The following is a 288,358-nucleotide window of genomic DNA, read 5'->3' on the forward strand; positions in this document are numbered from 1 at the left end:
AATGACGGACACGTGGCGTTAGGCGCGAGTCAGGGTTTCCTAAATTTTCCAAAATAAAACATTTAGGTGGCGACTCTGTATCTTGCAAAGCAGTCCATGTTTGGCACTTCTTTCTAAAAATCAGTTTTTCAAAATGATTTACCGAATTTGGACTCTTTGGTGATTTATCAATCTTGCATTGCACTTTGCAAGATCAAATTAAGAACCGTGACATTTGAGTCTGAACTATAGTAAGCCCATTGAACAAAACAGGATTCTCCCGGGACGTTCGGGCGCGTCTACAAAAGGCACAATGCTTGGCTGGATCATGTGAGGGAGGGGGGTTGTTTGGGAGAGGCCGAGGGTCAAGGGGTTTGAGATGGTCCTTTTTGATCAACACACTCATGGCTTTGGATAAGGACATATAAAGCGGGGCGAAGAACCACTAGCCTCGGGTGGGTACTTCGAGGTTTGTGAGGTTGTGTTGGATATACCGGCAAAAGGGTCGACAGGTGTTGACTGGGTTTGATGATCTCTTCTGAGTGTAGGATCGGAGCTGAAGGGGGTGTTTCTGGTACTACATCCCTTTTCCCGACTTGCTCTTTCATTCAGAATGCTCTCATCTTGAGTGGCAAAAGTGCCGTCCACAGTCTTTGTAACAACTGTCAACACTTGCTGTTTGTTCATCCCTTCAGCCTTCAAAGCCTCAACAGCCCACTGAAGATGTTCATAGAGACCAAGGCCTGCCCCTACCTTGTTCTTACCACTTGCCTTGTTCTTACCACTTGCCTCCACTTTGCCAACGGATTGGCCTTCTTCTAATGCAGCCTGTCCCAAGATTGGGGAGCTTTTTGGTGTGAAATTTTTGACATGTGATGTGGTCGATGACAGAGCCAATATCCCAAAGGCTAAATCTGCCACAGTTCTCTGAAGTTCTTCAATCATCCTCATCAGTTCAGAAGTAGTGGGTTCACGAGTTTGAGATGATTGGGGTTTGAGTGCATCCATCATGCGTAAGTCTATGCTTTCCAGGATAAACACCTCAGGCTTGGGTAGATGGGCCGGGGTGATGTATATGCTGGGGTCGAAGGTAGGTGCTAGTGTACGGATAAGGTTAACGTGTGGACGAGGTACTTGGTCATTGGGGTCTTGAGGTGGAGCTATCGTCTGGTTGTCAATGAGATTCTGGACCTCATGACGAAGGTGGTAGCAATGATCGGTGCCATGACCACGCTGTTGATGGTACACATAGTACTTAGTGGGGTTATGCCTGGCAGGGAGTGGGTCAGACAGAGGTTGAGGATCGAGGGGTTTGAGATACCCTCTTTCCATCACGGCTTTTAGTGCGCTGGTTACGCTCATATGGAGGGGGGTGAAAGTTCTGCCCTGAGCATGGGTTAGGCCAACTGTTTGTGGGTTTGGATTGGCAAAAGGGTTGGTTGTGGCGACTGTATTGATTTCAATGGGTTCAGGAATAGTGCTACTACTAGCATGGGTACTTCCGGAAATCACCCTTCTTGTTGGTTCACTAGTTCTGGGAATAATCCCTATGTTGAACGCACTCTTAATCTGAATCCCCAATTGATGCAAACTTTTGAAAGTGAATAGTGGCGCGACTATTAACTTTTACAACATATCATGCTCAAGATTCTACACCACTATCCGCACTTGGTCCCTCTCATAAGGGCGATTTGTCATCTGTGCTGCCTTCACTCTCCACCTTGCAACAAATTCTACAAAAGACTCTGTAGGATTCTAATGGGCTACTTCAAGGTCTTCAGTGGTTATTTCAAGTTGGGTATTGTAAGAGTACTAATTGACAAAGGCCTCAGCCAACTCTTCTCAGTTCTGCTTCACTGTATCCTCCAACTTAGCGTACCAAGTGGCTGCTGTACCCGACAGGGTCTTCCGTACAAACAGAGTTTCTAAGGCCTAGTTAGACCATCGGTCTCAGAATGTCCAAGAAAAGTTGGATATGTACCATAGGATCTCCTGACCCATCGAAACAGTCAATATGTGGCATTTTGAATCTGTTTGGGAGCTGTACGGCAGCCTCGATGTACCCATCCTCAATGTCGGGAATGGAGTTAAGGCCCTGTGCCTTTTTAAATTGTTTTTCAGGGTTCATAATTTTCACTGAGGTCGGTTCGAGCTCATTAACATCAAGGGAATAAAGCCTCTCATTTGGCTGCACCAGGGGTTTGAAAACTCGGGTTTGAGCCAACCCTTCTCGGGGATCCAGACCATGCGAATCTTCAGTTGGCGGAAGTGGGTCAAAGCTCGGCTGGGGTCCGGACGCTGGATGCGTGGTAGGTGCCCCAGATGGGTGTTGAACTTCGGCATTGGTCTCATCCTGCCTGGCGATTCCCTGGTTTAATGCCGCTATTATGGCCACAACTTTCTCTGAACACTGTGCCATTACAGTCAACTAAGTTTGAACAAAAGTGATATGACTGGTGACTGTCGGATCAGTTGAACTGGTGAGCCCTGACTGGCCTTTCTTTGCCTTGCCTCTGCGAAGGAAACACTGGTTGCCCTTGAACTAAATCTTTAACCTGTCAAAGTCTATCAACATAAGTCCAATGCACCCGGGGGATATCGGAGCCTTTTGAAGCTATGGTTCCAAGACTACCTTGCAAAAGAGAAAAACAGACAATATCTCAGCCTGATTTCACCAGAACAGATATGAGCATAGCTGAATGACTGTGCTCTCTACTGAATTCTGCCCCAAAATTTTCTGCCTCAAAACTGATATTCTCAAACACTAATGTCCTCAGACTGATACCCAGACTTGGAACTGATACATACATTCTTGTAGAGACACACCCTAACAGCACATATCAAGCAAGTGAGAGCCAAAACACCCCTATAGTGGGGTAGGATTCCCCTGTCCTATTTTGTCAAGAACTAGGGTTTCACTACGCACGCATGCGGTTTCAAACAATCCTGCATTCAGGTAAGCAACCTGTCCTAGTTTGGAACAGTCTCTATGGTTTTCGATATGCAACTAGGTCGATTGGTCAAAAAGGGTGCCTCGGCGGTGATCCCGATCTGAGGTTTGTGTTCCCATCGTGGGAGAGCCCGTAACCAGTCAGCCTTATGACACGCTTTTCTAAGTAAGCCTCCGACAAACCGCTCAGGAATAACAGATGGCAAAGTCGTAAAGAGTCATCGTCATCTCTCCTGCAGTGGAGAAGTGGAAGGAGTTGGTGGTATCCCACCACCTTTCCACCAACACTCGTAGAAGGGGATGACTCGCGACAACCCGAGTCAAGCCAGAGCAGAAGAGGCGGAAGCCTGCCCTGTTTATGATGTCTCGAATACCAGCTGGGAGCTCGTCATACCAATCTCTAGCAGTCGTAGCACCATAGCCTCTGAAGGCGCGAGACTCGCACTATAGACAGTGCATGAAATGCAATCAGATAAAGACAATGCATGAGATGCAATCAGATGAAGACAATGCATGAAATATAATCAGATAAAGGCAGTGCATGGATGGATCCGAATACAAGGCAGTGCAAGAATTGCAAGTAGCTGAAGGCATAAATACATGAAGCAAAAATACATGGAAACAGGGCTCTTACCTCGATGGCCATGGCCGATAAGTGAGACTCTAGCTCCCTCAATAAAAGGTGCTCTGGTGCACCGCGGGCGAACTCGGTGAAGCGTCGGATGCCTCCGGAGGTGGGTAGTATGTGTGTCTGTGGGTGATATCTCGTTAGGTAGAAAGGCAAACGTAGAAAATGAAGGAAAAAGTAGAAAAACTGTAGAAAAACGTAGAAAAAGGGTAAACTTGGAAAAAGTCAAACCCTAGGAGAGAGAAAATGAAGGAAAAAGTCAAAGTCAGGAAAAATGCACAAAACTCGAGAGAAACTCGAGGGAAATAAGCCTAGAATGGTGGAAATGAGGAAGGGAGCATCGAAATCAAGTTTTAATTGGTTCAAAGTGAAGAGAACAAAGGGGATTTAGCGAATCAACTTTGCATAGGGTGTCGGAAAATGGGTAGAAAGTGCAAATCTAGAGAGAGTGAAGGCCTAGAGAGAGAAGGAGATGATTTTCGGGAAAGGGGAAGTGAGGAAATGAGCCCTAGTGGCTCATACTTAAAGTCCCGAGCTGAAAATCCTATTTTGCCCTCAATCTGCCATCGATTGCTGGCAACGCTCATCGATGGCCAGCAAGGTCCATTGTTGGCTAGCACCTGGGCAGCGGCCTTCCCTCATGACTGACAGGTGGTTGGCAGCTCTTCTAAAGTTCTTGATGCTGTTTTGTGTCCTTGGTTTCAAAGAATTGAAAGGATTGTTTGCTGTTGAGTTCAGAATACCCCTGCGGAAGCTTAAAACTGTGTTTTCGGTGCGCTATGTTCATCACTTGTCAACATGAACGAGATGCATCTTTTAAATACATTGTAATTCTTCCGAGAGGTGAATCGGAAGTTGCCCTCTAGTTTGTTTTTGTCAAATCATGCTTTGATATCTAGCATAAAACATGCATTTCTTATTCGGTGTTGCATGGAACATGCACTTCACTTTGTGGTATAGAATATGCATTTCGCATATGTTATTGTAAGATGCGCATCTCACGGGAATTGCATGTTCATCTCGCATTCACTCTTGAATCATGCATGGAACATGGATCCACTTTTACGTATAGAATATGCTCTTGTTACCGATCATGTATACAATATGCTTATGCTTTTGTTTCTCGCATAGAACATGCCATTAACATTCCATCTCAGTCGTATGTATTGCATAGAACATGCATTCCTACTATGTCGCATTCGTTAAGTCACTTTCTACACACGCACGATATTGTATGTACGTTTCATTTAGAGGAGTGCCCTTCAGATCGTATATTTCCACCCCTTCCTCCTCTCGCATTCAACGCATTAGGATCCCTTCGGTTAAAAACATTCGGGTACGCCCAGTGTTCACACCACCCTTCAGTTAAAAACACTCAGGTACACCCAGTGTTAACACCACCCTTCTGTTAAAAATATTCGGGTACGCCCGATGCTGACACCACCCTTCAGTTAAAAACACTGGGGTACGCCCGGTGTTCACACGACCCTTTGGTTAAAAACATTCGGGTATGCCCGGTGTTCACACCAACCATTGATTAAAAACACTCGGGTATGCCCAGTGTTCACACCACCCTTCGATTAAAAACATTCGAGTACGCCTGGTGTTCACACCACCCTTCAGTTAAAAACACTCGGGGTGCGCCCAGTGTTCACACCACTCTTCCTCCTCTCGTGTACAATGCGTTAGGATTTCCAAATCATTGAAAAACATTGGGGTACGCCCGGTTTTCACACCACTCTTCCCCCACTCGCGTAAAAGTCGTAGACTACCTTTCCCTCTCGTACGCCACTTTTTGTACCCGTAGACTAGTTTTCGGGGCTTCCGGCTGAGTGCCTCGCCTTGCGGACTCTTGTCTTGCTTCCTCTTTGGTTTGTTATTTAACCAAACCTTGATCCCTTTTCCTGGTGGGTGGAACAGGGGATGTAGACCAGTTTTCCCCCCTGTAGACCACTTTTCTTCCCTGTCAGCCACTTTTGGTGGTCGGCCAGCTTGGGTGGGTGGTCTGTGGACCACCTAAGGTGGTCGGTAGCCTGCCACCACCTTCTACTCTCCCTACAAACCCTCTTCCACCCTTGCTGACCAATTTTATTCCCTGTAGACCACTTTTTGTGGTCTGTCGACTAGTGGGAGTGGTCGGTCGACCACTTTAACTGGTCGGCAGCCTTCCTGTATTTTCTGCAGATATTTTCCTTGCCAACTGTGCCAGCTGTTGGGCACAGAAGGCATCCTCCATACACGTGTATGGAGGGATTGCTTCAAGCCTCTAGCTTGTCAAATAAGCTTGAGACATGAAATTCTATATAAGGGAGCCTTCTCCCTCTTGCTTTAAGTTTAGAAAATTGTATTAGGGCTAAATATATCTCTATCTCTCTTGATTTCTCCCTCTCTCTCTATATTTTTTCTCTTGTGTGCCTTAAAGTGAGTTTTGTTCACACTTTTGCACTAAACACCTAGCGAAACACCTTTACTCTTGAGCTGAGGTACTTGGAGGTTTGTTTGAAGCTCAGAAGTGGCTGTTCTTGCTGTGGTTCTTCAAGGGTAAGCATATACCCCCTTTTAGACTTGTTTTTGTATTAGTTTAGGCCACCTTTGCATGCTTCTTTTGGCTTAACTTTCAATTGAAAAAATTTATGTATTTAAGTTCTTGAAATGGTTGTTTAAGGATTTGTTTGAGTTAGGGGTGGTTTACCCCCTTTGGTGGCTTGTTTGGCCTTGCCTTGTGCCATCTCCTAAGGCCTTTGAGGTCATCTTTGTTTGCCCTTTTAGCCACTAAAATCCAGTGGATTTTCAGTGGTAGAAATGTGGTTTTGAGGTCCAAAATGAGAGGGGGTGGTTCTCTCTCCTCTTGTCTTGTTTGCTTGCCTTGTTGGCCTCATTATTGAGCATGTGTTTCTAGCATGTGTTGGCCTGTTCTCAACCTTTTTTTGCATTATTTTAGCATGGCATAACTCCGTTTTGGCTTGGTTGAGTCATCTCATGCATGCTTTCTACACTTGTAGTGTAATCTTGCCATTTAGCCTTGTGTACTCAATGCTTTGATCCGTCATGCTAGCCTATTTTGGTCCTATCTCAGCATGTTTTTGGTATTATTTTTGCATGCCTTAGCTCTGTTTTGGGTCGGTTTGATTGCCTCCTGCATGCTTCATACCCTTGTAGTTCAATCCTCTCTATACCCTTAACATGCATCATGCTTTGGACCACCATTTTAGCATGTTTTTGGCTCCACTCCAGCAAGCTTTTACTCATGTTTTGCCATGCTTAAGCTCTATTTTAAGTGGTTTTGGTCATGCATGCCTTGTTTTGTAAAGCCATAGTGCAATTCCACTCACTAGCCTAGCATGCTTACTACTTTGGCCTATCGTTCTAGCTTGTTTTGGCTCTATTTTAGCATGCTTTTTGCCATGATTTCACATGCACTGGGTCTGATTTGGGTGGTCTTGATCATGTATGCTTTGCTTTGTATACCCATAGTGTAAAGCCCCTCCACTAGCTTTGTGTTTTGAGTCCACTAGCATGCTTTGCTTGGGCTATTTGCATGATTTAGCATCATTTGATATATGATTTCAGAGCATGTTTCACTACCATACCCTCCTGTGTATCACTCTTTCAATGCTTTGGAGGGTTATGCTTTATGTCTCAATCATGAACTAATTGGCTTGCATGCTTGCCTAAGCTTTTTAGGCTACCATCTCAGTGTGTTTTTGGTCTTATTTTACCATGATACAACTCTGTTTTTGGTTGGTTAGAGCATCCCTCATTTGCTTCTTACACTTGTAGTGTAATCATGCTCATTGGCCTAGCTTACTTGGTGTTTTGGCCTTTTACTCTAGCATATGTTAGCTATGTTCAAGCATGTTTTTGGCCTTGTTTTGGCATGTTTTAGGACTGTTTTGAATCATCTTGGTCCTTTGGGGTTTGCTTGATATGGCTATGGTACAAGTGCCTTTGCTAGCCTTAAGCTTTGAGCCTCTTAGTATGCCTCATTTGTGATATGTGCACGATATGGCATCATTTAACGCATAATTTCAGAGCATATAGCCTTGTTATACTCTCATGTTTATCACTCTTTCAATGTGTTTGAGGGTTGGGCTTTGTGCCTTGCTTGCGAGCCATGAGTTGAGCATGCTTTTCTTGTTTGGGCATTGTTTGGGCATGCATGAGAGCTGTCTAGGGCTGGTTTCGTCCATTGAGCATTGCATTGCATAATCCTAGTATTGTGTACTTTTCTAGCTTTAATGCTTAAGGACTCTAACTTGCCATGCGCATGTTGTTTGCATGTTGTTGGATTGCATTGTGTTTGGATCGGATATTAATCCAAACAAGAGAAACGAGGGGCATTTCATACTTGAAGTGATGAAATGCGACTCATTTCTTGGTCGCCGACCCTCTTGATCAAGCATGATATAGGTGGAGGCCCTTTTGTGTTATTTGTGCATTCATTGACATTGACTTGTGCAAACTTGGCTTCTCGGCCATTATGCATTGCGATGCATGGTTGGTGGCCCGAGAGTCGAGCACTGCACTCCCTTGAGCTTGAGAAATGATATGGAGGGTGGTTGTGCACACATATCTTGCAAATACACTACTATACCCCTTGTTGTTTTCTGTTGCAGCAAAGCTGGAGTTTGGCAAATTTTCTGGTCGGTAGACTAGTAAAGGTGGTCGACCGACCACTTTTTCTGGTCTACAACAAGTTTTTTTGGTCTACAAGTGGTCTACAGCCCCCTTTTCTGGTCGGCAGCCCACTAGGAGGTCCCTGTGTTGGAGCAAAAGCTATTTGGAAGTCAGTGCACTTTTCAGAGATCCAATCAAATGCAAACAAAGGCAATTTTTGGCATAGTAACGGATTTCCGAGCAACGCAATCGAGAGCATGCATCCTTCATTGTTCAAGGTAGACCTGTGGCAACCTAGTTCACATACCTCACATGCTTAGTTAGTTACCATGATTAGTTAATTTGTTAATTAATCAAAGTATTGTAATAATTAGTTCTAGCTAGTAATTCAAGGCCCTGTTTGGTAAAGCTTATTTCCAGCTTATTTCAGCTTTTAACTTAATTTAAGCTATTTTGATGTGTTTAGTTCAGCTTAACAATACAGCTTATAGCTTTTTGTAAGTCAAAAATCAACTTATTCTTTAAGTGGGGGAGGAGAAGCTTAATTCATAAGTCAAAAATCAGCTTATGTTCACAGTTATAAGCTATAAGCTGTTAGGCTATAAGTTATAATCACTTTCCCATAGCTCTATCAAACGGGGCCCAATTTGTGTTGTGTAATAATTAGTCTAATTAGATCATTAGATTAGTTAAGTAGGTTAGCTTAGCGTGGCTTGTTAGCTCATTATTCGAACCCTCCGTCAAGAGGGCAAATGTTGTAATAAGTGTGCGTGTGTGTGATGCATGTCTTCCAACCCCATTTCTTTCTCTCTTTTACTTATCAGCTTTCGATGGTTAGTTTAGGGCATGTTTCAATTAGCATACTTATGCTTTGCATGCGTGCATCATTCATTCGTCTTGCATGCACCGGGCTCGGCACATCATTCAAACTGCATTATATTTCAATATACTTTCTTGAATACGTGTTTCAAAGCATGTTATCAAGTGTTGCATTCATATGTCATCTTAGATAGCCGAGCCTATTTTAGTTGCATTCTTGCATGTGTTGCATTAAGCATTGTTAACATAGCTAGGATCATGCATTGATTACTAACTAGCTTCTTTTTTGGCTCGGAGTACACTGTAAGTGTTTATGCTTTAGCGTCTTGCATATGTGTAAGTGACTGCCATGATAGCATGCTTGCCATGAGGCTATTTGCTTAAATGTTTAACTGCTTGAATGTCTGTGGATGAAGGCTTTATTGCTTGAATTGGGACAATTCATCAAATGTGCGTTTTAAGCCCACTTTGCGAAGTGGCAAAATCATGTTTTCAAGCCCACTTGAGGGTGGCAAATCTGTGTTTTAGCCTACTTGCGAGTAGTATCTTCAAACCATTTTCGAAAAACAAGCATGAGATGTTTTGTTCCAAATTGAGTGATTGAGTCTATACTTGTATGTTGTGCGCATCACATAGTAAAGTTAGCTAATAACTGAAATAAGAACACAAGTGTTTACAAAAACAACATATCATGTTAGTAGAGGCCGATCTTTGATCAGGCGAGTGGGGGTGCTCATTTCAAGACCTTCCCCTCTCGTAGCCAAGTTCCCGAGCCGAGGCAACTTTGGTGATGGAGGACACGTGGCCTTTGGCACGAGTCAGGGTTTCCTAAATTTTTCAAAACAAAATATTTAGGTGGCGACTCTGAAATCGGGCAAACCAGTCCATGTTTGGCGTTTTTTTTATTCAAAATCGATTTTCCAAAATGATTTGCCGGATTTGGACTCTTTGGCGATTTATCAGTCTTACATTGCACTTTGTGAGATTAGATTCAGAACCGTGACAGGAGTCTAAATTGTAGCAGCTATGAACCCAATTCGCGCCCTCTCTGAAAAGGGGGGGCGCGCGGAGCGAGTTCGGGCGGTCTACAGTGTGCAACGCATTAGAACTACAATTGAGACCTCGGGTGTACTCGGCAGTTACGTCGCCCTTTGCCTTTCCTGCGCGATGCATAGTTAAGCTTGTATAATTTTCTTACATCCTTCCTACATGAAATGTAGTTTGGGTTTGTGTTTCTCGCGCGTGGTGCGTGGTTTTCTTTTCGTGTTTGGGATTACTGTGCTTTGTTTTCGTTTTTTCTTAACCGTGGCATTTCTCTGCATAGCATTTGCATTTAAATGTTTCATTGTGCAGCCTTGTTGCATGATCATAAGTTATGTTTCCGCATCAGGCATATCATTTGCATTTTGCCCCAGAACTACGTTGGTTTGATTCCTTGCAAAGGGATACGTAGGCAGCCTGCAAGCGCAACCATTTTGTTTTCTGCCTTGATTGTTTGTCCAAGTCTTACAGCCTTGTCAAAATGAGTCGTCTCTTGGCTTTGACATTCACTCATGTCATTTCATGACTATGAGTTTTGTCAAAGAGGGACAACTGTAGACACCCCATTTTTAACAGCCTTTCAAGACTTCGATGTTCTTGTAGGTACATCCGGTGATGTGCCTTTGTAGACTCGACTTTCTTCGCGCGCGCCCCTTTTGGAGAGGGCTCGAATTGGTCTTACTACAGTTCGGACTCCTGTCATAGTTCTGAATCTAATCTCACAAAGTGCAATGTAAGACTCATAAATACCAAAGAGTTCAAATCTAGCAATTAGTTTTGGAAAATCAATTTTGAATGAAAAAGTGCCAAACATGGACTGCTTTGCCAGATTACAGAGGCGCCACCTAAATATTTTATTTTTGAAAAATTTAGGAAACCTTGACTCGTGCCAAAGGCCATGTGTCCGTCATCACCAAAATTGTCTCGGCTCGAGAACTTGGGTACAAGAGGGGAAGGTCCTGAAATGAGCACCCCCGCTCGCCCGATCAAAGGATCGGCCTCTACTAAGCATGATATGTTGTTTTATAAACACACGTGTTCTTATCCGGATTATTATCTAATTTACTATGTGATGCACACAGCATACAAGTATAGACTAAATCACAAGAATTAGAACAAAACAATTCATGTTTGTTTTTGAAAATGGTTTGAAAATGCCACCCTCACGGTGGGTTAAAGCGCGGATTTTCCACCCTCAAGTGGGCTTTTAAAAAAACATGATTTTGGCACTTCGCGAAGCGGGCTTAAAACTCATAATCATCAAGTTGTCCCAATTCAGGCAATCAAGACTTCATCCATAGGCATTCATGCAGTTAAGCAAATAAGCAAATAGCCTCATGGCAAGCATGCTATCATGGCAACACTTATGCAAGGATGCTAAAGCGTAAACACTTACAGTGTACTCCGAGCCAAAACAAAAAACTAGTTAGAAGCAATACATGATCCTAACTATACCGAATTCCTAATGCAACACATGCAATAATGTAACTAAATAGGCTCGGCTATCTAAGACGGCATATGAATGCAGCAATTGATACATGTATTCAAATAGGCATTGAAATACAATGCAGTTTGAATGATGCGCCGATCCTGGTGCATGCAAGACAAATGAATGATGCAAACATGCAAAGCATAAGGTATGCTAATTAAAATATGCCCCTAAACTAACCATCGAAAGCGGTTAAGTAAAAGGGAGAAAGAAATGAGGTTGGAAGACATGCACTCACACATGCACCCTTATTACAACATTGCCCTCGCGAAGGAGGGTCCGAATAATTAAGCTAAGCTACACTAAGCTAAGCTAATCAAACTAACTAATTAACTAACTGAGCTAATTAATTATTACAGACCTAATTGAATTCAAACAAATAGCTATTCTAAGCTATGAAGTACAATACTCCAATCAAATAATTAGCTAACAACTAGCTAGTTAAAGCAAGTAAAATGGCCTCGAGGGGGAGGGAGACATGCATGCTCGGTTTGCATCGCCCGAAAATGCATTGCCTTGCCATGAGTTGCCTCTGTTTGCACTCGCAGTGATCTCAGAACATCATGTGAGCTTCCAGATTGCATTTGCCCCAACACAGGACTACTTTGGACAATTTTCCCCGCAAGTGGCTGGCCGGCCAGTGCAAGTGGTCGGTAGGCTAGTGCAAGTGGCCAGCTGGCCACCTCTCTTTCCAGAATTCTGTCTTTGCTGCAATAGAGTGCAACAGAGCCAAGACAATGTATTTGGCAGGAAATGGGTGTACTACCACCCTTCTCATCATGTCTCAAGCTCAAAGGAGTGTGGTACTTGGCTCTCAAGCCACCAATCTAGCATCTCAATGCATGATGGCCGAAGTACCAAGCTTGTACAAGCTTTATGAATGCACACATAAGACTCAAAGTGCCTCCACCCCATCATGCATGATCAAGGGTGTTGGCGACTAAGAAATGCAACACGTTTCATCACTTTGAGTATGAAACGTCTCATATTTCTTGTGTTTGGATTAACGTCCGATCCAAACACATGCAATGCAACACGAATGATTATCTTATTCATGTTTTACTTGGTCCATTTCTTGTTTATACATTTTAGCATACCAATTAATCCCTTAACCGATTAAATTCAATGTGAAAAAGTCCTTTAATTGGAAAGGTGGTCTAAGCCATAAGTGCCTTGCGCATGAAAGAGGTCTCATGCTGTTGGTTAGTAGATATCCTCAAGAGAGGATTAAAACCATTAGGCTTGCAAACCTCAATTCCATATTCAAGCCATCAAGGGGCTCAAGACTACTTTCAAAATGAATGAAAGATTGAAACAATGGAATGCAATGACATACATTTCGGCATTGAAATAACACACTAAGTGACACAAAATCATGCAAACAACTCATGTAATACATGTTAGAGGCATAAAGCATCAAAGCTAGTGAAGTGTATTACACTAGAAGCATGCATTATCAAGCTCAAATAACCAAACCAGCCTTGGACAGACGTAAAACATGCCAAATCAGTGGCATGAACATGTTGGAATTAAGGCACAAAAGAGTAGGAAATCATGCGTACATGTTGGCTCGAAAGCAAGGCATAAGGCACAACTTTCAAAAATGATTAAAGAGCGATATATATGAGAGTGTGATAGAAGTATATGTTTATGTTATGAAATTACATGTTAAATGATGCCATATTATGCAAACATCACAAATAAAGCATGCCAAGAGCCTTAAAACACAAGGCATGTAAGGGTCGGCTACACTATAGCTATACAAGGCGAAGTACATGTGGCCAAGACCACTCAAAACAGAGTTAAAGCATGCTAAAACAATAGCGAAAATGTGCTAGAGTTAAGCCAAAACAAGCTAGATCAATAGGCTAAATCATTATGCATATTAAGCTAGTGAACAAGATTGCACTACAAGTGCAAAATGCAAACAAGAGGTGGCCAAACCAGCCAAAAACAGAGTTTAAGCATGTCAAAATAAAGCCAAAAATATGCTTGAACTAATTTACAAAAGAGTAGAAAAGCATGCTCAAATGCTAGGCCACCAACACATGCAAATAAGACACAAGGAGGGGAGGCCACCCCCTCCTATTTGGGACCTCAAAACCAAGTTTTTGCCACTAAAAATCCCCTGGATTTCAGTGGTTAAAAGGCCAAAAAGAGGTTGTTTGAGAAGCTTTGAAAGATAGCACAATTCTTAACAAATAAGACCTCCAAGAACCTCAACAACAAGGTAGAGGTGTTTGGTCTAGGGTGTATTTGCAAGAGTGTAGGAAATTCTCACTTCTAAGCACAATATAGGAAGAGAGAGAGATTTCCAGAGAGAGAGGCCGAAAATCTGCTCACAAAATTATAGAGAGAGAGAGAGAGATTTTAGAGAGAGAAGCTCCCAAACTTGCTAACCTTCCAATATATGAGATATGGCCTCCATATATAGCAAAAAGAGAGCCTTGGTCGAAATATCAGAATTGGGACAGCTGGAGCTTGTGTGAAATAGCTGGAGGGAAAAGATCTGTAAAATATCTGAGTTTGGGACACTAGTGGCTGGTCGCCTACTTCAAGTGGCCGGTCGTCGAATTGTGGTGGCCGGCCGGCCACTAAAAAATTGCTTCCAGGCCTGACTTCAAATGACCATAACTCCATCATCCGAACTCCTTTTCCAGTCATTCTTGTGTCTAAATTGAAACCCTGGAAGTAAGATTTCCAATGGTGTAAGCATCACATCAAAATTCCAAGTATGGAAAAAGTGATGCTCCTTTTAATGAAGACTGCTCATTTCCAGCTCAATTGGATTGATGCCCTACTTCAACCAACCATATCTCTCCCATCCGGACTCGGCTTTAGGAGATTCTTGAGTGGAAAATGAAGCCCCGGAAGTATTATTTGCAATGGCTGTGGCCTCATAGCTGAAATCCAAGTGTACAAATGGATAGGCCCGATTTAGCGAGGGCGACTCGACTCTCTCTTAACGGTTCATGCCCAGCTTCTTCTCCAACTTGGTTTCTTCTCTCCTCTCCTCTCTTCTTCAACTCCAAACCCCTAAACAAGATGTTTTAAAGATTTTTTTTCAAAGAATTCACCTCTCCTTTATTTATTCCACTTTGTCCTTGCTCGGTTTATCGAAAAGCGCAATATTTAACAAAATACGAGCCTCAGAACATCGTAGAAACTTTTTTTCAAAAACGTTTTGAAAGAGAGGGTTTTAAGGTCTAACATCTTTGGTCAAAATAGTTTGAGTCCAAAAATGGGGTGTAAGGTTGGGATTTGACTCTTTTCTTTCCGAATAAATCGAACCTTTGCATAGCATAGCCTGTGTCATCAAATGATCAATCAGTGGCGCCCAAGTCTTAAGGACGGTCAAAAATGGGGTGTCTACAGCCATGTCGGCTATCAATGACGAAACGCCATAGGTTTGAACCTTACAAACCATGCATCCATGAGCCACTAGCCTTTGGCCAAAAAAAAAAAAGCTTTGGCTGAATAGGCATGGCAAGGGTCCACCACGTTCAGCTTATCTATAAGCCATACCTGGGAAGGGATGAAACATAAGAGAGATTAAAGAATAGAGAGATGTACGTTGAGAGAAAAGCAAGAAAAGGGTTTAGAGATGAAAATAGAGAGTGAGTGTTGAGTGATGCGAGGAAACAAAAATAAGACATGGTGGGAAACAATACCTGAAGAAGTAGTGAGCTACCTACAAATCGAGTAGTCTCCCGCCGATGAAAAGCATCTAAACCCATTAGGGTCTCAGCCAGTGCCAAACCCATGCAACTCTTACCCTCTTTCAGGCATTGGGCTACTTTGATTAGCCTAATGTTGGATCCACTGCAACTGGGGGCAAGTAAGAAGTGCGCAAGTAAGCACAATCAGAGGGCATGTTGGCGATAGACTCACCAGAGAATGTCACCCCTATCCCCAATATCCAAAAAAACAATGAATCAAACTAAGAATATCTACCTCCCCGCCGTGGGCTAAAGATCGAGCCTTATGCAAAGTAAGCCCACACATCTAACCAAGTACCTGTGCATGACCGAAACAGGGTTGGGGCATGATTTTCTCATCATACCGGGATTCTATCAATGCCTAATATTCCTCCAAACTTGGACACATTTCTTGTGATCTAAAGCAAAATACATGCGTAATTGGGTTCCAAAATCGAACAGCGGTATGGAGGAATGGAAACCAAAGCGAATTGCGGCTCAAAGGAAAAAAAGAGTTTAGGCTGCAACTGCAAAAGTTCACCTTTTCCAAGCCGTCCAAAGTGGCTATCCAGTCTCAGAGCCTATTGTTGAGAAAAATCTCATTCTTGAGAGCAAAATATGAAAGACTCGCTATTCTGCCAGAAATACAGCATGGGAGCACCATTTATAGACTTTGAGGAGCGGCAGTGCATAACAGCTAGACTGCACCCACCAACATCATTTTTGGGCCCGGTCGTGCCTCATTGGAGCCCAACCATGCCTGTTTGGACGTAGCCAGGTCTAAATGTTGGCCTAGATATAGTAGGTTGCAGAAAAAGCTGTCTTTTGCCTTTGTGTACTGTGGCTGTATTTTGAGCTTTGATTTGTTTGTATCAAGTGTTTTTTTAGCATTTTTAGGTTGTTTCCTTTCTGTTTTTCTATTATCGAGCTGTATTTTACATTTTGTTTCAGTTGTAGCTTATTATCCGATTCAAGAATGAATTCAAGAGCAAGTATGCACAGTTTAAAGTCTTGTACAAGGCTATGATGCAAGGATTATGCCATTCATCACATATTATGCAAGCGAAATCATCCAAAATATTCTTTTCATAAACTGGTGGGTCTAACCCCGATCACTGTTTTACAAAGAAAAAAAAAACAAAAGTCTTCAAAAACCAAATACAGAGGGCTATCTGAAACTACATAGTTCCTAACTACAAAGCAAAAAGAAAGGAAAAGTAAAATCAACCCATCCTCGCTCTCTTCCTCCTTGGTTGCATAAGAGGCGCATCGCTATCATCAGTAGGGCTGCTGGACTGGGCGTCGACCTGGTCCACCTCATCCTCGAGTGTCGTGTACTCGTCAAAGGAATCCTCATAGGGTGACCGTTGTCTCACTCTGCCTCTTCCGTAATCAACCCATCCTTTACCTCTCTCCGTGCCCCGTCTCCCTCTCCGTCTCCTAACTGGAGGAGGTCCTACAAGTGCAACTTGTACCAGCTCAAGCTGAAAAAGTACAGATATCAGGATAAACTCAACAGATTTACAGGCAAGTTTGCAACAACAGTAGACTATGGACACAGTGTACCTCAATCCAGTGAGAAACCAGAGCAGTCTGCCTCCTCCGTACCATCAGAAATAGGTTATCAACTGTCCAGAGGAGATCATCAACATACCCCGTGGGCACTTGCAAAAGTGAAAGGACATGAGAACATGGGTAGAAATAATAAAGCACAATAGGCAAAAATATTGAGAAGTGTCTACCTGCTCGACACCGGGAGCAACCACCAACCTATGGTCCCTCTCCTCAATATGTTCAAGGGGGATTTACTCGATCACCCAATGTGGTCGCATGTATACGACCTCTGTCAGTATCGCAGGAAGCCCAGGGAACGGGAGTGGCACTGGGAACACCTCCGACAGCGACAGCGACAACAGCAGCCTTGGGAAGTGTACGGACCACACCCCTGGTAAGAGGGGCCATTACCCGAGTCTGTAAGAAGGCGATAAAGTCTCCAGCCCCGTGGTACTGGTCACCATCCTCTCCCTGCATCAGGTGATCAATCAAAGGCCCATCATGGAGATCATCGGCTATCCTCATACCTGATGGAGGTAGATGTGGGACATCAGGATCATCTTGGCCCTAGGTCTGGCGAAATCATATGCCCTGCCAAAGGGACACTCAAACAGAATTTACATGGTAGAGACCTCTCATGCAACAACATACGTTATCCTCACTACCTAAGGGATGCCCGGCCAAGGGTGCTAGTCAACCTCTGAACAAAATGTGTAGGGCAGGGATTAGATGTCAAAGGTGGAACCGTATGGAAACGACAGTATGGAAACAGTAAAACCAGTAAAATATAAACACTAGTATCAGATTTTGTTACCCTATCTGTGGTGACGGTTTCGAAGAAGTAGCGGAAGTAAGAGAAGTCTCGGTCTACGTGCCAACACTGCTCAAATCGGGAGTTATAATACTGTAGACAAGCCCGCGGGGGACCTCGCTACAGCTCGGACTCGACTTTCGCAGTCACGGTTCTAAGTCTGAACCAAAGAGTCCAAATCCGGCAAATCGTTTTAAGAAAACAGATTTTTGAAAGAAGTGTCAAACATGGACTGCTTTGCCAGATACAGAGTCGCCACCTAAATATTTTATTTTGGGAAATTTAAGAAACCCTGACTCGGTGCCAAAAGGGCTACGTGTCCGTCATCACCAAAGTTGCCTCGGCTCGGGAACTTGGGTACGATTGGGGAAGGTCACTTCGTGAGCACCCCCGCTCGCCCGGTCATAGACCGGCCTCTACTAACCATGATATCAATTTTTGAAAACATTGTGAGTTCTTATTCCGGTTATTAGCCTAGGTTACTATGTGATGCGCACAGCATACAAGTATAGACTGGATCGCCTGAATTGGAACAAAACATTTCATATTCGCTTTTGAAAATGGTTTGCTACCCGCAGGTAGGCTTGAAACATTTGATGATTTATTCCAATTCAGATAACCCAACCTTCACCCACAGGCATTCAAGCAGTTATATCATATAAGCACATAGCCTCATGGTAAGCATGCTATTCATGGCAGTCACTCACACGCATGCAAGGATGCTAAAGCATAAAACTTACCGAGTACTCCAAGCCAAAAAAAGAAACTAATTAGAAATCTATGCATGATCCTAATTATACAGAAGTGCCTAGTGCAACACATGCAAAAATGCAACTATAGCAGGCTCGGCTATTCTAAACATGACATATGAAATGCTACAGCTAACATGTATTCAATTTGGAATTGAAAATACAATGCAGTTAGTATGATGCGTCGAGCCCGGTGCATGCAAAACAGATGAATGATGCAAACATGTTGTCATACTGTATGCTAATTGAAACATGCCCTAAACTAACCATCATAAGCAGGTAAATAAAAGGGAAGAAAGACGTGGGGTTGGAAGACATACATTACACTCACGCACACTTATTACAGTTGTGCCCTCGCGCAGAGGGTCCAAATAAATAATACAGTCCAAATATTACAGTCCCGAATGAAAGAATATTACAGTCCGAAAAATATACAAATTCCTAATTAATTAATGAATTAACTAAGAAAGCAGTAAAACTGGCATGCAAGCCGGGGACTGCCTTGCTTCTGATGGATGACGCATGTCCGGGTTGCCTTGTGCGGAAATCCACCGGAATGCCCCAATTAGCCTCTGTTTACACCTGTTCTTGAAATGCGTGCCAAGCCCCAAAAAGTTGCTGATTCTTCATTTTGCTGCAACAGAGAGCAGGAAACGGGCATAGCAATGTATTTGCACAGATATATGCATGTCTCGATCCTCGTACCACCAATCACGCATACCGAGGCATGATGGCCGAGGAGTCGAAATGCACAACTCAATATAGGATGAATGCACATGAAACTACGACTAAAACCTAACTCCATCATGGATAATCCGGAGTGTCGGTGACTGGGGAATTGAGACACATTCCGTCACTCGGAGTACGAAATGCACCTCGTTTCCCGTGCCCGGGCTAACTCCTATCCCGAACATGATGCAATATGCATGATATGCATGAAATGCAACTAAGATACAGCCTAGCATGCACAATGCTATGAAAATGAGATGCCTCGAAATACGTGCACACGGGCACGCAAACCGAGGCGATGGCAAACGCAATGCAAATGATAGAGAAATATGATATGGGCTTACACTAACATGAGAGAGCCTCAGCCACACTCACATAAGAGGCCGATGGATGAAAATAGAGTGCCTCGAAATGCGTGCACACAGGCACACAAACCGAGGCGGTGACAGAATGCGATGAAATGACAAGGAAATGACAAATGGGCTTATACCAACATGAGTGAGCCTCAGCCACACTCGCATAGGATGCCGGCGGATAAAAATGAAGTGCCTCGAAATGTGTGCATACGGGCACGCAAACCGAGGCGATGATAGAATGCGATGAAATGACATGGAAATGACAAATGGGCTTATACCAACATGAGTGAGCCTCAGCCACACTCGCATAGGATGCCGGCGGATAAAAATAGAGTGCCTCGAAATGCGTGCACACGGGCACGCAAACCGAGGCAATGGCAGAATGTGATGAAACGACATGGAAATGACAAATGGGCTTATACCAACATGAGTGAGCCTCAGCCACACTCACATAGGGTGCCGGCGGATAAAAATAGGGTGCCTCGAAATGCGTGCACACGGGCACGCAAACCGAGGCGGTGACAGAATGCGATGAAATGACATGGAAATGACAAATGGACTTATACCAACATGAGTGAGCCTCAGCCACACTCACATAGGGTGCCGGCGGATGAAAATGAGGTGCCTCGAAATGCGTGCACACGGGCACGCAAATCGAGGCAATGGCAGAATGCGATGAAATGACATGGAAATGACAAATGGGCTTATACCAACATGAGTGAGCCTCAGCCACACTCACATAGGGTGCCGGCGGATGAAAATGAAGTGCCTCAAAATGCGTGCACACGGGCATGCAAACTGAGGCGATGTCAAAATGCAATGCAATGACATGGGAAATGATATGCAAACATTCTAATTGAATTTCATCACTAAAAAGTGGGGGAAATCAGCCCCGAAATGAGGCGAAATGACACTAAATGCATGGAATTGTCCCGAAATGCGAATTTAGGCACCCGAAATGGCCTATAGCTATGCCAAACATGCACAATATGGACGTGCAATGCAAAGACAGAAGCTAGGAAGTCCCAAAAAAGGCACTTTCACAGTTATAAACATGGCCAAACAGCAAGCATAGGTATGGCAAAAATGGCATGCAAGAATAGGGGCCAAGAGAGGGGTAATGAAGCAAGTGATATAAGAAAAATCCAAACTGAAAAATTTCCTTCTACAACATTGAAGAGAGACGAAAAATATGAATATTTACAGTATATGACAAGCCTCAAATCAATATAAAAATATGCTAAAAAAAAGGCACAAGATTGAGACTCAAAAGGTGCTATAACATGAAGTATACAAAATAATCACCAAAAATAAAAAAAATGTTAATGAAACATGAATTATAGGCCAAAATAAGGCCACTTTCAGTTCGGACCAAGGTCCAAAAACAGAAGCAAAGAGGGCTTCCGGTGCATGCAAAAATGGGACCAAAAGGGGAGTATAAAGGTAAGTACAACATGGAAGTCCCAAATGGTGTTGATCCCTTCTTCAATATTGAAGAGGGGCTCAAAATAATCCTAATATCAGTTTACAACATGCTCAAAAACAGATTACTCATGGGCCAAAAATAGCATGCAAGACTATGACATATAAGAGGATCAATGAAGCAAGTGTATCATGGAGGGCTCAAACAGGGTTGAGCCCTTAATGAAAAGTGAAAATGAGCTCAAAAGAGGCCCCCTTTTAGTTAGGGCCGGAGCTTGAAACAAAAAGCATGTGGGGTTCACAAATGGATCAAGAAAAAGGGTCAAAGAGGAGAAATGTTACTCACCCTTGAAGACTAAGACTTTTGTTGCTTCTTGGATCAATTTGCAGCTCCTTTAGCCTTTGAGAAGCCTTCCTTGTTGCTGGAAATGAAGTGGTGATGGTAGAGCTTGGTGGTGTAGAAGGAATGGTGCTTAGGGACTTAGGAATTTTCAAGGAAATGAGAGGGATAAAGATGGCTTTGTGTATGGATGCTTGAAGAACAATTTTTCCAACCCTTGAATGTGATATAGCTTGCTTGTTATAAAGGCCAAGAAGGGGGTGTAAAGGTGGGGGAAAAGGAGAGCAACTTTCCCCCACAAAATATCCCCCGGATCTTGATATTTTCTGGGGGATAAAGCTCCACAGCTGTAAAGTGCACAGTGCAAGGAGCTCGGCCGACCTGTTACTTTTGCTGCAGGTGGCCGGCCGGCTAGGGGTCAAAAGGGTCAATTAGATTTTCTGGCCGGCCACCAATTGATGGTGTCCTCCTATGTGTGTACAACACAACCCTGTGGTTAAAAGTCCAAGAAAGTGGGTCCAAGGGGTTCAACATTAGCTCGGAAAGAGGGGTTCAAAAGGGTCAGGTGGAATTACTGGCCGGCCACCAACTTTTAGGGTCCTCTCATGTGTGTACATCACAAATATGTGGTTCAAAGTTCAAGAATGTGGGTCCAAGGGGTTCAACATTAGCCCGGAAGGAGGGGGTCAAAAGGGTCAAGTAACATTAATGGCCGGCCACCATTTTTTAGGGTCCTCCCAAGTGTGTACATCACAAATATGTGGTTCAAAGTTCAAGAATGTGGGTCCAAGGGGTTCAACATTAGCCCGGAAGTGCGAAAAACGGGCGTCGGAGGGCGTCGGAGGATGTATAACTGGTTGCTGCAACAATTGCTGGCCTCCCACCCTTCAGTGACCTCCCCGGTGATAAAACAGAGGTACCTGCCAAAAATGAACAAAAACCGTTGCAAAACGAATGCTCGGGGACCAAAACACGCAGTTCGGGGTCCCAAAAATGGGCTGTTAAGCACCGAAAGTGGCGTTCGACCACGAAGTGGGTTTCTCAGACCCCAGTGTCCCTCAAAAGGGAGAAAATAGGAAGTATACCAAAAACCGGAGCAATAGGAGACGGTTAAGCGGTCCCGAACCGAGGCACACGGCCTGACGGCTCCGAAAACCGGAAACCGGACTCCGAAATGGGAAAAATGGCCTACAGCCACCGAATGTAGCCTACGGACATTGAGAGATGGTCTACGGGACCTCTCCCTTCCCTCAGGAAAAGAAACAAAGAAAACCGAGCCTGGTTCTCAAACCGAGGCAAAGTACAGAAGAGGGTTCGGAAGTCCGGGGGCAGGGCTCACGGCCGTGACTCTGAAACTTCTGAACAAGCACATTATGCAACATCACCAAGCGCTCAATCGGTGACATCTGAGTCTTAAGGTCGGTCAAAAATGGGGTGTCTACAGTTGCCCCTCTTTGACAGAACTCGAAAGTCATAAGAATGACGGGAGTGAATGTCAAAGCCCAGAGACGACCCATTTTTGACAAGGCCGAAGACTTAGACAGACATACAAGATAAACAGAGATGTGCCCGCAGGCAGGGGAAAAATGCAAATGATATGCAAGAAGATTTTGAAGATTGGACTTATACGCTACGCGAGGCCGGTTTTGAAAGTTGGACTTATACGCTACGCGAAGCCTATTTTGAAAGTTGGACTTATACGCTACGCGAGGCCGGTTTTGAAAGTTGGACTTATACGCTACGCGAAGCCTATTTTGAAAGTTGAGGATTCATGCAATGCACTGTAATGTAGTGGCTAAAATGCAATGTATGGCTAAGAGGTAAAGGTACCTTACAGGGGCAATTGGCAATGACTTACCTCATGCTGCTGGGGATCTTTCGCTTCTTCTTGGTTGAACTGCAGGTACTACTTTTCTCCCTGACTATGGTCGCAGCTTTCCCTATTCTCCAACAGGGTGACAGACTAGGTTGGATCAGTATCCAGAATTGAGGTGCATACAGATGCTATCTCAATCTATGGGGCTGCCATACAGATTTCAAGCCGAGGATATACCCCTGGGTATTTAAACCAGACTTTAGTCTCGGAAATTCCGAACCTTTGCGTTCTAGGCATAAGCCATTCGAACTCTAGTTTCCACCGTCTCAGTTGGTCTCCTAGGAACTCACTGCAAACACAGGCAGGTGGCTATACCAGACCACCAGAAGTCGTTCGGGCACGACAAACACCAAAGGAATTGCACCTTTAGAGGATTTAAGGTCTCCTAGACCAGGGAGTGCACAAGACAGTGCGAATAAAGATGCAGGATTTAAGGTCTCCGTAGACCGGAGGATTTAAGGTCTCCTAGACCAGGGAGTGCACAAGACAGTGCGATGAAAAGTGAATGCACAAAACAGTGCTAAACAGATGCACAAAATAGTGCGATGCTAAAGGTGTACAAAACAGTACGAGCAAGGTGAATGTACAAAACAGTGCGATACAAATAAAGTGTGCAAGATAGCGCGATACAATGCACTAACAAGTACAGGTGAGATGCGCAAGATAGCGCGATGGAATGCATGCAAAATGCAAGTAAGGTGCACAAAACAGTGCAATGCGCAAGAAAGCGCGAGTGATTTGACATGCACAGGACAGTGCGATACGCTAAACAGCGCGATTGAAATGCACCAAACAGTGCGATACGCTAAACAGCGTGATTGAAATGCACTAAACAGTGCGATTGATTCGAAATGCACTAGACAGTGCGATACGCTAAACAGCGCGATTGATTTGAAATGCACAAAACAGTGCGATGCGCTAAACAACGCGATTGATTTGAAATGCACTAGACAGTGAGATGCGCTAAACAGCGCGATTGATTTGAAATGCACTAGACAGTGCGATGCGCTAAACAGCGCGATTGATTTGAAATACACTAGACAGTGCGATGCGCTAAACAGCGCGATTGATTTGAAATGCACAAAACAGTGCGATATGCTAAACAGCGCGATTGATTTGAAATGCACTAGACAGTGCGATACGCTAAACAGCACGATTGATTTGAAATGCACTAGACAGTGCGACGCGCTAAACAGCGCGATTGATTTGAAATGCACAAAACAGTGCGATGCGCTAAACAGCGCGATTGAAATGAAATGCACTAGACAGTGCGATACGCTAAACAGCGCGATTGAAATGAAATGCACTAGACAGTGCGATACGCTAAACAACGTGATTGAAATGAAATGCACTAGACAGCGCGATACGCTAAACAGCGCGATTGAAATGCACTAAACAGTGCGATACGCTAAACTGCGCGATTGAAATGCACTAAACAGTGCGATTGAATGCATGTTCTATGCAAATGAGGTGCATTTTCTATGCAAGTATGGAAGAGTGCATTTTCTATGCAATATTGAAAGTAAGCATATTCTAGGCAGAATCGAAAGCAAGCATATTCTATGCATGAATCATAACGATGTGCGGCACACATGTCACAGAAGTGTATATGAAAGTGCACATTCTATGTAGTAGAGGAGCATCAAATATATACTCTGGTGCCTCTGATTTACCTCTTAGAAGACTTTGCAACATACTTAGCTCAAAGGGGCACACCCTGTTCATATTGGCGGGAGATAACATCTGCTGCTGCTGCTTTAGTAGCCATTCTGACTTGAAGCATGCTTAAGCTTGGAGTAGAGGCGCGCTCATTCTTCAGAGCACTGACAAGGCCTGAAGAGGTACATATGGAATGCAATCTCAGAATTTTCTGAAAGAGAAACACACTCAGATGCTCAAAATTTTCCCTATTTTCTTTTGCTTCGTAGTCCGGAACTTATATAGCTTCAGATAGGTCCTAGTTTTGCTGTTCTGACATGACCTGGGTTGAAACCCCGCGACTTTATGAAAGAACCAATTCTGTTTTGCACAAATGTGGAGAACAGCACGGCACTCAGTGCACAAAACGATTTTATTTTTTTGAAATTGAGAAATGAGTTCTTAACCGGGTATTGAGCCTACGACTGAACACAGCAAAGCGACTCAACAAGGAAATAAAAGGTACACAACCTAGACACATCGAGTAACACTCGAAACGACTCAAAACAAGAATCGAGATAAAATAAAAAGACACGACACTCAGACGTGCACAGGGAGCCTGTTTCGCCGGGTAGTGTTTCCCACCCTTTCTCATTTGTAGTTCTCACATCACTCGGCCCTCAAGCTCTGTTTTTCTGAAAAAGTCCTCTTCTCACTTTTCCTCTCATCGCACGTCTCTCTATTCTTCAATCTCTCATTTTTCATCCCTCCCCTGGGTGGTTGATGGATAAACAGCAAATTGTGGGCTCGTGCCCTTAGCATTCCGCTAGATTCTTCTTCTTGTTCACAACAGTGAGTTTCTCCCACAGAGGGGTTATGATCAGATCTGTCCAGATAAGGGAGTGGAATGTCTTGTCCCATTCCAGTTCGTGCTTCGCACTTAGCTTGATACCTCGTTGCTTGGAGGATGTGAGAGCTTTCTGCCCTTTGTTGTTAACTTCAGTTGTGCCCTCTTCTGGCAGGTAGAATGCCCTTCTTGGCAAGAATGTTGACAATGGGAAAGACAGGAAGCCTGACTCAACTGTGCCCCTAGTTCATCATTTTAACCATTTTTTTGTTTTAGTTTTCTCCTAAAAAAAATTTGACCAAAATGAGAGTTAGATTAACATGCTCGTTCAAATTTCTGATTTAAAATCATGTAAGTCAGGCCATGAGCACTGAAAATTTTCCTCTTTTGGGTCCAAGAAATGGTCCAATTTTGAAAATGGAATACTTTTCGAGAAGATTAGTCAACTTCATTAAAAATTCTCAAAAACTATTTTTGCAAACGGCCACTGCTCAACGAGCACGGAACCTACTCTTGAGATGCGCAACCTCGAATTTGAAGGAAGATTGCCCCTTGCTTGAGGGGAACTGCATGGCAATGGAAAGTTGCCCCTTGTTTGAAATGACACTGCGGCGTTCTGAATGGCAACGGAAAGTTGCCCCCTGTCTGGATAGCACTGCAGTGCATTGAATGGCAACGGAAAATTGCCCCTTGTTTGAATGACACCGCGGTGCATTGAATGGCAACGGAAAGTTGCCCCTTGTTTGAATGGCACCGCAGCGCATTGAATGGCAACGGAAAGTTGCCCCTTGTTTGAATGGCACCGCAGCACATTGTAGGCAGTCCTCAAAGCGACGAACACAACCAAACTCTCGGATACAGAGAAAGCGAAGATGATCAGAACCATCGCATGGACACAATCGAATTGTTTTACGGCTGGACTTCAGAATGAAGTTGCCTACGTATCCCAAAGATGGGAATTAAGCCTCACGTAGTTCGGGGTTAAGGTACGCTCGGGTATTAACCTCTCCTTTTTAGGCTCTAACTTTTGCCAAGGCGCCCGTTGCGGGTTTTCGACCTTGCGAGCTTTGTTCTTCTTTTTAATTTTTGTATCTTTTCATTCTTTTTCATTTCTCTTTTCTGATTTTCTTTTCTTTTGCTCTTTTCTTTGCATCTTTCTTTTGTTCTTTTGTTCTTTTTTTTTTCTTCTTCTTTTCATGCTCTAACTTTTGCCTGGACCGCCCTTCCGGGTTTTCGGCCCAGCGAGCCTCTCAAGGGTAAAAGTGTAGCTTTGTCCATGTCAAATGGTTTTGAGATCCTGAAGTCATCTGAATCCAGGAGAATGGCTGCTGTTTTGCTTTGTAAGCTTCTTCTGATGAGATCTGATCTTCTTGACCTGACTTTCTTGCCTCTTGTTCGAGGGCTGCTTTGAATCTGGCCACGCAGGCCTTACATGGAGGTTGACCGTTGAACCTTCTGAACTCAAGTTCATGGTTTGAAAGCAAAGGGGTTGAGTCTCGAGGCTGAGAGCGATCCTAGGCTGCACAATCTCAAGAGCGATTCCACACAAGTCTTCGCAAGACCGCGCAAAACATTTTGTTTTTGAAAATTTTTAAGAAAGCGACAAATCGCTCGCGCTGAAGATAGTGTGAAACCAGTCTGGATCAAGCCAGGGTCCTTCTCAGTACTCACGCTAACAAGCATGATTTCATTCATTAAGGGCCTAGCACGCCTCTCTTTCTCTCAAATGATCAAAGTTTTGCAAATCTCGAGGAATTCCTTCCTCTTCGTTTTCACCGCAGTGTTCAAAAAGTTTTAAAAAACTTAGGTCAATGTAATGATTTTGGGGCACAAGAGAGTAGGTGGAATGCACTGCCATTTCATTCAGATTCCGTCACAACTAGCACACGGCAGAAGCGAACACAGAAGTGCAAAAATTACTGCTGTTTCATTCAAATCTTGTTGGTGTTACTGGCTCCCTGGCAGAAACAGACTCAAAACAAAACGAAAAGACAAACACAAAACAAAATGGTGATGCCCGAGGTAACACCCCCCGGGATCACCCGACTCCTATACAACAGGACTGACTCGATACAACAAGACAGACCCAAAATAAAAAGAGACTGACTCAAAACAAAAAGACAGACTCAAAACAAAACAACAAGACTGACCCAGTACCCGAGTCGGAAACCGGCATTCGCAAATGCTCAAAACAGTGCATGCCATCCACCATATCTGGGGTAAACTGAGCGCTGCTCGCAGGTGGTTCATCCCTCCAATCGCATCACATTATCCCCTACAAGTTCACTGATCAAGTGCCGATAGACTTTGCAGGACCTGGTGCGGGGATGACCCCATTGTCAAATAGATCCTGTACTTCATGGCGAAGACGGAAGCAGGCGTTGGTAGTATGGCCAGTTTGTTGATGGTACGCGCAGTACTGGGTAGTATCATGTGTAGCCGGAAGAGGGTTCGGGAGAGGCCGAGGCTCAAGGGGTTTGAGATGGCCTTGTCCAACAAGGATTTGGAGAGCTTTGGACAAAGGCATATAGAGGGCATGGAAGACCCTCCGACCTCGGGGTTGGTATTTCAAGGTTTGTGGATTTTTGCTGGACGCACCAGCAGGGGGATTAGCAGGTGCTGGCCCAGTTTGCTGATCATTTCCGAGCACGGGATTAGGGCTGAAAGGAACATTCCTCGTACAAAGGCCCTCCTCCTGGCTTGCCCCTTGATTCAGACTGCTCTCATTCTGAGTGGCGAAAGTGTCATCCACAGTTTTTGTAACAACTGCGAGGACTTGCTCTTTGTTCAGTCCCTCAGCTTTCAAAGCCTCAATATCCCACCGAAGGTGTTCATGGGGACCAATGCCTGCCCCTACCTTGCTCTTACCAGTTGCTTCCACTTTGTCAAGAGATTGGCTTTCCTCAAATGCAGCCCGTCCCAACATCGGGGAGCCTTTTGACATGAAGTTCCCGGTATGTGGTGTGGTCGATGATGGAGCCAATGTCCCGGAGGCCAGATCCGTCACGGTTTTTTGAAGATCTTCAATCATTCCCATCAACTCAGAAGTAGTGGGTTCACGGGTTTGAGATGGTTGAGGTTCAGGCGCACCCATCATGGATAAGTCCATACTTTCTGGGATAAACACCTCAGGCTTGGGTAGATGGGCCGGGGTGATGTATATGCTGGGGTCAAAGGTGGATGGCAATATGTGGATGTGATTGAGGTAGGCAGGAGATGTTTGGTCATTGGGGTCTGAAGGTGGAGCTATCGTCCGGTTGTCAATGAGATTTTGGACCTCATGACGAAGGCGGTAGCAACGGTCGGTGCCATGACCGCGCTGCTGATGGTACATACAGTACTTGGCGGGGTTATGTCTGGCTGGGAGTGGGTTGGGAAAAGGTTGAGGATCGAGGGGTTTGAGATGCCCTTTTTCCATCAAGGTTTTTAGTGTGCTAGTCAGGCTCATATAGAGGGGGGTGAAAGTTCTACCCTGAGCTTGGGCTGGGCCAGCTGTTTGTGGGCTTGGCTTGGCAAAAGGGTTGGCTGTGGTGACTGTATTGATTTCGGTGGGTTTGGGAATAGCGCTACTACCAGCGTTGGTATTCCCTGAAATCACCTTTCTTGTCAGTTCCCTTGTCCTGGGAATGATCCCGCTGTTGAACGCATTCTCGACTTGAACCCCCAGTTCATGCAAACTTTTGAAAGTGAATAGTGGAGCGACTATCAACTTTTGCAACAAATCTTGCTCAAGGTTTCGGACCATCATCTGCACTTGATCCCTCTCAGAAGGGCGACGATCTGTCATTTGTGCTGCCTTTGCTCTCCACCTTGCAATGAATTCCACAAAAGGCTCTGTTGGGTTCTGGCGAGTTGCTTCAAGCTCTTAGATGGTCATTTCAACTTGGGTATTGTAGGAATACTGATCGACAAAGGCCTCAGCCAGTTCTTCCCAGTTTTGCTTCACTGTATCCTCCAATTTGGTATACCAAGTAGCTGCTACACCCGACAGGGTTCTTCCATACAGAGAGAGTTTCTGTGGCTTAGTCAGACCCATCGGCTTCAGGACATCTAAGAAGAGTCAGATATGTACCATTGGATCTCCAGACCCGTCGAAACGGTCGATATATGGCATTTTGAATCTGTCTCGGAGCCGGATGGCAGCCTCGGTGTGCCCATCCTCAATGCCAGGAATGGAGTTAAGGCCCTGTGCCTTTTTGAATTGCTTCTCAAGGTTTGCAATTTTCACTGTAGTCAGATTGAACTCATCAACATGAAAGGGTTGAGTTCTCTCATTAGGCTGCACCAGGGGTCTGAGCACCTGAGCTTGAGCCAACCCTTCTCGAGGATTCAGACACTGCAAGTCTTCAACTGGCGGAATTGGGTCAAAGTTCGGCTGGGGTCCCAAAGCTGGATGTGAGGCAGATGCCCCAGATGAGCGCTGCGTTTCAATACTGGTCTCAGCCTGCATGGTAGTTCCCTGATTTAGCGCTGCTGTCATGGCCGCAAACTCTTCCGAACCTTGTGCCATCACGGCCTGCTGAGTCTGAACAAAGGTGATGTGACTGGCGACTGACGGATTAGATGAACATATGAGCCCTGACCGGCTTTTCTTTACCTTGCCTCAGCGAAAGAACACTGATTACCCTTGAACTGAATCTCTGACCTGACAAAGTCTATCAGCACAAGTTTGATGAACCTCGGGGGATATCAGAGCCTTCTGAAGCGACAGTTCCAAGACTACCTAGCAAAAGAGAAAACAGACAGCACCTCAGCCTGATTTCACCCTGAACAGATACGAGCATAGTTGAATGAGTGTGCCCTCTACTGAATTCTGCCCAAAATTCGGCCTCAAAATCTGAGTCTGATACCCACAGGTAAAGCTGACTCCCAAATACTGATAGTAATGCCCGCAGGCCCGATGCCCAAATTCACAAACTGGTGCCCGCAGGCCTGATGCCCAAACTCATACACTGATACATGCATTCCTGTAGAGACGCACTCTAAAGCACATAACAGATAAGTGAGAGCCAAAACACCCCTATGAAGGGGTAGGGTTTCCCTGTCCTATTTTGTCAGGAGCTAGGGTTTCACTACGCACGCAGCGGCTTCAAACAACCTACAATCGGGTAAGCAACCTGTCCTAGTTTGGAATGGTCACTATGGATCCGAATATGCACTAGGTCGAATGGTCAAAGAGGGTGCCCCGGTAAAACCGGGGTTTGTGTTCCCATACTGGCAGAGCCCACAACCGGTCAGCCTTATGGTCATGCCTTGACAAGACAAGCCTCCGGCAAACCGTTCAGGAATAGCAGATGGCAAACACGGTGTCCTAGGCGCACCAATGCAATGCAAAGAAACACACAAGTGTAGTCAAAAACAGATATCATGAGTTCGAGTCAAGTTCTCTAAATCCCCAGCAGAGTCGCCAGAAACTGTAGACAAGCCCGCGGGGGACCTCGCTACAGCTCGGACTCGACTTTCGCAGTCACGGTTCTAAGTCTGAACCAAAGAGTCCAAATCCGGCAAATCGTTTTAAGAAAACAGATTTTTGAAAGAAGTGCCAAACATGGACTGCTTTGCCAGATACAGAGTCGCCACCTAAATATTTTATTTTGGGAAATTTAGGAAACCCTGACTCGGTGCCAAAAGGGCCACGTGTCCGTCATCACCAAAGTTGCCTCGGCTCGGGAACTTGGGTACGATTGGGGAAGGTCACTTCGTGAGCACCCCCGCTCGCCCGGTCATAGACCGGCCTCTACTAACCATGATATCAATTTTTGAAAACATTGTGAGTTCTTATTCCGGTTATTAGCCTAGGTTACTATGTGATGCGCACAGCATACAAGTATAGACTGGATCGCCTGAATTGGAACAAAACATTTCATATTCGCTTTTGAAAATGGTTTGCTACCCGCAGGTAGGCTTGAAACATTTGATGATTTATTCCAATTCAGATAACCCAACCTTCACCCACAGGCATTCAGGCAGTTATATCATATAAGCACATAGCCTCATGGTAAGCATGCTATTCATGGCAGTCACTCACACGCATGCAAGGATGCTAAAGCATAAAACTTACCGAGTACTCCAAGCCAAAAAAAGAAACTAATTAGAAATCTATGCATGATCCTAATTATACAGAAGTGCCTAGTGCAACACATGCAAAAATGCAACTATAGCAGGCTCGGCTATTCTAAACATGACATATGAAATGCTACAGCTAACATGTATTCAATTTGGAATTGAAAATACAATGCAGTTAGTATGATGCGTCGAGCCCGGTGCATGCAAAACAGATGAATGATGCAAACATGCTGTCATACTGTATGCTAATTGAAACATGCCCTAATCTAACCATCATAAGCAGGTAAATAAAAGGGAAGAAAGACGTGGGGTTGGAAGACATACATCACACTCACGCACACTTATTACAGTTGTGCCCTCGCGCAGAGGGTCCAAATAAATAATACAGTCCAAATATTACAGTCCCGAATGAAAGAATATTACAGTCCGAAAAATATACAAATTCCTAATTAATTAATGAATTAACTAAGAAAGCAGTAAAACTGGCATGCAAGCCAGGGACTGCCTTGCTTCTGATGGATGACGCATGTCCGGGTTGCCTTGCGCGGAAATCCACCGGAATGCCCCAATTAGCCTCTGTTTACACCTGTTCTTGAAATGCGTGCCAAGCCTCAAAAAGTTGCTGATTCTTCATTTTGCTACAACAGAGAGCAGGAAAGGGGCATAGCAATGTATTTGCACAGATATATGCATGTCTCGATCCTCGTGCCACCAATCACGCATACCGAGGCATGATGGCCGAGGAGTCGAAATGCACAACTCAATATAGGATGAATGCAATGAAACTACAGCTAAAACCTAACTCCATCATGGATAATCTGGAGTGTCGGTGACTGGGGAATTGAGACACATTCCGTCACTCGGAGTACGAAATGCACCTCGTTTCCCGTGCCCCGGGCTAACTCTTATCCTGAACATGATGCAATATGCATGATATGCATGAAATGCAACTAAGATACAGCCTAGCATGCACAATGCTATGAAAATGAGATGCCTCGAAATACGTGCACACGGGCACGCAAACCGAGGCGATGGCATACGCAATGCAAATGATAGAGAAATATGATATGGGCTTACACTAACATGAGAGAGCCCAGCCACACTCACATAAGAGGCCGATGGATGAAAATGGAGTGCCTCGAAATGTGTGCACAAGGGCACGCAAACCGAGGCGGTGACAGAATGCGATGAAATGACATGGAAATGACAAATGGGCTTATACCAACATGAGTGAGCCTCAGCCACACTCACATAGGATGCCGGCGGATGAAAATGATGTGCCTTGAAATGCGTGCATACGGGCACGCAAACCGAGGCGATGATAGAATGCGATGAAATGACATGGAAATGACAAATGGGCTTATACCAACATGAGTGAGCCTTAGCCACACTCGCATAGGATGCCGGCGGATAAAAATGGGGCGCCTCGAAATGGGTGCACACGGGTACGCAAACCGAGGCAATGGCAGAATGCGATGAAATGACATGGAAATGACAAATGGGCTTATACCAACATGAGTGAGCCTCAGCCACACTCACATAGGGTGCCGGCGGATAAAAATGGGGTGCCTCGAAATGCGTGCACACGGGCACGCAAACCGAGGCAGTGACAGAATGCAATGAAATGACATGGAAATGACAAATGGACTTATACCAACATGAGTGAGCCTCAGCCACACTCACAAAGGGTGCCGGCGGATGAAAATGAGGTGCCTCGAAATGCGTGCACACGGGCACGCAAACCGAGGCAATGGCAGAATGCGATGAAATGACATGGAAATGACAAATGGGCTTATACCAACATGAGTAAGCCTCATCCACACTCACATAGGGTGCCGGCAGATGAAAACGAGGTGTCTCGAAATGCGTGCACACGGGCACGCAAACTGAGGCGATGGCAAAATGCAATGCAATGACATGGGAAATGATATGCAAACATTCTAATGGAATTTCAGCACTAAAAAGTGGGGGAAAGCAGCCCCGAAATGAGGCGAAATGACACTAAATGCATGGAATTGTCCCGAAATGCGAATTTAGGCACCCGAAATGGCCTATAGCTATGCCAAACATGCACAATATGGACATGCAATGCAAAGAAAGAAGCTAGGAAGTCCCAAAAAAGGCACTTTCACAGTGATAAACATGGCCAAACAGCAAGCATAGGTATGGCAAAAATGGCATGCAAGAATAGGGACCAAGAGAGGGGTAATGAAGCAAGTGATATAAGAAAAATCCAAACTGAAAAATTTCCTTCTACAGCATTGAAGAGGGACCAAAAATATGAATATTTACAGTATATGACAAGCCTCAAATCAATATAAAAATATGCTAAAAAAAAGGCACAAGATTGAGACTCAAAAGGTGCTATAACATGAAGTATACAAAATAATCACCAAAAAGAAAAAAAATGTTAATGAAACATGAATTATAGGCAAAAATAAGGCCACTTTCAGTTCGGACCAAGGTCCAAAAACAGAAGCAAAGAGGGCTGCCGGTGCATGCAAAAATGGGACCAAAAGGGGAGTATAAAGGTAAGTACAACATGGAAGTCCCAAATGGTGTTGAGCCCTTCTTCAATGTTGAAGAGGGTCTCAAAATAAGCCTAATATCAGTTTACAACATGCTCAAAAACAGATTAATCATGGGCCAAAAATAGCATGCAAGACTATGACATATAAGAGGATCAATGAAGCAAGTGTATCATGGAGGGCTCACACAGGGTTGAGCCCTTAATGAAAAGTGAAAATGAGCTCAAAAGAGGCCCCCTTTTAGTTAGGGCCGGAGCTTGAAAAAAAAAGCATGTGGGGTTCACAAATGGATCAAGAAAAAGGGTCAAAGAGGAGAAATGTTACTCACCCTTGAAGACTAAGACTTTTGTTGCTTCTTGGATCAATTTGCAGCTCCTTTAGCCTTTGAGAAACCTTCCTTGTTGCTGGAAATGAAGTGGTGATGGTAGAGCTTGGTGGTGTAGAAGGAATGGTGCTTAGGGACTTAGGAATTTTCAAGGAAATGAGAGGGATAAAGATGGCTTTGTGTATGGATGCTTGAAGAACAATTTTTCCAACCCTTGAATGTGACATAGCTTGCTTGTTATAAAGGCCAAGAAGGGGGTGTAAAGGTGGGGGAAAAGGAGAGCAACTTTCCCCCACAAAATATCCCCCGGATCTTGATATTTTCTGGGGGATAAAGCTCCACAGCTGTAAAGTGCACAGTGCAAGGAGCTCGGCCGGCCTGTTACTTTTGCTGCAGGTGGCCGGCCGGCCACACCCCCTAGCCGGCCAGCTAGGGGTCAAAAGGGTCAATCAGATTTTCTGGCCGGCCACCAATTGATGGTGTCCTCCTATGTGTGTACAACACAACCCTGTGGTTAAAAGTCCAAGAAAGTGGGTCCAAGGGGTTCAACATTAGCTCGGAAAGAGGGGTTCAAAAGGGTCAGGTGGAATTACTGGCCGGCCACCAACTTTTAGGGTCCTCTCATGTGTGTACATCACAAATATGTGGTTCAAAGTTCAAGAATGTGGGTCCAAGGGGTTCAACATTAGCCCGGAAGGAGGGGGTCAAAAGGGTCAAGTAACATTAATGGCCGGCCACCATTTTTTAGGGTCCTCCCAAGTGTGTACATCACAAATATGTGGTTCAAAGTTCAAGAATGTGGGTCCAAGGGGTTCAACATTAGCCCGGAAGTGCGAAAAACGGGCGTCGGAGGGCGTCGGAGGATGTATAACTAGTTGCTGCAACAATTGCTGGCCTCCCACCCTTCAGTGACCTCCCCGGTGATAAAACAGAGGTACCTGCCAAAAATGAACGAAAACCGTTGCAAAACGAATGCTCGGGGACCAAAACACGCAGTTCGGGGTCCCGAAAATGGGCTGTTAAGCACCGAAAGTGGCGTTCGACCACGAAGTGGGTTTCTCAGACCCCAGTGTCCCTCAAAAGGGAGAAAATAGGAAGTATGCCAAAAACCGGAGCAATAGGAGACGGTTAAGCGGTCCCGAACCGAGGCACACGGCCTGGCGGCTCCGAAAATCGGAAACCGGACTCCAAAATGGGAAAAATGGCCTACGGCCACCAAATGTAGCCTACGGACATCGAGAGATGGTCTACGGGACCTCTCTCCCTCAGGAAAAGAAACAAAGAAAACCGAGCCTGGTTCGCAAACCGAGGCAAAGTACAGAAGAGGGTTCGGAAGTCCGGGGGCAGGGCTCACGGCCGTGACTCTGAAACTTCTGAACAAGCACATTATGCAACATCACCAAGCGCTCAATCGGTGACGTCTGAGTCTTAAGGTCGGTCAAAAATGGGGTGTCTACAGTTGCCCCTCTTTGACAGAACTCGAAAGTCATAAGAATGACGGGAGTGAATGTCAAAGCCCAGAGACGACCCATTTTTGACAAGGCCGAAGACTTAGACAGACATACAAGATAAACAGAGATGTGCCCGCAGGCAGGGGCAAAATGCAAATGATATGCAAGAAGATTTTGAAGATTGGACTTATACGCTACGCGAGGCCGGTTTTGAAAGTTGGACTTATACGCTACGCGAAGCCTATTTTGAAAGTTGGACTTATACGCTACGCGAGGCCGGTTTTGAAAGTTGGACTTATACGCTACGCAAAGCCTATTTTGAAAGTTGAGGATTCATGCAATGCACTGTAATGTAGTGGCTAAAATGCAATGTAATGGCTAAGAGGTAAAGGTACCTTACAGGGGCAATTGGCAATGACTTACCTCATGCTGCTGGGGATCTTTCGCTTCTTCTTGGTTGAACTGCAGGTACTACTTTTCTCCCTGACTATGGTCGCAGCTTTCCCTATTCTCCAACAGGGTGACAGACTAGGTTGGATCAGTATCCAGAATTGAGGTGCATACAGATGCTATCTCAATCTATGGGGCTGCCATACAGATTTCAAGCCGAGGATATACCCCTGGGTATTTAAACCAGACTTTAGTCTCGAAAATTCCGAACCTTTGCGTTCTAGGCATAAGCCATTCGAACTCTAGTTTCCACCGTCTCAGTTGGTCTCCTAGGAACTCACTGCAAACACAGGCAGGTGGCTATACCAGACCACCAGAAGTCGTTCGGGCACGACAAACACCAAAGGAATTGCACCTTTAGAGGATTTAAGGTCTCCTAGACCAGGGAGTGCACAAGACAGTGCGAATAAAGATGCAAGATTTAAGGTCTCCGTAGACCGGAGGATTTAAGGTCTCCTAGACCAGGGAGTGCACAAGACAGTGCGATGAAAAGTGAATGCACAAAACAGTGCTAAACAGATGCACAAAATAGTGCGATGATAAAGGTGTACAAAACAGTACGAGCAAGGTGAATGCACAAAACAGTGCGATACAAATAAAGTGCGCAAGATAGCGCGATACAATGCACTAACAAGTACAGGTGAGATGCGCAAGATAGCGCGATGGAATGCATGCAAAATGCAAGTAAGGTGCACAAAACAGTGCAATGCGCAAGAAAGCGCGAGTGATTTGAAATGCACAGGACAGTGCGATACGCTAAACAGCGCGATTGAAATGCACCAAACAGTGCGATACGCTAAACAGCGTGATTGAAATGCACTAAACAGTGCGATTGATTCGAAATGCACTAGACAGTGCGATACGCTAAACAGCGCGATTGATTTGAAATGCACAAAACAGTGCGATGCGCTAAACAGCGCGATTGATTTGAAATGCACTAGACAGTGAGATGCGCTAAACAGCGCGATTGAAATGAAATGCACTAGACAGCGCAATACGCTAATGAGCGCGATTGAAATGCACTAAACAGTGCGATACGCTAAACAGCGCGATTGAAATGCACTAAACAGTGCGATTGAATGCATGTTCTATGCAAATGAGGTGCATTTTCTATGCAAGTATGGAAGAGTGCATTTTCTATGCAATATTGAAAGTAAGCATATTCTATGCAGAATCGAAAGCAAGCATATTCTATGCATGAATCATAACGATGTGCGGCACACATGTCACAGAAGTGTATATGAAAGTGCACATTCTATGTAGTAGAGGAGCATCAAATATGTACTCTGGTGCCTCTGATTTACCTCTTAGAAGACTTTGCAACATACTTAGCTCAAAGGGGCACACCCTGTTCATATTGGCGAGAGATAACATCTGCTGCTGCTGCTTTAATAGCCATTCTGACTTGAAGCATGCTTAAGCTTGGAGTAGAGGCGCGCTCATTCTTCAGAGCACTGACAAGGCCTGAAGAGGTACATATGGAATGCAATCTCAGAATTTTCTAAAGGAGAAACACACTCAGATGCTCAAAATTTTCCCTATTTTCTTTTGCTTCGTAGTCCGGAACTTATATAGCTTCAGATAGGTCCTAGTTTTGCTGTTCTGACATGACCTGGGTTGAAACCCCGCGACTTTATGAATGAACCAATTCTGTTTTGCACAAATGTGGAGAACAGCACGGCACTCAGTGCACAAAACGATTTTATTTTTTTGAAATTGAGAAATGAGTTCTTAACCGGGTATTGAGCCTACGACTGAACACAGCAAAGCGACTCAACAAGGAAATAAAAGGTATACAACCTAGACACATCGAGTAACACTCGAAACGACTCAAAACAAGAATCGAGATAAAATAAAAAGACACGACACTCAGACGTGCACAGGGAGCCTGTTTCGCCGGGTAGTGTTTCCCACCCTTTCTCATTTGTAGTTCTCACATCACTCGGCCCTCAAGCTCTGTTTTTCTGAAAAAGTCCTCTTCTCACTTTTCCTCTCATCGCACGTCTCTCTATTCTTCAATCTCTCATTTTTCATCCCTCCCCTGGGTGGTTGATAGATAAACAGCAAATTGTGGGCTCGTGCCCTTAGCATTCCGCTAGATTCTTCTTCTTGTTCACAACAGTGAGTTTCTCCCACAGAGGGGTTATGATCAGATCTATCCAGATAAGGGAGTGGAACGTCTTGTCCCATTCCAGTTCGTGCTTCGCACTTAGCTTGATACCTCGTTGCTTGGAGGATGTGAGAGCTTTCTGCCCTTTGTTGTTAACTTCAGTTGTGCCCTCTTCTGGCAGGTAGAATGCCCTTCTTGGCAAGAATGTTGACAATGGGAAAGACAGGAAGCCTGACTCAACTGTGCCCCTAGTTCATCATTTTAACCATTTTTTTGTTTTAGTTTTCTCCTAAAAAAAATTTGACCAAAATGAGAGTTAGATTAACATGCTCGTTCAAATTTCTGATTTAAAATCATGTAAGTCAGGCCATGAGCACTGAAAATTTTCCTCTTTTGGGTCCAAGAAATGGTCCAGTTTTGAAAATGGAATACTTTTCGAGAAGATTAGTCAACTTCTTTAAAAATTCTCAAAAACTATTTTTGCAAACGGCCACTGCTCAATGAGCACGGAACCTACTCTTGAGATGCGCAACCTCGAATTTGAAGGAAGATTGCCCCTTGCTTGAGGGGAACTGCATGGCAATGGAAAGTTGCCCCTTGTTTGAAATGACACTGCGGCGTTCTGAATAGCAACGGAAAGTTGCCCCTTGTCTGGATAGCACCGCAGCGCATTGAATGGCAACGGAAAGTTGCCCCTGGTTTGAATGACACCGCGGTGCATTGAATGGCAACGGAAAGTTGCCCCTTGTTTGAATGGCACCGCAGCGCATTGAATGGCAACGGAAAGTTTCCCCTTGTTTGAATGGCACCGCAGCGCATTGTAGGTAGTCCTTAGAGCGACAAACACAACCAAACTCTCGGATACAGAGAAAGCAAAGATGATCAGAACCATCGCATGGACACAAATCGAATTGTTTTACGGCTGGACTTCAGAATGAAGTTGCCTACGTATCCCAAAGATGGGAATCAAGCCTCACGTAGTTCGGGTTTAAGGTACGCTCGGGTATTAACCTCTCCTTTTTAGGCTCTAACTTTTGCCAAGGCGCCCGTTGCGGGTTTTCGACCTTGCGAGCTTTGTTCTTCTTTTTAATTTTTGTATCTTTTCATTCTTTTTCATTTCTCTTTTTTGATTTTCTTTTCTTTTGCTCTTTTCTTTGCATCTTTCTTTTGTTCTTTTGTTCTTTTTTTTTTTTCTTCTTCTTTTCATGCTCTAACTTTTGCCCGGACCGCCCTTCCGAGTTTTCGGCCCAGCGAGCTTCTCAAGGGTAAAAGTGTAGCTTTGTCCATGTCAAATGGTTTTGAGATCCTGAAGTCATCTGAATCCAGGAGAATGGCTGCTGTTTTGCTTTGTAAGCTTCTTCTGATGAGATCTGATCTTCGTGACCTGACTTTCTTGCCTCTTGTTCGAGGGCTGCTTTGAATCTGGCCACGCAGGCCTTACATGGCGGTTGACCGTTGAACCTTCTGAACTCAAGTTCAAGGTTTGGAAGCAAAGGGGTTGAGTCTCGAGGTTGAGAGCGATCCTAGGCTGCACAATCTCAAGAGCGATTCCACACAAGTCTTCGCAAGACCGCGCAAAACATTTTGTTTTTGAAAATTTTTAAGAAAGCGACAAATCGCTCGCGCTGAAGATAGTGTGAAACCAGTCTGGATCAAGCCAGGGTCCTTCTCAGTACTCACGCTAACAAGCATGATTTCATTCATTAAGGGCCTAGCACGCCTCTCTTTCTCTCAAATGATCAAAGTTTTGCAAATCTCGAGGAATTCCTTCCTCTTCGTTTTCACCGCAGTGTTCAAAAAGTTTTAAAAAACTTAGGTCAATGTAATGATTTTGGGGCACAAGAGAGTAGGTGGAATGCACTGCCATTTCATTCAGATTTCGTCACAACTAGCACACGGCAGAAGCGAACACAAAAGTGCAAAAATTACTGCTATTTCATTCAAATCTTGTTGGTGTTACTGGCTCCCTGGCAGAAACAGACTCAAAACAAAACGAAAAGACAAACACAAAACAAAATGGTGATGCCCGAGGTAACACCCCCCGGGATCACCCGACTCCTATACAACAGGACTGACTCGATACAACAAGACAGACCCAAAATAAAAAGAGACAGACTCAAAACAAAAAGACAGACTCAAAACAAAACAACAAGACTGACCCAATACCCGAGTCGGAAACCGGCATTCGCAAATGCTCAAAACAGTGCATGCCATCCACCATATCTGGGGTAAACTGAGCGCTGCTCGCAGGTGGTTCATCCCTCCAATCACATCACATTATCCCCTACAAGTTCACTGATCAAGTGCCGATAGACTTTGCAGGACCTGGTGCGGGGATGACCCCATTGTCAAATAGATCCTGTACTTCATGGCGAAGACGGAAGCAGGCGTTGGTAGTATGGCCAGTTTGTTGATGGTACGCGCAGTACTGGGTAGTATCATGTGTAGCCGGAAGAGGGTTCGGGAGAGGCCGAGGCTCAAGGGGTTTGAGATGGCCTTGTCCAACAAGGATTTGGAGAGCTTTGGACAAAGGCATATAGAGGGCATGGAAGACCCTCCGACCTCGGGGTTGGTATTTCAAGGTTTGTGGATTTTTGCTGGACGCACCAGCAGGGGGATTAGCAGGTGCTGGCCCAGTTTGTTGATCATTTCCGAGCACGGGATTAGGGCTGAAAGGAACATTCCTCGTACAAAGGCCCTCTTCCTGGCTTGCCCCTTGATTCAGACTGCTCTCATTCTGAGTGGCGAAAGTGTCATCCACAGTTTTTGTAACAACTGCGAGGACTTGCTCTTTGTTCAGTCCCTCAGCTTTCAAAGCCTCAATATCCCACCGAAGGTGTTCATGGGGACCAATGCCTGCCCCTACCTTGCTCTTACCAGTTGCTTCCACTTTGTCAAGAGATTGGCTTTCCTCAAATGCAGCCCGTCCCAACATCGGGGAGCCTTTTGACATGAAGTTCCCGGTATGTGGTGTGGTCGATGATGGAGCCAATGTCCCAGAGGCCAGATCCGTCACGGTTTTTTGAAGATCTTCAATCATTCCCATCAACTCAGAAGTAGTGGGTTCACGAGTTTGAGATGGTTGAGGTTCAGGCGCACCCATCATGCATAAGTCCATACTTTCTGGGATAAACACCTCAGGCTTGGGTAGATGGGCCGGGGTGATGTATATGCTGGGGTCAAAGGTGGATGGCAATATGTGGATGTGATTGAGGTAGGCAGGAGATGTTTGGTCATTGGGGTCTGAAGGTGGAGCTATCGTCCGGTTGTCAATGAGATTTTGGACCTCATGACGAAGGCGGTAGCAACGGTCGGTGCCATGACCGCGCTGCTGATGGTACATACAGTACTTGGCGGGGTTATGTCTGGCTGGGAGTGGGTTGGGAAAAGGTTGAGGATCGAGGGGTTTGAGATGCCCTTTTTCCATCAAGGTTTTTAGTGTGCTAGTCAGGCTCATATAGAGGGGGGTGAAATTCTACCCTCAGCTTGGGCTGGGCCAGCTGTTTGTGGGCTTGGCTTGGCAAAAGGTTTGGCTGTGGTGACTGTATTGATTTCGGTGGGTTTGGGAATAACGCTACTACCAGCGTTGGTATTCCCTGAAATCACCTTTCTTGTCAGTTCCCTTGTCCTGGGAATGATCCCGCTGTTGAACGCATTCTCGACTTGAACCCCCAGTTCATACAAACTTTTGAAAGTGAATAGTGGAGCGACTATCAACTTTTGCAACAAATCTTGCTCAAGGTTTCGGACCATCATCTGCACTTGATCCCTCTCAGAAGGGCGACGATCTGTCATTTGTGCTGCCTTTGCTCTCCACCTTGCAATGAATTCCACAAAAGGCTCTGTTGGGTTCTGGCGAGTTGCTTCAAGCTCTTAGATGGTCATTTCAACTTGGGTATTGTAGGAATACTGATCGACAAAGGCCTCAGCCAGTTCTTCCCAGTTTTGCTTCACTGTATCCTCCAATTTGGTATACCAAGTAGCTGCTACACCCGACAGGGTTCTTCCATACAGAGAGAGTTTCTGTGGCTTAGTCAGACCCATCGGCTTCAGGACATCTAAGAAGAGTCGGATATGTACCATTGGATCTCCAGACCCGTCGAAACGGTCGATATATGGCATTTTGAATCTGTCTCGGAGCCGGATGGCAGCCTCAGTGTGCCCATCCTCAATGCCAGGAATGGAGTTAAGGCCCTGTGCCTTTTTGAATTGCTTCTCAAGGTTTGCAATTTTCACTGTAGTCAGATTGAACTCATCAACATGAAAGGGTTGAGTTCTCTCATTAGGTTGCACCAGGGGTCTGAGCACCTGAGCTTGAGCCAACCCTTCTCGAGGATTCAGACACTGCAAGTCTTCAACTGGCGGAATTGGGTCAAAGTTCGGCTGGGGTCCCAAAGCTGGATGTGAGGCAGATGCCCCAGATGGGCGCTGCGTTTCAATACTGGTCTCAGCCTGCATGGTAGTTCCCTGATTTAGCGCTGCTGTCATGGCCGCAAACTCTTCCGAACCTTGTGCCATCACGGCCTGCTGAGTCTGAACAAAGGTGATGTGACTGGCGACTGACGGATTAGATGAACATATGAGCCCTGACCGGCTTTTCTTTACCTTGCCTCAGCGAAAGAACACTGATTACCCTTAAACTGAATCTCTGACCTGACAAAGTCTATCAGCACAAGTTCGATGAACCTCGGGGGATATCAGAGCCTTCTGAAGCGACAGTTCCAAGACTACCTAGCAAAAGAGAAAACAGACAGCACCTCAGCCTGATTTCACCCTGAACAGATACGAGCATAGTTGAATGAGTGTGCCCTCTACTGAATTCTGCCCAAAATTCGGCCTCAAAATCTGAGTCTGATACCCACAGGTAAAGCTGACTCCCAAATACTGATAGTAATGCCCGCAGGCCCGATGCCCAAATTCACAAACTGGTGCCCGCAGGCCTGATGCCCAAACTCATACACTGATACATGCATTCCTGTAGAGACGCACTCTAAAGCACATAACAGATAAGTGAGAGCCAAAACACCCCTATGAAGGGGTAGGGTTTCCCTGTCCTATTTTGTCAGGAGCTAGGGTTTCACTACGCACGCAGCGGCTTCAAACAACCTACAATCGGGTAAGCAACCTGTCCTAGTTTGGAATGGTCACTATGGATCCGAATATGCACTAGGTCGAATGGTCAAAGAGGGTGCCCCGGTAAAACCGGGGTTTGTGTTCCCATACTGGCAGAGCCCACAACCGGTCAGCCTTATGGTCATGCCTTGACAAGACAAGCCTCCGGCAAACCGTTCAGGAATAGCAGATGGCAAACACGGTGTCCTAGGCGCACCAATGCAATGCAAAGAAACACACAAGTGTAGTCAAAAACAGATATCATGAGTTCGAGTCAAGTTCTCTAAATCCCCAGCAGAGTCGCCAGAAACTGTAGACAAGCCCGCGGGGGACCTCGCTACAGCTCGGACTCGACTTTCGCAGTCACGGTTCTAAGTCTGAACCAAAGAGTCCAAATCCGGCAAATCGTTTTAAGAAAACAGATTTTTGAAAGAAGTGCCAAACATGGACTGCTTTGCCAGATACAGAGTCGCCACCTAAATATTTTATTTTGGGAAATTTAGGAAACCCTGACTCGGTGCCAAAAGGGCCACGTGTCCGTCATCACCAAAGTTGCCTCGGCTCGGGAACTTGGGTACGATTGGGGAAGGTCACTTCGTGAGCACCCCCGCTCGCCCGGTCATAGACCGGCCTCTACTAACCATGATATCAATTTTTGAAAACATTGTGAGTTCTTATTCCGGTTATTAGCCTAGGTTACTATGTGATGCGCACAGCATACAAGTATAGACTGGATCGCCTGAATTGGAACAAAACATTTCATATTCGCTTTTGAAAATGGTTTGCTACCCGCAGGTAGGCTTGAAACATTTGATGATTTATTCCAATTCAGATAACCCAACCTTCACCCACAGGCATTCAGGCAGTTATATCATATAAGCACATAGCCTCATGGTAAGCATGCTATTCATGGCAGTCACTCACACGCATGCAAGGATGCTAAAGCATAAAACTTACCGAGTACTCCAAGCCAAAAAAAGAAACTAATTAGAAATCTATGCATGATCCTAATTATACAGAAGTGCCTAGTGCAACACATGCAAAAATGCAACTATAGCAGGCTCGGCTATTCTAAACATGACATATGAAATGCTACAGCTAACATGTATTCAATTTGGAATTGAAAATACAATGCAGTTAGTATGATGCGTCGAGCCCGGTGCATGCAAAACAGATGAATGATGCAAACATGCTGTCATACTGTATGCTAATTGAAACATGCCCTAATCTAACCATCATAAGCAGGTAAATAAAAGGGAAGAAAGACGTGGGGTTGGAAGACATACATCACACTCACGCACACTTATTACAGTTGTGCCCTCGCGCAGAGGGTCCAAATAAATAATACAGTCCAAATATTACAGTCCCGAATGAAAGAATATTACAGTCCGAAAAATATATAAATTCCTAATTAATTAATGAATTAACTAAGAAAACAGTAAAACTGGCATGCAAGCCAGGGACTGCCTTGCTTCTGATGGATGACGCATGTCCGGGTTGCCTTGCGCGGAAATCCACCGGAATGCCCCAATTAGCCTCTGTTTACACCTGTTCTTGAAATGCGTGCCAAGCCCCAAAAAGTTGCTGATTCTTCATTTTGCTGCAACAGAGAGCAGGAAAGGGGCATAGCAATGTATTTGCACAGATATACGTATGTCTCGATCCTCGTGCCACCAATCACGCATACCGAGGCATGATGGCCGAGGAGTCGAAATGCACAACTCAATATAGGATGAATGCACATGAAACTACGGCTAAAACCTAACTCCATCATGGATAATCCGGAGTGTCGGTGACTGGGGAATTGAGACACATTCCGTCACTCGGAGTACGAAATGCACCTCGTTTCCCGTGCCCGGGCTAACTCCTATCCCGAACATGATGCAATATGCATGATATGCATGAAATGCAACTAAGATACAGCCTAGCATGCACAATGCTATGAAAATGAGATGCCTCGAAATACGTGCACACGGGCACGCAAACCGAGGTGATGGCATACGCAATGCAAATGATAGAGAAATATGATATGGGCTTATACTAACATGAGAGAGCCTCAGCCACACTCACATAAGAGGCCGATGGATGAAAATGGAGTGCCTCGAAATGCGTGCACACGGGCACGCAAACCGAGGCGGTGACAGAATGCGATGAAATGACATGGAAATGACAAATGGGCTTATACCAACATGAGTGAGCCTCAGCCACACTCGCATAGGATGCCGGCGGATAAAAATGAAGTGCCTCGAAATGCGTGCATACGGGCACGCAAACCGAGGCGATGATAGAATGCGATGAAATGACATGGAAATGACAAATGGGCTTATACCAACATGAGTGAGCCTCAGCCACACTCGCATAGGATGCCGACGGATAAAAATGGGGTGCCTCGAAATGTGTGCACACGGGCACGCAAACCGAGGCAATGGTAGAATGCGATGAAATGACATGGAAATGACAAATGGGCTTATACCAACATGAGTGAGCCTCAGCCACACTCACATAGGGTGCCGGCGGATAAAAATAGGGTGCCTCGAAATGCGTGCACACGGGCACGCAAACCGAGGCGGTGACAGAATGCAATGAAATGACATGGAAATGACAAATGGACTTATACCAACATGAGTGAGCCTCAGCCACACTCACATAGGGTGCCGACGGATGAAAATGAGGTGCCTCAAAATGCGTGCACACGGGCACGCAAACCGAGGCAATGGCAGAATGCGATGAAATGACATGAAAATGACAAATGGGCTTATACCAACATGAGTGCGCCTCAGCCACACTCACATAGGGTGCCGGCCGATGAAAATGAGGTGCCTCAAAATGCGTGCACACGGGCACGCAAACCGAGGCAATGGCAGAATGCGATGAAATGACATGAAAATGACAAATGGGCTTATACCAACATGAGTGCGCCTCAGCCACACTCACATAGGGTGCCGGCCGATGAAAATGAGGTGCCTCGAAATGCGTGCACACGGGCACGCAAACTGAGGCGATGGCAAAATGCAATGCAATGACATGGGAAATGATATGCAAACATTCTAATGGAATTTCAGCACTAAAAAGTGGGGGAAAGCAGCCCCGAAATGAGGCGAAATGACACTAAATGCATGGAATTGTCCCGAAATGCGAATTTAGGCACCCGAAATGGCCTATAGCTATGCCAAACATGCACAATATGGACATGCAATGCAAAGACAGAAGCTAGGCAGTCCCAAAAAAGGCACTTTCACAGTTATAAACATGGCCAAACAGCAAGCATAGGTATGGCAAAAATGGCATGCAAGAATAGGGGCCAAGAGAGGGGTAATGAAGCAAGTGATATAAGAAAAATCCAAACTGAAACATTTCCTTCTACAGCATTGAAGAGGGACGAAAAATATGAATATTTACAGTATATGACAAGCCTCAAATCAATATACAAATATGCTAAAAAAAAGGCACAAGATTGAGACTCAAAAGGTGCTATAACATGAAGTATACAAAATAATCACCAAAAAGAAAAAAAATGTTAATGAAACATGAAGTATAGTCCAAAATAAGGCCACTTTCAGTTCGGACCAAGGTCCAAAAACAGAAGCAAAGAGGGCTGCCGGTGCATGCAAAAATGGGACCAAAAGGGGAGTATAAAGGTAAGTACAACATGGAAGTCCCAAATGGTGTTGAGCCCTTCTTCAATGTTGAAGAGGGGCTCAAAATAAGCCTAATATCAGTTTACAACATGCTCAAAAACAGATTACTCATGGGCCAAAAATAGCATGCAAGACTATGACATATAAGAGGATCAATGAAGCAAGTGTATCATGGAGGGTTCAAACAGGGTTGAGCCCTTAATGAAAAGTGAAAATGAGCTCAAAAGAGGCCCCCTTTTAGTTAGGGCCGGAGCTTGAAACAAAAAGAATGTGGGGTTCACAAATGGATCAAGAAAAAGGGTCAAAGAGGAGAAATGTTACTCACCCTTGAAGACTAAGACTTTTGTTGCTTCTTGGATCAATTTGCAGCTCCTTTAGCCTTTGAGAAACCTTCCTTGTTGCTGGAAATGAAGTGGTGATGGTAGAGCTTGGTGGTGTAGAAGGAATGGTGCTTAGGGACTTAGGAATTTTCAAGGAAATGAGAGGGATAAAGATGGCTTTGTGTATGGATGCTTGAAGAACAATTTTTCCAACCCTTGAATGTGATATAGCTTGCTTGTTATAAAGGCCAAGAAGGGGGTGTAAAGGTGGGGGAAAAGGAGAGCAACTTTCCCCCACAAAATATCCCCCGGATCTTGATATTTTCTGGGGGATAAAGCTCCACAGCTGTAAAGTGCACAGTGCAAGGAGCTCGGCCGGCCTGTTACTTTTGCTGCAGGTGGCCGGCCGGCCACACCCCCTAGCCGGCCGGCTAGGGGTCAAAAGGGTCAATTAGATTTTCTGGCCGGCCACCAATTGATGGTGTCCTCCTATGTGTGTACAACACAACCCTGTGGTTAAAAGTCCAAGAAAGTGGGTCCAAGGGGTTCAACATTAGCTCGGAAAGAGGGGTTCAAAAGGGTCAGGTGGAATTACTGGCCGGCCACCAACTTTTAGCCCGGAATGAGGGGGTCAAAAGGGTCAAGTAACATTAATGGCCGGCCACCATTTTTTAGGGTCCTCCCAAGTGTGTACATCTCAAATATGTGGTTCAAAGTTCAAGAATGTGGGTCCAAGGGGTTCAACATTAGCCCGGAAGTGCGAAAAACGGGCGCCGGAGGGCGTCGGAGGATGTATAACTGGTTGCTGCAACAATTGCTGGCCTCCCACCCTTCAGTGACCTCCCCGGTGATAAAACAGAGGTACCTGCCAAAAATGAACGAAAACCGTTGCAAAACGAATGCTCGGGGACCAAAACACGCAGTTCGGGGTCCCGAAAATGGGCTGTTAAGCACCGAAAGTGGCGTTCGACCACGAAGTGGGTTTCTCAGACCCCAGTGTCCCTCAAAAGGGAGAAAATAGGAAGTATGCCAAAAACTGGAGCAATAGGAGACGGTTAAGCGGTCCCGAATTGAGGCACATAGCCTGACGGCTCCGAAAACCGGAAACCGGACTCCGAAATGGGAAAAATGGCCTACGGCCACCAAATGTAGCCTACGGACATTGAGAGATGGTCTACGGGACCTCTCCCTTCCCTCAGGAAAAGAAACAAAGAAAACCGAGCCTGGTTCGCAAACCGAGGCAAAGTACAGAAGAGGGTTCGGAAGTCCGGGGGCAGGGCTCACGGCCGTGACTCTGAAACTTCTGAACAAGCACATTATGCAACATCACCAAGCGCTCAATCGGTGACGTCTGAGTCTTAAGGTCGGTCAAAAATGGGGTGTCTACAAATACCGGGAGCGGGGTACAAACAACTCAATCGGCCTCATTGGGACTGGGGCAAGTGAAGTGAAATATGTGTAGACCCACAGCTGCAAAAGGAAAAAAAGTTGAGGAACAACAGGAACAAATGAACTAGATATAAATCGGAAATGCAAAGCTAAACAGAAAATGAAGTATGAGGTGTACCTCCCAAACTCTCCAGTAGCCGCCAAGTGAATCCGTATTTCGGCGGGATACGGAGCTCATGTAGTAGTACAGGGTGGCCAGGCTGATGCCACCCCAATCGTACTCCACCACCTGTGGTAGATACGCTAGCGTGCCGAAGATATATAACCCCACAGTGTTTTTCCTATTCACAAATAAGGTAGTACCGAGGAGATATGAGAAACCCGCGGGTGTACTGAACAACCTCCTCCGGAGTGGCTGGCTGAAGGCAAGAGAAGTGATCCAAGAACCAACTGTATTGCACCATCCCGTGACCGGGAGCATCTGGGATTGCCCCAAGAAGATGAAGCTATGCAGCTCTCCACTACGCCATATCAGGATTGAAAGGGATCGGGCTACCAACCCCGATCCACAAGCCTGTGAGCATCGTAAAATCGTACGAGGTCAGAGTTAGCTTCCTAATCGATGAAAAGTGGAACGAGTCAGTGGTGTCCCACCACCTCTCCACCAGGGCCCGTATAGCAATAGCTTAGCCATCATCTATACCAGTCCTGAGCAAAAACGCCCGAAGCCGACAGGGTCGACTAATGTGCAAACCTCTGCAGGGAGCCTCTCATACTAATGCCTAGGGCCAAAAATAGACCTATAGCCGCCAATCCTCCTGGCTATCACCTGTAGTGTGGGAATGTTGTCAGTATTCGTATTGCATTAAAAGGAAGATTTACTTATAAGGTTCAAATATGTTCAAAATAGAGAAAAGATTGATTATAGTAGAGGCGTCGGCGGACAAGTGCTATGCGGGCTCTCGCAGCAAGATGTCCTCGTCAATCCCTAGGATAAGGCCCTCAAATCTCAGGATACCGCCAAGGGTCAAGGCGTGTGTGCGTGGTTGGTAGGTGGCTGCCTCAAAGGCCTATCGGCAAAGAGAAGCAACTCCAACTCAAGGACAGGCGGGGAAACATCCTCAGCCTCCATGTCCTCACCCAGGATGGCTTCAATACCAACGACAAGGTCCGAAATGAGGATCTTGCCACTAGCCACAGAGGGAAAATGAAGGAAAATGGCAGAAAATGAGAAAATATAAAGAAAATTGAGTGGGTGGGTGAGTTTGAGTGAAAATCCCAAAAACCCAAAACCCTAGGAGAGAGAAAATAAAGAGGGAGTGGAAAATCGACGAGGGAAGGGAAAAAACAAGATATAGTGCAGAAAACCCAAACAAATTTGTGAGAATCCAAGAAAAATCAAGAGAGGCCCCAAAACTCAACCAAAACCAATTTTAATCAGTTCAAAATGAAGAGGAGTGAAAGGGTTTCAAGAAGAAAAATCGCAAGGGTTGGTGGGTATTGTGAACAGAGGGAAAATCTAGAGAGAAAGGAGTCCTAGAGAGAATGGAGAAAGGATTTTAGCTTTGGGTGTGTTCGGAATATAGGTTAGGCTATGTTTAAATTGTGCATAGCCTATGCTTTTACCAAATTGCCCTTGTCGCCATCGCGACCCGACCGGGGCTATTGGAGTCTGGCCGTGCATCGTTTAAGCCCAGCTAGCTCCCAGTGCAGCACAAATTCTTTGTTTTCTTTATTTCAGTGCTGGGTGATCTTGTTTCAATTTTGGGTGGGTCCCAGTTAAAAAAAAAAGAAAAAAAAAAGAGAGCATGGAAAATAAAAGAAAAATAAAAAAAGAAGAAAAACAGAGTTTTAAAAAGGATTAATAAAAAAGAAAGAATAGGAAAAAAAAATATTTAAAAAAAATGAGTTTTGTTCTTCTTGTTTTTGTTTTGTTTCGTTGCTTTAATTCATGATTTGTTCCATTAATTCATCATTTGTTCCGTTATTTCATAAGTTGTTCCAGATTTCATATATTACGGAATCAAAATCCATATTCAATTTCTTTATATCATTTTCCTGAGGTGTGTTACATTCGAGTGAAGCACATTTTCAAAAAAAAAATCTACAAACTTGATTTCAAATTATTAATCCGAACAACGTTTTGATTTGTGCATCATTTAGATTTGTTCACTCATGATCAAAACCTTGCTATCTTTGCAAACTTCATTCTCCGAGGCCTTCTCGGTATGGGATACTCGTTGTATCGAGTCCTAAAATATTTTGTTTGCTCTTTCGTTGATTTGATTTCCTCCTTTTGCGTGAGACGCGTTAGGCAATTGATTTTCCTCTGTTAAAAACAATAGGTGTGCCAGTTGTTCGCACCATCTTTCCTCCTTTCACATGAGACGCATTAGGATCTTGATTTTCCTCAGTTAAAAACACCAGGTGTGCCTTTTGTTCACACTAACTTTCCTCCTTTCAGGTGAGACGCGTTAGGATCTTGATTTTCCTCGATCAAAAATAGCAAGTGTGCCTGTTGTTCACACCATCTTTCCTCCTTCGCATGAGACACCTTAGGATCTCAATTTCCTCGATTAAAAACAGCAGGTGTGCCTGTTGTTCACACTATCTTTCCTCCTTTCACGTGAGACACGTTAAGATCTCAATTTTCTCAGTTAAAAACAGCAGTCCTTTCGTGTGAGACACGATGGGATCTCAATTTCCTCGGTTAAAAACAGTAGGTGTGCCTATTGTTCACACCATCTTTCCTCTTTTCGCGTGAGACAATTTAGGATCTTGATTTCCTTGTTTAAAAACAACAGGTGTGCCTGTTGTTCATGCCATCTTTCATCCTTTCACATTAGACGTGTTAGGATCTCAATTTCCTCGGTTAAAAACAATAGGTGTGCATATTGTTCACACTATCTTTCCTCCTTTCGCAGGAGGCACGTTAGGCAGTTGGTTTCCTTGGTTAAAAACAGCAAGTGTGCCTGTTGTTCACACCATCTTTCCTCTTTTCACATGAGACGCGTTATCGGGTGCGCCTGTTGTTCACACCACCTTACCTCCTTTCACGTGAGACGCGTTAGATTGTTTTCTCTTGGTTTAAATTGTCTCTTTCTCTCCGTATACAATACAAAGAGAGGCATTTATTGGTTGCACCGTCTTGTTGATTGCATACTGCTTTTCGTGAGAGGCACAGTTGGATTTGTTTTGAAGCTTTTCATTTGTGTTGTTACTTAGTTATTGCTTATTGCATTGTTTTGCATGCTCATGAGTTTTCAAAAGTAACCGGCTTCGCGCAACGTATAAGTCCAGCTTTCAAAATGCATCGCATTTTATATGTCTTGGTGTATTTTTTGCCCCTGAACTACGCGGGTTTGATTCCTTACAAAGGAATACGTAGGCAACCCTTGGGTTCAACCAATTGTATTTTCATTTATTTCCATGCCCAAGTCATATAGCCTCGTCAAATGGGTCGTCTTTAGACTTAGACATTCACTCACGTCATTTTATGACTTTAAGCTCTGTCAAAGAGGGGCAATTGTAGACCCCCCATTTTTGATAGCCCACAAGACTTGGGCGCTTTGTTCATAGCACTCGATGATGAAAGTTACGTTGTCAATGGTTCGAATTCTCAACAAAGGAATCCAATTTTTAGCTCCAAAAAATCTCAACCTTTCATACCCAGGTTGTTTTTATACCTCTATACCACAAAAAACCATTTGTTAGCACTATGCCAACCTACATTGAGCCTGAAACAGAGGAATAGGAGAACTACATTTGGGCCCGGTCGTGCCTCATTTGGGGCCGACCGTGGCCGTTTGGGGCAGGCTAAGCCTTTTAGGCAAGAAACACTATTCTGGGCGGGAATCAGCCAGCCATATATTTTTGAAGATCTTTGTGACCTATTGGCTCAAATTCTATAAATACAAGCATATATCTCTATTTTGAGGGTTAGAAAAATTTCAAAGAACCAAAAACATCTTCGAGTGCCCCTTCTTCCTTTGCAATCTAGCTTGGTGATATTATATTATCCTTGAACTATATCTATACATCATATACACCCTTAAAGCTGAACCTTGGAGCTTTGGTTGAGCCTTGGGAATCATAATTCAACCTTGAGAGTGCTCTAGGATCAAGTTTGGTTTACAACCAAAGCTTGCTCTCTTCAAGAGGTATAAGCTTCTCACAATTTTTCTTGTTTTCATTACAATCTCTCTCTATCTATTTCTTGTGTTTTTGTGCTATTTTGGATCCATTTCGAGTGTTGGAACTTGAGGTTGAATAGCTACCAAAGGTAGAGAGGCTTAATACCCTTTCTTGCACCTTATTTCATATCTCATTCCCTTTCGTTTACCATATTTTCTTTGGCTTTCACACTGATTTTCAGAGTTTAAAAGAGCTGAAAAACATGATTTAGAAGTCTCAAAAGTGGAGGGGTTAGCCACCTCTCCTTACTCTTGTTTACTAGTTTTGTATCTCCTTATCCTTACTTATCTTTTTGTGCTCTTTTAGCAACCTTTTTTTTTTATGTTTTAGGGGGCTGTTTAGGGCTGTTTTAATCCATTTAATTAGTTTTTTCTTTGAATACTTTGCTTGTTGTATTGTACGTCGTCATGGTTTCGGTTGTTTAGGGCTTAGACATCGAGTCATTCAAGTCGATAGCTTTCTTTACTTAGTTTTTATGCAAAGAGATCCATTTTTGGCAATAATCAACTTCGCATAATCATTTTTGTGCCCATTCTCCTTTCTTGGTTTTCTTTGTTTGAGAGTTGTTTCAAGCGATTGATTGTTATTTGAGGCATGCGAAAGAGACCTCCTATGCTCAATGGCTTAATCTCTTCGGAGGTTCATCGTCAAGGCATAGTCTCTCTTTCATGCTAAAGATCACTTCTTGTTTGACATTTCTCTTCATTTAGTGGATTGAAATATCACTTTGGGACAAAATGATTAAAGAATGGAAAGTTAAGTCAAAAAGGACTGATAAAATTGGCTTAAAATCAATGAAACTGGCATAATGAAGATGAATAAAATTGGTTGGATTCGACCAGACGTTATGCCGAGTCCATCGCATCAACAGTCATCATATATTAATTCATGATATTTTGATGAATTTTGACGCGTGTCTACCTCGCTCTTTAAGCTAACTTCATGATAAGAGGGAAGGGTGGTTGTCTTTCTTTGCATCTATCAACTTTTTGTCCAAACGTGCTCAAAATCATCGAGCAATCAACTTGCTACCATTGGTGGTTTCAGAACTGAATTCACTCTTCTCTTGAGTTTCCCCATGATAGAGAAGAGTAGAAGGGACAAACAGGGCTTGGAATGGCTCTGTCTGCACTGTTTTCACCTCAAAGTGCAAAAATATTTTTTTACATGAAAATAGGGCACAACCAACCTTGTTTGGACTCGGTCGGGCCTCATTGGGGGTCGGCTGAGCTTCAATGTTTAGTAAACAGAATCCTTTTAACAGAAACAGAGGCTAGTGGCTGAGGGTGAAACAGAGCAATTGCACAAAAGGCAGACAGAGTAGCTTTTGAAAATTGTCTTCATTGACGTGCATATGATCCTTGTGCATCTTCTTTTGTTTTATTTTTATTGTTATAATTGTTGTTCATAATAATGTTGTAATTACTTTTCATGTTATTGTTGGAATTATTAGTATAGTAATTATTGTTGTTTCTTATATTGTTGTAATTATTATTGTCATAATGTCTTGTTGTAATAAATTAGATAGTTAGTTTATTTCTTATTCATTTGCATTTCTAACAGCTACTTTTAATTCAAACACTTGGACATTCAGACCCCCTTGCACGTGGGCAAAATATGTAATAATTGTATATGTCTTCCAATCCCCAGTTCTTTCTCCCTTATATTTACCCGCTTTTAATGGTAGTATCATGTTTACTTAGCATTTTCCATAACTTGCATCCATTCGTCTTGCACGCATAAAGGTTCAGCTCATCATTCTAACCAATGTCAATTTCAAATTCTTTGCATGAATAAGTGCTTCATCGCATGTTTTGACTTGGTTCATATGCCATGCTAGTAGCCGAACTCATTATTTGCAAAATGTGTGCGTTGCATTAGTCATATTGCATTGTTTAGGAGCATGCATTTTTTCTAATTATTTTGCTTTATTTGGCTTACCTTGGAGTACTAGGTGAGCATTTCTTGCTGTAACATATTGCATTGTGTGTTCGTGTTACCATATCAAGCATATTCCATGAGGTTAAATGCTTAAGTGATATACCTGTTTGAATGCCGGTGGATGAAGGCCTTTTTACTTAAGTTGGAATAATTTGATTAAATGTAAATATGAGCTCGCTTTTTCAAGTGACATGTATTCAAAACACTTTTTTAAAAACAAACATCAAATCAATGCTTTCCAAATTTTGTGAATTAGTCTATACTTGTGTGCACCGCATAGTAAATTAGCCTCATAATCGGAACAAGAGCATATAATATAAATAAAAATCACATCATCATTAGTAGAGGCCGATCTTTGATCGGATGAGTGGGGTGCTCAATTGATGACCTTCCCCTCTCATACCTAAGTTCCCAAGCTGAGACACTTTGGTGATGACGAATACGCGACCTTTGGCATGAGTCATGGGTTTCCTAAATTTCCGAAAAATATTTAGTTGGCAACTCTGAAATCTGGTAATGTAGTCCATTTTTGGTATTTTTGATTAAAAATTAATTTTCTAAAATGGTTTGCCGCATTTGGACTCTTTTGTGTTTCTCCATTTCACATTGCACTTGTGAAACCAGATGCAGAACCACAGGAGTCTGAACTGTAGGGCTAATCGAATTCGAAGGAGCACGAAAAGCAAGCTACAAATAGGTCGAAGCATACCTCATCCACTAGCTCTTTGACTCGAGCAGGAAGCTCCTGGTACCAATCTCTAGTGGTCACTGCTCCATAGCCTCTCCAAGTGAGACATTACCCTATGTTAAAAGAGGAATTCGCTAAGTACATGGAAGATGAGAGACTGTGATGAAATATCAAAGCAAGTAAAATGCATAAAAGGAGTAAAGTTTCTTACCTTAGCGGGGTCGTGGAAGAGATAAAAGGCATTCTCCCTCAAAAGAAAGTCCTCAGGCTTGCCCTTTGTAAGTCCTCAAAACGCAGTATGCCTCCAGGGGCCATCGCATGCGTGCATGGGTGATAGGTACCAGGGTCGAATGGCCTCACCCTCAATGGCAATAACTAAAGCTCAAGCTCTGAAGGATAGATCTCCTCCATCGCAATGTCGGCGATGATGTCCTCTGCCGCTTAGCCAACTGTAGACGCGCCCGCGGAGGGCCTCATGCTACAGTTCGGACTCGATTTGTGTCACGGTTCTAAATCTGAACCAAAGAGTCCAAATCCGGCAAATCGTTTTGAGAAACAGATTTTTGAAAAAGTAGTGTCAAACATGGACTGCTTTGCCAGATACAGAGTCACCACCTAAATATTTTTAAAATGGGGAAATTTAGGAAACCCTGACTCGGTGCCGAAGGCCACATGTCCGTCATCACCGGAGTTGTCTCGGCTCAGGAGCTTGGGTACGATCGGCGAAGGTCAGCTATGAGCACCCCCTTTCACCCGGTCCGAAGACCGGCCTCTACTAACCGTGATATCCGTTTTTTGAAAACTTTATGTATTCTTAAACCAATTGTTAGCCTAGAATTACTATGTTATGCGCGCAGCAAACAAGTATAGACCAAATTGCCCAAATTGGAACAAAACATTTCATGTTTGTTTTGAAAATGGTTTGCTACTCGCAAGTAGGCTAAAATGCAGATTTTTCCACCCTCAAGTGGGCTTTTAGAAAAGATGATTTTGCCACTATCTAGTGGGCTTAAAACTCACAGTTTTAATGCATTATTCCAATTTAGGTAATTCAACCTCCATCCACAGGCATTCAAGCAGTTATATCACATAAGCAGCTAGCCTCATGGTAATCATACTGTCATGGCAACATTCACACGCATGCGATATGCTAAAGCATAAAAGCTTACCTAGTACTCCGAGCCAAAACAGAAACTAGTTAGTAATCATATGCATGATCCTAGTTCATGTTAAAAATGGCTAATGCAACACATGCAAAGATGCAATCTAAACAGGCTCGGCTAACCCTAAAATGGCATATGAAATGCTACAGGTAACATGTATTCAATTTGGAATTGAAAAGTACAATGTAGTTTGTATAATGTACCGAGCCCGGTGCATGTCAACAAATGCATGAATGCACGCATGCATAGCATAAGGTATGCTAAAATAAATGTGCCCTAATCTACCATCATAAGCAGGTAAATAAAAGGGAGAAAGAAGTGGGGGTTGGAAGACATACACACACGCACCCACACTTATTACAAGTTTGCCCTCGCTCGGAGGGACCAAAATAATAATACAAATTAATTAACTACGCAAGCTAATTAAATATTAGAAATTGCTTAATTAATTAACAAGTTAACTAAACTAAAGAAAAGCAGTAAACCGCCTCGGGGCGAGGGCCAGATGCAACACATGCTCGGGACTGGCTCGGAATCGCACTGCCATGCATAGTTTGCCTCTGTTTTCCCTGCTCTGCTCTTCTGAAAACTGCCAAAGTCTTAGGAATGCCTCTCAGGACACTGGGGGATATCATCGGCTGAGAAGAATTTCCACCGGCAGTAGCATTTAGTCACCGGCACAAAATAGATCCACCGGCCATCGATTGACTGCCGGTCGGCACTAAATACTGCCGGCCGGCAATAAATTCCTGCAGAACCTGCAACTCACAGCAGCAGAGGGCAAAATCTTGCATGGCAATGCAATTCAAATAATTTATGCACCAATCACATTCCTTATCATGTTAATGACTCAAAGGAGGATGTGCCCCGATTCTCGGACCACCAATCACGCATTTCCATGCATGATGGCCCAAAGAATCAAGTGTGCAACTTCAATTTCAAAATGCATGCAAGCCAAATAAACACACAAGGAGGCCTAACCTCTATCATACTCATCTCAAGAGGCAAGGTGATGCATGCAAGATGCAATGCAACTTAGGCATACGAGCTAAGGATGCAACATGCCGATACAAGCAAATGTGCAAGGTGGGCATACAAATAAGCAAGGGATGGTCTTAAACATGAATTAGGCAGCTCCAGTTAGGCCCAAAACAGTGGCCAAAATGCTAAGTGCACGGAGGCAAATGACATGCAAACATGCATAGATACATGGTCCAAGACTTAAGCATAATGAAGCCGCTTTTCGACGCATTTGAAAGGCACAAACATGGACAATTTTCATGCGAATTTCAGAGGTGATAGGTGATGCAAAACAGCCCCGAAACATAACGAAACAACACTTAACGCATGGAATGAATCCTGAAATGCAAAATTAGGCACATGAAATGGCTTACAGCTATACAAAGCATGCATAATATGGACATGGAGCATGAAGACAGAAGCAAGACAGCCCTGAGACAAGCATTTTTACAGTTTATGACATGGCCAAACAGCAAGCAAAGATAGGGCTAAAATGGCATACAAAAACGGGGCAAACACATGGATTTCAAAGCAAGTAGCACATAAAGTATCCAAATAGTGTTGAGCCCTTCTTCAATGTTGAAGACGGGCTCAAAAGAAACAACTTCACAGTTTATAACATGCCTCAAAACAGATCACACGCAAGCCAAAAATATTATGCAAAATTATGGCATAAAGAGGGCTAATGAAGGGAGTGCTAGCTACTGTCCTCAAACAGCAAGAGGTCCTCAATCAAACATGAAGAGGACCTCAAAATATGATGATTTGAAGTTTGGGTCAGAGCCCAAAGATGTAACCACAAGGAGCTAAGATATAGGCCAAAAAAATGCACAAAAGAGGGAAAGTGGGACTCACCCTTGTAGAACCAATCTTTAGCAACCTTTGGACCGAGTTTGGGAGCTTTTAACCTCTAGAGGACAGCCTCAAGCTGCTGGAATGGGCGTTGGATGCCTTGTGCTACGAGTTGATGAAGAAATGGTCCAAGAACAAGGGTGTTTGATGGTTGAATGGGAGAGATATAGTGAGAGATGAAGGGATATATGTATGTATATATCAGATATATCTATATATCTCTGGTTTTTTGTTCTAAAAATCCAACCTCAACAAAGGAGGAGGAGAGGCCCCTTATATAGGCAATACTAAGCTTCTAAGACAAGCTTCAAAGGGGCCAAGGGGTTCAAGAGGGGGTGCAAGGCTTCTAGAGGAAGCTAAAACAGCTGGCCAAGCTTCTTGGAGAAGCTTGGCCAAAGGGTTCAAGCTTCTAGAAGGTTAGGGGGTTCAAAGACTCACAAGGTGCAAAACAACCACACATGTGCGTGGGGGATCGATTCTGTGCATTCCAGCTGGCATAGCTGGAATCCACTCAATCTGCAGAATGCTCCGGAAGGTCGTCGGCTAGCAAAAATTGCCGGTCAGCACAATAAAGTGCCGGTCGGCACAATAAATTTCCGGCCGGATAAATATAGTGCCGGTGGATGGCCGGTAAGGTCAAAAAACGGCCGGTTGGTGTCCAAATTGAAGCCCCGGAAGTTAGCTTTCCAATGGCGCAAACCTTGCATTAAAATTCCTCCTGTGGAAAAAGTTATGCCCATTTTGGTGAAGCCGCGCAGATTCGATCCAACCGGGATGATACCCAACTTCAACCAATCATATCTCCCCCACCCGGACTTGGCTTTAAGAGATTCTTGAGTGCCAAATGAAGCCCCAGAAGTAAGCTTTCCGACGGTGGTGGCCTCATAGCTAAACTCCAAGTGTGCAATTGAATAAGCCCGATTTAGCGAGGGCTGCTCGATTCTCTCCTACCCGGATTCATGCCGAACTTCTCCCAGACCAGTTTTCTCCTCTCCTTTCCTCTCTTCTTCAACTCCAAACCCCTAAACAAAGTGTTTTGAAAGATTTGCCTCTCTTCTAGCCGAAGAAACTGTTTCTTTGCCCTGCACATCTCTCAACACCGAGCAAACCATCAGTAGTGCCCAAGTCTTAAGGGCGGTCAAAAATGGGGTGTCTACACCAGCCTCTACTATCATAGTCTCCTCAACACCCGCAGCATATGGAAGCACGGGCACCGCGGGAGGGGCACCATCATGTGGAATATCATCCGCCATGGAGATAGTAGTGGGTAGTGAGAGAAAAATGAGAGACAATGAGAGAAATCGGTAGAAAATGCCAAAATCAAGCCTTAAAAGAGAAAAAAAAAATTGAGGAAAAAGTCAAAACTTGGGAGAAAGTACTAAAGCCCAAGAAAAACCCGTGAGAATGAGCCCAACACAATAAAAACCCAAAAACTCAACCAAAAAAAATCTAACCGGTTCAAAATGTAGAGGGCCAAGGGGGTTTTACGGGGAAAAAAAAAAGTTGTGTGGTTCATTGGGTAACGCGTATAAGGTGAAAATCTAAAGAGAGAGCACCTAAAGAGAGATGGAGGAGGTTTTCGGAGGTTATGTGTGAAATATAGGGCCAAAATGTGTTTTAAATAAGCCTTAGGTGTAAAAACCCAAAACTGCCCCTAATTTCAATATGGGTTGCCGGCTGTCCAAACAATTGGATGATCGGCCCATCTTTTGGCCAGTTGACCCTCCATGTGGTCCTAATGTGTATTTTGATGAGATTCTACATATTCGGTACATGGAGGGTCTTGTGTTCATTATAACAAGAAAATTGAAGAAATTAGGTTTGTTTCAACTTCAGAACATTCCAAAATTCCATTCCAAAGGCACCGTTCTAGGTCCCTTCATTTCTCCAAAGTGGGAAAGTGGCCCATTCTCAAGCTTGAGCAAGTTGTATCCTTTTTTAACATTTGAGGACCTCCAAACTAAAAGTCGAAGATCTTTATGAGGTGTTTTCATAATATCACTTTATGTTTATCTTTTCAATTCTGTTACCAATTATGTTGCATGGAACATGCATCGCATCATATTTCCTGTCAATTACAGCAATTATGTTGTATCCATGGGCATCATACCTTTTGTATTCACCCTTATTGCATGAGTGTTATTTGGCTTGTACCCATCTGCTTATCACATGAGTGTGATTTGGCTTGTACCCTTTCCCTTATCACGTGAGTGTGATTTGGCTTGTACCCCTCCCCTTATCACGTGAGTGTGTTTTGGCTTGTACCCACCCCCTTATCATGTGAGTGTGATTTGGCTTGCACCCCTCCCCTTATCACGCGAGTATGATTTGGCTTGTATCCCTACCCTTATCACATGAGTGTGATTTGGCTTGTACCTCTTCCCTTATCACTGTAGACACCCCATTTTGACCGGCCCTAAGACTTGAGTGCCTTCTTCTAATTACCCTATGATGACAAAACAATAAGGTGTTTCTCACAGAATCCTCAATAAAAAAAAACTTAGAATTTGAGCCCTATTTCCAACCCTAAATCGCCACAAATTACATTTCCAAGGGAATATTCTGACCTCACAGTTGCGTCTAGAATGGTTCATTTAGCTAGAATCAACTTTCGCTGCACTTCCGGGGGCTTCACTACAAAATTCTCCCGAAATTTGGGTTACAACACAAATATTTAAAATTTCTAGGTCAAATTGTAATTTTCAAAACTCATGAAATATTCTGTTATGTGAGGGAATATTCTATTAAAGTCAGGAAATATTCTGTTCATATCCAGAATATGCCATCAATGCTAATGGGGCGGTCATGCTGACATGGCATGATTGGATTGGTCCTTGCTGATGATGTGGCATTGACATGTCTTTACCCAACAGAATGAATTTAAGGAATGCTTGGGAGGGAGTTTGAACACCCAACCTACTACTAAGCACCCAAAACCTTAACCACTCTGCTAAAGCTTTGCTTTGTGTTATATTTTCTCTCAAATAATATTTGACCATTTCAAACCAGCAGGTAGAGAAGGTTTTCTTTTGCAATTTTTTTTTGTGTGTGTGTGTGTGTGTGTGTGTGTGTATGGGACACTCTTCGACGCCATTGACCGACCCATATATCACCAAATACATACCGAATCATTCCCCATTGTCAAAAAGAGGTTTTGTTTGCATCCACAAAGGAGTATCCCATGCAACCACCTTGAAATTTCATCCCTCCTATCACATTCTTGTCTCCCACCTTCTTTTTGACCTTAACTCTCTCTCATTGCCTATATAGAACGATCAGACGGTAAGAGAGAAGGAGGACCACGAAATTGAAGAGAAAAGAGTGAAAAAAAGAGAAAATTCAAGTTTTGAGCCAAAAACACTTCCATCTTCCATAAACACCTTCCATGGCTTATACACACTGAAATTCCACCTTTCATACATCCAAAACAACTCCAAAAATTCTAAAATAACTTGATTTCAGTAGTGATTGATCAAAAGAAAGAGTGAGTGTTGTCGAAAGTGAGGAAAAATAAAAGAGTTAGTTACTTTTCCACCACACATACCTAGAGCTCCATTCTAGTTTCGAATTGAGGATTGAGAACACACTTCATAAACTTGAGGATAATCAAGTGGAAATTTGGAAATCAAGAAGTTCAATATTTCTTTGGAAGGTAAATTTCTAGTGTTTCATTTTCTTATATTTTCTATCTCATATTTATTTTCTTACTTCTTATTTCATAGTGTTTTGTTACAATCCAAGTAGTTTGTTTATCTCATATTTATTTTCTTACTTTATATTTCATAGTGTACTATTGTATTCCAAGTGATTTGTTTAGCTCATAATTATTTATTTATTTATTTATTTTTATTCGCTTGCTTTAGTTTCATATTAGTTTTGTTGTAATTTTGTATGTTCTATCTTATATTTACTTTTTTATTTTAGGTTCATGTTAGTTTTGTTGTAATTTTGCATTTTCTATTTTATATTTGTTTTCTTGTTTTAATCTAACCGGTAGTGGTTAGTTGGGCCACCTACATATTTCTTGTTTGTTCATTTTCTTGGTTTTGCAATAAGACAGATTTTGCTAAGCCTAGTTGGTCGGAAAGCCCATCTGCCAAGCCGATTAGCTTCTTTTAGACAAGACGACATTGTCTTCCGATGTTAACCAACTTCCAGTGGTTTCCAAGGCATAACAAGTTTTGTTTTTCTGTTTATTTTTATTTTGAGTGTTTTGTGAGGTTTTTTTTTTTTTTTTTTGATGTAATATTCTCCTCATCCCTCTCCAATTTGATTTGCAAGTATTCTTTCAAGTGCGTAATAATTCCCCGCCCCTCTTCTTTCTATCTCGTTCTTTTACTTGCTTTCTTTATTTGTGAATATACATCATATTTTGTCTTTCATTATATCCATGCTTCACATCCACGTTTCATGCTTCTTGATTCGGCTAAGTTTGCATTTGTGGATTGAATCAATTCCTATGTGATTATGTGAGCTACCTAATGTTCTTGAGATGATTCACATGTCATATCTTAGAAGCCGAATGTTTAGTTGCATCTCATGTGTGAATTGCATTAAGATTTTGTATATAAGATCATGCATTTTTACTAACTTTTTTTTGTAGCTAATTCGCGGGATGTCGGTAAATATGTAAGTTTCTAAGCTTTAGCATCTCGCTTGTGTGTTTTTCTTATTATGTTTAAGCATCCTACCATGTGGCTACTTGCTTACTTGATATAACTATATAAATGCCAATGAATGGAGGTTGTGTCGCTTAACTTGGAATGATATTGATTTTTCATGCTTGTAAACTCAATTTATTTGGGTTGTGCATCTTCAAAACTCTTTCAAAATATATGAAATCAAATTATTCCAAAATAAATGACATAGTCTATGTTGTATGCTTCACATAGAAATTTTTAAGATTTATTAAATAATCAAAATATGAACATATAAAGTAAATAAAATTCATATCATGGTTTAGTAAAGGCCGATCTTTTAATCGAGTAAGAGGTGCTCAATTAATGACCTTCCTCTCTCATACCTAAGGTTCCGAACTGAGGCAACTTTGGTTATAACGAACAGCGACCTTGGCATGAGTCATGGGTTTCCTAATTTTCCAAAATATTAGGTGGTGGCTCTGAGATCTGATGACATAGTCCATTTCTGGCAAATATTTTTGCAGTAAAATGAATTTTCTAAAAGTTTTCAAATGTGGACTCTCATCTATGTTTCACATTACACTCGTGACATTAGATCAAAGAGACGGAGGGTCCAAACTATTTAACACGCATAGGTACTCCCCGAGCATGTTACAGTTTCTGGTGACTCTGTTGGGGATTTTATGAAACCTTGACTCAAACGCCATGATCTGACTTTTATTTTCAATTATGTGTTCATTACATTGCATGCATTGGTGTACTTCAAGTCCCTGTGTTGCCCAGATACTGGTGGGAGAACAACGTAGCTTTTTGTGACACTACACCTATCTTTACAATACTTTAGAGGCCTTGTGTTATAACCTTTTGAGATCTGTCAAAAAGGTAGCTCTGCTATCCAAGGTTCTCAAACTCTGAAGAGAGGCTATATTGACTCTTTTGATTTCTTGGGATCTTTATTGGCTATCACCCAAAGGACTCTTTGGTAACGTCACCTTGACTTCAACCCCTAAAGTACAGCTAACCTTGTGCATATAGTGAGCTCTAGTACCTTCCAACAATAGGACAAGATGCTCTCCCATTTCTAGGTTGTATGCTGTTGTTTGTTTGAATAGTAAAACCCCAGATCATTTCGAAGCTATTACAGGGTAACCCTAGCCCCCATAGGGGTGTTTGTTCTCTTTCCTGCTATATGTTATGTGCAATGTATGGGGATTTTCAGTTTCAGATTCAGATGAGTGGTTTAGTCATTTTAGTTTGTGGGGTTGAGTTCAATTTTTCAGTATGAGTTAGCAGTAATCAGTTGTATAAGGAAGTGGTTTGGAAATACTCTTCGGATCTTGGGAGATGCTAGTGATCCTCAGCTAGTCACCTAAAAAGATACAAGCACTCCGGTCGGGGTGCCGGAATTAGCACTCCGACGGACAAGTTAGTTCAGACACTTATGGTAGCTTACTTTCTATGTCTTTGTGAAGTGATTCTTACATACCTTTCTATAACCGTTGTTCCTGTATTTATCCCTGTTCTTTTTGATCCTCGGGGCCAGGGCCTACTTTTTGATCATTCCCCTTTCTTTCATTCGGAGCTACTGATCTCCATCTATTCGGCTTTACTCACGTATTCGGTGTCCTGGACACGCAATATGAAGCCAGATAGTATCTAATTTTTGGAGCGCGCATCCTCTGACTCTTCTATTTATTCAGCTCCCACAATTTCCCCCCAAGCATTTCACCAATGATAGTTGGCTGGAGTGCTTGGTTTTGAATTCCTAAAAGTCGGAGCCAAAATTCGGCGGTTAGCCTCATCCTCCTGCAGACATCTAAGCGCACCCCTTTCGATTGTCGTGTCGACTCCCTGCCCCCTCATACGTGTCTATTTATGGTGATTTAAAATTTTGAGGTCCTTTCCAATATATATTTTATGATGCTCATCGCTGGATTGCCTTCTGGATCGTCCCCGAAACTCTCCTCCGATATCCTCTTCGTCCTTTGTAAGTTCTCTCCTCCGTTGCTTCGATGACTCTTTCTGATTTATTCCTTCCTCGGCATATTCTCATAGACTAGGATATGGCGAAACATTTAAAAGACCTCCTCTCGTCAGATCGTATTGCTGGCTTTAAACGCCATTTCTCCATTCTTGATGATGTCCGTTTGTCGCTTGTGGCAGACTGCACTCTTGATATGGAGAGGGAGGATGAAACCACGATTGTCTTTCCTATTTTGTCAACTGCAGAGAGTGGAGTCCGTTTCCCCCTTCACCCATTTCGTAGGGCTGTGCTTCGCCATTGGGGTTTAAACCCTTCCCAACCTAATGTGAATTTCTTTAGAGTCATAATGGGGGTTATAGCGCTCAACCGTCGCCTAAGAATTAACCTTGGCATTCCAGCCATCCGGCATTGTTATGCCTTGGCTAAGTCTTCTGGTCGGCACGGGCGTTTCTTCCTTAGGGCCAAGGATGTCGACCATCAGCTGATAACTATGCTTTCCAGTTCTAGAAAACGAGTTGATGATGTTATGGTCGTTGTCCAGGGTAACTGGGAATTTGGCGAAGGGGAGGATCACGCCGACCCTATTCCCAGACGGAGGGGCGAGCCAGGTGGCTGATTGCTTTCTCGCTTTTATTATTTGTTCGTTTTTGTTGCAAAGCCTCTTTTTTGAAATGCTACGGCTTGGCTTGTGTAGGGAGAAATTTGAAGAAAGTTCTATCTTGAACTGACGGCGCCATTCTTTCGGATATCAAAGTCACGCTCAAATATTTTGACCGTCGAAGTCTTCAGAAACAAGGCAGGGCGGCCCACATTCTGCTTCGTTACGAGCCGACATATACGACCTTCTCGGCGGTGGAAAGTATCCCAGTTCCGGAGGGTGAAGATTCTCTCATCGCTCTTATTTTGTCCGACTTCAAAAACTTGAGGCAGGTTGGTTTTGGAGGGTTGGATTCGGAGCGGAGTGTAGCTAATGTTACCGAATCAGATCAGTCCGAAACCGAATCTGACGCGGTATTGAATTCGGCCAATCCCGCATCTGCTTCGGGCCGAGGGGATCTTTCGCTTGACGGCGTTTTTCACGGTTTAGAGGATATTCCCGCTGCAAACCCCGAAGACATGACCGGGTTAAGCCTGACAAAACTTGCCAGGAAGGCGAATGCGGAAAGGTTGGCCGCACGGCGAAGAGCGGAGGCCCTTCCGTCTGAAGCACCACCCACCACCACATCTCAATTTTCCCTGCCTGCTAGCGAATCAGAGTCCTTCCGCGTTATTGAGGTGGAGACGGCGGAAAATCGAGATGTCGAATCTACCTTGATCGTGCAGGCCGGCCAAGAAGTCGAGGCAGAGAAACGCTCCGCCGAGTTTGAAGCCGGCGTAGAAGAACATGGCAAACACCCTTGATTAGAGGGATCGAACGTGATTGTTCCTTTTGTCATTCAGCCGATGATAAAAAACGTGTCGGTTTCTTCTGATGCTTCGGCGCTTAAAGACCCAGAAGTCGCATTCAGCTTGGCTACGTCCATGTCTTTGCCGTCTGACAATGAAGCTTTCCGGGTGAAAACGGATCTAGATGCGACAGCACTGGCCGCCCAATCGGCACTTTTGGTACATATTCGAACTTAGCTTTACTTAATCCAAATACTGTTGAAGTTATGGTTCTAAATTCTTGTTTTACAGACCGTCAGATGGATAGCCGATATGGGTCATCGCCATCGCGACGCCGTCAAACAGATTGGTCATTTACGCGAGGAAGTTGAAGGCCAGAGGAGAAGGGCCGAGGTCGAAGCATTGAGGGCAGACAAGGAAGCCTTAAGGGCCGACGTTGAGATGGAGAAGGCTCGTTGCGCGGATCAATTGAGGTCGGATGCCGAGAGGAAGGCGGATTTGAGTGAAGATGCGCTCAAGGTGGCCCAAAAAGCAATCTCCAAACTGGAGGCTGAGTTGGCTGAAATGAAGACGGCAAAGGAATCAGCCGAATCGGAGTCTTCCAAAGTATTCGAGGCTGGGAAAAATACTGGGCTCGCCAAGTACATGAACCAAGTCCCCAAGTTTGAAAATCGGGAATTCAAACATGGTTGGCACAAAGCCCTTGCTGCTGCTAACACTTCATTGATTGTGCCAATACCATATGAGCAAGTGGATGTTGACCCACTGGAGTCTGATTCCGATGGCTGATCCGGCCGACTGATAGTTTTTAGGATGTCGCATGTATTTTTACAGTTTTAATTTAGTATTTTTCATCTTTTGCAATAGTCAGTGTTTGTTTTTTGAATGTATTTTTACGGTTTTAATTTAGTATTTTTCATCTTGTAGCTTTCTGTTTGGTAACTTGAGTATATAAAATCTCCAGAGTTGTGCTCAATTGGCTAAGGAAGATGTTGTTGATGAATGTTATTGCTTTCGGTTATGGTTAGATCCACTGCTTAGCTTAGGTATTTGGCCGATCAGATTTGGCCTTGCCTTAGCCAGGACGTGAGTCTGGGAAGCCGAATGGCGTAACTCGTGGGCTGGCTGAGGCACACATTGATCGGCGCTTGCCCTTCAAAACATGGCGGACCAGATTAGTGAATTTGCCCTCACCTTAGCCAGGATGTGAGCTTGAGAAGCCGAATGGCGTAACTCGTTGGCTGGCCGAGGCACACATTGATCGGCGCTTGCGTTTGAAAACATGGCCGACCAGATTAGTGAGTCTGCCCTCGCCTTAGCCAGGACGCGAGCTTAAGAAGCCGAATGGTGTAACTCGTGGGCTGGCTAAGGCACACATTGATCGGCGCTTGTGCTTGAAAACATGGCGGACCAGATTAGTGAATCTGCCCTCGCCTTAGCCAGGGCGCGAGCTTGAGAAGCCGAATGGCGTAACTCGTGGGCTGGCTGAGGCACACATTGATCGACGCTTGCACTTGAAAACATGGCCGACTAGATTAGTGAATCTGCCCTTGCCTTAGCCCGGGCGCGAGCTTTTGGAGTTGGGAAGCCGAATGGTGTAACTCGTGGGCTGGCTGAGGCACACATTGATTGGTGCTTGCGCTTGAAAACATGGCGGACCAGATTAGTAAATCTGCCCTTGCCTTAGCCAGGGCGCGAGCTTGAGAAACCAAATGGCGTAACTCGTGGGTTGGACAATTGTCATCCAACTTTTGACGTTTGGGATTACTGACGTTGCCTCGGGAGAGCTGCATACATTGAAGGATAAATGGTGCGGGTGCACGCCAGAGGCCCTACTTATTTCCATTCAGGCAACTTGGGAGGGACGAAGATTGGCTGAATTAGACGCTGCAATAAGTCGTAGTAGCGAGCCTATGCATACGGGAAGAAGAACGCCCAAGGATCGGGAAACACAGCAGCCCCTTAGTCGTCGAAGCGTATTGCCTCGAAAGGACAGGCAACAACGGGGAAATTCTCCGCGCCCGCGACCGAGAATCGAGCCTGATGCGACGCCACGACCGTTGAGTTTTGCAGTTATTATGAGGAATAGACCAATGACGGAGGCGAATTCTATCATTAAAAACCCAGGTGTAGCAGTCGAGTTCGCTCGACAGATCTTCCCGCCGGAAGTCCAACAATCGATGGTCGGACGTCAAGATTTCGAAGTATTTTGAGACGGCATTCATAGGGCCGTGAAAGGACTATATACTGCTCACGAAGTCGGCATGCGTTTGCAGGAAGCGCGATGTGAGAGTGAGAAAAGGGACGAAAGGAATCGCAGTCTGGAGATTCGCGCGGAAAAGGTTGAGCGTGAGCTTCAAGAGCTGAAGAATGTTCAAACGAGCACATCGGTGGCGGTCGGTCAATCTAAATTGGTCGTTGAGAGAGTGACCCAATGGACCTCGGGTTATGAAAAGGGGTTTCAGGACGGCCTGAAGGTCAGGATAGAGAAGACCAAACGAGACCTTGCCGAGGAGGTCTGCCGATGTGAAAATCGTGGATTCAAGCACGGCTGGATCAAGGCCATTCAAACCGAGGAAGCTCTCGAAGCCGTGGGCATTGATTCGGCCTCGCCCCTATATCATCGCCACTACTTTCCTTATTCCGATTTCGAAATTGAGAAGAGCGACGATGAGGGCGCCGAATGAATAGACTTCGCGCTGAATAAATAGAATTTCTTTTATTTTCAACGTTTGTATTCAGTCTTGAAATGTTGTGTTTAATTAATCATATTATTTCAACTTTCTGCCAGGGTTTGTGTTGCGTGGCGTAAATTTTTAAACATGTATTGACCGGCTTGAATTATGAGCAATTTTGTGAATATGTATTCGGCCCTAAGGTGTCATGCACCGAAAGGGGCTCCCAATCCGAAGACTTGATCGGCCCTAAGGTGTCACACCGAAAGGGGCTCCGAATCCGGAGACGAATTTGGCCAATCGTGATATCCACGAAGGGCGCTCCGAATCCGGAGACTTAGTCGGCCCTATGGTGTCATGCACCGAAAGGGGCTCCGAATCCAGAGACTTAATCGGCCCTAAGGTGTCATGCACCGAAAGGGGCTCCGAATTCGGAGACTTTAATTTGGCCAATCGTGATATCCACGAAGGGCGCTCCGAATCCGGAGACTTAGTCGGTCCTAAGGTGTCATGCACCGAAAGGGGCTCTGAATCTGGAGACTTAATCGGCCCTAAGGTGTCATGCACCGAAAGGGCCTCCGAATCCGGAGACTTTAATTTGGCCAATCGTGATATCCACGAAGGGTGCTCCGAATCCGAAGGCTTTAATCGGCCCTAAGGTGTCATACACCGAAAGGGGCTCCGAATCCGGAGACTTTAATTTGGCCAATCGTGATATCCACGAAGGGCGCTCCGAATCCGGAGACTTAGTCGGCCCTATGGTGTCATGCACAGAAAGGGGCTCCGAATCCAGAGACTTAATCGGCCCTAAGGTGTCATGCACCGAAAGGGGCTCTGAATCTGGAGACTTTAATTTGGCCAATCGTGATATCCACGAAGGGCGCTCCGAATTCGGAGACTTTAATCGACCCTAAGGTGTCATGCACCAGAAGGGGCTCCGAATCCGGAGACTTAATCGGCCTTAATAGGTTTGGGAGCGGGCTGGCGAAAGCAAGAAACTTTGTATTGCAAAGGTGGAACATGTACAAGTATCAAGCCCACAAATCGGGTCAATGATAGAATTTACGTAAATGTGTTGAATTCCAAGGCCATGGCAGGCTTCTTCCTGACATGTCTGAGAGCCGATATGCCCCTGTTCTTGCAATGGATTCTATCTGATAAAGGCCGTCCCAGTTTGGACCCAATTTTCCATCGGCCGGTCTCCGGTCGGCTGGAAGTACCTACTTCAGGACAAGCTCTCCTGGCGTGTATCGGCGCAACTGAACTCGCTGATTATACGACTTGGCGAGTTGCTGCTGGTACCGTGCCATGGATGCCAGGGCACGGTCCCTTCATTCCTCAATGAGGATCAGATCCAGGGCAAGCATCATGTCATTTCGGCCCGTGTCAAAAACTTGCGAGTTCAGAGTTGGGAGGCCGATTTCCAGGGGTAAGATTGCCTGGGTTCCGAAGCATAGAGCAAACGGCGTTTCTCCAGTGGATCTCCTTGGCGTAGTACGATGAGCCCACAATACACTCGGCAATTCTTCTACCCATTTGCCTTCAGCTTTTTCCAGCCTCTTTTTGATGCCGTCCAAGATGGATTTTTTAGAGGCTTCGGCTTGACCATTGCTTTGGGGGTAGGCCGGTGTCGAGAAGTAAGGCAAAATGCCATATTTGCTGCATAGCTCTCGATATACGCCACAATCAAACTGGGTGGCATTGTCTGAGATGAGAGCTCTCGGAATGCCAAATCATGTTATGATGTTTCTCCATACAAAGCGTTTAATGTCGGCATCTCATATATGTGTCAAAGCCTCCGCTTCGACCCATTTTGTGAAGTAGTCTGTCGCGACAATTAAGAATCGCTTGTTCCCTGGGGCCCTAGGCAATGGTCCTACGATATCAAGTCCCCCACTGAGCAAACGGCCAAGGGCTGGTGATAAAATTCAACTCTTCGGTAAGCAGATGGGTTAATGGGGAGAACTTTTGGCACTGTTCGCATTTTTTTACATAACTCTCCGCGTCAGCTCTCATTGTCGGCCAATAGTATCCCTGCGTTATAGCTCGATGGACCAGGGAGCGTCTGCTAGAATGGGCACCACAACTGCCCTCATGTATCTCTGTCAGAAGCCCCTCCACTTTGTCGAGGTGCACGCATTCCAAATATGGACCAGAGAGGGACTTTTTGTAAAGCCCTCCTTACGGATCCAGATAGTATCGCAGTGCTTTATTTCGCAGCTTGTGTGCTGTTTTTTTGTCCTCTGGGAGTTGTTCAGAGGAGAGGAATACAACAATAGGGTCCATCCAGCTTGGTGTAGATTCTATAATGTTGACATGGATTTCATTCGGAGGGCCAATGCTCGGCTCCAGGATGAAACCTACTTCGATGGTCTGCTTGGTCTCAGAATTGATGGCGGAGGCTAGGCACGCCAAGGCATCCGCGTGTGTGTTCTGGTCGCGTGTTATTTGGTTCAGTTCGTGATGGTCAAATTTTGCCAGCAAGGAATTGGCCGTTTTCATGTAGGCCGCCATACGGTCGTTTCTTGCCGCGTATTCCCCCTTTAGATGATTGATTACCAATTTTGAATCACAAAACACAAGCTGACGCCGAGCACCGAGAAGGTGCACATTCCCCAGAGCGACTAGAAGGGCTTCGTATTTGGCTTCGTTATTTGATGCTTCGAAGCCAAGCTTGATGGCCTGCTCAATTATTGCGCCGTCTGGAGACATGATTACAACTCCGGCGCCACTGCCCCTTTGGTTAGATGATCTATCACAGTACAATTGCCAAATATCCCCGACATAAATTCTCCAGTTCGGCTTTGGTAGAACTTCAGCCTTTGGTTGAGCTTCATTTGGTTTGAGGTTGGCGAACTCGCCGGTGAATTCGGCAACAAAGTCGGCCAACACCTGCCCCTTATTGCAGTTTTAGGTAAAAATTGAATGTCGTATTGGCCGAGTTCAAGAGCCCATTTTGAAACACGTCCTGATGCTTCTGCACTTCGCAGTACTAATCGGAGGGGATAATCTGTTAGCACCCCAATGCTATGTCCCTGGAAGTAATGCATCAGTTTTCTTGCCGCCATGACTAAGGCTAAGATGAGTTTTTCCAGCAGAAGGTGGTGAGTTTCGTCGTCAACCATTGCCTTGCTCACGTAATACACTGGTCGTTGCTCCCCCTCCTCTTATTTTAACAGTACGGCACTGACGGCCCTATCGGAAACTGCCAGATATAGGATGAGTGGGTCACCCGCGGCGGGTGTTGTCAAGAGAGGTACAGAGCGGAGGTAGGTCTTGAGTCCGTTGAAAGCTGTTTCGCATTCGGCGGACCATTCAAAAGCCTTACTCTGCCGTAGTGTCTGAAAGAATTGTCGACAGCGATCTGTAGACCGGCTGATAAACCTGTTGAGTGCAGCGGCCATCCCCATCAACTTTTGGACTTGTTTTACTGAGCGGAGGGAGCCGAGTTCCAAGATTGCTGTGACTTTCCTTGGGTTGGCTTCGATTCCTCGGTGATTGACGATGTAACCCAGGAATTTGCCAAAGCCGATTCCGAACGCACACTTGGAAGTGTTCAGTTTCATTCTGTATTTGCGTAAGATGCTGAATGTCTTTTCTAGATCGGCTATATGACTCTGTTTTTCTTTGGACTTGACCACAATATCATCGATGTATACTTCCATAGTGTGGCCGAGTTGCTCTTTGAACATGGCGGTGACCAATCTTTAGTAGGTTGCCCCTGCATTCTTCAGCCCAAAGGGCATAACTTTGTAGCAATAGGTTCCTCTTGGGATGAGGAAGGCAATTTTATCCTGGTTATCTGGATGCATGGCAATTTGATGGTAGCCTCTGTAAGCATCGAGGAAGCTCATGCGTTGGTGGCATGCCGTCGCATCGACGAGCTGGTCAATTCTGGGTAGAGGAAAACAGTCATTGAGGCAAGCTTTGTTCAGATCCGTGAAGTCGACGCACACTCACCAAGTCCCATTTTTCTTCTTCACCACCACTGTATTGGAGAGCCACGTAGGGTAAGTGACTTCTCTAATTGCCCGGCGTCAAGCAGTCAGTCTACCTCCTCAACAACGGCGGCAGTGTGCTCCGCGGCTGACCGTCGGCCTTTCTAAATGATCGGCTTACATTTCGGATCGACATTCAAATGGTGCTATGAAACTGACGGATCTATTCCCGGCATTTCATACAGAGTCCACGCAAAGACGTCAAGGTGATTGTGCAAAAAAGAGATCAACTGCTGCCTGTCGGCCTGATTCAGAGAGGCGCCGATCACGAAGAACTTTTCTGGGCTGCCATCAATGTCAACTCGGTCCAAATCTTCCGTGGCCTTCTCATTTGGATACCACCCAACATCGTCCAGGATCTCCTGATTCGGCACCTCAATGGAGTTTACTTGCAGTTCCTTTGGCGTTCTGGTGGCAAGGAGATAACATGCTTGTGCCGATTTTTGGGATCCGCGGATTTGCTCATTGTCGTGTTCTGTTGGGAAACGTAACAGTTGATGATAGGTGCTTGGGACGGCCTGCAAGGTATGGAACCACGATCGCCCCATGATGAGATTGCACGGCGATGGCAGCTTGATGACCAAGAATTCCACGTCCACCATTCTGGAACCTGCTCGAACGAGTAAGCTGATTTTTTCCAATGGGTACTCTGGACTGGCATTGAAGCCGAATAGTGGATAAGGAGACAGAGTCAGGTCTGACTCATTGAATCCGAGTTTGGTGAAGGTTTTATAATACATAGCCTTCGAGGTACTACCCTGGTCAATAAGAACGCGTTCGACGTTGAACCGGTTTACGCACAGCTCAACAACTAACGGATCGATGTGAGGGAGTGTTACACCGATCAAGTCAGAATCATCGAAGGTGATACTCAGCGTTTCTTGGGGCCGCTTTGCTGGTGTGAGTTGCTGTTGGGGGCCTAGATGTGATTGGATCGCATGCACGACCGGGGCCACTGGAAAGCTGTATATCATGTGAAAGGTGTCAAGCGGAGATGCATCCTGCGGACGGGCAGGTGTTTTGACCATACTCCTCTGGACGCATTGGTGGAGGCGTTCGTCCTTTGTCAACTCCTCGAGATGATCTGCCCTCAAAGGTCGCTCAGAAGCCTTGGGCACCGTTTGTTTGGATTTTGCTATTTCTGAGGCTAGATCGTGATGAAGGCATTCGTTCTCAGCGATGATATTGGCCAACCTCTGTTGGGTTTGCCTAGCTTGTGCCATGGTCGCTTGTATTGTCGTTTGCGTTGGGTTTGAAGATGAGTAGAGGTCCGAGGCAAGTGTTGCCGCGATGGTTTTTGGTCCAAGCGAGTTTGCTGGAATGGGGTCAACTCTCTGTGCGGTCTCGTCAGTGGCTAGCGGAGGATCTCCGGTCACGCCTGCCATGGATGTGTTTGAGTATTCCCACAGACGGCGCCAGTTATGGGGAAGTGGTTTGGAAATACTCTTCGGATCTTGAGAGACGCTAGTGATCCTCAGCTAGTCACCTGAAAAGATACAAGCACTCCGGTCGGGGGTGCCGGAATTAGCACTCTGACGTACAAGTTAGTTCAGACACTCAGGGTAGCTTACTTTCTAAGTCTTTGTGAAGTGATTCTTACATACCTTTCTATAACCATTGTTCCTGTAATTATACCTGTTCTTTTTGATCCTCGGGGCCAGGGCCTACTTTTTGATCATTCCCCTTTCTTTCATTCGAAGCTACTGATCTCCATCTATTCGGCTTTATTCACGTATTCGACGTCCTGGTCACGTAATATGAAGCCGGATAGTATCTAATTTCTGGAGCGCGCATCCTCTGACTCTTCTATTTATTCGGCTCCCATAAGTTGAGTCGGGATGCTAATGAAATTCTTATTGGGGCCTCGTTTTCTTTCAGCAAGGTAGTGATAGCACAATAGTTTTAGGACGGCCTGATATCCCTCAAGTTCTTTGGATTCGCGTTAGTAGACTCTGTAAGATCTCAGATCTAGTTGAGGGACGGCCAGTGTTAGTTTCTTTACCATCGGTTACACAAAGGAGAAGAACGAAAGCCTCATCAACTGCCCAGAATACCCCTTCTTCGCCTGCTAAATCATCACCACTCAACTCACCAGAATCAGTGATGGCTCAGATTCTAGAAAATTTAGAAGACATACTATTGGCCCTTCAACAGAGCATGGATACCATTGCCACTATGGTTACTGCCCAAGGCACTACTCTTGTCGTTCAAGGCAATACTCTTACTAAACTGCAATGCCCATCTAGATGTCCGCTACACAACCATCTTCGGTGACTCATCCAGTTCCACCACCACCTCCACCTCCACTTCCATATCCACATACACATCCACATCCACATCCACCAGCTAATGAGTTTCTCAAACTTAACTCACCAGAAGATCTGAGGGTTCCCGTACAATCTTCAGGAGGACCTTTCCCCCTTGCACAGCCAACAATGGAGCCTTTCCTCATTAACATCCTCGAACTTAATTCAACTATGCTCAAACTGGCCAAATTTGAAAAAATGTTCAAAAGGTCACAGAGAATTCACTCCATTTCGGACATAGAAGATGGGTATACAAACACAACTGTCAAATTACCAGAATGGTTTAGAATGCCGCATATTGACAGATTTGATAGAGCTGGTGACCCTATGGTCCATATTCGCCTCTTCTCGGATGTCCTAAAACCCATAGGCGTAACTCGACCTCAAAAACTTTCCTTGTTCGGGAGGACTTTATCTGGTATAGCTGCCATCTGGTATACTAAATTCGAAGATTGGTGAAACAAAATTGAGAGGAGTTAGCTGAGGCTTTCATCACCCAATATTCTTACAATTCCCAAATTGAGGTAACTGCTCAGGAATTGGAGGCAACTCGCCAAGAGCCTAATGAAAATTTTGTGGCTTTCATCACTAGATGGAGGGCAAAAACAACAATGATGACCAACATACCACTCAAAAAAGACCAAATCCGTATGATAGAAATCAGCATGGAAAGATGTTATAAAAAATGATAGTCCTCCCCCTCTTCACTTTTAAATACTTACATGAAATAAGGGTCCAGATAGAGGATGCTATCAAACAGGGAACCATTGTGGATGATAAGGAACCTGCTCGAAAGCCTTTTGGTTGCAGTTCCAATGCTACTACTGGTAGTAGTACAGTTGTAAGACCTTTTAAGGTTAATTTAGTCACTACCACCACGGCTAAAATAGCCGACCCATTTTCCAATGCTGGTCCATAAACAACTAACTCAACCTGAACCACGGCCAGAACCTTTAACCCTCTCTACATGTCGCTGGCCAAAGCTATGAAAATCTTGATAGAAAGAGGGTATCTCGAGGCTCTAGACCCCCGACCTCTTCCCGATCCTCTCCTAGCCAAGCACGACCCTACTAAATACTATGTCTTTCATCAACAGCCCGAACATGACATTGATTGCTATTTTTGCCTTCGCCATGAGATCCAATACCTCTTTGACAATAAGATCATAGCTCCTTCACAACCATTAAAACCCAACGTCACTACCAACCTGTTGCCACTCCATGACAAAAATCAACCACCTCCTTGCCTCAACCATATCCATGCACTTCCATCCACCTTTAACCGTAGTATATACATCACACATGTCCATCTACCTAAACCCGAGGTATGCATTCTATAGAACATTGATTTGTGTATGATGGATGCACCTCTAACATAGCCAAAGCCAAAACAAACCATAGTGGGGGTGGTATTGCAAACTGAGGAATAAAAGGCCGTATTAACAGAAGGACCCAAAGAAGACATAACCGAAGTACCCGTGATTGAAACTGGAAAACTACTCGAAGAAGGATATGATCCCAGCAAATACATAGCACCTATTGGCCAATTAAAATCAGAAGTTATCTTGCCCGATTCATGTACCATCAATGTCATTAGAGAAGATATGCTTGAACAGGGATTAGTTGACTTTGCTAATCTAGAAGAAGATTTAGACAATCTCACATTCTTTGAGGAATTGGACATGGGGAATGTGCAGATCGGCTGGTGGGATCCAAGAAGTTCCAATGCTACTCACGGTTAGGCGAGTGATGATGAAGGTCCTGATGGGGAAACTAAAGGAAAAGAGTATGAAACAAAAACTAACACCGGAAAGTATTAAAACAGCGGCAACAAAAGGGCTTCCAAGAGAGAAGAAGAATGAGAAAGTCCATAACAGTATAACATGGGAATGATTCATGTAGAGCCTGACAATTACCATTCGATTAACGAAGGGGAATGGCAGGATAATAACGATCTGCAGCTCGCCCACACCGATGATGAATGGGGCCGTACTTTGCCTGATGAGACTTGGTATTCCGAGGAAATTGATCACCAAACTAGGAGTGGACGTTACTTTAAACCTCCATAACTAGACCAAGGCAAGTCCTCGGGCAAAGATACTAAAATTGATAAAGAGAAAGAGAAAGAAGCAAAAGAAGACCTGGTTTTAAAACATATAAAAAATATCCAAGCAAAAATATCCAAGCAAACATCTCCATCTGGAGACTTCTCATGGCTTCTCAAGAACACCGACAAACAATGTTGCCAGCCTTAAACAAGGCCAAGCTATCCATTAAGACAATGCCAAATCAGTTAGTATCTTTAATTATACCTAGAGAAATGACCCCCATGTTATCATTTACAGACAAAGAGTTACCACCTGAGGGGGTTGACCACAACAAGACTTTGTATGTGGCCTTGGAGTGTAGAAAGAAATGGATTCTGGTAGCTTTGGTTGATACCGGTTCAGCCATTAATGTGTGCCCAGCAAGGACTGTTTATGCTATCGGGTTAAAGCTAGCTGACTTCAGGCCAACAAACCAAGTTATCCGGGCATATGACAACACCAGCAGGAATGATATGGGACTTTCAAGGTCCAGATATTAGTTGGTCCCTCTGAGCATGAAGCAGAATTCCATGCCATGTCATGGACATCCCAGCAACTTTCAACCTATTGTTGGGCAGGCCTTGGTTACATATGATGAGAGCAGTCTCTTTAACCGTACACTAGTTGGTGAAGTACCCATACAATGAAGGGATTGCCATAGTTTTTGGCAATTCTACGATCCACCCTCTTCCAGAAGTCACAACGCCAGTACTGGAAATACAACATGGAAGGGAAGATGTTTTTTTCTCAGGTTTTACATTGGCAGAAGCATGGTTAGTGCAGACAATCATGGTAGAAAGGAAAGGTACACATCTGAGTGCTCAATCAGTCTACATGATGAACAAGCTAGGATACATCCCAGGATCTGAATTGGGAAAGAGTGGTTGACAAGGCACCACAGAGATAACAAAGGTAATCCACAAGCTACATGCATTTGGGTTGGGATATGAACCAACCGTAGAAGACTGAGAGAAGAAAATGAAGGAAATGAGAGAGAGAGAATCAATGCAAAGAAGACAGGAAAAAAGTATGAGCTGGTTTATAGGCTAATCTATTGGACCTTGAATGGCCGCTTTGTCTGCCAAGGAGAAGACTTCCCTTTCTGTGGTTTTCTTGAGCCCTAGATTGATCAAATGGAGAGGAAGAGACACCCTGGGTTTGAGATCTTCTTCAATCATCAACTCTCTGACAGAGACGAGGAGTGGGTAGATCCTAGTATCGACATCGGACAAGACAGAGAAGTCAGTTCAAAATGCAGCACAGAGGAAGTCTTGGGTCTAACACTGGCTGATTTACTGACAGAGTCTCATACTAGCACTGAACCGATGAATTTGGGGGATAGGACCATTATTGTGATCGGGGAAGAGGCACCTACTGTTTGCTCAAGCTTCATCGTCGATGCAATGAATGGCTCACAAATAAATTGGCATTTTGAAAAGAGTTGTATTGAGAGTTCTGAATCGGCTGTTGAGGTTGAGTCTGAGTCTGGTGGGCCTGTGGGGTTGGAGTCAGATTCAAGTTTGTCTAAGATGTCTGAGTCTTCTTTTTCTTTCTCTTTTGAGTCTGTTACGACTTGTGAGCCCTAGGCTTTCAATGAAGATGCGATTTCCGCTTACTTTTCTACGCCCATAGTTCAGAACATCGACCAAAATTTTCAAAATCTTGATAAAAATGAAGTGGAAGAAATTCCTCTAGGTTTGAAAATTTTAATTGACTGGGAGTAAGAAAGGCGTGCTAAGCCATTAGTGGATGAAATTATTTCTATAAATGTGGGTACTGAGAAAGATCATTGCTTGATCCAGATTGGTTCTACATTGTCTTCAGAGGAACATGAACAATTAGTTGTTGTATTAAAAGAATTCAAAGATGTTTTTGCATAGTCCTACGAAGACATGCCACGAATTGGCCTTGAGATTGTACAGCATAGGATCCCTCTCAACCCTGATGCCCGACCGTCAAACAGAAGCTTCGCGAAATTCGTTCGGATTGCACCTTGAAAATTAAAGAAGAGATTACCAAGTAAATCAATGCTGGGTTTTTGCTCGTATCAGAATATCCTACTTGGTTAGCCAACATTGTGCTAGTTCCAAAGGAAGATGGCAGAATCCAAGTTTGTATTGACTTCTGGGATTTGAATAAGGCTAGTCTGAAGGATGATTTCCCATTGCCATATATTGATGAATTAGTAGACTTCACTGTAGGGGATGCCTTACTGTCATTCATGGATTGTTTTTCAGGGTATAAACAGATCCTTATGGCTCCAGAGGACAGAGAAAAGACTGCATTTACCACACCATGAGGGACATACTACTATAGGGTTATGCCATTCGGTTTGATGAATGTCGGGGCCACTTATTAGAGAGTCTCTACCACTCTTTTGCATGATATGATCCACAAGGAAGTTGAGGTGTATGTAGACGACATGATTGTCAAGTCCAAAGATCGGGAAAGCCATTACACCATATTGAAGAAATTCTTTGAGAGAATTAGGGAATAAAGGCTAAGGCTGAATCCACAGAAATGCACCTTTAGGGTAACTGCAAGCAAGATGTTGGGATTTCTAATCACACAGCGGGGAATCGAAATTGATCCATCTAAAATTAAGGCCATCTTAGAAATACCACCACCAATGACTGAATAGGAGGTGCGAGGGTTTTTTGGGAAAGGTGCAATTCATAAGGAGGTTTATTTCAAAGTTAACCTTGAATTGTGAGCCACTGTTTGGTTTCCTAAAGAAAATGAAGAACTTCCAATGGGATAATCGATGTCAGTTTGCGTTCGAGCAAGTCAAGCAGTATTTGCAGAATCCACCTGTGTTATCACTACCTGAGCCAGTGAACCCGCTAATCCTGTACTTATCAATGACCGAATCAACTATGTGATGTATTCTTGCACAAAAGTCGAATGAGAAAGTAGAGAAGGCCATCTACTATTTAAGTAAAAAGATGCTTGAATATGAGACCCGCTATATCCCTTTGGAAAAAGCTTGCTTAGCTTTGGTATGGGCCACCAGGAAGTTGAGACACTACCTGTTAGCTCACTCAGTAATTCTGGTTTCAAGATTAGACCCAATCAAATATCTCTTTGAGAAACCAGCACTTACTGATAGGCTAGCTTGTTGGTTGCTTTTGCTTTCCGAATTTGACCTTAAGCATGTCACTCGCAAATCTGTCAATGGAACGGTCGTAGTATAATTTTTGGCTGATCACTCCATTGAAGGAGGAGAAGATATGGAGTACTTATTCCCAGATAAAGAGGTCATCTAGATGGAAGAAGACACTTGGATGTTGTACTTCGATGGGGCGTCCAATCAATTTGGCTATGGGATAGGCATGTTACTCATAGCGCCAGATGATTCCCATATCCCCTTAGCTTTCAAACTCCGATTCAGGGTATCTAACAACCAAGCAGAGTATGAGGCATGCATTGCCAGAATGGGAGCAGCCCTGGAACTAGGGGCAATAAGGTTGGGTGTGATCGGGGGCTCGAACTTGGTCGTCTCTCAAGCCAACAGAGATTGGAAAGTTAAAGAGAAAAAAATAAAAGTCTATCATTAGACCTTGGACATGTTGATCCTGAGGTTTGAAAAACTGACTTTTACACACCTGGCAAGAGAGAACAACCAATTTGTTGATGCTTTGGCAACCCTGGCATCAATGATAGATATACCAGTCGGGGTCAAGATGCGCCCAGTCCTTATAGAACAAAGGTACGCCCCCACGTATGAAATGATAGTCGTAACAGAAGAAGTTCAAGATGAAAACCCTTGGTACTTTGATATTTGGAATTTTTTGGAAAGTGGCACATACCCACAAGGGGCAAATGCCAAAGACATAAGGGGGATACGGTGTTTGGCCGCTCAATTCATCATCTATGGAGATAAGCTATACAGGAGAGGACATCTAGGAATGCACAAGCTGTGTGTAGAGAAAGAAGAGGCAAAGCGTATCATGGAAGCCAACCGTGGAGGGGAGTGTGGAGCCCATATGAACGTTATAATGCTAGCCAGAAAAATCCTTAGACAAGGATACTACTAGTTAACCATGGAGAGTGATTGTATCAACTTTGTTAGGCAATGCCACAAACGTCAAATCCACGCCAATCACATGAACATCCTGCCATCAAAACTCTACAACATGACTTCGCCGGGGCCTTTCTCAGTCTGGGGCATCGATGTCATCGGGGCAGTCACACGGAAGGGTTCAAATGGGCATCAATTCATCTTGGTTGCCATTGACTATTTCACAAAGTGGGTTCAAGTACAGTTGTATTCAGTGTCAAAAACATCACATGTGGCCAAATTCATCAAGAACAACATCACCTGCAAATGCGGTGTGTTGTAGACATCCCATTTTTGACCGATCTTAAGACTTAGACGTCACCGATTGAGCGCTCCGTGATGACGCATATTGTGCTCGTTCTGAGGTTGCGGAGTCTCGGCTGAGAGCCTTGCCTCCGGACTTCGGGGCACTTTTATGCTTTGCCTCGGTTTGCGAACCAGGTCCTGTTTGCTCTGTTTTTCTCTTCCTGAAGGGAGGGAGAGGTCTCGTAGACCATCTCTCAGTGGCCGTAGGCAACATTTTGTGGTCGTAGACCACTTTTCCCGTTTGGAGACCAGTTTCTGATTTTCGGAGCCGTCGGCCGCGCGCCTCGGTTCGGGACCGCTTAACTACCTCCGTTTGTTCCGATTTTTGGCACACACCTTGTTTCCTCTCCCTAGAGCGACACTGTGGCCCGGGGGACCACCTTCGTGGTCGCACGCCACTTCCGATGATTAATAGTCAGTTTTTAGGGCCCCCGGCTGCGCGTTTTGGCCCCCGAACCTTCGTTTCGCCCCCCGAACCTTTGTTTCGCATCGGTGTGGGTTCATTTTTGGCATGGAACCTATTTTCATTGTTAGGAAGGTGGTACAAGGGTGGGAGACCACATTTTTCCCTTGGAGACCAGCTTTCTCCTTGGAGACCACTTTTCTCTCTCCTCCAGCCAGTTTTCTTGTCGGGAAACTGGTCTCCCTCACTTTTGGGCCATAATTTCTGGTTTCCCATACCACCATTATGTTGCATTCATCTGGGAGGCCACCAATCTTGGTAGGCCGACAACCTTTTTTGCTTGACCCTTTTGAACCCTTGGTCTCCCTCACTTTTGAGCCACAATTTCTGGTCTCCCTTACCACCACTGAGCTGCATTCACCTGGGAGACCACCAATATGGGTAGGCCGACCACCTTTTTAGCTTGAACCTTTTGACCCTTGGTTGGCCGACCAGGGGGAGTGGTCGGCCAACCACTTGAACTGGTCGGCCAGCTTTCTGCTATTTTGTCTCATTGAGTTGAAGCCAGCTGTGCCAGCTGGAAGCCTCAAAATGCATCCTCCATACACGTGTGTGGAGGATGTTTAAGCTTGGTTTTAAGCTTCTTGGAGAAGCTTTAGACCTTCTCCTCTATAAAGGGAAGGGCCCTCTTCCGTTGCTAGGGTTTAGAAAAATTGTTGAGGCATACATATATACACCTCTCTATATCTCTCTCTCTTGTGTTCAAAAGACCCTTGTTCTTGGCCATCTACACTACACCTCTTAGCCTAACCTCTCCATCATCCATCCAAGCACCTTGGAGCTCATTTTTAGAGGTTGAAGACTTGCTATCTTGGTCCAGAAGTTGCTGGTTCCTTTGGCTACAAGGTTAACACTTCATTTCCCTCTTTTTGACATTGTTTTGCTTCATATCTTAGCTCTATTTGAAAGCATTTTTGGGCATCATCATAAACTGAAAAAAGTCTTGTTTTGACCTTCTAAACATGTTTGTTTCAGACCATTTTTCTGTTGGGGGTCATCTACCGCCTTGCATGCTTCATTTCCTCATGTTTAGGGCTATGCATTAGAGCATTTGTGTTGGCCTTGGTTTGGCCTTTTAGCCACTAAAATCCAGCAGATTTTCAGTGGCTAACATGTGTTTTTGAGCCCTAAAATCAGAGACGGGTGACCCTCTCACCCCTTGATTTGTTTACTAGCTTTGTTGGCCTTACAAAGGGGCCACTACTTGCATGTTTCAAAGCCATATTTCAGGCCCTATTTGGTGAGTTTTAAGGTCTGCATAGGCTCTTTCCAGAGCCCATTTTTTCATATAAAGTGTCTATTATGCATCTGTAGAACAATCCTATTCAGGGCCGTTCAAAGGGGCGTTCACTTGCATGTTTCCTAGACTAATTTCAAGACCTTTTTGATGAGTTTTAGGACCCTCATAACCTCTTTCCAGAGGTTGTTTTTCCATTTTGTGTGTCCATCATACATGTGTGGAATAACCCCTTGCATGGCCTTCCAAAGGAGCCTATCATCCTTGCATGCATTGACTGAGTTTCAGTGGGTTTTTGGGCATATTTTGGCACGGCATACTTCTGTTTTTGTCTGGTTTGGTGAGCTCTCATATGTTTCATATAGTTGTAGTACAACTCATGGTTCACTAGCTTTCTTTGCATGCTTTGTTGACCCTTGATTTTAGCACTTTTTGGCCATGCCTTAAACTGATTTTGTGCATATTTCGGACTGCCTTAGCTCTATTTTTAGGTCTCATGGTCGAATGATGCTTGTTTTGCATGCTTGTAGTTCAATGTCCATGCTTAGCTTTGAGTTTTGAGGTCCACTACATGCATATACTGAGCTATTTTCTTGTTCTCGGGCCATTATACATCATATTTTAGAGCTTATGTGAATGCCATATTCCCATGTTTAGTACTCTTTAAATGGGTTTGAGAGTCGGGCTTGTATGCCTCACTTACTGACCATTGAATGAGCTCTATTTCTTTGCATTCCGAGCCATCGTTTTAGGCCATTTCCCCACTATTTCAGACCTGCCTAGGGTCTGTTTGGGGTTGATTTTGCCATTTGTGCATTGCTTTGTGTACCTCTAGTGTAACCTGCTTCACTAGTTTCGGTACCCGGGCCATCTAGCATGCATTGTGTGACATATTCGCATGTTTCGGGATCATCTTTTAAGCCATTTCAGAGCTGTGTCATGTGTGTTTGTATGCCATACTTCATCCCTTGCCATGCTTTGGTAGAGTGGCATTTGATGCCTTAGGATCGGTCCTTTGCATCCGTGCATGTTTGCATGTATTTCGGTTGTCTCATTTTCATCATATGGCCACTGATTAGAGTGTGACTGAGGTCCACTCACATTGGTTTAAGTCCACCTTGTATTGTGTATGCCACGTTACAATGTGTTGCGCATGTTATGTTGTTGTTGGCACTGTGTATGCCATGCCATTCCTTGCATTGCGTATGCTAGGTTGTTTGTTGCATTGTGCATGCCATATATTCCATATGCATTGTGTATTCCATATAGCATCATGAGCATTGAGTATGCCTTTGATTGTTTCATAGCATTGCGTATGCTAGTTACATATCTGCATGTCATCCATCGCATGTCCACATAACTAGGTCACATTGCATTCGGATTGCATGCTAGTTGCATTTGTGCATGTCATGTCATCCTTATTTGTTGCATTGTGTTTGGAGTAGGGTTTAGTCCAAACACGGGAAACGAGAGTCGTTTCGTACTCCAAGTGACGAAATGTGCCTCGATTCTCGGTCGCCGACACTCTTGACTGTCGATGATAGAGTTGTTGGCTTTACTTGCTTATGTGTGCATTCATTTCATATTGAGTCGTGCAATTTGACTCCTCGACCGTCATGCATCGAGATGCGTGATTGGTGGCATGAGGATCGAGGATTACATCCCCTTGAGCTTGTGCGAGGACGGGGAGAGTAATCTTGCACACATATGTTGAAAATACATTGCCCTCTCTCTCTCTTGCCTTTGTTGCAGAAAAACCAGAATCCAGGGGCAGGAAGTGGTCGGCCGACCAGGTTTTCTGGCAGGTCGACCACGTTTTTTGGTTCCTACCACAAAGGGTGGTCGGCAGGTGTCTCCCAAGCCAATATCTGGTCGACAGCCTTCCCAGGGTGGAGTTTCAGCCTTTTAGAGCCTTGTGCAAATTTCTAAAATCAGTTGCAAACAAAGGCGAGACAAGGCATCGCGATGGAATTTCCCGACGAGGCGACTCGAGCATGCATACATCTATCATCACCCAAAACAGAGCCGAGGCAGTCACATTCAGGTAGTTTACATGCTTACTTAGCTAGTTTGTTAATTAGTTAATGTTGTGTAATAATTAGCTGTAGCTGTTATTTATTCGGACTGTATTACTTATTCGGACCCTCCGAGAGAGGGCCAATAATTGTAATAAGTGTGCGTATGTGTGATGTATGTCTTCCAACCCCACGTCTTTCTCCCTTTTATTTACCAGCTTATGATGGTTAGTTTAGGGCATGTTTCAATTAGCATACTTATGATAGCATGTTTGCATTCATTCATCTGTCTTGCATGCACCGAGCTCGGCGTATCATACTAACTGCATTGTATTTCAATTCCGAGTTGAATACTTGTTAGTTGTAGCATTTCACATGCCATCTTTAGAATAGCCGAGCCTATTGTAGTTGCATTCCTGCATGTGTTGCAGTAGGCATTTCAGCATAGTTAGGATCATGCATAGATTTCTAACATAGCTTCTGTTTTGGCTTGGAGTACTCGGTAAGTGCTTATGCTTTAGCATCCTTGCATGTGTGTAAGTGACTGCCATGATAGCATGCTTACCATGAGGCTATGTGCTTATGTGATATAACTGCCTGAATGCCTATGGGTGAAGGTTGGATTACTTGGATTAGAACAAGTCATTGATTGCGAGTTTTAAGCCCACTAGACAGTGGCAAAACCATGTTTTCTAAGCCCACCCGAGGGTGGCAAAATCTGCATTTTAAGCCTACTTGCGAGTAGCAAGCCGCTTTCAAAAACAAACATGAAATGTTTTGTTCCAATTCAGGCGATCCGGTCTATACTTGTATGCTGTGTGCATCACATAGTAATTCCAGGCTAATAACCGGAATAAGAGCACATAATGTTTTCAAAACTCGATATCATGGTTAGTAGAGGCCGATCTTTGATCGGGCGAACGGGGGTGCTCACGAAGTGACCTTCCCCAATCGTACCCAAGTTCCCGAGCCGAGGCAACTTTGGTGATGACGGACACGTGGCCTTAGGAAAATGAGTCAGGGTTTCCTAAATTTCCCAAAATAAAATATTTAGGTGGCGACTCTGTATCTGGCAAAGCAGTCCATGTTTGGCACTTCTTTCAAAAAAATTTGTTTCCAAAAACGATTTGCCGAATTTGGACTCTTTGATGATTTATCGGTCTTGCATTGCACTCTGCGAGATTAGATACAAGACCATGACTTTTGAGTCCGAACTGTAGTGAGCCCATATGAACAGAACGGGATTTCCCTCCCAGGACGTTCGGGGACGTCTACAGTTTCAGGCAACTCTGCTGGAGAGTTAGAGAACTTGACTCGAACTCGTGATATCTGGTTTTGACTACACTTGTGTGTTTCTTTGCATTGTATTTGCATTGGTGCGCCTAGGACACCGTATTTGCCGTATGCTATTCTTGAACGGTTTGCCGGAGGCTCGCTTCGAGAAGCGTGCCATAAGGCTGACCGATTGCGGCCTCTGCCACGACGGGAACACAAACCCCGATTTTACCGGGGCACCCTCTTTGACCATTCGACCTAGCGCATATTTGGAATCCACAGTGACCATTCCAAAGCTAGGACAGGTTGCTTACCCGATTATAGGTTGTTTGAAACCACTGCGTGCGTAGTGAAACCCAAGCTCCTGACAAAATTGGACAGGGAAACCCTGCCCCAACATAGGGGTGTTTTGGCTCTCACTTGCTTGCTATGTGCTTTTAGGGTGTGTCCCTACAGGAATGCATGTAACAGTTTGCAAGTCTGGGTATCAGGCCTGCGGGCTCAGTATTTAGGGAATAGTTTTACCTGAGGATATTAGTTTATAGGCGAACTTTTGGGAAGAATTTGGTAGAGAGCACGATCATTCAGCTATGCTCATATCTGTTTTGGAAAAAATGGGCTAAGATGCTGCCTGTTTTCTCTTTTGCTAGGCAGTACTGGAATCATAGCTTCAGAAGGCTCCAATATCCCCCGGGTACATTGGACTAGTGTTGATAGACTTCTTCCAGTCAGAGACTCAGTTCAGAGCAGCCAGTGTTTTCTTTCGCTGAGGTAAGGGGGAGAAGGGCCAGTCAAGGCTCACCGGTTCATCTGATACATCAGTCACCAGTCACATCATCAGCAGACCGTGATGGCACAAGGTTCGAAAGAATTTGTGGCCGTGATAGCAGCGTTAAATCAGGGAACTACCATGCAAGCTGAGACTAGTATTGAAACGTAGCACCCATCTGGGGCATCTGCCTCACATCTAGCTTTGGGGCCCCAGCCGAACTTTGACCCACTTCCGCCAGCTGAAGATTTGCAGGGTCCAGATCCTCGAGAAGGGTTGGCTCAAGTTCGAGTTTTTAGACCTCTGGTGCAGCCTAATGAGAGGCTTTATCCCCTTGATGCTAGTGACCTCGATCCGACCGCGGTGAAAATCGCAAACCTTGAAAAGAAATTCAAAAATGCACAGGGCCTTAACTCCATTCCCAACATTGAGGATGGGTACACCGAGGCTGCCGTATGGCTCCCAGACAGATTCAAAATGCCACATATTGACCGTTTCGACGGGTCTGGAGATCCTATGGTACATATCCGGCTTTTCTTGGATATCCTGAAGCCGATGGGTCTGACTAAGCCACAGAAACTCTCTCTGTATGGAAGAACCCTGTCGGGTGTAGCAGCCGCTTGGTACGCTAAGTTGGAGAATACAATGAAGCAAAACTGGGAAGAATTGGCTAAGGCCTTTGTTGATCAGTATTCTTACAATACCCAAATTGAAATGACCATCCAAGAGCTTGAAGCAACCCGCCAGAACCCAACAGAGCCTTTTGTGGAATTTGTTGCGAGGTGGAGGGCAAAGGCAGCACCGATGACAGATCGCCGCCCTTCTGAGAGGGATCAAGTGCAGATAATGGTGCGAAACCTCGAGCATGATATGTTACAAAAGTTGATAGTCGCTCCGCTATTCACTTTCAAAAGTTTGCATGAACTAGGGTTTCATATTGAGAATGCATTCAACAGTGGGATCATTCCCAGAACAAGTGAACTGACAAGGAGGGTGATTTTAGGGAGTACCAATGCTAGTAGTAGCGTTATTCCCAAACCCACCGACATCAATACAGTTGCCACAACCAACCCTTTTGCCAAACTAAGCCTACAAACCGCCGGCCCAGCCCGAGCTTAGGGCAGAACTTTCACCCCTCTCTATATGAGCCTGACTAGCACACTAAAAATCTTGATGGAAAGAGGGTATCTCAAACCCCTCGATCCTCAACCTCTGCCTGACCCACTCCCAGCCCGACATAACCCCTCTAAGTACTGTATGTACTATCAGCAGCGCGGTCATGGCACCGACTGTTGTTACCGCCTGCGACATGAGGTCCAAAATCTCATCGGCAACCGGACGATAGCTCTACCTTTAGACCCCAATGACCAAACATCTCAAGCCCACCTCAATCTCATCCATATACTACCATCCACCTTTGACCCCAGTATATACATCACCCCGGCCCACCTACCCAAGCCCGAGGTGTTCATTCTAGAAAGCATGGACTTATGCATGATGGATGCACCTAGACCCCAATCATCTCAAACCCGTGAGCCCACTACCTCTGAGTTGATGAGAATGATTGAAGATCTTCAAAGAACTGTGACAGATCTGGCCTCCGGGACATTGGCTCCCTCATCGGCCACATCACATACCGAGAATTTCATGACAAAAGGCTCCCCAATCTTGGGACTGGCTGCATTTGAAGAAAGCCAAACCTTTGGCAAAGGGGAAGCAGGTGGTAAGAACAAGGTAGGGGCAAGCATTGGTCCCCATGAACACCTTCAACAGGCTGTTGAGGCTTTGAAGGCCGAAAGACTAAACAAACAGCAAGTGCTTGCAGTGGTTGCAAAAACTGTGGATGATACTTTTGCCACTCAAGTTGGGGGGCAGTCTGAATCAAGGGGCAAGCCGAGACAAGAGATGTTGTACCAGAAACACCCCTTTCAGCTCCAATCCTACACTCGGAAAAGATCATCAAAAGTCAGCACCTACCAACCCTTTCGCTGGTACATCCAACACAACCAGCTCACAACCTACCAAATACCCACCTCGGGGCCAAAGGGTGTTCACCCCCACTGGATATGTCTCTGTCAACGGCCCTAGGGGTCCTGATCGAAAAGGGGCATCTGAAGCCCCTAAAGCCGCGGCCATTACTGAATAAACTTCCTCTCTCCTATAACCCGATGAAGTATTGTGTCTTTCATCAACAAGCTGGCCATGACACTGACATGTGTCTTCGTCTTCACCATGAAATACAAGATCTGATTGATAAAAAGGTTAGCTTCCCGTCAAGTCCTGCAAAGTCTATCGGCACTGGATCAGTGACCTTGGAGGATAATGTGACCATGTGATCGGGGGATGAACCGCCTGCGGATGGCGCCCAGTTTACTCCAGACATGGTGGATGGCATGCACTGTTTTGAGCACATTTGCGAATGTTGTTAATTTGTACTTTCTAACTTGGGTATTGGGTCAGTTTTGTTGTTTTGTGCATAGTCAGTCTTTTTGTACTGAGTCAGTTGGGTCTGTCTTGTTGTATCGAGTCAGTCCTATTTTGTTAGAGTCGGGCGATTTCGGGGGTGTTACCTCGGACATCACTTGCTTGTTTTGTGTTTGTCTTTTCATTTTCTTTTGAGTTTGTTTCTGCCTTGGAGCCAGTTGTGCCAACAGATTTTGAAAGAAACAGCAGTAATTTCACACTCTTGTGTTTGCTTCCGCCTTGCGCTAGTTGTGCCAGAAGTTTGAATAAAACAGCAGTGCTTTTCACCTGCTTTTTTGTGCCTTTAAGTCATTGTATTGACCTAAGTTTTTCAAAACCTTTTTGAACATTGTGATGAAAACGAAAAGAAAGGAATTCCCCGGGTTTTGCAAAATTTGATCAATTGAGAGAAAGAGAGGCATGCTAAGCCCTTAATGAATGAAATCATGTTTGTTAATGTGAGTACTGAGAAGGACCCTGGCTTGATCTAGATTGGTTCTACACTATCTCCAGCGTGAACGATTTGTCGCTTTCATAAAAAATTTAAAAAAATATTTTGCGCGGTCCTGCGAAGACTTGTGTGGAATCGCTCTTGAGATTGTACAGCCTAAAATCACTCTCAACCCCAAGACTCGACCCCTTGCTTTCGAACCTTGAACTTAGATTTAGAATGTTCAATGGTCAACCACCATGTAAGGCCTGTGTGGCCAGATCAGAAGCAGCCCTCGAACTAGGGGCAAGGAAATCAGATCAAGAAGATTAGATGTCGTCAAAAGAAGCTTGCAAAGCTAGATCAGAATCACCCCTCAAACTAGGGGCAAAAGATGCCAGATTGTGCTCAAAGAGCCGAAGATGGATCATTCCACAAATCAATGAAGATCGGCAAGAATGCCAAACCCTAGAAGGAAGGAAAGAAGAAGTCATTGCTGAAGGGCAACCGAGTTCCTATCCACAACACTAGGGGCAAATTCGCCCTCGATTGGATGGACTTCTACATCATTAGCGAACAACATCCATTCTCCTAGATTCAGATGACTTCAAGACCTCAAAACCATTTGACATGGACAAAGCTACACTTTTACCCTTAAGAGGCTCGCTGGGCCGAAAACCCGAAAGGGTGACCCAGACAAAAGTTAGAGTGAGAAAAAAAAAAAGAGAAAAGAAAAGAACAAAAGAGAAAAATGCAAAAAAAATGATGATGAAGAAAATGCAAAAAATGAAAAAAAGAAAAAGAAAAAGAAAAGACGAAAGAGATGAAAAAAAGAAAAAAATAAATGAAAAAGAATTGAAGAACATAGCTCGCAAGGTTGAAAACCCGCAAAGGACGGCCTTAGCAAAAGTTAGAGCGCAAAAGGTGAGGGTTAATACACGAGTGTACCTTAACTCGAACTACGTAAGGCTTGATTCCGATCTTTGGGATACGTAGGCAACTTCATTCTGAAGTCCAGCTGTAAAACACTTCAAATTCGACTATGTCCATGCGATGGTTCTGGTCATCTTTGTCTTCTCTGTATCTGAGGATTTGGTTGTGTTCGTCACTCTGAGGAGTAACTACAATGCGCTGCAGTGACATTCAAACAAGGGGCACCTTTCCGTTGCCATTCAATGTGCTGTGGTACCATTCAAACAGGGGGCAACTCTCCGTTACCATGCAGCTCTCTTCAAGCAAGAGGCAATTTTCTTTCGAATCTGAGGTTGTGCATCTCAAGAGTAAGTTCCGTGTTGGTCGAGTAGTGGCCATTTGCAAAAATAATTTTTGAGAATTTTTACTGAGGTTAACGGATTCTCTCAAAAATTATTCCACTTTTTCCAAAACTGGACCCTTTCTTCGACCCGAAAAAGAAAAATTTTCGGTGCTCATAACCTGACTTGCATGATTTCAAATCAGAAAATTGAACAAGCATGTTAATTTAACTCTCATATTGGTCAAACTGTTTTAGTAGAAAACCAAAACAAAAATGGTCAAAATGATGAACTAGGGGCACAGTTGAGCCAGGCTTCCTGTCTTTTCCCCGTTGTCAATGCATTTGCCAGAAAGGGCACCATACTTGCCAAGAAGGGCACTCTCCCTGCCAGAAAAAGGAATAGCTGAAACTGTCAACAAAGGGGCTGAAAGCTCTCTCATCCTCCAAGCAACGAGGTATCAAGCCAAGTGCGAAGCACGAATTGGAATGGACCAAGATACTCTACTCCCTCATCCGGGGCATGAACTAGATGTCACCGGAAGAAATAGCCGCGAGATGAAAATGCTGAGCATGAACCCACAACTTCCTGTTTATCCATCAAACCACCCAGGGAAGGGATAAAAAATGAGAGATTAAAGAATAGAGAGATGTGCGCTGAGAGAAAAAGTGAGGAAAAGGGTTTTGTGAGAAAAGCCGAGCCTGAGGGCCGAGTGATGTGAGAATCACAAATAAGAAATGGTGGGAAACAATACCCAAAGAAACTGGCTCCTCGTGCACCGAGAGGTCTCTTGCCTTTGTAACACAGCTGAGTGTTGTGTTTGTGCGTTTTTGTTTGTCTCGATTCTTGTTTTGAGTCGTTTGAGTGTCAACAGATGTTTAGGTCATTTTACCTTGTTTTTTCTTTGTTGAGTTGTGTTTAGGTTGTTCTACCTTGTTTTCCATTGTTGGGTTGTTTTAGTTGTGGTCAGTTGTAGGCTCAATACCCGGTTCAGAACCCTTTTCTTATTTCAATTTCAAAAATCATTTTGTGCTCAGAGTGCCGTGTCGTTCTCCACATTTGTGTAAAACAGGATTGGTTCTTTCATAAAGCCGCAGGGTTCAACCCAAGTCATGTCAGACTAGTAAAACAAGGACCTATCTGAAGCTATTTAGGTTCCGAACTACAAAGCAAAAGAAAAGAGGGAAATTTTGGAGCATCTTAGCATGTTTCAACATTAGCAAAATCTGAGACTGCATTCCAGGTGCACCTTCTCAGGCCTTGCCGTTTCTCTAGAGTATGAGTGTATCTCGACCCCAAGTGTAAGCCTGCTTCAAGTCAGAATGGCAATCCAAGCAGCACCTGAGGGTTTCACATGCAGATGTTATCTCTCGCCAATATGAATAGGGTGTGCCCTTTTTGAGCTGAGTGTGTTGCGAAGTCCTCTAAGAGGCAAATCAGAGCACCAGAGTACATATTTGATGCTCGTTTATTGCATAAAATGTGAACTTTCATATACGCTGTTGTTGCATGCGTGCCGCGCATCGTTATGATTCATGTATAGAATATGCTTGCTTTCGATTCCGCATAGAATATGCTTTTCTTGTCTCATACATAGAATATGCTTTCAATATTGCATAGAATGTGCTTCCATACTTGCATAGAAAATGCTCGTATCTGTTGCGTAGAAAACGCTCCCATACTTGCATAGAAGATGCATATTATCGCATTGCCTTGTGCACTTACACATTGTATCTCACTACCACTGTCTTGTGCATCTTGTGGTTGTATCTCACTCACACTATCTTGTGCATTGCATATCACTCGCGCTATTTAGTGTATCGCGCTGTTTAGTGCATTTCAAGTCACTCGCGCTGTTTGGCGTATCGCACTGTTTAGTGCATTTCAAATCACTTGTGCTGTTTAGTGTATCGCACTATTTAGTGCATTTCAAATCACTCGCACTGTTTAGCGTATCGCACTATTTAGTGCATTTCAAATCACTCGCGCAGTTTGGCATATCGCACTGTTAGTGCATTTTAAATCAATCGCGCTATTTTGCGCATCGCACTGTTTTGTGCAGTTTATCATTGGCGCTATTTTGCGCACCTCAATCGCACTGTTTTGTGCAGTTTACATTCGCACTATTTTGCGCATCGCACTATTTTGTGCAGTTTATCATTCACGCTATTTTGCGCACCTCAATCGCACTATTTTGTGCAATTTACATTCGCGCTATTTTGCGCATTGCACTGTCCTGTGCATTACATTCATTCACGCTATTTTGCGCACCTCAATCGCACTATTTTGTGCAGTTTACATTCGCGCTATTTTGCGCATCGCACAGTCCTGTGCATTACATTCATTTGCGCTATTTTGCGCACCTCAATCACACTATTTTGTGTAGTTTACATTCGTGCTATTTTGCGCATCGCACTGTCCTGTGCATTACATTCATTCGCGCTATTTTGCGCACCTCAATCGCACTATTTTATGCAGTTTACATTCGCGCTATTTTGCGCATCGCACTGTCCTGTGCATTACATTCATTCACGCTATTTTGCGCACCTCAATCGCACTGTCTTGTACTTTGCATATCACATCGCGCTATTTTGCGCACCTCTCCACACTTGTTAGTGCATTGCATCGCGCTATCTTGCGCACCTTACCTGCACTTGTTAGTGCATTGCATCACGCTATCTTGCGCACCTTATCTATATCGCACTGTTTTGTGCATTCACCCTGCTCGTACTGTTTTGTACACCTTTAGCATCGCACTATTGTTTAGCACTGTTTTGTGCATTCGCTCTGCATCGCATTATCTTGTGCACATTGTATTTTTGTATCATTCGCACTGTCTTGTGCACCTTTCTCTATTATAGGAGACCTTAAATCCTCTAAAGGTGCAAATCCTTTGGTGTTTGTCGTGCCCGAACGACTTCCGGTGGTCTGGTATAGCCACCTGCCTGTGTTTGCGGTGAGTTCCTAGGAGACCAACTGAGACGGTGGAAACTAGAGTTCGAATGGCTCTTGCCTAGAATGCAAAGGTTCGGGATATCCGAGACTAAAGTCTGGTTTAAATACCCAGAGGTATATCCTCGGCTTGAAATCTGTATGGCAGCCCCATAGATTGAGTTAGCATCTATATTCACCTCAATTCTGGATACTGAACCAACCTAGTCTGTCACCTTGTTGGAGAATAGGGAAAATTGCGACCATAGTCAGGGAGAAAAGTAGTACCTATGGTTCAACCAAGAAGAAGCGAGAGATCCCCAGCAGCATGAGGTACGTCATTGCTATTGCATTGCATAAATCCTAAATTATCAAACCGGCTTCACGCAGCGTATAAGTCCAATTATCAAACCGGCTTCGCGTAGCGTATAAGTCCAATTATCGAAATCTTCCTGCATAACATTTTGCATCCTGCCCCTGAACTACGCTGGCTTGATTCCTAGCAAAGGGACACATAGGCAGCCTATGGGCGTAACCATTTATTTATCTGTACTTTGTTTGTTTGTCTAAGTCTTTGGCCTTGTCAAAAATGGGTCGTCTCTGGGCTTTGACATTCACTCCCATCACGTATGACTTTCGAGTTCTGTCAAAGAGGGGCAACTGTAGACACCCCATTTTTTACCGACCTTAAGACTCAGACGTCACCGATTGACCACTCGGTGATGACGCATATTGTGCTCGTTCTGAGGTTGCGGAGTCTCGGCTGAGAGCCATGCCTCCGGACTTCGGGGCTCTTTTGTGCTTTGCCTCGGTTTGCGAACCAGGTCCTGTTTTCTCTATTTTTCTCTTGCCGAAGGGAGGGAGAGGTCTCGTAGACCATCTCTCAGTGGCCGTAGGCTATGTTTCGTGGTCGTAGACCACTTTTCCCATTTGGAGACCAGTTTCCGGTTTTCGGAGCTGTCGGTCACGCGCCTCGGTTCGGAACCGCTTAACTACCTCCGTTTGCTCTGATTTTTGGCACACACCTTGTTCCCTCTCCCTAGAGGGACACTGTCACCTGGGAGACCACCTTCATGGTCGCACGCCACTTCCGATGCTTAATAGTCAATTTTTGGGGCCCTCGGCTGCGCGTTTTGGCCCCCGAACCTTCGTTACGCATCGGTGTGGGTTCATTTTTGGCATGGACCCTATTTTCATTGTTAGGAAGGTGGTACAAGGGTGGGAGACCACCTTTTCCCCTTGGAGACCAGCTTTCTCCATGGGGACCACTTTTCTCTCTCCTCCAGCCAGTTTTCTTGTTAGGAAGCTGGTCTCCCTCACTTTTGGGCCATAATTTCTGGTTTCCCATACCACCATTGTGTTGCATTCATCTAGGAGACCACCAATCTTGGTAGGCCGACCACCTTCTTTGCTTGACCCTTTTGAACCCTTGGCCTCCCATACCACCACTAAGCTGTATTCACCTGGAAGACCACCAATATGGGTAGGCCGACCACCTTTTCAGCTTGAACCTTTTGACCCCTGGTTGGCCGACCAGGGGGAGTGGTCGGCCAACCACTTGAACTGGTCGGCCAGCTTTCTGCTATTTTGTCTCATTGAGTTGAAGCCAGCTGTGCCAGCTGGAAGCCTCAAAATGCATCCTCCATACACGTGTGTGGAGGATGTTTAAGCTTGGTTTTAAGCTTCTTGGAGAAGCTTTAGACCTTCTCCTCTATAAAGGGAAGGGCCCTCTTCCGTTGCTAGGGTTTAGAAAAATTGTTGAGGCATACATATATACACCTCTCTATATCTCTCTCTCTTGTGTTCAAAAGACCCTTGTTCTTGGCCATCTACACTACACCTCTTAGCCTAACCTCTCCATCATCCATCCAAGCACCTTGGAGCTCATTTTTAGAGGTTGAAGACTTGCTATCTTGGTCCAGAAGTTGCTGGTTCCTTTGGCTACAAGGTTAACACTTCATTTCCCTCTTTTTGACATTGTTTTGCTTCATATCTTAGCTCTATTTGAAAGCATTTTTGGGCATCATCATAAACTGAAAAAAGTCTTGTTTTGACCTTCTAAACATGTTTGTTTAAGACCATTTTTCTGTTGGGGGTCATCTACCCCCTTGCATGCTTCATTTCCTCATGTTTAGGGCTATGCATTAAAGCATTTGTGTTGGCCTTGGTTTGGACTTTTAGCCACTAAAACCCAGCAGATTTTCAGTGGCTAACATGTGTTTTTGAGCCCTAAAATCAGAGAGGGGTGACCCTCTCACCCCTTGATTTGTTTATTAGCTTTGTTGGCCTTACAAAGAGGCCCCTACTTCCATGTTTCAAAGCCATATTTCAGGCCCTATTTGGTGAGTTTTAAGGTCTGCATAGGCTCTGTCCAGAGCCCATTTTTCCATATAAAGTGTCTATTATGCATGTGTAGAACAATCCTATTCAAGGCCTTTCAAATGGGCTTTCATTTGCATATTTCCTAGACTAATTTCAAGACCTTTTTGGTGGGTTTTAGGACCCTCATAACCTCTTTCCAGATGTGGTTTTGCCATTTTGTGTGTCCGTCATACATGTGTGGAATAACCCCTTGCATGGCTTTCCAAAGGAGCCTATCATCCTTGCATGCATTGACTGAGTTTCAGTGTGTTTTTGGGCATATTTTGGCATGGCATACTTCTGTTTTTGGCTAGTTTAGTGAGCTCTCATATGTTTCATATAGTTGTAGTACAACTCATGGTTCACTAGCTTTCTTTGCATGCTTTGTTGACCCTTGATTTTAGCACTTTTTGGCCATGCCTTAAACTGATTTTGTGCATATTTTGGACTACCTTAGCTCTGTTTTTGGGTCTCATGGTCGAATGATGCTTGTTTTGCATGCTTGTAGTTCAATGTCCATGCTTAGCTTTGAGTTTTGAGGTCCACTACATGCATATACTGAGATGTTTTCTTGCTTTGGGGTCGTTATACATCATATTTCAGAACTTATGTGAATGCCATATTCCCATGTTTAGTACTCTTTAAATACGTTTGAGAGTCGAGCTTGTATGCCTGATTTACTGACCATTGAATGAGCTCCATTTCTTTGCATTCTGAGCCATCATTTTAGGCCATTTCCCCACTATTTCAGACCTGCCTAGGGTTTGTTTAGGGTTGGTTTTGCCATTGGTGCATTGCTTTGTGTACCTCTAGTGTAACCCGCTTCACTAGTTTCAGTACCCGGGCCATCTAGCATGCATTGTGTGACATATTCGCATGTTTTGGGATCATCTTTTATGCCATTTCAGAGCTGTGTCATGTGTGTTTGTATGCCATACTTCATCCCTTGCCATGCTTTGGTAGAGTGGCATTTGATGCCTTAGGATCGGTCCTTTACATCTATGCATGTTTGCATGTATTTCGGTTGTCTCATTTTCATCATATGGCCACAGATTAGAGTATGGCTGAGGTCCACTCACATTGGTTTAAGTCCACCTCGTATTGTGTATGCCATGTTACAATGTGTTGCGCATGTTATGTTGTTGTTGGCACTGTGTATGCCATGCCATTCCTTGCATTGCGTATGCTAGGTTGTTTGTTGCATTATGCATGCCATATAGTCCATATGCATTGCATATGCCATATAGCATCATGAGCATTGAGTATGCCTTTGATTGTTTCATAGCATTGCGTATGCTAGTTACATATCTGCATGTCATCCTTCGCATGTCCGCATAACTAGGTCGCATTGCATTAGGATTGCATGCTAGTTGCATTTGTGTATGTCATGCTATCCTTATTTGTTTCATTGTGTTTGGAGTAGGGTTTAGTCCAAACATGGGAAACGAGGGATGTTTCGTACTCTAAGTGACGAAACGTGCCTCGATTCTTGGTCGCCGACACTCTTGACTGTCCATGATAGAGTTGTTCGCTTTACTTGCTTATGTGTGCATTCATTTCATATTGAGTCGTGCAATTCGACTCCTCGGCCATCATGCATCGAGATGCGTGATTGGTGGCACGAGGATCGAGGATTACATCCCCTTTAGCTTGTGCGAGGACAGGGAGAGTGATCTTGCACACATATGTTGAAAATACATTGCCCTCTCTCTCTCTTGCCTTTGTTGCAGAAAACCAGAATCCAGAGGCAGAAAGTCGTCGGCCGACCCAGTTTTCTGGCAGGCCGACCACCTTTTTTGGTTCCCACCACAAAGGGTGGTCGGCAAGTGTCTCCCAAGCCAATATCTGGTTGGCAGCCTTTCCAGGGTGGAGTTTCGGCCTTTTGGAGCCTTGTGCAAATTTCTAAAATCAGTTGCAAACAAAGGCGAGACGAGGCATCACGATGGAATTTCCCGACTGCAGACACCCCATTTTTGACCGACCTTAAGATTCAGACATCACTGATTGAGCGCTCGGTGATATTGCATATTGTGCTCATTCAGAAGTTTCAGAGTCCCGGCTGCAAGCCTTGCCCCCGGACTTCGGGGCTCTTTTGTGCTTTGCCTCGGTTTGCGAACCAGGTCCTATTTTCTCTGTCTTCCCTTCCTGAAGGAAGGGAGAGGTCTCGTAGACCATCTCTCAATGGCCGTAGGCTACGTTTCGCGGCCGTATGCCAGTTTTTCTGTCTGGAGCCCAGTTTTCGGTTTTCGATTTTCGGAGCCGTCGGCCGTGTGCCTCGGTTTGGGACCGCCTAACCACCTATGTTTGCTCCAGTCTTTGGTATACACCTTATTTCCTCCCTTTTGAGGAACACTGTGGCCCGAGAGACCAACTTCTTAGCCGAATGCCACCTCTAGTGCTTAATAGCCCATTTTCGGGGGCCCGGGTCGCGCGTTTCAGTCCCCGAACCTCCGTTTTGCATCCATTTTGGTTCATTTTTGGTGGAGACCTTATTTTCATTGTTAGAAAGCTTGTAGGAGGGTGGGAGGCCAACAATTTTTCTGAAAAGCCAGTTTTATTTCTTCATCGCTCTCCGTCGCCCGTTTTCCTCACTAGAAAGCTAATGTTGACCACTCCCGGGCCACTTTCTTTAGCCCTAAACCCCATATTTGTGTTGTACACACCTGGGAGGCCACCAATTTGAATAGGCCGGCCAATAATTGTCTCTGACCCTTTTGAAACCCTCTAAAAAGTTGACTTTTCTCTCTCCTGGTTCACATTTTCAAGGTTTTGACCACATATTTGCGTTGTGCACACATGGGAGGCCACCTTTTTGGGGTGGCCGGCCAACAATTTTGATTGACCCTTTTGACCCCTGGCCGGCCACTTGAACCTTTTGAACTTGGCCGGCCATGATCCTCTCTCCAAGTGTATTCCAGTTGTGCCAGCTGTTTCCCCCCACATCCTGTATTCGAGGGGCTGCCTTTTGGGGGGGAAATTTGAATTTGTTTTTCCCTCCCTTTCCTTGGCCTCTCTCCCTCTTTAAAACCAGCACTCTACCACCATTTTGGAGGGTTACAAAAGTTGTTTAGAGCCATTACATACAATCCTCCATCTCTCTCTCCTTCAACCCTCCAAACCCTAAGAGTCTTGCACCATTTGCACTACAACCCATACCACCACACCTCCACACTCCATTCCAGCAACTTGGAGGCCATTTGCAAAGGTTGCAGGCTCAGAAATTTGGTCCAAAAGCTGCTGGTTCACTGCTCTTCAAGGGTAAATACACATTTTCCTTAAACTTGCATTTTGTTGCTTCATTTATAATCCATACTTGCTTACATTTTTGAGTTCTGACCTAAACTTTAAATAGTCATATTTTGAACTCCTCTTCATGTTTGATCAAGGACTTTTTTCTGTTTGATGTCTTCTCCTTACCCTTTGTGTTTAATCTCTCTTTTAGGCCTATTTTTGCATGGTATTTTAGTCTTATTTGTGAGCTATTTTGGATTTGATCATAAACTGTAAAATGTCTTGTTTCGAGCTTTTCTTCAACTTTGTTGAAGGGCTCTCCTCTGTTTGAGGCCATCTTTTACCACTTGTCTCTTTATCCCTCTCTTAGGCCTTTTTCTTGCAAGTTGTTTTAGCCTCACTTGTGTTTATTTTCGAGACTTGATATGAACTGTAAAGTGCCTTTTTTGAGCTCCTCTTCAACTTTGTTGAAGGGCTCTTTACTATTTGGGGCCAGCTTCTGTCCCTTGTCTCTAATCTCTCTTTTAGGGTCATTTTTGCATAATAGATTAGCCCTATTTTTGTTCACTTTTGAGTTTTGTTATAAACTGGAAAAAGTCTCCTTTTGACATTATCTTCATGTTTGATTAAGGGAATTTTCTTGTTTGAGGTCATATGCTTCCTTGTATGCTTGATTGCCCCTTATTTTGAGCCTTACACCTAAGCTCTTGTTGCATGCTTGGTTTGGCCTTCTAGACACTGAAATCCAGTGGATTTTCAGTGGCTAGTATACTATTTTGAGCCTCCAAATCAGAGGGGGGTGACCCCCTCTCAACTTGACTTGTTTGGTGGTCATTTTTGGCCTTCCAAAGAGACCCTATCTTGCATGCTTTGAAGTCACTTTCTAGGGTCAATTTGATGAGTTCTAAGACTACCATATTTGATTTTCATAGTTGCTTATGCCATGCTAAGTGTCCACCTTGTATGTGCTTAATAATCCATTGCATGGCCCTCTAAAGGAGTTCATCATTTTTGCATGTATTGGTTGCATCTCCACGGTTATTTGGGCATATTTTCACATGTTTTATTCACTGATTTTTTCTGGTTTGGTAAGATTCCATTTGCATCTTATACTTGCCATATAACTCATGTTTGCTAGTCAAAGTTGCATGCTACTTTAGTCCATCTTGCTAGCATCTTTTGGCCATGCTTTGAACTGGAAATGTTCATGTTTTCGGACTGCCTTGGCTCTGTATTTAGACTTCATGATCAAATAATGCATGCTTTGTATAGCTATAAGTCATTCCATGTGCCTAGTATCGAGTTTCGGGGTTCATCTCATGCATCGAGTGCCATTTTTCCATGTTTTGGGGCTGTTTAGCATCATATTTCAGTGCTGGAATTTGTGAGTTTATATGCCATCTTCCTTCCCTTGCCATGCCTTGTTAGAGTCGCATGTTATGCCTAGGATCAGTCCTCGGTTTGCGTGCATGTGTGCACGCATTTCGATAGTCCCATTTTCACCTAATGGCTACTGATGTGAGTGTGGCTGAGGTCCACTCATGTTGATGTAAATCCATCATGCATTGTGTATGCCGTTTCATTTCATAGCATTGTGTATGCTAGGTTGTATGTTAGAGCATTATGTATGCCTCGTTACATCGTGCATTGTGTATGCCATTTCATAGCATTGCGTATGCTAGGTTGCATGTTAGGGTTGCATTCATGCATGTCATGCATATTGCTTTGTGCTTGGGATAGGAGTTAGCCCAAGCACGGGAAACAAGGGATGTTTCGTACTCCGAGTGACGGAACGTGTCTCAATTCCTGGTTGTCTACACTCCGGATTATCTATGATGGAGTCTAGGCCTTGTTGTGTCCATTTGTGCATTCATTTCATATTGAGTCATGCAATTTGACTTCTCGGCCATCATGCATCGAGATGCATGATTGGTGGCATGAGGATCGAGGACTACACTCCCTGAAGAGTAGTCATGCATACATATGTGAAAATACTTTGCCATGCCCCTTTGTTGCTCTCTATTGCAGCAAATCAGAAATTGGCAGCCTTCCGGAGCTTGGCACGCATCCCGAGAACAATTGCAAACAGAGGCGAACCGGGGCATCGCAATGGATTTCTGCGCAAGGCAACTCGAGCATGCATCATCCATCATTCGAAACAGAGCTGAGGCGGTCCACGGATTTACGTGCAATTTACTACTTTCCTAGATTAGTTTGCTAATTAATTAGGATTTTGTACTTAATCGGACTGTACTATTTATTCGGGACTGTATATTATTTATTCAGACCCTCCGAGTGAGGGCACAACTGTAACAAGTGTGCGTGTGTGTGATGTATGTCTCCCAACCCCACGTCTTTCTCCCTTTTATTTACCCGCTTATGATGGTTAGATTAGGGCATGCTTCAATTAACATACAGTATGATAGCATGTTTGCATTCATTCATCTGTTTTGCATGCAATTGCATTTCAATTCCGAGTTGAATACTTATTAGTTGTAGCATTTCACATGCCATCTTTAGAATAGCCGAGCCTATCTTAGTTGCATCTTGCATGTGTTGCATTAGGCATTTTTGTATAGTTAGGATCATGCATGGGTTTCTAATCAGCTTCTGTTTTGGCTTGGAGTACTCGGTAAGTTTTATGCTTTAGCATCCTTGCATGCGTGTGAGTGACTGCCATGATAGCATGCTTACCATGAGGCTATGTGCTTATGTGATATAAACTACCTGAATGCCTATGGGTGAAGGTTGGGTTATTTGAATTGGAACAATTCATTAATTGTGAGTTTTAAAGCTCACTAGATAGTGGCAAAATCATGTTTTCTTAAGCCCACCCAAGGGTGGCAAATCCACGTCTTAGCCTACCTGCGGGTAGCACCATCAAACCATTTTCAAATAAACAAACATGAAATGTTTTGTTCCAATTCAGGCGACCCAGTCTATACTTGTATGCTGTGCGCATCACAAAGTAAATCTAGGCTAATAATCGGAATAAGAACGCATAATGTTTTCAAAAATAGATATCATGGTTAGTAGAGGCCGATCTTTGATCGGACGAGCGGGGGTGCTCAGGAAGTGACCTTCCACAATCGTACCCAAGTTCCCAAGCCGAGGCAACTTTGGTAATGACGGACACGTGGCCTTAGGCACGAGTCAGGGTTTCCTAAATTTCTCCAAAATAAAACATTTAGGTGGCGACTCTGTATCTGGCAAAGCAGTCCATGTTTGGCACTTCTTTCAAAAAAAATCTATTTTCTCAAAACGATTTGCCGGATTTGGACTCTTTGGTTCAGATTGAGAACCGTGACAATTTGAATCCGAACTGTAGTGAGCCCAAAATGAACAAAACGGGACTCATCCTCCCGGGACGTTCGGGGATGTCTACACCGACGAGGCGACTCGAGCATGCATGCATCCATCGTCACCCAAAACAGAGCAGAGGCAGTCACATTCATGTAGTTTACATGCTTACTTAGCTAGTTTGTTAATTAGTTAATGTTGTGTAATAATTAGCTGTAGCTGTTATTTATTCGGACTGTATTACTTATTCGGACCCTCCGAGAGAGGGCCAATAATTGTAATAAGTGTGCGTATGTGTGATGTATGTCTTCCAACCCCACGTCTTTCTCCCTTTTATTTACCAACTTATGATGGTTAGTTTAGGGCATGTTTCAATTAGCATACTTATGATAGCATGTTTGCATTCATTCATCTGTCTTGCATGCACCGGCCTCGGCGCATCATACTAACTGCATTGTATTTCAATTCCGAGTTGAATACTTGTTAGTTGTAGCATTTCACATGCCATCTTTAGAATAGCCGAGCCTATTGTAGTTGCATTCCTGCATGTGTTGCATTAGGCATTTCAACATAGTTAGGATCATGCATGGATTTCTAACATAGCTTCTGTTTTGGCTTTGAGTACTCGGTAAGTGTTTATGCTTTAGCATCCTTGCATGTGTGTAAGTGACTGCCATGATAGCATGCTTACCATGAGGCCATGTGTTTATGTGATATAACTGCCTGAATGCCTGTGGGTGAAGGTTGGATTACTTAGATTGGAACAATTCATTGATTGCGAGTTTTAAGCCCACTCGATAGTGGCAAAACCATGTTTTCTAAGCCCACTCGAGGGTGGCAAAATCTGCATTTTAAGCCTACTTGCGAGTAGCAAGCCGCTTTCAAAAACAAACATGAAATGTTTTGTTCCAATTCAGGCGATCCGGTCTATACTTGTATTCTGTACGCATCACATAGTAATTCTAGGCTAATAACCGGAATAGGAGCACATAATGTTTTCAAAACTCGATATCATGGTTAGTAGAGGCCGATCTTTGATCGGGCGAGCGGGGGTGCTCACGAAGTGACCTTCCCCAATCGTACCCAAGTTCTCGAGCCGAGGCAACTTTGGTGATGACGGACACATGGCCTTAGGCAAACGAGTCAGGGTTTCCTAAATTCACCAAAATAAAATATTTAGGTGGCGACTCTGTATCTGGCAAAGCAGTCCATGTTTGACACTTCTTTCAAAATAATCTGTTTTCAAAAACGATTTGTCGGATTTGGACTCTTTGATGATTCATCGGTCTTGCATTGCACTCTGCGAGATTAGATACAGGACCATGACTTTTGAGTCCGAACTGTAGTGAGCCCATATGAACAGAACGGGATTTCCCTGGGACGTTCAGGGACGTCTACAGGTGCCAAACGAATTAATTTCAGATAATGGCTCACATTTCAAATGAGAAGTAGCAGCTCTATTTGAGAAGTATAACGTGGTTTTCAGAAGTCATCAACTTACAGGCCACAAACCAATGAGGCCATTGAAACTCCAAATAAGAACATCAAGGCCATTCTGCATAAGACGGTTGAAACTTATAGAAATTGGCCAGATAAGCTGCTTTTTGCACTTTGGGGATACATGACATCAATCTAAACGCTTTGGTATATGGAATGGAGGCTCTTTTGCCAATTGAGATGGAAGTGCCTTCATTGAGGATTATGGATGAATGTCAAATAGAAGAAGCTAATTGGCAACAGAACCGATTTGAGGAACTGATGCTATTTAATGAGCAAAGATTGAAGCGTTATACCACATTTAGGGATATCAACGCAAGATTGCCAGAGCACTGAACAAAAAGCTCAAATCGAGGATTTTTAGGGAAGGAGACTTAGTGTTTAAGGACAATCGAGCTCCTATCTATGACCCTAGGGGCAAGTTCAAACCCAATTTGACGAGTCCCTACATCATCAAGTCAATCTGATCAGGAGGAGTGGTCATTCTCAAGGATTTGGATGGTTTGGAATTCTCATAGCCAATTAACATACACAAGCTGAAAAAGTACTACCCTTGAGAGGCTTGTTGGGCCAAAAACCCGGAAGGGCGACACAGGCAAAAGTTAGAGCATAAAAATGAAACAAAATGAATACAATAAAAAATAAAAAATAATTAAAAAAAAAGAAAAAAAAATGAAAAGCACACTAGGTTGAAAACCCGAAAGAGCGGCTTTGGCAAAAGTTAGAGCATAAAAGGAGAGTGTTAATAGCTGAGTAAACCTTAACCAGAATTATGTATGGCCTGATTCCTATCTTTAGGATACGCATACAACTTCATCATGATGTTCGGCCCTAATCATTTTTTAACTCACTCATCTCGTCCATGTTTGATCGACATATCTTTATTTGACTGGGCTATCCATATTTGATTGGCTCATCCCCATTTGATTCAGTTGTCCTATTTCTGTTTCATGTTGATCAGGTAGTGGTCATTGGTGAAAATAGATTTTGAGAACTTTTAATGAAGTTGACTGATTTTCTCAAAAAAAATTATTCCATTTTTGTAAAACTCAGACCATTCTCTGGACCAAAAAGGAGAAAATTTTCAGTGCTCATTATTTGGCTCACATGATTTCAAGACAGAAAATGGAACAAGTGTGCTAATTTACCTCTCATGTTGATCAAAATCGCTTTAGCAGAAAAGAAAAACAAAGAAATGAGGGGCAAAGTGATGAATTAGGGGCACAGTTGAGTCACGTTTTTTGTTCTTCACCTGCACTTCAAGTTCTCATCACCTTGCAATCGTCAGAAAATGCACAGTAGTTGTCGTCGGCGATGCTTTTCCGTCGACTGGTGTTACTCTATTTTGTGTTCATTTTGCTCTGACAAGCGCAAAGGGGTGTGTTTTGGGATGGTTTTTTTTTTTTTTGCTTCATTTTCATTTCATTAAGTTGTGTTTTGTGTTTTGGTCAGTGATAGGCTCTATATTCAGACTCTGTATATTTTGTTCGTATATGTATATGTGTGTATCCGTATGCGTATATAGTTTGCCTGTGTATATATATATACGTATGTAATACATATTTTGTATATCATTAATGTAACCTTCCTCCTTTTCATATGAGATACGGTTAGGTAAGCCTACTGATTATACCAAATTTTCTCCTTTCACGTGAAACGTATTAGGATTTAAAGTTTACCCGGTTAAAACCTTCCCCCTCTCCTTATGAAATACGGTTAGGTACGCTTGTTGATTATACCACCTTTCCTCCTTTCGGTTGAAATGCGTTAGAATTTTCAAGTTTACTCGGTTAAAACTTTCCCATTTCCATATGAGATACGGTTAGGTATGCTTGTTGTTACACCACCTTTTCTCCTTTCACATAGAACGTGTTAGGATTAGAAGTTTACCCAGTTAAGACCTTCCTCCTCTCCGTATGAGATGTTGTTAGGTACGCATATTAGTTACACAACCTTTGCTCCTTTCACGTGAAATGTATTTGGATTAGATGTTTACCTGGTTAAAACTTTCCCCCTTTCCATATAAGATACGGTTAGGTATGCTTGTTGGTTACACCATATTTTCACCTTTCACATGAAACATGTTAGGATTCGATGTTTATCCAGTTCAAACCTTCCCCCTCTCCATATGAAATACGACTAGGAACGTCTATTGGTTACACCATTATACCTCCTCTCGCGTGATTTCGAGTTCATTATTTTCTCTTCTCGCGTGAAACGCGTTTGGATCTCAAGATCACTATTTTTCCTCTCACGTCAGACATGTTTGAATTTTGATTTCACCTTTCTTCTATCAATTGAGTTGTGGCACATTTAATGCAATGATATGATACATTTGTATGCAATGGACTCTCTCTATTATTTGTGTTGTGGCACATTTATATGCATTATACCCTCTGTTATGCTTTATATCATCCGCACAAGGCTTGTCTCATATATTACTATCTCCATACCTTTATCATCACTCCATGACAATGCATCCCATTACATAATCATGAATTTCAAAACAACCGGCTGTGCGAAGCATGTAAGTCCAACTTTCAAGTGGCATTTTGAGCATATCATTTGCATTCTGCCCCTTAACTATGCTGGTTTGATTCCTTGCAAAGGGATACGAAGGCAACCTTCGGGGTTCAACCAATTGCATCTGCATTTTGTTTGTTTGCACATGTCTTACGACCTTATCAAAAGTGTCGTATTCGGGCTTTGACATTCATTCATATCATGAAATGACTTCAAGCTCTGTCAAAGAGGGGCAACTGTAGACACCTCATTTTGACCGGTCCTAATACTTGGGCGCCTTCTTTTGATTACCCTATGATGACAAAACAAGAAGGTGTTTCTCACAGAATCCTCAACAAGAAAACTTAGAATTTGAGTCATGTTTCCAACCTTAAACAACCACAAATTACCTTTCCGAATGAATATTCTGACTTTCACAGTTGTGTCCAAAATGGTTTGTTTTGCTAGAATCAAGCTTCGTTGCATTTCCAGGGGCTTCACTAAAAAATTCTCCTGAAATTTGGGTTACAGCACAAATATTTGAAACTTTTGGGCCAAATTTTAATTTTCAAAACTCAAGGAATATTCTATTATGAGAGGGAATATTCTGTTAAAGTCAGGGAATATTCTATCCATATGCACAATATTTTGTCAATGTTGATGTAGCGGTCTTGCTGACGTGGCATGACTGGATTGATCCTTGCTGATGATGTGGCACTGACATATCTTTATCCAAAAAAATGAATTTAAGGAATCCTTGGAAGAGGGTTTGAACACCTAACCTACTACTCAACACCCAACACCTTAACCACTCTACCAAAGTTTTTCCATGTATTATATTTCTCCTCAAATAATATTTGACCATTCCAAACCAGCAGGCAAAGAAGGTTTTCTTTTGCATTTTTTTTTTTTTTTTTTGGTGTATGGGACACTCACCTACTCCATTGGTCGACCCATATATAACCAAATACATACCTAATCATCACCCATTGTCAAAAAGAGGTTTTGTTTGCATCCATAAAGGAGTATCCCATGCAACCACCTTGAAAATTCATCCATCCTATCACATTCTTGTCTCCCACCTTCTTTTTGTCCTTAACTCTCCCTCATTGCCTATATAGAATGATCAGATGGTAAAAGAGAAGGAGGACCGCGAAATTGAAGAGAAAAGAGTGAGAAAAAAAGAGGAAAAAAAGAAGAAAAGAAAATTCAAGTTTTGAGCCAAAAGCACTTCCATCTTCCATATACACCTTCCATGGCTTATACACACTAAATTTCATCTTTTACACATCCAAAACAACTCCAAAAGTTCTAAACTAGCTAAATTTCAGTAGTGATTGATCAAAGGAAAGAGTGAGTGTTGTTGAAAGTGAGGAAAAATAAGAGAGTTAGCCGCTTTTCCACCACACATACATAGAGCTCCATTCTAATTTCGAACTGAGGATTGAAAACACACTTCCTAAACTTGAGAGTGATCAAGTGGAAATTTGGAAATCAAGAAGTTCGATCTTTCTTTGGAAGGTGAATTTCTAGTCTTTCATTTTCTTATATTTTCTATCTCATATTTATTTTCTTGCTTCTTATTTCATAGTGTTTTGTTATAATCCAAATGGTTTATTTAGCTCATATTTATTTTCATACTTTATATTTCATAGTGTGTTGTTGTAATCCAAGTGGTTTGTTTAGCTCATAATTATTTATTTATTTTTATTCGCTTGCTTTAGTTTCATATTAGTTTTGTTGTAATTTTGTATGTTCTATCGTATATTTACTTTCTTATTTTAGGTTCATGTTAGTTTTGTTATAATTTTGCATTTTCTATTTTTTATTTGTTTTCTTGTTTTAATCTACACCTACATATTTCTTGTTTGTTCTTTTTCTTGTTTTTGCAATAAGACAGCTTTTGCTAGGCCTAGTTGACCGGCCAGCCCATCTACCAGGCCGGTTAGCTTGTTTTGGACCAGACAACATTGTCTTCCGATGTTAACCAACTTCTAGTGGTTTCCAAGGCATAAAAAGTTTTGTTCTTTTGTTTATTTTATTTTGAGTGTTTTGTGAGGTTTTTTTTTTATTTTGATGTAATATTCTCCTCATCCCTCTCTAATTTTGTTTGTAATTATTTTTTCAAGTGTTGTAATAATTCTCCGCCCCGCTTCTTTCTATCCCATTCTTTTACTTGCTTTCTTTATTTGTGAATATGTATCATATTTTGTCTTTCATTATATCCATGCTTCGCATCCACGTTTCATGCATCTTGATTCGGCTAAGTTTGGATTTGTTGATTTAATCAATTCCTATGTGATTATGTGCGCTACCTCATGTTCTTGAGATGATTCACATGTCATATCTTAGAAGCCGAATCTTTAGTTGCATCTCATGTGTGGATTACATTAGGATTTTGTATATAAGATCATGTATTTTTACTAACTTTGTCTTGTAGTTGTTCGCGAGACGTCAGTAAATATGTAAGTTTTTATGCTTTAGCATCTCGCTTGTGTGCTTTTCTTACTATGGTTAAGCATCCTACCTTGTGGCTACTTGCTTACTTGATATAACTGTATGAATGCCAGTGGATGGAGATTGTGTCGCTTAACTTGGAATGATGTTGATTCTTTATGCTTGTAAACTCAATTTATTTGGGTTGTGCATCTTCAAAACTCTTGCAAAATACATGAAATCAAATTATTCCAAAATAAATGACATAGTCTATACTTGTTTGCTTCACATAGTAATTTTTAGGATTTGTTAAATAATCAGAATATGAACATATAAAGTAAATAAAATTCATATCATGGTTTAGTAAAGGCCGATCTTTTGATTGGATGAGCGGGGGTGCTCAATTAAACACCTTCCTCTCTCATACCTAAGGTTCCGAACCGAGGCAACTTGGTTATGACGAACAGCGACCTTGGCATGAGTCATGGGTTTCCTAATTTCCCAAAATATTAGGTTGCAACTCTGAGATCTGATGACGCAGTCCATTTCTAGCAAATGTTTTTGCAATAAAATGAATTTTCTAAAAGTTGCCAAATGTGGACTCTCGTCTATGTTTCACATTGCACTCGTGAGATTAGATCAAAGAGACTGAGGGTCCGAACTGTTTAACACGCATGGGTACTCCCTGGGCATGTTACAATCACTTGAGTGTGATTTAGCTTGTACCCCTCCTCTTATCACGTGAGTGTGATTTGACTTGTACCCCTCCCCTTATCATATGAGTATGATTTGGCGTGTACCCTTTCCCTTGTCACGTGAGTGTGATTTGGCTTGTACCCATCCCCTTATTACGTGAGTGTGATTTTACGTATACCCCTTCCCCTTATCACGTGACTGTGATTTGGCTTGCACCCTCCACCCATTCTGCGCGAAGTATAGTTTGGCATAGAGCTTTTACCCTTTCTACGCTAACCGTAGTTTGGCATGGAGCTTTTACCTTTTCTGCACAAAGTGTTGTTTGGCTTGCACCCTCCATCCTTTCTGCTCGAAGCATAGTTTGGCATGGAGCTTTTACCCTTTTTTGCGCAAAGCGTAGTTTGGGTTTGCATCCCTTCACCCTGATCACATCAATGTGATTTGGCTTGTACCTTTTGTCCCTTCTACGTAATACGTAGTTGGCTCGCATCTTGTACCAGTTTAAAACTTTCCCTCTCTCCGTATGAAATACGATGATATAAGCCTGTTGGTTACACCACCCTCCCGTCCTTTCGCAGGAAATGCGTTAGGACGTTGCTTTCCCTAGTTACAACCTTCCCTGTCTTCATATGAAATGCATAGAGATATGCCTGTTGGTTCGTAGACACCCTATGTTTGACTGCCCTTAAGACTTAGGCATCTCAGGTTAATCACTCAATGATGAAAGTTATGTTGTACAGACGTTCGATTTCTTCAACAAGAAGAGCTTCTAAATCCCAACCTTACAGCCCATTTTTTACCAAAACTATTTTGACCAAAACTATTTTCGACCTTAAAACCCTCTTTTTCAAAATATTTTTCCAAATGTTTCTACGATGTTCCAAGGCTCGCATTTCGTTTAAAATATTACACTTTTCGGTAAACCGAGTAAGCACAAAGTAGAAATAAATGAAAGGAAGTTGAACTCTTTGACAAATCTTTGAAAACATCTTATTTTTACGTTTGGAGTTAGAGGAAATAGGAGGGGAGGGAAGAAAACTAGTTGGAGAAAGGTTGGGCATCAATTCGTTAAGAAAAAAATGAGCAACCTTCTCTAAAACAGGCATATCTCTTTTTACACTTAGGATTATATGTGAGTCCACAGCCATTGTAAAGTGGACTTTCGAGGCATCAATTTAGACTCAAGAATCACCTAAAACTGAGTCCGGATGAAGGAGATCTGCCCATTTGAAGTCGGCCTAGAAGCAAATTTTTGTAGATGGCCGGCCACTTTTTGTGAATGACCGTACAAGTACTGGTCGGCAGGCCAGTTGTGAAAAATTAGGTCATTTTGAGTGGATTGGCCATCCAAGTGTTCTTACAGGCCAAACTAGTGGCCGGCCGGCTAGAAATAAGTGTACCGTCGGCCCCTTAGTGGCCGGCCAGCCAGTTGTGCCGGTAGAACAGATTTTTGCAAATATTTGTTGCCAACTGTTCCCACAGGTGCATGCACTGCACCAGCTATCTATATACAGATATTTCTGATATAGTAACATGTTTTCTATATATAGGGGACCTTCCCTCTTGGTTTTAGGTTAGAAAAAATTCCTAAAAGCCAAAAACTTACATAGCACACTCTCTCTCTATCTTGCAACCTACACACACTCTCTCTCTACACTTTCTAAACCAAAAATTTAGCTCTTCTTGCTGAGGTTCTTGAGCTCAAATCTCAGCCCTTGAGAGTGAGAACTTGTTGGTTTGTGAACAAGGAGTTACTTCTTTTCAAGAGATATAATTTTGGGCATCTTTGCACTATTTTTTCCTTATCTTTTTTTTACTATTTTTGGACTGTTTTTTAACTATTTTTATGTGCTGAAACTTGTGGTTTGAAGCTATTAAAGGTAGAAGGGTTAATCACCCTTCTTTGGACCTTGTCTCCTATGCTTTTGCCCTTGTGTTTTCCATCTCTTCCTCAACTTTTTCTTCAACTTTTTACCACTGATTTTTAGAGATTTTCAGAGGCTTAAAATGTGATTTTGAAGTCCCAAAAGTAGAGGGGTTAGCCACCCCTCCTTATGCTTGTTTCCTAGCTTAATTTCTCCTTTGTTTTAGCTAGCTCTTTCAAACTTTTCCATGTCAATTTCAGTGCTATTTTTGGCTATTTTAGGACTGTTTTAGGTTGTTAGTTTCATTTATGCTTTGTATAGCATGCTTCTAGTGTAATGGTCCTCATAGGTTTGGTGTTTTAGGCATTAAACACTAACTATTTGAGTTGATAGCATTTATTTAGTACTTTCCATACTTGTGTTCACCTTGAATCACCTCTACAACCTCCCTCTTTTCTTGGCTATTTCTTTACTTTGAGAGTTGTTTCAAATGAGTATTGTTTAAGCTTCAGATAGAGATCTTTGTGCTTAATGGTTTAATCTCTTTGGAGGTTCATTACCAAAGGCATGACATCTCTCTCATGCCCAAAACAACCCTTTGTTTAACACTTCTATCCATTAGTGGACTTAATCTTCATTATTGGACTAAAATGACTAATGAATAGGAAGGTAATTAAAAAAGGTAATAAAATTGAGCTAAGAGGTAACAAGATAATAAAATCAAATTTGGGATTCAATTGGACATTAATTGAACCCATTGAGTCTTGAAGCATTTCATACTCTTTAGTGATGCAAATGGCTCAAGATTCAAGGTCAACCACTTCTCTTAATCAACTCCATGATAGGGAGGAGGTTTTGTTAGTCTTTCATTATCATTTATTGAAATCTTGTCCTTGATTCATAGATCATCACACAATCATTTTGCGTCGATTGATGGTTAGCGAATCAAACCTACTTCTCATTTGATCTGTTTGATGATAAGGAGAGGCAGAGTGGACAAACATCCCCTGAAAATCCTCTGTTTCATATATGTTGCAGCAGGGCAATACCAAACATTAGTGGCCGGCTGGCCACCTTTACTGTATGGCCGACCATTTCTTCTGGCCTGTCGGCCACCTCTTTTCAGCCAGGCAGTGTCTTTTTCCTTGCAAAACAGAGCCAAGGCTGAGACAAAAACAGTTCAATTTTTTGACTATGCAACAAAAGCATTCTGGTAGCAGAACAGAGAGCATTTGGGGGTGGAAATTCACATTCATGCATGAACCATCCCTCGTCCTCGGGGCCCGTTAAAATTAGGTTTAATAGTAGTGTTTTGTACTTCAATTAGTGGACTTGTAATAATTAATTACTTAGTTAATTAATTTTGTGTTGTAACTAATTAGTTAGTTTAATTCTAATTTGTATTAATTAGTTAGAATAGCTAGTTAATTTAGCTTAATTAGTATTAAGACAATCATTCGGACCCTCTTGTGCGAGGAAAAATATGTAATAATGTGTGTATGTCTTCCCAATCCCCATTTATTTCTCCCTTTTATTTACTTGCTTATAATGGATAGTTTAGAGCATCATGTTTCTCTTAGCATTTTCCATGATTTGCATCCATTTGTCTTGCATGCATAAAGGCTTGGTTCATCATTCTGACACATATTGTCATTTATCATTTCTTGCTTGAATACGTGCTTAAACCGCATGCTATCAAATTGATTCATATGCCAAGTTAGTAGCCGAGCCTATTAGTTGCATATTGCATGTGTTGCATTAGCCATCTTGTATAGTTAGGATCATGCATTTTTTTTTTTTTTTTGAACTCCTTTGTTTTTTTTGGCTTGCCTTGGAGTACTAGGTGAGCACTTGTTGCCATGTCAAACATTTCCATGAGGCTAAGTGCTTAAGTGATATACCTGTTTGGATGCCTATGGATTAAGGCTAATTGCTTAGCTTGGGATAGTTTGATTAATGTACATAAGAGCCCACTTTTTCAAGTGGCACTTATTCAAAACAATTTTCAAACAAACATAGAATCAAAGTGTTCCAACATTTGCAAATTAGTCTATACTTTTATGCGTTACATAGCAAATTAGCCAAATAATTGGAACAAGAGCATATAAGGTAAATAAGAATTACATCATGATTAGTGGAGGCCGATCTTTGATCGGGTTAGTGGGGTGCTCAATTCATGACCTTCCCCTCACGTACCTAAGTTCCCAAGCTAAGATACTTTGGTGATAACGGATAAATGGGCTTTGGCACGAGTCTCGGGTTTCCTAAATTTCTCAAAAATATTTAGGTTGCGACTCTATAATCTGGCAAAGCAGTCATTTTGATTCAAAATCGATTTTCTAAAAGAATTGCTAGATTTGGACTCATTTGTGTTTATCTATTTCACATTGCACTTGTGAAATTAGATTCAAAGCCACGAGTGTCCGAACTATAGGGCTATTATATCCGAAAGGAGCACGAAAAGCAAGCTACATGGTTGCACCGTTTTCCCTCCTTTCAAATGAAACGTGTTTGGAAATGTTGTTTGCTTACTCCTTTCCGTGTGAGGCATGGTTAGATTTGTTTTGATTTGAGCTTGAGGCTTGTTTCATTCATATGTTGTCATCTTGTTATTAGTCATCGCATTATCTTGCATAATCATGGATTTTCAAAAATAACGAGCTTCACGAAGCGTGTAATTCCAATTTCCAAATGCATTGCATTGCATATCATTTGTATCTTGCCCTTGAACTACGCTAGTTTGATTCCTTGCAAAGGGATATGTAGCCAGCTTTTGAGCTCAACCAATTGTATTTACATTTTGATTGCTTGCCCAAGTCTTACGGCCTTGTCAAATGGGGCGTCTTCGAGTTTTGACATTCACTCATGTCATTTCATGACTTCGAGCTCTATCAAAGAGGAGCAACTGTAGACACCCTATTTTTGACCTCCCTTAAGTCTTGGGTGCCTCACGTTGAACACGCGATGATGATTGGTTACATTGTACAATCGTTCGATTTCTTCAGTAAAAGGCTTCAATTTTTGAGCTTCAAAACCAAAACCTTACACCCCCTTTGGATCAAAACCTAATTTTTTCTAGCCTGACCACTCAGAGACCTGCTGGCCAACAAGTGGCCAGTATGCCATTTTTGGTTAGTTGGTTATCGCCCTTCATGGCTGGCCGGCCGGCCATGTTCAGCGACAAATAGATATTTTTGGCTACCAGTTGTCCCCATGTGCATGTCTTGCACCAGCTGTCTCATTATAGATATTTCCGACGTAAGGACCTATTTTTCTATAAATACAAGCCCTCCCCTTATGGTTTAGGGTTAGAAAAATTCTCCAAGTGCCTATAACTTGCCCAACACACAACCTCTCTCTCTTGCAATATACATACAATATATATACACTTCATAAGCCTAAACTTGAGGCCTCTTACTAAGATTCTTGAACACAAATTTCAGCTCTTGAGAGTGTTCAACTTGTGGTTTGTGAACTAGAAGAGCATCCTCTCTTGAAAGGGTAATTTTTGACCTTTTGTACTATCTTTTTCTATCTCTTTTCTTTTCTTTTTCACACTATTTTTCAGAGTGTTTTTAAGCTTAAAAGTGTGATTTTAAGTCCCAAAAAAAGAGGAGGGGCTAGCCACTGTTCTTTGGCTTGCTTACTAGGCTTTTTTCCTTCCATTTTTGTTTAAGTTTTCTACCCTTTTTAAAATGATTTTTAGCACTTTTTTCTGCTATTTAGGGGCTTTTTAGTGTGTTTATTTAGTTTATGCTTTGAATACTATGCTTGTATTATTGTAAGACCTCATAGATTTGGGTGTTTAGGCCATAGTCACCAATCTATTTGAGTTGATAGTTTTCTTTACATAGTTTTCATGTAAATATTCACACTTGTAATAATCACCTTTGCACAATCATCTCTACAATCTCCCTCCTTTCTTTATTTCTTTGACTAAGAGTTGTAGCAAACAAAAGATTTTTGTTCAAGGCATGAGAAAAAGACCATACATGCTTAATGGTTTAATCTCTTTTGAGGTTTATTACCAAGGCATTACATCTCTCTTATGCTAAGCAAAACCTCTTGTTTGACATTTCTCTTTATCAGCGGTGCAGTTAGTTCTAAGGGACTAACCTTCTAGTTTAGACCCTTATAAATCATAAAGGAAGGTTTCATTATAGCTTGTTATCGGGTTTGGATCTAGGGTCATCATCGCCCTTTTCGAATTTGACTCCGAATTCATTATCGCTCATAAATGAGTTTGATTCCTCCTTTATAATTTCTCCCGTAGAAAAGGGCTTGAAAAGCTCATTTCTTGGGTTAAGTCAATGCTTCATACTCTTTATCGCTTTTTGGACTTAGTGATGTAATTATCACTTTTGGACAAAAATGAAGAAAAGATAAAAGTTAGAAAGGTAATGTAAAAGAGGCTAATAAAATTGGAGGAAAAAAGGTAAAATAATAAAGTAATAAAATAATTTTAAAAAAAGGTAATAAAATTGAGTTGGGTTCAATCGAACGTTATATTGAACCCATTGCGTCGTGGACCATTACATACTAGTTAGTGATGTTCAATGATTCGTGGAGCAATGTCCATTCCTTTCCTTGAGGTAACTCCATGATAGGGAAGAGGTGTTGTTGGTCTTTTATTTCATTTTATTGAGTTTTTGTCCTATTGGTTCATAGATCATCACACTACAAATTTGCGACAATTGATGATTTGTGAATTGAATCTACTCCTCCCTTGGTCATCTTTATGATAGGGAAGGGTAGAGAGGATAAACATCTCCTGGAAACACTATGTTTTTGCTCTGTTTCAGCTCTGTTGCAACAGGGTAATTCCCATAAAACAGTGGCCGGGCGGCCACCATTCTGTATGGCCGACCACTTCTCAAGGCCGGCCAGCCACCTACTTTGTATAGGCAGTGGAATTTTATGGCAAAACAGAGCAGAACCTGAGGCCAAAATAGAATAAATTTTTGACTGCAAAAAGAGCTGATTCTGGCAGCAAACAGAGTGATTTTCGAGAAGATGTTCTCTATTGTGCGCATGCGGCTCCTCGCCTCTCGTTCTCATCCTTTAAATTAGTGCTTTAAATGTTAATATTGTAAAAAAATTAGTTGGCTTCATTTGAATTTGTAATAGCTAGTTAAATTAGTTAATTTGTTTGGTGTTTGTAACAACTAGTTAATTAAGACATTCATTCGGACCCTCTTGTACGAGGGCAAATTCATAAACACTTGTAATATTTTGTATGTCTTTTAACCCCCATTTCTTTCTCCCTTTTATTTATATGCTTATCGTGCTAGCATCATATTTTTCGTTTCATATCATTGCCATGTCGTATCCATTTTTGCATGCATTGGGTTCGGTTCATCATTCTAACATTGTTGTCATTTCCTACTTACTTGAATACGTGAGATACCATATGCTTTGAGTTAATCCATATGACATGTTAAAATAAATCGAACCTAGTAGAGTTGTATTTTCTATGTGTTGCATTAGTCATTGTATATTATAGCATGCATTTTTCTAATTATCTTCTTCTCTTTGGCTTGCCTCAGTTGAGTACTTGGTGAGCATTTTTGCTTTAGCATATTGCATGTATGTTTGTGTTACCATATCAAGCATAATACCATAAGGCTAAGTGCTTATTTGATAGACCTCTTGAATGCCTGTGGATGAAGGCTATTTCACTTAAATTGGGATGATTTCGATTAATGTACATATGAGCTCGCTTTTTCAAGTAGCACATATTCCAAACTATTTTGAAACAAACATGAAATCAAAACATTCCAAAGTGGGTGAAATAGTCTATACTTGTGTGCCTCACATAGTAATGTTAGCATAATAAACAGAACAAGAGCATATAATGTACATAAAAATCACATCATGATTAGTAGAGGTTGATCATTAATCGGGTGAGTGGGGTGCTCAATTCATGACTTTCCCCTCTCATACCTAAGTTCCTGAGCCAAAACATTTTGGTTATGACGGACATGTGGCCTTTGGCACGAGTCACGGGTTTCCTAAATTTTTCAAAAATATTTAGGTGGCAACTCTGAAATCTGGCAATGCAGTCCATTTTTGGCATCTCTGATGATAAATAGATTTTCTAAGATTTGTCAGATTTGGACTCTCGTTTGTTTAATCTATTTCACATTGCACTTGTGAAACCATATTTTGAACCACGGAAGTCTGAATTGTAGGGCTATCGTATCCGAAGAGACTAAACCCCTCCGAGGAGCACGACAAACCAACTACAAGTGCCCAAGTCTTAAGGGGCGGTCAAAATGGGGTGTCTACAAATGCCGAGAAGATCCACTGGTGAAACTCCTTTCGCCATATCCTTCAGTAATGAGGCTATCATCTCCCTAGAAATCGGCTTACTGACTCTCTGAACTCGGACCATCTATACTAGATGGAATGATATGATGTTGGCTTTAGATCTAGATTTAATCAAGGAACGCCGCGAAAAAAACACTAGTTAAATTGGCACAATATCAACAACAGCTGGCTGAATCCTATAATCAGCAGGTTCAAATCTGCCGATATACACCAGGGGAGTAGGTTTTAAAGAAAATTTTGCATGGTGGCAAAAATCCTACCGATCACAAGGTCGGTCCAAACTGGGATGGCCCTTATCAGATCAAGTCCATCGTCAAGGTAGATCAAGTCCATTGACGGGGCAAAGGGATACTATCTCTCAGATATGATTGGTAAGCAATTACCCCAGCCATGGAACTCTACATATTTGCGTAAATTTTACCACTAATGTGAGTACTCTTTTTTCTATTTTATACTTAACAATTTTGTATTACTTTTTATAGTCAATCAATGACATAGGTTGTATGCTTTGCAATCCTGTTAATGTTCGAAATTCATCACCTCGCACTCAATAAAAGTCTCTGAATTTGAAGCAATCTCTTTGCTCAACACAAAGCGCCATCAATAAAAGTCTCCAAAATTCAAAGCAATCTCCACGCTCGGCACAGAGTGCCATCAATAAAAGTCTCCAAATTTGGAGCAATCTCCATGTTTGGCACAAGTTAAAAAATTTCCACACTTTAGGTAATGCAAATGATAAATGCTATTTCTAATGGCAAGGGAACTTTGAAGTCATTTCACTGAAAATATATGAGTACAACTTAAGTGCACTAAACAATTACATTATGAGTTTACATCTACTAGAGCTAGTGACCAATCTTGCACACTTGAACCCAAGAATCAAACTCGGCCCTCCTCCTTGTCATCCGTCTTCTCGACATCATATGTCTTGTATGGCATTGTGAAATTCATGTACAATGGGGACTCAACCACTATCTCAACTGATTACAGGGCCTTCGTCCATCCATGCATGAATCTACAATTCTCACATCGACAGACATCATCAGTGAGGTTATCAGTGATGGCTTTTACACCAAAGTGCTTTACCCTCTATCAACCCATGGTTGTAGGCTCGACTTTGGTGGTGTTCCATTAGGAAAATTTTACCATTTCAAGATCATCCATAGCCCGATCCACTTGGCATTGGACTCCCTTGTTTTGGGTCATTACCAAATCCACTACCTCCCTGCTTTCTTTTCGACCACCCTCGCTCTTCGGGTTTCCACTTCGGCTTTCTTTCTGATTCGGCTAGTCGGCACTCTAGGTTCCGAAACAAGCCGTCTTTGCGCGTGATCTCAGCCTGGGCAGCATGAAGACACATTATGATCTTGTATGAACTATAAAGACCCTTTACAACGCCCTGAATTCCCTACCAAAAGGCCTCGTAATCAGTTTGGCCGATTAATGACTATTTTACCTCATCTGGGAAAATTTTCCATGCAAAATCCATATCCACGTTGGGATCATTTCCCAATGAAAACTACAAAGCTCAAGGACCGAGGTGATTTACTCAGCTTCCCAGCCGTCGGAACACTGGTGGCCCTATTCATCTCTTTGTTGCGACTGTTACCCTTTGTAGACGTGTCCGAATGTCACGGCCCCGCGCGCAAATGCGCGAAATCTGTTTTGTTCATTAGCTACTATAGTTCGGACTCAATGTCACGGTTCTAAATCTAATCTCGCAAAGTGCAATGCAAGACCGACAAATCACCAAAGAGTCCAAATCCGGCAAATCGTTTTGGAAAACTAATTTTAATAAAGAAATGCCAAACATTGATTGCTTTGCTAGATACAGAATCGCCACCTAAATGTTTTTGTTTGGGGAAATTTAGGAAACCCTGACTCGTGCCTAATGCCATGTGTCCGTCATCACCAAAGTTGTCTCAGCTCAGGAACTTGGGTACGAGAGGGGAAGGTCATGCAATGAGCACCCCCGCTCGCCCGATCAAAGATCAGCCTTTACTAACATGATATTTTGTTTTTGAAAACACATGTGCTCTTATTCCGGCTATTTGGCTAGAATTACTATGTGATGCGCATAGCATACAAGTATAGACTAGATTGCCTAAGTTGGAACAAATTATCTCATGTTTGTTTGTTTGAAAATGGTTTGAAAATGCTACTCGCAAGCAGGCTAAGATGTGGATTTGCCACCCTCAAGTAGGCTTAGAAAACATGATTTTGCCACCCTGCAAAGTGGGCTTAAAATGCACATTTTGACGAATTGTTCCAATTCAAGCAATGAAGCCTTTATCCACAGGAATTCATGCAGTTATATCAATTAAGCAGATAGCCTCATAGCAAGCATGCTTTCATGGTAATCACTCACACTCATGCAAGATGCTCAAGCATAAACACTCATAGTGTACTCCAAGCCAACAAAAAAACTAGTTAGTAATCAATGCATGATCCTAGTTATGTTAAAATGCCTAACACAACACATGCAAAAATACAACTAAAATAGGCTCGGCTATTCTAAGATGGCATATGAGGTGTAACTTGATAACATGCTGTCAAACACGTATTCAAGTAAATATATTGAAATACAATGCGATTAGTATGATGCGTCGAGCCCGGTGCATGCAATACGAATGAATGTATGCAAACATGCTAGCATAAGGATGCTAATTGAAACATGACCTAGAACTAACCATTGTAAGCGGTTAAGTAAAAGGGAGAAAAACGTGGGGTTGGAAGATATTCACACACTCACGCACACTTATTACAAAATTTGCCCTCTCGACGGAGGGTCCAAATGAATAATACAAGCTAGCTACGCTAAGTTATTTTAACTAATCGAATAATCTAATTAGACTAATTATTACATAATCAAAATGAATAACTAGCTAACACTAAGCCAATTATTACAACACGTTAACTAATTAAACAAATTAGCTAGTTTAATTATTACACAACAAATCAAATAATTAATCATTCCAACTAATCAACAGCAGTGAAATGGCCTCGCGGGCAAAGAAGAGATGCATGCTCGGTCGGCTTCGCTCGGAAATCTGTTGCCATGCCTCATGTTGCCTCTGTTTGCACTGTTTTAGGCTTTTGAAAACTGTGCAAATCTTTAACATGCTTCTGATCCACCTCATGGATATTCTGAGAGGTCATCGGCCAAGAAGGGTGGCCATCAACCAATGGATAATGGTCATCGACCAATTTTGAGGCTATCAGCCAAATATTGTTAGCCGATCGGCACACCAGATAGCCGATCGGCCATCTCTTCCTGCAAACTCTCCTTTTTGCTGCAACAGAGCACAAACAGAGGCATGGCAATGTATTTGCAAGAAAATGTATGTGCAACCACACTCCTTATCATGTTTGAAACTCAAAGGATTGTAGTGCTCGACTCTCAAGCCATCAATCACGCATTTCGATGCATGATGGCCAAAGAGACCGAGTTGCACAAATCAATATCACATGAATGCACAAAAACATACAAATGCCTTAAACTCTATCATGTTTGATCAAGAGTGTCGGCGACCTAGGATTGAATCACGTTTCATCACTTCAAGTATGAAACGTCCCTCGTTCCTCGTGTTTGGCTTGACACCCAAACCAAACACAGTGCAATGCAAGGTATGCCAAACACAACGCAAATAACAAGCATGCAAACAACATGGCATGTAACAAGTATGCAACAATGTCAAGCAATGTAACTAGCATGCAACAACATGCAATGTACCAAGCATGCAACAATGTCATGCAATGCAACTAGCATGCAACAACATGCAATGCGACAACATGCAACAACATGCAAAAAAAACATGCACCGATGGACTTAAACTAAAATGGACAGACCTCAATCATGCCCAAATCAGTGGCCAAAATGTTGAAATGATGGCATGAAATGCAAGACAATGCATGCACATGCTCTAGCCCACCAACTAAGCATAAAAGCATAACTTTCAAAAGTGCTCAAGGAGTGACAAATGTAAGACTGTAGCAACACTATAAGCACTAAAATAAGGTATGAAATGATGCCAAATCATTCAATCAATACAAGCATGGCATGCTAGGGTCCTTAAAGCATAAAGCTACCAAAGAGGACTACAAAGGAGGCATGCAATACATGGTACAAAGGTATGAACCAATCATGGACAGAGTTCAAATAGGTCTAAACAAAGACCAAAATATGCTAAGATTGAGGCATAAATGCCTCGGCATGCATGCATACACACTAAGCCACAAACAATGTAACAAATGCACAACCTTTAGAGGCACTCAAAGGGTGAATGAAGTGGGAGCATGGAAATGCTACATGCTCTGAAATGTCATGTGGAATGATGCCAAATCATGTACATGATACAAATAAAGCATGCTATGGTGCCCAAAGCTCAAGGCCAGCAAGGCACTTGCACTACAACTATGCAAGACATGAAGCATATGGAAAGGGCAACCCAAAGCCATCCCAGAACATGTTAAAATGAGTGTAAAACATGTATGGAAGGAAGCCGAAATATGCTAGCATGAAGGGCATAAGGCATAATGGATGCAAGGCAAATAAGATGGATTACACTACACCTATCAAGACCAAGCATGAGATAGCTTCGCCAACAAAAATTAGAGTTATATCATGGAAAAATAACCCCAAATACACATTGAAATGATAGCTTGCAAGCTTAGGCATGAAGGCATACACAAAGGCTCATGTTCAAGGCATAAAGGACCAACCCTTCAACGCATTGAAAGAGTAAAAGATGTGAGTGCATAGAAATGAAACATGCTCTGAAATGACATAACAAATTATGCCAAATCATTCAAATAGGTCAAGCAATGCATGCTAGTGGACTTGATGCACAAAGCTAACAAGTTAGAGTGAACCATAGCTATACAAATCATGGAATATATCGCCAAAACAACAAAAATAAGAGCTTAAGCATGCTAAAACATGACCAAAAGCTTCTTAGAGTTAAGCCAAAATCATTCTAGAATGACATGTTAAAGCATGATACACATTAGGCTAATTCATGGAATTGCACTACAAGTGCATGGAGCATGCAAGGGCCAACCAAACCAAACCTTAACAGAGGTATGGCATGGAAAAACATCACCAAAAACATGCTGAAATAAAATCAAATCATTCTAGAAAGGCATGCTACTTCATGAAGCATGCAAGACTAGTTTGTGAGAAATACACTACAAGTGTATAAACCATGCAAGGAGTGAGACCACCAATCAAAATCAGAGCTATAACATGTCAAAATAACACCAAAAACATGCTTGAACTAAGCTAATTCCAACCACAAAAGCATGCTACTTTGTAAGGCTAACAAGCCTAGCAAAGAGAATTTACACTTCAAGTGCAATAAGCATGCAAGAGGTGACCAAGGCAGCCAAAAACAGAGTTATGGAAGGTCTGATAAGTCACAAAAATGAGCCTAAACAAAGCCATAAAGAAGTAAAAACAGATGCACATTTGGTTGGCCATCAACACTAGCAAGCAAGACAGGAGGAAAGGGGAACACCCTCTCCTATTTGGGCTCTCAAAACAGGGTTTTTAACACTAAAAATCCTCTGGATTTCAGTGGTTCTAAGGCCAAAAAGAAGTTGTTTGAAAAGTATGAAAGTTAGCTCACAAGGCCTTACAAGCCAAGGAGCAAAAGGGAGGACAACCCCCTAGCCAACCAAGGCACAAACCAATACTTTTAGAATTGAAAAATAGAGGAAAAACAGAGGTTTTTGTAGTTCAACACCACCCCAAAAAACAGCCCCAAAGTAGTTGAAAACTATGGCAAAGCTAGTATGCAAAACAAGCTAAAAGGGGTGAGTGATTACCTTTGGAGCACAGTAGCAAAATGGCCTCTTTCTTGGCTCAAATGATCTTCTATCAGCCCCAAAATAAGCTCCAAGGGACCTCAGCCCATAGATATGTAACCTTGATGAAGGATGCCTAGGCAAAATAAAAGTATTTCTCTACTTCTATGCACTTCTATGCACCAAAGGACAAGAAAGAGAGGCTTTAGAGAGAGAGGCAGAGATTTTCCTATGAAAATTCTGTAGAGAGAGAGGGATTTTAGTGAGAGAAGCTCTCAAACTTGCTTAGGAAATTCTAAGTGCTTGAATATGAGATATTTGGCTTCATATATAGCAATTCAAAGCTTTTTGTCGAAAATATCTAAGTATGGGACTGCTGGAGGTTGTGTGGAACAACTGGAGATGAAATATCTTCAAAAAATCTGATTTTGGGTCACTCTTGGTCAATCGGCCATCTTTTGTGCCGATCTGCCACTTATCTGCTACTTTTTTGGCCGATCGGCCAACAAAATCTGCTTTTCAAGCCCAACTTCAAATGGGCATAACTCCTTCATATGAACTCCTTTTTAGGTCATTCTTGTGTCCAAATTGAATCCCCAGAAATAATATTTCCAATGGTGGAAGCCTTGCATCAAAATTCCAACTGTGCTAAGAGATATCCCTATTTTAGTGAAGACTGCTCATTTTCGGTCCAACCGAAATGATGCCCAACTTCAACCAGTCATATCTCCTCCATCCAGAATTGGTTTTAGGAGATTCCTAAGTGTAAAGTGAAGCCCCGGAAGTCTTCTTTCCAACGGTGGTGGCGTCATATCTTATATCCAAGTTCATAGACAGATAGGCCTGATTTAGCGAGGACCGCTCGACTTTCACTTAGCGATTCATACCCATCTTCTTCTCCAACTTGGTTTCTTCCCTCTTCTCCTCTTTTCTTCAACTCCAAACCCCTAAACAAGGTGTTTTGAAATATTTTTCAATGATTTCATCTCTCTTTCATTCATTTCCACTTTGTCCTCGCTCAGTTTACCAAAAAATGCAATATTTTACAAAATGCGAGCCTCGGAACATCGTAGGAACTTTATTTCAAAAATATTTTGTAAGAGACGGTTTTAAGGTCTAAAAAACCATTCAAAATGGCTTTGGTCCAAAATGGGGTGTAAGGTTGGGATTTGACTCTCCTCTTGCCGAAGGAATCAAACCTTTGCACTGCACAACTTTCACCACCAAGTAAACAATCAGTAGCGCTCAGGTCTTAAGGGCGGTCAAAAATGGGGTGTCTACAGTTGCCCCTCTTTGACAGAGCTAGAAAGTCATGAAATGACGTGAGTGAATGTCAAAGCCAAGAGATGACCCATTTTTGACAAGGTCAAAGACTTGGACAAACAAGCAAAATACAGATAAATAAATGGTTGCGCCCGCGGGCTACCTACATATCCCTTTGCAGGGAATCAAACCAGCATAGTTTAGGGGCAAGAGGCAAAAGATATGCAGAAAGATTTTGATAATTGGACTTATACGCTACGCGAAGCCGATTTGATAATTGGACTTATACGCTGCGCGAAGTCAGTTTGATAATTGGACTTATACGCTCTGCGAAGCAGGTTTGATAATTGGACTTATACGCTGCGCGAAGCCGGCTTTAAAATTGGACTTATACGCTACGTGAAGCCGGTTTGATAATTGGACTTATACGCTACGAGAAGCCGGTTTGAAAATTGGACTTATACGCTACGCGAAGCCAGTTTGAAAGTTGGACTTATATGCTACGCGAAGCCGGTTTGATAATTGGACTTATACGCTGCGCGAAGCCAGTTTGAAAATTAGACTTATATGGTACGCAAAGCCGATTTGATAATTGGACTTATACGCTGCGCGAAGCCGGCTTCATAATTGGACTTATACGCTACACGAAGCCGGTTTGAAAATTAGACTTATACGTTACACGAAGCCGGTTTGAAAATTGGACTTATACGCTATGCGAAGCCGGTTTGAAAATTGGACTTATACGCTACCCGAAGCCGGTTTGAAAGTTGGACTTATACTCTATGCGAAGCCGGGGTGAAAATTGGACTCATACGCTACGCGAAGCTGGTTTGAAAGTTGGACTTATATGCTACGTGAAGCCGGTTTGATAATTGGACTTATACGCTACACGAAGCCGGTTTGAAAATTGGACTTATACGCTACGCGAAGTTGGTTTGAAAATTGAACTTTTATGCTACGCGAAGCCAATTTGAAAATTGGACTTATATGTTACGCGAAACCGGTTTGAAAATTGGACTTATACGCTACGTGAAGCCGGTTTGAAAATTGAACTTTTACGCTACGCGAAGCCGGTTTGAAAATTGGACTTATATGTTACGCGAAGCTGGTTTGAAAGTTGGACTTATGCGCTACGTGAAGCCGGTTTGATAATTGAACTTATATGCTATGCGAAGCCGGTTTGATAATTGGACTTATACGCTGCGCGAAGCCGATTTGAAAATTGGACTTATACGCTATGTGAAGCCGGTTTGAAAATTGGACTTATACGCTACACGAAGCCAGTTTGAAAGTTGGACTTATACGCTACGCGAAGCCAGTTTGAAAATTCAGGATTTATGCAATATAATGTAATGTCATGGAGTGATGATAAGGCTATGAAGATGGCAACATGGGAGGCAAGCTTAGTGCAAAGCACACGAAGCAAGTCACATTCTTACCTGGCTATGTTTGCAGCTTTCCCTATTCTCCAACAGGGTGACAGACTAAGTTGGTTCGGTTTCCAGAGTTGAGACGCATACAAGCTATCTCAACCTATGGGGCTGCCATACAAACTTCAAACCGGCGATACATCCCTAGGCATTTAAACCAAACTTTAGTCTCGGAAATCCAGAACCTTTGCATTCTAGGCATGGGCCATTCGAACTCTAGTTTCCACCGTCTCAGTTGATCTCTTAGGAACTCACCTCAAGCATAGGCTGGTGGCTATACCAGACCACCGGAAGTTGTTCGGGCACGACAAACACCAAAGGAATTACACCTTCAGAGGATTTAAGGTCTCCTAGACCAATGAAGTCGTTCGGGCACGACAAACACCAAAGGAATTGCACCTTTAGAGGATTTAAGGTCTCCTAGACCCGTGAAAGGTGCATAACAATGCAAGTAGAACGGTACATAACAATGCGAGTGAAATGTGCATAACAATGCAAGTGAAGTGTGCATAACAATGCAGGTGTAATGTGCATAACAATGCAAATGAAGTGTGCATAACAATGCAGGTGAAAAGGTGCAAAACAATGCACGTGAGACATGTATAACAAGGCAAGTGCAAGAAATGTACACTCCATGCAACATTAAGATGCGCATTTCATGCCAGGGTGAGAAGTGCACATTCTATGCAAGCAAGGTTAAAACGTGCTCCATGCAATGTACATACTCTATGCAAAAAGGATCAACGACGTACATCCAATATAACGTGTATATTCTATGCAACAACAAGAATAAGTATAGTACAAGATGCATTTATGCAATATGTGATAATATGATACATGTTACAAGCAATGTAAAGCATGATACCTAGGGAATGCAATAGACAAACAAAGCGGCGCTTTAGAAAGCACCTCATGGGGTGAATGGCGATGAACCGCTTTACTCTGATGGGGATCTCCCCTTGTGTTCCTCAAACTCTTACCTTGCGTTCATCGAACTCTTACCTTCAACTCACAACATAAAGGTTCTGATATGCTGACAAGGATTCTTCACGTAGAAACCACAAATGTCATTTTTCTTCCTGATCATATTCACAACTTTGCCTACTCTCCAACGGGGTAACAGGCTAGGTTGGTTCAGTATCCAGAATTGAGGCGCACACGTGCTATCTCAATCTATGGGGCTTCCATACAGATTTCAAACTGGGGATACACCCCTGGGTATTTAAACCAGGCTTTAGTCTCGAAAATCCCGAACCTTTGCGTTCTAGGCATCAGCCATTTGAACTCTAGTTTCCACCGTCACAGTTGATCTCCTAGGAACTCATTGAGAACACAGCCAAGATGCCCCTGGCATGGAATGGTACTCAGTGAGAGCATTTCTGATTGCCATTCTGGCTTGAAGTAAACTTGATTTTGAGCTTGAGGTAGAGGCACACTCATGCTTTGGAGCATTGACAAGGCCTGAAGAGGTAGATCCGAAACGCAATCTCAGAATTTTCTGAAATTGAAACAAACTCAGATGCTTCAATTTTCCCTCTTTTGTATTGCTTTGCAGTCTGGAACCCATATAGCTTCAGATAGGTCCTGGTTTTACTGTTCTCACATGACCTGGGTTGAACCCTGTAGTTTATGAGAGTTAGATTAACATGCTTGTTCGATTTTCTGATTTAAAATCATGCAAGTTAGGTTATGAGCACTAAAAATTTTCCTTTTTTAGGTCCAAGAAATGGTCCAATTTTGGAAAAATGGAACAAATTTTTTAGAAGATTAGTCAACTTCATTAACAAATCTCAAAACTTGTTTTTACAAATGGCCACTGCTCGACTAGCATAGAATTTACTCTTGAGATGCACAACCTCATATCCAAAACAATGGAAAATTGCCCCTTGTCTGAATAGCACTGCACGGCACCAAATCTAGCAACGAAAAGTTGCCCTTTGCTTGAATGGCAACTTACTGTAACGGAAAGTTGCCCCTTGTCTGAATAGCGCCACAACATACTATAACCAGTCCTCATAGTGATAATCACAACCGAACTCTCAGATACAGGGAAGACAAAGATGATCAAAACCAATACATGGACACAGTCGATTTGGAAGTGTTTATGGCTAGACTTCAAAATGAAGTTGCCTACATATCCCAAACATGGGAATCAAGCCTGACGTAGTTCCGGGTTAAGCTACACTTGGGTATTTAACCTCTCCTTTTGCACTCTAACTTTTGCCAAGGTCGCTCTTTCGGGTTTTCAACCTTACAAGCTCTGTTCTTCTTTTCATTTCAATTCTTTTCATTTCTTCTTTTCTTTGTTCATTTCTTTTCAGAATTTTTCATTTCTTTTTCTTTATTTCTTTTTTGTTCCTTTCCTTCTTTTTCTGGCTCTAACTTTTGCCTGGGTCGCCCTTCCGGGTTTTCGGCCCAACAAGCCTCTCAAGGGTAAAAGTGTAACAAGTCCATGTTGAATGGTTGTAGGATCTCGAATCCATCTGAATCCAAGGGAATGGTTGTTGTTTGTTGATGATGTAGGAGTCCATCCAACTGGGTCTGAATTGCCCCCAGTGTTGTGGATAGGAACTCGATTGTCCTTCAATAATACTTTCTTCTTTCCTCCCTTCTGGGATTTGGCATTCTTGCCGATCTTCATTAAATTGATAAATGTCCCAATTTTTTACTCTTCGAGCACATTTGGCATTTTTGCCCCTAGTTCAAGGGTTACTTCTCATCCAACTTTGCAAGATTTCTTTTGATCATATCTGACCTTCTTACCCCTAGTCCAAGGATTGCTTCTGATCTGGCCATACAAGCCTTATATTGTGGTTGACCGTTGAACATTCTGAATCCAAGTTCAAGGTTTGAAAGCAAAAGGAGATGAGTCTCGAGGCTGAGAATGATCCAATGCTGCACAATCTCAAGAACGATTCCACACAGGTCTTCGCAGGACGGCGCAAAATATTTTTTTTGTGAAATCTTTTAAGAAAGCGACTAGTTGCTCGCGCTGAAGACAATGTAGAACCAATCTAGATCAAGCCAGGATCCTTCTCAGTGCTCACATTAACAAACATGATTTCATTCATTAAGGGCTTAGCATGCCTCTCTTTCTCTCAATTGATCTAATTTTTGCAAATCCCGAGGAATTCCTTCCTCTTTGTTTTCAACACATTGTTCAAAAAGTTTTGAAAAACTTTGGTTAATGCAATGATTTCAAGGCATAGAAAAGTAGGTGAAAAACTCTGTCGTTTCATTCAGATTTGCTGGCACAACTGGCTCAAGGCAGAAACAAACACAAAAGCTTGAAAATCACTGCTGTTCCATTCAGATCTTCTGGCATAACTAGCTCCATGGCAGAAACAGACTCAAAAGAAAGGGTGTAAAAGACAAGCATAAAACAAGATAATGATGTCCGAGGTAACACCCCCGAAATCACACGACTCTTACACAACACGACTGACTCAATACAACAAGACATACTCGATTTAATCAGTACAAAAAAGGCTGACTTAATACAACACAACAAGACTGACTCAATACCCAAGTCAGAAAGTACAAAAGCTAGCATTTGCGTAATGCTCAAAATAGTGCGGGCCATCCATCACATCTGGAGTAAACTAGGTGCCATCCACAGGTGGTTCATCCCCCCGATCACATCACATTATCCCCCAAGCTCATCGATCCAGTACCGATAGACTTTGCAGGACTTGGTGCGGTGATGACCTCTTTATCAATCAGATCTTGTATTTTATGGCAAAGACAAAAACACATGTCAGTACCATGACCGGTTTGTTGATAGAAGGCACGGTACTGGGCAGCATCATGACTGGCTGGAAGACAACCAGGGAGAGGCCGAGGCTCAAGGGGTTTGACATGGCCTTGTCCAACGAAGATTTAGAAAGCTTTGGACAAAGGCACATAGAGGGCATGGAAGACCCTCTGACCACGGGGTTGGTACTTCGAGGTTTGTGGATTTTTGCTGGATGCACTAGCAAAGGGGTCAGCAGGTGCTGACTTGGTTTGCTGATCTCTTCCGAGCATGGGATTAGAGCTAAAAGGAACATTTCTGGTACAACGGCCCTTCTCCCGGCTTGCCCCTTGATTCAAACTGCCCCCAACTTGAGTGGCGAAAGTGTCATCTACAGTTTTTGCAACAACTGCGAGCACTTGTTGTTTGTTCAGTCCTTCGGCCTTCAAAGCCTCGACAGCCCACAGAAGGTGTTCATGGAGATCAATACATGCCCCTACCTTGTTCTTATCACTAGCATCCACTTTGCCAAAGGATTGGGTTACTATATTAGAGCGAAACCCAGTTGTTGTCGACATGCCACTACCCAGATCTGAGATGGCTTCAGGTTGACCCTTTTCAATTGCAGCTTGCCCCAAGATTGGAGAGCCTTTTGGCATGAAACTTCTGGCCTGTGAGGTGGTCGATGATGGAGCCAAAATTCCAAAGGCTAAATCTGCCACAGTTCTTTGCAAATCTTCAATCATGCCCCCTAGCTCAGAAGTAGTGGGTTCACGGATTTGAGATGATTGGGGTTCAAGTGCATCCATCGTACTTAAACCCACGCTTTTCGGGATAAACACCTCGGGTTTGAGTATATGGGTCAGGGTGTATATATTGTGGTTGTAGGTGGGTGGCAGTGTATGGCCGAGGTTGAGATGTGGATGAGGTACTTGGTCTTTGGGGTTTTGAGGTGGAGCTATCGTCTGGTTGTCGATGAGATCCTGGATCTCATGATGAATGCGGTAGCAACCATCGGTGCCATGGCTGCGCTACTGATGATACACGCAGTATTTCGTGGAGTTATGCCTGGTAAGGAGTGGGTTAGGCAGAGATTGAGCATAAAGGGGTTTAAGATACCCTTTCTCCATCAGGACTTTTAGTGCGTTGGTTAGGCTCATATAGAGGAGGGTGAAAGTCCTGCCCTGAGCTCGAACTGGGCTGGCTGTAGGCTGGCCTTGGCAAAAGGGTCAGCTATGGCGACTGTATTGATTTTAGTGGGCTTGGGAACAGTGCTACTGGCATGGGTACTCCCGGGGAACACCCTCCTTACTGGTTCACTTGTTCTGGGAATAATCCCTCTGTTGAACACATTCTCGATCTGAATCCCCTGTTCATGTAAACTCTTGAAAGTGGATAGTGGAATGACTATCAACTTTTGTAGCATATCAGGCTCAAGATTCTGCACCACTATCCGCACTTGATCCCTTTCAGAAGGGCAATCTGTCATATGTGTTGCCTTTGCTCTCCACCTTGCAACAAATTCCACAAAAGGCTCTGTTGGGTTCTGGCGGGTTGCTTCAAGCTCTTGCAAGGTCATTTCAACCTGGGTGATGTAAGAATATTAATCAACAAAGGCCTCAGCCAATTTCTCTCAGTTTTGCTTCACTGTATCCTCCAACTCGATATACCAAGTGGCGGCTGCACCCGACAGGGTTCTGGCATACAGAGAGAGTTTCTGCGGCTTAGTCAGACCCATCAGTTTCAGGATATCCACGAAAAGTCGGGCATGTACCATAGGATCTCCAGACCCGTCGAAATAGTCAATATGTGGCATTCTAAATCTATTTGGAAGCCTTACGACAACCTCGGTATACCCATCCTCAATGTCATGAATGGAGTTAAAGCCCTGTGCCATTTCGACCTGCTCCTCAAAGTTCCCAATTTTCTCCGAGCTTGGATCAAGAGCAGTAGTATCAAGGGAATAAAGCCTCCCAGTAGGCTGCGCCGAGGGTTTGAAATCTTGGGCTTGAGCCAACCCTGCTCGGGGATTTGGACCATGCAAATCTTCGGCTAGCGAGAGTGGGTCCAAATTCGGCTGGGGTCCCGAGATTAGATGTGTGGTAGATGCCCCATGTGGGCGTTGCATTTCAGCATTGGTCTCATCCTGCATGGCGATTCCCTGGTTTAATGTTGCCATCATGGACACAACTTCTTCCAGACTCTGTGCCATCACGGTCTGTTGAGTTTGAACAAAGGTGATGTGACTGGTGACTGTCGGATCAGATGAACCGGTGAGCCCTAACTGGCCTTTCTTTGCCTTGCTTCAGTGAAGGAACACTGGTTGCTCTGAACTAAATCTCTGACCTTACAAAGTTTATCAACACAAGTCCAATGCACCCGGGGGATATTGGAGCCTTCTAAAGCTGTAGTTCCAAGACTAACTTGCAAAAGAAGAAAACATACAGCACCTTAGCCTGATTTCACCAAAACAAATATAAGCATAGCTGAATGATTGCGCTCTTTACTGAATTCTGCCCCAAAATTCTGCCTGTAAACTGATACCCTCAGGTAAAACTGATTCCCCCAAAATATTGATGCCCTCAGGCCTGATACCCCGGCTTGCAAACTGAAACATATAACCTTGTAGAGACACACTCTGACAGCACGTATCAAGCAAGTAAGAGCCAAAACACCCCTATGGAGGGGTAGGGTTTCCCTATCCTATCTTGTCAGGAGCTAGGGTTTCACTACGCACACAGCGGTTTCAAACAACCTACAATCGAGTAAGCAACCTGTCCTAGTTTGGAATAGTCACTATACATTCCGATATGTACTAGGTTGAATGGTCAAAAATGGTGACCCGATAAAAATTGAGGTTTGTGTTCCCGTCGTGGTAGAGCCCGCAACTAATCAGCCTTATGGCACACTTCTCAAAGTGAGCCTCCGGCAAATCATTCAGGAATAGCATACGGCAAACACGGTGTCCTAGGTGCACCAATACAAATGCAATGCAAAGAAACACATAAGTGTAGACAAAACAACATATCATGAGTTCGAGTCAAGTTCTTTAAATCTCCAGCAGAGTCGCCAGAAACTGTAGACATGCCCGAACGTCACGACCCCGCGCGCGAAGGCGGGAAATCCGTTTTGTTCATTAGCTACTACAGTTCGGACTCAATGTCACGGTTCTGAATCTAATCTCGCAAAGTGCAATGCAAGACCGATAAATCACCAAAGAGTCCAAATCCGACAAATCATTTTGGAAAACTGATTTTAATAAAGAAGTGCCAAACATGGACGGCTTTGCCAGATATAGAGTTGCCACCTAAATGTTTTTGTTTTGGGAAATTTAGGAAACCCTGACTTGTGCCTAAGGCCACGTGTCCGTCATCACCATAGTTGCCTCAGCTCGGGAACTTGGGTACGAGAGGGGAAGGTCATGCAATGAGTACCCCCGCTAGCCCGATCAAAGATCGGCCTTTACTAACATGATATTTTGTTTTTGAAAACACATGTGCTCTTATTCTGGTTATTTGGCTTGAATTACTATGTGATGCGCACAGCATACAAGTATAGACTAGATCGCCTAAGTTAGAACAAATCATTTCATGTTTGTTTGTTTGAAAATAGTTAGAAGCTGCTACTCGCAAGTAGGCTAAGACGTGGATTTGCCACCCTCAAGTGGGCTTAGAAAACATGATTTTCCCACCCTGCAAAGTGGGCTTAAAACGTACATTTTGACGAATTGTTCCAATTCAAGCAATGAAGCCTTCATCCACAAGCATTCATGCAGTTATATCAATTAAGTAGATAGCCTCATGGCAAGCATGCTTTCATGGCAATCACTCACACTCATGCAAGATGCTCAAGCATAAACACTAATAGTGTACTCCGAGCCAAAACAAAAGCTAGTTAGTAATCAATGCATGATCCTAGCTATGTTAAAATGTCTAATGCAACACATGCAAAAATACAACTAAAATAGGCTCGGCTATTCTAAGATGGCATATGAGGTGTAACTTGATAACATGTTGTTGAACACGTATTCAAGTAAATGTATTGAAAAACAATGCGGTTAGTATGATGCGCCGAGCTCGGTGCATGCAATACGAATGAATGTATGCAAACATGCTAGCATAAGGATGCTAATTGAAACATGACCTAGAACTAACCATCGTAAGCGGTTAAATAAAAGGGAGAAAAACGTGGGGTTGGAAGACATTCACACACTCACGCACACTTATTACAAAATTCGCCCTCTCGACGGAGGGTCCGAATGAATAATACAAGCTAGCTGCGCTAAGCTATTCTAACTAATCTAATAATCTTATTAGACTAATTATTACATAATCAAAATGAATAACTAGCTAACACTAAGCCAAGTATTACAACACGTTAACTAATTAAACAAATTAGCTAGTTTAATTATTACACAACAAATCAAATAATTAATCATTCAAACTAATCAGCAGCAGTGAAATGGCCTCGCGGGCGAAGAAAAGATGTATGCTCGGTCGGCTTCGCTCAAAAATCTGTTGCCATGCCTCATGTTGCCTCTGTTTGCACTGTTTTAGGCCTCTGAAAACTGTGCAAATCTCCATTATACTTCTGATCCACCTCATGGATATTCTGAGAGGTCATCGGCCAAGAGGGTGGCCATCAGCCAGTGGATAATGGTCATCGACCAATTTTGAGGCTATCGACCAAATATTGTTAGCCAATCGGCACACCAGATAGCCGATCGGCCATCTCTTCTTGCAAACTATCCTTTTTGCTACAACAGAGCACAAATAGAGGCATAGCAATGTATTTGCAAGAAAATGTGCGTGCAACCACTCCTTATCATGTTTAAAGCTCAAAGGAGTCCAGTGCTCGACTCTCAAGCCATCAATCACGCATTTTGATGCATAATGGCCAAAGAGACCGAGTTGCACAAATCAATATCACATGAATGCACAAAAACATACAAATGCCTTAAACTCTATCGTGTTTGATCAAGAGTGTCGGCGACTGAGGATTGAGGCACGTTTCATCACTTCAAGTATGAAACGTCCCTCGTTCCTCGTGTTTGGCTTGACACCCAAACCAAACACAATGCAATACAAGGTATGCCAAACACAATGCAAATAACAAGCATGCAAACAACATGGCATGTAACAAGTATGCAACAATGTCATGCAATGCAACTAGCATGCAACAACATGCAATGTACCAAGCATGCAACAATGTCATGCAATGCAACTAGCATGCAACAACATGCAATACGACAAACATGCAACAACATGCAAAAAAAATGCACCGATGGACTTAAACTAAAATGGACAGACCTCAATCATGCCCAAATCAGTGGCCAAAATGTTAAAATAATGGCATGAAATGCAAGACAATGCATGCACATGCTCTAGCCTACCAACTAAGCATAAAAGCATAAGTCTCAAAAGTGCTCAAGGAGTGACAAATATAAGAGTGTAGCAACACTATAAGCACTAAAATAAGGTATGAAATGATGCCAAATCATTCAATCAATACAAGCATGGCATGCTACGGTCCTTAAAGCATAAAGCTACCAAAGAGGACTATAAAGGAGGCATGCAATACATGGTACAAGGGTATAAACCAATCATGGATAGAGTTCATATAGGTCTAAACAAAGACCAAAATATGCTAAGATTAAGGCACAAATGCCTAGGCATGCATGCATACACACTAAGCCACAAACAAGGTAACAAATGCACAACCCTTAGAGGCACTCAAAGGGTGAATGAAGTGGGAACATGGCAATGCTACATGCTCTGAAATGTCATGTGGAATGATGCCAAATCATGTACATGATACAAATAAAGCATGCTATGGTGCCCAAAGCTTAAGACTAGCAAGGCACTTGCACTACAACTATGCAAAACATGAAGCATATGGAAAGGGAAACCCAAAGTAGTCCTAGAACATGCTAAAATGAGTCTAAAACATGTATGGAAGAAAGCCGAAATATGCTAGCATGAAGGGCATAAGGCATGATGGATGCAAGGCAAATAAGGTGGATTACACTACACCTATCAATACCAAGCATGAGATGGCTTCGCCAACAAAAATCAGAGTTATATCTTGGAAAAATAACCCCAAATACACATTGAAATGATAGCTCGCAAGCTTAGGCATGAAAGCATACGCAAAGGCTCATGTTCAAGGCATAAAGGACCAACCCTTCAACGCATTGAAAGAGTAAAAGATGTGAGTGCATGGAAATGAAACATGCTCTGAAATGACATAACAAATGATGCCAAATCATTCAAATAGGTCAAGCAATGCATGCTAGTGGACTTGATGCACAAAGCTAACAAGCTAGGATGAACCATAGCTATACAAATCATGGCATGCATGGCCAAAACAACAAAAATAAGAGCTTAAGCATGCTAAAACATGACCAAAAGCTTCTTAGAGTTAAGCCAAAATCATTCTCAAATGACATGTTAAAGCATGATACACATTAGGCTAATTCATGGAATTGCACTACAAGTGCATGGAGCATGCAAGGGCCAACCAAACCAAACCTTAACAGAGGTATGGCATGGAAAAACATCACCAAAAACATGCTGAAATAAAATCAAATCATTCTAGAAAGGCATGCTATTTCATGAAGCATGCAAGACTAGTTTGTGAGAAATACACTACAAGTGCATAAACCATGCAAGGAGTGAGACCACCAATCAAAATCAGAGCTATAACATGTCAAAATAACACCAAAAACATGCTTGAACTAAGCTAATTCCAACCACAAAACCATGCTACTTTGTAAGGCTAACAAGGCTAGCAAAGAGGATTTACACTTCAAGTGCAATAAGCATGCAAGAGGTGACCAAGGCAGCCAAAAACAGAGTTATGGAAGGTCTGATAAGTTACAAAAATGAGCCTAAACAAAGCCATAAAGAAGTAAAAACAGATGCACATTTGGTTGGCCATCAACACTAGTAAGCAAGACAAGAGGAAAGGGGAACACCCTCTCCTATTTGGGCTCTCAAAATAGGGTTTTTACCACTGAAAATACTCTAGATTTTAGTGGTTCTAAGGCCAAAAAGAAGTTGTTTGAAAAGTTTGAAAGTTAGCTCACAAGGCTTTACAAGCCAATGAGCAAAAGAGAGGACAACCCCCTAGCCAACCAAGGCACAAACCAAGACTTTTAGGACTGAAAAATATAGGAAAAACAAAGGTTTTTTTAGTTCAATACCACCCCAAAAACATAGCCCCAAAGTAGTTGAAAACTATGGCAAAGCTAGTATGCAAAACAAGATAAAAGGGGTGAGTGATTACCTTTGGAGCACAGCAGCAAAATGGCCACTTTCTTGGCTCAAATGACCTTCTATCAGCCCAAAAATAAGCTCCAAGGGACCTCAGCCCATAGATATGCAACCTTGATGAAGGATGCCTAGGCAACATAGAAGTATTTCTCTATTTCTATCCACTTCTATGCACCAAAGGGCAATAGAGAGAGGTATAGATTTTCCTCCAAAAATTCTATAGAAAGAGAGGGATTTTAGTGAGAGAAGCTCTCAAACTTGCTTAGGAAGTTCTAAGTGCTTGAATATGAGATATTTGGCTTCATATATAGCAATTCAAAGCTTTTGGTCAAAAATATCTAAGTATGGGACAGCTGGAGGTTGTGTGGAACAGCTGGAGATGAAATATCTTCAAAAAATCTGAGTTTGGGTCACTCTTGGCCGATCGGCCATCTTTTGTGCCGATCTGCCACTTATCTGCTACTTTTTTGGCCGATCGGCCAACAAAATCTGTTTTTCAGGCCCAACTTCAAATAGGCATAACTCTTTCATATGAACTCCTTTTTAGGTCATTTTTGTGTTCAAATTGAAGCCCCAGAAGTAAGATTTCCAATGTTGGCAGCCTTGCATCAAAATTACAACTGTGCTAAGAGATATCCCTATTTTAGTGAAGACTGCTCATTTTCGGTCCAACCGAAATGATGCCCAACTTCAACCAATCATGTCTCCTCCATCCGGAATTGGTTTGAGAGATTCTTGAGTGTAAAATGGAGCCCCAGAAGTCTTATTTCCAATGGTGGTGGCCTCATAGCTTAAATCCAAGTGCATAGACAGATAGGCCTGATTTAGCGAGGACCGCTCGACTTTCTCTTAGCGATTCATACCCATCTTCTTCTCCAACTCGGTTTCTTCCCTCTTCTCCTCTTTTATTCAACTCTAAACCCCTAAACAAGGTTTTTTGAAAGATTTTTTAATGATTTCATCTCACTTTCATTCATTTCCACTTTGTCCTCGCTCGGTTTACCGAAAAACACAACATTTTACAAAATGCGAGCCTCGGAACATTGTAGGAACTTTATTTCAAAAATATTTTGAAAGAGAGGGTTTTAAGGTCTAAAAAACCATTCAAAATGGCTTTGGTCCAAAATGGGGTGTAAGGTTGGGATTTGACTCTCCTCTTGCCGAAGGAATCAAACCTTTGCACTGCACAACTTTCACCACCAAGTAAACCATCAGTAGCGCTCAAGTCTTAAAGGCGGTCAAAAATGGGGTGTCTACACCCCTAGGCGATCTGCTACATTATTCTCTCCACCCTAAGCTCTAGTGCGATTGATGTGGTGATCGACATCTTATTTCATTCTCTCACTCTACCAGACCTCTGCGTTTGGAGTCTTCTACCATCATCATTTCACCCTTGTTGTCCACAAACACTCTTTCAGCCATTTTCGGTGGACCTTCAACCACCTGAATTTTTTTCGGTGTGTGCAGAGCGCACATTTATGGGATTTTATGGAAAATGTTCATCTCATTGTTCTCTTCACTCTTTTGCCACAAATATCGCACAAACAAAATAGTATTGTCAACGATTCATCATGCGACTCTTTAAATAGCTATCCTTGGCACCTTTTTGAGGCACTCGTTATTCTGCCACCTCCTAGATCTGTCATTTTATTGTCCTTCGCCCTACCCTCAACCATCTCCTAGTGCTCCTCTCTTTCGTCAGCTTTGGCTAGTTTTTTGTTTCCCCAATCAGCACATCGGCAACTCGGCATGAGTCACTCGAAAATAATAGTGTCGTTTACCCCGATTGTAAAATCATGATTGATGTCGATCGTCTTAGTAACACGTGCATGGCAGGTTTAGCCAAGATTAGGCATCTTATCGCCGATTGCATCAATGATGAAACGCTATGTAATCAGTTCGATAAGCAGACTTGGGTTCAGAAAATGTGCTTCATTGGCAATAAGGCTATTTTAACTAATTGTGCCATATATTGAGTTCAGCGAGAAAATTTGGTTCAGAAAATGTGCTTAATCAGCAATAAGGCCATTTAACTACACTTGGTTTAATTTAATTAATCGGCACACAACAGTTGCATAAATATACTAGCATTTGACAAGTTCAATTTGGCATAAAATGGACAATTTTCATTAATAAATTAAGCCATTTTTACAGTCAGTTTACAAATGAAAATGGCCTTAGTTGCCGAAAAAGACAAAGAAACTTAACAAAAAAAAGAAACGAAAAAAAAAACAACTTGGCTACTCAACTTCTAGTTTATTCGGGGTCGGAATCCAACGGCTCCACCTCCTCATTCTCAAACGGAATTGGCATGTCAAAAGAGACCTTGGCAACAACCAGCGCCTTGGTCCACCCATGCTTAAACCCCCAAGTTTTGAATTTAAGGGCTTCATCCACATAACTTTCTCTTACTGACGCCTCCCCTTTTTGATAAGCATTGGAAGCAACTTGTTCAGCCTTTTTAAGATTGGCCCTAACGTTCACCAACTCGACATCTGCAGCTTTGTAGGCCGCTTCGAACGTAGTTTCTCTTTCTTCAGTGGCCAAGCACAGCTTCTCATTTTCTTCGGTCCGAACGCGCTCAGGTTTTGTTTTTGCATGCTCGGAAAAAACTTTTTCTTTTGTTGCTACCAGTTCAGTAGTTGCTGCCTAGGCCTTCTTTTCTCGGCCTTCACTAGTCCCTTAGCTTGCCCACCAGGTTGACTGTGCTACAATATCAGCATCCTATGTCAGGAAGCCTCTTGACAGCCTGAGAAAAAACATTGGTTAGTAATCAAAAGTGTTGTATCAAGAAACATTCCAACTATCTAACTAAAAGGGAAAACAATTACTAGGATAGTTGATTGGGCCGCCAAGGCTATCATTGTTGCGTCATCTTCGGCATGAAATGCCTCTTTGTCAAGCAGCAGCATAATGGCCTTGGCCATGGCCGGGCCAACCACTAGAACCTTTATTGAGGCACCAATCGACAAGATGGTGCCCTTTATTTGTGGTTGAATCATGAAAGGGATAGAAAGGTCCCGAGCAGGAGATGTGCGAGCCCTCTTTTCGGCAGGCTTTACTGACTCTATGGGGCGCTTGGAACCCCTCTAGTCGACTACTTCTACCATCTCCTCGGCAAGGGCTCTCTCTGTTAATTCTTGGACTTTGGCAATCATCTTGGTGGCTAGTAGTTCATGTTGAGGTTCAAGACCCCCATCCTTTTCAACCGTCGTAGCTTTCTTTACCGTCATTTTTTCAGCGTTACACCGTTTTGCAAGTTGGGTGAGGGACATTTTCTTAGCCATGTCTTCAGTAGAGCCTGGAAAATCCTTCAAATCTTGAAAGATGTCAATATGCTCTTGAATTGACACCTCAAGATCCACTAGATCGGAGAAAATCTCAAGTTCATGAGATAAGCTACACCCTGAAGTGCCAACTTGTTCTACAGAAATATTTGTCAAATCCTTGTTCTTAGCGTTCACAATTTCAACACTTTTGTCGCTATCTAAATTAGTTCCTAAGTGCCTGAAGCTAGTAGCATCATCGTACATGAGGGCAACCAAACGTCTTTCCCCCTCAAGAATTGCAATATGATCAGTAACAACGAAGGTTGAATATGTGGGATTGTATTGTAGAAAGACATGGATTGCGTGGCCTTGACCTTGACGATCCACTCTGCCAGTATGAACCAAGGCTCTTCCCACTCAGGCAAGTAAATTGGCATCCCTGGATATGATGGCCTTTTTGATATCGGTACCTAAGAAATTAAATAAATGCCGATTGGAAAAGGTTTACTAAAGTCATTTTTGGAAATACAAAATTTAAAGTGAACTACTCGGCCACCTGGGTCACCCTCGAATCGAGGTACAGGGTTTGATTGGTCATCTCCAACACCGAACTCCCAATTACCGCAGACCAAGACCATTACGTCATGTATGCTTTTTCCCAAACTAGATAACATAGTTACCAATTGGTGGTCTGTGTCCTTGGCTTTCAAGAAAAACCTTCCGAACCAACCAGAAGATTTGCTCAAGGAGTAGCAGTGCTGAATGTCAAGGATGCCCAGGTTAATGCTGCGAGGTTCATTCAGCCTTACTATTTCTATTATTACTCAAAAGAGGTTCACATTGGGTTGTGAAGGGATTAAAACCCAGTAACTTGAGGCACTCATCAATAGAGGATGGAGTGGAAACCTAACTTCCCCTTCAGTAATGGCCAATAATAAGAGAGCAATAGTGCTCGTATCAATCATTTCAAGCTTCAAAACTCCATCCTCAATGAGTTTTAACTGAACATCATCTAGGATTTCGTAATGATGGTGGAAGGCAATTACCTTTGCTTCAGAAAGAAGGGCTTTCAAGTAGTTCGCTATGAAGACTTGAAAGTGAAAGTTCAGAAAAATGAAGGAAGAAGAACAAACGAAATGACAAAGTAAAAGAGAAGGAAGAAGACTTACAATGAACTATTTGAGTGATCGAAAATGGAGAATGGCCAAAAACACATTAGTTAGGGAGAGAGGAAATGAAGAGTTGCAAAAAGAGAAAGGGGTCTCGGAAGTGAAAAGGTGCTGAGGTTAGGATTTGAAAAAGCAATAAATGAGGCGTAAGGGAATGAAGAAGATACGGGAGATATATATGTATATATATATATATATCTTCTTATGGGGTCCCATTAGATGTGTCAGAATAGAAGCAACGTAGAGCTCACACTCCCGAACTTCAAGGCAAAAGATCCTGCACAAGCCGGGCACACAGACCACTCAGCGTACAGAGTGGGCAGGAGCTCGGGGGGCAATTGTGTGAGTCAAGAAAATCATCAAGGCAATCGACAAACAAAACACCAGGGGCCATCTATCATGAAACCCAACTTGATTCAAGTCCAATAAGTTTGATGAGCCCAAACACCGAGCACACGATCACTGACCCATGGGAATGCCGATCAAGAGCTGCCGATATAAATGGCAAGCACATGCGCCAAGGAGATAAAGTGGGTCCCGAATATCACTTTCCAAAGGTATAGGGAGAAACTGGGCCTTGACATTTAAGTGATGATAAAAGAGAAAAATCAAGTAAGAAATATCTACACCAAATAGGTATATAAGGAAGTGAAGACAAATGAAGAATATATGCATGAGAAATCCACAAAACTCTCCCTCTCTAAAAAACTAAATTTCTATCCACATCTAATTTATCTATCGGAGTGTTAATTCCAACACTCCCCACCAAAATATTTCCTATTTCAGATATCAAAGCGAGAATTAAACAAAAAATTATTTAGATAAAAAGAATATTGTAAAATCACTCTTCACAAATACACTTAATTATAATTTTAAAAAATATAATACATAAGGAGGTCAATAGCAGAACTCAAACAAGTGCCACCAACACTCCTGCACTCGATTAAAAATGCACCAAACCCTGTTTTCATGTACCGGCAATAGCTTTGAATGCCATTACTTAGGCCTAGTTTGGGAAGACTAAATAAGTGCACTTTTTGACTTTTTATGAAATATGGGTTGGGTTTGGGTTGGGTTTGAAGTGATGTGTTAGAGAGGTGATGTGACTTAAATAAGATGATGTGACTTAAATAGGATAGTGACTTTTTGAATTTTTGTCTTTTTTCAATCATGCCAAACTTGACCTTACTATTAAACTACTTTTTATAAATTGAGGGGTTGAAATACTCATACAATAAATATGAGAGAAGGATGGTGTCATTTGCCTCTATTTACCCCTACTCCTATGACATACCTGCCGAATATTTAATGCATTAGTGGGCTGCAATCCCCACATCCTAAATTAAAATTATAGTATTTCTGTCCCAAATTATTTATTCAGTATGAAAAAAAATATTAAAAATAATATAAGTTCTGTCTATAGAGTTTTAGAATTTTAATTTCACTACTTAATTTGCATGTGATATTTGTTTATAGTTTTCAAATTTTGATTTCATACTCACTTTTCAAAATACGTCTACACAGTTATTTTCCCGGACGTCTCTTGGAGGTCCGGTCAGTTGATCGGAACAATATTTGTAATTTTTTTTTATAGCTGTTTTTTTTCATTTTACATAAAAAATATTTTGAAAATTTTTTGAACTTTGAATAAAATTTTGAGTTATGTATTTGGTTATGAGTTCTAAATTTTTGAATTAAATATAATATATCACATCACTCAATTCAAAACTTTTTTCAAAACTCCTAATCAAACAAATTTTTTACACTCAAATCATAATTCTAAAGCTCACAAACTCGAAATACAACTCTATTCTCAAATCATAATTTTAAAGTTCTACCAAACGCAACCATAGTTTTTTTTTTTTCAAAACTTTTAAATTTTTTCATACATTAAAAATAATGAGATCTTTCAATTCATTAAAAAAAATTGAAATTTTACTATGAAAATACATTATTTTTAATTTTTAATTTTATTTTATTTTTTATTTTTTTGGTACTAAACAAATAATTTGAGACAGAGGAGTAGTCTTTTTTGGTTAAATTTTTAGACTTTATTTCCTTAAAAAAATTGCCAATGGTGATACTAGATTTGTGTTCTTTTATTTATTTATTTTTTCTTTGATTGAAGCTTAGTAGTATCAAAAGAGATGGCCTATTTATATTATTAAAACTCAAAAGGGCGTGACTTGTTTAATTTATTATGTTTGAATTCTAAATTTATGGAGAAAAAAATAGAAAAAAAAAATGTTTCTCTAATCTATAGTTTATTACAAATAAAAGTAATATCTCTAACTAATTTCATTTTCCTTATAAATTTACAATTGAAACAAAATCTTAATATTAAAAGACAAATTCATCTATCACTTTAGGTGAGTTTGTTTAGACGGACTGGATAAGGGAGGATTGTAATTCATCGGACTATTAGTTCTGGGATACATTGTCTCAGGACTATTTGGTTGGACTAAATTTGTATCCTATGTTTTTTTAGTCATGAGATTAGATGTCTGCATTAGACTATTTTTAGTTATCCAATATTTGTTTTGGATATTATGGAGAAGGATAAATGCTCAAATGACTATTTTATCATTTTCAATTATTTACTAAGTAATAGCAATATTAAACATAACTTTAATATTTTAATTATTTTTAACTAGATTAAATAAAAATTTGTTTTATTTTATTTTTTGCACAATATTTTAATTTATTATTTTCAATTAAATTAAATTTATAATTTATATTTTTTATTTAATATATAATTTTAAATTAACGACAATAAAATATAATTTTATTTAATATATAAATTAAATTTTTTTTAAATTTAATTTATAAGGCCATAATTTATAATTTATTATTTTTAAATAAATTTAATTTATAATTTATATTTTTTATTTAATATATAATTTAAAATTAACAACACTAAAAAAATAATTTAATTTAATATGTAAATTTAATTTTTTAACAACACTAAAAAAATTTAATTTATAAGGCCATAATTTGTAATTTATTATTTTTAATTAAATTTAATTATAATTAAAATTTTTATTTAATATATAATTTTAAATTAACAATACTAAAAAAATAATTTATAAATGTGCAAAAGACTATTTTATCATTTTCTAATTGTTTGCTAAGTATTGCACGGAGGGTAAAATGAACATTTCACAAAACAATCCCATGGGATACCAATACCATAGTTTTTATCACACCCTCCCCCATGGGATAGAATAGTCCCATATTGTGGGACTAATAGTCCGGGGGGACTATTAGTCAGGAGCAAAAAAAAAAAAATGAAACAAACAATTAGGGGTGAGCAGGGTCCTAAACCGATCCAATCCGTTTAAACCGTGGAACCAATTCAAACCAATTCATTTAAACACGGATTGGATCGGTTTAGGACCACGGATTTACATAATTAAATAACAAAAAAATATATTACACTTTAATTTCATAAAAATATAAATATAGCACCATATTAATTTCACAATAGCAATATGTCTTTTTATAATAGCGACAAACTGTTCTACAATTTAAACAACCATAAGAAAATTAGTTTCACCATAAGTATTTAGACCATTACAAATTAACACTAAAAATTAGTAAACAAAAGTAATAAAAGAAGATACTATGCAAGTTTAGGTTTAGATTTAAATTTTATATGAAATAAGAGAAGATACTAGGCATGAGGATGTATAATAGAAATATAGACTATTTGTATACGGTTCGAATCGATTCTAATCCGGAACCATGGAGTTCAATCCGGAACCAATCCGTGAATTACGGATTTTTAATTTTTCAATCCGGAACCGAACTACGGATTCAAAAAACCAATCCAAACCTACTGGATTGGACAGGACTGGATCAAATTACAGATTTCACGGATTCTTTACTCAGCCCTACAAATAATAGACTATTAGTCTAGTAAGACTAATAGTCCAATCTCAACCCCCTAATCTTTCGAAACAAACACACCCTTTGAATAAAAAATGGCATTGACAATTTTATTTTATTGTTTAGACTATCATTTCACGAGTTCTGTACATTTTTAATCAGTAATGATAGAGACCACTAAAAAATCTCATCACTAATAGCTCTAATGAGTTGGAAAATGTAAAAAATAAAAGAAAAAAGAAAAACACAAGAGACAACCATCACATCAAAAGAAGAGCCACCTCATTAGTGCTCTCCTAGTGCTCCTTTTTTAGTGCTCCCAAGCATTAATCATTTTTAATCTAAAGTATTACTGAGGATAGTTAGCCTCCAATGATTGTGAAAATTTCTATTTTCACATATTTAATTATGTCAGTATATATATTTAATGAAATATTATTATAATAATAATTATATCTTAAATTAAAATGATCATAATAGATATTTATTAACACCTATAATATTATATAAAAATATTTTTATACACATCTTTTAAAAATTAAAAAATAAATAAAAAAACTCAATGTACACCTTTTGAGTAAAAATATATATATATATATATATATATATATATATATATATATAAACCCTAATTTTTCCATTGTTGTCACTTAGCTTGCTACACACTTTGTATCCATCTATTACTTACAAAGCAATACTCCCATAACAACTCTCATATTGCTTTAATTTCAAGATTTATGAAAATGTTAGATTTTTTGTACAGAATTTTTTTTTTCTCTTTCACGGTTTTCAATCAAACAATCATTATGAAATTATTTCATTATATTTGGATTTCAATTGTCGAATTATTTCATTATATTCGGACATCAACTGTCAAAATTTTTTTTTTACTGTTTTTCAAAACAAATTTGTCGAACTAATCACTTTTATTTGAAAGTTAAGTTTTGAATTAAATGTATAATTTCGGAAAATCAGTACTGAAATCCCCAAATTGGAAAACATAATAAAAAATTAAAATTAAAAAAAATAAGGGTTTTATTACAATGGAGTGCACAGAAATCTGGAAATGGTAAATGTAATAACAAAATAGAGAAATGTCTCATCTTCAATAATATTTTGGAGAGTTTTTAATGGTATTTTTAATAGAAGTTCAATAGGGTCTTCAATGGAGGTCTTCAATGGGAGACTTTATATTCACTTCACTTCACATTGTGGTCTTAAATGGTTTTCACGTGGGTCTACAAATCTGGAAGTAAAGTCACTCAACAAGTGTGTGGAAATGAGAGTTAAGGGGTGTGTGTTGTAACTTCGATGTGTAGATTGAGAAAATTAATTAATAATCAAATTAATAAATGTATATACTGAAAAAAAAAAATATACACCAAAATAATTAAGTGTGTGAAATAATATAACTTTGCATCCAAGCCTATTTAATTGTGGATAGTGTATAGCATAATGGCACACAATTGCATCCAACCCTAGTTAGGGCACTAACACCAGCCACTTATAAACACGACTCCCAGTTCAATTTATTAAAAATTTGTCCAATATTAATTTGTTATATAATCCTAAAGGTCGTTGGTTGAGTAATAAAGATTTGATAATAAAATTTAAATTTTGAGTTTAAATCATCCCTTAGAACCATTAAGCAATTGCTCAATCATTAACTATAGTGTCTTTAGTGTACGCAAATTGATTTGGACACCCAGTTATCAAGATTAAAAAAAATAAAAAATAAAAATATTTATTTATTTATTTATTTATTGTATAAACAAAACAAACTTGAACATATTTTTAAACTTATTAATGCTCTGAACTTGGCTCATAAATTTATTATGAGGTGTTTTGGGAAGATGATTAAAAGTTAATTTTTTTATTTGTTAAATTTTTTTGGCTTTTTTATGTAAAAGGTGATGAGATTCAAAATAAATTAAAAACTGACTTTTGATTTTTTTGTAATGTTCCTAAATGGCCCTATGAAATATTAAACTACTCAAGCTTTGCTCAAACTTAGAAACATTTTGACATTTGTGAAGTTATTAAGTCGGAACTCTCTTTATAAATGTATATCCACCGTAAAAAGGAAATGGAGTGACTGTTGTGTCACTTATATGCAGTCATATGAGCCTATTTTGAGATTCATTTCGAATTCGAACCGTTTACTTTTTATAACTTTTTTATGCATTTTGTACGGGAAAGAAATAAACCTTCTCGTATAATCCTATTGATCAAGTCTACGCTCCTCTGTACATCGTCGCTTTATCACCTGAAAACACAAACGTGAGCTAGCCGGCGGGTGTGTGCCAGAAACCTCTCCGATGCCTAAGTCAATAAGCTTGACAAATAGACAAAAGCTCTGTGTATTCAAAAAGCAAAGTTGTGTGTTACCTCTCCAAAGGTGATGTTGTAAGCTTTTATAGGTTTCGTGTGGCACAATCCTAGTAGGACTTCTACTCCTCCATGCAGAGTCATCCTAGGATTCATACTCCTGAAAGATAATGCTTATCTTTCAACACCCCCCTCACTGTTTAAACCAAGTGAGATGGTTTTATCATGGCCGAACTCCAATATGACCGAAGTAAATATGTCTACGCATAGCCGAAGAGTAAGCCGAACTAACTCTTCCTTTTAATGCTCTTACGTCGGCTCCTCATGCACAACCCATGGTGTGGTCAGACCGAACTAACATGTCGAGACCGGTGTAACTCCAAGACCGGTCTAATTCCAAAGTACCGTTAGACCGATCTAACTTCGATCTTCTACCGAACCGGTCTAGCTTCACGGCCTTAGGACCGGACTAACTTCAAAATATCCGCACCATCGGAGTACCTTACATGGCCATTTCACTCAGCCCTTTGTACTACAGCTCATAACGGCCCATACCTATCTCGGCCCAATTTCGCATAAATTACCCTCTCAATTGCCCCTTAATTCCGTCTGCCTAGCATGATTGGGATTACCTATCAACCAGCCAAGCTATAATTTTTAGCCTATCCAGCCGAGCTAAATTCACGCCGGGCTCTAGCTGTCCGGTCAAAACGTTTTTTCAATCACAGCAACTGAATCGTTTCTTATTCCAATGACATGTGGCAGGGGCTGACTGGCTCAATGCAACTGTCGCGCCGCCTTCGTACTCCGCGTTTTGTTTTGAACAGTCCCGCCCAAATTTTGGGCTTTCTAACAAAAACAAACCCTGAGGCCAAACTCCCTCCACTTTTGCTATTCATCTTCTTCCCTTTCTTCGAGTTCTTCACTGTTCTTCGTTTTCTGAAAAAGCTCGTCGTTTGCTGCCTGTTGCTTCCATCTCCAGTCCTTGCCTATTTATCTAGTTAGTATTGCTCATCTATTTTGTTTTTGTATTTTATTTTCCGTGTTTTTGCAAAACATCTTTTTCCATTTCGCCTGGCTCTGTATTTTTCTGGAAAAAACTTAACAATAGAACACGAGTTCACGCAATATCCTGTAGAAAACTGGTCTTTGATCCAAAATCATGATGCAACCGAACTAGGACACTATTTAAGCTAGGTAGAAGTTTAGCCAGTTTACAACCGGATTAACACTTCGTGTTTACACCAGTAGTTTTAACGAGTTAAACCACTTCTTGCTTTACCTCGGCCGAGGTTACCAACCGAACTAGGCCTTTGGGCTAAACCAGCTTTCTTAGTTTTTTAGATGGAACTTGGAGAGCTGCCCCTAGACGATCAACCAGTCAAACAGAACCGTTCCCACAACCGAGATATTGAGACGTCTGCCAAGGCCGAGGTAATAAAAACCCTGCTCAAACCGAGCTACCAATCACCTTGAAGAAACCGAGACAAAACCTATAGCATCCCACACAGTCGCAGTAGGATATCTTTTTATCTTGCTTTTAATTTGTAGCATAGCCCAATGATCTGTGCTTAACACCTTTATTCTTCACTTTGCAGACTTAGGTTGCCCAGGTACTCCTCTGCGCGCTCAACCGAGCTACTGAGCACAATTTTTAGACCGAACTTATTTATTCATAATTTATACCATAAAATGGGGAAGTATAGGTATCTAGTAAATACTCCGGGCGGCCTAGCCGAATTCAGAAAAGACTACAATATACCCGATGACGTCCACCTGATTTTAGCCGAAAAAGATGTCATACCTTGAGGTAATGAAGGCTTTGTCCCCTTCACCCTTTTGTCCATAATTGAAACCGGATTACGATTTCCAGTCCAACCTTGAATTTGTGAGTTTCTTAGGCAAACCAGATTATGCCCAACCCAACTATCCACCAATTCCTACCGTATAATAATGGGTATAGCCGAACTGAACCGCCAAGCCGATCTCAACCTCAGTCTAGCCGAAATCTTTCACCAATACTCCATTGGTTCGAAGGAAGACGGCTGGGTGTATTATCTTAGAATACGCCGTCGTTGTGAGAAAATAATAAAGAACACACCGGATAAAGACTTAAACGACGACGATTTTTTCTAGGTGTCTGGAAACTTTGAGGATCACCAAGCCCAGATTCCTGGCCGAAGCATCAATTGGAAAAAAGGAGAACCCGATATATTTACTTCGGTTTTCTTGCGTGCTATTTATATTTCGATTTTTTAATCTTTCAGCCGAACTAACAGTTCTTCTTTCGCAGATTCTGCCCACCTCCATTCTTTATACAGCTACCCAAATCTAGCGACTTTGCGCGCCGCACTACGGTATCCAGAACGTAGTTGGGCCAAGCTGCTAAAATTCGAGCCGACCTATAGATACAGCGGCCGCCGAAAAGCGAGAGTGACCGACTTTCTGCTAAAGGAGGCCCTAGAACCGGACCCAACCTTGCCAGAAATCAGACTAATCCCACTAACCGCTGAAGAAGAAATGGCCAAAAGAAACAGAGTCAAGGCCCTCTTGACCGAGACCAACAGACCCGAAGTACCGCCACCAAGTCAAACGCAGCCTGCCGTTGTGGCCCTTCCTTCTCAACAGCCTTCTTCATCACGCCCATCTAAGCACGTCCGATCTACCCCGACCGAACAACATCTTCTGGATGAGGACGAATCCATCCCTCCACCAATTCCACAGCCGGAGTCTTCTGACCGGGCTGGCTCTTCTAGGTGGGCACCAAAGCTGAAATTTCAAAACCGCCTTATTCAAGATACCGATTCGGTGGTCGCTGAGAAGGATCACTTGATGGCCTTCAATCTTGCCAAAAGTGTGTGCCTTCCAGCAAACATGGAGCATCATCAGAATTTGACCGAGCTAAAGGCTATTTGATCGGCCACCAAGTCCATGATCCTGGTATGATGCCCCTTGTCTCTTCAAAAAAATTTTCCAACTTTCAGTTCAGTTTCCTTATTGATTTCTTTCTATTCATTACAGTCTCTTCAGAAGAGCCAAATTGCCCACCAAAAGGTATTGGAGCTCAGGAAAACGACGAGGCAGGCCCTGGCAGAAGTTGAAGCAAAGACGACCGAGCTGAAAGAATCCCACCAAAAAACGACCGAGCTAGAGGTTGAGATAGCTCGTCTATCTGGACTAGTTACCTCGGCTGAAGCTGACAAACAAAAGGCGTTGATCGTGATGAAAGACAAGTGCCTTCGTGAGCTAGTCAAGCTTGAAGGGCAAATGGATGCCGAAATCGCCGAGCTGAAGAAGAAGGTCGGTGATGCCAACGCTGAAGGTTTCAAAGAGGCAGAAGGCCTCTATATTCTGCAATGTGAGGGAGCGAAAGACTTATTCTTCAAGTGCGGCTGGAGAAGTGCTGTGGAGCAGCTCGGCTGTGAGCCCGAAACCGAGGTCTATAATGCTCCTCAGTATTTCATTCTGGCCTCACTGGCGGAGTATGCTGCTTCCGTCCAACAGCAATTTTTGCAGGATTCAGATGATGAAGACGGAGAAAACGAACTAACTGTTACTCCGGTAGTCAATGAGCAGGGCAACGATCAATCAGCTCGGTTGGAGCCAACGGCTGAAGACCTGACTGTTGAGCCGCCGCCGACTGACGTAGTTGCTACTGAGACTGATCTTCCTGCTGCAACCGGTGCTCAAGTTGACATTGACGCCGACCTTGAAGACCTTTTTGCTTGATTTTGTACTTTCTTTTCGTTGTTTACTTTTTTGCTCTTGTAACCGGGCTGCGGCCCTTCTTTGTATTTGCTTTTTGATGAATGAAAATTTTCTTATTTTTGAACTCTTACTTCGGTTGATGTGTATGTTTGTACTTGTAATGACTTTTCCATGCTCTTTTTACTTCAAACTGTTATCTCGGTTTAATTTCCTGTTCGAGCTTGCTTTCTAATAGTATTGTGGCTGAGACACTTTAATCTGGTCTCAGCTGTGTAGTCTAACTGAGCATTCCAGCCAACCACTCTTTAGCCGATGTACTTATTTCGGCTAAAGAGTACTAAGAGTTTGGTTTAATCCAGCCAACCACTCTTCAGCTTTAAACTTACTTTGGCTGAAGAGTAACAAAAGTTGGTTTATTCCAGCCAACCACTCTTTAGCCTTAAACTTACTTCGGCTGAAGAGTAACAAGAGTTGGTTTAATCCAGCCAACCTCTAAGTTGGTTTTTTCAGCCAACTTAGAATAATGTTTGGTTATTCCGACCAAACGTCCTGCAGCCTGGATCCTTATCCTGAGCTTAGGAAGGGTGTTGGTTTAATCCAGCCAACCTCTAAGTTGGTTTTTTCAGCCAACTTAGAATAATGTTTGGTTATTCCGACCAAACGTCCTGCAGCCTAGATCCTTATCCTGGGCTTAGGAAGGGTGTTGGTTTAATCCAGCCAACCTCTAAGTTGGTTTTTTCAGCCAACTTAGAATAATGTTTGGTTATTCCGACCAAACGTCCTGCAGCCTGAATCCTTATCCTGGGCTTAGGAAGGGTGTTGGTTTAATCCAGCCAACCTCTAAGTTGGTTTTTTCAGCCAACTTAGAATAATGTTTGGTTATTCTGACCAAACGTCCTGCAGCTTGGATCCTTATCCTGGGCTTAGGAAGGGTGTTGGTTTAATCCAGCCAACCTCTAAGTTAGTTTTTCCAGCCAACTTAGAATAATGTTTGCAATATACCTAACTTCACTAAAGCTAATTTTTACAAAGAACAACTTACGCTGAAAAGAATCGATTTGTTTTATTGAGGAAGGAAAAAAAAAATTACACATGTTTGAAAAAGCTAAAAATAAAATAACTTGAGATTGGCGGTGTTCCATGGTCTAAGGATTGCTTTGCCGTCCTTGTTTTCTAGGTGGTATGTCCCTTTGCCTGCTAACCCAACCACTTTGTAAGGACCTTCCCAATTTGGCCCTAACTTGCCATCTCCTCGTATCAAGGTGTTTCCCATCACTTTGCGCAGTACCCAATCTCCGGTCTTGAATTGTCTTGGATGCACCATTTTGTTGTATTTTCTGGATAACTCTTGTTGATACGAGGCAATGTGGACTAGTGCTCTTTCTCTTCTTTCTTCGGCGAGGTCGAGCTCCAATGTTATGGCTTCGCCATTCAAGTCAGGATCAAAATTTTCGCTTCGAATTGTGGGGGGACCAACTTCCAATGGGATCACTGCTTCCATGCCATAAGCTAAGGAGAATGGTGTTTCTCCAGTTGATCGTCGTGGTGTAGTACGGTAAGCCCATAAAACATGAGGGAGTTCCTCCGCTCACTTGCCTTTGGCTTTTTCTAACCGTTTCTTCAGTCTATCCAATACTACCTTGTTTGATGCTTCTGCTTGACCATTTGCTTGGGGATATGCCGACGTAGAATTGTAGAATTCTATCGTGTACTCTTCACAAAAGCCTCTGAAGATTCTGCCGTCGAACTGAGTGCCGTTGTCTGAGATTAGGGCTTTTGGTATGCCAAACCGAGTGATGATATTTTGCTAGACAAACTTCTTCACATCTCTTTCCTTGATCAATGCCAATGCTTCTGCTTCCACCCACTTTGTGAAGTAGTCTGTTGCTGCGAGAAAGAACTTCCTGTTGCCGGGTGCCGTTGGAAGTGGTCCTACTATGTCCAAGCCCCACATTGCGAAAGGCCATGGGCTAGTTAATGGTAGGAGTTCTCTAGCTGGTTGATGTGTTTGGTGTGCGAATTTTTGGCATTTCTCGCACTTCTTCACATATTTCTCTGAGTCTGCCTGCATGTATGGCCACCAGTATCCTTGTGAAATGGCCCTGTAAGCTAGCGATCTTCCTCCTTGATGGCTTCCGCACACCCCTTCGTGTATCTCGTACAAGAATGCTTCCACTTTGCTGGGGTGGACACATTTTAGATAGGGTCCTGAGAACGACTTTTTGTATAATGCCAAAGATGGGGAGAGCCAAAATCACTGTGACTTTGCTCTAATTTTGTTGGCTTCTTTCTTTTCTTCCAGTAAGACGCCGTCTTTCAAGAATAGTATGATGGGATCCATCCATGAGGGGTCTAGTTCTGCGCAACATACCTCTTCCACTCCGGGGTCCTCAATGCTTGGTCTATGTAGGTAGTCGATCAGTAGTGGATGAGGGATGGAGGTGTCTGCCATTGAGGCGAAGCCTGATAGTTCGTCTGCTCTGCTGTTCTCCTCCCTGCCTATCTGTTCTATCCTCACTACTTCAAATTTCTTGATTTCTGTTCTGACCAATTCTTGGTACTTGGCCATTCTATCATCCTTTGTATCATAGTCGCCAGAAATTTGGTTTACCACCAACTGTGAGTCGTTGTAGACCATTAATTCGGTGGCCTTCATGTGGTATGCTGATTTGAGTCCTGCTAAAAGTGATTCATATTCCGCTTCGTTGTTTGATGCTGGGAAGCCAAGGTTGATTGCTTGCTCCACAACCAGGCCGTCTGGTGAGATGAGGACTATGCCAAGTCCTGCACCATGCCGGTTGGATGCTCCATCCACAAAGAGCTTCCACATCTCACCAACGAACAACTTCCAGCAAGTGGAGGGGTCGGATGATGTCGTGGGGTCAAGAATGTTGCTGGTGTTTTTTTCAAGGTTCATGCTTGCTGTCTGCCCCTCGCTATTTGATTGAACCAAGTCTTTATTTGTTGGTGAGTCTTGGTTTGTTTCTTCCTTGCTGTCTTTAGTCTGGTCTGCCTTGGAGTCTGACTGAGTACCTTCTGCTAGGGGTTGCGCTATTCCGGCATCATCTTTCATCCTTAGTTCGGTTGTGTCAGTTAGGTCGACTGGGCAGATATGATGACTTCCAAAAGTAAACTCTGCGACGAAGTCCGCCAAAGGTTGGGCTTTTACTGCGGTTCTAGGTTGGAACTTGACGTCGAATTGTCCCAGCTCTACTGCCCACTTCAAAATTCGCCCAGAAAAGTTCGCCCTCTCAAACAAAGCTTTTAGTGGGAAATTTATAACTTTTTATAACTTTTTCATGCATTTATATTTGTATTTTGTTTTATAATTCAAATTACATTTGTTGTTTATTTTTTAGATACAAATATAATTCGATAAAATAGTTAATAATATCTAATCAACTTAGTTTTTGAAAGGTATACGCTACTCGATATACTTTAAAAAGTAAATGATTCGAATTATCAAAAAATATTTCAAAATGAGCTCATATGACCTCACAACAGACACAACAATCACATTTTTTTGTCAAAAAAACCCAACCTATTAAAACTCAAGTCGAATCTCATTTCAAATCATTAGCTCGACAAATGAACAAATAAAACTAAAACACAATTTGAAATTAACTTTTCAAATCAAACTTAAATATAATTGACTACTTAATTCATCCTAACATATCCACCCAAAAAATTCATCCTAACATCAACATAGCATGCAAGATATTTTTTTTTCCTCACATGTTGAGTGGGGACCAGAAGGGTATGGACACGTTTGATCAAATCTGGATTGTCAGAGACTGGTTCTTTAAAATTTGGGGGACCTTTGTCAAATTAGGTCCCTAGCACTGCAGCAACAGCTGTTTTGTAGGATTGAATATCATTTTGTGTTACAATTTGTTATTTTAAATATAAAAAATTATTTAATATTTTCAAAATTCTATTATAAGTATCCTTCATTTTCTTTTTCTATTAAGCCTCATAGATGTGGTACTATTCCGCGCGGTATGAAAAAAAGAATGAGTAAGGCGGATCTTACTTTCTACCTAACCAACCAGTCTGAGTTCTAAAGAGAAATGATATATAAGTTTATTTTTTAAATTTATTTTTTATATTTAATGTTATGTAAGTGATATGATTAATTGATAATTAGAAAAAATATGAAAAATATTATCTTTAATATATTTATTGATTATCATATTATTATATTTAAAAATTTAATTTAATTTTTGATCTTATATAAATTCTCAAATTTCAAATTACCTCTACACATCCCGTCAATGCTCTTATTGATCTCAGAGCATCATGTCAACGTGCTAAGTTGACAAACAACACAGCCAGCCTCTAACTAATTTGATGATAAATAGGTTGTTTGGTGTAATTTTGTAAAGCTGTAACTTATTTTATTTAAAAAAATTGTATCAGAGTATTTAGTATAATTTTTTTATAATTTATATGATAAAAATAATTTAAATAAATTGATTAATGGGAAGGGAGTAGGGGATTGAACGGTGATCTTTAGGTTCAAAGGGATTCACCACAGGTCCCAAATCAATGATTTTCACCATTCATTTTTTAGGCCACAACGTGTTGATCATTCGTGTAAAAATTTAGGTCGATAGGATAATTGTAACTACGTTAATTTATCACATTTGTCTCTTGAAAAATAGATAATTTAGTTTTTAAATAATATTTGTCTTTCATTCTTTTACAAATAAATGTCAAAAATAAATACAGTTACAATTATCAAATTGACCTACTTTTTTTTTTAGATGATTTAAATCTATTGGCCTAAAAAATAAACTATTTAAATCATCAAAATGAAACTCGTGATGAGTCTCGTGAGCCCAAACACTGTCCAATTCACAAAGTAAACTAAGGCACCGTTTGGGAAGCAAGATTTGAGGTTTTTTTGACTATTTTAGTCACAACAATCAAAAAATCACATCCAACCCATAATCATTACACTCTTCTCTCACAAAAAAAGCTAAAAAAGTCAAAAAGTCAAAAAATCCTTCCCAAACCAAACTTTTTAGGTCAGACTAAAATAGTCAAAAAAGTAAAAAAATCAAAAAAATCAACCCACTTTTCAAACCAAGCCTAAAGAGAAGTTCATCCATATTGAAAACCATGCCGAGATATTTTTAATTTTTACTTTTAATTATTAATTTTTAATTTGTAAAAAACTGCACCAAACATGCTAAAGACAACACTAACCACAATTCATGTCTATAAAATGGGAGTTGATACAATGCGAATCCTTGAAAGGTTATGCATCATCCCTACAATGAATGTAACAATAATTGCACCGTTCCACAAGTCGCAACTTTTTCCACCAAAATAATTCGCAATAATTCTCACCATAACATTTATATCATGTCATTCATAATATTAGCCTCCGTTTGGGAAGTGGGTTGACTTTTTAGCTTTTTAGTTTTTTTGGCTATTTTAGCCTGGGCTAAAAAGCTTGGTTTGGGAAGGACTTTTTGACTTTTTGGCTTTTTTGAATTTTTTTGTGAGAGAAGAATGTAATGATTATAGGTTGGATGTGATGTTTTGTTTGTTATGGCTAAAATAGCCTATTTTATTTTTTGTGGCTAAAATAGCCAAAAAAGCCTGAAAAAGCCCTTGCCAAACACAGGCTAAGCTTTAGGTTATGGATCAGAAACTTATTATTTGTAATTTCAACTGAGAGGGTGATTTATGATCTGAAGTTGGGCCGAGATATCGACCGATCAGGTTGAGAGCCCAGCAGTGCATTGGGCCGAGATGATCCACTGTTCGCCTAGAGAAGGGCTGCCAAAACTTGGGCCGGGCAGAGTTTGGACCGAGTGTGTGCCACCCCGGACCGTACAGAAATTGCTCGGCCAGGAAGTGACCGGTCAGACCAGGATGCTCGGTCCGAGGATGGTCGAAGCCAGACAGGCTGAGAGACCGGCGTCCGGAAAGGCGCGGTCAGCCGAGGTAGTTGATTGACCGGCAGGAAGGCCAACCAAAGGAGGTGCCCGGGCTAGGCTTTGCCGAGATGCCGCCTAGCCCGGTCCTCCACGTGTTTGTCCGGCTAGGCGCATGAGTATGAAGCATAACATGGCCGAGGAAGAGCAGCTCGGCTGCCGAGCTCCAACTGCGAAGTCAGGCAGTTGAGGTTAGGTGGTGAATGGCATGGTTTATGCTGACAGATGGGATAGGAGAGCCACGTGTCAGGAGATGACTGGGAGTGGATATGGGGCTCAGAAGGTATATAAGCATGTCTGCGCCCCCCATACGCAACACGAACATATCTGTAAGGACTTCTCACACTCAAACACTCTCTCCCTTCTCTCTATCCATCCTAAGGTGTGTGCTAACTTGACCGTCGGAGGGTTTTTCCGGCCACACACCGCCGGGTAGCTCACCATTACTTGCTCGCAGGTGATCGGACATCGACGGAGCTCGGAAGAAAGGAATACGGGCTTGCCGGAATATTTGCTCCCCGTAAAATTGGCGCCGTCTGTGGGAAGCTTGACAGACAAAACCTTGTCTTCCAGGTTCATCTGATCGCCGTCCATGGCGAACAACGACGAGTTCCCGTTGTCCGCCATCGACGGAGCCACCCCGGAGTATACCCGAAGGAGAGAGGGACCTCCTGCCGTCCATCCAATGGCTGACTTGGGGACGCCCACTGGAGGACAGTCAGGGGACGCGCGGGATAAGCGCGGAAGGAGTCATGGTCATTCACAGAGTCCAGACGGTCACCGGCGGAGAGACCCACACGCCAGGCGACTGGAAAGCAAGTTGAGGGATCAAGATGCTGTCATCAGGCGAATGGCGGTAGAGATGGAAGATCTCAAGCGGCATGTCAAAGGGAAGGGTGTGACTGGAGTGGGTGACCACAGTGAGCGCACCCCATCCCGCCGTTCAGGCGGACAGAGTCAACGACATACTCAGTCCATATCTATCACCAGAAGTTACCAGGTTGGTGATTCCGACGTGCGTGCAGAAAAGTCTAGCGCGCAAGACAGCACCTACAAACCCTCACGTCCGGCGACGACGTCGAGATACTCTTATTCTGCTCAGTCAGAGGATCTACGGGCGGTATTAAAGGAGCGTGCTCGCCGGCGCAAAGCTCAGAGAATACCAGCTTTCCAGCGGCTGTCCTACGGGGTTGACGCCAGCGAGGAGGTCGGAATGCCTCCGCCCCGCCAAGCAGTGCCACTCTTTGAAGATATGGACTTGGCTAGGCTGAGTGCCACTCCTTTTTCCCTGGCAATAGAAACAACACCGCTTCCGGCAGGCTTCCACCAGCCCAAGTTCACACTTTACGACGGAAAAACCGATCCGTACATGCATGTGAGCCACTTCCGACAGGTTATGGCCGGACATCGGCGCAATGACGGACTTATGTGCCTAATCTTCCCGTCAAGTTTAGGCGAGCTGGGCTTAAAGTGGTTCGAGAGGTTGCCGGAAGGGAGCATACAAAGGTGGCATCAGTTGGCCGAGGCGTTTGTTACGCGCTTCAAAACCAACACAAAAACACCAAAGGAAATCGATCACTTGCTAAGTGTCAAGATGGAACCGTCCGTGCGACACACTGAAGGCGTACAATTCAAGGTATTGGGAAACCTTCAACGAGATCTTGGACTGCCCGGTCAACCTTGCTATCACGCAGTATAAGCGCGGTCTCCCGGTCGGACATAGACTGCGGGACTCGCTTACCATGCACCAGCCGACCTCCATGGGCCAGCTCATGCAGCGCATCAATGAGCACATCCGAGTAGAGGATGATGCGTCAGCTTCCACCGTGAAGGCCACTCCGGTCGGAACAGACAAGAAGACAGCAGGCAAAGTGCACGCAGTTGGGCAAGAGTCCAGCTGCTCAAATGACCGAGCAAAGGAATCAGACCGAGGTTCAAATCATAAAAACTGGGGTAGAGGATGTCGGAATGACCGGGATGATTACCCCCGAGATGACGTTGAGGACGCAAACAGAAGAATGAAGGCGAGGACTGGCATAACCACGGTCTTCAAGATTCCAATCTATCGCATACTTAGTGAAATCTGAGACGAGGAGTATGTCCGGTTTCCTGCTAAGTTGGGCGATGGACAAAAGGGCTACAATCCGCGGTATCGTTGTACGTTTCACCGGGAGAGGGGCCACCGGACTGAGGATTGTTTGCCTTTGCGACAACACTTGGAAGAACTGGTTGCGGCCGGGCATCTGGACCTTTACATTGATGGCGGCGTGAAACCGAATCAGGCTTCGGTCGATCCCAGGGGACAGGATGACCGAGATGCACCACCACAAGGAGTAATTAATGTCATCCACGGCATCGTGGAACCGGAGCGTGTTTGCGAACTCCAGGGCATGATCAAGAAGGCAGAGCATATGAGGGAAGTTTTGTCAGTACAGCCTGCCATCAAAAGGGGGAAGACAGAAGAGAAAGACGTGATTAGTTTCACCTCAAGGGATTTAGAGCGTATCCAGACGCCGCACAACGATGCTCTTGTAGTAACACTACGCGTCAAAGAATTTGATGTTAGGCGGATCTTGATCGATCAGGGAAGCTCGGTCGAGATCATGTATTATGATGCGTTCAAACAGCTCAAACTCCGTGAGACAGACTTGGCTCCGGCCATTTCGCCACTGGTTGGATTTAACTCGCAGCCAAAGTGGCCATTGGGAAAGATTATCCTGCCGGTCAAAGCGGGATCCGTGGTCAAGCAAGTGGAGTTTTGGGTGCTACAAGTGCCTTCAACGTACAACCTTATCCTTGGAAGAGGATGGCTTCACGCCATGCAAGCCGTAGCATCGACCTACCACCAGGTGATGAGATTCCCCTCGGCTATGGGGGCAATTGAGGAGATTTGGGGTGATCAGGTCATGTCCAAGCAATGTTTCGTGGCGGTCAACGGGAGCCGGGCTGCCAAAGGATTCGTTCAAATGATCGAGGGACCGGAGGACCGGAGTGTCTTGGATGATGTTGGCACCAAAGCCGAAGACAAGGCTGTTGAAGAATTGGTTGAGGTGCGGATTGATGCCGAGCAGCCGGACAGATTCTTCTTGCTCGGTTCAAGTCTCTCGGCCATGGAGAGAACCGAGATGATTGAGTTTTAGATGGCGAATATCGAAGTCTTTGCATGGTCGCCCTACGACATGCCTGGCCTTGACCCAAGTTTTATCTGCCATCACCTCAATGTCTTCCCTGGAGCAAAGCCAGTCATCCAGCGAACAAGGAGATCGGCGCTGCATCACGCCGAGGTAGTAGCAGAGGAGGTAAAGAACTTGCTTGAGGCACGAGCAATACAGGAAGTGCACTACCCTCGGTGGATTTCCAACACGGTAGTGGTGCCTAAGAAGAATGGAAAGTGGCGAGTTTGTGTCGACTACAAGACAGTCAACCGAGCTTGTCCAAAAGACAGCTTCCCTTTGCCGCGCATTGACCAGCTAGTGGATTTGACGGCTGGACACAATCGGCTCAGTTTCTTGGATGCGTACCGCGGCTATCACCAGATTGCCATGCATGGGCCTGACCAAGAGATCACCTCTTTCACGACTCCAAGGGGACTCTTCTGCTATCGAGTTATGCCCTTTGGTTTGAAAAACGCCGGGGCAACCTTTCAAAGGATGGTGACCAAAATGTTTGCTCCTTTGCTCGGCCAGACAATGGAGGCTTACATCGATGATATGGTGGTAAAGAGCCGACATGAGGCAAACCATTTGTCCGACTTAGCCGAGATGTTCGCCATTTTGACGAAGCACAAGCTGCGCTTGAACGCCTCGAAGTGTGCCTTTGGCGTGGGATCCGGGAAATTTTTGGGATTCTTAGTCACGAACCGAGGCATCGAAGCAGACCCTACTCAGATCAGAGCCGTGCAAAAGTTAAAGCAGCCCAGCTCGGCTAAGGACGTGCAGCATCTGGCCGGGATGGCCGCCGCGCTTAATCGATTTATAAGCCGGTCATCGGATCGCTGCCGCCCTTTCTTTCAAGCATTGAAGTCAAAGTTCTCATGGGATGACGAGTGTGACCGAGCTTTGGCCGACCTCAAGGATTATTTGTCTTCTCCGCCGCTGTTGGTTACACCAGAGCCCGGTGAGGAACTCTACCTTTATCTTGCCGTCTCCCAGCACGCAGTCAGTGCGGTGTTAGTCCGGGCTGAAGGAATCAAGCACCTCCCAATTTTTTACGTAAGTAAGACCTTGCTGCCGGCTGATACGAGGTACTTGCCGCTGGAAAAGCTTGCGTTGGCACTGATGATGGCTTCGAGGAAATTGGCACATTATTTTCACGCCCATACCATCGTCGTACTGACTGAGTTTCCCCTCAAGGCCTTGTTTGAGCGCGCAGACTTTTCAGGCCGAATTTTAAAATGGGCGGTCGAGTTGGGACAGTTCGATGTGAAGTTCCAGCCGCGCACCGCAATCAAAGCCCAAACCTTGGCCGATTTTGTTGCCGAGTTCTCACCTGGCACTCATCCGGTATGCCCGGTCGACATTGCCGAGGCAGATGATGAGACGCACACAATGCCAACCGAGGAACAACCAGCTGAAGAAGGTAGGGCCGCGGAGTTAGCGCGCACCATCGAAGTTTCCTCAGTTTGCACGGTAATACCACCCGGCGATGCGATGATGGAGTTGTGTATCACCAACCCATCCACTCTGTCCGGTACCGCATCACCAAGGGGGGAAAGAATGGTTCCACACAGCTCAGAACTTGATGATTCGCCTACGGACTTGGGCATTCTGAACCAACTTGCTGAGTCCGGTGCCGAATCATCAAGGGGGGAAGGAATGGTTCCAGACAGCTCAGAACCTGCGACCGGCTTCACACCGCAACCTGATGATTCGCCTACGGACTTGAGCATTACAGACATACTTGCTGAGTCCGGTGTCGAATCACCAAGGGGCACTGAATTTGAACCGGTCAACACCAAACTTGACACCGCACAGCCGAGCAGTTGTGATCCCATTGCCCTTCGCCACTCTCAGGACCCATCTGACTGCTGGAAGCTTTTTGTGGGGGACATGTGGAAGCTTTTTGTTGATGGAGCGTCCAACCGCCATGGTGCTGGCCTAGGTATTGTTCTTATATCCCCGGATGGCCTAACCATTGAGCATTCTATCACATTTGGCTTCCCGGCGTCTAACAACGAGGCTGAGTACGAGGCGCTTCTCGCCGGGCTCAAGAGCGCAATTCAAATGAAGGCTGCCGAGCTCCTGGTATACAGTGATTCCCAGCTTGTGGTTAACCAAGTTTCGGGGATTTATGAAGCGAAGGACGATAGGATGGCGAAGTACCAAGCTCTGGTCAGGGACCACATCAAGCAATTTGAGGCAATCAGAGTCCAACGGATTGGCCGGGAAGAAAACAGCCGAGCTGATGAACTCGCCGGCCTCGCTTCCATGGTAGATAGTAAGTCTCCAAACCCCCTGTTAATTGACTTTCTCCCGCGGCCGAGCATTGAAAACGCCGGGCAGACGGATGTACTCTGCGCTGAGTTAGGTCCCTCATGGATGGACCCCTTGATCTTGTTCCTCAGAGACCGGACTCTTCCAACAGACAAGAAAGATGCACACAAAATCCGGGTGAAGTCAGAGCGGTTTTGGCTCTCTCCATCTGGCGCGTTGTATAAGAAGTCCTTCACCGGTCCTTATCTCAAGTGCGTGCACCCGAACACTGTGGAGGCCTTCTTGTTTGAAATTCATGAAGGCATTTGTGGCAGCCACATAGGGGGCAGGTCCTTGGCCTACCGAGCTATTTCGCAGGGATACTGGTGGCCGTGCATGCAGGCCGACGCGCAAAAATATGTCCGCAAGTGCGAAAAATGCCAGAAATTCGCCCATCAGATCCACCAGCCTGCCAAGGAACTTCTTCCCCTCACTAGTCCCTGACTTTTCGCCATGTGGGGACTAGATATAGTGGGACCACTGCCAACAGCACCGGGCAACCGGAAATTTTTCATCGCGGCCACTGATTACTTCACAAAGTGGGTTGAAGCTGAGCCCTTGGCAACCATCAAAGAGAAAGACGTGAAGCGATTTGTCTGGCAGAACGTTGTCACGCGGTTTGGCGTCCCCAAGATTTTGATCTCTGACAACGGCACCCAGTTTGACGGTCGCCTATTCAGAGGATTTTGTGAAGATTTGAAGATAGAATTCTACAACTCCACCCCGGCTTACCCACAGTCCAATGGTCAAGCCGAAGCATCGAACAAGACTATACTGGATGGGCTGAAGAAACGGCTGGAAAAGGCTAAGGGCAAATGGGCTGAGGAATTACCTAGCGTCCTTTGGGCAAACCGAACAACCCCGCGACGTTCGACCGGGGAAACTCCATTTGCTTTGGCTTATGGCATGGAGGCGGTCATACCTTTGGAAGTTGGAATGCCCACCCTTAGAAGCGAAAGTTTTGAGCCCGAGCTAAATGCCGAGGCAATCGCCTTGGAGCTGGACCTAGCGGAAGAACGCCGGGAGAAAGCCCTCATCCATGTGGCCGCCGACCAACAAGAGCTCTCCAAGAAGTATAACAAGACAGTGCACCCCAGACCGTTCAAAGTCGGAGATTGGGTTTTGAGGAAGATTATGGGCAACACCCTGGTGCCAGGAGAAGGCAAACTAGGGGCAAATTGGGAAGGACCCTACAAGATCACTGGTCTGGCTGGCAAGGGGGCTTACCACTTGGAGGATCTAGAGGGAAGAGCCATACCCCGGCCATGGAATGCGGCCAACTTGAAATTGTATTATTTTTAAGCTTTTACTTTCCTCTTTTTGTAAAGAAATTTTTTGGCTTGCAAAGCAGAATGTAATTCTTTTTGTCAAATTATAGAAGTAATTTTGCTTTAGCACTTGGATTATTGTTTTAATGTTACGGACCGAGATGATGTACTCCGGTTGGAAGAGTTGGTGTCTTGTCCAACTTTGGATTCCCAACCGAGATGATGTACTCCGGTTGGAAGAGTTGGTGTCTTGTCCAACTTTGGATTCCCAACCGAGATGATGTACTCCGGTTGGAAGAGTTGGTGTCTTGTCCAACTTTGGATTCCCAACCGAGATGATGTACTCCGGTTGGAAGAGTTGGCGTCTTGCCCAACTTTGGATTCCCAACCGAGATGATGTACTCCGGTTGGAAGAGTTGGCGTCTTGCCCAACTTTGGATTCCCAACTGAGATGATGTACTCCGGTTGGAAGAGTTGGTGCCTTGCCCAACTTTGGATTCCTAACCGAGATGATGTACTCCGGTTGGAAGAGTTGGTGCCTTGCCCAACTTTGGATTCCCAACCGAGATGATGTACTCTGGTTGGAAGAGTTGGGGTCTTGCCCAACTTTGGATTCCCAACCGAGATGATGTACTCCGGTTGGAAGAGTTGGCGTCTTGCCCAACTTTGGATTCCCAACCGAGATGATGTACTCCGGTTGGAAGAGTTGGTGCCTTGCCCAACTTTGGATTCCCAACCGAGATGATGTACTCCTGTTGGAAGAGTTGGTGTCTTGCCCAACTTTGGATTCCCAACCGAGATAATGTACTCCGGTTGGAAGAGTTGGTGTCTTGCCCAACTTTGGATTCCCAACCGAGATGACGTACTCCGGTTGGAAGAGTTGATTTGTTTGACTTTCTTACAGCCGAAGTGGCTATTTCGGTTCATGAATTTGTCTTGTTCTGCTGAAGTGCTTAGACCGTGTTATGTATTCTGGTCGACACAGTGTTCAAACGATGAGCTATACCGAGATGTTTTGCTGAAGACAGAACTGATTACAACCGTGCAAACACTTGGCAAAAAAAAAAAAAAAAAAAAAATTTGAAATTGTCATTGATAAGAAATTCATTACAAAAGGTGGGGACCAAGCCCGGTTACATCAGCAGTGTTGAAAGCAAAAATACAAAAGAGAAAAAAATTAAACTAGAGGGGATAGATGTGTGAATTCGTCCTCGCCGGCTTCAAGGTCAATGGTTGGACCGGTATCTTGGGCACCGGGCTCCTCATTGCCGGGCTGCTCTTGCACCTCGGCCTCTTCTTCCTCAGAATCTGTCTCCCCGTCCCCATCTTCAAGTCCCTCCTCGGCCTCAGCCTGTAAAGCGCTGAAAACATCGTTTGCATATGGCACGAGGTAGACCGGTAGTGAAGCTTTGGGAGGGTTGGCAAAAACGTCGGTGTCAGAGCCCTGGCCGAGCTGTTCGCAAGCGGATTTCCAGCCAGCCTTGAAGTATATGTCTTGTGTTGCAAAGACTTGCTTCTTGTAATTCTTCTCGGCCTCGTTGAAACCCGCGTTGTTGGCAGCCCGGCAAGCTTTCTTCTCCGACTTCTTCAAGGTATCCACCTCGGTCTGGAGCTCGCTCTGTTTTTTCTCGGCTGCATTCAGTTGACCGAGCAGCCTGTTATTATCCGTGTTGGCCATCTCAAGTGAAGCCTTAGCCCGGCCGAGCTCGGCTTGAAGGCTCTCGACCTGGCTGGCCGTGTCGTTGGCTTTCTGCCTGAGCCGGTGGATGCGCTCCAAAACCAGATGTTGTTTTTGAATGGCCTGCAAAAAGAAAAGTTGATTAGAAACGGAACCGGGCAAACACTTGTGAAATTTTCAGAGAGACGTCGACTTACTCTAGCCATAGACTTCACCGACGATTTGACTAACCGAGTGTCAGGAACGTGGTCGCTGCCGACCACGTCGCTCGGTAGTAGCAGGGCTTTGGACAGATCGAAGGCGAGCAGATGCTCTTTGTCAGCCTTGATCGAAGCCGTTGCCGGGATATCTTGACCCCGGTGCTTCAAATGTGGGCGCCAGGACGGCACTGGGGCGGGGGCGTCTGTTGGGTGCTCGGTGGTGAGCTCGGTGACTAGTTCGGCGGACGGGTCTGCCCGAGCTCTCTTCCCGGCGCGCCTTGCAGAGGGTTCTCGGCTGGATTGCCCGGCGGATGGAGAGGCAAGGGCGACCACAGCGCTACTGGATTGGCCGGCGGCTGGCGACCGGGTTACAACGCTCGGCAGCTCGGCGGAGGTTGCGGTGAGGAGATTCTTGATTCTGCTGCGTTTGGCCATCTCTTGCTCCTCGGTCAGGCGGATGAGAGGAACGTCTGGTATGGTTGGATCTGGAGGTGGCGAAGGAGCTCTGAGGAAGTCAGTTACTCTACTCCGGCGCGGAGCAGAATATCTGTAAGTCGGGGTGTAGCCGAGTAAGTCGTTGCAATCTCGGTGGGGATACCGAAGCACGGTCCGAATTGCCTCGACGTTTGGAAATTGGTAGTTGGCTTGTAAGGCTTGGATTGCTGCAAAGGAAACAGGAAAACCGGTTAGTTGCAGAGTAAAGAGTTAGACCAACCGAGCAAGTTGAGTGGCTTACATGAAGAACCGAAGCTTTTGTTTATAAACCAGCCCGGTACCTCGGCTGTTTCGTAGTTGCCGGACACCCAGAAAAAATCGTCGTCGTGCATGTCTTTATCCGGGGTGCCGGTTATGATTTTTTCCTTGCCCGGTCTTATTTTCAAGTAGTAAGCTAGGCCATCACCGGTGTGGCCCATCGTGTATTGCCTCAGTATCTCAGCCAGACCTAAGTTGATGCCTAGCCGATTGTTCAACTCGTGAACGCCGTTGATTATTCTATAAGTGTTGGTGGACACCTGTGTGGGTGCCAGCCCGGTGCGGCGGAGGAACTCGGTTATAAGAGGGTTGAGCGGGAAACGGAGGCCCCCCTCGACAATGGACAGCACGGTGAAGGGGCACTCCTCCCTACCCCAAGGTGTGGTCTCCTCTTCTGCGAGATCCAGATGGACATCGGCCGGGACGCCGTACTCCTCTCTGAACGCAGCCAGCGCAGCCGGAGTATCCACTAGGAAGCGGAATTTCCCCATTTCTGGCCGGCTTGGTATAGCCCGGTTGAGTGGTTTGGCACTGGTAATTGGTTGCTGCTCGGTTCTGAGAGACTCAGGAACGACAGTGGTCCCCTTGGACTCTGCAGGAAAAGGATGGCAAGTTTAAGTGTGAGCGCGGTCGCGCAAAAGGAGCTGGATTTTAGCTCGGTCATTAAGAGTGCCAAACCACCCCGGTTTTCTAATCTATCTAAGGAGCCCGGTCGCCCTAGCAGACCAGTTGTTAGCCCGGATGAGCGACCAAGTCCTTTTGTTATCTCGGTTTTTGCTAGGGTTGAGACAAACTTGTTATTTGCTCGGTTTCATTGGTTTTTTAGATCAAAGGAAGACCAGGAGCCTGGTTCGCCCCAGTTCTCCAATGTTCTTCAGGAAGACGAAGAACACCAAGAACAGTGGGAGGTTTGGGACGGATTCTATGGCCTTTGCCCTAAATGCTACGTTTTTATACCCTAATGTGTGTAAAATGAAGGAAAATAGCAACTAGGGGGATCGAAAACCTTACCTTTGGAGGATGGGGGCTGTTCTTCCAAGAATGAGAAATGGCAGTCGAGTCTGAGGTAATGGCTTGAGCCACTGAATCGGTAGGAAGAAAAGCAACGGCAGGAAGAAAAGCAACAGTAGGAAGAAATGGAATGATGGGGGTCATGTATTTGTAAGCATGAGAGACCGCCCAAATTCGAATTCTGGCAAAAACGGCGGGTTGGCTGCTCGATGTCCAATAGCAGCCCGCCACGTGTCCCCAATTTATGGTGGCGTCAGGACTGAAGCGACGGGATGAGGAAACGAAAGGGCAACCGAGCTACTTTCGAGGAAAAGGATGTCAGCCGAGGAATATGACCGGGCAAGATTGCAGATTAACCCGGTGGAGCTTTGGCATCTTTGAAACCGGAGTAATGTTATCTCGGTCGAAGTGAGTAATCCCAGTCACGCTTTCGCGGACGGAATTAAGGGGCAATTGAGAGGGTGATTTATGATCTGGAGTTGGGCCGAGATATCGACCGATCAGGTTGAGAGCCCAGCAGTGCATTGGGCCGAGATGATCCACTGTTCGCCCAGAGAAGGGCTGCCAAAACTTGGGCCGGGCAGAGTTTGGACCGAGTGTGTGCCACCCCGGACCGTACAGAAATTGCTCGGCCAGGAAGTGACCGGTCAAACCAGGATGCTCGGTCCGAGGATGGTCGAAGCCAGACAGGCTGAGAGACCGGCGTCCGGAAAGGCTCGGTCAGCCGAGGTAGTTGATTGACCGACAGGAAGGCCAACCAAAGGAGGTGCCCGGGCTAGGCTTTGCCGAGATGCCGCCTAGCCCGGTCCTCCACGTGTTTGTCCGGCTAGGCGCATGAGTATGAAGCATGACATGGCCGAGGAAGAGCAGCTCGGCTGCCGAGCTCCAACTGCGAAGTCAGGCAGTTGAGGTTAGGTGGTGAATGGCATGGTTTATGCTGACAGATGGGATAGCAGAGCCACGTGTCAGGAGATGACTAGGAGTGGATATGGGGCTCAGAAGGTATATAAGCATGTCTGCGCCCCCCATACGCAACACGAACATATCTGTAAGGACTTCTCACACTCAAACACTCTCTCCCTTCTCTCTATCCATCCTAAGGTGTGTGCTAACTTGACCGTCGGAGGGTTTTTCCGGCCACACACCGCCGGGTAGCTCACCATTACTTGCTCGCAGGTGATCGGACATCGACGGAGCTCGGAAGAAAGGAATACGGGCTTGCCGGAATATTTGCTCCCCGTACATCAACCATAAAATAGTATAATACAATACAAACATTCATAATCTCCATAACACAAAATTATAATTTTCTTACTATGCACACCTTTTACCATATATTTCTTCCCATGAAATATTTTCTTAGGCATTGAATCAGTGTCATGGGGGGCATTGAATCAGTGTCATGGGAGGGGGGGGGGGGGGGGGGATAACAACATCACAGAGCCTCACCCAACAATGCATATAACTAATCATCTTCCATGGAAGCAAACAAAGCCCTAAAAAAAACTTAAGGACATAGGTGTTTGGCAAGAAAGTTTTTAGCCTTTTTAAGGTTAAAATTTATAAAAAGATAAAATAAGTAAAAATAGTTAATAAGATAAATATCATATCAAATTCATAATTATTTTATTTTTTTTCTCACTAATATTACATCTAACTATAAAAGAAAATCCAATCATCTTCTCAAACACAAAAATTTTAACATACTAAGGTTGGTTTGGGAAGTGGGTTAGCTTTTTGACTTTTTAGCTTTTTTGACTATTTTAGCCTGGGTTAAAAACTTAATTTGGGAAGGACTTTTTGGTTTTTTGGCTCTTTCGACTTTTTTTTGTAAGAAAAGAGTGTAATGATTATGGATTAGATGTGATGTTTTATTTGTTGTGGCTAAAATAACCTATTTTGTCTTTTGCGACTATTTTAACCACAAACCATCCTGCTAAACGAACCCTAAAATAATCAAAAACTAAAATAACCTACTAAAATAACAACTTCTCAAACACCCACATTATTATAAAGGATCTGTCCACTCTTGGTTCATAATCAGACGGTCCTCAGATTGGATACATGCATCATGTGACTGAGAGGCCCACACCAAGAGATAACAACAAACAAACACTTCACTAGCATTTAAGGAAACTTTTATTTTGGGCAGTGTGGGGTTGTTTGCAGTTTATGGAACAGATTATAGCATTTTTTTTTTTAATTTGAAAATGTATGACAGATTATTTAGTGACTTTTGTTTATAACTTAGGACATTTCTAAGGTTGTATCAGATTTTTCATCAAATTTAAATTGGATGAAAAATTGATAAAAATGATATTCTAACCATTTCATCAAACTGATATTAAATGAAGGGAGCGATATATTTTTCATCAAATTAAGGAAATATTTAACCTTTCATCAAATTTTACAAGTAACCGTTGGTAAATGACCGAGTGGACAACCTCCCGGACAATCGGATTTTGAGATGAATTTGATGAAAATTTACACCTCACCGAACGACCAGAAGAATTGATAAAAACCATTGAAGTACATCATATCAGATCAATTTTTTTATCAAATTTGTATTCAAATTTAATAAAAAAATTTGATAAATGTTGTAGATGCTCTTATAAAGTCGAAATATCTTAAATAAATTTAAAAAAAAAACATAATTATTAAAAAACAAAAAATAAAAAATAAAAACTTTTACTTCATAATTATCAAGGTTGAATTTGCCAGAAGTTGCACTATGTAAGCCCAGTGAGACTCATGGTAATGAGCAATAGCGTCATGAGTACAAAAAAAATCTCACATAATGTGAAACAAATAGGTGGGATCCAGTGGATCTGTAAATTTTGTTTGTGTAACTAGACAGAAATCCAATTATTTCGGAAAATGAGTAATGTATTGGTGCAGTGAAATTGAATTGATATAGTATGAGATTTAAATATGAATGAATTTAAATTATAAATTGATACTTTTAAATAAAATTCAAGACTCACCTCTTATCAGCATTGGTTTAGCATTTTATTGACGAATAATATTAAGAACCATGAAAAAAAATATTATAAAATATATTATGAAATTTTTTCATCTTTTTATTAATGTATGATATTTTATTATTTGTATAATCTAAAGGTGTAAAATCTTTCGTAATTATTTTTATAATATTTTTTTTCATAATTGTTACCATTACTCTTCATGACTCAATCAACAGTAACCATGTGCCACAGTTATCTTCTTATTCTTGGTGGGGATGCTTCTGTTCACTCGTCTCAAAGTAACTTAATCGCATGATATAGAAGAGATTTAAAACAGGAAAGAGATAATCCTCGGCGCTATAATCAAGGCAATTGAATCAGCATTACACAAGCACCATAACAAACAATAACTTCGACCACCAGCCACCTCCTCCCTCTGCCAACTCAATATAACTGACATTCATGAAACAACAACCACATTTATTACCTGCACAAGAAGACAGAGAGAAGGACACTCCCTCTTCATTGATACTTCAAGTCTTAAAACAACCATCCGCAAGTGCACACTTTCTCATTTGTTTTCCTCATCCTCCTCATCACTCTCACTACTTCACTTTCTCTCTTTCTCACCCAACAAATGTCTGGAATTCCAGTCAAATGGCAGCTTCTTTTTCTATCAATCTATCTTACCATCAACATAGTCCTCTGCTCAGCCAACAACCCTTTAACAAAGAAGACTTACATTGTCCAAATGGATAAATCAGCAAAGCCAGAAACCTTTTCGAACCATCTCGAATGGTATGCCTCAATGATACAATCAGTACTCACTAGACCAGCAAAAGAAGATATCGAAGACGACAACAGAGTCATCTATACTTACCAGACTGCTTTCCATGGTGTGGCTGCTCGGCTTAGTGAAGAAGAAGCAGAGAGACTAGATCAACTACATTGTGTGATGGCCTTGTTTCCCGAGACTAAATACCAGCTACACACCACAAGGAGTCCACTGTTCCTCGGGCTAGAACCCGAAGACAGCACCAGCGTCTGGTCCGACAAGCAAGCCAATCTTGACGTCGTAGTCGGTGTGCTCGACACCGGGATATGGCCAGAGAGCCAGAGCTTCAACGATACCGGCATGACACCGGTTCCGGCTCATTGGAAAGGCACGTGTGAGACGGGTCGAGCCTTCACAAAGCATCACTGTAATAGAAAAATTGTGGGTGCACGAGTGTTCTACCGTGGATACGAGAGTGCTACGGGTAAAATTAACGAGCAAGATGAGTACAAATCGGCACGAGATCAAGACGGTCATGGAACTCACACTGCAGCAACCGTTGCGGGCTCGCCTGCCCGCGGAGCGAATCTTTTGGGCTACGCCTACGGGACAGCCCGAGGTATGGCCCCGGGTGCGAGAATCGCAGTTTACAAAGTTTGCTGGGCGGGTGGGTGTTTCAGCTCCGATATTCTCTCCGCTGTCGATCAAGCCGTGGCCGATGGCGTGAACGTTTTATCAATCTCTTTAGGTGGTGGAGTAGCATCTTATTATCGAGACAGTTTGTCAATAGCGGCTTTCGGGGCAATGGAGATGGGGGTATTCATTTCGTGTTCAGCTGGAAATGGTGGTCCGGACCCTGTTAGCCTCACTAATGTATCACCATGGATAACCACAGTTGGTGCTAGCACAATGGATAGAGAATTTCCATCTGCCATTAAGCTTGGGACTGGTACAAGTGTAACTGGGGTTTCACTCTATAAAGGAAGAAGGAACTTGTCAAACAAAAAGCAGTACCCTCTAGTTTACACAGGAAGCAATTCAAGCAGCCCTGATCCGAGCTCTCTGTGCTTAGAAGGAACTCTGGATCGACATACCGTTGCCGGAAAAATTGTAATATGTGACCGTGGAATTAGCCCTAGAGTTCAGAAGGGACAGGTGGTCAAAGATGCTGGCGGCGTAGGGATGATATTGTCGAACACCGCGGCCAACGGAGAGGAGCTGGTGGCAGATTGCCATCTTCTTCCGGCGGTGGCTGTCGGAGAAACGGCGGGTAAAGCAATCAAGCATTATGCATTAACAAATTCAAAACCAACCGCGACTCTAGAATTCTTGGGGACTAAATTGGGGATAAGGCCATCTCCGGTGGTGGCGGCGTTTTCATCCAGAGGACCTAATTTCCTTAGCCTGGAAATTATGAAGCCCGATGTGGTAGCACCAGGAGTGAACATTCTTGCGGCTTGGACGGGCGAAACGGGTCCATCTAGTTTGCCGACAGATCGCCGAAGAGTGAAGTTCAATATACTGTCTGGAACTTCCATGTCATGCCCACATGTGAGCGGGGTCGCGGCATTGCTCAAGGCCAGGCACCCGGAATGGAGCCCAGCAGCAATCAAATCTGCACTGATGACAACAGCTTATATCCACGATAACACCCGCCATCCTCTGTCTGATGCCTCGACCGGTGCACCGTCCACCCCGTATGACCACGGTGCAGGACACATACATCCATTGAAAGCCCTTGATCCTGGTTTAATTTACGACATCGAGGCACAGGATTACTTTGATTTCTTGTGCACTCAAGGCCTAACATCATTCCAACTGGAAGTTTTTGCTAAGTTCTCAAACAGGTCTTGCCGACAATCTCTTCCCAATCGAGGTGAATTGAACTACCCAGCTCTTTCTGCTGTGTTCCAAGAAAACAGTAAGGTTACGGTTGTGACAATTCACAGAACTGTCACCAATGTTGGGCCTCCTGTTTCAAATTACCATGTCATGGTTTCGCCGTTTAAAGGGGCTTTCGTCAATGTTGAGCCAACAATGCTGAAGTTTACGAGCAAACTCCAGAAACTATCTTACAAGATCACATTCACAACGAAATCTCGACAGACACAGCCTGAGTTTGGTAATTTGATTTGGAAAGATGGAGTACACAGTGTAAGAAGCGCAATAGTAATCACGTGGATGTCACCCATATAATTGATGTTGCAAGATATTGAACATGAATCTGGATTAAAAAACCCCAAGGCTGCTCATTTTTATTGCATGGAATGCTTTCCTTAGTTTGTTTTCATATTGCTAGTTTTCAGCTAAAGAGTAATGTATAAGAACCGCTTTGCATTTCTGTTGAATTCATCCCATTTAACTTGGAGAGATTAAAGTGGTGAGGTTGTTCTATCATAGCTTTTTGTAACTCTTGCCAATTATGGCACTTCTAGCGATGATCAAGGTTCTTAAAAATCAGGATCCTCCACAGAATTGTTGGGACAATCTCAATTGGATTATATAATCAGATTGAGAATCTACTTTCAGTACAAAATAAAGTGTGAAATTATCAATAATGATTATGTGCATTAACTTTAACATTATCAAAGATAAATAACAAAATTAATATAATGCATTTTTGACTTGTGATCCATATAGTCTCATATTTTTTCTTACGATCAATTTAGTTTGTGTGGATGTGTAATAACTCATTTGACCGTGCACATTGAAGTATTACATTTGGAGAGTTACGTTGGAGTGTAACATTTGGAAAAAATATATTAAGAAATTTTTTAGTGTCTTAGTATTATATTGAAGTGTTACGTTTGGAAAAAGTACTCTAAGGTTATGTTTGTTTGGCTTTTTAAGAAGGGAGATTGGACTTATAGTCGGCAGGACCCATCTAAATAATGTTTGGTTAGGGACATGAGTGAGGGTATTAACTATCCCCTTGAACTAGTAATTCCCCTCACGTGGTAGGACTAACGAAATCATGGGGGCGCTAAGATTAGAAATTAAGTAAGGAGATTAGTGAAATTTTAAATGATTTTTAAGTAAAAATAATATTTAAAAAATACTAAAAAATATTAATTTTATATATTAATACTATCTATAGCATCACTAATCCGGTGATGTACAAACAAACACTTTTTATCCTACATTTTCAACCTAATACTACCACACTAATAATCTCATCACTCAATCCCGCCGTACTCTTAATCCCCTCCATCCTATGAAGCCAAACAAACGTAGCTTAAGGAGTCTTTTAGTGTTTTACGTTGGAATGTTACGTTAGAGGAGTTTTTTAGTGTGTTACGTTGGAGGAGTTTTACGTTTAGAAAAAGTACACTGAGGAGTTTTTAATATAGTGTGTTACATTGAACTGTCACGTTGGAGGAGTTTTTTTAGTGTGTTACGTCATAGGAATTTTTTAGTATATTACGTTGAAGGAGTGTTATGTTTGGAAAAAATACACTATAAGGTTTTTTAGTGTAGTGTGTCACATTGGAGGAGTTTTTTAGTATGTTACATTGTAAGAGTACTACGTTTGTGAAAAATATATTTAGGAGTCTTTTAGTGTGTTAGTGTTACGTTATTAGAGTGTTACGTTATTGGAGTGGTACTTTTGGAAAAAATATACTGAGGAATATTTTAGTGTATTATGTTGGATGAGTTTTTAGTGTGTTATGTTGGAAGAGTGTTACTTTTGTGAAAAGTACACTTAGAAGTTTTTTAGTACTTTATTGTTACATTGGAGTATTACGTTGGAGGAATTTTTTAGTGTGTTATTGTGGACTCGCTTTTTCCTGCGCTCCCGCCTTTCGAAAAAAGGGTTTCAAAAGAAGGCCTCGTAGTTCAAACTATTACCTGTGGTTCTGAATCTAATATCACAAAGTGCAATGTGAAACTGATAATCACCAAAGAATCCAAATCCGGCAAATCTTTTTGGAAAATCAATTTTAAATCAAATAATGCCAAAATTAGATTGTTGTGCCAAATACAGAGTCTCCACCTAAATATTTTATTTTGAAAAAATTTAGAAAACCCTGACTCGTGCCAAAAGCCACGTATCCGTCATCACCAAAGTTGCCTCGGCTTGAGAACTTTGGTACGAGAGGGGAAGATCCTGAAATGAGCACCCCCGCTTGCCCGATCAAAGATCGGCCTCTACTAATCATGATATGATGTTTTATAAACCTCATGTGTTCTTGTTCTGATTATTAAACTAGTTTTACCATGTGATGCATACAAGCAAGTATAGACTAGTCGCAAGAATTGGAACAAATTCAACTCATATTTGTTTCTTCGAAAATGGTTTGAATTTGTCACCCTCAAGTGGGCTTAAAAATGCGGATTTGCCACCAAACATGGTGAGCTTAAAACATGATTTTGCCACTTCGCAAAGTGGGCTTAAAACTCACATCCGTTGAATCGTTTCAATTCAAACAACAAAGCCTCCATTCACAAGCATCCATGCAGTTTAGCAAGTAAGCACATAGCCTCATGGTAAGCATGCGAAACATGGCAATATGGCAATTACATTCATGCAAGTATGCTAAAGCATAAAACTCAGTGCGTACTCCAAGTCAAAACAAAAATTGGTTAGAAAAAAATGCATGATTCTAACTATATGTACGGGGAGCAAATATTCCGGCGTGCCCGTATTCCTTTCTTCCGAGCTCCGTCGATATCCGATCACCTGTGAGCAAATAACGGTGAGCTACCCGGCGGTGTGTGGCCGGAAAAACCCTCCGACGGTCAAATTAGCACACACCTTAGAGAGAATAGAGAGAAGGGAGAGAGTGTTTGAGTGTAAGAAATCCTTACAGATGTGTTCGTGTGTTCCGTATGGGGGGGCGAAAACATGCTTATATACCTTCTGACCCCCATATCCACTCCCAGTCGTCTCCTGACATGTGGCTCTGCTATCCCATCTGTCAGCATAAACCATGCCATTCACCACCTAACCTCAACTGCCTGACTTCGCAGCTGGAGCTCGGCAGCCGAGCTGCTCTTCCTCGGCCGTGTCATGCTTCATACTCACACGCCTAGCCGGACAAACACGCGGATGACCGGGCTAGGCGGCATCTCGGCAAAGCGTTGCCCGGGCACCTCCTTTGGTTGGCCTTCCTGCCGGTCAATCAACTACCTCGGTTGACCGCGCCTTTCCGGGCGCCGGTCTCTCAGCCTGTCTGGCTTCGACCATCCTCGGACCGAGCATCCTGGTCTGACCGGTCACTTCCTGACCGAGCAATTTCTGTACGGTCCGGGGTGGCACACACTCGGTTCAAACTCTGCCCGGCCCAAGTTTTGGCTGCCCTTCTCTGGGCGAACAGTGGATCATCTCGGCCCAATGCACTGCTGGGCCCTCAACCTGATCGGTCGATATCTCGGCCCAACTCCAGATCATAAATCACCCTCTCAATTGCCCCTTAATTCCGTCCGCGGAAGCGTGACTGGGATTACTCACCTCGACCGAGATAACGTTTCTCCGGTCGTCAAGATGCCAAGCCTCGACCGAGCTAGTTGACGTAATTGTCCGCAGATCTGACCGGTTATATTCCTCGGCTGACCTATTCTCGTTGAAAGTAGCTCGGTTGGCTCTTCGTCTTTTCAACCCGTCGCTTCAGTCCTGTCAAAGCCATAAATGGGGACACGTGGCGGTCTGCCATTGGTCATCGGGCAGCCAACCCGCCGTTTTTGCCAGAATTTGAATTTGGGCGGTTTTCTTTGCTTATGCATACATGCCCTGCTCGAACTCCAAATCCTCCTACTGCCATTTCGACATTCGATCCCAGAGCTCTTGCATCCTCATCCAGACTCGCTGCCATTCTTCGTGCTTGAAGGATTAGGTCCTACTCTTCACTGGTAAGTCATTCCATCCTCATTTTGTTGTTATGTTCCTTCATATTACACACATTAGGGTACAGAAACATAGCTATTAGGGCATAGGTCGTAGAATCCGTATTAAAACCTTCCTCTGTTCTTGGTGTTCTTCATATTTCTAAAGAACACTGATGAACTGGGGTGAACCGGGCTCTGGGCCTTCTTTTGATCCAAAAAACCAACCAAACCGGGCAAACAACATGTTTGTTTCAACCCCAGCGAAAACCGAGTTAACAAAAGGACTTGGCCGTTCAACCGGGCTAACATCTGGTCCGCTTGGGCGACCGGGCTCCTTAGATAGAATAGACAACCGAGGTAGTTTGGCGCCCTTAATGACCGAGCTAAAATTCAGCACCTTTCGCGCGACCGCGCTAACACTTAACACTTGCCATCCTTTTCCTGCAGAGTCCAAGGGGACCACTGTCATTCCTGAGGCTCTCAGGACCGGGCAACATCCAATACCCAGAGCCAAACCCCTCAGCCGGGATACACTAAGCCGGCCAAAAATGGGGAAATTCCGCTTCCTAGTGGATACTCCGGCCGCGCTCGCCGCTTTCAGAGAGGAGTACGGCGTCCCGGCCGACGTCCATCTCGAGCTGGCCGAGGAAGAGACCACGCCTTGGGGTAGGGAGGAATGCCCCTTCACCGTGCTATCTATTGTCGAAGGGGGCCTTCGTTTCCCGCTCAACCCTCTTATAACCGAGTTCCTCCGCCGCACCGGGCTGGCACCCACACAGGTGTCCACCAACACTTATAGAATAATCAACGGCGTTCACGAATTGAACAAACGGCTAGGCACCAACTTAGGCCTAGCCGAGATATTGAGGCAATACACAATGGGCCACACCGGTGAAGGCCTAGCTTACTACTTGAAAATAAGACCGGGCAAGGAGAAAATCGTAACCGGCACCCCAGATAAAGATATACACGACGATGATTTTTTCTGGGTGTCCGGCAATTACGAAACAGCCGAGGTACCGGGCTGGCGCATAAGCAAGGACTTCGGTTCTTCATGTAAGCCACTCAAACTTGCTCGGTGAACTTAATTCTTTAGTTTAACTAACCGGTTTCCCTGTTTCTTTTGCAGCTATCCAAGCCTTGCAAGCCAACTACCAGTTCCCCAACGTCGAAGCAATTCGGGCCGTGCTTAGGTACCGCCACCGGGATTGCAACGATTTACTCAGCTATACCCCGACGTACAGGTACTCTGCCCCGCGCCGAAGTAGAGTAACCGACTTCCTCAGAGCTCCTTCGCCACCTCCAGATCCAACCCTACCCGACGTCCCGCTAATCCGGCTGACCGAGGAACAAGAGATGGCAAAGCGCAGCAGAATCAAAAACCTTCTGACCGCTACCTCAGCCGAGATACCGAGCGTTGTAACCCGGTCGCCAGCCGCCAGCCAATCCAGCAGCGCTGTGGTCGCCCTTGCGTCCCCGGCTCCAGCTGCCGGGCAATCTGCCAGAGAAGCGCGCCGGGCTGGAAAAAGACCAAGGGCAGATCCCTCCGCCGAGCTCGTCGCCGAGCTGACAACCGAACATCCAGCTGAAACTCCTGCTCCCGTGCCCGCTTGGCGTCCTCAGCTGAAGCACCGGGGACAGGACATCCCGGCGACGGCTTCAATCAAGGCTGACAAAGAACATTTGCTCGCCTTCGATATCTCCAAAGCATTTCTCCTACCGGGCGACGTGGTCGGCAGCGACCACGTCCCTGACACCCGGCTGGTGAAATCCTCAGTCAAGTCCATGGCCAGGGTAAGTCGGCGTTCTTTTTAACATTTCACAAGTGTTTGCTCGGTCTTTCTTGCTCGGTCCCCTTTCTGATGTACTTTGCTTCTTTGTGCAGGCCATTCAGAAACAACATTTGGTCTTGGAGCGCATCCACCGGCTTAGGCAGAAAGCCAATGACACTGCCAGCCAGGTTGAAAGCCTTCAAGCCGAGCTCGGCCGGGCTAAAGCTTCTCTCGAGATGGCCAACAATGATAATAACAGGCTGCTCGGTCAACTGAATGCAGCCGAGAAAAAACATAGCGAGCTCCAGGCCGAGGTTGACACTCTGAAGAAGGAGAAGAGGAAGGCTTGCCGGGCTGCCAACAACGCGGGTTTCAACGAGGCCGAGAAGAATTACCAGAAGCAAGTCTTTGCAACACAAGACATATACTTCAAGGCTGGCTGGAAATCTGCTTGCGAACAGCTCGGCCAAAGTTCTGACACCGACGTATTTGCCAACCCTCCTCCAGCTTCTCTACCGGTCTACCTTGTGCCATATGAAAACGATGTTTTCAGCGCTTTACAGGCTGAGGCCGAGGAGGGACTTGAAGACGGGGACGAGGAGACAGATTCTGAGGAAGAAGAGGCCGAGGTGCCTGAGCAGCCCGGCAATGATGAGCCCGGCGTCCAAGAAGCAAGCCAAGCTATTGACCTTGATGCTGATGCTGTCGAGGATGCGTTCACCAATCTTTCCCCCTTAGTTTAGGTTGCTTTTACCTTGTTTTTGTATTTTTGCTATCAACTCTTTTGATGTAACCGGGCTCTGTCCCCTCCGTTTGTAATGAATTTCTTATCAATGAAAATTCAAATTTTTGCAAGTGTATGCACGGTTGTAATCAGTTCTGTCTTCAGCAAAACATCTCAGTATAACTCATCGAACCGGAATACATAACACGGTCTAAGCACTTCAACAGAACAAGACAAATTCATGAACCGAAGTAGCCAATTCGGCTATAACTAAGTCGAACAAATCAACACTTCCAACCGGAGTAGATCATCTCGATTGGGAATCCAAAGTTGGACAAGACACCAACTCTTCCAACCGGAGTACACCATCTCGGTTGGGAATCCAAAGTTGGACAAAACACCAACTCTTCCAACCGGAGTACACCATCTCGGTTGGGAGTCCTAAGTTGGACAAGACACCAACTCTTCCAACCGGAACACACCATCTCGGTTGGGAATCCTAAGTTGGACAAAACACCAACTCTTCCAACCGGAGTACATCATCTCGGTTGGGAGTCCTAAGTTGGACAAGACACCAACTCTTCCAACTGGAACACACCATCTCGGTTGGGAATCCTAAGTTGGACAAAACACCAACTCTTCCAACTGGAGTACATCATTTCGGTCCGTAACATTAAAACAATAATCCAAGTGCTAAAGCAAAATGACTTCTATAATTTGACAAAAAGAATTACATTCTGCTTTGCAAGCCAAAAAATTGCTTTACAAAAATAGGAAAGTAAAAAGCTTAAAAATAATACAATTTCATGTTGGCCGCATTCCATGGCCGGGGTATGGCTCTTCCCTCTAGATCCTCCAAGTGGTAAGCCCCCTTGCCAGCCAGACCAGTGATCTTATAGGGTCCTTCCCAATTTGCCCCTAGTTTGCCTTCTCCTGGCACCAGGGTGTTGCCCATAATCTTCCTCAAAACCCAATCTCCAACTTTGAACGGTCTGGGGTGCACTGTCTTGTTATACTTCTTGGAGAGCTCTTGTTGGTAGGCGGCCACATGGATGAGGGCTTTCTCCCGGCGCTCTTCCGCTAGGTCCATCTCCAAGGCAATGGCCTCGGCATTTAGCTCGGGCTCAAAACTCTCGGTTCTGAGGGTAGGTATTTCGACTTCCAAGGGTATGACCGCCTCCATGCCGTAAGCCAAAGCAAATGGAGTTTCCCCGGTTGAACGTCGCGGGGTTGTTCGGTATGCCCAAAGTACACTGGGCAATTCCTCAGCCCACTTTCCCTTGGCCTTTTCCAGCCGTTTCTTCAACCCATCCAGGATAGTCTTGTTCGACGCTTCGGCTTGACCATTGGACTGCGGGTAGGCCGGGGTGGAGTTGTAGAATTCTATCTTCAGATCTTCACAAAATCCTCTGAATAGGCGACCGTCAAACTGGGTGCCGTTGTCAGAGATCAAAATCTTGGGGACGCCAAACCGCGTGACAACGTTCTGCCAGACAAATCGCTTCACGTCTTTCTCTTTGATGGTTGCCAAGGGCTCAGCTTCAACCCACTTTGTGAAGTAATCTGTGGCCGCGATGAAGAATTTCCGGTTGCCCGGTGCTGTTGGCAATGGTCCCACTATATCTAGCCCCCACATGGCGAAAGGCCAAGGACTGGTGAGAGGAAGAAGTTCCCTGGCAGGCTGGTGGATCTGATGGGCGAATTTCTGGCATTTCTCGCACTTGCGGACATATTTTTGCGCGTCGGCCTGCATGCACGGCCACCAGTATCCCTGCGAAATAGCTCGGTAGGCCAAGGACCTGCCCCCGATATGGCTGCCACAAATGCCTTCATGAATTTCAAACAAGAAGGCCTCCACACTGTTCGGGTGCACGCACTTGAGATAAGGACCGGTGAAGGACTTCTTATACAACGCGCCTGATGGAGAGAGCCAAAACCGCTCGGACTTCACCCGGATTTTGTGTGCTTCTTTCTTGTCCGTTGGAAGAGTCCGGTCTCTAAGGAACAAGATCAAGGGGTCCATCCATGAAGGACCTAGCTCGGCGCAGAGTACATCCGTCTGCCCGGCGTTTTCAATGCTCAGCCGCGGAAGAAAGTCAATCAACAGGGGGTTTGGAGACGTACTATCGACCATGGAAGCGAGGCCGGCGAGTTCATCAGCCCGGCTGTTTTCTTCTCGGCCAATCCGTTGGACTCTGATTGCCTCAAACTGCTTGATATGGTCTCTGACCAGAGCTTGGTACTTCGCCATCCTGTCGTCCTTCGCTTCATAAATCCCTGAAACTTGGTTAACCACAAGCTGGGAATCACTATATACCAGAAGCTCGGCAGCCTTCATTTGAATTGCGCTCTTGAGCCCAGCAAGAAGCGCCTCGTACTCAGCCTCGTTGTTAGACGCCGGGAAGCCGAGTGTGATAGAATGCTCAATGGTTAGGCCGTCCGGGGATATAAGAACGATACCGAGGCCGGCACCATGACGGTTGGACGCTCCATCAACAAAAAGCTTCCACATGTCCCCCACAAAAAGCTTCCAGCAGTCAGATGGGTCCTGAGAGTTGCGAAGGGCAATGGGATCACAACTGCTCGGCTGTGCGGTGTCAAGTTTGGTGTTGACCGGTTCAAATTCAGTGCCCCGTGGTGATTCGACACCGGACTCAGCAAGTTGGTCCGTAATGCCCAAGTCCGTAGGCGAATCACCAGGTTGCGGTGTGAAGCCGGCCGCAAGGTCTGAGCTGCCTGGAACCATTACTCCTGCCCTTGAGGATTCGGCACCGGACTCAGCAAGTTGGTTCAAAATGCCCAAGTCCGTAGGCGAATCATCAAGTTCTGAGCTGTGTGGAACCATTCCTTCCCCCCTTGGTGATGCGGTACCGAACAGAGTGGATGGGTTGGTGATACACAACTCCGTCATCGCAGCACCGAGAGGTATTACCGTGCAAACTGAGGGAATTTCGATGGTGCGCGCTAACTCCGCGGCGCGACCTTCTGCAGCTGGTAGTTCCTCGGTTGGCATTGTGGGCGTCTCATCATCTGCCTCGGCAATGTCGACCGGGCATACCGGATGAGTGTCAGGTGAGAACTCGGCAACAAAATCGGCCAAGGTTTGCGCTTTGATTGCGGTGCGCGGCTGGAACTTCACATCGAACTGTCCCAACTCGACCGCCCATTTTAATATTCGGCTTGAAAAGTCTGCGCGCTCAAACAAGGCCTTGAGGGGGAACTCGGTCAGTACGACGATGGTATGGGCGTGAAAATAATGTGCCAATTTCCTCGAAGCCATCATCAGTGCCAACGCAAGCTTTTCCAGCGGCAAGTACCTCGTCTCAGCCGGCAGCAAGGTCTTACTTACGTAAAAAATTGGGAGGTGCTTAATTCCTTCAGCCCGGACTAACACCGCACTTACTGCGTGCTGGGAGACGGCAAGGTAAAGGTAGAGTTCCTCACCGGGCTCTGGCGTAACCAACAGCGGCGGAGAAGACAAATAATCTTTGAGCTCGGCCAAAGCTCGGTCACACTCGTCATCCCATGAGAACTTTGACTTCAATGCTTGAAAGAAAGGGCGGCAGCGATCTGATGACCGGCTTATAAATCGATTAAGCGCGGAGGCCATCCCGGCCAGATGCTGCACGTCCTTAGCCGAGCTGGGTTGTTTCAATTCTTGCACGGCTCTGATCTGAGTAGGGTCTGCTTCGATGCCTCGGTTCGTGACTAAGAATCCCAAAAATTTCCCGGATCCCACGCCAAAGGCACACTTCGAGGCGTTCAAGCGCAGCTTGTGCTTCTTCAGAATGGCGAACATCTCGGCTAAGTCGGACAAATGGTGTGCCTCGTGTCGGCTCTTTACCACCATATCATCGATGTAAGCCTCCATTGTTCGGCCGAGCAAAGGAGCGAACATTTTGGTCACCATCCTCTGAAAGGTTGCCCCGGCGTTTTTCAAACCAAAGGGCATAACTCGATAGCAGAAGAGTCCCCTTGGAGTCGTGAAAGAGGTGATCTCTTGGTCAGGCCCATGCATGGCAATCTGGTGATAGCCGCGGTACGCATCCAAGAAACTGAGCCGATTGTGTCCAGCCGTCAAATCCACTAGCTGGTCTATGCGCGGCAAAGGGAAGCTGTCTTTTGGACAAGCTCGGTTGACTGTCTTGTAGTCGACACAAACTCGCCACTTTCCATTTTTCTTGGGCACCACTACCGTGTTGGAAATCCACCGAGGGTAGTGCACTTCCTGTATTGCTCGTGCCTCAAGCAAGTTCTTTACCTCCTCTGCTACTACCTCGGCGTGATGCAGCGCCGATCTCCTTGTTCGCTGGATGACTGGCTTTGCTCCAGGGAAGACATTGAGGTGATGGCAGATAAAGCTTGGGTCAAGACCAGGCATGTCGTAGGGCGACCATGCAAAGACTTCGATGTTCGCCATCAAAAACTCAATCATCTCGGTTCTCTCCATGGCCGAGAGACTTGAACCGAGCAAGAAGAATCTGTCCGGCTGCTCGGCATCAATCCGCACCTCAACTAATTCTTCAACAGCCTTGTCTTCTGCTTTGGTGCCAACATCATCCAAGACACTCCGGTCCTCTGGTCCCTCGATCATTTGAACGAATCCTTTTGCAGCCCGGCTCCCGTTGACCGCCACGAAGCACTGCTTGGACATGACCTGATCACCCCAAATCTCCTCGATTGCCCCCATAGCCGAGGGGAATCTCATCACCTGGTGGTAGGTCGATGCTACGGCTTGCATGGCGTGAAGCCATCCTCTTCCAAGGATAAGGTTGTACGTTGAAGGCACTTGTAGCACCCAAAACTCCACTTGCTTGACCACGGATCCCGCTTTGACCGGCAGGATAATCTTTCCCAATGGCCACTCCGGCTGCGAGTTAAATCCAACCAGTGGCGAAGTGGCTGGAGCCAAGTCTGTCTCACGGAGTTTGAGCTGTTTGAACGCATCATAATACATGATCTCGACCGAGCTTCCCTGATCGATCAAGATCCGTCTAACATCAAATTCTTTGACGCGTAGTGTTACTACAAGAGCATCGTTGTGCAGCGTCTGGATACGCTCTAAATCCCTTGAGGTGAAACTAATCACATCTTTCTCCTCTGTCTTCCCCCTTTTGATGGCAGGCTGTACTGACAAAACTTCCCTCATATGCTCTGCCTTCTTGATCATGCCCCGGAGTTCGCAAACGCGCTCCGGTTCCACGATGCCGTGGATGACATTAATAACTCCTTGTGGTGGTGCATCTCGGTCATCCTGTCCCCTGGGATCGACCGGAGCCTGATTTGGTTTCACGCCGCCATCAAGGTAAAGGTCCAGATGCCCGGCCGCAACCAATTCTTCCAAATGTTGTCGCAAAGGCAAACAATCCTCAGTCCGGTGGCCCCTCTCCTGGTGAAACGTACAACGATACCGCGGATTGTACCCCTTTTGTCCATCGCCCAACTTAGCAGGAAACCGGACATACTCCTCGTCTCGGATTTCGCTAAGTATGCGATAGATTGGAATCTTGAAGACCGTGGTTATGCCAGTCCTTGCCTTCATTCTCCTGTTTGCGTCCTCAACGTCATCACGGGGGTAGTCATCCCGGTCATTCCGACGTCCTCTACCCCGGTTTTTATGATTTGAACCTCGGTCTGATTCCTCTGCTCGGTCATTTGAGCGGCAGGACTCTTGCCCAACTGCGTGCACTTTGCCTGCTGTCTTCTTGTCTGTTCCGACCGGAGTGGCCTTCACGGTGGAAGCTGACGCATCATCCTCTACTCGGATGTGCTCATTGATGCGCTGCATGAGCTGGCCCATGGAGGTCGGTTGGTGCATGGTAAGCGAGTCCCGCAGTCTATGTCCGACCGGGAGACCACGCTTATATTGCGTGATTGCAAGGTTGACCGGGCAATCCAGGATCTCGTTGAAGGTCTCCCAATACCTTGAATTGTATGCCTTCAGTGTGTCGCACGGTTCCATCTTGACACTCAGCAAGTGATCGACTTCCTTTGGCGTTTTTGTGTTAGTTTTGAAGCGCGTAACAAACGCTTCGGCCAACTGATGCCACCGTTGTATGCTCCCTTCCGGCAACCTCTCAAACCACTTTAAGCCCAGCTCACCTAAACTGGACGGGAAGATTAGGCACATAAGTCCGTCATTTCGCCTATGTCCGGCCATGACCTGACGGAAGTGGCTCACATGCATATAAGGATCGGTTTTGCCGTCGTAGAGCGTGAACTTAGGCTGGTGGAAGCCTGCCGGAAGCGGTGTTGTTTCTATTTCCAGGGAAAATGGGGTGGCACTCAGCCTGGCCAGGTTTGTATCTTCAAATATTGGGACTGCTTGGCGGGGTGGAGGCATTCCGACCTCCTCACTGGCGTGAGCCCCGTAGGAGAGCCGCTGGAAAGCTGGTATTCTCTGAGCTTCGCGCCGGCGAGCCCGCTCCCTTAACACTGCCCGTAGGTCCTCTGACTGAGCAGAATAAGAGTACCTCGACGTCGTCGCCGGACGTGTGGGTTTGTAGGTACTGTCTTGCGCGCTAGACTTTTCTGCATGCACGTCGGAATCACCAACCTGGTAACTCCTGGTGATGGAAATGGACTGAGTACGTCGCTGACTCTGATCGCCTAACCGGCGGGACGGGGTGCGCTCACTGTGGTCTCCCACTCCAGCTACACCTTTCCCTTTGACATGCCGCTTAAGATCCTCCATCTCCGCCGCCATCCGCCTGATGACAGCGTCTTGGTCCTTTAACTTGCTTTCCAGTCGCCTGGCGTGTGAGTCTCTCCGCCGGTGACCGTCTGGACTCCGTGAACGCCCATGACTCCTTCCGCGCTTATCCCGCGCGTCTCCTGACTGTCCTCCAGTAGGCGTCCCCAAGTCAGCCATTGGATGGACGGCAGGAGGTCCCTCTCTCCTTCGGGTATACTCCGGGGTGGCTCCGTTGATGGCGGACAACGGGAACTCGTCGTTGTTCGCCATGGACGGCGATCAGATGAACCTGGAAGACAAGGTTTTGTCTGAGAAATTCCCACAGACGGCGCCAATTGTACGGGGAGCAAATATTTCGGCGTGCCCGTATTCCTTTCTTCCGAGCTCCATCGATATCCGATCACCTGTGAGCAAATAACGGTGAGCTACCCGGCGGTGTGTGGCCGGAAAAACCCTCCGACGGTCAAGTTAGCACACACCTTAGAGAGAATAGAGAGAAGGGAGAGAGTGTTTGAGTGTAAGAAATCCTTACAGATGTGTTCGTGTGTTCCGTATGGGGGGGCGTAAACATGCTTATATACCTTCTGACCCCCATATCCACTCCCAGTCGTCTCCTGACACGTGGCTCTACTATCCCATCTGTCAGCATAAACCATGCCATTCACCACCTAACCTCAACTGCCTGACTTCGCAGCTGGAGCTCGGCAGCCGAGCTGCTCTTCCTCGGCCGTGTCATGCTTCATACTCACGCGCCTAGCCGGACAAACACGCGGATGACCGGGCTAGGCGGCATCTCGGCAAAGCGTTGCCCGGGCACCTCCTTTGGTTGGCCTTCCTGCCGGTCAATCAACTACCTCGGTTGACCGCGCCTTTCCGGGCGCCGGTCTCTCAGCCTGTCTGGCTTCGACCATCCTCGGACCGAGCATCCTGGTCTGACCGGTCACTTCCTGGCCGAGCAATTTCTGTACGGTCCGGGGTGGCACACACTCGGTTCAAACTCTGCCCGGCCCAAGTTTTGGCTGCCCTTCTCTGGGCGAACAGTGGATCATCTCGGCCCAATGCACTGCTGGGCCCTCAACCTGATCGGTCGATATCTCGGCCTAACTCCAGATCATAAATCACCCTCTCACTATACAAGATGCTTAATGCAACACATGCAAAGAATGCAATTAATAGGCTCGGCTACTAATATAGCGTTTGCAACACTTTGATAGCATGCTTTGAAACACGTATTCAAAGAAATATTGAAATAACAATGCAGTTTGAATGATGCGCCGAGCCTCGGTGCATGTAAGACAAATGAATGGATGCAAGCATGCAAGCATAAGGTATGCTAATTGAAACATGATCCCTAATCTAACCATCAAAAATGGAAAAATAAAAGGGAGAAAGACGTGGGGTTGGAAGACATGCACACACGCACGCACACTTATTACAACGTTATACTTTCGCGAATGAGGGTCCGAATAAATAAGCTAACTAGCTACGCTAATTAAGCTAACTATTACAACACGAAATTAATTAACTATTGTAGTTAACTAATTATTACAAACCAAAATTGAATAACTAGCTATGCTAAGCTAAGCTAATTAAAATTAAACTAATTAACTATCTAAGCTAATTAAATAATTACAACACTTGTATTAACTAGCTATTCTAAGGTAACTAAATCAATTAAATGGCCTCGAGGGCGAGGGACACATGCATGCTTGGTTGGTTTCCTCCCGAGAATCCACTGCCTTGCCATCGGACACCTCTGTTTGCCCTTGCTTAAACACCAACAGTGTTGCGAACTTCCAGAACACCTTTGCTCCAACTCAGGAATACACTTGTGCAAAATTTCATTTTTGGCCGGTCGACTACCGACCGGCCACCTCTTCACTAAACTTCTTTTTTTTTGCTGCAACAAAGAGCAAACAGAGACAAAGCAGTGTATTTTCAAGGAGTATAGATCTTTGTTGTTCTCCATTAAAACTTCAAGAAGCCTAAACACAAGGTTTGTTTTGTGAAATTCTCATAGACGGTGCCAATTGTATGGGCACAAAATATGCATCACACACATACTCCTCATGATCAAGCTTATATCTTCTCGAACGGTGTCATATAGCCTACAAAACAACTCAAGTGAGCTAACCAGTTGGTGTGTGTTGGAAAACCCTTTCGATACTTAAGTTAGCTCTTAAGATCAATATAGGAAAAGCTCTCTTGAAATTCAATGAGTAAAGTTGCATTACCTCTTTAGGATTTACCTTTGAGCTTTTATATATTCCACTAGGTAGACTCCTAGTACGACTCTAATTCCTCTTCGTAGAGTCTTATCAAGAATCCATCTCTTAAAGGATAATGACTATCCTTTAACACCCTTATATCCAAAGTTCAAGTAAAATAACATAACTCTTAGCCTGACAATTAGGCTAAGAATACCATTCCGGTTAGTCAAGGATCGAGTAACCATACTAAATGAATTCGCCTACCTTTAAGACTGCCAAGCAACATTTTATGCCATGCTAACCTTAGACACAAGACCCAACTTGGTTGTTCAACTCAATCATGTGGCCAACTCCGCATTGCCATAACCCGCCAACCATTGTTTGGCCCTCCAAAGATATCATGATTTCAAAGCCATTAGAATGTTGCAGAGAGCAAGACCATGTCAAAGTCCATGTAACCGTAGTCCGGCCCATTGCACGGCACAACACAAGGCCCTTTTTAAGTTAGCTTGGCTCATTTGCACGCAATCTTAACCCGGCTCATTTGCATAGCTCAGATCCAAGATCTACACAAACTTAGCTCAACCCATTTGCACAATGCAAATTACCCTTTTAATTAGGTGTAATCAAATCTATTGTAATAAAGTAATAAAATGAAGACACGTCAATATAAATGAAGATTTTAAAAAATATATATGTAAATAAGTTCGGTTCTCAGGTTAGTTCAGTTTAGGCAAGGCCTAAACTAAGAACTAACTCAATCATATCGGTTTGATAATTTGAAAATCCATAACCAAGCCAATACACTCAAACATAGGGGTAAGCAACAGATATACTAATCCGTCCAAACCGATCGAACCGAACCAATCTGCCGCATTTTGAACGGATGCGTGATGACGAGCGAACGGTTGCGGATTGATTTTTTCCAATTCGCCTAGTTTTGGACGAATGTCTGATTTGAGGTTCATTTGGCCGCAACTGAACCGCCAAACCGCCGAGCATCCCTAGTAATTTGTAAGACTTTGTGTTTTCAATTTGTTTATATATTCTATTTGTGTTTTCAATTGAAAAAGAGTTTAAATATTCTGTCGAATATATTATGTTGAAAAAGAGTTTTTAACTTAAATATATTTTTTGAATTGAAAAAAATAAATGTATTATTTATCTGTATATTTTAGTTTTTAAATCTAACTCTAAAAATAATAAATAAAAAAGATTATATATGCTGGTTGGTTTTTATTTTCAAAAACAGATATAGATGTAACAATACAGATGCATACAATCTCTACTACTGCTCTGTTCATGGTTTTGGTGATTTTGAATTATTTTTATATTTTAAAAGTCACAGATTATAATACTTTATGTAGATGAGGCATGCTGTGATTGTAATATGTGGATAAAGTTTCAAATTTTCTTTCTTTGGATGACGCATGCAGTGATTGTAATACTCTGTTAAGTCATTGACTGTAATTTTTTATTTTTTTTTAGAAAGTGCATAAGTTGAATTATATTGAAAATTTATAAAATTTTAAACCGTCAAACCGATTCGCATCCATCCGCCAATCCGCTCAATCCCATCCATCGGATTGGCCGACGAATGCGGATTGATTTTCTTCAATTCGCCAATCTGACAGACGGATGACGAATTAAAAGTTTCATGGCCGCAATCGACTTGCGCCCACCCTTACTCAAACTTCAAACTAACCCAACCCAAGCCAACCCAACCCAAAATAATCAGTTTGATTTAGTTTTTCGGTTCAGTCAGTAATTTCAACACCCCTAATTACTTGAGGCATGGTGGCTATGTTACATCACCCCTTATAAATATGCACAGCAACCAATGCCATATGCTTGGTCAAATACGCACCAAGCGAGCATGGGTCCCACGTGTCCCCTAATTCAAGTGTACAATAAGGCTTGTTTAATTATGGGATTGGGTTAGTTTGAATTACGAGTTAAGTAAGATTAACGGATAAAATTACTAGTATGGTACGTAGCATTATGGCCTTGCTTAGAAATTAGTTATTTTAGCTTTTTTATTTATTTTTATTATTTATTTTTTTTTTAAAAAAAATGTGAAGTAAAATAAAAATAGTAATGTGACAATGTATTACTTTTAGCTTTTTAATAATTTTGCCAAATACCAAATGAGCCCTATGTTGAGATGTAAGATAAATTGTGTTTATTTATACATTAATTTAGTCAATGGCGGAACTAGGATTTTGATTTATTAGGGGCACCATTTAATTAAATCCTTAGTGATATCAATTACAAAAACTAACTGGATCCAACTTTCATTTGGTGATTGAATGACCGAAGATCAACATGAGGTCAAAATTATATGCCTCTGTTATGTTAATTAACAGATAATTTTTTTTTATTTGTTATTTTAGTTACTAAATGTGATGATAATCACAATTTAAAATGTAATCACATGCATACCTAATTCGTTACAGAGCCATAACTCGTGTTATATTTCATTTTGATAGGAATCTTGCAACGGTTGGTTCTATTGTGGAATGGTCAAAGGAATTGGGCATCTCTCTCTCTTATTTCATACATAATGCACCCATATGAATAACGAGATTCACGCATCAATTTTTTATTTTTCGAATGTGAAGGTTGAAGAAGGGTTTTGGGATAATTATTATTGATTCTTGTTTGGTTGTTTTTCATTGGAGGCTTCGACACATCTTTAGTGCTCATTGAAAAATTATTCACATCTCGTCAAAGGTATGTTTTGTTGCTCTTCATGTCTTTGTGAAATCGCAGATTCTGGGTTTATTGATAATATATTTTTGCTTTACATTCTTTTCATTGTGAGTTTACATTGTATGGAATCGAATTATGTATATATTGATACATATGTCGTTTGTATAATTACTAATTAAAATGTAAAGATACAGCGTGATATCCTTTCATTATATTTCTTGGAGATTACAAATTTGAGTATGTTTCATTTGTGCAAATGTGTCATTCTTTTTAAAATGTGACAGTGAGACATTTGTGCACTATTGTCTTATTAATTTTTTTTCCAAATGTGACATTATTAAAATGTGACAATTAGATATCATTCTAATGTATGTATTATTGCCTTAATAAACTTTTGACAAATGTGTCATTCTTCTTAAAATGTGACAATGAGACATATACTATTCTCTTATTAAACTTTTGTCAAATGTGCTGTTATAAAATATGACAATAGGACATCAGCGTAATTTCAAATGTGGGCATGCTTTATTTTGGAGATTTTAATGTGACATGGGATATGACTTATTTAGGAGATTTTTGAATAATATTTTCAAATTAATTCTATATCCCTAAATTAGTGCTTTCCTATCCAAACCGATTTTGAATCCCTAAATTAGTGCCTAATAATCTAAAGAATCTCTAGATTTTATCCCGTTTATAATTTTTGAATTTCTAAATCTGTTTGAGTATTTATTTTATACTTAATTATATGAATTCATGTAATTAGTGGCAATTGAGTCATTTAAATCATATAGGACTTAATGGGTTATAAGAAGAGGTGCTATTAGCACCCCAAGAATTAATTTGGACCCCCTATTTCTTTGAACCCCCATTTATAATTTTTAAAACCCTAAAAATTTCTTTACACCCCCCAAATAATACCAAAATCATCATTAAACATTACACCCAATTAAATGGACACTCCCCCACACACAAAAAAAAAAAAAAAAAACCCTCTGTTCCAAAAAAAATCCTAACATTTTCAAACCCACGAACAAGAAGAAGTATAACTTTGACTCTGGTAGGCTCTATCTCTCTCCCTCTCTCTCTCTCTCTCTCACACACACACACAGACACATCTCATCCAATTGTGGCTAAAAAGATAGATCTCCGGCATGTTTATTCTTTTGGCCAGAAAGACAGACCTCAGTTGCATCTACGATGCCAGAGCCCATGTCAAGTACTTGTTCGGACCTGTACTCCCGAACGTTACATAGTTGTTCGGGAACACGTTACCGAACAAAGAAGTAATATTCAGGCCTGTATTCCTGAACATAAAAAAATGCAAACTTCTGGGAGTTTTAAGAATTTTGACAGTTGAAAATATTAAGAAGTCTCCATGTTCGAGCCTGTACTCTCGAACATTACTTATTTGTTCGGGAAGACGTTACAGAACAAATAAGTAATGTTCGGACCTGTATTCCCGAATATGAAAAAATGCAAACTTCTGGGAAGTCTCCATGTTAACGCCGGAATATGGTTGCCAAAGAGTTTTCAAGGTTTTGAGAGTGGGTAAGTTTTGAAGGTAGGATTTGGAAAAGATGAATGAGTGGTGATGGAGGTGGGTGTTTACATAAACCCTAATTCATGATGTAGGTTATATTGTAAGATGGGGCGTCCCAAAATTAATTATGCCCTTTTTAGTAATTTCATTTAAGATTATTATTGTAATAAAAAAATTAAAAATTGGAAGGTCCAATATAATTCTTGGAGTGCTAATAGCACCACTATATAAGAATTGTCATGAAACTAAATGGAACATAAGTTATCTAAATTAGACTTTCCAATAAATGCCATTCCCTCCTCCCAAAAAAAAAATATATAAAAAAAGAAGAAGATAGATGTGGAAAAAAAACAAAGAGAAATGAGAGAGATAGAAATAATTATAAGAGAATATTTTGATAAAATTAAACATTTATCATGACAAATTGTAAAGATTTTATTAAAAAGAAAGAGAAAAGAAACGAGATATAAAGATTTAGAAATATATTTGAAAATTAAAAAAGAGTTAAATGAAAAACTTTTTTAATTAGAGGTAAAAGTGTAATTTTCCTAAAAAGAGAGGGGCACATGCCCCTATGACACTCCAAAAATCTAATTAATTTTAATATTGCATTAATATCAATTAATCATGATTAAAAGAACTAGGTTTAAGTTTATTATTGTGTTTAATAAAATATAATTCAATTTAAAATTAGGAGCCATCTATCTATACTATATATTAAGTAAAAGTGGGTTTTTAACCCCCAAGGCCTGTGGAAGTTTTAATATCCCAATCTAAAAATCTAAATTTTTTATTAAAAAAAAAAACACAGCATTTATTGATTTGGTCAAAATTCCCTGATCAACATTTATTAACTTTTTTCAATCCACATGTCTTTCCATATCATACAAATAATTATAAATACAATCTGTGTATAGTTACTGCAGTACCATTTTCAACTTCTCTCATACACTATAGTTAGTGATAAGATTGTTAAATTATTTTTATAAAAAATCTTAAAAAACATAATTTCTATATTAAAAAAATCTAAAACAAATATAAATATTTATAATTATCTCGTACATAGTACGGATGATAAGCTAGTTATGTATTATCAAAAAGACGATAGAGTAATTATTAATTATGTTGGACCAAAATGTAATTAGACAACAAAGGAATTATAATTTGGCATTAATCTGGTATGTGTAACCTGCTTTGGATGAGTCAAATGGAAAGATCTAGAAGCTTGCCAAACGTGGCAATCAATTGCATTCTCAAGCTGCTGTGTTAAGGAAGAAACGGCGCTTGAATTGAAGCGAGTCACCTGCTTAGGAATTGAGTCCCCTGTTTGAGTTCTCTTAGCTCTCATTTGGCTAATTTAATTGGACTAAAAAAACATAAAAAAATAAAATAAGTTAAATAAATGAATAAGATAAAATGTCATATTTAAATTATAATTATTTTTATTTTTTCATTTACAAAAGTCAAAAAATTAAAATCAAACCAAACGAATGTTTTAATTCCAAACTAAAAGAACCCTAACTCAAAAAAATTAATTAAAAAAAGTTAATGCTAAACAGCGACTTATAAATAGGAGACTTGCTAAGCTAGGAAATGAAATTTAAAAAAACAAACAAACAAACAACAAGGCAAGAGGAAAGCCCCAGGGAAAAAGGAAAAGTAAAGATTAGAAATCAAGTGAGTTGTATTGTATTTGAAGTAATTACAAATTGTTTTATGTAAATCATATTTTATAAATTATATTAGCATTTTAAATAAGTTGTTTGTTTAATGAACCTTATTTGTTTAAAAAGGTAAATCTATAGATATAATTAATTATTAAATATGTTTTTGGAGGCAATTTAATAATTGATAATGTGAGTAATTATTTTGTAAATATCAACCATTGGCCCTGATTAGTCAATTTAGTGACTCTCTGTTTGCCATCGATCTATTGACCCTCTGATATGTTTTGTGTCGTGATTATCATTATATATATATATATATATATATATGTTTTTCACATTATGTTTCTGACTATTTGTTCAAACTGAAATATTCACTGGTTAGTCAAAATAATTATCCATAGTGATACTGTACTCTTGGGTGTGTTTGATTGGGGGATAAGGAGGGGACTATTTACTGTACGGATTGTAATCCGGAGGAAGCATCCAATCCGCCGTTTGTTTTTTTTAGTCCACCGGCCATGGAGTCTGGCCGGACTCCTTATCCCCCATATGGGGGACTATTGTGTCCTAGGGGGGGTGTGGGGCAATTTTGGGGGGACAATCCACTGTTGGGATTAGGTGGTAAAATGACCATTTTAACCATTTACTATTTAATTATGTATTATATTTAGTAAAATTTAATAAAATTTAAATGTCTCAATTTAAAAATAAAATAAATTTATTTAACTTTTTAATGATGTTTTATTTATTTAATTTTTTATAGATATTTTGTTGATGTTTTATTTTAAAATTTTGTTTATATTTTATTTAATTTCATTATTTAAATTTTAATAGATGTTTTATTTAATTTCATTGTTTAATTATTATTATTTTTTTAAAAAATTATTTAAAATTTTAATTAAAAAATAACATATATTTTATTGATATTTTATTTATTTTATTTATTTAATTTTTAAAAAATAAATTTATTTAATTGTGTAAAAAATAAAATAAAATAAATTTTTATTTAATCTAGATAAAAATAATTATTAAAGATATGTTTAATATTGCTATTATTTAATAAACTATTGAAAAAGGGTAAATAGTCTTTTGGTAATTTATCCTATCCAGTCCGTCCAACCAGACGTTGGATTCACTAAAAATAGTTATTTCTAGACATCTAATCTCATGAAAAAACAAATACAGGATACATATCCAATCCAACCAAATAGTCCGGGGGATTCACAGTCCCAGGACTCAAATCCGATGGATTCTAATCCCTCCTTATCTAGTCTGTCCAATCAAACACACCCTATTATAATTCTACTCTTAATATAATGCTTCTCGCTCTACCATGTACTTATGCATGTTATGCACTTTCAGGTGATAAGTCATATGGAGGGGTTTTTAATATTGTGTTCATAAAGTTTTGAGAGTAGCAGGTCAGGATTTGAAGTAGACAATGGGCATTTTGTATATTTGAAAATGTAGTATAACTCCTTGTGTAAATGTAAACCAGATCACTTTAACAATATAAATAAATAAAAGCTCTGACATATGTTTTATATAAATATTTAGGTGCACCTTTTAATTTCTCCACTTGCATTATTAATTTGTTAATTTAGAAAATGGCCTTTGATAACTTTTAGTTAGTGACCGATTGTAATATCTAACCTTTGCGTATCAAGGTTGGGTTGTAACAAAAGTAGTATCAAAACAATAATTTAAAAATAAAATATATATACATATATATATATATATATATATATATTAAAAAAAAAACATCAAAATCATTGGAGGATAGGACGGTGCATAATTAAGAAATAGGGAGAAGGAAACCTTAATTTGTAAGTCATGTTTCAGCATGTCGTGTTAGCTATCCTATTTTGCATATCTGTAGTACCTCAAATCCCTTAGCAAAGATTGGTTATCTTATTATGTAGGAAATGTTAGAACTTAGTTTTGGCGACTCCTTCTAGTATGGACCCGAACTAGATCTTGAAGAAGCCTTAGAAAATCATGACAATAATACCCTGGAAGGATGAGGGGCCTTGTCACGACCCCAAACCCGCTCCTATAAGTTTAGCATCATAACCGGCTAGTAATTCTAAGATTACTAAAGGCCTCTGAAACAAATTCATAATAAAATGGGCTAGTGAAAGCAAATAACAAATATACAACGTCCATAGAGATGTGCAGACTTATATGGGGACAGAAAATTTCAAACTTTATATCTGTATTAACGCATCATCCTTATGTCATCCAAATACTGATAAACACAAAAAGAACTTAGCCCAAATACAAATAATCAAAAACTTGTCCAAAGACGTAAGAAAATAAAAACTGTTCACTTGACATAACATTGAACACAAAGACTTCCGAGGCGCATTGGTTGGTTTGATAGAAACGGATCCAGATTGGAAGTCCCAATCCTGGTCATGTGCCTGATCACCTATATACATAACATAAATAGTGAGTTGGAAACCAGTGAATAACAACAAAGTAAAGATTTTATGAATGATGTCCATAACAGATTCAAAAATCAGAATTCAAATTAGAAACGGATTCATATACTCATTCAGACTTGTAAACAGTCATACATAGTATATCCATTAGCGCTAACAGATCAGATTGGTCATAAAGACCTATATACAGAACAAATGGGCATTAAGACCCTCATTTACATGAGATGGTCATAAAGACCCATGTGTAAATCATATAGTTGATTATGCATAATTAGTTTCGTGAATGGAACCCACTTGAAACCCTAGTACCAGATCACATATAACATATCACATGATTTTAAAGATGCCACGATACATTTCAGAAAGCTAGATAATCATTCATGGTTCAACAAATATTATTTCAGAAAACAGAGCTTATCATATCATTTCATTCGAAAATTACTTATAGTCAAACATAACTTTACAAAATTGTTACTCATAGATAGCTCCAGAAACTGAATAGATAACTTAGACAGATCAGACGGATGGTTATGCGTAACCTACACAGACACATAACAAATACACATTGAAACACACACTCCGATAACACTTAACTTATTACATTTCTTTCTTAGTGTGTTTCTAATTCATATCCTCATTAATATGGCCTAAATCATGGCTTAAGAATGCCTAAGATGGAATGGGGATGCAAAAATGCACTTTGAAACACTTTGCAAAATTTCTGAAAACAAGGCAGTTCGCTCGAGCGGTCTACAAAATTTACAAAAGTAATAGGAGTTCTCATTTAGCGCTTGAGCCAACTTCTTAGTCACTCGAGCCAAGGTTCAAAACAAAGGGTGGTCGCTCGAGTGAAGCTTTGGTTGCTCAAGCCAACTACCTCGACTGCAAAAGTACTGACAGCTTACAATGTGCGCTCGAGCGAAGGTTTCATTGTTCAAGCAAACAGTGCAAATTGGGGAATTTCTAGATTTGTTCTACAAGTTCCAAACACAATTTCTTTGCAAAAAAATGCATTCTTTTGGGCCAAAACCTTGGAAAACACTTGGAAACTTGTAGCCAAACATGAAATGAAGTTCAATTTGTAAAATCAAGGCCCAAACACAAACCAATTCTCTAAAACTATGCTATTCTCTACATATTATGAACATGCATGTAATAATCTAAGTGCTACACTTGAAAACATGATCAATTAGAACAACATGACATAGAACATAATGAATTTCCAAAACCAAGTTAAAAGAATAGCATGCATGAGAGAATTCTTGGAAATCAATGTCAAAACATAGTGAATTATGCATGCATGCATGAATCAATCTCAAATTCTATAATCTAAGCTTAACTCTCATGTTTAATCACTTAAACCTCTTCAATTCATACACTAATATATTGAAAGCAAAGTTTTTAGAGCATGATTCTTACCTATTGAGAGGGTAATTTATGATCTGGAGTTGGGCCGAGGTAACGGCCGAGCAGGTTGAGGGCCCAACGGTGCATGGGGCCGAGCTGATCAACTATCCGCCCGGAAAGGGGCTGCCAGAACTTGGGCCGGGCAGAGTTTGGACTGAGTGTGTGCCACCCCGGACCGTACAGAAACTGCTCGGCTAGGAAGTGACCGGTCGGACCAGGATGCTCGGTCCGAGGATGGTCGAAGCCAGACAGACCGAGTGACCGGCGCCCAGAAAGGCGTGGTCAGCCGAGGTAGTTGATTGACCGGCAGGAAGGCCGACCAAAGGAGGTGCCCGGGCTAGGCTTTGTCGGGATGCCGCCTAGCCCGGTCCTCCATGTGTTTGTCCGGTTAGGCGCATGGGTATGAAGCATGGCATGGCCGTGGTAGAGCAGCTCGGCTGCCGAGCTCCAGCTGTGAAGTCAAGCAGTTGAGATTAGGTGATGTTCAGCAAGGTCTATGCTGACAGATGGGATAGCAGAGCCACGTGTCAGGAGATGACTGGGAGTGGGTAAGGGGCTCAGAAGGTATATAGGCATGTCTGCGCCCCCATACGCGGGACACGAACATCTCTGTAAGGAATTCTTACATTCAAACCCTCTCTCCCTTCTCTCTATCCATCCTAAGGTGTGTGCTAACTTGACCGTCGGAGGGTTTTTCCGGCCACACACCGCCGGGGAGCTCACCATTACTTGCTCGCAGGTGATCGGACATCGACGGAGCTCGGAAGAAAGGAATACGGGCTTGCCGGAATATTTGCTCCCCGTACAACTGGCGCCGTCTGTGGGAAGCTTGACAGACAAAACCTTGTCTTCCAGGTTCGTCTGATCGCCGACCATGGCGAACAACGACGAGTTTCCGTTGTCCGCCATCGACGGAGCCACCCCGGAGTATACCCGAAGGAGAGAGGGACCTCCTGCTGTCCACCCAATGGCTGACTTGGGAACGCCCATTGGAGGACAGTCAGGAGACGCGCGGGATAAGCGCGGAAGGAGTCATGGTCATTCACGGAGTCCAGACGGTCACCGGCGGAGGAGAGACTCGCACGCCAGGCGACTGGAAAACAAGTTAAGGGACCAAGACACTGTCATCAAGCGGATGGCAGCAGAGATGGGGGATCTTAAGCGGCATGTCAAAGGGAAAGGTGTAGCTGGAGTGGGAGACCACAGTGAGCGCACCCCATCCCGCCGGTCAGGCGATCAGAGTCAGCGACGTACTTAGTCCATTTCCATCACCAGAAGTTACCAGGTTGGTGATTCCGACGTGCATGCAGAAAAGTCTAGCGCGCAAGACAGCACCTACAAACCCTCACGTCCGGCGACGACGTCGAGGTACTCATACTCCGCTCAGTCAGAGGATTTACGGGCGGTCTTAAAGGAGCGGGCCCGCCGGCGCGAAGCTCAGAGGATACCTGCTTTCCAGCGGTTATCCTATGGGGTTCACGCCAGTGAGGAGGTCGGAATGCCTCCACCCCGCATAGTAGTTCCACTCTTCGAAGATATGGACTTGGCCAGGCTGAGTGCCACTCCTTTTTCCCTGGAAATTGAGACAACACCACTTCCGGCAGGCTTCCACCAACCTAAGTTCACACTCTATGACGGAAAAACTGACCCTTACATGCATGTGAGTCACTTCCGTCAGGTTATGGCCGGACATAGGCGGAATGACGGACTTATGTGCCTAATCTTCCCGTCAAGTTTGGGCGAGCTGGGCTTAAAGTGGTTCGAGAGGTTGCCGGAAGGGAGCATACAAAGGTGGCATCAGTTGGCCGAAGCGTTTGTTACGCGCTTCAAAACCAACACAAAAACACCAAAGGAAGTCGATCACTTGTTAAGTGTCAAGATGGAACCGTGCGACACACTGAAGGCGTACAATTCAAGGTATTGGGAAACCTTCAACGAGATCTTAGACTGCCCGGTCAACCTTGCAATCACGCAGTATAAGCGCGGTCTCCCGGTCGGACATAGACTGCGGGACTCGCTTACCATGCACCAGCCGACCTCCATGGGCCAGCTCATGCAGCGCATCAATGAGCACATCCGTGTGGAGGATGACGTGTCGGCTTCTACCATGAAAGCCAGTCCGGTCGTAACAGACAAGAAGATAGCAGGCAAAGTGCACGTAGTTGGGCAAGAGTCCAACCGCTCAAGTGACCGAGCAGAGGAACCAGACCGGGGTTCCAATCGTAAAAACCGGGGTAGAGGACATCGGAATGACCGGGATGACTACCCCCGGGATGACGTAGAGGACGCAAACAGAAGAATGAAGGCGAGGACTGGCATAACCACGGTCTTCAAGATTCCAATCTATCGCATACTTAGTGAAATCCGAGACGAGGAGTATGTCCGGTTTCCTGCTAAGTTGGGCAATGGACAAGAGGGCTACAATCCGCGATATCGTTGCACGTTCCACCGGGAGAGAGGCCACCGGACTGAGGATTGTTTGCCTTTGCGACAACACTTGGAAGAACTGGTTGCGGCCGGGCATCTGAACCTTTACATTGATGGCGGCGTGAAACCGAATCAGGCTCCGGTCGATCCCAAGGGACAGGATGACCAAGATGCACCACCACAAGGAGTTATTAATGTCATCCACGGCATCGTGGAACCGGAGCGTGTTTGCGAACTCCGGGGCATGATCAAGAAGGCAGAGCACATGAGGGAAGTTTTGTCGGTACAGCCTGCCATCAAAAGGGGGAAGACAGAAGAGAAAGACGTGATTAGTTTCACCTCAAGGGATTTAGAGCGTATCCAGACGCCGCACAACGATGCTCTTGTAGTAACACTACGCGTCAAAGAATTTGATGTTAGACGGATCTTGATCGATCAGGGAAGCTCGGTCGAGATCATGTATTATGATGCATTCAAACAACTCAAACTCTGTGAGACGGACTTGGCTCCGGCTACTTCTCCATTGGTTGGATTCAACTCGCAACTGGAGTGGCCTTTGGGAAAGATAATCCTGCCGGTCAAAGCGGGATCCGTGGTCAAGCAAGTTGAGTTTTGGGTGCTGCAAGTGCCTTCGACGTACAACCTTATCCTTGGAAGGGGATGGCTACACGCCATGCAAGCTGTGGCATCAACTTTTCACCAAGTAATGAGATTCCCCTCGGCTATGGGGGCAATCGAGGAGATTTGGGGCGATCAGGTCATGTCCAAACAGTGCTTCGTGGCGGTCAACGGAAGCCGGGCTGCCAAAGGATTCGTTCAAATGATTGAGGGACCGGAGGACCAGGGTGTCTTGGATGATGTAGGCACCAAGGCCGAGGATAAGGCTGTAGAGGAATTAGTTGAAGTGCGGATTGATACCGAGTAGCCGGACAAGTTCTTCTTGCTGGGCTCAAGTCTCACGGCCATGGAGAGGACCGAGATGATTGAGTTTTTGATGGCGAATATCGAAGTCTTTGCATGGTCGCCTTACGACATGCCTGGCCTCGACCCAAATTTTATCTGCCATCACCTCAATGTCTTCCCTGGTGCAAAGCCAGTCATCCAGCGAACAAGGAGATCGGCGTTGCATCACGCCAAGGTAGTTGTCGAGGAGGTCAAGAACCTGCTTGAGGCACGAGCAATCCAAGAAGTGCACTACCCCCGGTGGATTTCCAACACAGTAGTGGTGCCTAAGAAGAATGGGAAGTGGCGAGTTTGTGTCGACTACAAGACAGTCAACCGAGCATGTCCCAAAGACAGCTTCCCTTTGCCGCGCATCGACCAGCTAGTGGACTTGACGGCTGGACACAATAGGCTCAGTTTCTTGGACGCGTACCGCGGCTATCACCAGATCGCCATGCATGGGCCTGACCGAGAGATCACCTCTTTCACGACTCCAAGGGGACTCTTCTGTTATCGAGTTATGCCCTTTGGTTTGAAAAACGCCGGGGCAACCTTTCAGAGGATGGTGACCAAAATGTTTGCTCCTTTGCTCGGCCGGACAATGGAGGCTTACATCGATGATATGGTGGTAAAGAGCCGACATGAGGCAAACCATTTGTCCGACTTAGCCGAGATGTTTGCCATTCTGAGGAAGCACAAGCTGCGCTTGAACGCCTCAAAGTGTGCCTTTGGCGTGGGATCTGGAAAATTTTTGGGATTCTTAGTCACGAACCGAGGCATCGAAGCAGACCCTACTCAGATCAGAGCCGTGCAAGAGTTGAAACAGCCCAGCTCGGCTAAGGACGTGCAGCATCTGGCCGGGATGGCCGCCGCGCTTAATCGATTTATAAGCCGGTCATCAGATCGCTGCCGCCCTTTCTTTCAAGCACTTAAGTCAAAGTTCTCATGGGATGAAGAGTGTGACCGAGCTTTGGCCGAGCTCAAGGATTATTTGTCTTCTCCGCCGCTGTTGGTTACACCAGAGCCGGGTGAGGAACTCTACCTTTACCTTGCCGTCTCCCAGCACGCAGTAAGCACGGTGTTAGTCCGGGCTGAAGAAATCAAGCACCTCCCAATTTTTTATGTCAGCAAAACTTTGTTACCGGCAGAATCAAGGTACTTGCCGTTGTAGAAGCTTGCCCTGGCCTTGATGATGGCTTCAAGAAAATTGGCGCACTATTTTCACGCCCATACCATCATCGTATTGACCGAGTTTCCCCTCAAGGCTTTGTTTGAACGCGCGGACTTTTCAGGCCGAATTCTAAAGTGGGCGGTCGAGTTGGGACAGTTTGATGTGAAGTTCCAGCCGCACACCGCCATCAAAGCCCAAACCTTGGCAGATTTTGTCGCCGAGTTCTCACCTGGCACTCATCCGGTATGCCCGGTCGACATTGCCGAGGCAGATGATGAGATGCACGCAATGCCAACCGAGGAACAACCAGTTGAATTAGGTAGCGCCGCGGAGTTAGCGCGCACCGTCAAAGTTCCCTCAGTTTGCACAGTCATACCACTCGGTGATGCGATGACGGAGCTGTGTATCACCAACCCATCCACTCTGTCCGGTACCGCATCACCAAGGGGGGAAGAAATTGAACCACACCGCTCAGAACTTGATGATTCGCCTACGGACTTGGGCATTCCGAACCAACTTGCTGAGTCCGGTGCCGAATCATCAAGGGGGCAGGAATGGTTCCACACAGCTCAGAACCTGCGGCCGGCTTCACACCGCAACCTGATGATTCGCCTACGGACTTGAGCATTACAGAACAACTTGCTGAGTCCGGTGTCGAATCACCAAGGGGCACTGAATTTGAACCGATCAACACCGAACTTGACACCACACAGCCGAGCAATTGTGATCCCATTGCCCTTCGCAACTCTCAGGACCCATCTGACTGCTGGAAGCTTTTTGTGGGGGACATGTGGAAGCTTTTCGTTGATGGAGCGTCCAACCGCCATGGTGCCGGCCTAGGTATTGTTCTTATATCCCCGGATGGCCTAACCATTGAACATTCTATAACGCTTGGCTTCCCGGCGTCTAACAACGAGGCTGAGTACGAGGCACTTCTCGCCGGGCTCAGGAGCGCAATTCAAATGAAGGCTGTCGAGCTCCTGGTGTACAGTGATTCCCAGCTTGTGGTTAACCAAGTTTCTGGGATTTATGAAGCAAAGGATGAAAGGATGACGAAGTACCAAGCTCTGGTCAGGGAGCATATCAAGCAGTTTGAGGCAATTAGAGTCCAACAAATTGGCCGGGAAGACAACAGCCGAGCTGATGAACTGGCCGGTCTCGCTTCTATGGTGGATAATACTTTTCCAAACCCTCTTTTGATTGACTTTCTTCCGCGGCCAAGCATTGAACCCGCCGGGCAGACAGATGTACTCTGCGCCGCGCTTGGTCCCTCTTGGATGGACCCCTTGATTTTGTTCCTCAGAGACCGGACTCTTCCAACTGACAAGAAAGAAGCACACAAAATCATGGTGAAGTCAGAGCGGTTTTGGCTCTCTTCATCTGGCGCGTTATATAAGAAGTCCTTCACTGGTCCTTATTTAAAGTGCGTGCACCCGAATAGTGTGGAGGCCTTCTTGTACGAAATTCATGAAGGCATTTGTGGCAGCCACATAGGAGGCAGGTCCTTGGCCTACCGCGCTATTTCGCAGGGATACTGGTGGCCGTGCATGCAAGCCGATGCACAAAAATATGTCCGCAAGTGTGAAAAATGCCAGAAATTCGCCCATCAGATCCACCAGCCTGCCAGGGAACTTCTTCCCCTCACCAGTCCTTGGCCTTTCGCCATGTGGGGGCTAGATATAGTGGGACCACTGCCAACAGCACCGGGCAACCGGAAATTCTTCATCGCGGCCACAGATTACTTCACAAAGTGGGTTGAAGCTGAGCCCTTGGCAACCATCAAAGAGAAAGACGTGAAGCGATTTGTCTGGCAGAACGTGGTCACGCGGTTTGGCGTCCCAAAGATTTTGATCTCTGACAACGGCACCCAATTTGACGGTCGCCTATTTAGAGGATTTTGTGAAGATTTGAAGATAGAATTCTACAACTCCACCCCGGCCTACCCGCAGTCCAATGGTCAAGCCTAAGCATCGAACAAGACTATACTGGATGGGTTGAAGAAACGGCTGGAAAAGGCCAAGGGAAAATGGGCTGAGGAATTGCCCAGTGTCCTTTGGGCATACCGAACAACCCCGCGACGTTCAACCGGGGAAACTCCATTTGCTTTGGCTTACGGCATGGAGGCGGTCATACACTTGGAAGTTGAAATGCCCACCCTCAGAACCGAGAGTTTTGAGCCCGAGCTAAATACCAAGGCTATTGCCTTGGAGCTGGACCTAGCGGAAGAGCACCGGGAGAAAGCCCTCATCCATGTGGCCGCCTACCAACAAGAGCTCTCCAAGAAGTATAACAAGACAGTGCACCCCAGACTGTTCAAAGTTGGAGATTGGGTTTTGAGGAAGATTATGGGCAACACCCTGGTGCCAGGAGAAGGCAAACTAGGGGCAAATTAGGAAGGACCCTACAAGATCACTGGTCTGGCTGGCAAGGGGGCTTACCACTTGGAGGATCTAGAGGGAAGAGCCATACCCCGGCCATGGAATGCGGCCAACTTGAAACTGTATTATTTTTAAGCTTTTGCTTTCCTGTTTTGTGTAAAGAAATTTTTTGGCTTGTAAAGCAGAATGTAATCCTTTTGGTCAATTTATAGAAGTAATATTGCTTTAGCATTTGGACTTTCATTTAATGTTAAGAACCGAGATGATGTACTCCGGTTGGAAGAGTTGGTGTCTTGTCCAACTTTGGATTCCCAATCGAGATGATGTACTCCGGTTGGAAGAGTTGGGATCTTGTCCAACTTTGGATTCCCAACCGAGATGATGTACTCCGGTTGGAAGAGTTGGTGTCTTGTCCAACTTTGGATTCCCAACCGAGATGATGTACTCCGGTTGGAAGAGTTGGTGTCTTGTCCAACTTTGGATTCCCAACCGAGATGATGTACTCCGGTTGGAAGAGTTGGGATCTTGTCCAACTTTGGATTCCCAATCGAGATGATGTACTCCGGTTGGAAGAGTTGGTGTCTTGTCCAACTTTGGATTCCCACCCGAGATGATGTACTCCGGTTGGAAGAGTTGGTGTCTTGTCCAACTTTGGATTCCCAACCGAGATGATGTACTCCGGTTGGAAGAGTTGGTGTCTTGTCCAACTTAGGATTCCCAACCGAGATGATGTACTCCGGTTGGAAGAGTTGGGATCTTGTCCAACATAGGATTCCCAACCGAGATGATGTATTCCGGTTGGAAGTGTTGATTTGTTCGACTTTGTTACAGCTGAGGTGGCTATTTCGGTTCATGAATTTGTCTTGTTCTGCTGAAGTGCTTCGACCATGTTATGTATTCCGGTCGACAAAGTGTTCAAACTATGAGTTATACCGAGGTGTTTTGCTGAAGACAGAACTGATTACAACCATGCAAACACTTGAAAAAATTAGAAATTTTCATTGATAAGAAATTCATTACAAAAGGTGGGGACAGAGCCTGGTTACATCAAAAGAGTTGGAAGCAAAAACGCAAAAACAAGAAAAAAGAAAACTAAACTAGGGGGGAGAGATTGGTGAACTCGTCCTCGCCGGCATCAAGGTTGATGGTAGGACTGACTTCTTGGGCACCGGGCTCAGCACTGCCGGGCTGCTCTGGCACCTCGGCCTCCTCTGCCTCTGAATCTGTGTCATCCTCTCCATCTTCAAGTCCCTCTTCGGCCTCCGCTTGCAGAGCGCTGAATACGTCGTTCGCGTAAGGCACAAGGTAGACCGGTAGCGAAGCTGGAGGAGGATTGGCAAATACGTCGGTGCCGGAGCCTTGGCCGAGGTGTTCGCAGGCAGACTTCCAGCCTGCTTTGAAGTAGATGTCTTGCGTTGCAAAGACCTGCTTCTTGTAGCTCTCCTCGGCCTTGTTGAAGCCAGCGGTGTTTGCAGCCCGGCAAGCTTTCTTCTTCGACTTCTTCAGAATGTCCACCTCGGCTTGGAGCTCATCTCATTTTTTCTCGGCCGCATCCAGCTGGCCGAGCAGCCTGTTATTGTCGGAGTTGGCCATTTCAAGCGAAGACTTAGCCCGGCCGAGCTCGGCTTGAAGGCTTTCAACCTGGTTGGCTGTGTCGTTGGCTTTCTGCCTAAGCCGGTGGATGCGCTCCCAAACCAAGTGTTGTTTTTGAATGGCCTGCACAAAGAAGCAAAGTAGATCAGTAAGGGGACCGAGCAGAAAGGGAACCGAGCAAACACTTATGAAATTTTTAAAGGAACATCAACTTACCCTGACCATAGACTTCACTGACGACTTGACCAATCGAGTGTCAGGGACGTGGTCGCTGCCGACCACGTCGCTCGGTAGCAACAGGGCTTTGGACAGATCGAAGGCGAGCAGATGCTCTTTGTCAGCCTTGATCGAAGCCGTTGCCGGGATATCTTGACCCCGGTGCTTCAAGTGGGGGCGCCAGGCCGGTACTGGGGCGGGGGCGTCAGTTGGATGCTCAGTAGTTAGCTCGGCGGCTAACTCAGCGGATGGGTCTACCCGAGCTCTTTTTCCGGCGCACCGCGCAGATGGTTCTCGGCTGGATTGCCCGGCGGATTGAGAGGCAAGGGCAACCACTGCACCACTGGATTGACCGGCGGCTGGAGACCGAGTTACGACGCTCGGCACCTCGGCGGATGTGGCGGTGAGCAGGTTCTTGATTCTGCTACGCTTGGCCATTTCTTGTTCCTCGGTCAGGCGAATGAGGGGAACGTCTGGCAGAGTAGGATCCGGTGGAGGTGTTGGAGCTCGGAGGAAGTCAGTCACTTTACTCCAGCGGGGAGCGGAGTATCTATATGTGGGACTGTAGCCGAGGAGTTGGTTACAATCTCGGTCGCGGTAGCGAAGCGTGGTCCTGATTGCCTCTACGTTGGGGAAATTGTAGTTAGCTTGCAAGGCTTGGATGGCTGCAAAAGAAACAAGAGAATGATTAAACTACAGAAAAATCGAGAAAGTGTATAGACCGGGATAATTTGCGCGGCTTACATGTGCTCCCAAAATTTTTGCTAATCATCCAGCCCGGTACCTCGGCTGTCTCGTAGTTGCCAGACACCCAGAAGAAATCATCGTCGTGAAGATCCTTGTCTGGTGTGCCGGTTACGATTTTCTCTCTGCCTGGTCTAATCTTGAGGTAATAGGCGAGACCATCGCCGGTGTGGCCTAGGGTGTATTGGCGTAGGATCTCGGCTAAACCTAGGCTTATACCTAACCGGTTGTTTAGCTCGTGCACGCCGTTTATTATCCGGTAAGTGTTGGTGGACACTTGGGTGGGTGCCAGCCCGGTTCGGCGCAAGAACTCGGTTATCAGTGGATTGAGTGGGAAACGAAGGCCCCCTTCGACGATGGACAGCACGGTGAAGGGGCACTCCTCCCTACCCCAAGGTGTGGTCTCCACTTCTGCGAGCTCCAGGTGGACATCGGCCGGGACGCCGTACTCCTCCCTGAACGCAGCCAGCGTAGCCGGAGTATCCACTAGGAAGCGGAATTTCCCCATTTCTGGCCGGCTTGGTATAGCCCGGTCTAAGGGTTTGGCACTGAGGTAATTGGTCGCTGCTCGGTTCTGAGTGACTCAGGAACGACAGTGGTCCCCTTGGACTCTGCAGGAAAAGGATGGCAAGTGTAAGTGCGAGCGCGGTCGCGCAAAAGGAGCTGGACATTAGCTCGGTCATTTAGAGTGCCAAACCACCTCAGTTGTCTAATCTAATTAAGGAACTCGGTCGCCCAAGCAGACCAGATGTTAGCCCGGTTGAGCGACCAAGTCCCTTATTGATCTCGGTTTTTGCTAGGATTGCGACAAACTTGTTATTTGCCCGGTTTGATTGGCTTTTTAGATCAAAAGAAGACCAAGAGCCCGGTTCACCCCAGTTCTTCAGTGTTCTTCAGGAAGACGAAGAACACCCAAGAACAGTGGGAGGTTTGAGGACATTTTCTATGGCCTATGCCCTAAGAGCTACGTTTTTGTGTCCTAACGTATACAATATGGAAGAAAACAGTAACTATAGATGGGTTAAAGGTCTTACCTCTGAAAGGCAGAAGCTGCTCCTTCAAGCACCAAGAATGGAGGCAAAGTCTGGATGAAGGCACAGGAGCTCTAGAGTCGAATAGCAAAATGGCAGTAAGAGGAAAGTGAGTTTGGGGAGGCCTTGTATGTATAGGCAGGAAGGAGTCCGCCCAAATTCAAAATCTGACAAAAACGGCGGGTTGGCTTCTCGATGACCAATGGGAGCTCGCCACGTGTCACAATTTATGGCTACGTCAGGACTGAAGCGACGGGTTGAAGAGACGAAGAGCCAACCGAGCTACTTTCGACGAAAAGGCTGTAAGCCGAGGAACATGACCGGGGAAGGATTGCAGATTAGCTCGGTGAAGCTTTGGCATCTTGGGAACCGGGGAAACGTCATCTCGGTCGAAGTGAGTAATCCCAGTCACGCTTTCGCGGACGGAATTAAGGGGCAATTGAGAGGGTAATTTATGATCTGGAGTTGGGCCGAGGTAACGGCCGAGCAGGTTGAGGGCCCAACGGTGCATGGGGCCGAGCTGATCAACTATCCGCCCGGAAAGGGGCTGCCAGAACTTGGGCCGGGCAGAGTTTGGACTGAGTGTGTGCCACCCCGGACCGTACAGAAACTGCTCGGCCAGGAAGTGACTGGTCGGACCAGGATGCTCGGTCCGAGGATGGTCGAAGCCAGACAGACCGAGTGACCGGCGCCCGGAAAGGCGTGGTCAGCCGAGGTAGTTGATTGACCGGCAGGAAGGCCGACCAAAGGAGGTGCCCGGGCTAGGCTTTGCCGGGATGCCGCCTAGCCCGGTCCTCCATGTGTTTGTCCGGTTAGGCGCATGGGTATGAAGCATGGCATGGCCGTGGTAGAGCAGCTCGGCTGCTGAGCTCCAGCTGTGAAGTCAGGCAGTTGAGATTAGGTGATGTTCAGCAAGGTCTATGCTGACAGATGGGATAGTAGAGCCACGTGTCAGGAGATGACTGGGAGTGGGTAAGGGGCTCAGAAGGTATATAGGCATGTCTGCGCCCCCATACGCGGGACACGAACATCTCTGTAAGGAATTCTTACATTCAAACCCTCTCTCCCTTCTCTCTATCCATCCTAAGGTGTGTGCTAACTTGACCGTCGGAGGGTTTTTCCGGCCACACACCGCCGGGTAGCTCACCATTACTTGCTCGCAGGTGATCGGACATCGACGGAGCTCGGAAGAAAAGAATACGGGCTTGCCGGAATATTTGCTCCCCGTACACCTATAGTCCTCAATTCCCCTTGAATTCTAGCAATTCTAGTTAAAATTCTCCAATTCTCTCCAATTGTCTAGCTTTGAGCTCAACTCTTCCACACACACACACACACACACACTCTCTCTCTCTCTCTCTCTCTCATGTTTGTATGCTCAAGAGGGTGATTGTGAAGTGTAAGTGTATAGATATGGAAGGCTCTTGAGTCACATTAGCCTTATATAGGCTTGATTAACATTAGGCTAATTAAGTGTGCTTAGAGTTAAGCTACTTCAATTTAATATTTAATTTATTCTAATTATTTGGCTCCGAATCGAAATCCAATTAAGTTTACCATAAAATTCTAAAAATCCAAATTAACACATTGATGTGGTTAATTTTATGTTTAGATGCTGATAAGGCCTTCTATTAACAGAACAAAACAGAATTCTGAATAGATATTTCTATGGCTAACAGATAGGAAGGCAAAAGACATACAAAATGTACAATTAACACATAATCTCATTCTTAAAACTTAATTAGTATTCTTAATCATAGATTATGAGTTGATTACGGATCGAGGTTGTTACAAGAGTCCAAGGTGATAGTTAGACACTCAAACCCAACACTTTGACGACTCATAGGTAGACATATCTACCTACGGCCATACCAAGTGACACAAGAATGGTTATAGAGAATAGATGAAAGTACATTAGGGAGATACATTGGATCAACTAGAGTTGTGGGCATCGATTTAGATGGTTAACCCTTCTACTTAGTCACACCATTACCAGAAGAATTTGTGGAGAAAAAAGGAAATATATTCCCCAGTGATAATTTACGAACCAGTACCGACATCCAAAATGTAGATTTTGGTGATATTATGACGCATGTAGAAAAACCAGTGCGAATAAAGGGGTGTCAAGTGTAGGGGCACGACATAGGTGTTCCAATCTGTAGGGATACGATACTACGAGAATGTTATAAGATTAAACAGAGTAGTTGGGCATTCAAGTTCTATAGACGGTTGTATTTTTTTGATTTGTACAACTTGTAATAGATAGATTAGAGACTAACTACATGTGACCTTTAACTTTTAGATATGATTAATGTATTAACACCCATATAAATAAATAAAATTGGTGTTTTTCTTTTTCTAAATTATGTGTGTATGATTAAAAATTATTATACACAAATAGAAATTGTGGACTGTCTTCATTTGAAATATTTATTATGTAGTAATGACTAATGATGGAAATGGTACCGAATCATCGGCAAGCGGAGTCGATTTGATAGAAAGAAAAGTAGAAAAAGTTGTTGCTAGTTTCTTACAAGCCCTGCAAACCACTGGTGAGGCCCCAACTTTTGTAAACCCTATTAAGGCCCTCACTTTTAAATTATTATAATAAATGCTCTCAATTCCTTGTTTATTTTCGAATTTAATACTAGAATCAAAAACACATTGCGGACGAACCCATACAATCCCTAGTCGATCTCGGTAGCTTAGTGACCATTTCTAAAACTCTAATATTGATTATTAAACTCTCTAATTATAAGTTAATCACTTTCAACCCTAGTTTTCGATTTTCACCATTTTCGTTCAATTATTCACCTTTTAATTTAAAATGAAGTGATGCAAACCAAATTGTTTTTCCTATCACTATTATAATTAATTCTATACTTGAAATAGGTATTTTAATTTGTAAATTTAGTCCATGCTCTCATACTTTATTAATATTATACATTGGCCTCAAGTTCATTACTTTATATATAAAAATACACCTCAATATAATAATCATTTTCTACAAATATCAATACATATATTTATGAATATAATTATACCAAAAAAATATGATTCAAACCCTAGCCAAGACCTAGCATGGCCGGCCACCCCATGTGTGTAGATTTGTGATGTGCTATTTAGGACATTTTACTTGAAATAAGGAAGAATTTTGACTAAGGACCCCAAAATCATGGATGTTTGTTTGTACTAGGTTTTCAATTTAGTTCCAAACCAACCAAGCAAGGATTAAGCCAAACAAACTACACTTAACTTTCCTAATCACTCTTCATTTCATTACATTCTAACCAAATACCGCTTCATTCCGTTACATTCCAACCAAAGGGCACTTTAGACCTTTCACCACATTTTTTCTATAAATAGAACCACCCCCTTAGCATTTTTGCATACTCAAACACACCACACACATACGGCTGAGGTAGAGAGAGGAGAAAAAGTGTGAGCTTTGGGAGGAGAAGGACCCGAAAAAAAACAAAAAAACAAACGAACAAACTTTGTCCAACACAATCCTAAGCAAGAAATTAAGCCACACACCACTCTAGTATTTCTTTTTTCTTCTAAATATATGATATTATGTGCCTAGAATGTTGATTTCATGTTCGCATATATAGTTCTTGTTGGAAAAAATGATTTTATGGTGACTTTAATGTGAAATTAAAGTAGGTCCCAACCGCCGGTTGATGTGGGATCAAATGGATTTAGATTCTTTATAACAAGCTCTTTACACCTAAAAAGAATGACAAAAAATCATTGAGAATTGAATGAGAAATTGTCTCATAAAGTTGGCCTCATGAATGAGGTATTGGAAATAGTGTATAACTACCTATCTTACATTGATTATAAAAAAAAAAAAAAAAAAACATTGATGAGTATTTAAATCTCAAGATTTTGATAAGAGCATGAATCTTTTGGGGCATCCAAATTTTTCTAAAGAAGGGAGTTATCAAGGATGGGTTTGGACCAAAATTATGGTCCAAGTTGATTATGCAAAAATTGGCACACACGCACGCATGCACGCCGCCTGCTTGCCTGGACCAAATTGGGCTAGATCCGGGTCCGTGGTTCGTGATTCGTGGGTCGTGGGTCATGGATCTTGGGACTTGGGCTTGAGGCTTAAGACTTGAGGCTTGTTGGAATGGGTTAGTTTTGCGTTGGTGTAGCGACCCGGATTTTTTCGTAAGTCATCATTTATTTATTATTATTTATTGTTACTTTATTTTATTTTGGGATTTCATTAATTGTGTGGTTACATGAGAATTTAATGTGATATTTAATTATATATAATTAATCTGAATATTTATATATGTTTTATATATGTATATAAAAGGTGTTTTATATATATATATGTGTGTGTGTGTGTGTGTGTTGATTATATAATATATATATATATATATTGTATTTGTATAATATAATATTATAGAGTATATCAATTAGGTTAGAATAGGATTAGGTAATCAATCAAAAGAAAAGAAAAGGGAGAGGAGCAGCCACGAGAAAGAAGCAGAGAGAGAGAGAGGAAAAAAAAACGAGAGAGAGAGGGGGACTGTGTGATCATCAAAGGAAAAAAAAAAGAGTGTTGTGTGTGTGTGGGGGGGGGGGGGGGAGGGCATGAAAAGAGAGGAGGGAAAAAAAATGAAAATGGTGATTACACTTTCTGCTAGCCAATACATGGCCTGAGTCCATGTAATAGAAAATGGTGGTATTAGAGACAATTGCCAAAATAGGGTGGGCAAGTAAGTCTAGGGAGGGGGAAGAGAAGAAACAAAATAAAATAAAGGGTTGATTATACTTTCTGCTTTTATAGTTTGATTCAAATTTTAGTTTTGAATAATTTGATCCCTATACTTGAAATGAAATTATTCAAATTAAAACCATAGAAACTAAAGTGAAATTTAAGTCAAATTATAAAAGGAAAAAAGTGTAATTAACCCAAAAAAAAAAAAGAAGAAAAGAATATGAATATCTCAATGATTCTTATTGACTCAACCTTAATTAAGAAAATGTTAGGTTTCTCTCATATTCACATTAATATAGCAGAGAACTTGAGGGGCTTGTAGAGCCCGCCACATGTTTCGTTTTGATGATTCGAGCCGTTCATATTTTAGGACTTGTTAAGTTATTTTAGGACTTATTGAGTAGAATATTCATATAAAAAAATCAAGATGATCGGACATCAGTAACTATATATTTGAATCAAATTTGTATTACAAAAAATGGATGGTTATTCTTAAAATTATATTTGCTGTCCATTTTTTTTAAAACAAATATAATTCAAACATATAGTTACCGATATCCAATTATCTTAATTTTTTACATAAATATTCTATTCAATTAATCTAAAAAAAATGAACAGTACCAATCACTAGAATCGGTTCCAAAATGAGCCTACCAAGCTCAAACACTCTCTCAAATTAAAATGACCACTTGGGAAAATTATACAATAGTCTTAGAGTATCACGTGACCATACTCCATCGCCAATCACCATTTACTATGCCCTTTCATGTTCCTTAATTACCCAACACAAATAATCAATACTCCATCTTTTGCACTAATCATACTACTATGGAGCACCACGTGGCCATACTTCCAGACTACCAAATAAACATCCAACAATTTGAGAGAAACCAAACTCAGAAAGAAAGCCCAATAGATTGAGCATCCCAAATAGCTCTCCTTTCCCTATTTATTAGCGGTGATTCTACTTATACCACTATTTAACTTCTTTACACCCTCCACCTCATTACACCACTAAAAAAAATATAATTCTTGTTACATCTCCAATATATTACCAAAACTAGCCCTAAATTAACTATTTCATTTCTTTACACCACTAAATTTGGTAACACGGTGCTAAACAATTTATATTATTCCGGTGTTATGCTGCCGGAAAAAATAAATCTCTCCAGCATTTTGTTGCTATACATTTACAGAGACACTTTCTTTCAAACAATGATTTTTTAATTTGTGGTAGGCCTGTTCGGTAATACAGCGCTAATTAATTTGAATTACTCCAGTGCCATGTTACCGGACAATATTTTTTTCCTAGCATTATGTTGCCGTCCAATTAGATGATAACAAAAAATTAATTTCGGCCACTTGCGAAGTGCATGTTCAATGATGCATTGTTATACAAATGGGATTACTCTAGTGTCATGTTGCTAAACTACAATAGAGTTGTCTAGGCCCCCGTCACTGTACATTGAAAGATTTACTTTTTCCTTAAAGTATCCATAAAAAAATTCATAAATCAAACACGCAACCATAAAATCATACATAAAAAGTATCCGTAAAATTATTCATAAAAACATCAAGTGTAGGAATATCCATGAAGTACTCATAAAATCTATCATTGTTTGCATCCATTAATCAAACATGTTATCACAATTCATCTTGGTAATTTGTAGGTAATTTTTCCCCCTTAATAGAAGTATACATCCACACTTTTTAAAACTTGTCGACCACAATCGTTCCCCCGTGATCTTCATGTTGTCTCTATAGTAACCACTTCTTTTACAAGAAAATGTAAGTCTTGGTTTTCTGCCATTACCTCCCATATCTTAAGTCTTTATAACAATGACAAATCCTGTCTTCTTCCCAACGTTAGAAGCCCATTTAATTAATGTTTCACGACTACGAAAAATTTAAAGATAATAAATACATTTATACATCAAATTATTAATAAAACTCAATACAAATTAAAAATAATAAAAAATCGTATTAAAAAACTTAACAAACCTCGTTTGTAATGAATTTATGATTAGAGTCCACTAGTATTGCAGTACTTGCGTTATTGCAATGAGTATAAGTATAATCATTCCAGACAAAAAAATAAAAAACATAAAAAAAAATGAAACTGAAAATAAATGGTAATGAGAAACCAAACAAATTAAAAAAATTCGATTTGGGGTTACTGGAAATGTATCTTTTATTCGGTAGTTTGTTACCAAACTTAAATTTTTTGTTCGGCAATGTGATGCTGGAATATTTTATTTTGTTCGATTTCGAACCACCGAATGAAAGTCAAACATCAGTCCAAAAAAATGAAACAAAAACCTACCAAATAAATAAAAAAAACTCACCGTTTTACTTTTTTGATAGTTCTTCACCACTGTTTCTTCATCCATTACTTTCTTTATTGATCAAATTACTATGATTCTTACTTTTATCCAAACCATCATCATTACATTTTTTTTTCTCATAAAAGTCATAAAAGCCAAAAAGTCTATCCCAAACGAGACTTTTTAGCCCAAGGTTAAAATAGTCAAAAAGTCAAAAAAATCAAAAAAACTAACCCAGATCCCAAACGAACCCAAAATGTTCCCTAAGAGTGTGTTTGTTTTGAGGGATTATTCCATGGGATTGGACTATTAGTCCATCAGGACTAATAGTCCATTGTTTGGTTCAATTTTTTTACTCCGGATTAATAGTTCCTCCAGACTATTAGTCCTTCATATGAGGGATTATTGTATCCTAGGGGAGAGGGTGTGATTATTTCCATGGGATAATATCCCATGAAACTAATGTGTGAAATGTTCATTTTACCCTTATGCTATTACTTAATAAACAATTGGAAAAAGGATAAAATAGCCTTTCGAACATTTATAAATTATTTTTTTAGTGTTGTTAATTTAAAATTATATATTAAATAAAAAATATAAATTATAAATTTAATTTAATTAAAAATAATAAATTAAAAATTATGGCCTTGTAATTTTTTTAGTGCTGTTAAAAAATTAAATTTATATATAAAATTATTTTTTTAGTATTGTTAATTTAAAATTATATATAAATTAAAAATATAAATTATAAATTAAATTTAATTAAAAATAATAAATTAAAAATTATGGCCTTATAAATTAAATTTTTTTAGTGTTGTTAAAAAATTAAATTTATATATTAAATAAAATTATTTTTTTAGTGTTGTTAATTTAAAATTATATATTAAATAAAAAATATAAATTATAAATTTAATTTAATTGAAAATAATAAATTTAAAATTATGGCCTTATAAATTAAATTTTTTTAGTGTTGTTGAATTATAAATTATAAATTACAAATTACAAATTATATATTAAATAAAAATTATAAATTACAAGGGTAAAATAGTCTTTAGAACATTTATCCTTATCCAGTCCGTCTAACCAAACATTGGATTTCCTAAAAATTGTCCAATCCAGACATCTAATCCCATGACTAAACAAACATAGGATATAAATCCAGTTCAACCAAATAGTCCGGGGACAATGTAATCCAGGACTTACAGTTCAATGGATTATAATCCCCCCTTATCTAGTCCGTCCAAATAAACACACCTTAAATGTATTGAGCCTCCAACCTTCCCTCTACTTAAAATAATGTTATTTGTTGTCCACAAATCAGTTCCAACATCCATTCTTTCTTTTTCTCTCTCTGTGACAACCATGGCAACAATTCTTGAAGAGGAAAAAAAAAAAAAATACATAACCAATTTTGTGGTGGGATTAGAAGATGTAAGGGTTATGAAGTTAGTGACCAATGCAGAAAGTGAAGAGAGAGGGTGTGGGTAGATAAGAGAAGAAAGTTGAATATTATTTTAATTTAAAAATATATATATAAATGAATATTTAGGGCAAGTTTGGCATCCTCAGAAAAAGATAAAAAGCTAAAAAGTTACTAAAAAATCTAAAAAGACATCCTATTTTCATGCATTGGGCAGCAAAATTGTTTCTGAAGCTGCAGAGGGTAAAAATATAATTTTTCCCTTGCTTTGTATTCCTTCCTCTAACACAGATGTATCATCCTCTCACCCGAAGTTCTCTTTCCTTCTCCAACCTGTATTCGTCCTCGAACAACCAACATAGTCCCTCAATCGGAGAATCAAGTCCACTCCGTTACGCTCACACCAGCGACTGCCGGAGATCCGTTGCACCCTTCATCGTACAGCACCGTCACAGCCGTGGAAAAGTGTGACCTCGACTCGATCGTGTGACAACAGTAAGCGATGGCTATCGGACCATCCGTCGACCAGATCTGCACCACTGCTGACCAGATATACACCACGCCGGCCCGTTTCTCCCTAAATACAAGGTAACATCTCTTACACATAAATGAATTTTCGCATGTCAACCACTACTGTACAGATCCCCCTTTTGTCTAAGCAAAGCAAATCAGACCGTGTGAAAAAAAATTTAAGTTAATTTTGTTTACTTTTATAACATACCTTTGAAGCACCATTAAAGTTGATAGCAAACAATTAGACGATACTTGTGCTGAATTGAAATTTTGGAGATTTTGCTGTTGGTCCTGAATTTGATATGCCTTTAAAGTTTACTAATATGCTATTGAAGTTCTCTGACGTAGAACTACAACTTATAAGAGTCCTAATTAGATTCTCTCCCTTGCATAGGGTTTCACATACAATAGATCTAAGTGGCCATAAGAAGTTAGTTGCAACCAGTTCTTGATATTAGAGAGGAGGCCAAGGGGCGAAGGTCGAATTACATGAAGATCTTATAATAAAAGAAGAGGTTAAGTGAGTAACTAGGTTTCTGTTACAAGTGAGAACATCTCAAACAGACTTCAAATTCAATGAAGAGATGTGTCTTCTACTCCAATTGATTTTGTCAATCTGGAAAATTCAACTTCGTAGTTAAGAAGGTTGCATTGTTCTGCTTTCAATTTCTATTGAAGAAGAAAAAACAGCGTCAACTCGAGAATTTTCATAGCAAACAATGGATGCACTTTTAAAGCTTGTCGACTTTTATATTTCAACATTTTAAAACTGAAGGTTGGATTTTGTCCAACTGGGTAGGGAAGGTGCAGCCTATATCAGCTCAAGGAAGTGTTAAATCAAAGAGGGAACCAACTACAAAGTTTGGCATGCTCTTAGAGTTAAGGGTTCATAGAAATCTTTATAAACCATACAAAGGTTCTAATATAATGGAGCTCATGTTTAAGTGGTTTCATTGAAACTTTCGAAGCTTTCTTGGAACTGTGTAATGCAAAACTCCATGTATGATGCTGATCAAAAAATTTCTCTCTGTGTATGATGCCTATACTTGTCTTTTTTTCCCCTTTTCAACCTTCTGCAATTTTTAGGCCTTTAAAGCTCATAGCCTGGTCTGAGAAGCCCTTATTGTACTCTTATATTGTATTTTCATGCGCCAACTTCAGTTCAGCATGTTTTGTATTTCAGTTCAGCACAACTTCAATAGCATGTTTTGTATTTTTCCCCAATTTATTTTTTCTTTTTTTTTTTTTCAATTTTTCATGTATACCAGCGTTGCTGTTGCATTGTAGTACGCAAATGGAGCAGTCCCAAATGCAGTCGACGCCTTCCAAAGCTTTGCGCAAGCGCGGTAGTAAACAGACGTAGCAGCAGTTCGCAAACGTGCATAAAGCAGCGTGGGACGCCGACACGGTGCGGATTTTCTTGGAACTTGTTATCAAAGAGTTGGACGCTAGTTTCAAGGGGAGCTTCCATACAATGACAATGCATGGCTATAGAGCTGTCTGCAAGGGCTTCCAGAAGCGTACAAATAAGTTGCATGACGTTAAGCAACTGCAAAACAAGTACGAGCAGCTAAAAAAGGATTGGAAGTCGTGGTCGAAACTGATGGACAGCAGGCATGGGCCAACCGGCATAAGTTACAATGAAATAACGGGTTTGATACAAGCATCTGACGACTGGTGGGCATATTACGAAAAGGTAACATTTCCAATGACTTTTACTTACGTTCAACATGATACTGATGCATATATTAGAACGGCTGTGCTAGAGGCCTTGAATTCTAGGCCTCGAATTTGGCTTGCCCCTGCTTTTATTTATTTATTTTTTTTGGAAATTCTAGCTGTGTTAACTACTTTTTCTTTTTTTTTTGTAGTTTTTTTAAAAAAAATTTAAGAGTGGTACCGCGTTGTGCCTAAAAACTCGACATTTCGCACCAACTCATCGTACAAAATTAAATGAAATTAACAAAACGAAAACCAACAATCTAACTGATCAGTCAATTTCATCGCGCAACCAGTCCAACCTAATTGACTGCTCAGTTAGGCTGCTGGTTAAATTTTGTTAATTTCATCTAATTTTATACGATGAGTTAGTGCGGGATGTCTAATTTTTTGGCATACCCGTACACATAACCACCTTTAAAAAAAAAAACAAACCAACATAGGCCAACAAATAAAATTTAATTACATTAAAAAAAAGAAAAAAAAAAAAACCACTTCCGCCTAACAAATAGAAGAAAAACAAAACAACTCAGCCTATGTAGTTTAATAAGGTGAGTGAGTGTAACAAGCCCGCGGGGGACCTCTCTACAGCTCGGACTCGATTCGTGTCACGGTTCTAAGTCTGAACCAAAGAGTCCAAATCCGGCAAATCGTTTTGAGAAACAGATTTTTGAAAAGAAGTGCCAAACATGGACTGCTTTGCCAGATACAGAGTCGCCACCTAAATGTTTTTTTTAATGGAAAATTTAGGAAACCCTGACTCGGTGCCAAAGGCCACGTGTCCGTCATCACCAAAGTTGCCTCGGCTCGGGAACTTCGGTACGATTGGGGAAGGTCACTTCGTGAGCACCCCCGCTCGCCCGATCAAAGATCGGCCTCTACTAACCATGATATCAATTTTTGAAAACTTTGTGTGTCCTTATTCCGGTTATTAGCCTAGGTTACTATGTAATGCGCACAGCATATAAGTATAGACTGAGTTGCCTGAATTGGAACAAAACATTTCATGTTTGTTTATTTGAAAGATGGTTTGCTACTCGCAAGTAGGCTTAAAATGCAGATTTTGCCACCCGCAGGTGGGCTTAGAAAACAATGGTTTTGCCACTATCTAGTGGGCTTAAAACTAACAGTTGATGGTTTATTCCAATTCAAGTAACCCAACCTTCACCCACAGGCACTCAGGCAGTTATATCACATAAGCAAATAGCCTCATGGTAAGCATGCTATTCATGGCAGCACTCACACGCATGCAAGGATGCTAAAGCATAAAACTTACCGAGTACTCTAAGCCAAAACAGAAGCTAATTAGAAATCATGCATGAATCCTAAGTATATAGAAATGCCTAATGCAACACATGCAAAAATGCAACTATAGCAGGCTCGGCTATTCTAAACATGGCATATGGAATGCTACAGCTAACATGTATTCAATTTGGAATTGAAAATACAATGCAGTTAGTATGGTGCGCCGAGCCCGGTGCATGTAAAACAGATGAATGAATGCAAACATGCTGTCATACTGTATGCTAATTGAAATATGCCCTAATCTAACCATCATAAGCAGGTAAATAAAAGGGAGAAAGACATGGGATTGGAAGACATACATCGCACACACGCACACTTATTACAGTTATGCCCTCCCGCAGAGGGTCCGAATAAAAAGTACAGTCCCGAATGAAAGAATATTACAGTCCAAATAATACAGTCCGAAATAATATACAAATTCCTGATTAATTAACAAATTAACTAAGAAAGTAAATAAAACTGGCGTGCAAGCCCGGGATTGCCTTGCTTCTGATGAATGATGTACATTTAGGCTGTCTTGCGCGGAAATCCACCGGGATGCCCCAATTAGCCTCTATTTAGCAGTTATTCTTGGAAAACGCGCCAAGCTCCGAAAAGTTGCTGATTCTTCATTTTGCTGCAACAGAGAGCAGGAAAGGGGCATAGCAATGTATTTTCACAGATATATGCATGCCTCGATCCTCATGCCACCAATCACGCATACCGAGGCATGATGGCCGAGGAGTCGAAATGCACAATTTAATATAGAATGAATGCACGTATAAACACAACAAGAACCTAACTCCATCATGGGTAATCCGGAGTCTCGGTGACTAGGGAATTGAGATACATTCCGTCACTCGGAGTACGGAATCCACCTCGTTTCCCGTGCCTGGGCTAACTCCTATTCCGAACACGATGCAATATGCATGACATGCATGAAATGCAACTAAGATACAATCCTAACATACACAATGCTATGGAATGACATGCCTCGAAATGCGTGCACACGGGCACGCAAGCCGAGAAAATGACATACGCAATGCAAATGATGGAGAAATATGATATGGGCTTACACTAACATGAGAGAGCCTCAGCCACACTCACATAAGAGGCCGATAGATGAAAATGAAGTGCCTCGAAATGCGTACACACGGGCACGCCAACCGAGGCAATGGTATATGCAATGCAATGGCATGGAAATGGCATATAGAATGCAACATGGACTTATACTAACATGAGAGAGCCTCAGCCACACTCACATAAGAGGCCGATAGATGAAAATGAAGTGCCTCGAAATGCGTACACACGGGCACGCAAATCGAGGCGATGGTATATGCAATGCAATGGCATGGAAATGGCATATAGAATGCAACATGGACTTATACTAACATGAGAGAGCCTCAGCCACACTCACATAAGAGGCCGATAGATGAAAATGAAGTGCCTCGAAATGCGTGCACACGGGCACGCAAACCGAGGCGATGGTATATGCAATGCAATGGCATGGAAATGGCATATGCAAACATGCTAATGGATTTTCAGCAATGAAATGTGGGGGAAAACAGCCCCGAAATGAGGCGAAAACATACCCGATGCATGGAATCTCTCCCGAAATGCAAATTAGGCGCATAGAATGAACTACAGCTATACAAAGCATGCATAATTGGTACATGAGATGAAAAGATAGAAGCAAGACAGCCTCAAAATAAGCATTTCTACATTACAAATCATGGCCAAACAGCAAGCAAAGATAGGGCAACAATGGCATGCAAAAATAGCCCTAAACATGAGATTATGAAGCAACTCATAGCTGCTAACTCCAAACAGGTTAGGGCCCTTCAACAAAGTTTAAGAGGGGCCCAAAATATGATGTTTTCCAGAACTGTAAAAACCCCAAAAACAAACACAGGTATGGCTGCACTCCCATGCAAGAAAAAGGGCCAAAAGGTGGCCAAAGAGGCAAGTGGTATATACAAAGCCCAAAATGAAAAATTTCCTTCTACAACATCGAAGAGGGACCAAAAATATGACTATTTTCAGAACTGTAAAAACCCCAAAACAGTATACAAACATGCTAGAAATGCAATGCAAAATGAGGCTCAAAAGAGGCTATAACACAAAGTATACAAAATATTCCACAAACGGCCAAAGACCCTTAATGAAGTATGAAGAATGAGCCAAAATAAGACTATTTTTAGTACTGTAAAAAAGCCAAAAACCGAAGCATGATAGGCTACCAAAACATGCAAAAATGGGGATTAAAAGAGAGATACAACATGAAGTGTATAAAATATGCGTCAAACCATGAAAGGCCCTTAATGAAACATGAAGAATGGGCCAAAATAAGAACTTTTGTAGCTCTGTAAAATGACCAAAAATGGAACCAAGATAGGCTGCCAAGTCATACAAGAATAGGGGACCAAAGATGGATATAAAGACAAGTGGTACATGGAGGTCCCAAACAAAGATGAGTCCTTCTTAAATGTTGAAGAGGGGCTCAAAATAAGCCTACTTACAGTTCATGAGAAACTCCAAAATAGATCACACGTAGGTTAGAAAAAGCATGCAAAATATTGACATACAAAGAGGGTATTGAAGCAAGTGCAAGATGGAGGGCTCAAACAGGGTTGAGCCCTCAATGATACATGAAAATGAGCTCAAAAAAATGACCTTTTAAGTTTTGGTCGGAGCTCAAAATAGTAAGCATGATGGCTAGAGGAATGGTGCAAAAATGAACTAGAAAAGAGGGAAAATGGACTCACCCTTGAAGATCAATACTTTTGTTGCTTCTTGGACCAAATTTGTTGCCTCTTAGGTGCTGGAATTCCTCCCCTTGCTGCTAGAATGGAGTGGTGGTGGTAGAGCTTGGTGGTGATGAAGAAAATGAGGTGAAACTTGGGTGTTTTTGAGAAAATGAGAGAGATAGAGGGAGATTAGTGTATCAAGGCTTGAAGCAATTTTTTCTAACCCCTTCTTCAAGTGTTGGAGGCTGGTTATATGGAACAAAAAGAGGGAGTAAAGGTGGGGGAAAAAAGAGACAAGCTTTCCCCCACAAAATATCCCCCGGATTGAGATATTTTCTGGGGGATAAAGCCATACAGCTGTAAAGTGAACAGTGTGAGGATCATGGCCGGCCAGGTATTTTTGTTTCAGGTGGCCGGCCGACCACATCCCCTAGCCGGCCGGCTAGGGGTCAAAAGGGTCAAGTTGGTTTAGTGGCCGGCCACCACATAATGGTGTCCTCCCATGTGCCCTCAACACAACCCTGTGGTTAAAAGTCCAAGAAAGTGGCTCAAGGGTGTTCAACATTGGCTCGGAAGGAGGGGTTCAAAAGGGTCAAGCAACATTAGTGGTCGGCCACCAACTTTTAGGGTCCTCCCATGTGTGTACATCACAAGTATGTGATTCAAAGTTCAAGAAAGTGGCCCCAAGGTATTCAACATTAGCTCGGAAGGAGGGGTTCAAAAGGGTCAAGCAACATTAGTGGCGGCCACCAACTTTTAGGGTCCTCCCATGTGTGTACATCACAAGTATGTGGTTCAGAGTTCAAGAAAGTGGCCCCAAGGTGTTCAACATTAGCCCGAAAGTGTGAAAAACGGGCATCGGAGGGCGTCAGAGGATATATAACTGGTTGCTGCAACAATTACTGGCCTCCCACCCTTCTACGGCCTTCCCAGTGATAAAACAGAGGTACCTGCCAAAAATGAACGAAAACCGTTGCAAAACGAATGTTCGGGGGCCAAAACGCGCAGTTCGGGGTCCCGAAAATGGGCTGTTAAGCACCGAAAGTGGCATTCGGCCACGAAGTGGGTTTCTCAGACCCCAGTATCCCTCAAAAGGGAGAAAATAAGATGTATGCCAAAAATCAGAGCAAATGGAGATGGTTAAGCGGTCCCGAACCGAGGCACACGGCCAACGGTCCCGAAAAACCGGAAACCGGACTCCGAAATGGGCAAAATGGCCTGCGGCCACAAAATGTAGCCCACGGCCACTGAGAGATGGTCTACGGGACCTCTCCCTCCCCTCAGGAAAAGAAACAGCGAAAACCGAGCCTGGTTCGCAAACCGAGGCAAAGCACAAAAGAGGGTTCAGAAGTCCGGAGGCAGGGCTCACGGGCGCGACTCTAAAACTTCTGAACGAGCACATTATGTAATATCACCAAGTGCTCAACTAGCGACGTCTGAGTCTTAAGGTCGGTCAAAAATGGGGTGTCTACAGTGAGTTTGGTTGGACTGGTTGGGTGATACCCAATCAGTCCAACCAAACTCACTCACCTTATCAAACTATACAAGTTCAGTTAGTGCGTGATGTCTAGTTTTGCAGTATACTTCTTCACATAACCACTTTTGCAAAGAAAGGCAATTTATTTATTTATTTTTTATTTTTTTTTAAAAAAAGACCAGACTAACACAGCCACAAAAAGAAAAAAAAATATATTAAAATTAAAATGGTATTCGCGGCCTCAAGCATTATTGATATTAGCAGGATTATTCTTGTTTCGTATTCCTGTTTAGGATTAGGTGTACAATTGCTATATATATATATATATTAGATATATACATGTTAGATGTACATATTGTATTGATACACAACCATTTATATACAGAGAACATTCAACGGAATGTAGCTTAGGAGAATATTCAAATCAAACCCAACTAGAAAAACAAATTAGGAAGAGACAACTGTGTCAGATCAAAAACTATTTCATGATAGCATTGCTTACCTACATAAGCTTTGTTCAACCTATGATTGTACGTAAAGAATGAAACATTTGTAGCAGTTGAAGGAGTTCTTATCATACCCACAATGTTTTCAACTTTTTAAGTGCCACTAAAATGCAATTCTGTGGAGAATCAAACACTGAACCCTAGAACAGAACTACATCGACCATTGCGAACCAAAGTCTGAATTATGCTTGAAGACATCAATTTGGAGACATGTTCTTCAAGATGTTTTTTGGCATCCTGTCTTCCCACATTCGCAATTGCTAGTTTTTCTGGTGGCAACTCATCTTCTTCCTGCATTGCCTTGTTATATTTAATAGCAAGGTTTAGCATCTCCTGAACAATTTGCTCATTGGTCTTGGAATGGGTATCAAATCGTGGTGGACTTTAACAACCTGCTGTAAATATTGTGAATGAGTTTAAATGAAAAGAGTAGAATTATTTGGGTTTGGATTATCATTCTAGTAGGGGGTACGTTGGGTTAGAATACTATGGTAGAATGGTTAGTATGAAGATCCTCCCTGGTGGGATTCATATGGGTCAGCTTGAATCTATCAAGTCCTTTCCCGATACATCGAAGAAAGTTTGCGAATTGAAGGAAAGCTTTGAGGGGTAAATTGTGGTGTTGGGTGTGCATGATATGGATATGTTTAAGGGTATTACTTTGAAGTTCTTACCAATGTGATATCTCTTAGAAGAACACCCTGAATAAAAATACAATGACAACCTCTCAATGGCAATTACATCACAAATTGAAACTATATAATCTTGAACACAATATTTGTTACTTAAAAGGATGTCACTTTCATGAATTAATTGGATGAGAAAAAATTTAATTTAACTCTTTTGACTTAACTTTTTCAACAATGCTACATGCACCAAAAAAATATAAAAATATATAAAACAAAAATCAATATGTATCTCAATTTTATGTTTAATTTAGTTCCTTCTACACCTAGAATAAATCTACGTCATACATTGATCTTTCTCTATGTATTTCTTTCTATACACGTAAGATCACTCTTCACTTGTCAGGCTTTGATCTTCTAACTTTATGATTTTAATTTTCAATATATTTCAAAACCTACTAATGACACCCAACATCTTTTTATCTTTAAAATTTTCAATTTCTCTATTGAAAAACATTCACAGTTGTTAAATTTTGGCTCCAAATATTCATACCTTCACATTCGTATATAATTCAATGACTATAAAATATTACGAGACATGAGAATTTAAAATTTGAGGGCTAACATTGCCCCCCCCCAACCGCTAATGTATATTTTCAAATATTGAATAAGATGAATAAAAGCAACTGCTGTACTATGAACTTTCCAAACACAAATTGAAACATTGCAAGGCTACGCTTAACATTTTTGAAATTATAATCCGAAGATGAAAAACTTATCAAAAGAAGGGGAAAAAAACAAATAACCAAAAGGAGAATCTAGAAATTAAAATGACCTCCCATGTCAAACTTGCTAATTGATACAACAAAGTTAACATTTGTAGAGAAAGAAACAGTTTAGTTTGTAGAGATAAAAAGTGAATGGGAGCAACCCAAAAGGCAGAACAGTGATCTGTTTGTCTTGTCTTCTCTTCTCCTCTTCAACCCCCACTGCTCACTCTCCCTACACTCCTCCTCTGACCAGCACCTCCACTGCCACTTTGCCACTATCTTTCGCATACTGCCACTATCTTTCGCATACTGCCACAGAGAACAATAATAAACAGTCATGAAAAAACTAAAATCATCTACAACCCCTGCCCAGATCCTTACCATGCCAGGTGTAATATCCTCTTCAGTTGTCCCAAAGGGTACAACAGTGCTTTGAATTAGAAATTTATCCTTGCACTTCATATCAGATGGTGCTGATGGTTGAGCTTGCATAGTGACTACATTGGCCAAAGAAGTGGAATGTATAGTTGTTAAAGGTCAAAAGGTTTAAACTCGTACAATAACAAAACTGTAGTGTACAATAATCAGTAGGTACATAACATTCTTAACAAAATAATAATAACAATGATGATATATGCCATTTGTGACTATAAGGTAATGGCTACTTTTAAGGGCACACCAGGCCTATTACCATCATGTTGCAGTCCCACAACCTTACAATTAGAGTTCATCATGACATTTAATGTCACCATACATGCAAGTTTTCTCTATTGTCATACATATACCATAGCTTCACTTCACAAGGAAGGCCATTTGTGATGGAAATCATGATATATAGTATGCCAGAAATTTAAAAGATGTGGACCATAAGTGAACATATAGATGTTCTTTCATTCAGTTTGGTTGATTGTTCCACATATACAAAACAGTGCATATCATCGCCTGTTGATTTCAAATTCTGCATTCCAAACAGTTTGTCACCTTTTTGGTACAGAGTCTTGTAATTTTTTTATAGTTGTTCCTTAATCGTAAATTTCAGACTCTCTTGGAACCTTCAAAAATGTAGACTATTGAATTCAAATGATTTCTGAAAGTTGGCCTATTTAAGTGTTGAATGGATTCAAAATAGCATAATTAAAAATCAAAATAGCTACTTTGCAACCATTGACATCTAATCCTATGCAATTTTTTATTTTTTCCCAGGTTGACAAGAATGCAATCAAGTTCAAAATGAAACCATTGGAGCACATGGACCTCATGCGAAGGGTGTACGAAGGCGCTACGGCAACCGAAAAATATACATGGACACAAGGTGCAGCGTTTGAATCTATTGCAACGGATGACGGTTCTTCGCCGATGGATGAAGAAGATTGCGAGGATAGCAGCGGTTTGCCCCATTTCCAGCCTGCTGCACAGCGTGAAGACACTATCCACCACAGTTCTACGCCAGAGGATGTCAAGCTGACGACCGTACACACTGCGTTGTCGGAAATTAACGCTGATGACACACAAACAAGTGGCGGGAGCAAATGCAAATTTCTTTGCACAACACTCCCACAGTGAAAAAAATGACAGAGTGAGGGTGTAGATGTGCCCAAACGTCCCGATCCCGCGCGCGAATGGCGTGAAATCCATTTTGTTCATTAGCTACTACAGTTCGGACTCAATGTCACGGTTCTGAATCAAATCTCGCAAAGTGCAATGCAAGACCGATAAATCACCAAAGAGTCCAAATCCGGCAAATTGTTTTGGAAAACTGATTTTAATAAAGAAGTGTCAAACATGGACTGCTTTGCCAGATACAGAGTTGCCACCTAAATGTTTTTGTTTTGGGAAATTTAGGAAACCCTGACTCGTGCCTAAGGCCACCTGTCCGTCATCACCAAAGTTGCCTCAGCTCGGGAACTTGGGTACGAGAGGGGAAGGTCATGCAATGAGCACCCCCGCTCGCTCGATCAAAAAGATCGGCCTTTACTAAGCATAATATTTTGTTTTTGAAAACACATGTGTTCTTATTCCGGTTTTTTAGCTAGCTTACTACGTGATGCGCACATCATATAAGTATAGACTAGATCGCCTAAGTTGGAACAAAACATCTCATGTTTGTTTGAAAATGGTTTGAAGGTGCTACTCGCAAGTAGGCTAAGACGTGGATTTTGCCATCCTCAAGTGGGCTTAGAAAACATGATTTTGCCACTCTCAAGTGGGCTTAAAACTCGCATTTCAATGAATTGTTCCAATTCAAGCAATCTAACCTTCACCCACAGGCATTCAAACAGTTAAGCACTTAAGCAAATAGCCTCATGGCAAGCATGCTGTCATGGCAATCAATAACACACATGCAGGGATGCTAAAGCATAAACACTTACAGTGTACTCCGAGCCAAAACAACAACTGGTTAGTAATCAATGCATGATCCTAGCTATGTTAAGATGCCTAATGCAACACATGCAAAAATGCAACTAAAATAGGCTCGGCTATTCTAAGATGGCATATGAAATGCAACTTGATAACATGCTGTTGAACACGTATTGAAGTAAATGTATTGAAATATAATGCAGTTTGTATGATGCGCCGAGCACGGTGCATGCATGACAGATGAATGAATGCAAACATGCAAGCATAAGGATGCTAATCAAAACATGACCTAGAACTAACCATCGTAAGCGGTTAAGTAAAAAGGAGAAAGACGTGGGGTTGGAAGACATTCACACACTCACGCACATTTATTACAAAATTCGCCCTCTCGACGGAGGATCCGAATGAATAATACAAGCTTGCTACACTAAACTAAGTTATTCTAACTAATCTAATAATCTAATTAGACTAATTATTTCATAATCAAATTGAATATTAGCTAAGCTAAGCTAATTAAGAATTTACAATGATAAATTAAATTAGCTAACACATTAACTAATTAATTACAAATTAACTAACTATACAAAGCAGTTAAAACGGCCTCGAGAAGAGGGGCATATGCATGCTCGATCGACTTCGCTCGAAAACCCGTTGCCATGCCTCATGTTGTCTCTGTTTGCACTGTTCTGCACCTCTGAAAATTATGCCAACTTTTGTGATGCTTCTAACCTACCTCATGGACATTCTGAGAGGTCATCGGCCAAGAGAGGTGGCCATCGGCCAGTGGATAATGGTCATCGACCAATTTTGAGACTATCTGCCAAATATTTGTAGCCGATCGGCACACTAGATAGCCGATCGGCCATTTCTTCCTGCAAACTCCTCCTTTTGCTGCAGCAGAGTACAAACAGAGGCATGGCAATACATTTGCAAGAAAATGTTTGTACAACCACACTCCTTATCATGTTTGAAGCTCAAAGGAGTGTAGTGCTCGACTCTCGAGCCATCAATCATGCATTTCGATGCATGATGGCCAAAGAGGCCGAGTTGCACAAATCAATATGGATGAAATGCACAAAAACACATAAATGCCTTAACCTCTATCATGCATGATCAAGAGGGTCGGTGACCGAGAATTGAGGCACGTTTCACCACTTCAAGTATGAAACGTCCCTCGTTCCTCGTGCTTGGCTTAACACCCAAACCAAACACAATGCAATGCGTGCACTACTTAACAAAGCTAATGGCATGCAAACAATGCAATGCAACCTAAACATGTGAACAACATGGCATGCAACAAGTATGCAACAATGTTATGTAATGCAACTAGCATGCAACAACATGCAATGTACCAAGAGATGCAACAACATGCAATGCGACAAGCATGCAACAACATGCAAAATGGACTTAAATTAAAGTGGACAGATCTCAATCATGCCCAAATTAGTGGCCAAAACACCAAAACTAAGGCGCCAAAAGGAAAAACATGCATGCACACATATTGGTCCACAAGCTAGGCAACAAGAACACAATCCTTAGAGGCACTCAAAGGGTGATAAAAGTGGAAGTGTAACAACACTATAAGCTCTGAAATTAAGTATGGAATGATGCCAAATCAACCAAGCAAGACAAGTATGGCATGCAAGAAAGCTCAAAGCTTGCAACTAGTATAGGAACTTGTACCAAAGCCACATGAATCAAACCCCAAAGGGTCAAGGACAACCAAAACAGTCTTAGATCATGCCAAAATGAGTCTAAAACATGCATGGGCCAAAGCTAAAACAAGGCAACATGAAGGGCATAAGGCATGATGCATGCAAGGCCAATAAAGAGGGTTACACTAACCTATAAAAATCAAAGTTATGGCATGTCAAAATAAGCCCAAAAATCCACTGAGATAGCATCCCAAAAGCTTAAGCAATAAGACTTGCATAATGGCTCATGTTCAAGGCTTAAAACACAAACCTCCCAATGCATGGAAAAGGTGACAAATGTGAGTGCATGACCACACTATATGGACTGAAATCACATATGAAATGATGCCAAATCATGAAAACGGTCTAAGCAATGCATGCTTGTGACTTGGACACTCAAAGCTAACAAGCTAGAATGCACTATGGCTATACAAAGCAATGCATGCATGACTAAAACAACATCAAACAAAGCTCAAGCATGGTAAAACATGAGGGAAAGCTTCTTTGAGTTGAGCCAAAATATGCCAGAATGATGATCCAAACACAAGATGCACGTTAAGGCAGTAGAGAGGATTGCACTACAAGTGCATGGTGCATGCAAGAGGCTATCAAACCAACCTTAGATAGAGGTATATCATGCTGAAATAAGTCTAACACATGCTAAGATAGAGCCAAAACAAGCTTAACAAACATGTTACTTTTATTAGCCATCAATACAAGCATATGAGACATAAGGAGAGGGGATACCCTCTCCTATTTGGGACCTCAAAACACCATTTTCACCACTAAAAATCCTCTGGATTTCAGTGGTTAGAAGGCCAAAACAAGATGGTCCCAATAGCTTAAAAGGAAGGCACAAGAACAAGACCAAACAAGGCCTAAGAGGGGGTAGACAACCCCCAACACAAAAGTGACCTTAAACAAACATTACAAGCATGAAAAATCAAAACTTTTTACAGTAGAAAGTTAAGCTTAAATTAGCATGCAAATAGGTCCAAAAGTTTAAACCAAAACAAGGGTTTAAAGGCTAGTTGACTCATCCTTGAAGAACACCTTCAAGAACACAACTCCACTCTTTTCTGACCAAAATCAGTCCAAAAACACTAACACCAGCTCCTAAGTACCTCAGTAACAAAAGGATGGTGTTCTAGTAGGTGCTTTAGTGCAAAAGTATGAAGAAAACACACTTGAGCACAAACTAGGGTAAATATGGAGAGAGAGGTAAAATATATAGAGAGAGTGATATATGTTTTGTATATCAACTTTTTAGAACTTTTGGAAAGGGAGAGGGGTCTCCCTTTTTATAGAAATTCAATTCTCAAGCTTGTTGAACAAGCTTGAGTCTTGATTCAATCCCTTCATACATGTGTATGGAGGATGAGATCTGTCCATATCAACTGTCACAGCTGGCACAAAAATATCTAAAAAACAAGGTGGAATGGTCTCAGCCAAGAAATATGGCCGATCGACCAAAAAGAGTGCCGATCGGCCACCACTTATCGTCGATGGCAAGAAAACAAGGCCAATGGCACAAGGCCTTACCCGATGGGTTGTAGGGATGGCCAACAAGCCACCCTCTTCCCTTAGAAGCAAAAACCACAAGTCCTTCATCCACAACCAAGCACAAAACAAACAAGTTGAGAGATCCTAAGGCAAGGCGCGCAGCCGAGACCTTTGGGAACTCAAAACGAACACGAGCATGGATGATCATCGAGTGTTCAAACGATAACGTCCAAGTCTTGAGGATGATAAAAAATGAGGTGTCTACAGTTGCCCCTCTTTGACAGAACTCGAAAGTCATAAGATGACGGGAATGAATGTCAAAGCCTAGAGACGACCCATTTTCGACAAAGCCGAAGACTTAGACAAATATACAAGATAACAAAGATATGCGCTTGCAGGCAGGGGCAAGATGCAAATGACATGCATAATGCCGAACATAACTTATGATCATGCAAAGAGAGCTGTAATGAAGCATTTACGCAAAATAAATACAACAGTTTAAGCAAGCAAATAAGAAAGAATAGTCCTACACATTCCAACAGAAAGGGTGTAAGAAAATTATGCAATTCTCACTGCGTCTTACGCGGAGAAGATTAAAAGCGACTACTGAGGACACCTCGAGTCTCAAACACAATATCTCTCAACGTATCACATGCAGGAGAGGAAAGGACTGTGCAAGAAAGCATAGTCATCCAAATGCGTGTCAAACGCGAGAGGAGAGAGATACGTCCAAACGCATGGCAAAAGAGAGTGGAGAAGGGTTGCGCAAGAAAGCGCGATGCACATAATAGTGCGAGAACTTCCAAATGCGGCACGCGAGTGGAGAAAGGTTGCGGTGAAATTGAGCCGAGACTTCTCTTGAATGAACCGTACATACAATATCGTCCGGTTTCACCAACTTCAAATGAACCGTATATACAATATTGTGCCTGCAAAAGAAAGAAATTCAACAGGTACAATATAGTAGAAACACATGTTCAACGTTAGATTAAAAAATCAGTTCAACATGAGATAAACACATGCATATACAATGCAAGTGAGAAGGTGAATAGCAATGCAAGTAAAACATGCGCGACAATGCAAGTGAGGGGTGCATAATGATGCAACTGAAACGAGCATGATAATGCAAATAAAACATGCGTGACAACGCAAGTAAGGGGATGCATGACAATGCAACATAAGTGTGCATGACAATGCGGATAAAAAGATACATAACAATGCAAGAAAGGCATGCGTGACAACGTGAGCCATGGGGTGCATAAACACATGTAAGTAAAGCATGTGCGACAACGCAAGCAATGTGCATAACAATGCGAGAATGGGTGCATAAACACATGTAAGTAAAGCATGTGCGACAACGCAAGCAATGTGTATAACAATGCGAGGAAAAGCATAAACACATGTAAGTAAAGCATGCGCGACAACGCAAACAATGTGTATAACAATGCGAGAAAAATGCATAAACACATGTAAGTAAAGCATGCGCGACAACGCAAGCAATTTGTATAACAATGTGAGAACGGGTGCATAAACACATGTAACTAAAGCATGCGCGACAACGCAAGCAATGCGTATAACAATGCGAGAATGGGCGCATAAACACATGTAAGTAAAGCATGTGCGACAACGCAAGCAATGTGTATAACAATGCGAGGAAAATCATAAACACATGTAAGTAAAGCATGCGCGACAACGCAAGCAATGTGTATAACAATGCGAGAAAGTGCACAAACACATGTAAGTAAAGCATGCGCGACAACGCAAGCAATGTGTATAAAATTGCGAGAACGGGTGCATAAACACATGTAAGTAAAGCATGCGCGACAACGCAAGCAATGCGTATAACAATGCCAGAACAGGTGCATAAACACATGTAAGTAAAGCATGCGCGACAACGCAAGCAGTATGTATAACAATGCGAGGAAAAGCATAAACACATGTAAGTAAAGCATGCGCGACAACGTAAGCAATGTGTATAACAATGCGAGAAAATGTATAAACACATGTAAGTAAAGCATGCGCGACAACGCAAGCAATGTGTATAACAATGCAAAAATGGGTGCATAAACACATGTAAGTAAAGTATGCGCGACAACGCAAGCAATGTGTATAACAATGCGAGAACGGGTGCATAAACACATATAAGTAAAGCATGCGCGACAACGCAAGCAATGTGTATAACAATGCGAGGAAAAGCATAAACACATGTAAGTAAAACATGCGCGACAACGTAAGCAATGTGTATAACAATGCGAGAAAATGCATAAACACATGTAAGTAAAGCATGTGCGACAACGCAAGCAATGTGTATAACAATGCGAGAACGGGTACATAAACACATGTAAGTAAAGCATGCGCGACAACGCAAGCAAGTTGTATAACAATGCGAGGAAAAGCATAAACACATGTAAGTAAAGCATGCGTGACAACGCAAGCAATGTGTATAACAATGCAAGCAATGTGTATAACAATGCGAGAAAATGCATAAACACATGTAAGTAAAGCATGTGCGACAATGCAAGCAATGTGTATAACAATGTGACGAAACGTGCGCGACAACGTATATAGTGTGTGCATAACAATGCGACAACAAAGAGAGGCAAATATTCAATGTAAGCATGGTAAAGGCAAGTTATTCGCGATGTTGAGATGCAACTTCAAAACAAGATGAGGCATGCTCCATGCAAGAGAGAAAAGACGTATAACAAGCGCGCTTATTACAAACATGACAAAACATTCTGATGCAACATATTCAAAGCAATTTTTGAATCTTGCAATATACAAAAGGATACGAAAAAGGATACACCTCGCGCGTATCGAGTGCCACACATGGAAGACACGGTTCAGGGCCACCACGAAGGCCGCTTAAGCTTCAAAAGTGTATTTTCTTGCACTTTCTTGAAAAATGAGGGTACCAAATCAACAGAACTGACCCAAACAAGGGCATTGGAGGTGCATTGACCACAAGGGGAAGCCATCGGCCATCCATCAGCCATCAAAAGAGCTTCTCGGCCAACAATTTAGCCGATCAGCTAACAATTTGGCCGATTGGTCAAAAGTGGCAAATTCGGGGCAATTTTGTCCATTTGCTTCGGGTCTTTAAATATATCGTTCCAAACCCTATTTCCTCATTTCCTCTTAGTCAAAAATCATTTCCCTCTCTCTCTAGGTCATTTTCCTCCCTTCAATCCGTGCTTTTCTCCCATTTTCAAGCCTCCTACAACTTCCGATTCGCGAAACCCTCTTCATTTCAATCACTTTGAACCGAACGAAATGCGATTTCGGTGTTCCTTTCTTGATTTCCACCACTTGGGGTTTGTTTCTCCCGAGTTAGCCTTGGTTTTCATGCTTTCTTCCGCACTTCAACCTTTTCTCTCGTTTTTCACCCCTTGGAGTTGACTTTTGGTTGACTTTCGGCATTCTTGCCCACTTTTCATACCCTCGGCCATTTTTGCACTCTTCTCGAGATGGCCAACGATATTCCACGGGGTGGGACTCCCCCAGAGATGGATACAGATCTTGAGGTCGAGCTCTTGCCGCTCAATGTCCGGCCGTTCGACCAGGCGACATACCGGCCCGCGATACACATACTGCCTCCCGATAGCATCCGCCAGTTCAAGAGCTACGCGCGAGGTGCGCCATTGGAGCTCCTGCTATGCGAGCCGGAGTTGCACCTTTCTTACGGCGCTGCTGAGGTATACTCTTTCCCTCTTTTCTTTTTTGCAATGTAAATCAGATATCTTGAATAGCCAATTTTGTTCTTTAACTGAATAACCCAAACACATTGATACATCACATGCTCAGTTCACCCTGAGCACAATCATACACGATATCTGTGTAAACTCAAACACATGCACACACACTGCATTTTTATCAATTCTGAACATATTCAAACACTGTATTTTTGACACTACTTCGCATCTATTTGTCTTAAACACAGGGAGATTACCATGCCTTCCGGGGGTATGGGAACACCATTGCCTGAGGTTGGTACATGGAGCTGCCCAACGAGGTTCGCCAGATTGTTGACGAGGCCGGCTTCAGCATTTTCTGCATGGGACTCTCGCGCCTTATTACGAGTAGGCCCCTTCTTGGCACGCTGGTGAAGAGGTGGTGGGACACCACCGATTCCTTCCACCTTTCCGCAGTGGGGGAGATGACGATGACTCCCTTCGACTTCTCCATGCTCACTGGCATTGGAGTAGGGGGTGATCTGATTCCCTTCGACACCGACATGGGCGATTGGGACGCTGCCCAGATCTTCTTGCTTGGCACTCAGCCACCTCTCTCCCAGCTAGGGTTCATAAGGTATTCTTAATTCGAGGACCAGTTTCGGATACAGATGCCGATGACCTGCGAGGAGGTGGAGCGGTACGCCCGAGGATTCATTATGTTCTTGTTGGGCACCACCTTATTCGCCGACCGGGCGATCACTGTTGCCCTCTATTTGTTGAGCGCGTTGGTAGACATGATGCGGATCGGGCGCTACGACTGGGGTGGCGCAGGCTTGGCCACGTTTTACGGATACATGAGCTCTTCATCCCGCCGCAGCGGACATCTGCTCAGAGACTACTGGCGAGCCTGGGAGGTACACCTTCCCTTTCTGTTTTACAATTCTACTTTACACTATCTATACACCACACACACTGCATACACGCAATTTGCTTTACACTGGCTGTACACTGCACACACTACATACACGCAATCTGCTTTACACTGGCTGTACACTGCACACACTGCACAATACAGTGCACCCCATTCTCTGGTTTCTGCTTTATCTGCATACTGCCTTACTGATAAGCATACTCATTCTTACCCTGTTACACTCTGTAGTTGTGGGTGTATGCCTACTTTCCGAGGCTTGCTCTAGAGCCGGAGGTGGAGATGCCCCTTGCTGTCCCATACTCTCATCGATACGATGTGAGGTGCGAGCGGAGGCCGCAGGAGTCTTTCCTGTTCTTTCGCAGATACTTCGATACCATTACCGCAGTAGAGGTATTTCAAACATTACAGTTTATTTATGCTTCGCTTTACATTGTACTTTCAATAACAAATAACAAACTGTATATCCTGTCATTTGCAGATAACTTGGCAACCCTGGGCCGCGTTACTGGAGGCAGTGAGAGATCAGTATGCGGGTGCTCGGGAGACTGCCCGGTTCAGGGTTTTGCTGGAGGGTCCGGTCTGCCCAGCTTGGTACTTGGGAGAGCGCTTCTTGCGGGAGACCCTCGGCTTAGCAGAGCAGATAGTTCCGAGGCCGCCTCCCACCCATATAAGGCATACAGAGAGGTACACCCCGGAGGAGATGATCGACTTCACCATCGGTTGGGACGCTGACTTTTTCAGAGATGAGGGCGACTACACCATCTTCATCCAGACTTATCTCATGCGACCTCTAGCCAGTACTCGCTGAGATGAGAGGGAGAGGCTTACAGCGCCAGCAGGAGGAGCATGAGCACCGAGGGCGACTCAGGCCCGTGACCGGAGTGGTTCCCGGAGGGGACGCAGAGCGGAGTGGCCAGAGCTGCCTACCACCATGACATGCCGAGGACAGGGTGGGGAGACTTACTAGATACCCATTGCTCCTCCCCCGGCTGATCATGAGCTCGTTGGAGTTCGCGGCTCGACCCCGGTATGTACTATACTTTGCATTATGTACAGTCAATTCATTTCATTTGATATCCCGCTGAATACTAAATACTTCAACACTTTTGCAAGCTTCGATTGAGTACACTGGACAGGCTCTGGAGCTGTCAGCCTCAGTGATGGGGATATTGCAGAGGAGCATGGACCTGCTCAGCATTTACGGTATCTGGTAAGTTCCTTCAAACTCAGTCCCAAAACTTTGCACATTCTGTTCCATACTGATCTGATACATCACATTATCAATATAACACTTGATACACAGCACTCACATACCACTTACGACACTGATACACTGTAACTCACATACTGCTCACAGCATTACTCACGGCATTCATACATTGCTCACGGCATTCATACACTGCTCACGACATTCATACACTGCTCATAGCATTCACACACTGTACTCATACACTGTATTCGGTATTCATACGCTGCTCACAGCATTCACACACTGTACTCATACACTATATTCGGTATTCATGCACTGCTCATAGTATTTATACACTGTACTCATACACTGTATTCGGTATTCATACTCGACTTTGCATAGCATAACTGATGTGTTTGCCAATTGTTCTTTTCAGGCCCCATTGCAGATACCGACCGCAGGGGGTGCTCCAGTAGGACCATCTGTACCTGCCCGAGAAGCGGGGAGAGTAGGACGATGGATCTCGGTACGCAGCCGCAGCAGAGCCGGGCTTACTCACTCTAGGAGTAGCTCGCGAGTGCCTATTCCAGATGACGACGAGTTTGATGCAGAGGCAGAGTCGTCTCAGGATGAGGCTAGGGATGGCTCGAGCTTAAATTCTGACGGCGGAGCTGACGGTAGCGATCCTGGACCTTCGTCCAGGAAGAGGACGAGGAGGGACTCCCACACTTGAGGCGACTGGCGTCGATCCAGACATTTTGCTGCTTTTCTCTTCTTTTTTTTTTGCTTTATTTTTCTTCTTACTAGTGGTTTTGCACATTGTACTGCCTTAGGCAGGTTTATTTTCTTCAAAACTATGTACTTTTGCAAAAAAAAAAAAAAAATGATGGAATGAAACAACTATTTTTGTTGAAAAAGTGTTACATTTGTACATTCTAAGCATCGTTTCGCATCACATTACATTACATAACTGTAGACACCCCATTTTTGACCGACCTTAAGACTTAGACGTCACCAGTTGAGCGCTTGGTGATGTTGCATGTTGTGCTCGTTCAGAAGTTTCAGAGTCGCGGCCGTGAGCCCTGCCTCCGGACTTCCGAACCCTCTTCTGTGCCTTGTCTCGGTTTGCGAACCAGACTCGGTTTTCTCTGTTTCTTTTCCTGAGGGAAGGGAGAGGTCCCGTAGACCATCTCTCAATGTCCATAGGCTACATTTGGTGGCCGTAGGCCATTTTGCCCATTTCGGAGTCCGGTTCCCGGTTTTCGGAGCCGTCAGGCTGTGTGCCTCGGTTCGGGACCGCCTAACCATCTCCGTTTGCTCTAATTTTTGGCATACATCTTATTTCATCCCTTTTGAGGGACACTGGGGGTTGAGAAACCCACTTCGAGGTCGAATACCATTTTCGGTGCTTAACAGCCCATTTTCGGGACCCCGAACTGCGTGTTTTGGCCCCGGAACATTCGTTTTGCAACGGTTTTCGTTCATTTTTGGCAGGTACCTCTGTTTTATCACAGGGAAGGTCACTGAAGGGTGGGAGGCCAGCAATTGTTGCAACAACCAGTTATCTCTCTTCCGGAGCCTCCCGGCGCCCGTTTTTCGCACTTCCGGGCTAATGTTGAATACCTTGGAGCTAGTGTTGCCAACTTTCAACCACATATCTGTGATCTACACATCTGAGAGGCCCCTAAAAGTTAGTGGCCGGCCATTAAGGTCACCTGACCCTTTTGACCCCTTTCTTCCGGGCTAATGTTGAACCCCTTGGACCCTTTTTCTTGAACTTTGAACCACATATCTGTGATCTACACATCTGAGAGGCCCCTAAAAGTTCATGGCCGGCCAGTAAGTCAACTTGACCCTTTTGACCCCCTCTTTCCGAGCCATTGTTGAACCCCTTGGGCACACTTTCTTGGAATTTCAACTACATGGTTGTGTTGTACACACATAGGACTACCTCCCCAATAGCTGGCCGGCCAGAAAATCACCTTGACCCTTTTGACCCCTAGCCGGCCGGCTAGGGGGTGTGGCCGGCCGGCCACCTCCAGCAAAAGTGTGAGGCCGGCCTGCTTCCTTGCACTGTGCCCTTTCCAGCTGTGGGGCAATATCCCCCAGATATTTTCTGTATTCGGGGGATATTTTGTGGGGGAGTTTTGCCCTCCTTCTCCCCCACCTTTACACCCCATTTTGAACCCTTATAACCAGCTGGTGGCCTTCTTTGTAAGGGTTAGAAAAATTATTCTTCAAAGCTCCATAGCCAACTCCATCTTCTTCCCTCTCAATTCTTCAAAAAACCCTAAGTCCCTAACCTTCATTCCTTCTACACCACCAAGCTCTACCACCACCACCTCACCTCCAGCAGCAAGGAAGGTTTCTAGAAGGCAAAAGAAGCTGCAAATCCATCCAAGAAGCAACAAAAGCTTGAATCTTCAAGGGTAAGTTACACTTTTAACCTTTTGACCCTTTTCCTTGATCTATTTCTAAGCCCCACTTCTTTTTGGTTTCAAGCTCCGGCCCTAACTGAAAAGGGCCATATTTTGAGCTCATCTTCACTTCTCATTAAGGGCTCAACCTTGTTTGAGCCCTCCATAATATACTTGCTTCATTGATCATCTTGTATGTCATGATTTTGCATGCTATCTTTGGCCCATGAGCAATCTGTTTTTGAGCATGTTATAAACTGATATAAGGCTTATTTTGAGCCTCTCTTCAACATTGGAGAAGGGCTCAACATTGTTTGGTGTTTCCATGTGTCACTTGTAGTTATATCCCCTATTTGGCCCCATTTTTGCATAAATTGATAGCCCTCTTTGCTTCTGTTTTTGGCTCTTGGTCCGAACTAAAAGTGGCCTTATTTTGGCCTATACTTCATGTTTCATTCACACTTTTTTTCTGTTTGGTGATTATTTTATATACTTCATGTTATAGCACCTTTTGAGCCTTGTTTTGCATCACATTTTTAGCATGTTTGTATACTGATTTGAGGTCTTCCATATACTGTAAATGTTCATATTTTTGGTCCATCTTCTGTGTTGTAGAAGGAAATTTTTCAGTTTGAGTTTTTCTTATACCACTTGCCTCATTACCCCTCTTTTGGCCCCTATTCTTGCATGCTATTTTTCCCTTACTTATACTTGCTGTTTGGCCATGTTTATAACTGTGAAAGTACATCTTTTGGGACTGCCTTGCTTCTGTCTTTGCATTGCATGTCCATATTGTACATGTTTGGCATAGCTATAGGCCATTTCGGGTGCCTAATGTCGCATTTCGGGACATTTCCTTGCATTTCATGTCATTTCGCTTCATTTCGGGACTATTTTCCCCCATATTTTAGTGCTGAAATTCCATTAGTATGCTTGCATATCACTTTTGCCATATTTCATCACATTTTAGCATCACCTCGGTTTGCGTGCCAGTGTGCACGCATTTCGAGGCACTTCATTTTCTGCCATCGGCATCTTATGTGAGTGTGGCTGAGGCTCTCTCATGTTGGTATAAGCCCATTTGTCATTTTCATGTCATTTTCATATCATTCTGTCACCGCCTCGGTTTGCGTGCCCGTGTGCACGCATTTCGAGGCACTTCATTTTCTGCCATCGGCATCTTATGTGAGTGTGGCTGAGGCTCTCTCATGTTAGTATAAGTCCATGTTGCATTTTTCATGTCATTCGCATCGCTTTCGCATCACCTCGGTTTGCGTGCCAGTGTGCACGCATTTCGAGGCACTTCATTTTCTGCCATCGGCATCCTATGTGAGTGTGGCTGAGGCTCACTCATGTTGGTATAAGTCCATATCATGTTTCCATGTCATTGCATTGCGTATGCCATCGCCTCGGTTTGCGTGCCCGTGTGCACGCATTTCGAGGCACTTCATTTTCTGCCATCGGCATCTCATGTGAGTGCGGCTGAGGCTCTCTCATGTTAGTATAAGTCCATGTTGCATTTTCCATGTCATTCGCATCGCTTTTGCATCGCCTCGGTTTGCGTGCCCGTGTGCACGCATTTTGAGGCACTTCATTTTTATCCGACGGCATCCTATGTGAGTGTGGCTGAGGCTCACTCATGTTGGTATAAGCCCATATCATGTTTTCATGTCATTTCATCGCACTCCGTCATTGCCTCGGTTTGCGTGCCCGTGGGCACGCATTTCGAGGCACCTCATTTTTATCCGTCGGCATCCTATGTGAATGTGGCTGAGGCTCACTCATGTTGGTATAAGTCCATATCATGTTTCCATGTCATTGCATTGCGTATGCCATCGCCTCGGTTTGCGTGCCCGTGTGCACGCATTTCGAGGCACTTCATTTTCTGCCATCGGCATCTCATGTGAGTGCGGCTGAGGCTCTCTCATGTTAGTATAAGTCCATGTTGCATTTTTCATGTCATTTCATCGCATTTTATCATTGCCTCGGTTTGCGTGCCCGTGTGCACGCATTTCGAGGCACTTCATTTTTATCCGTCGGCATCCGATGTGAGTGTGGCTGAGGCTCACTCATGTTGGTATAAGCCCATTTGTCTTTTCATCACATCATATCATCGCCTCGGTTTGCGTGCCCGCGTGCACGCATTTCGAGACACATATCATCGCCTCGGTTTGCGTGCCCGCTTGCACGCATTTCGAGACACATATCATCGCCTCGGTTTGCGTGCCCCGCGTGCACGCATTTCGAGGCATCTCATTTTCATAGCATTGTGTGTGTTAGGATTGCATCTTAGTTGCATTTCATGCATATCATGCATATTGCATCGTGCTCGGAATAGGAGTTAGCCCGGGCGCGGGAAACGAGGTACATTTCGTACTCCGAGTGACGGAATGTGTCTCAATTCCCCAGTCACCGACACTCCAGATTACCCATGATGGAGTTAGGTTTTAGCTGTAGTTTCATGTGCATTCATCCTATATTGAGTTGTGCATTTCGACTCCTCGGCCATCATGCCTCGGTATGCGTGATTGGTGGCACGAGGATCGAGACATGCATATATTTGTGCAAATACATTGCTATGCCCCTTTTCTGCTCTCTGTTGCAGCAAAACGAGGAATCAGCAACTTTTTGGAACTTGGCACGCATTTCAAGAACAGGTGTAAACAGAGGCTAATCGGGGCATTCCGGTGGATTTCCGCGCAAGACAATCCGGACATGCATCATCCATCAGGAGCAAGGCAGTCCCTGGCTTGCACGCCAGTTTTACTTGTTTTCTTAGTTAATTCATTAATTAATTAAGAATCTTGTAATATTTTCGGGACTGTAATATTTGGACTGTATTATTTATTTGGACCCTCCGAGTGAGGGCACAACTGTAATAAGTGTGGGTGAGTGTGATGTATGTCTTCCAACCCCACGTCTTTCTCCCTTTTATTTATCCGCTTTTGATGGTTAGATTAGGGCATATTTCAATTAGCATACAGTATGACAGCATGTTTGCATCATTCATCTGTATTGCATGCATCGGGCTCGGCGCATCATACTAACTGCATTGTACTTTCAATTCCAAATTGAATACATGGTAGTTATAGCATTCCATATGCCATCTTAGAATAATCGAGCCTGCTATAGTTGCATTTTGCATGTGTTGCATTAGGCATTTCTGTACACTTAGGATCATGCATGATTTCTAATATAGTTTCTATTTTGGCTTGGAGTACTCGGTGAGTTTTATGCTTTAGCATCCTTGCATGCGTGTGAGTGAATGCCATGATAGCATGCTTACCATGAGGCTATGTGCTTATATGATATAACTGCCTGAATGCCTGTGGGTGAAGGTCGGGTTATCTGAATTGGAGTAAATCATCAAATGTTTCAAGCCTACCTGCGGGTAGCAAAACCTCTTTCAAAAAAGGCAAACATGAAATGTTTTGTTCCAATTCGGGCGACCCGGTCTATACTTATATGCTGTGCGCATCACATAGTAACCTAGGCTAATAACCGGTATAAGAACTCACAATGTTTTCAAAAATTGATATCATGGTTAGTAGAGGCCGGTCTATGACCGGGCGAGCGGGGGTGCTCACGAAGTGACCTTCCCCAATCGTACCCAAGTTCCCGAGCCGAGGCAACTTTGGTGATGACGGACACGTGGCCTTTTGGCACCGAGTCAGGGTTTCCTAAATTTCCCAAAATAAAATATTTAGGTGGCGACTCTGCATCTGGCAAAGCAGTCCATGTTTGGCACTTCTTTCAAAAATCAGTTTTCCTAAAACGATTTGCCGGATTTGGACTCTTTGGTTCAGATTTAGAACCGTGACTACAAAGTCGAGTCCGAGCTGTAGCGAGGTCCCCCCGCGGGCTTGTTACAGTTTCTGGCGACTCTGCTGGGGATTTAGAGAGCTTGACTCGAACTCATGATATCTGTTTTTGACTACACTTGTGTGTTTCTTTGCATTGCATTTGCATTGGTGCGCCTAGGACACAGTGTTTGCCATCTGCTATTCCTGAACGGTTTGCCGGAGGCTTGTCTTGTCAAGGCATGACCATAAGGCTGACCAGTTGTGGGCTCTGCTAGTATGGGAACACAAACCCCGGTTTTACCGGGGCACCCTCTTTGACCATTCGACCTAGTGCATATTCGGATCCATAGTGACCATTCCAAATTAGGACAGGTTGCTTACCCGTTTATAGGTTGTTTGAAACCGCTGCGTGCGTAGTGAAACCCTAGCTCCTGACAAAATAGGACAGGGAAACCCTACCCCTTTATAGGGGTGTTTTGGCTCTCACTTATCTGTTATGTGCTTTAGAGTGCGTCTCTACAGGAATGCATGTATCAGTGTATGAGTTTGGGCGTCAGGCCTGCGGGCACCAGTTTGCGAGTTTGGGCATCAGGCCTGCGGGCATTACTATCAGTATTTAGGAGTCAGCTTTACCTGTGGGTATCAGACTCAGATTTTGAGGCCGAATTTTGGGCAGAATTCAGTAGAGGGCACACTTATTCAACTATGCTCGTATCTATTCAGATGGAATCAGGCTGAGATGCTGTCTGTTTTCTCTTTTGCTAGGTAGTCTGGGAACAATAGCTTCAGAAGGCTCCGATATCCCCCGAGGTTCATCGAACTTGTGCTGATAGACTTTGTTAGGTCAGAAATTCAATCCAAGGGCAACCAGTGTTCTTTCGCTGAGGCAAGGTAAAGAAAAGCCGGTCAGGGCTCATCTGTTCGTCTAATCCGTCAGTCGCCAGTTACATCACCGTTGTTCAGACTCAGCAGACTGTGATGGCACAAGGTTCGGAAGAGTTTGCGGCCGTGACAGCAGCGCTAAGTCAGGGAACTGCCATGCAGGCTGAGACCAGTATTGAAACGCAGCGCCCATCTGGGGCATCTGCCTCACATCCAGCTTTGGGACCCCAGCCGAACTTTGACCCAATTTCGCCAGTTGAAGACTTGCAGTGTCTGAATCCTCGAGAAGGGTCGACTCAAGCTCAGGTGCTCAGACCCCTGGTGCAGCCTAATGAGAAAACTCAACCCTTTCATGTTGATGAGTTCAATCCGACTGCAGTGAAAATTGCAAACCTTGAGAAGCAATTCAAAAGGGCACAGGGCCTTAACTCCATTCCTGGCATTGAGGATGGGCATACTGAGGCTTCCATCCGGCTCCCAGACAGATTCAAAATGCCATATATCGACCGTTTCGACGGGTCTGGAGATCCAATGGTACATATCCGACTTTTCTTAGATGTCCTGAAGCCGATGGGTTTGACTAAGCCACAGAAACTTTCTCTGTATGGAAGAACCCTGTCGGGTGTAGCAGCTACTTGGTATACCAAATTGGAGGATACAGTGAAGCAAAACTGGGAAGAACTGGCTGAGGCCTTTATCGATCAGTATTCCTACAATACCCAAGTTGAAATGACCATCAAAGAGCTTGAAGCAACTCGCCAAAACCCAACAGAGCCTTTTGTGGAATTCATTGCAAGGTGGAGAGCCAAGGCAGCACAAATGACAGATCGTCGCCCTTCTGAGAAGGATCAAGTGCAGATGATGGTCCGAAACCTCGAGCATGATATGTTGCAAAAGTTGATAGTCGCTCCACTATTCACTTTCAAAAGTTTGCATGAACTGGGGGTTCAAGTCGAGAATGCATTCAACAGCGGGATCATTCCCAGGACAAGGGAACTGACGAGGAAGGTAATTTCAAGGAGTACCAACGCTGGTAGTAGCATTCCCAAACCCACCGAAATCAATACGGTCGCCACAGCCGACCCTTTTGCCAAACCGAGCCTACAAACAGCTGGCCCAGTCCGAACTCAGGGTAGAACTTTCACCCCCCTCTATATGAGCCTGACTAGCACACTAAAAGCCTTGATGGAAAAAGGGCATCTCAAACCCCTCGATCCTCAACCTCTTCCCAACCCACTCCCAGCCAGACATAACCCCGCCAAGTACTGTGTGTACCATCAGCAGCGCGGTCATGGCACCGACCGTTGCTACCGCCTTCGTCATGAGGTCCAAAATCTCATTGACAACCGGACGATAGCTCCACCTTCAGACCCCAATGACCAAACATCTCCTGCCTACCTTAATCACATCTACATACTGCCATCCACCTTTGACCCCAGCATATACATCACCCCGGCCCATCTACCCAAGCCTGAGGTGTTTATCCCAGAAAGCATGGACTTATGCATGATGGGTACACCCGAACCTCAACCATCTCAAACCCGTGAACCCACTACTTCTGAGTTGATGGGAATAATTAAAGATCTTCAAAGAACCGTGACGGTTCTGGCCTCCGGGACATTGGCTCTATCATCGACTACACCACATACCAGGAACTTCATGCCAAGAGATTCCCTGATGTTGGGACGGGCTGCATTTGAGGAAGGCCAATCCCTTGGCAAAGTGGAGGCGAGTGGAAAGAACAAGGTAGGGGCAGGCATTGGTCCCCATGAACACCTTCGGTGGGATATTGAGGCTTTGAAAGCTGAGGGACTGAACAAAGAGCAAGTCCTCGCAGTTGTTGCAAAAGCTGTGGATGACACTTTCGCTACTCAGGTTGGGGGCAGTCCAAATCAAAGGGAACATCGGGAAAAGGGCTGTCATACCAGAGACGATCCTGCTATCTCTAATCCTCCACTCGGAAGAGATCGGCAAACCAGGCCAGCATCGGCCAATCCCTTTGCTGGTGCGTCCAGTAAAAATCCACAAGCTTTGAAGTACCAACCTCGAGGTCGGAGGGTCTTCCATGCCCTCTATATGCCTTTGTCCAAAGCTCTCCAAATCCTTGTTGGACAAGGCCATCTCAAACCCCTTGAGCCTCGGCCTCTCCCGAACCCTCTTCCGGCTACACATGATACTACCCAGTACTGCGCGTACCATCAACAAACTGGCCATACTACCAACGCCTGCTTCCGTCTTCGCCATGAAGTACAGGATCTATTTGACAATGGAGTCATCCCCGCACCAGGTCCTGCAAAGTCTATCGGCACTTGATCAGTGAATTTGTAGGGGATAATGTGATGTGATTGGAGGGATGAACCACCTGCGGGCAGCGCTCAGTTTACTCCAGATATGGTGGATGGCATGCACTGTTTTGAGCATTGGCGAATGCCGGTTTCCGACTCGGGTATTGGGTCAGTCTTGTTGTTTTGTTTTGAGTCTGTCTTTTTGTTTTGAGTCAGTCTCTTTTTTATTTTGGATCTGTCTTGTTGTATCGAGTCAGTCCTGTTTTGTTAGAGTCGGGTGATTCCGGGGGTGTTACTTCGGATATCACTATTTTGTTTTGTGTTTGTCCTTTTGTTTTCTTTTGAGTCTGTTTCTGCCGGGGAGCCAATGGTACCAAAAGATTTGAATGAAACAGCAGTGATTTTCACACTCTTGTGTTCGCTTCTGCCGTGTGCTAGTTGTGACGGAATCGGAATGAGATGGCAGTGCATTCCACCTGCTCTCTTGTGCCCCAAAATCATTGCATTGACCTAAGTTTTTTTTAAAAAACTTTTTGAACACTGCGGTGAAAACGAAGAGGAAGGACTTCCTCGGGATTTGCAAAACTTTGATCAAATTGAGAGAAAGAAAGGCGTGCTAAGCCCTTAATGAATGGAATCATGCTTGTTAGCGTGAGTACTGAGAAGGACCCTGGCTTGATCCAGACTGGTTTCACACTATCTTCAGCACGAGTGATTTGTCGCTTCCTTAAAAATTTTCAAAAACAAAATGTTTTGTGCGGTCCTACGAAGACCTGTGTGGAATCACTCTTGAGATTGTGCAGTCTAGGATCGCTCTCAGCCTCGAGACTCAACCCCTTCGCTTCCAAACCTTGAAACTTGAATTCAGAAGGTTCAACGATCAACTACGATGTGAGGCCTGCGTGGCCGGATTCAAAGCAGCCCTCGAACAAGAGGCAAGAAAGTCAGATCAAGAAGATCAGATGTCATCAAAAGAAGCTTGCGAAGCTAGAACAGCAGCCATTCTCCTGGATTCAGATGACTCCAGGATCTCAAAACCATTTGGCATGGACTCGTTACACTTTTACCCTTGAGAGGCTCGCTGGGCCGAAAACCCGGAAGGGTGACCCAGGCAAAAGTTAGAGCAAGAAAGAAAAAAAAAAAAGAAGAAAAATGAAGAAAAATACAAAAAGAACAAAGAAAAAATAAAATCAAAAAAAAAGAGGAAAAGAAATGAAAAAATTGAAAAGAAAAGAAGAACAAAGCTCGCAAGGTCGAAAACCCGCAACGGGCATCTTGGCAAAAGTTAGAGCCTAAAAAGGAGAGGTTAATACCCGAGTGTACCTTAACCCCGAACTACGTAAGGCTTGATTCCCATCTATGGGATACGTAGGCAACTTCATTCTGAAGTCCAGCCGTAAAACACTTCAAATTTGACTGCGTCCATGTAATGGTTTTGATCATCTTCGCTTTCTCTGTATCCGAGAATTTGGTTGTGTTCGTCACTCTGAGGACTGACTACAATGTGCTGCAGGGCCATTCAGACAAGGGGCAACTTTTCGTTGCCATTCAATGTGCTGCAGGGCCATTCAGACAAGGGGCAACTTTTTGTTGCCATTCAATGCGCTGTGGTGCCATTCAGACAAGAGGCAGCTTTCCGTTGCCATTCAATGCACCGCGGTGTCATTCAAACAAGGGACAACTTTCCGTTGCCATTCAATGCGCTGCGGTGCTATCCAAACAAGGGGCAACTTTCCGTTGCCATTCAGAATGCCACAGTGTCATTTCAAACAAGGGGCAACATTCCGTTGCCATGCAGTGTCCTTCAGACAAGGGGCAATTTTCCATTGCCATGGATCCAAGGTTGCGCATCTCAAGAGTAGGTCCCATGCTCGTTGAGCAGTGGTCGTTTGCGAAAATAGTTTTTGAGAATTTTTACTGAGGTTGACTAATCTTCTCGAAAAGTATTCCATTTTCAAAACTGGACCATTTCTTGGACCCAAAAAAGGAAAACTCTCAGTGCTCACTGCCTAACTTGCATGATTTTAAATCAGAAAATTGAACAAGTATGTTAATCTAACTCTCATTTTGGTCAAATTTTTTTTTTTTTTTTAGGAGAAAACTAAAACTAAAAAATGGTCAAAATGATGAACTACGGGCACAGTTGAGTCAGGCTTCCTGTCTTTTCCCCATTGTCAACATACTTGCCAAGAAGGGCACTCTACCTGCCAGAATAGGGCACAACTGAAGTTAACAACAAAGGGCTGAAAGCTCTCTCATCCTCCAAGCAACGAGGTATCAAGCCAAGTGCGAAGCACGAACCGGACTGGGACAAGATATTCCACTCCCTTATTTGGGCAAATCTTATCACGTCCAAGCTCCCCAGCAAAGCATCATCAACTGATGTTAGCTGCGGATTTGCCACACACCCAGTTGTAGCGCAACCCTTCCGTGGGAGGAATTCACTAGCTGTGAGCGGAAGAAGGAGAATCTAGCAGAATGCTAGGGGCACGAGCCCACAGTTTGCTGTTCGTCCATCAACCACCCAGGGGAGGGATGAAAAATGAGAGAATGAAGAATAGAGAGATGTGCGATGAGAGGAAAAGTGAGAAGAGGGCTTTTTCAGAAAAACAGAGCTTGAGGGCCGAGTGATGTGAGAACCACAAATGAGAAAGGGTGGGAAACACTACCCGGTGAAACAGGCTCCCTGTGCACGTCTGAGTGTCGTGTCTTTTTGTTTTATCTCGATTCTTGTTTTGAGTCGTTTCGAGTGTTACTCGATGTGTCTAGGTTGTGTGCCTTTTATTTCCTTGTTGAGTCGTTTGCTGTGTTCAGTCGTAGGCTCGATACCCGGTCGAGAGCTCATTTATCAATTCCAAAATAAAATCGTTTTGCGCTCCGAGTGCCGTGCCGTTCTCCACATCTATGCAAAATGAGATTCATTCTTTCATAAAACTGCAGGGTTCAACCCAGGTTATGTCAGAACAGCAAAACAAGGACCTATCTGAAGCTATATAAGTTCCGGACTACGAAGCAAAAGAAAATAAGGAAAATTTTGAGCATCTGAGTGTGTTTCACCTTCAGAAAATTCTGAGATTGCATTCCATATGTACCTCTTCAGGCCTTGCCAGTGCCCTGAAGAATGAGTGTGCCTCTACTCCAAGCTTAAGCATGCTTCAAGCCAGAACGGCAATTAAAGCAGCAGCAGCAGATGTTATCTCCCGCCAATATGAACAGGGTGTGCCCCTTTTGAGCTGAGTGTGTTGCAAAGTCCTCTAAGAGGTAAATCAGAGGCACCAGAGTACATATTTGATGCTCCTCTACTACATAGAATGTGCATTTTCATATACACTGTTGTCGCATGCGTGCCGCACATCGTTATGATTCATGCATAGAATATGTTTGCTTTCGATCCTGCATAGAATTTGCTTTCAATATTGCATAGAATATGCTCCTGTTTCTTGCATAGAAAATGCTCGTATCTTTTGCATAGAAAATGCACTCTTCCATACTTGCATAGAAAATGCACCTCATTTGCATAGAACATGCATTCACTCGCACTATCTTGTGCACTTACACTTTGTATCTCACTAGCACTGTCTTGTGCATCTTGTGGTTGTATCTCACTCGCACTGTCTAGTGCATTTCATATAAATCGCGCTGTTTAGCGCATCGCACTGTCTAGTGCATTTCAATCGCGCTGTTTAGCGTATCGCACTGTCTTGTGCATTTCAAATCAATCGCGCTGTTTAGCGCATCGCACTGTCTTGTGCATTTCAAAATCAATCGCGCTGTTTAGCGTATCGCACTGTTTAGTGCATTTCAAATCAATCGCGCTGTTTAGCGTATCGCACTGTCTTGTGCATTTCAAATCAATCGCGCTGTTTAGTGCATCGCACTGTCTTGTGCATTTCAAAATCAATCGCGCTGTTTAGCGTATCGCACTGTTTAGTGCATTTCAAATCAATCGCGCTGTTTAGCGTATCGCACTGTCTTGTGCATTTCAAATCAATCGCGCTGTTTAGCGCATCGCACTGTCTTGTGCATTTCAAATCAATTGCGCTGTTTAGCGTATCGCACTGTCTTGTGCATTTCAAATCAATCGCGCTGTTTAGCGCATCGCACTGTCTTGTGCATTTCAAATCAATCGAGCTGTTTAGCGTATCGCACTGTCTTGTGCATTTCAGATCACTCGCGCTTTCTTGCGCATTGCACTGTTTTGTGCACCTTACTTGCATTTTGCATGCATTCCATCGCGCTATCTTGCGCATCTCACCTGTACTTGTTAGTGCATTGTATCGCGCTATCTTGCGCACCTTATTTGTATCGCACTGTTTTGTGCATTCACCTTGCTCGTACTGTTTTGTACACCTTTGGCATCGCACTATTTTGTGCATCTGTTTAGCACTGTTTTGTGCATTCACTCTGCATCGCACTGTCTTGTGCACTCCCCGGTCTAGGAGACCTTAAATCCTCCGGTATGCGGAGACCTTAAATCCTGCATCTTTATTCGCGCCGTTTCGTGCACTTTCCGGTCTAGGAGACCTTGAATTCTCTAAAGGTGCAATTCCTTTGGTGTTAGTCGTGCCCGAACGACTCGTCATGGTCTGGTATAGCCACCTGCCTGTGTTTGCGGTGAGTTCCTAGGAGACCAACTGAGACGGTGGAAACTAGAGTTCGAATGGCTTATGCCTAGAACGCAAAGGTTCGGGATTTCCGAGACTAAAGTCTGGTTTAAATACCCAGGGGTATATCCTCGGCTTGAAATCTGTATGGCAGCCCCATAGATTGAGATAGCATCTGTATGCACCTCAATTCTGGATACTGATCCAACCTAGTCTGTCACCCTGTTGAAGAATAGGGAAAGCTGCGACCATAGTCAGGGAGAAAAGTAGTACCTGCGGTTCAACCAAGAATAAGCGAGAGATCCCCAGCAGCATGAGGTAAGTCATTACCAATTGCCCCTGTGAGGTACCTTCATTTCCTAGCTATTACATTGCATTTCAGTTATTACATTACAGTGCATTGCATGAATCCTCAACTTTCAAATTGGCTTCGCGTAGCGTATAAGCCCACTCGTCAAACCGGCTTCGCTTAGCGTATAAGTCCAACTTTCAAATCGGCTTCGCGTAGCGTATAAGTCCAACTTTCAAAATATTTCTGCGTATCATTTTGCATCTTGCCCCCCCTGCCTGCGGGCATGCCTGCGAGCACGTCCTTTTTTATCTTGTTTGTTTGTCTAAGTCTTCGGCCTTGTCAAAAATGGGTCGTCTCTGAGCTTTGACATTCACTCCCGTCACTTATGACTTTCGAGTTCTGTCAAAGAGGGGCAACTGTAGACACCCCATTTTTGACCGACCTTAAGACTTAGACGTCACCAGTTGAGCACTTGGTGATGTTGCATGTTGTGCTCGTTCAGAAGTTTCAGAGTCGCGGCCGTGAGCCCTGCCTCCGGACTTCCGAACCCTCTTCTGTGCCTTGTCTCGGTTTGCGAACCAGACTCGATTTTCTCTGTTTCTTTTCCTGAGGGAAGGGAGAGGTCCCGTAGACCATCTCTCAATGTCCATAGGCTACATTTGGTGGCCGTAGGCCATTTTGCCCATTTCGGAGTCCGGTTCCCGATTTTCGGAGCCGTCAGGCTGTGTGCCTCGGTTCGGGACCGCCTAACCATCTCCGTTTGCTCTAATTTTTGGCATACATCTTATTTCATCCCTTTTGAGGGACACTGGGGGTTGAGAAACCCACTTCGAGGTCGAATACCATTTTCGGTGCTTAACAGCCCATTTTCGGGACCCCGAACTGCGTGTTTTGGCCCCGGAACATTCGTTTTGCAACGGTTTTCGTTCATTTTTGGCAGGTACCTCTGTTTTATCACAGGGAAGGTCACTGAAGGGTGGGAGGCCAGCAATTGTTGCAACAACCAGTTATCTCTCTTCCGGAGCCTCCCGGCGCCCGTTTTTCGCACTTCCGGGCTAATGTTGAATACCTTGGAGCTAGTGTTGCCAACTTTCAACCACATATCTGTGATCTACACATCTGAGAGGCCCCTAAAAGTTAGTGGCCGGCCATTAAGGTCACCTGACCCTTTTGACCCCTTTCTTCCGGGCTAATGTTGAACCCCTTGGACCCTTTTTCTTGAACTTTGAACCACATATCTGTGATCTACACATCTGAGAGGCCCCTAAAAGTTCATGGCCGGCCAGTAAGTCAACTTGACCCTTTTGACCCCCTCTTTCCGAGCCATTGTTGAACCCCTTGGGCACACTTTCTTGGAATTTCAACTACATGGTTGTGTTGTACACACATAGGACTACCTCCCCAATAGCTGGCCGGCCAGAAAATCACCTTGACCCTTTTGACCCCTAGCCGGCCGGCTAGGGGGTGTGGCCGGCCGGCCACCTCCAGCAAAAGTGTGAGGCCGGCCTGCTTCCTTGCACTGTGCCCTTTCCAGCTGTGGGGCAATATCCCCCAGATATTTTCTGTATTCGGGGGATATTTTGTGGGGGAGTTTTGCCCTCCTTCTCCCCCACCTTTACACCCCATTTTGAACCCTTATAACCAGCTGGTGGCCTTCTTTGTAAGGGTTAGAAAAATTATTCTTCAAAGCTCCATAGCCAACTCCATCTTCTTCCCTCTCAATTCTTCAAAAAACCCTAAGTCCCTAACCTTCATTCCTTCTACACCACCAAGCTCTACCACCACCACCTCACCTCCAGCAGCAAGGAAGGTTTCTAGAAGGCAAAAGAAGCTGCAAATCCATCCAAGAAGCAACAAAAGCTTGAATCTTCAAGGGTAAGTTACACTTTTAACCTTTTGACCCTTTTCCTTGATCTATTTCTAAGCCCCACTTCTTTTTGGTTTCAAGCTCCGGCCCTAACTGAAAAGGGCCATATTTTGAGCTCATCTTCACTTCTCATTAAGGGCTCAACCTTGTTTGAGCCCTCCATAATATACTTGCTTCATTGATCATCTTGTATGTCATGATTTTGCATGCTATCTTTGGCCCATGAGCAATCTGTTTTTGAGCATGTTATAAACTGATATAAGGCTTATTTTGAGCCTCTCTTCAACATTGGAGAAGGGCTCAACATTGTTTGGTGTTTCCATGTGTCACTTGTAGTTATATCCCCTATTTGGCCCCATTTTTGCATAAATTGATAGCCCTCTTTGCTTCTGTTTTTGGCTCTTGGTCCGAACTAAAAGTGGCCTTATTTTGGCCTATACTTCATGTTTCATTCACACTTTTTTTCTGTTTGGTGATTATTTTATATACTTCATGTTATAGCACCTTTTGAGCCTTGTTTTGCATCACATTTTTAGCATGTTTGTATACTGATTTGAGGTCTTCCATATACTGTAAATGTTCATATTTTTGGTCCATCTTCTGTGTTGTAGAAGGAAATTTTTCAGTTTGAGTTTTTCTTATACCACTTGCCTCATTACCCCTCTTTTGGCCCCTATTCTTGCATGCTATTTTTCCCTTACTTATACTTGCTGTTTGGCCATGTTTATAACTGTGAAAGTACATCTTTTGGGACTGCCTTGCTTCTGTCTTTGCATTGCATGTCCATATTGTACATGTTTGGCATAGCTATAGGCCATTTCGGGTGCCTAATGTCGCATTTCGGGACATTTCCTTGCATTTCATGTCATTTCGCTTCATTTCGGGACTATTTTCCCCCATATTTTAGTGCTGAAATTCCATTAGTATGCTTGCATATCACTTTTGCCATATTTCATCACATTTTAGCATCACCTCGGTTTGCGTGCCAGTGTGCACGCATTTCGAGGCACTTCATTTTCTGCCATCGGCATCTTATGTGAGTGTGGCTGAGGCTCTCTCATGTTGGTATAAGCCCATTTGTCATTTTCATGTCATTTTCATATCATTCTGTCACCGCCTCGGTTTGCGTGCCCGTGTGCACGCATTTCGAGGCACTTCATTTTCTGCCATCGGCATCTTATGTGAGTGTGGCTGAGGCTCTCTCATGTTAGTATAAGTCCATGTTGCATTTTTCATGTCATTCGCATCGCTTTCGCATCACCTCGGTTTGCGTGCCAGTGTGCACGCATTTCGAGGCACTTCATTTTCTGCCATCGGCATCCTATGTGAGTGTGGCTGAGGCTCACTCATGTTGGTATAAGTCCATATCATGTTTCCATGTCATTGCATTGCGTATGCCATCGCCTCGGTTTGCGTGCCCGTGTGCACGTATTTCGAGGCACTTCATTTTCTGCCATCGGCATCTCATGTGAGTGCGGCTGAGGCTCTCTCATGTTAGTATAAGTCCATGTTGCATTTTCCATGTCATTCGCATCGCTTTTGCATCGCCTCGGTTTGCGTGCCCGTGTGCACGCATTTTGAGGCACTTCATTTTTATCCGACGGCATCCTATGTGAGTGTGGCTGAGGCTCACTCATGTTGGTATAAGCCCATATCATGTTTTCATGTCATTTCATCGCATTCCGTCATTGCCTCGGTTTGCGTGCCCATGGGCACGCATTTCGAGGCACCTCATTTTTATCCGTCGGCATCCTATGTGAGTGTGGCTGAGGCTCACTCATGTTGGTATAAGTCCATATCATGTTTCCATGTCATTGCATTGCGTATGCCATCGCCTCGGTTTGCGTGCCCGTGTGCACGCATTTCGAGGCACTTCATTTTCTGCCATCGGCATCTCATGTGAGTGCGGCTGAGGCTCTCTCATGTTAGTATAAGTCCATGTTGCATTTTCCATGTCATTTCATCGCATTTTATCATTGCCTCGGTTTGTGTGCCCGTGTGCACGCATTTCGAGGCACTTCATTTTTATCCGTCGGCATCCGATGTGAGTGTGGCTGAGGCTCACTCATGTTGGTATAAGCCCATTTGTCTTTTCATCACATCATATCATCGCCTCGGTTTGCGTGCCCGCGTGCACGCATTTCGAGACACATATCATCGCCTCCGTTTGCGTGCCCGCGTGCACGCATTTCGAGGCATCTCATTTTCATAGCATTGTGTGTGTTAGGATTGCATCTTAGTTGCATTTCATACATATCATGCATATTGCATCGTGCTCGGAATAGGAGTTAGCCCGGGCGCGGGAAACGAGGTACATTTCGTACTCCGAGTGACGGAATGTGTCTCAATTCCCCAGTCACCGACACTCCAGATTACCCATGATGGAGTTAGGTTTTAGCTGTAGTTTCATGTGCATTCATCCTATATTGAGTTGTGCATTTCGACTCCTCGGCCATCATGCCTCGGTATGCGTGGTTGGTGGCACGAGGATCGAGACATGCATATATTTGTGCAAATACATTGCTATGCCCCTTTTCTGCTCTCTGTTGCAGCAAAACGAGGAATCAGCAACTTTTTGGAACTTGGCACGCATTTCAAGAACAGGTGTAAACAGAGGCTAATCGGGGCATTCCGGTGGATTTCCGCGCAAGACAATCCGGACATGCATCATCCATCAGGAGCAAGGCAGTCCCTGGCTTGCACGCCAGTTTTACTTGTTTTCTTAGTTAATTCATTAATTAATTAAGAATCTTGTAATATTTTCGGGACTGTAATATTTGGACTGTATTATTTATTTGGACCCTCCGAGTGAGGGCACAACTGTAATAAGTGTGGGTGAGTGTGATGTATGTCTTCCAACCCCACGTCTTTCTCTCTTTTATTTATCCGCTTTTGATGGTTAGATTAGGGCATATTTCAATTAGCATACAGTATGACAGCATGTTTGCATCATTCATCTGTATTGCATGCATCGGGCTCGGCGCATCATACTAACTGCATTGTACTTTCAATTCCAAATTGAATACATGGTAGTTATAGCATTCCATATGCCATCTTAGAATAATCGAGCCTGCTATAGTTGCATTTTGCATGTGTTGCATTAGGCATTTCTGTACACTTAGGATCATGCATGATTTCTAATATAGTTTCTATTTTGGCTTGGAGTACTCGGTGAGTTTTATGCTTTAGCATCCTTGCATGCGTGTGAGTGAATGCCATGATAGCATGCTTACCATGAGGCTATGTGCTTATATGATATAACTGCCTGAATGCCTGTGGGTGAAGGTCGGGTTATCTGAATTGGAGTAAATCATCAAATGTTTCAAGCCTACCTGCGGGTAGCAAAACCTCTTTCAAAAAAGGCAAACATGAAATGTTTTGTTCCAATTCGGGCGACCCGGTCTATACTTATATGCTGTGCGCATCACATAGTAACCTAGGCTAATAACCGGTATAAGAACTCACAATGTTTTCAAAAATTGATATCATGGTTAGTAGAGGCCGGTCTATGACCGGGCGAGCGGGGGTGCTCACGAAGTGACCTTCCCCAATCGTACCCAAGTTCCCGAGCCGAGGCAACTTTGGTGATGACGGACACGTGGCCTTTTGGCACCGAGTCAGGGTTTCCTAAATTTCCCAAAATAAAATATTTAGGTGGCGACTCTGCATCTGGCAAAGCAGTCCATGTTTGGCACTTCTTTCAAAAATCAGTTTTCCTAAAACGATTTGCCGGATTTGGACTCTTTGGTTCAGATTTAGAACCGTGACTACAAAGTCGAGTCCGAGCTGTAGCGAGGTCCCCCCGCGGGCTTGTTACAATAACAATGTAAATGAGATTGAACTTTGTTTTGAAAATTAAACACTTGAATTGCATTAATCAGGTAGTGAACCAACTAACAACTAAACAACTCGATAAGCAAAACAAAGAACTTGACAAGCTAACCAAATCTAAATACAACTCGATAAGCAAGACAAGGACTAAAGAACACAAAATACAACTCGATAAACAAAAGTACAACAACTCGATAAACAAATTGAAGTAACACAGGCGCGACTTCGCAAAATCATCACCGAAAGACATTTAAAGTGGAACCAGTCACAAGTTCTCAACATCTCCAACACATAGACAGCTCAGAGAACACAAGGAAAGGCCATCGGCCAAGGTGAGAGGCCATCGGCCACAAGAAATGACCATCGGCCATCATTACTAGCCGATCGGCCAAAAAAGATGGTCGGTCGGCACTCATTTTGGCCGATCGGCCAAAAGTGGCAAGAACCTCCAGAATGCTGTCACCTGTCTTCCACTCAGCACCTTATCTTCTACAAAAGCCCCAGCTTCATAGTTTACTCCATTTCAGCTCAAGTTTTGCACCAAATGGAAACACTTTTTGTCCAAAATCTCACAAATTGGATTGCCAACTTGGATGGCTCGAAAAAGCTGAATTTCTGGGGTTTTGGCATAAATGCACTATTCACGTTGAGTCGCACCCCGCTACGTTTTCTGTTCCTTCATGCTGCGGTAAGGTTTTGGAATTCGTTGACACACGTCTTTAGCTTTGGCGAACAAGAGATGTGTCCCATTTTTAAGGACTTCCAAGCTTTAATGGAATTCGAGCGCGATAAAGAAATCTTGCCTTAATTCCGCTTCGGCTACGCCCAAGCCTTAGGAAAGATGTGCGGGCTTACTTTGTATGACGCTCAGTCATTGATTCATGACAGAGAGCTAGACATTTCGAGCTTGATTTGTCAATTTTCTGATGCCGGTGATCGCGACGATCATGACTGGCAGGGTTATCAGCGACATGTGCTTTGCTTATGCATGTTGTATCATTTCTTGTTTGCCCCGAACTCCGGAGGGTTTAGCACTCGTCTGATTGAAGTCACTGAGGGCTTAAAAGAGGGCAAGAGCTGCATCGCCATGACGCTAGCTGAGACATTGATGGGTTTGGACGCTTTTCATCGCCGGGAGATGACTAGATTCGCGGGGAGTCCACTACTACTACAGATAATGTTTCCCACCCCATCTCACATATATTTCTCACATCACTCGACCCTCAGGCTCGGTTTTTCTCTCAAAACCCTTTTCTCACTTTTTCTCTCAACGTACGCCTCTCTATTATTTAATCTTTCATCTTTGATCCCTCCCAGATATGGTTGATAGATAAGTTGAAGATTGTGGACTCATGCCTAGCATATTCAGCTCGCAGCTATTTCTTCCGACGACGTTTAGTCGATGGCCCAGATGAGGGATGGTGGTGCGACTGGATGTGCAGTTTGTCTGCTACAGACATTGCTTGGCGCTGCCCCTGGCTTAATTTACTAGCGATGAGCTACAGCATGACCTGCCAGCCCGGGATTCAATTGATCGTCCTGACACAATATGTCTTTTACTTCCCATTTCGATTCCAGCGCCAGTTCAGACATGATCAGACTTGCCCGGAAGAGGGGATAGAGTACCCTGCTGCGTTTCTGGTCCGGGGCGCACAGCTAGCCCGGTATGCCACAGCATGGAGAATGAGAAAGCTTCTGGCCCTCGCTCCCACTTTCAGTTGCACCCTCTCTGATGAGTGCATAGCTTGGCTTGATAAGGAGGCGCAGATCGGGCCCACTTTGGCATCAGAGGCTTCCACAAGCTCTGGGCGGGGATGCAGGAACACCTGACTATGCCCCGAATTTATTTGCTTTAATCAGTACTTTCAAGTTTTCTTTACGAATGTAATAAAAAGCAACTTCAATTTGTATTCAAGAGTAGCAGAACTCTGTACTGAAATCAATGTAATTGAAGGTTGTGGGTACTGAAAATTTTCTGTTTGGTCCAAAAATAGTCTAAGTTGTAAAAAGATTAATTTGAGCAAAATCAAATTTTATTAAAACTTTTCAAAACCATTTTCGATATGGATTATATCTGGACACGCCCAAGATCTATCACTGAGATGTACAACCCCGGATCCTAGCAACTGGAAAGTTGCCCCTAGTCTGAATAGCACTGCACCGGAGATCACAACCGAGCTCTTGAATGCAGAATGGACAAAATGACCAAACATGATCACATGGACAAAGTCGACTTGGAAGTGTTTATGGCTGGACTTCAGGATGAAGTTGCCTACGTATCCCGAAGATGGGAATCAAGCCTTACGTAGTTCGGCTCAGGTTCACTCGTGTATTAACCCTTACCTTTTACACTCTAACTTTTGCCATGGCCGCCCTTTCTGGGTTTTCAACCTTGCAAGCTCAGTTTTTATCATTTCAAATTTTACGTGCTCTAACTTTTGCCTAGGTCGCCCTTTCCGGTTTTTGGCCTAGCGAGCCACTCAGGGAAAGTATTTCTTCAACTTGTCCATGTTGATCGGTTGGGAGAACTCTAGGCCATCTAGGTCCATCAGAACGACAGCTCCACCCGACCAGATAGACTTGATGATGTAAGGACCAGTCCAATTACGTTTGACCTTGCCCCTAGGGTCGTGGATGGGAGCTCGGTTGTCTTTGAGCACCAAATCTCCTTCTTTCAAATTCCTGGACTTAACCTTCTCGTTGAAAGCCCTGGCGATTCTTCGTTGATAACCTTGAACATGGTACAGTGCTTTCAGCCTCCTCTCGTCAAAGAGAATGAGTTCTTCGAACCTCTTTTGCTGCCAATCTGCCTCAGCTATCTAACACTCAGCCAATACTCGCAATGACGGAACCTCAACTTCGATAGGCAAAACAGCCTCCATCCCATAAACCAAGGAATACGGAGTTGCCTCAGTAGAAATTCGAATTGAAGTCCGGTAGCCCCACAGAGCAAATGACAGCTTATCTGGCCAGTCCCGGTAGGTTTCCACCATCTTCTGCAGAATGTGCTTGATGTTCTTGTTGGCGGCCTCAGTTGCTCCGTTGGTCTGCGGCCGGTATGTAGACGACTTCTGAAAAGCCACGTTGCACTTGTCCAACAAGTCGATCACTTCTTTCTTAAAGTGGGAACCATTATCTGAAATAATCTCGTTCGGGACCTCGTAGCGACAAATGATGTTGTTCCTAATGAACTTAGCAACATGCGATGCCTTCAACACCGCATAAGATTGGGCTTCAACCCATTTTGTAAAATAGTCTATCGTGACTAGAATGAACTCATGCCCATTGGACCCCTTCGGAGTGACAGCCCCAATCACATCAATCCCCCAGACTAAAAACGGCCATGGCGAAGTCATGTTGTATAGCTTCGACGGCAAAATGTTCATGCGGTTTGCATGGATCTGGCATTTGTGGCAACGCCGGACAAAGCCAATACAATCCTCCTCCATGGTGGACCAGTAATAACCCTGTCTAAGGATCTTCCAGGCTAGCATCACCCCGTTCATGTGCGCTCCGCACTCTTCTCCATGGATGGCCTCCATCAGGTGTTTCGATTCTTCAGCATCAACACACAGCTTATGCATCCCGAGATGATCTCTCTTGTACAGTTTAACCCCAAAGACGATGAACTGGGTAGCCATTTTTCGAATTGCCCTCTTATCTTTGGCATTTGCCCCTGGTGGATATGCCTATTTTTCCAAGAAGTTCCAGACATTGTAATACCAGGGGTTCTCATCTCGTGCCTCATCTATAGCAGCAATCAGCTCGTAGACCGGCACAAATTTCTGTTCGATGATGATCGGACCCATCCGGACTCGAAATGGGATGTCTATCATAGAAGATAGAGTTGCTAATGAATCTGCGAACCTGTTGTTCTCTCTCAACAGATGAGCGAAGTTCAGTTTCTCAAACCGAGGAATCAGCACGTCCAAGGTCTAGTGATAGATTCTCATCTTTTCTTCTTTGACTTTCCAATCTCCTTTAGCTTGAGATACAACAAGGTTCGAGTCCCCGATGACGTCCAATCGTTTTGCCCCTAGTTCTAGGGGGACTTCTAAACCAGCAAGACATGCCTCATACTCTGCTTCATTGTTCGATACTTTGAACCAGAGTTTGAATGCTAAAGGTATGAGGGAATTGTCAAGTGCTATCAGCAACACCCCTATCCCATACCCGTATTGGTTTGACGCTCCGTCAAAGTACATCGTCCAGGTCTCTTCTTCGTCATGCAGAATGGCCTCGTTTGGGAACAGATACTCGACTGCTTCATCCCCTTCCGCTGGGTGATTGGCTAGGAACTCCACTACTGCTCTCCTTTTCACTGAGTTGCGCGTCATATACTTTAGATCGAATTCGGAAAGCAGAAGCAACAAACGAGCTAGCCTACCTGTAAGTGCTGGTTTCTCGAAGAGATATTTGATGGGATCTAATCAAGAAACCAGTATTAGAGAGTGAGCTAACAGGTAGTGTCGCAGCTTCCTGGTAGCCCATACCAAGGCCAAACAAACCTTCTCTAGTGGAGTGTAGCCGGTCTCGTAATCCAGCATTTTCTTGCTCAGGTAGTAGATAGCTCTCTCCACCTTGTCCTCAGACTCCTGTGCAAGCATGTAACCCACTGTAGTTTTAGTCACTGAAAGATACAAGATCAACGGTTTCCCCGGCTCAGGCAGTGACAACACAGGTGGGTTCTGTAAATATTGCTTGATCTGTTCAAAAACAGCTTGGCATCGGCCGTCCCATTGGAATTTCTTTCCTTTCTTTAGGAGACCAAAGAGTGGTTCACAAGTCAAGGTTAATTTTGCAATAAACTGCCTTATGAATTACACTTTACCCAGAAAGCCTCGCACCTCCTTTTCAGTCCTCGGTGGTGGCATTTCTAAGATGGCCTTGATTTTGGAAGGATCGACCTCGATACCTCTCTGTGTGATCAAGAACCCTAGCATTTTTCCTGCTGTAACGCCAAACGTACACTTCTGAGGATTCAACCGCAACTGATATTCCATAATCTGTTGAAAGAATTTCTACAAGGCGGTGTAGTGGCCCTCTCTTTCCTTGGACTTGACAATCATGTCATCCACGTACACCTCAACCTCTTTATGGATCATATCATGCAAAATCGTGGTCGCAGCCCGTTGATATGCAGCCGCAGCATTCTTTAGCCCAAACGGCATCACCCTATAATAATAGGCCCCCCTATGGGGTGGTGAAACAGTCTTCTCCCGATCTTCGGGTGCCATTAGAATCTGATTGTTGCCTGAAAATCCATCCATGAATGAGAGCAACGCATGCCCCGCAGTGAAATCCACTAATTCGTCGATATGCGGCAAAGGAAAGTCGTTCTTCGGGCTGGCTTTGTTCAAATCCCTGAAGTCCACACATACCCGAATTCTGTCGTCCTTCTTCGGCATCGGGATTATATTGGCCAACCAAGTTGGGTATTCAGATACCAGCAGGAATCCTGCGTCAATTTGCTTGGTGACCACTTCTTTGATCTTGAGAGCCCAGTCTGGGCAGATCCTTCTAAGCTTTTGCTTAACAGGTTGGGCCTCAGGGTCAAGAGGGATTTGGTGCTGTATAATCTCAGGATTGATTCTAGGCATGTCTTCGTAGGACCACGCGAAAACATCTTTGAAATCTTTTAATAAAGCGACTAAGCGCTCGCGCTCTTCCGAAGACAACGTGGACCCGATCTGGACTAGCTGCGGGTCCTTCTCAATACCAACATTAATTTGGGTGATTTCATCAACCAGTGATTTTACAAACCTCTCCTACTCTTGATCTAGCAAATATTTCAAAATCAGAGGAATTTCTTCCTCATCGTTTTCATCAAAATTTTGAAAGTCCTGATTAATACAATAAATCAAAGGCACAGAAAAGTACTCGAAGGCCACATCCATTCCATTCTCATTAATCACTTCCAAGTCGTCTGATTCCTCTGTTGCAACAGACTTAAATGAAAAAGAAAAAGATGACCTAGACAGGACTGTGGCATTCGGGTTGTCCCCCCCAAGAATACCAGACTCAGACTCAGACGAGCTGGAACCTGATTCCGACTCCACAGACTCGGTGGAATCAAGTTCTGGCTCACTACCTGACTCGGTGCTGCTCGATAAGAATCCCTCCTCGTACTGCCAGATGAGGGAGGGTGCGATGGACGCATCCAGAATGCTTGAAGATGGGCTCGCAACCGCCTCACTCCCAATCTTTGACACCGAGAAGTGATCGCCCAAGCACTCTTGTACGATCGGAGGATCTGAGAGTAGACAAGCCAGTGCTACCCCCATTTCAATCTCAGTGCTCTTGGAATCCTCTTCTTTACACTGCTCAGCCTCAGCTGGTGGGTCTGTCTGCTCTTCGGCAACATCATCCCCGGACAACTACAAGTCGAAGAAGATCTCAAATCCCGGCAGGCGCCTCTTCTCTGCGTTTAGCCATGGCTCTGGGAAGCTGTAGAATGGAAAGTCTTCTACCACCTGGACAAAGCGTCCGTTCAGGGTGCCCTAGATAGGCCGATGCATCAACTCATAATGCTTCCCGATCTGCTTGGCTCTACCTCTTCCGGCCATCTCTTTGCCTTTCCTGACCCAGTCCTCTTTGGTAGGCAGATAGCCTAAGCCAAAGGTATGCGGGTTGTGCAACACTTCGGCCGATACAGTAATGCCCTTCTGGCCACTTTTTCCTAGTCCCATCCCAGGGATGTGCTAAAGCTTGTTCATGAGGTACACAGACTGTGTGCTGACATATAACCCCTCATCAACAGCCAAAATGCTCTGTACGACCCAAGCCTTGGCTAGGGTAAATCCTGATAGGAACACATCCTTCGTGCCATGCTCAATTTCCAGAACCGGTGTAGACACTTCTGGTGGCGGATGGATTGAAGAATTCCAAAAAACTATAGCCACCCCCTTCCTGTGGGGGTGTTTCAACATTTGATGCAGGGTGGAAGAGACCGCCTTCATCTAGTGCAGCCACGGCCGTCCTAGGAGTAAATTAAAGGTTGCGAGAACGTCCAAGACATGAAAGTCAATATCCTGCTGTCCTGGACCAACCTGAGTCCGAATCTTCACGGTCCCCATCACCTCTCTGCTGGTATTTTCGTAGGCCCTTATCACCTGGGCAGTTGGCACAAAATCCGCGGGTCTCAACCCGATTGAATATGCCGTCCTCGACGGGCACACATTGATAGCGGATCCTGTGTTGACAAGAACCATTGGTACCCATTTTTCTCTACACTCGACAGAGATGTAGAGCGGTTTGTTATGGTTTGTGCCCTCAGGCGACAGCTCCTTTTCAGTGAAGGTCAACGTCAGGGAAGCTCCTCCTGGAAAAACTAACCCTACCAACTACTCAGGTGTGGTATCGATTGAAAGTTTGGCCATGTCCATGGAAGAAAGGACAACTTGTCTATGAACTCGTGAGGCCATAAGCAGTCCCAAGATGGAGATGTCTGCTTGTATCTTCTTAAGTTATTTCAGCACAGCCTCCTCCTCGAGCAGTTTTTCTTTCTGCTTGTCTAGCTCTTTGTCCTTTTCGGACGCCTCTGGTTGATCTAAGTGCAGGGGCTTGAAATACCGCCCACTCCTAGTCATGTGGTCAACCTCGCCAACATACCAGGTATCATCCGGCTGATTGTTCCCCCAATCTTCATCTGTGTTGGCAAGACATTGGTCGTCATCTTCCCACCACATGCCATTGGCAGCCGACAGACACCTGTCCGGCTCCATTACAACTATTCCTGGGCCCACAGCACCTTCCGTTCCTGTGCTCGCAGCACGCTCCATTCTTGTGCACACAACACATTTTATCCCCGCAGGGGCTTTGGCCTTTCTGGCCCTCTCAGAATCCTCGATCCTTTCCCGCTCAAACTGCTTCCGGCCTGCTGTTCAGTATCTTTTGTACCCAAACTGTCCGTATTCTGAGCAAAATTCTTAACATCGGTGCTCTCCGGCGGTGTATCTTGATTCCCAGCCCTTCCGGCCACAGCTGATGTCCCCGTCCCTGACGGACCCTGGTCTAGCTGAGGCTGCTCAACAACATCTGGCTCGTCGCTGAGCCACCCTGTGGTTTCTGCTGACCCATCCAAGTCGAACCAGTTGACAGTCACGTCCCCTGAGTCCTGCTCTTCAAAGAACTGCAGATTTACAATGTCTTCTTCCAGATCCGCTAGGTCATCTAGCCCCTGATTTGGTCCATCCTCCCGTACTACACAAATCTCTGCCCCTACTGGCAATTCCACATTCGGCCTAGCCTGGCCTGCTGATGTAATGTAACCGCTCAGGTTGTACATGAAGCTCACAGACCCCTCAGGCTTTGTATAATCATTCTCAGCTGCCTCTACAGTCGACCTAATTCTATCTTCGATAGTCACCACCACCGTTTCAGGTTGGGTTTGGGAGATATCCAACATGCACAAGTCAGCGTTGTCAGGAATGAACACCTCCGGCTTGGGTAGGTGGGAAGGGGTGATATATATGCTAGGGTCGTATGACATAACCCCAGTTTGGATCAGATTGATGCGTTTCGGAGGTGGAGCTTGGTTATGTGGCGGGAGAGGGTTGGTTATGACATTCGGTTTCTCCGGTGGCATGATCACCCTATTGTTGGCGAGATCCTGAATCTCGTGACACAATCGAAAGGAATGGTCGGTTTCATGACCATGCTGTTGGTGAAAGGCACATTACTTCACTGGGTTATGGGAGGGGGAAAGTTTTTCTAGCAATGGCCACGGCTCTAGGGGCTTCAAGTGCCCTTTCCTGATCAAAACCCCCAAAGCTTTGGACAGAGACATACAGCGGGGTAAAGGTTCTCTAGCCTCGGGGTGGAAACTTGGTTGTTTGTGAGCTATTTCTGGACGCATTGATGAATGGTGTAGCTGTAAGGGTTCTTGGGGTGGTGGTGGTGACCAAGCCCACGTCTGAAGATCTGGCAACTGCAGCACTGCTTGTGCCTGCATTCGTACTGTGACTGAATGCCCTCTTGGGCTGCTTTCTCTCATGATCAATGAGGCCCTGTTTCATGGCATCCTCGATCTGCACCCCTATCTCATGTAGATCTGCAAAGGTGGGGAGAGGGAGGATGATCATCTGCTGCATGAGCTTGAGCTGGAGGTCGCGCACAACTATCCGTATTTGGTCTTTGTCAATCGGCCTGATGGTCATCATCGAGGCTTTGGTCCTCTAGCGGGTCACAAAATCGGAGAAGCTCTCCTTCGGCTCTTGCCTAGTTGTCTCGAGATCACGAGTTGTGATCTTGATCTGTGTATTGTAGGAGTATTGAGCAACAAAGGCCTCTGCCATCTCCTTCCAGTTCCTCTTGACGGAGTCCTCCAGTTTTGCATACCAAATAGCCGCTACACTCGATAGGGTCCGACCAAACAGGGAAAGCTTCTGCAATTTGGAGAGGCCCATCGGCCTTAGTATGTCCGAAAACAGCCGCAAATGCACCATAGGATCTCCAGACCCGTCGAAACGGTCTATGTGCGGCATTTTAAACCGGTCTGGCAGAGTCACGGCCGAGTCGGTATACCCATCCTCTATATCCGGGATGGATTTCACGCCCTGAGACTTCTTGAATAGCTTTTCTAACTTGCTCACTTTTAGCGCTGTCGGATCCACCTCGAACTCAAACGACATATCCCCCAGGTTGGTTTGTGCTTTGGATAGCTGGGGTGGGATCGGGGGCGGAGCTGGTCCTGTTGGAACGTCCGTATTGTCCTGGATGTGTGCTGTCTCCCCGAGTATTGGAACTCTGAAGTGGGTGCGAAGCCGATGCTCTGGCTTGCTGTAGTGGTTGCTGTTGCTGAAGTCTAGCAATCAGCTCTACTTGTTGGGCCATGACCTCGGCCTGGCATGCGACAAATTCTGCTTAGCGAGCAGCATCCTGCTGCATAGCTTGCATACTCTCCTGGAGCTGACGCATCATCTCTTCCATAGATGCCATAGGGTGTTGGTCTATCTGAACAACCGGTATATCTGTCCCTGCAGTAGAAGCTGAGACCACAGCCTGACTGTTCACTGGTGAGGTAGACCACTGATCTGGTGACCGCTGTACCGATACACTGCACCTTACTGACCTCCGTCTGGTAACCAGGGGTAAAGAAAGGAACACTGCTTGTCCGTCTGTCAGATCCTTGGATCGACGAAGTCTTCGATCTCTAACCCAGAGTGCTCGGGGAATATCTGCCTGGTCGAATGCAATGGTTCGAAGCTACTTTGCAAAAAGATAAATAAAACATAATAAGGAAACAAATAACCAGGAAAATGGACAGCATAACAGCTTGAATAAAGACAACACACAATTGGCAAACACAAGCTGAAAGAACTGTTCTCAACCACTGATCACTGTTCCCAAATCACTGCCCCAAATCTGAATCTGATACCCGCAGGTAAAACTGATTCCCAAAAACTGATGCCCGTAAGCCTGATACCCAGACTTGCAAACTGATACATGCATTCCTGTAGATACACACTCTAAAAGCACATAATCAAGCAAGTAAGAGCAAAAAACACCCCTATGGAGGGGTATTGTTTCCCTGTCTTATTGTCAGGAGCTAGGGTTTCGCTACGCACACAGCGGTTTTCAAACAACCTACAATCGGGTGAGCAACCTGTCCTAGCTTGGAACGGTCCCTATGGATTCCGATATGCACTAGGTCGAATGGTCAAATGGGGTGCCCTAGTAAAAATCGGGGTTTGTGTTCCCGTAGTGGCAGAGCCCGCAACCGGTCAGCCTTATGGCACGCTTCTCAAAGCGGGCCTCTGGCAAACCGTTCAGGAATAGCTTACGGCAAACACGCTGTCCTAGGTGCACCAATGCAAATGCAATGCAAAGAGACACATAAGTGTAGTCAAAACAAGATATCGTCAAAACAAGATATCGTCAAAACAAGATATCATGAGTTCGAGTCAAGTTCTCTAAATCCCCAGTAGATTTGCTAGAAACTGTAGACGTGCCCGAACGTCCCGGCTCTGCGTGCGAATGGCGCGAAATCCGTTTTGTTCATTAGTTACTACAGTTCGGACTCAATGTCACGGCTCTGAATATAATCTCACAAAGTGCAATGCAAGACCGATAAATCACCAAAGTGTCCAAATCCGGCAAATCTTTTTGGAAAATTGATTTTAATAAAGAAGTGCCAAACATGGACTGCTTTGCCAGATACAGAGTTGCCACCTAAATGTTTTTGTTTTGGGAAATTTAGGAAACCCTGACTCGTGCCTAAGGCCACGTGTCCGTCATCACCAAAGTTGTCTCGGCTCGGGAACTTGGGTATGAGAGGGGAAGGTCATGCAATGAGCACCCCCGCTCGCCCGATCAAAAAGATCGGCCTTTACTAAGTATGATATTTTGTTTTTGAAAACACATGTGTTCTTATTCCAGTTTAATAGCTAGCTTACTACGTGATGCGCACAACATACAAGTATGGACTTGATCGCCTAAGTTGGAATAAAACATCTCATGTTTGTTTGAAAATTGTTTGAAGGTGCTATTCGCAAGAAGGCTAAGACGTGGATTTTGCCACCCTCAAGTGGGCTTAGAAAACATGATTTTGCCACTCTCAAGTGGGCTTAAAACTCGCATTTCAATGAATTGTTCCAATGCAAACAATCCAACCTTCACCCACAGGCATTCAAACAGTTAAGCACTTAAGCAAATAGCCTCATGGCAAGCATGCTGTCATGGCAATCAATAACACACATGCAGGGATGCTAAAGCATAAACACTTACAGTGTACTCCGAGCCAAAACAACAACTAGTTAGTAATCAATGCCTGATCCTAGCTGTGTTAAGATGCCTAATGCAACACATGCAAAAATGCAACTAAAATAGGCTCGGCTATTCTAAGATGGCATATGAAATGCAACTTGATAACATGATGTTGAACACGTATTGAAGTAAATGTATTGAAATATAATGCAGTTTGTATGATGCGCCGAGCTCGGTGCATGCAAGAGAGATGAATGAATGCAAACATGCAAGCATAAGGATGCTAATCAAAACATGACCTAGAACTAACCATCGTAAGCGGTTAAGTAAAAGGGAGAAAGACGTGGGGTTGGAAGACATTCACACACTCACGCACACTTATTACAAAATTTGCCCTCTCGACGGAGGGGCCGAATGAATAATACAAGCTAGCTACGCTAAGCTATTTTAACTAATCTAATAATCTAATTAGACTAATTATTACATAATCAAATTGAATATTAGCTAAGCTAAGCTAATTAAGAATTTATAACGACGAATTAAATTAGCTAACACATTAACTAATTAATTACAAATTAACTAACTATACAAAGCAGTTAAAACGGCCTCGAGAAGAGGGGCATATGCATGCTCGATCGACTTCGCTCGAAAATCTGTTGCCGTGCCTCATGTTGCCTCTGTTTGCACTGTTTTGCACCTCTGAAAATTATGTCAACTTCTGTGATGCTTTTGACCTACCTCATGGACATTCTGAGAGGTCATCGGCCAACAGGGGTGGCCATCGGTCAGTGGATAATGGTCATCGACCAATTTTGAGACTATCGGCCAAATATTTGTAACCGATCGGCACACTAGATAGCCGATCGGCCATCTCTTCCTGCAAACTCCTCCTTTTGCTGCAGCAGAGTACAAACAGAGGCATGGCAATACATTTGCAAGAAAATGTTTGTATAACTACACTCCTTATCATGTTTGAAGCTCAAAGGAGTGTAGTGCTCGACTCTCAAGCCATCAATCACGCATTTCGATGCATGATGGCCAAAGAGGCTGAGTTGCACAAATCAATATGGATGAAATGCACAAAAACACATAAATGCCTTAAACTCTATCATGCATGATCAAGAGGGTTGGCGACCGAGAATTGAGGCACGTTTCATTACTTCAAGTATGAAACGTCCCTTGTTCCTCGTGCTTGGCTTAACACCCAAACCAAACACAATGCAATGCATGTACAACTTAACAAAGCTAATGGCATGCAAACAATGCAATGCAACCTAAACATGTAAACAACATGGCATGCAACAAGTATGCAATAATGTTATGTAATGCAACTAGCATGCAACAACATGCAATGTACCAAGCGATGCAACAACATGCAACGCGACAAGCATGCAACAACATGCAAAATAGACTTAAACTAAAATGGACAGATCTCAATCATGCCCAAATCAGTGGCCAAAACACCAAAACTAAGGCACCAAAACACCAAAAGGCAAAACATGCATGCACACATATTGGTCCACAAGCTAGGCAACAAGAACACAACCCTTAGAGGCACTCAAAGGGTGACAAAAGTGGAAGTGTAACAACACTATAAGCTCTGAAATTAAGTATGGAATGATGCCAAATCAACTAAGCAAGACAAGTATGGCATGCAAGAAAACTCAAAGCTTGAAACTAGCATATGAACTTGTACCAAAGCCACATGAATCAAACCCCAAAGGGCCAAGGACAACCAAAATAGTCCTAGATCATGCCAAAATGAGTCTAAAACATGCATGGGCCAAAGCTAAAACAAGCCAACATGAAGGGCATAAGGCATGATGCATGCAAGGCCAATAAAGAGGGTTACACTACACCCACCAAGACCAAGCATGGCATGACTTAACCAATAAAAATCAGAGTTATGGCATGTCAAAATAAGCCCAAAAACGCACTGAGATGGCATCCCAAAAGCATAAGCAATAAGACATGCATAATGGCTCATGTTCAAGGCTTACAGCACAAACCTCCCAATGCATGGAAAATGTGACAAATATGGACTGAAATCACATATAAAATGATGCCAAATCATGAAAATGGTCTAAGCAATGCATGCTAGTGACTTGGACACTCAAAGCTAACAAGCTAGAATGCACTATGGCTATACAAAGCAATGCATGCATGACTAAAACAATATCAAACATAGCTCAAGCATGGTAAAACATGAGGGAAAGCTTCTTTGAGTTGAGCCAAAACATGCAAGAATGATGATCCAAACACAAGATGCATGTTAAGGCAATAGAGAAGATTGCACTACAAGTGCATTGTGCATGCAAGAGGCTATCAAACCAACCATAGATAGAGGTATATCATGCTGAAATAAGGTCTAATACATGCTAAGATGGAGCCAAAACCAGCTTAACAAACATGTTACTTTTATGAGCCATCAATACAAGCATATGAGACATAAGGAGTGGGGATGACCCTCTCCTATTTGGGACCTCAAAAACAACATTCCCACCACTGAAAATCCTTTGGATTTCAGTGGTGAGAAGGCTAAAACAAGGTGGTCCCAATAGCTTAAACGGAAGGCACAAGAACAAGACCAAACAAGGCGTAAGAGGGGGTAGACAACCCCCAACACAAAAGTGACCTTAAACAAACATTACAAGCATGAAAAATCAAAACTTTTTACAGTAGAAAGTTAAGCTTAAATTAGCATGCAAATAGGTCCAAAAGCTTAAACCAAAACAAGGGTTTAAATACTAGTTGACTCATCTTTGAAGAACACCTTCAAGAACACAACTCCAGCACTCTTTTCTGACCAAAACCAGTCCAAAAACACTAGCACCAGCTTCTAAGTACCTCAGCAACAAAAGGATGGTGTTCTAGTAGGTGCTTTAGTGCAAAAGTATGAAGAAAACACACTTTTGAGCACAAACTAGGGTAAATATGGAGAGAGAGGTAAAATATAGAGCAAGAGTGATATATGTTTTGTATATCAACTTTTTAAAACTTCTGGAAGGGGAGAGGGGTCTCCCTTCTTATAGAAATTCAATTCTCAAGCTTGTTGAACAAGCTTGAGTCTTGATTCAATCCCTCCATACATGGAGGATGAGATTTGTGCTTATCAGCTGTCACGGCTGGCACAAAAATATCTGCAAAAGCAGATGGAAAGGTCTCAGCCAAGAAATATGGCCGATCGACCAAAAAGAGTGCCGATTGGCCACCATTTATGGCCGATGGCACAAGGCCTTACCCGATGGGTTGTAGGGATGGCCAACAAGCCACCTTCTTCCCTCAGAAGCAAAAACCACAAGTCCTTCATCCACAACCAAGCACAAAACAAACAAGTTGAGAGATCCTAAGGAAAGACGCGCAACCGAGACCTTCGGGAACTCAAAACGAACACGAGCATGGATGATCATCGAGTGTTCAAACGATGACGTCCAAGTCTTGGGGACGGTAAAAAATGGGGTGTCTATAGTTGCCCCTCTTTGACAGAACTCGAAAGTCATAAGATGACGGGAGTGAATGTCAAAGCCCAGAGACGACCCATTTTCGACAAGGTTGAAGACTTAGACAAACATACAAGATAACAAAGATATGCGCCCGCAGGCAGAGGCAAGATGCAAATGACATGCATAATGCTGAACATAACTTATGATCATGCAAAGAGAGCTGTAATGAAGCATTTATGCAAAATAAATACAACAGTTTAAGCAAGCGAATAAGAAAGAATAGTCCTACGCATTCCAACAGAAAGGATGTAAGAAAATTAAGCAATTCTAACTGCGTCTCACGCGGAGAAGATTAAAAGCGACTACCGAGGACACCCAGAATCTCAAACACAACATCTCTCAATGTATCACACGCAAGAGAGGAAAGGACTGTGCAAGAAAGCACAGTCATCCAAACGCGTGTCTTGCACAGTCATCCAAACGCGTGTCAAACGCGAGAGGAGAGAGATACATCCAAACGCATGGCAAAAGAGAGTGGAGAAGGGTTGCGCAAGAAAGCGCGATGCATATAACAGTGCGAGAACGTTCAAATGCGGCACGCGAGTGGAGAAAAGTTGCAGTGAAATTGAACCGGGCCTTCTCTTGAATGAACCGTACATACAATATTGTCTGGTTTCACCAACTTCAAATGAACCGTACATCCAATATCGTGCCTGTAAAAGAAAGAAATTCAACAGGTACAATATAGTAGAAACACATGTTCAACGTTAGATCAAGAAATCAGTTCAATATGAGATAGACACATGCATATACAATGCGAGTGAGAAGGTGCATAGCAATGCAAGTAAAACAGGCGCGACAAAGCAAGCGAGGGGTGCATAACGATGCAATTGAAACAAGCATGATAATGCAAAAAAAAAAAACATGCGTGACAACGCAAGTAAGGGGATGCATGACAATGCAACATAAGTGTGCGTGACAACGCGGATAAAAAGGTGAATAACAATGCAAGAAAGGCATGTGCAACAACGTGAGCCATGGGGTGCACAAACACATGTAAATAAATCATGCGCGACAACGCAAGCAATGTGCATAACAATGTGAGAATGGGTGCATAAACACGTGTAAGTAAACATGCGTGACAATGCAAGCAATGTGTATAACAATGCGAGGAAAAGCATAAACAAATGTAAGTAAAGCATGCACGACAATGCGAGCAATGTGCATAACAATGCGAGGAAAAACATAAACACTTGTAAGTAAAGCATGCGCGACAACGTAAGCAATGTGTATAACAATGCGAGAGAGGCATGCGCGACAACGCAAGCCATGGGGTGCATAAACACATGTAAGTAAAGCATGAGCGACAACGCAAGCAATGCGTATAATAACGCGAGAACGGGTGCATAAACACATGTAAGTAAAGCATGTACGACAACGCAAGCAATGTGTATAACAATGCAAGGAAATGCATAAACATATGTAAGTAAAGCATGCGCGACAACGCAAGCAATGTGTATAACAATGCGAGAAAATGCATAAACACATGTAAGTAAAGCATGCGCGACAACGCAAACAATGTGTATAACAATGCGAGAAAATGCATAAACACATGTAAGTAAAGCATGCGCGACAACGCAAGCAATGTGTATAACAATACAAAAACGGGTGCATAAACACATGTAAGTAAAGCATGCGCGACAATGCAAGCAATGTGTATAACAATACGAGAACAGGTGCATAAACACATGTAAGTAAAGCATGCGCGACAACGCAAGCAATGTGTATAACAATGCGAGGAAAAGCATAAACACATGTAAGTAAAACATGCGCGACAACGCAAGCAATGTGTATAACAATGTGAGAGAATGCATAAACACATGTAAGTAAAGCATGCGCGACAACGCAAACAATGTGTATAACAATGCGAGAAAATACATAAACGCATGTAAGTAAAGCATGCGCGACAACGCAAGCAATGTGTATAACAATGCGAGAACGGGTGCATAAACACATGTAAGTAAAGCATGCGCGACAACGCAAGCAATGTGTATAACAATGCAAGAACAGGTGCATAAACACATGTAAGTAAAGCATGTGCAACAACGCAAGCAATGTGTATAACAATGCGAGGAAAAGCCTAAACACATGTAAGTAAAGCATGCGCGACAACACAAGCAATGTGTATAACAATGCGAGAAAATGCATAACACATGTAAGTAAAGCATGCGCGACAATGCAAGCAGTGTGTATAACAATGCGACGAGACGTGCGCGACAACGCATATAGTGTGTGCATAACAATACGACGACAAAGAGTGGCACATATTCAACGTAAGCATGGAAAAGGCAAGTTATTTGCGACGTTGAGGTGCAACTTCAAAACAAGATGAGGCATGCTCAATGCAAGAGCGAAAAGACGTATAACAATTGCGCTTATTACAAACATGACAAAACATTCTAATGCAACATATTCAAAGCAATTTTCGAATCTCGCATTATACAAAAGGATACGAAAAAGGATACACCTCGCCCGTATCGAGTGTTGCACACAGAAGACACGGTTCGGGGCCACCACGAAGGCCGCTTAAGCTTCAAAAGTGTATTTTCTTGCACTTTCTTGAAAAATGAGGGTACCAAATCAACAGAACTGACCCAAACAAGGGCATTGGAGGTGCATCCACCACAAAGGGAAGCCATCGGCCATCCATCAGCCATCAAAAGAGCTTATCGGCCAACAATTTAGCCGATCAGCTAACAATTTGGCCGATTGGCCAAAAGTGGCAGTTTCGGGGCAATTTTGTCCATTTGCTTCGGGTCTTTAAATATAGGGTTCCAAACCCTATTTCCTCACTTCCTCTTAGTCGAAAATCATTTCCCTCTCTCTCTAGGTCATTTTCCCCCCTTCAATCCGTGCAAACACATGCACACACACTGCATTTTTATCAATTATGAACATATTCAAACACTGTATTTCTGACACTGCTTCGCATCTATTTGTCTTAAACACAGGGAGATTCCCATGCCTTTCGGGGGTATGGGAACACCATTGCCCGAGGTTGGTACATGGAGCTGCCCGACGAGGTTCGTCAGATTGTTGACAAGGCCGGCTTCAGCATTTTCTGCATGGGACTCTCGTGCCTCACTACAAGTAGGCCCCTTCTTGGTGCGCTGGTGGAGAGGTGGTGGGACACCACCGATTCCTTCCACCTTTCCGCAGCGGGGGAGATGACGATGACTCCCTTCGACTTCTCCATGCTCGCTGGCATTGGAGTAGGGGGTGATCCGATTCCCTTTGACACTGACATGGGCGATTGGGACGCTGCCCAGATCTTCTTGCTTGGCACTCGGCCACCTCTCTCCCAGCCAGGGTTCGTGAGGTATTCTTGGTTCGAGGAGCAGTTTCGGATACAGATGCTGATGACCCGCGAGGATGTGGAGCGGTACGCCCGAGGGTTCATTATGTTCTTGCTGGGCACCACCTTATTCACCGACCGGGCGAACGCTGTTGCCCTCTATCTATTGAGCGCGTTGGTACACGTGACGCAGATCCGGCGCTACAACTGGGGTGGCGCAGGCTTGGCCATGCTTTACGGATACATGAGCTCTTCATCCCACCGTAGCGAACATCTGCTCGGAGGCTACTGGCAAGCCTGGGAGGTACACCTTCTGTAGACACCCCATTTTTGACCGTCCTCAAGACTTGGACGTCATCGTTTGAACACCCGGTGATCATCCATGTTTGTGTTCGTTTGGAGTTCCCGGAGGTCTCGACTACGCGCCTTGCCGTAGGATCTCCGAACTCGACTATTTAGTGTCTTGTTTTGCACCAAACACTTGTGTTCTGCCTTGGAGGGGCAGGGAATGCCTTGTGTGGCATCCCCACACATCACCGGCCATGGCCAGAGGCCACCGGCTGGTGTTTTGTTGCCATCAGCAATGTATATTGCCGGTCGGCATTCTTTGTTGCCGGTCGGCAGTACATTTTGTCAAAATGGCAATTTTGAGCAGCCGACTACTGTTCATCTGCTTTTGCAGATATTTTAATACAGCTGGCTTGCATTTTGTTCCCCTCCATACACGTGTGTGGAGAGATGGCTTCCTTGTTAGCTTCTTGAGTAAGCTTTACAAGATTGGCTTCTCTATAAGAGGAGCCCTCCTCTCTTGTTGAAAGGGTTAGACATTTTAGAGAGAAAAACATTGTTAGAAGCTCTGGTTCTAGGGTTAGAGCTTATATATATATATTCTATCTCTATATATCTCTCTCTCTTGAGTGTTCTAGGTGTATTTGTTCATAGTATTGCACACAAACACCTACCATTACACCTTCCCTTGGCTATTGAGGTTCTAAGGGATTGTTTTCAGAGTTTTGGGGCTGGTTTAAGCTCAAGGAAGCAGCTGGTCCACCATTTGTGAAGAAGGTCTTCAAGGGTAAGAAGTTTGTCCCTTTAGTCCCCATTTTTGCATTGTATTTTTGCCTACCTTGCAATTATTTTTGTGTTTAGTATATAACATAAAAAAGTTCTGTTTTTAGACCTTATAAATAGTTTGTTTAGAGTGTTTCGTGGTTTGAGGTTGTTTGACCCCTCTTAAGCCTTGTAAGGCTCCATTTTGTGCCATTTTGAGTGAGCTCTTAGACCTTGGTGTTTGGGCCTCCTCACCACTGAAATCTTGAGGGATTTCAGAGGTGAGGATGGTGCCTTGAGGTCCCAAGAAGGAGAGGGTCACCTCCTCTCCTTGTTGTCCTTGAAAAGGGCCATTTTTGCCTCTTTAATGAGCACCTAGCTAAGCCTCAGGTTGACCATGCCTTGGCTATTATTTATGCTTATTTTGCCATGAAATAGCATTGTTGTATGTTGGTTTTGGTACACCATGCTTGCTTAGCATACATGCCTTGTAATACCACTTTGTTGCCTTAACATGCCTTAGGTTGTAAGCCATTGTTCTAGCATGTTTTAGGCTTGGCTTTGTGAAGCTTTTGTGCTTATTTTGTTATGTTTGAGGTCTGTCCATAGTTGTTTGGGTCGACTTTGGCATGCTTAGTATAGCCCCTTTGCATTTTTGGTTTGTTGGCCTTAAGTGTGTGAATGTATAGCATGCATCCTTGCCTTAATTTAGTGGGTTGGGACCATTTGCCATATTATTTCAGTCCCTTTAACATGCTTGTATGCTTGCCTTGGATGCCTCTTTGAAGCTTTGAAAGCTTGCCTTGCATGCTCCGTGTTTTGGCCATTGTGCATACCCTTTGAATTTGAGCCACTTAGATGTCATCTAGGTGTCCCTTGGGTGTTGTCTAGGCCTGCCTTAGACTTGTTTTAAGTTCTCTTAGCCTTGTGAGGCTCGGTGGACTTAGTCTCGGTTTAAGCCTCTTGGCTTGTCTTGGGTTTTTGGCTTTGTTTGCATGCCTTGTTTATCTTGTTTAATTGGCTTAGCACCTTTTGTAACATGATTTTCAATGCTTACCTTGCATGCCATTAGTCCATGTTATGCCTCTTTCAAGCGTGCTTGAGAGTTGCCCTTTTTTGCTTGAGTGTTGGCCCTTTAACATGTGCATGTGTGTATGTGTGTTTAGTCCTCATTTCATAGCACTTATGGCGACTGTTTTGGGCCTAATTAGAGCTGCTAAATCATGCTTAAGTCCATCCTTTGCTTGCTTGCATGCTTACCTTGCATGTTTGTTTGCATGCTTGCATGTACATCTTGCATTCCCATGTTGCATCCTTAGCTTGCATGCCTAGGTTGCATTGCATCTAGCATGCATGTCTTGTTCCTTGATCTAGTGATAAGAATTGGGCTTTGGTTTGTTGGTTTGCATTGCATTTGATATCAAAATGTGCACACCTGGTCCCTTGGGCCATCACGCATGGAAATGCGTGATTGATGGTCCGAGAACCAAGGAGCATGTCCCTCTGAGTCTCTAACATGATAAGGGACATGATTGGTGCATACATTGCTTGAATTGCATTGCCATGCTATGCCTTGCCCTCTGCTGCTGTCAATTGCAGGTTCTGCAGACATTATTTGCCGACCGGCAGTGTTTAGTGCCGACCGGCAATCCATTGGTGGCCGATAGCTTCACCAACAGTCGATGATCACATACCACTGCCGGTGGCTATTCTACTCAGCCAGTGGTGTCTCCCAATGTCTAGGGAAGCAATTATGAGACTTTGGCAGCCTTCAGAGGAGTATAGCAGGGAAAACATGGCAGTGTACTTCCGAGCAGGACCGAGCATGCATTGCATTGGGCTCTCTTCCCGAGGCGGTTTATCTGTTTTCCCTAGATTAGTTAATTTGCTTAGCTAATTAGATGGCCTGTAATATTTAATTAGCTTGTAGGTGAATTATCTGTAATATTTATTTGGTCTCTCCGAGCGAGGGCGAATCTGTAATAAGTGTGGGTGCGTGTGTGTGCATGTCTTCCAATCCCCACTTCTTCTTTCCCTTTTATTTACCTGCTTATGAAGGTAGATTAGGGCATGTTTAAATTAGCATACCTTATGCTATGCATGCGTGCATCCATATATTTGTCTTGCATGCACCAGGCTCGATACATCATGCTAACTGCATTTGTACTTCAATTCCAAATTGAATACGTGCATCAATTGATTGCATTTCACATGCCATGTTTAGGTTAGCCGAGCCTACTCTAATTGCATCTTGTATGCGTTGCATTAGTCAATTTGACATGAACTAGGACCATGCGTGTTGGCTAACTAGTTTATTGTTTTGGCACGGAGTACGATGTAAGTATTTTCATGCTTTAGCATATCGCATGCGTGTGAATGCTACCATGACAGCATGCTTACCATGTGGCTAGATGCTTACGTGATAAACTGTTTGAATGCCCGTGGGTGAAGGTTGGATTGTCTGAGTTGGAATAACTCATTGAAATCCGTGTTTTAGCCTACTTGCGAGTGGCAAAATTCCAAAACATTTCCCAAAACAAACGGATATGCAATGCTTATTCCCAAATTAGGCAATCTAGTCTATACTTGTTTGCTATGCGCATAACATAGTAATTCTAGGCTAATAACCGGAATAAGAACACAAAATGTTTTCAAAAACGGGTATCATGGTTAGTAGAGGCCGATCTTCGGATCGGGCGAGAGGGGGTGCTCATAGCTGACCTTCCCCAATCGTACCCAAGTTCCCGAGCCGAGGCAACTTTGGTGATGACGGACACGTGGCCTTTGGCACCGAGTCAGGGTTTCCTAAATTCTCCCATTTTAAAATATTTAGGTGGCGACTCTGTATCTGGCAAAGCAGTCCATGTTTGGCACTTCTTTTCAAAAATCTGTTTCTCAAAACGATTTGCTAGATTTGGACTCTTTGGTTCAGATTAAGAACCGTGACACAAATCGAGTCCGAACTGTAGTGAGGGCCCCACGCGGGCGCGTCTACACCTTCCCTTTCTGTTTTTCAATTCCACTTTACACTATCTGTACGCCACACACACTGCATACACGCAATCTGCTTTACACTGGCTATACACTGCACACAAGCAATCTGCTTTACACTGGCTGTACACTGCACACACTGCACAATACACTGCACACCATTCTCCAGTTTCTGCTTTATCTGCATACTGCCTTACTGATAAGCATACTCATTCTTACCCTGCTACACTCTGTAGTTGTGGGAGTACGCTTACTTTCCGAGGCTTGCTCCAGAGCTGGAGGTGGAGATGCCCCTCGCTGTCCCATACTCTCATCGATATGATGTGAGGTGCGAGCCGAGGTCGTGGGAGTCTTTCCTGTTCTTCCGTAGATACTTCGATACCATTACCGCAGCAGAGGTATTTCAAACATTACAGTTTATTTAAGCTTCGCTTTACATTTTACTTTCAATAACAGAAAACAAACTGTATATCCTGTCATTTGCAGATCACCTGGCAGCCCTGGGCCGCGTTACCGAAGGCAGTGAGAGATCAGTATGCGGGTGCTCAGGAGACTGCCCAGTTAAGGGTTTCGCTGGAGGGTCCGGTCTGCCGGGCTTGGTACTTGGGAGAGCGCTTATTGTGGGAGACCCTCGGCTTAGCAGAGCAGATAGTTCTGAGGCCGCCTCCCACCCATATGAGACATACAGAGAGGTACACCCCGGAGGGGATGACCGATTTCACCATCGACTGGGACGCTGACTTTTTCAGAGATAAGGGCGACTACACCGTCTTCATCCAGACTTATCTCATGCGACCTCTGGCCAGTACTCGTCGAGATGAGAGGAAGAGGCTTGCAGCGCCAGCAGGAGGAGCATGAGCACCGAGGGCGACTCGGGCCCGTGACCGGAGTGGTTCCCGGAGGGGACGCAGAGCGGAGTAGCCAGAGCTGCCCACCACCATGACATGCCGAGGACAGGGTGGGGAGACTTACCAGATACCCATCGCTCCTCCTCCGGCTGATCATGAGCTCGTTGGAGTTCGCGGCTCGACCCCGATATGTACTATACTTTGCATTTTGTACAGTCAATTCATTTCATTTGATGTCCCGTAGAATACTAAATACTTCAACACTTTTGCAGGCTTCGATTGAGTACACTGGACAGGCTCTGGAGCTGTCAGCCTCAGTGATGGGGATGTTGCAGAGGAGCATGGACCTGCTCAACATTTACGTTATCCTGGTAGGTTCCTTCAAACTCAGTCCCAAAACTTTGCACATTCTGTTCCATACTGATCTGATATATCACATTATTAATACGGTACTGATACACTGTAACTCACATACTGCTCACAGCATTACTCATGGCATTCATACACTGCTCACGACATTCACATACTGTACTCATACACTGTATTCGGTATTCATACGCTGCTCATAGCATTCACACACTGTACTCATACACTGTATTCGGTATTCATGCACTGCTCACAGCATTCATATACTGTACTCATGTACTGTATTCGGTATTCATACTCGACTTTGCATAGCATAACTGATGTGTTTGCCAATTGTTCTTTTCAGGCCCCATTCCAGATACCGGCCGCAGGGGGTGCTCCAGCAGAACCATATGTACCTGCCTGAGGAGCGGGGAGAGCAGGACGAGGGATCTCGGTACGCAGTCGTAGCAGAGCCGGGCATACTCACTCTGGGAGTAGCTTGCGAGCGCCTATTCTAGATAACGACGAGTTTGATGCAGAGGCAGAGTCGTCTCAGGATGAGGCTGGGGATGGCTCGGGCTCGAATTCTGACGGTGGAGCTGACGGTAGCGATCCTGAACCTTCATCCAGGAAGAGGACGAGGAGGGACTCCCGCACTTGAGGCAACTGGCGTCGATCCAGACATTTTGCTGTTTTTCTCCTTTTTTTTTTTTGCTTTATTTTTCATCTTACTAGTGGTTTTGCACATTGTACTGCCTCAGACAGGTTTTATTTTCTTCAAAACTATGTCCTTTTGCAAAAGAAAATATGATGGAATGAAACAGCTCTTTTTGTTGAAAAAGTGTTACATTTGTACATTCTAAGCATCGCATCACATCGCATTACATAACAATGTAAATGAGATTGAACTTTGTTTTGAAAACTAAACACTCGAATTGCATTAATCAGGTAGCGAACCAACTAATAACAAAACAACTCGATAAGCAAAACAAAGAACTTGACAAGCTAACCAAATGTAAATACAGCTCGATAAGCAAGACAAGGACTAAAGAACACAAAATACAACTTGATAAACAAAAGTACAACAACTCGATAAACAAATTGAAGTAACACAGGCGCAACTTCGCAAAATCATCATCGAAAGGCATTTGAAGTAGAACCAGTCACAAGTTCTTAACATCTCCAACACATAGACAGCTCCGAGAAGAAAAGGAAAGGCCATCGGCCAAGGTGAGAGGCCATCGGCCACAAGAAATGACCATCGGCCATCATTACTAGCCGATCGGCCAAAAAAGATGGTCGATCGGCACTCTTTTTGGCCGATCGGCCAAAAGTGGCAAGAACCTTCAGAATGTTGCCACCTGTCTTCCACTCAACACCTTATCTTCTACAAAAGCCCCAGCTTCGTAGTTTTCTCCATTTTAGCTCAATTTTTGCACCAAATGGAAACACTTATTGTCCAAAATCTCACAAATTGGATTGCCAACTTGGATGGCTCGAAAAAGCTGAATTTTCGGGGTTTTGGCACAAATGCACTATTCACGTTGAGTCGCACCCCGCTGCATTTTCCGTTCCTTCATGCTATGGTAAGGGTTTGGAATCCAGTAACACACGTTTTTAGCTATGGCGGACAAGAGATGTGTCCCACTTTCTAGGACTTCCAAGCTTTAATGGAATCCGAGCACGATGAAGAAATCTTGCCTCAATTCCGCTTCGGCTACGTCCAAGCCTTAGGACGGATGTGCGGGCATACTTTGCATGACGGTTGGTCATTGATTCATGACAGGGAGCTGGACATTCCGAGCTTGATTCGTCGATTTTCTGATGCCGGTGACCGCGGCGATCATGACTGGCAGGGTTATCGGCGACATGCGCTTTGCTTATACATGTTGTCTCATTTCTTGCTTGCCCTGAACTTCGGAGGGTTTAGTATTCGTCTGATTGAAGTCACTGAGGGCTTAAAAGAGGGCAAGAGCTGCATCGCCATGACGCTAGTTGAGAGATTGATGGGTTTGGATGCGTTTCATCGCCGGGAGACGACTAGATTCGCGAGGAGTCTACTACTACCGCAAGTAATGTTTCCCACCCCATCTCACGTATATTTCTTACATCACTCGGCCCTCAGGCTCGGTTTTTCTCTCAAAACCCTTTTCTCACTTTTTCTCTCAACCTACACCTCTCTATTCTTTAATCCCTCATCTTTGATCCCTCCCCAGATATGGTTGATGGATAAGTTGAAGATTGTGGACTAATGCCCAGTATATTCAGCTTGTAGCTATTTCTTCCGACGACGTATAGTTGATGGCCCAGATGAGGGATGGTGGTGCGATTGGATGTGCAGTTTGTCCGCTACAGACATTGCTTGGCCCTGCCCCTGGCTTAATTTACTAGCGATGAGCTACAGCATGACCCGCCAGCCCGGGATTCAGTTGATCGGCCTGACACATTGGGTTTTTTACTTCTCATTCCGATTCTGGCACCAGTTCGGACATGATCAGACTTGCCCGGAAGAGGGGATAAAGTACCCTGCTGCGTTTCCAGTTCGAGGCGCATAGCTAGCCCGGTATGCCACAGCATGGAGGATGAGAGAGCTTTTGGCCCCCACTCCCACTTTCAGTTGCACCCTCTCTGATGAGTGCATAGCTTGGCTTGATGAGGAGGCGCGGATCGGGCCCACTTTGGCATCAGAGGTTTCCACAAGCTCTGGGAGGGGACGCAGGAACACCTGATTATGCCCCGAATTTATTTGCTTTAATCAGTACTTTCAAGTTTTCTTTATGAATGTAATAAAAAGCAACTTCAATTTGTATTCAAGAGTAGGAGAACTCTGCACTAAAATCAATGTAATTGAAGGTTGTGCGTACTGAAAATTTTCCGTTTGGTCCAAAAATGGTCTAAGTTGTAAAAAGATTAATTTGAGCAAAATCAACTTTTATTAAAACTTTTCAAAACCATTTTTGATATGGATCACAACTGGACAAGCCCGAGATCTATCACTGAGATGTACAACCCTGGATCCCAATAACTGGAAAGTTGCTCCTAGTCTGAATAACACTACATGGGAGATCACAACCGAGCTCTTGAATGTAGAATGGACAAAGATGACCAAACATGATCACATGGACAAAGTCGATTTGGAAGTGTTTATGGCTGGACATCAGGATGAAGTTGCCTACGTATCCCGAAGATGGGAATCAAGCCTAACGCAGTTCGGCTCAGGTTCACTCGTGTATTAACCCTCACCTTTTACGCTCTAACTTTTGCCAAGGCTGCCCTTTCTGGGTTTTCAACCTTGCGAGCTCAGTTTTTATCATTTCAAATTTTATGTGCTCTAACTTTTGCCTAGGTCGCCCTTTCGGGTTTTCGGCCTAGCGAGCCACTCAGGGAAAGTATTTCTTCAACTTGTCCATGTTGATCAGTTGGGAGAACTCTAGGCCATCTAGGTCTATCAGAATGACAGCTCTACCCGACCAGATAGACATTATGATGTAAGGACCAGTCCAATTAGGTTTGAACTTGTCCCTAGGGTCGTGGATGGGAGCTCGGTTGTCTTTAAGCACCAAATCTCCTTCTTTCAAATTCCTAGACTTAACCTTCTTGTTGAAAGCCCTGGCGATTCTTCGTTGATAACCTTGAACATGGTACAGTGCTTTCAGCTTGCTCTCGTCAAAGAGCATGAGTTCTTTGAACCAGCTTTGCTGCCAATCTACCTTAGCTATCTGACATTCAGCCAATACTCGCAATGACGGAACCTCAACTTCGATAGGCAGAACAGCCTCGGTCCCATAAACCAAGGAATACGGAGTTGCCCCAGTAGAAGTTCAAATTGAAGTCCGGTAGCCCCACAGAGCAAATGGCAGCTTATCTGGCCAGTCCTAGTAGGTTTCCACCATCTTCTGTAGAATGTGCTTGATGGTCTTGTTGGCGGCCTCAACTGCTCCGTTGGTCTGCGGCCGGTATGTAGATGACTTATGAAAAGCCACGTTGTACTTGTCCAACAAGTCGATCACTCCCTTCTTGAAGTGGGAACCATTATCTGAAATAATCTCGTTCGGGACCCCGTAGCGACAGATGATGTTGTTCCTGATGAACTTAGCAACATGCGATGCCTTCAACACTGCATAAGATTGGGCTTCAACCCATTTCGTAAAATAGTCTATCGCGACTAGAATGAACTCATGCCCATTGGACCCCTTCGGAGTGACGGCCCCGATCACATCAATCCACCAGACTGAAAATGGCCATGTCGAAGTCATGTTGTACAGCTTCGACGGCGAAATGTTCATGCGGTTTGCATGGATCTGGCTTTGTGGCATCGCCGGACAAAGCCAATACAATCTTCCTCCATGGTGGACCAGTAATAACCCTGTCTAAGGATCTTCCAGGCTAGCATCACCCCGTTCATGTGCGCTCCACACTCTTCTCCATGGATGGCCTCCATCA

The 288,358-nt window shown here is 43.4% G+C and overlaps 1 protein-coding gene across 1 annotated transcript; it reads left to right on the plus strand.

The window, feature by feature from the left end:
- The first annotated feature begins 172,965 nt into the window (after positions 1-172,965).
- SBT1.3 (subtilase 1.3) lies at positions 172,966-175,777 on the plus strand. Its single transcript, XM_028220946.2, has one exon. The coding sequence runs from the start codon at positions 173,082-173,084 to the stop codon at positions 175,413-175,415; it is 2,334 nt and encodes a 777-aa protein (XP_028076747.2). The 5' UTR covers positions 172,966-173,081; the 3' UTR covers positions 175,416-175,777.
- The last annotated feature ends 112,581 nt before the right edge of the window (positions 175,778-288,358 follow it).

Source organism: Camellia sinensis, chromosome 1 (genome assembly GCF_055761805.1).
Source record: "Camellia sinensis isolate YWXY chromosome 1, ASM5576180v1, whole genome shotgun sequence".
NCBI lineage: Eukaryota > Viridiplantae > Streptophyta > Magnoliopsida > Ericales > Theaceae > Camellia > Camellia sinensis.

Coding starts and splice junctions, on each gene's coding strand:
- SBT1.3 (XM_028220946.2), top strand. CDS start 173,082: ATGTCTGGAATTCCAGTCAAATGGCAGCTTCTTTTTCTATCAATCTAT.